Source organism: Melanostigma gelatinosum, assembly GCF_949748355.1.
Source record: "Melanostigma gelatinosum genome assembly, chromosome: 17".
Lineage (NCBI taxonomy): Eukaryota > Metazoa > Chordata > Actinopteri > Perciformes > Zoarcidae > Melanostigma > Melanostigma gelatinosum.
Window position 1 is genome coordinate 8,434,950 of NC_136650.1, and position 288,358 is coordinate 8,723,307.

The window sequence follows — 288,358 nt, forward strand, 5'->3', positions numbered from 1 at the left end:
TACAATATGTCAGGCACTGTCCTGGACGTGAGGAGAATAGCCACTGCTGAGGCATCAGCATGCTTCAAAATAAGCCGCATAGTCTGAACTCCAGAACCTCCTCCACGTACACTTCTCTGTTGGATTTGGGGGGAGAGGTACGAGAATGACTGGCTCTTTGTGTCGTTTCAACACCTTCTCACTCCGAACTCGTCACATGAAGCTTGGTCAAGACCCCTTGGCGACGCTTTGTCACGCACTGGGTAACCCTTTAGTGTGCTAACCATGCAGGGTGTGTTGAGCGAGGGAGTTGTTTGGGGCTTACCTGGCTTGCCCGAGCAGAATACCGACGAGCAGTCGGACACGATGATAATCATTGCAGAAGTAAAATATTTGGAGGTATTCGACTTAAGAGTTCTCAGAAAAATACAAGAAACGTGTCTTTCAGTCGAACACACGCTCAGCAAAGCCAGCCCCAACACTGCTACACAGGTGATAACGACACACCTGGGCCTCTGAGTGAGTTGATGAGGCCCGCCCACCTCCTCACGAGGGCCTGCAGCTGTCGACTCTTGTGACCTTCACGTCCACGTCATAGACACAGAAGTGGCTAGATATGTGGAGGTGAGACACTCTGGCTCTCTTTTGTTTTCAATCTTTGCTCAACTGCTTCAGACATCTAACAATGGAGTGCAGCACCATGGATGCCTTTGAGGAGAGACAGTTTCGAGCTCTTATGCCTGTGCATTAAATATGACGCCACGGCGACCAGCCCAAAGATATTCTGGCACATAACTCCCTTAAAATCACATCTTGTTGCTTTTACACTTTGTATGAATCAAACCAACAAGAACGTGTTCATTAGTGAGCCTTAGAGGTTCTTGTGGATTTAGCCTTTGGACAGAGCTGGGCTACCTGTTTACCCGTTTCCAGTCCTTGTGCTAAGCTAAGCTAACTGGCTGCTGGCTGTAGCCTCATATTTAGCTGACAGACATGAGAATGGTCTCGTTCTTCACATCTAACTCCCTGAAAAAAGCGAATAAGCCTCTTTCGCAAAACATGTAAAAGCATCCCTCTAAGACGACAGATGGAACGAATTGGTTTCATGCAAACAGTACATCAGTTTGTGTAACGTGATAGATTAAGAGAAACCTGCTCATCTCAGGCTCTGTCTTCCCATCAGCAGTGACACACGAAGCCTCCACAGAACCATATTTATTTATTTAACTTCATAGAGACACTCATCCAGCACTCATCCCTCGTCTAACTCCAGATGTTCTGACTACAGCAGCTGCCAGCTGCATCCGTCAGGCATACTGTACCGCCTATAGAACCTGCACTCCACTCTCGTCTCTCTTTCTATCTGTCTCCATCAATTCCTCTTGAAATGGTTCTGTAGTTTCATGGGAAAGCAGTAAGGAATGCCCTGGCACTGGACTACATTACCATTAGCTGCAGCAGAGCCCTTTTCCCTGCTCGCTGCGCCGGCTTCAGGCTGCACGTCTTCATCTTCACCACTGTGTACACTTGTTGTCCAGCTAGTGCTATGGCAACAGCGCTGCGTTCTGCTAGAACTCTGCTATGATATCTAGAGAGAGAGAGAGAGAGACAGAGACAGACAGACAGACAGAGAGAGAGAGAGACAGAGAGAGAGACAGAGACCAACAGGAGGAAAAGCAATAAAGAATGAGCATTAAAATGCCAGCTCAGCTCCCAGAGCAGAGCAGTGAAGTGCGGACGGACTCGGAGGGAAGGCGAGGTCCCTCTGCATTGCTCTGTTGGCATTCATCTGGCTGTGATGGCTTCAGCTCTCATCATTAGCCATTTACCGGCTCAACCAGGGGATCACGTCACACACACACACAAAAAAAAGGCACAGGCCTGTTTAAATGATAAAATAATGTGATTAAAAGCAAACCTAACTGGTTATGGCAACATGGACGGGCAGATGTCCAAACACACGGAATAAGACAACTACACATCATTTTATTTCTGCCACTAACTCCCCATCAGAACAGATTTTTTTGGAAGCCAGCAGATGTTTTAGGCTCAGTTCCTATGATGATGGTGTGGGCACCAACAGATGAGTGAGTGTCAACCTTCGCATCAATGCCGCTCATTCATTCTGTATCAGGGCCAGCAACACTGCATGCATGGCAGGGCCTCAAAGACATGCAGATTCTGAGGCCTCCTGCGTTCAATGAATGGAGCTAAGTCCTTTGCAAAGCTCCATTAATTGTTAAAGCGGAGGCGGGATTTGAAAACGTGTTCATTTGCAAAGCATGTAAAAAGCCAGTGCTGTGCTGTGTTCTTTCAAACTGCAAAGAGACATGAAATTAAAGAGCTCTGCTTTCACTGAATCAAAGACATTTTAAAAGTAGTTCCATCAACACTGGCTCCATTAATCGCAGTGTCCAGGAAGCTGAAGGAGGTTCAGTGACAGGTTTTAAAATTCAAGTCTCATGTTTGTGGTTCAGCTCTTCTGTGCTCTCTGGATGTGATGACTCTGCTTGACGAAGCTTATAGACACTTTAAAGGTTTACTCTGCGTTAAAGCTGTGGCCGCATCTTCAGATCCAAGCAATTAAAGACTGACGTGTAACATGTTATCATCACTAGCTCTGATTTGGCAAACCCAAAAAAAAGTTAAGATAAAAACAACAAGAAACTAAAAAGCTCCGTAGACCTGAGAAGAACCCCTCTCACATTAGAGGTCCACATAACAATCACCAACAGTCACGTGACTGTGCTCGGGAGCGTTGATTCACACGTGTGACTTGGACAAGTTTAGAGAAAAACCAGTCCAGACAGATCTCAAGCCAAGAATTTTGAGAGCACTAATCTGATGCTCCTCGGGCCTGATGCGTGGCTCACAGACGCACACACTCACACAGACGCATGCACAGGCAAATACTAAAGCAGGAATGATGTCATCCGTGCATACATCCATGCAAGGGCGACTACATTCCTAAAAACTAATTGCACAGTAAAATGCAGACACGCAGACATGGAGACAAGTTGGCACACGTACACATCCAGAGTTAAAGACCAGCACATGTGGGAGTACTTAACGGAGTTCTGGCCCCTTCCTGACTTCAGTTTCACCTATGTCGACTTTCTTTGTAGTTCAGGGGAGGGTTAGTCTGCCGCAGCCATAACATGTGTAATGTACCATGACTCTGGAGAGATTAGAAAACATTCTGCAGGAATCAGGACACAGTATGGAGTTTGGCCTGCAGCGTGCATGAGTATATGTGTGAGAGAGAGAGAGAGAGGAATAAAGCTCAAGCGGTATATCAACGTAAGCTGTGCGGGGTGTGCATGGGTCTTTGCAGGGTCTCTGCAGGGTGTTTGCAGGGTGTTTGCAGGGTCTTTGCAGGGTGTTTGCAGGGTCTCTGCAGGGTGTTTGCAGGGTGTTTGCAGGGTGTTTGCAGGGTGTTTGCAGGGTCTCTGCAGGGTGTTTGCAGGGTGTTTGCAGGGTGCGGGCCACTGACGTGGAATAATCAGCACCCATTTCTTTCCTCTGCGTGCAGTCTTTGCTGCGTCTTGAATCCAGAACTGCCGCAGTCAGTCGACGCCGACCTTTCGCACTTCTAAGGTATTTATAGTGTGGTACTTCCCCCCCGCTTGTTGCCCTTAACCGAGCCCACCTTCCTTTGTTATTCCCTCTGGAGAGGGCATGACATTTGTGGTGTACGCGCCATTCTTTCACGATACGCTCTCATAACAGGCAGCCGGACGAGGGCAAAGGGTTATCCAGTTGACAGACGGACTGAACACCCAGTGGTTTGAACAACAGGAGGAACAACGACATCCGCAGCATTACAGCATATAAGGAAACATGAAATAAAGGATACTATTAAAACAAAACCATTATTACACGTCATAGTCATTTTACACGCCAATACGTATTAGAAACTGCACTGGGAAAAGGGACAATTTAAGAAAGTTATATGTTCTAGATGAACAAAATCCTAAATCTATGGAAGCCCTGAGAGGCAAGTGTGGAAAAAAGGATTCTGGTGATTTATTTTCTCAGTCTGATCTAAACATTTTTCTCTCCTGTGAATAAGACTGAAGAACAGATGAACAAAGGGTTTCACGAGGATAATATTTCTAAATTCACTCGCTTTTTTTTTTCAGGTGGAACAAAAAAAGAATCAACTCACCCATAAGAAAACATGACAGCTTTTAGTCTAAATCAGAACATGGGGAAGTGGTGCACTTCAGCCTCGTGTGGCCGAAATGAGGATTACAACAACACAAATGTTTTTCACAGATTAACAAAAAACGAATTTGGCAGAATTATCCTGTGAAAACCATTTCAGCAAGTGATAAACACAGGAGAGAAAACATTTTAAATCTCACTTGCCTCTCCTCTAAATAAACCTTAAAGCTGCACTCCAGTGATTTATTCATTTTACTCTGACAAAGTTGGGCGACTCACAAGTGAAATTTGTGAAGTTCAATTTAAATGATTTCATTAGCATATTTCAATGATCTTATTTGCTTTCGTAGCCATGGCGAGCTGTTCCTCCCTGTTTACAGTCTTTATGCTAAGCTAAGCTAAACCCTTTTGATCCAGCGTCATATCAAGTGCACAGACATGAGAGTATGAGGTATCGATCTTCTCATTTAAATCTCAGCAAGAAAGCAAATAAGAGCATTTCCCAAAAACATCGAGTCAAAGTCCTCTTGAACAACAACGGGAGGTGATAGTGAGCCATTAGGACTTCATCCTGCAGCCCTCAAGGTCTGATGGTGCTGCACGGGGAAGAGAGGAGGTGAATGATGAATCTTCTTCTCTTCTCTTTATTTTTCTTCCTACGTCTTCCTCCTCATTCTCTCGCCATTTGTCTCTTTCTGTCTCACACTCCCCTCCACTGCTTCTTCTTCTCTCCCTACTCTCTTGTCACCTTTTTATTCTCTTTCCCTTGAAACAAAAACCTGCCTCTTCTCTCTGCGACATATTCTCTTCATCAATTACTGCCATTTTTCAGCACTGACCTCCCAAGCTTCCCCTGTGTATCTCCATCTCTGCCCTCGTCCTCTTCACTCACATGCACGCAAGCATATTAAATGCGTAGCGCACACTAGAAACACTCACATTCATTCATTACGATTCGCAATTCTCTCTCAAGGGTAAATGTCTCTTCCTTCTTCCTGTGCGAAGTCGTGTTATTCTTGGCATCTATACAGTTACAATAAATTGCTGTATATAACGCATTAGCCTCCCGTCCCTCTCTATCTATCTCACACACACACACACACACACACACACACACACACACACACACACACACACACACACACACACACACACACACACACACACACACACACACACACACACACACACACACACACACACACAAAGTTAGTCTGTTGTAATTGTTTTCTGTTACCAATTCAGCTTCAGTGGGAGAGAGTAAAGGTCAGCCTGCTGGGAAGCTCCTATCCAAACATATTCACTCACAGAGACACGGCTATTCAAACTCTTATTGTTTCCAGAATTGGATTTGGATTTCATGTCTGGGTTTGTTTTTTGTTCCACTAAGTCCTGCAGCGCTCGTGTCCTATCTGTTGGCTCAATATTCTGGTCAGATAAAGGCCTCAGTGGCAGACGGTACTGGCATGGTCCTCTTACGACCTAAAACCAGACGCAAGTCACACAGATCATGCACCACGGCATATAGCCTCTGGACAGCTAAGATTGCCCTGTTAGTGAATAAGTGAGACTGTGTTGTAGATATTGGGGATGACAAACGACACCACCAGTATCTGCAGCTCCGGGAATAAATGTTGGAATTGTACGTTTCTGTAAAAACGCAGTAAAAGTACAACATAGTACAACATCTAGTAATTTGAGCGACCGTTATTCATAGGAAATGTATTTTTTACACATATTTTTGTTCGGAAACGTTTGCAGCGATGTTCAACGCCACCATTTCCCCCTGGTAACTGGGGTGGTATTTTCCATACAAATAAATCCTTCACAATGTTCTGAAATGACCAATCAGATTTTTGTTGTGTTTTTTTGGTCGTAATAGTCAAACTGTGCGGTTACATCAGGGTTAATGACAGGAAGTGGGGCATTAATGTAAACGTTCACATCCTAAATGAACACCTATTGTCATCAGCACATTGAGACCAGAGCTGGGCCTTTCACCCACTGCTGTGCCACCAGGGGAACAATGGCTCACAATCTCCTGGGATACAATTGTTCCACTAATGTCGCTGTGAACTGCAATAGGCTTTGGCTGGGCTCCCAATTCCTGCTGCGATAGCAATTCATCATGGGAATATAAGAGAGCTGCTGACTGACTGACTTCTATTGTAGACGGAGGACAAGACATCCGTGGTTTTACATTTGTTCTCCTGTCGGCTTGAGGAGCACATCTGGCAAAGCTGTTCACAGCTCCTTGATTCTACCATTTTCCTTGAGTCTCCACATTGCACACAGTAATGTGACCAGTTGTTGATACAAAGATGATTGATCAGAGCAGCTTTAAACTAGAGCCCAAACTCATTGAAAGGATCATTCCAGTTTATTACACTTGGGTCTTCTTCTGTATAGTTTTGGCCATTATTTGGCAATTATCATGATGCCATTGCACTCATCTGACATCAGACAGGTTGTAAACAATCAAAAGGTTTAGCCAGATGATCTGAACCACTTTATTTGGGGGTAAAACCGAGCGTCACTGCACCCACAATGTCTGTAATTATCCCTCATTTCACAGGAAATGTGTGGGCACCCACAAATACCTGGAGGTCAAGGTAACCTGTGATGGATGTCTACAATTGTTTAAAATTGTACTGCTCCTCTTCATTTTCTCTCATGAGCTGGAGTCGTCCATAAACAACGTCCGATTTGTGCCAAGATTATAGACGTGTTACTCATGCAATACTTCTTCCAGAATCTAATCGACCTCCACAGTGTATAAATATGAATCATGCGTTTCCCCACTAATGAGATATCCACATTTAGCCTCTTGTAATGAGGTTTACTGGCCTAATGTTGTATTCACACACACTCCTAGATTAAGCGAGAAATGAATTCCCCCTCAAAACACACCAAATCCCTCTTGGGCATTATTTAGATTTTGGCTCAGCAGTGCATCACCCCCCCTCCCCCCCTTTGGTTAATTATGTCTCTCTTAGTGGGTTATAAGCTAATAAGGCAGCACCAGGTGTGTTTGTGGTTGCTGACGATCACAGATTCTTGATTGGATGCAGAACGGCTCGGACTGCATCTGGAAGCTCAGGGTCGGTAAAGGGTCCCAGACCCAATCAACCCAATCAACCCCCCCCCCCCCCCCCCCCCCGAGGTCTGTACGGGTCGTTTGTTGTGAGCACATAGAACAGTTGCAACTAACTTACCGGTGCTTGTTTTGTGCAACGTTCATGACATCGGGACATTTCAGAGAGTGCTGGGGTTGCAATGGCGACACCCTGATGAAGACAAATGCAAATTAACCAAAATGTGCATCAATTTGCTGCCATCATAATAGCATTGATTGTGCTTCTAAAACCACTAATCGTTTAAAGAAATTCCTCATTCACTCTCTTTTAAGTCAGCACAGAATATTGATCATTTCTATATGATCATTAAATGGAGATGGAATTCATGGGTTTCTATACAATTCTCAGTTGTCACAGGATTTGCCAGCGGTTCCCTTATCGACACCAAATGCAGCATACAGAGCCCCCTCAAAGGGCATGTTTATATATGTTCCTATATAAATGCACATCAATCAGGCAATTTGTACAGCAAGTAGGACGGATGTATCTGAATGCACGTCCAGACTTCTCCTTCCTAATCTTCGTATATATCCAGCAGATGGCAAGCGCTCGATGGCGAAGACTGGTTGTGTTGCGACAGTTGTGTTGTCGTGTTTCACCCAGTGGAGATGCCCTTGATCTGTATCCAGCGGTGGTGGTGTCTGTGTGTGTGTGTGTGTCTGTGTGTGTGTGTGTGTGTGGAGGGGTTCTCACTCCTCTGTGAAATAAACACAGCAGATAACATCTGTGTTGGTATGCTGCACCCTTGTGGTGCTCAGCTGCTACATCTCTATAAGCCCAGATAAGGAGGCTGCCTGGCTCCGATGGAGTGAGATTGAATCTGTGGCATTTCACTCGATAAAGGAACCCACTGCATTTCCCCAGATTTAACAGCCTCCAGTGAGTGGCTGGAGGAAACCGTGGTACCACGAAGAAGTCTCTCGGAGCAGCAAAATGTTTTAAATTGCTCCAAATGTACCACACCGACGCTTATCTCTGTCAAGCACTGAGGTACTTCCGTGCATTCTCAGATCAGCAGATGCAAAAAAAAAAAAGGGGAAAAAAAAGAAGAGAAGCTGTGAGTCCTGACAGCCTGATCATGCACGTTCGAGTGCACATGCACACGCACGTCTCAGTCCAATCCGACCAGTCGATTGTTCTCTATTAAGATGTCCTTGGTCTCGGAGCGCCGGCCTTGTTGCCTTGATCTCGCAGAGACGTCTCTCGCAGTGGAAACTTGGCGACTGTGAAGCCGCGGTATTGACAGTACAGGCGTCCCTAGGTGGTGACAAGGACAGCAATTGATTGGGCCTAAATGAGAGTGAAGAGGAAGATTCATTGCCATCGATCCACTTCTTTCCTCAGGCAGGCTCCTCCATCTTTGATTCAGCCCGATCAAGTGTGTGCGAGCCGCGATGGGGGAAATCCCGTTGAGAGGTGTTAGCTCCATTTGCCGAGGCTGTAATTACGAGAGGATGTGAGGGCCCGAGGTCAACGCGCAGCAGGTGCCATCAGGCTGGGTGATAATAGGGCTTCCTCTTGCCTCCCTCTTCAATTTAGTCATATAGATAATAAGCTATGGGTAAGACGGTGTGTTCTGTGTGTGTGTGAGTGTTCCTCGGAGGATGCTCGGCGCATAATAAATGTTTCTTAAATAACGGCTTGAGGACAGGAAAACGACGAAACACAGCCGTGCAGATTAAAAGATAACAGCGCTACTTGGTGCTTTTTTTCCACATTTTTTTTTTTTATTGAAAGCTTCATCAGAGAGAGAGAGAGAGAAAAAAACAACTCATAAAACCCAAGTCAAATCCTAACATCCACAGATGTACAGATAGTTTTTCTCAAAGATCACACACACTGAGCAGCGTGTGCGAGGCGTGACCATGTCCTCCTCGGCGCTGAAACAAAGAGAGTGAAAAAACCAACAAAAAGAGAAAACTAACAAAAATTAAAAACCGCTCTGCTGTCCGAATAAATAGTTCCTCTTTTTATCGGATGGATTAATCCCGTGCCTAAAACACTCTCTGTGCTGCCTATCTCTCAACAATTTGGTGGTCCATTTCCTAGTGATTGTTGGACGTTCTCCGGGAGCTGCTTGGCCTCCATGAGGGCTGCGCTGGCTGACTGTGCTCCTGGGGTTGTGTGGCCAATCGATAGCTCTCATCAAAGGTGGCAGTTTGAGCAATTCTCCCACTGCATTATGTGTGTGTGTGCCGGTCTGTGATGAGTAATTGAGCCACGGTTCTGCTTTACACTCAGCAGGAGACAGGCTGGGAGAGTGACTCTGAACTACTGCTTTTCCTAACACACGAGAATCAATGTGGAATGGCTGCAACTCCGTTCACGAGGAGCCTCGCGACAACTGAGGATGACATGTAATACATCTGATGAGTTCACGGCTGCGACAGCGTGGAAAGCCACACTCCATAAATGACTTTCACGTCAAGGATGGCGGCAGTGATTGTGAGGAACAAATGAGTCGAGGACGAGTGTTGCATTTCCCACGTGTGCTGTATTTTTCCTGTGTTAAATAGAAGTTGGAAAGCAATCGTGAGAATCTGAATACCTTTCCTACAGTATGGAAGCCCTCAGAGCCAAGTGAGGAAAAAGCTAATTCAGATTATTCAAGTCTGATCAAGCGTGTATTCTCTCCTGTGTTTATGACGTAAGAACAGGTGAACGGGATCATTTTTCTGAGTTACTTTTTCTCCCTTTTCATCTGTGATGACAGGAGGAAAACAAGAGGTTTTGGCAGGTAAATATATATTTTTTTTCTCAGGATCATTTTTCAAATTGTTGTCACAATACTCATTTTGGCCACGGGAGGTGTTTCTGCATGTGCTCTAAACACAAGGTACTGTGTGCTCGCAAGTTATGTGAAAAATACATGAATGCTTTTACTGCTATAGAGAACATGGGGTAGAGGTGCACTTCAGCTTCTTGTGGCCTCAACAAATATGACAATAACACACACAAATCACCTGCTAAACCTTGAAGAAGTAAGTACAACTATAAGGAAAGATTATCCTGGTGAAACCTTGTTTTCCAGCTGTTCTTAAGGCATAAACACAGAAAAGAAAGACTCCGGCATGTTCTTTTCCCTCTCACTTGCCTCCCAGGGCTCCTGAACTTGAGGCACCAGATGAGTGAGATTTACTGCATTGTGGCGATTTAGGTGTTACACTTAAACATTTAACATATGATTGCATAAACTTTGTTTTGTCTTTTCGGCACTGTAGAAGCAAACCATATGACTGACACAAGCAGGCAAACCGTTAGCAGGTGTTAGAGAGCACCGGGAGGGCCGGGTTTATTCAGCAGGAATGAATGACAGCCAGCAAGGACATGCCACCTCCATCCTGCTGTCCCTAGTCATAGGAAACAATCAACGCGATGGTGGTGTACTCCTTCTGGAGCCTTCTCGTCTGCTCGTCCGCGGGTCACGGGTATGGCATTTGTTTCGATTAGTGACACGTGTCAGAATTATCATGATCGCACGCCATGCCGTGTTGCCAAACACAGCTTGCGCGTTGCCAATTTGGTAGGTGAGTAGGTAAGAAGACGGTGAGAGAGCACCAAAGGACGGGAATACAACTGAGGCGAACGGACGGAGGGAAAGCGGTGGTTCGGTATTTCGAATACCAAAGTCAAAGGATGGAGGAGGTGGAAAATGATGACTGTGAAGAGAAAGGGGGGGGGACAAGGAGCGTGCGTTGCTAATTAGCGATGGGTCGAGCTTGGTCGCCTCCTGGAGGTCCTGTACGAGGGAAGACGGAGAAAACTCCAGGCTATGACCACTTCTGCCTTGCAACAGCAGCTAATGATGCTCCAATCTTTCTCCCCCCCCCCCTACACACACACACACACACACACACACACACCTTCTCTCTTGGTATAGCTGACTCCTGGTTTGTGCTGACACATGGGCAGACTGGGAGCAGAGCGTTTCTGCTACAGCCTCCTTAAAATTGCAGGCATGCCTTCTGTACTCCTCCACGAAGGTATTGGTATTCTGGAAAAGTACATTATGCCATTGTGCTATTAAGAAAAAGCCATTTCTGTTTGTTCGGTCGGGTAATCTTCCAGATCTCTGTGAAATATTGGCGCCGTACATAAAAAAGCAAACACCTGCCGAAACATCTATTTCTTTCTTGAATCTCCATGAGCAAAATAGAGCCGATATTCTTTGTTCTGCCTTTTATTTTCTTCTTCTCTCCATAATCTCTTGGCTATTTGTAATCCCATTTTCCCATAATGCCATTACTATTGAATCTCAGGACATTTGTGGCACGCTCTGCTCTCCGATGTGCAACACTCCTGCATCACGAGTCCTATTAGGCTTCAAAAATCTCTCCTGTAGTCTATAAAAGCAGCCGTTAAAGTCTGGAGAACTCTGTTATAGCTTTGTATGTGCCACCGTATTCACTAAAAGTTGAACTGTTGAGTAGGAGAACTGTACACACACACACACACACACTCGCTTAAAACTGGTAAAGTTACTTGGAACGACTCAGAAATGAAGTTCATGCAACGACGACGAACACATGGCCGATGTGTGGAGGAGCTCTAAAACCCAACACTCGAGGCGAGTACAAGCAGATGTTGAGTGGCAGATCGGACAAAGGGAAAGCGGGCAGGTGTTGATTTGATTGGACAATAAACAGCTGAACGGTCATTGAGAGACACTTTGAATGACACATTTGGCGTTTGACCTCCGTAAATAAGCAGGCATTAACACCGACTGAGGGAAGAGAAAATGTGGGAATGGCTTTAACAGTGTGGTTTAGGAGCCCGCGTGCCCGTTTCTTATGTGTGTCTTTAGGTGGACAGGTGGCCTGTTAAGCGCGAGTTGACGGCCGAGTGTTAAACAGTGGCCGGCTCTTCACAGAGATCAGCGGACGCAATGACTGCTTCCTCTTTAGCACCACAGAGTAGCTTCCGTATTGTGCAGCATTTCTTCAGCACAACGGACTCAAACAAGCTCTTCCATGTGCTTTTTTTTAAACTGTCACATGGATCATTTGGAATTATTTGGAAGCTTCGTTAAAAGCCACTCGACGTACAATTGGATTGTTGGTCCCGCCGTGGCCCCAAACTGCAGCGCTGGAGTGGAGATTTGAATGAGTCACGTGAACTGCGAGAGCTCGAGTGCAAACGTGGCCAAACAAAAAGCTCCCTCTCTGTCTAGAAGAAAGGGGTCTTTCGAGGGACACTGGAGTGGATCCTATTGCCCCGGAGGGAGACAAATTGGGCCCGTCAAGCCTCATTGCGAGAGTGACTGAAATTGGTTTGTGGTTCTGCTTCTGCACCATCCAATAAAGAGAAGAAACCTCAGAGAGAGAGAGTGAGGGAGGGGGGGGGGGCACATTAATGGTGCCAGTGAAGCAGGCAGGAGAACGGGGTCTTTTTAGCGCTGCAGCCCTACGGTGGGGCAGAGCGGGCGGGCATGGGCCAGCAGAGCAGACACACAAAGTCCCACAGGCAATGTCTTCAGGGGGCCAATCCTCAGAGGTGACGTCACTGAAAACCTCACACAGCTCTGGGACGGGAAGACCGGATAAGATGTGACGGGGCTGTTTGTGTGACAGGGGGAGCAACTGACACTCAGCGGCGGTGGCCGAGGAAGGAGCTGCCATCAACGTCTTGTTATGTGGCTGGTTGAGGAGCCTAGTTACCGAGCTCCCCTGCAAATGATCAGTGCTTTTAAACACGCTGCTTGTGGGTGTCACTGAGTGATGGTTGTCTTACAATGCAAACGGGTCTTTCTTCTGTTCGGATGCGTTTTTAAAGAAATTGTGCAGCATGTCTTCACAGTAACTTCCTGGAGTCTCTGCTGGTTGCGTGTCAAGCTCACGGTGACGACGACACGGTGCTCCTGGCCAAGAAACAGTCCGGCACGTAACGGCCTGTAAAACCACAAGGTGCCGCTTTTACGCTTTGTTTCTTGTACGGATCGAGAAAACCAAAAAGATATGTTTGAATTATTGAGCTTTAGAGGTGCTGGTAGGTGGATTTTGTCCCCTTTTGGGCAGAGCCAGGGTGGCTGTTTGCAGCCTTTGTGCTAAGCTAAGCTAACCGGCCGCTGGCAGTAGCTTCATATTTACCGTACAGACGAGAGAGTGAAAGTGTACTTCTCATCCAACTCTCTGGAAGAAAGCGGATGAGGATAATTGGGAAAAATGTCAAATCATTCAATTACTTCTTCATGAACACATTACATACGCTCTGTGAATACCATTAAGTGCCGTAACGTTTATGCAATCATTGCTAAAGACTCAAAAACAGCTTACCTGATGTCCAATATGCAGCAAACACCACTCATCTGGTATTCTGGGCAGGGAAACACTCAAACCTGGGTTTGGTGATACATGACAGAGATTAACAGGGAGATCGACACTGAAGCTCAGAATGCAGAGCAATGGTTGAGTTGTACGGTCGAATTAAAGACATAAAGAGACTGAGGGCAAAAACCACCTCGACAAACACGGAGCTTTCCACAACCTGTTTCCTAAAGTTTTTCCCTGCAGGATCTGTTAGAGAGAGAGAGAGAGAGAGAGAGAGAGAGCACGAGAGAGAGAGAGAGAGAGAGAGAGAGAGAGAGAGCAAGAGAGAGAGAGAGAGAGAGCACGAGAGAGAGAGAGAGAGAGAGAGAGAGAGAGAGAGGTGGAATGCACCGACGGTGTGAGAAAGCATTGTAAAAGTGAAGTGACGTATGAGGAAAAAGATAAGACCAGGAGATGAAGAGAAAGGTCTTTTGGTAGGACTGCCACTGGTTGCATCACACTTTAAATACTGTTTGATGTGTGTGTTTGTACAGTGAGTGAGTGTATTTTCAAATGTGTATGTTTGTGTGTGTGTGTGTGTGTGTGTGTGTGTGTGTGTGTGTGTGACAACCGTGGAAAACTAGCTTAAACCCGGTGACAAAGAAGACGTTAAGAAGGATAGTAAGGACTGGTCCGGCCATCGAGGTCAAATAAAAAACAACGACAACAGCAACATCAGCAACAACAATATCAACATTAACATCATCAACAACAACAACATCAACAACAACAAAATCAAACTGAAAAATGAAAACGAAAAGAAAGGAAAACTAAATAAAAACAAAACTCTGGTTCAGAGTGTCTCTTCATCTTTGGTATAAAAATGGCCGTCCATGGGCTGCATTTGATCCACAACTAGGAAAGACTACAGAAATTGTCAACAATTTCCTCTATTGCTTTTGCACTGATTGGTTTAAACCGTAAGCTCCTACTCAATCTACTGTTTGTATTTCACTGCCAGAATTTTTTTAATTTTTTTTTAAAAATTTTTATCATTTTTTTCTTCTTTTTTTCCACCTCATTTTTTTGCAGTGTGACAAGCAAAGCGGGCTAAAAACATCTTTAAGCTCATAAAAAAGGTCAAACGTGGCAGATAAAAAGCACTAATGTCATTGACAGCAACTTTGCCATGTAAAATAATAATAATGATAATAAAAAACAAGTTCAGCATTTGCAACAGACTGCATCCACAATGCAGCATGTTTTCTTATGTTTTAATTTTTTCCTCACTGTGAAAAATCTCTTCAAAGCTTCTTCTCCCCCCCCCGCCCCCCCCCCCCGCCCCCCTCCCCTGCCACAAGTCTTTTTCCCCAACAGACATTTTGTTTTCTTCTGACACTTAGTTACCTCTGACATAATAATTATCAAAGTTTTCTTCTAATGAAGAAAAGAAAAAAAGCTCTTCTCTATTAAATCTGTACAGCTTACGTGATAGATTCTTTTTTCCTCTTTAGAACGACTCCTCCAGTGTCTTGTACCTCCGAGCGGTCCAAGAAACGGATTTCGTTTGCTTATTTTAAATTTTTTTTCTAACCAGACGTCAGACTTAAACTCTGTAAAAAGTTTCTGCTGCCCTTCAAATTAAGGCCATGAAGATTCAAGAAAAAAAAAAAAACACTTTGTTTTTGAATATATCTAGAAAAGTAAAATGTAACACTAGAACATAAAAAAGAGTGAAAAGAAACCGTAGCTTAATATCTGAGGAAGACAATCTCTGTGTATCTCAAACTTGACTCCCGTTTTCTAATTACAAAATAAACTTCATCGCCTACCTGCGCATTCAACCTTTTTTTTCCTTTTCTTTATTTATTATCTTTTGTTTTTTCTTTCTTTTTTGTTTTTATTGGTTGAGAATTTTCTTTGAGAAACTTTTCAAGCTTCAGCCCAGCCCTTCCGGCAGGTTCCCAGACTAAACTATTTCACTTCTTTGCACTGTGCCCAGCAATTTTCCCATCCCCTTCCTCTTTGCACTCTTTGCACTTCTTCTCTCCTTTTTTTCTTTTCTTTTTTTTCGCGTAGGCCAGGTAGGAAATGAAAAAAAGTGTCTCTTTTTCAGTGCCTGGGCAATCTGGAAGCAATCTCTCTTTCTTTTCTCTTTTCCTCACATACACAGTGCAGCCACCTTCTGTCTCAAGGCAACGCTGTCACAGGAACATTCGCTCAGGCCGTCGCTATCTGATGAAAGAGGAGAAAACAGAGCGGGGGAGAGGGAGGGAGAGAGAGAGGGGGGGGCGTTGTAATCAAAGACCAATATCACAAACACAGAAAGGCAACAGAGCACGTTAAACGGATCTGATGGGGTCACAAAAGCAGAAAGTGCTGCCAAAATGACAAGCAAATGACAAACAGCAGCCAGGAATAATTTGAGTCATTTACAACGGCCCCACTGCGTCTCTTAGCGCTCTCATTTTATTTAGCTCAGTACCTCGTGGAGCTTTGCTTCACAGACAAATCTGTCAAAGAGAAATAACTTGCAATTTGACTGCTTTTGTACCCAAAATATATTTTTTATGATTACCAAATACTTCACAGACAGGAAGCCCGTCGATACCAGTTTGATCTACTTCGACGTGTTGGTGACAGAAGTTATGCATTGAAAAAGGAAGGGCAAAGTCTCTGACGAGAAATATATACTGTCTCACACTTTATGCTTAAAACAACAATAATGTGATAAATAATCATCGTAACTGAAAAACAGATGAATAATAATGAATAACTACAGTTAGCGCCTCAGGATCGTATGCCTCCGCCTCCGTCATGTCACAGTTTACATCCATGTCTGTCTAAAATCACTTCATCATTTTATCCTCTTAGACATTTGTGTGAAATTGTCATAATTAGCATCATGGATTTTTGAGTTATGGCCAAATATGTGTTTTGCTTTCAGTTCATCTTTGAGTGCAATTGGATGTTTGTGAGAATAAATAAGCCTCCGGGCGTTCCTGAGATATCGCGTTCACAAGAGTGGACCGGACAGACGGGCACAGTGCCTAAAAACCCCCCGAGAGGAGAGAAGGCCACGTTACAATGGCCGACAGCAAGCCGCACCGCTCCACTGTTTGACTCACTTGGACTGGTATGAGTAAGCAGGAACATGGTCGACAGCACTGTCCACCTGGATTTGTTGCTGCTGGCCAGCCACCTCCTGTGACGAGGGAGCCACTGTCTGGGGGGAGGCGTCCGTCACCACTCCCTGAGGACACGGCACGGAGGGGAATGTGTCAGCTCTGCACTTTAACAAGCATCGCCCTGCAAAGCTCGGCACTTCCTGTTAGAAAAGTACGTGACTGGATCGACTTCTGCTACTGCTCTGCACATGCATGTGCACTACTGCAGGCACCTCTGTCCTGGAGTTGTGAAAGGAGCTTTTTCTTACTTGAATCAAGGGTCTAAGAGTGAAGCCCTCTCCGACAAACCAATAAATAATAATATATAACATAATAAAACCAAAACAGTTTTGACATGACATAAAAGTTAGACCAAATCAAACTGTTGGGGTTATTAACTTCTCAGACTGACAGGTCCATCACTCTGAACTCAGACTGCAGATAAGCCATTTTCATGGAAATGCAAACAGAATAATTGCGGTGACATCTTCCATTTATGACTCGTAAAGGTGCAGCAGTACAAAAAGGCTTCTTAGAATTGTAACACACCACTTAAGTGTGCTCCAGCAATGAAACATATTCATATTAAATAGAAATACTGCAATGTGGTTAAATAAAATGCACGACAAAGAACAGAAGAAACATCACGTTGCTGTGATTTGACACAGGAATGAGTGTATGGGTGTTGAATATGTACGAATAGCAACAAAGATCGGTGACTTCTACATCTATGTTCGGGGTAAAACACGTGTCCAGCATTACCGATCATTGAGTCATCTCAATCACCTTTAACAAGCTCTCAAGGATACCGCGTCCGGCCATACATCAGCCCTCCAGACACTGGCTGGTGCAGCGATGTACGCCCCGCTGCTGGCGCTGGCAGAGAGAGGACGGCGGGGAGGATGGAATAGGTACGAGGCGCCACGGGCTACGCTGCCACTACAAATTTGTCTCCTCCTTCCCACTCCTTCATGAGGAACTTTCAAAAGGACAGGGGAGCTTGGGAGGAGATGGGGGGTATGAGAGAGGAAGGGGGGGGGACGACGACTAATGGGTCTGTCAGAGGAAACTGTCATTGTCAGTGGTTGGTGGGTTAACCAGAGCGCAGTGGCTGACGGATGCGTGTGTGTGTTCCAGCTACCCACCAGCCCTGACTGGCTGTGGAGGAGAGAGAGAGAGAGAGAGAGAGAGAGAGAGAGAGAGAGAGAGAGAGAGAGAGAGAGAGAGAGAGAGAGAGAGAGAAGGGGGGGAGAGAGAGAGAGAGAGAGAGAGAGAGAGAGCACACCGCCGGCACTGTGTCTCACTTCAGCTCCTGTCATCTGATACACGACTGATAGTCCATCTGAATACGGCCGCACTGTCAGCCGCCAGACAGCCGTCGCCGGCTCTCCTCGACCGGCCAGCCTGCTTTCCACGCTCATCATCCCTCAGGCTGGACCGCTCCCAAACCTGCCAGCAGCTCAGACAGCCGCCGAGGAGGTGACAAACTCTGCGCTGCACTTCAAATGTCTTTCCCAAAATACTATAAAACTTCTGTCTCGTCTTGCTTTGCTTGCAGTTTTCACCCTCGTTATTCGCTGGCGGCGCGAGGCCATTTGTTCAGCGGGCAATTTGCGGCAAATGTAATCTGTCTGTTTAATGTCTGTTTTGTTCTGGTGATGTGCTTTGCAATTTTGAAGTGAGCGCTGGTGGGTGTGAGTGAGTGGGCTGTCCGGCGTAATGATGTCCCCCTTTTGGGTAAACCTGGACACGTTTCTGACTGTGAGGAAGTACCGTGTGTGTGTGTGGGTCTTACTTCGACAGGGACGGCTGTTGGAGGCACAGGAGTGTACTGGGGAATGTAGGTCCCTTGCATAGATGCCGCGGCAGCTGCAGCAGTCATGTACTGAAACACAAACACAAGACAAACGCATGTCAAAACCCCTGCACACACACATCACAACACCAAGGTATTACATGGTGCAACACACACATTTCAGACACCAGATATCCAACACTGACATCACAGTTGCCTAAAGGTGTAATTTACTGCAATTATCCCCCTAAAAACCACTGGCAACGTGAGCTTGCTGTGCTCTCAGCATCCTTTGGAGGGCGCTAAAAGAATGTGTGTGCTCTCTCAACAGAGCAGAGCAGAGCAGAGGAGAGTATGCGAGGCAGACGGAGGAGAAGGAGGAGGAAGAGATGTCCAGCTGTTCCACCAAAGACTTCACAGGCAGATAAATGCACGAGGCCACAGCTGAGAAGAAGATAAAACAATAAAACATATCAAAATAAAGCTGAAGGGAATGAAGGGAAGGAGAGAGCGAGAGGACAGAGAAAGCAGGAGGTCTGTTGCCTGTGGCCTATATTCCTTTAGATATGCCTGCCCCGGCTTTTAACTGGCTGCTGGCTCACTCCATGATGGCCATTTTACAGACGTGACACACGTTCAGTTACATGACAGCCACGGGGCTTTCACATGCAACATGAATGAGGACACGGCACTTTGTGTGAGGCTTTTTTTCCGGGATTTGCTGTGAATGTGTGTGTGTGTGTTTGTGTGTGTGTGTGGTGAACGTGCACGCCAGTGTCAATCTGACTTGCCAGAGTGTGTGTGTGTGTGTGCTTCTTTTTAATTAGCGCATGCCTGTGCATAGAAGTTGACTTATCACTGTTTGCCCGTCCAACTGTGTATGTGTATGTACAAGTTGTGCAGCTGGGTGTGGGGAACATACATGTGTGTGTGTGTGTGTGTGTGTGTGTTGGTGTGTGTGCCCGTGTGAGACAGACAAAGACAAAGAGGCTTGGAACGATAATGCTGCAGTACAGCGCCAACCGATGTGATCCCAGATAAAAGCCACCAGGCTGCTTCTCCTCCTCTTCCTGCTGCTTTTCCGGTCCAAGAAAAAAGAAGGGAAAAGAAAAGGGAAGTACAATCCCTTATTCTTTTTTCTCTCTTATTTCTTCCTTCTCCTCTCAATCTGCCTGCCATGCAGTGGTAAAAAAGCGTGGCGGCGGTGTGCAGCGGGAGGCGGTAATGGAGGAGCTGTGCCGGGGCTGCGGAGCCTTTCTTGGCCGTGGGCCCGGCGGTGCTGGTGAAGTGTCATTACCGGCAGCGTTGCTAATGGATCGGGTACGGCTCCACCGCTCACCCCTAATGAGAGCAGCTAAAGGCCATGGACATGGGTGATTAACTCCCCCACTGACGCCGCGCATGGCCAGGAGGATACCCTGGGATGGATGTGAGTGTGCGCTCGCATGCGACTGTTTCGGGGCGACGTGCGCGTGCGAACTTAAGGTTATCGCACCTCCAGGGCTGTCACACTCAGGACGGTGTGAGGCGGCACATCCAGACTTCCTGACACATTACCGCATTACCTCTCCGTGTCATCTCTTCTTCCCTCTCACCTTTCTGTCACTCGCTCTCCCCCTCCCTCCCTCCCTCGCTCTCTCTCAACCTGCTATTGTCTAAAAGGGCCTATCAGGTTGTTGAAGTGACCTTCTCCCTGGTGAATCCAAACCATGCATACCAATTTTCCGCAGGACTTTTTCTCGTCTTCGCCTCTCCTTCCCGTTAACTTATTCAGTCGAGTCACCTGTGAGGGCTGCGCCAAAGCAAATGAAGGGAAGCGGGAGATAATTAGCATTATCAAAATCTCCCTGTCAAAGGCACGGTGTCCATCTGAAATGTTATATTTCTCTGCAGGACTGCAAAAGGAATTTAAATTAGACTCAACAAGGACATTTAACAAGATTCTTCCTTCCACCATAACCATTAGCTAACCTATCTAATGTGGCAGGTTGAGCAGGGCATGCTTCCGCAGTCTGTGGCAAGTCAGGGGGACGTCAAGCTTGGCTCCAGTGAATCGGGTTGCTATGGCGATAAAGATGATTTTTGTGCAATTTCAACTCTTTTAATACTTGCCTGTCCATAGTCAGGGGACAGGTTTGGGCAATATAAAATATCCCTAATTGGCAATAAATGCTGTTCCACTGTCACATCCACACATACCTGTGCGCACACACACACACACACACACACACACCACACACACACACACACACACACACACACCTGCGGCTGGAGCAGATGGCGTGTGCGTATGTTTGATGAACGGGAGGCCTGGATGGTTCCTTAACGAGGCTGGTGTGAGTAGACTCCTTAAGTTTCTGCTCTGCCATCACTCTCCATGATATACAACTGTTAGCACTGTATAAAGTCACACCGCAATGCAGCAGTGGCGGGACGCAAACACGTAGACGTACCAAACCAGAGACCAGATATGAAAGCCCTTCACAGCTTGGCTCTGGCACCACAGCGGTTTGGGCCCTCGGCACCGAATAAGATTGTTTTTTTTTACTTTTAGCTTCAAGAAGAAGAAGAATCTGTGAGGAAGTTCTTCTGGCAAAGGTGGAATGTAGCAAAGCACGTTAGCATGTTTAAGATGTTCAAATGAATCATCCGCCTCTCTGTTGATCCCTCCCTCACATCTATCTCCGTGCTGACATGCTGGTCTGTCGCGTCGGCTGCACGGTGGAGGATAACAGTTGGTCAAGGCAAGAGCATCCAGCTACTCAGTGCGGGTTATTAATGGCAGCGCGGCGTGGGGATGGGCTCTGATGACTATTGATCTGAGCTGCGAGGCTCCATCACAATGGAGCTGCACACCAGCGGCCGTCTGTACCACTTCACCGTGAAAGGCCCTCCATATCTTGGCCCCGAGGCTTTGTTAACATCCTCTCTCACGGAGATGTATTCTGGCAAAATCCGTCCGTCTTGTTTGTGTCATGCATGCACAGAGGGATGCATCAGGCCCGCGTGGGTGACGCGATGCACAGTCCTGCCAATGGTTTCACATTGTTCCACTGATCTACAGCTTTTGTTTGACACATTGTTTGTTAAAAAAAAAAGAAAAGAAGAAGATTGGTGCAGCTTTAAATTGAGTCAAAATACCAGAAGGATCTTTGAAGAAGGATCAAATAGTTCCCGGTCTTTTTTGAATGTTAGTTTTGCTTGAAAAGCCGATTCCTACAAAGCTGCAGTCTTAATTATTCAACTTTTGGATTTCATCAGATAATGACAAGATGATGTGTGAAATAAGTTTCACTAAAATGGTACAATTATTGTTTTGGCTCGACTAGATTGACTGAAATATTCAATAAAATCTAAAATAAATCAAATTTGACACAGGACTAAGACTAAATTATCAAACAGTCAGCAAAATGAAGAACGAAAACATTGGGATGACTTTTCAGCCAGACTAAAACTAGCCTTAAACTTTGAAGGATACAAATTGTGACTAAAACTAAGCATTTCTGTCTGAAGACTAAATCTAAACTCGATGCCAAAATGAACACTGATGATCAGCGCTGCCTAGTTTGACAGTTAGATTGGTGATTGGCAGCTGCCTCAGAGACCTCTCTGCTCTGATTGGTTCTTTGCCTTCGGGCATCGTGGAATCTTGCAAATGCCATCGGGAGCAGGAAAAGGAGGCAGAGGAACCGGGTATTTCATGTGTGTGTCTCCTGTGCTACTGTCAGGCTTTAGTGACAGTTTGATCAAATATGACAAAAAGTTATTTGTATTAAACCTACATAAACTTACCGCTGTTCTTCATGATCAAGATACAGACTTTCAGGCTACGATCCGACTGCACTGCAGAGTCGGGGGCTTGCTGCAGGCTCATGCATTTAATGCACATACAAACTGGGAACATATTCAAATTTAAAAGTTCAGCACGAACGATCAAATTCAGAACATTAAAATTAATTCCAGAGCGGCACAGCTCTCACACCATACTCCTTGGCTGCGAGCCCATTCAAAGCGCATTGTAAATTTTATAAACGCCATAAAAAAAAGTTGTCCCTCTCTTTAACAATTACCTCCAAGGTCCTACAAGGACCTAGCTGCTCAGTGGTACGGGGAATCACCCAGATGTCGACGTGCGTTGCTGTTTTGGATGTGAAGCTACAAAGGAAGGGAGCGCATGCTCGGTCGACTCTCCCCGGGTGAGTCGAGGTTAAACACAGCCATGCACGGTTATGGAGATGTGGAATAACATACTGTACTTAAGACCCCCCCATATAAAACCAAGGGAAACAGCCCAGATAATGGAGGGAAGCGCTTCACACAAATCTGTCTTCCGGGGATGCAGAAGCTGTCAATCACCACTGTCACCATGACAACAGAGACCTGGGTTCTACATGCCATGATAGGAAGAGGATGGAGAGCACAGAGGGAAGGTCACCTCTTGTCATGTCAAACACTATGTCGCTCACGCACAAACGCAGACACTGACACAAGTGTACACACACACACACACACACACGTGCGCGATAAAGCAGGTGCACACCAACGCGTGCACAGCGTCTAACAGGCATGAGCAAACACAAAGCATGACGGATAGACTCCTGCTAAGTGGTGAGAGCAAGGAGATAGTAAATAAATCAGTAACGGAGCGATATGCACCAAACATGGTCGAATAAATCAGCGAGGAGCTTGGATGGCATGTTTATGTGTGCCATCCATAAACAGTGAGCCTGAGGTTCTCTAGCATTCTGTAATAAAGTTGTTCAGGGGAGACAGACACCAAAGTGAGCTCGGTGACTGTGGAGGTTGTGGAAAACAGAATAATTTTTCTGGCGAAGCAGCCGAATTCCAAAGCAGTGACCATCAGGCGACCCAGCCTTTTTAAAAGGCCGAACCCTCTCCGTGCCTATCCTCGGAAAGCTACCGTCACCACACCAGTGTGTCGCAGCTTGGGCGGACCGGGAACATTTGGTGCTTTTCTTGAAGTGGGGAAGAAAGCCACAGCCATACACAAGCGGCCGCAGAGAGTCCTGGAACAGCCAAGAGTATTCTGAGGAGCGGCGGAAGTCCTCATGGGTTGTTGACTCTGGAGACGCTGCTCGTGGCAGGTGCGCGTCGGCGCGAAGGCTAAGCCACGTGACCGGTGGGGGGGGGGGGGCAATCAAAACAACCTCACCACCATGCGTCTGCACTTGAGGAATGTGCTTTAAGAGTATGTGGTGTCCAGTCCAGTTTACTGCACAGATAGTTACAGATGCTGGTTCCTAACCCCTCCTTTAACAGGCTTTCTCGATCAGGCATTATGAAAGGGCTTTTACATCTGGCTTGAGAGTGAGCTTCATAGAAAACATGTCTCAGTTCCCACTCATGATCAAGTGTGGCATGCCGTGTGTGCAGCCCAGCCATAGAGGAGTTATGCTACGCAGCACATCGCCTCGGGAAAGCTAAGCAGGCAGAAAGGGTAAACCAGAAATACAAAAAAAACAGAGAGAGAGAGAGTGCCGTAACCCACTTTCTCCTATAACACAACCCATCAAACATCAGAAGCCATCATCATAGATTAGCCTGTCTCTAATCCTGGCTGTTAGCACAGCTGGGGCCGATTAGGGAGGGGGCATTCCTGACAGAGCCAACAAGGCGTCACAGTCGCTGACAGCTCACCTGGAAACACATGGATAACTGTACAATACAGCACTGTTTCAATCACAATCACACACACGCGCACACACACACACACACACACACACACACACACACCCACACACACACACACACACACACACGCAGAGATCAAACGTAGTGCCGGAGCAAAGCTGCCTGCCTCCGAGGCAGCAGGGTTAGGGCAGGAAGTCAGGCTCCAGAACTGTGCAACACTTCTAAGTCGACTTGATCCTTAAACAGAGGGGAGTTCCTGTTTTAGGGGGCGGCGACTGTAAGCCAGCGTGTGTGTGTGTGTGTGTGTGTGGAATAAAGAAAACTGATGGAGTGGTAGATGTGATGTGCGATTTAGAGAGCGAGTGAGACAGAACGTGTGAGAAAGAAACAGAAATTAGAGGTCGAGAGCGAGGGAGGGGGAGAACAGAGGGTCCTGTCACACCGTTAAACTTCGCAGGAAATCTGCTTACTGTGGCTCAGGGAGGAAACGTGCTCTCTCAGTATCTGGCGGTGAACGCACGCAGTGTGAAACAAATGACACGGCAGCTCCACGGCAGAGCACATGTGGCGACAGCCGAAGAAGGTTTGGCTTTCTTGAAAAGGAAATGTAAAATCCATCTCTTACTCAATGTGTACTTTGTCTTAGACCCCAATGAATAGCGTTCCCCGAAGATTAAAAGGCCTCCGCTTGCTCATTCTGACCCAGACCTACTGTGTCATGGACACCTGCGGATTTGTCTCTCAACGTATAACTCTCTGTCTCGAAGAGCAAATGTAGACTTTTACATGTTGTTTCATTGCTGGACTGGTATGCTGAAACGAAATAGCAGCAAAACCGCGAGCCACAAATCCATTTTAAGCGTTTGAGCATTTTTACTAAGGTAATGCAATATGGTCGTGGCTTTATTGACTCCCAAAACAATGAAACTATGTACATACTATTTCCTGCAATTATTTGGCTTTATCAATCTAATAACACATTATGATGAAACATGGTTAGGGTGCTTTCCATATTAATGGTATTTTACAAAAGACTCTTATAATATTTGCTGTATTATTATTTCACTACATGAACTCAAAATGACCCTTCGCCAAATCCCACCCCTCGAACGCAGACTGGCCAATCGTAGCGGTAGATACTGCTGGATGTGCATGATTATGCTTATTCGCATTCAGTCAGCAAAGCATTAGCCGGCTTATCTTTGTCTGAATGGTTGTGTTCCAGTTGACATTTGGATTGTAGATCTGAAGGTGCTGCACCCGCCCGTTTGTAAATTGGACGTGTACCACCAAAGATTTAATGCTGACAAGTGTCGGTTTGTTGACGCCAAACACCAGATAGGCGGCAACATGAGTAGCGTTAGTCGGTGGCAAGCCGCCAAGGTTCTCCTAATCCGCGAGGGTCGACATTAACGAACTTAAATGTTGTAATATATGTCTCCTTTGCCTCTGTCGAGAGCTTCTCTTTCTGATGATGAACAATTGACCAGATGACTAGACCGGTGGCAGATAATGACAGCTATTGTAGCTACGTGAGCCATCCTTCAAAAGTGTCGCCGTGGCCCTAGAATGCTCTGCCCTGTTTGCACTGAAGCCTGTTTCTCTGCCCTCACCCTGTGTGCGTACTGTAGGTGGGCCGCTCTGCAGCGAGCTAGAACAAGAAACAAGGAACAAGAAATAAACCAAAGGTATTCTAACAAGGACAAAAGTACAGACTTATTGTCATATTAGTTACATCGTCCCTCATAACAGGAAGTATCACCAGTGAAAGATCATCACTCGTTCCCCAGAGGACGTACAAGTAGTAAAAATACACAAGAGTAAAAGCAAAAAGAGTAAAATATAAGTCAGTTATCCGAGCAGATAATAAACAATTCAGTCAGCCTCAGACAAGTACGCTATAATGGGTACCCGTGTTAGCAATAAACTGATCACAGAAAACTAAATGAAACAATCAGCAATAACACAACAGCTGCTCTAATAAAACACGAATAAAAAGAGTGTCTGCAGATAAGACATTTAATGAGTAGAATAAAGAGGCCTGTAAATATTTGCTTGGTCACAGATTGGTGGATGTAAAAATGAAACTGACTGTGGAAAATATTGTAAACATACACATTGTCAACAGTATATAAAATAAATATCAAGATTTTCCCCCGTCCCCAGAGCAGTGTGTCCTCCAAAGCTTACTGCTCTGATCGCACAGGGAGGTTCTCAACTTGGAGGTTCTCTCGTCTGGTTTCTGGCAACAACGGAGCCTTGTGTTCGTGCATTTGTGTTTTTAGTAACGTGCATGGCTCGTTGTAGCACAGCGAGGCGTACTCACGCTTCCTGTAGTGCCCAGGGACAGATGGTTCATCTGCTGGGCGAGAGGGCCCATCATGCTGGCAGGCTGCATGGACATAGTGTGGTCCATGGTTGGCGTGATCACTGCACCCTGGTGGAGACGGGAGAAAAGACGAGGAGAAGGTGAGATGAGAGGACGAGCCGGAGAAAGGAGGAAGATTGTGGATATTCTTTAATCTGATTAGTTTCCACAGAGTGGAAGGAGTCCACATAAAAAAAGAAGGTTTGTATCAGGGTGTATGCCCAAGAGGATAGGGTGTGGTATGGCTTAAAGGAAGGCCAGGCAGGAAGTTGGGGTTAGACAGGATAAGAACAGAGAGAAAGTCAGCAGGAGGACAGGAAGGATCTTCAAAAACATAAAAGCAATAAAAACAGAGGAAGGGGGAAAGGTGGGGCTGAGGCAGGGGTGACACGAGGACAAACGCAGCCAGAGAAGAAGAAGGGAAGCGGGGACAGTGTCAACAAACAGCAACAGAACACAGGGACATTTTCAGGATCAATGCACACTATTGTCTTTCGGTCCATCAAAATAGTCAATACTGCTGTTGATGTATCAACAGTATGGGTTTGTGCGGGTCATTGATTGAAGGGAAAGGATGCCCCCCCCCCCCCCCCCCCGTCTCTCACTCACTCTCTGGCCTCCCCTCCTCTCGGTGTAATGCGCTGCATGTTTTCCCCAACGGGCGGATGAGAACGCGAGAAGCTTCTGTGGATGTGGGCGTGCAGCTCCGGCAGTGTGTGCGCGTGCATGTGCGTGCATGTGCGTGCATGTGCGCACCCCACTGGTGACTCTGTGTGGGCCTATTGGAGAACAAACTGTGCAGACACAGCCTGTCAGAACCGCTCTGCTTGTCTACTCCCTGCATTCACAACACAGTCTGCCAACTCTCTCTCTCTCCCTCCCCCACCCTCCCTCATCTTCTCCCTCTACCACTCAATATGCTAGCTTGTGATCCTTCCCGGAGTTTCACCTCAGCATACAAAGAAAGAGGCTGGGTGAATGCTGAAGATCAGTCGTGGAAGGAGTGTTAAAATTGCACCAGTCTCATTATTACAAAGTGACCATTTACACATCACTAAATTAAAACAGTTTGCTCCACACAAACGAACAGGTGAAAGAGTGGGGCCCTGGGTTTTGCCTCTCGGGCTTTATACAACTGCCTTATCTCACTGAATGTCGGGGCTGCATGAAACCTGAAAGGAATAACTGCAGAACTACTTAGAGCTGAAAAAGGCACTGGCTCATTTGTGTTTGGTTCATTTTTTCCTGATTGCATTTGACTATAATAATAATAATAACAACATGAATATATATAGGAAGTTAAATACAAGAGATTAGTTATTATTACTGAATAGGCAAACTGACAAAACACATGTTAGCTTGCTAATAGATGACGTAATATGACAGATGGCTATGTGACCCAACACTTGATGAAATGTTTAATAATGACGATAACTCAGAGGATTCAACACAATCAAATCACAAAATGATGCTAATTAATGCTAAATCAAGCTAATAACAACTGCACAAATATTACTAATTCTGAAACTCCCAATCTGTTATTGTTGTTATTATTAGTTTTCATATTGTAAACACGTTACATCTCATGCCGAATGTCTTTTAGGTCGATTGAACAGCACGATAGATTTTTACTAGCAGCTCATTTTCACATTACAGAAGTCTTTACTTCAAGGTAACAAGATTAACTCATCTCTTCTCAAGTCTGATGTGGACAATCTCAATATTTCTCCAATTAATGAATAAATAAAAAATCTGTAGTTGCCTGGTAGTTCACCAGTGTGATGGACGGGAGAAGTAAAGGAGAGGGGAAACGAGGAGACAGCGTGAGGACAGGAGAAGGATGATTAAGGTGAGAGCCGATGGAGGTCACGAGGAAGACGGGAGCCAGAAGAGACGGACGGGGGAGACGGAGGACAGAGAATTGGAGAGAAAGGCTGAGGGACACACAGGGGGGGAGAGCGAGAGAGCCGCCAAAGAGAGAGAAAGTGGAAGAGAGGAGGCGAGGAGGAGAGAAGGAAAGAGAAAGAGAGGAGCGAGAGGGAAGCAGCAGGAGCTGTGGGCTACCTGTTACCGATTCAGCCTCTGACAATGCCTTAATCATGGGAAAGGGAGAGCAACGGAAAGGCTTAATTCACAGACGTGTCAGGGAGAGTTAAGCCGATTTGTGATTTCGATTTTTTGTTTGTGAGACTGAGTGTCTGTGAGAGAGGGGTTTTTAGTGTGTGTGTGTGTGTGTGTGTGTGTGAGCGGCGCGTGTCTGTCCAGAGCTAGACTAGAGAGGAGAGAAAATGAGAAGGAGACTGACACAAATAGAACAATATATGTTTTGGATTTGCCCGCTGCGTGAAAGAGAAAGACAGAGAAAGCTAATGGATGCTACAGACGCATCTCAAATGCATGACATGTTTACAGATCTCCTCGATGTATGCACTGTTTTTTGGTGTGCGAGTGAAATGTGTGCGCGTCCGAGAAAAACCCATCTCGCTAACGATGGGATTGATCGTGCTCCGGACAGGAGACGGATGATATCAGCCCCCCTGGTTGTTAAATACGTTGATCTACGCTCAGCGGCCAGAGACAATATACAGTAAATAAGAAATCTTGAAAAAAAACAAAAAAAACCAGTGTTTTTTAACGACCACTCATTACGAGTAAATAGCAGCACTCAGACTGATGGAGCCCTGATCGGTATCAGCTGATATTCATGGCTAAGCCTTTAGAGTTGCTGATCAGAAATAACAGCTGTAAAATAGGTAAGGCGATACATAAATGTCACACAGATAGTGTTTATACTGCCTGATCCATTACGGTTAAAGATTGAAGACGCAGTCAGGTATAGGCAGCATGTTTGGGGCTATCAAGCTTAAGGAACTGAGTATTTGTTTTCTTGCTGCAACAGAATTGGATCCAATTTTGTGAACGCTGACATGAGAAATTGTCTTTATTTTATTTTCCAGCTATGTGACCGAAAGAGAGTCATTTTTTCAATCTGCTCTGTCAAGAAGGCAGTGACAGATTTTGAAATAAAGAACAAAATTGCTCATTTTTGGAGAGCGTAACAGAGTGTTACAAAACGTCAAGAAGCTCCCTTCAAAGTAAATAGACTACAATCTTCACAAAACAAAACAAGCGTCGATGGAGTCACCGCAACATCGAGAGGTCCTTGAACACGCACCCACAACTGGCCGCCCCAAAAATATTACGCAGTCTGCTGCAGCAGAATGGGGGCTTAGCCGTGGACAGACACAGAGGGGCACGCTCAGTCACGGACGCACAAACCGATTGCATGACAATATCGCAGAGATAATAGAACTTTTTAAACAAAGCTACAATTACTTTACGTGATTGTGGGCCCCGATGTTTCACTGCTGGCAAGAATACATCTGTACTGTTCAGCCATCGCACGCAAAATCACTAATAGCTTGGTAAGAAGTAAGAACGGGGCATGAACGGTGAACAGTTTGCAAAGTACAAGTGCTTTCTGACAGGTAACATGTGAAAGTTGGACACAAAAAAAAAAGAAAAAGACACATTCAAAGCCTGAAGAGCGTCAAAACAATGGCCGAGGCTGTGTTCCACTCAAACAAAGCTTGTGTTGTTCCCATGAAAGAGGACCTGCATTTGACTCAACACATTCCTCGCTGTATTTGACAGTTGGCTTCTCCATGTGACGTGTCGGTGGTTTGGATACGATGCTGGTAGTCTGTTCTGTGTCGAGGTAAAATGTGACACGCAAACACCGCGGGATACTCAGGAGGTGCTGCGCTCCACGCCGCAGGGTTCGAGTAATTCTGCTAAAGCTTCAGTACTGCGTAGACATTTCTCCGTCTCCAGTGAAACGTGCAGACACAGACGCAGCTTGTTCCCTCAGTCGTTATTGGTCTGGAAAGCTTGGTGTTACAGAACATCTGCTGATGATTGACTGGTAACTATAGACAGTATATGGAATGCCAGGGACCGCTAACACTAGAAGCCTGCCCACCTGAAGGGAATATCTTGTAGGTACAGAAACTGGATCCATAGAAGCCACAAAATGACACAAGTTACTGGATAGTGTGTGTGTGCGTTGTTATTTATTATCTCTGCCCGGCATGAATGTAAGAGGAGAGTTTGCGTTTGGTCGTGTGTGTGTGCGTGCATCTGTCTGTCTGTCCATGGCTAGTCTTGCACACTACTGACCAATCAGTCTAATATTCTTTTTTGTGCTCATTTATGACTGAATGCTCGAGGACCTTATGTGGTTGCGGTGATTCACACTTTTTGAAAAACACATTATAGTGAGAAAGGGAGACGGTGGTAGTGGTAGTAAAGGTACAGGTTGCCCGTGAATAAACACTGCAAACACACTCAATATCAAAGAAGTTCCCTTGACATGCTGCTAGGAGAAAGTGGAGGGAGAGTCTGTGGGATTAGCCGACTGTGGGTTGTATTGGTTCAATCAAACATTACAGCAGTGCTCGTTGCAGACACACCCGTCTGAGATCTGCTCTCTGCTGAGTCCTTTCAAGTCTTGTTTTGTTTTGGTGCTCTAATAAGCCTAACAATAGCCCCCCATGACTTTTGTCTCACCTCCCTCGACTGTGACCACAGTGATCAGATACCCTCAGGCACCTTTCTATTCAGGAAAGCCCAAAAAAGGGGAGCCAGCATCCTGGGTCTTTCACTGCATGAATCCCTCCTCGGGGCTAACAGACTGCCAGCTGTTTACCAACACAGTCTGTCTACAAGACACAACGTGCCAGGGACTAAGGCAGGAAGGTGAAGTGCTCATTTTACCCAACTGAAGGAGCAGAGAAACAGTCGTGCACACTGATGAATAGCAATGCATGAAGCCACACAGGTTGACATTGATGCAGATTGCGGCTTATTGTTCATGTTCAAATTCTTTTTTTTACGGTTTTGAAAAGCTTAATTGCAGACCCCACAGGAACCTACAGGGAACTATGACAATGAAGCAGCCGAGGGGCCGCAACAATGCATGTTAACAGATTAGCATGTGGAACCAGGTAGCGATGAAGGATGTCTCACCTCTGGCAAAGATGTTTATCTACTGTGTTACTATTAGTCCTCCACAATGAAATGACAACAAGAGGGACGATGGATCAATCTCCAGACACGTATTGATTCATTTCGTCTGCCAATCACGTGCAATATCTCAGAGGATGCAGATTGAATTACAATTAAATGTTTTACGCCAGAAAATCTTCTTTTTCCAGTCACAGCAGTGAGGTGGTGTAGGCTACAAATACAGGTCAAAACATGAGGACATGTGTTTCTGATTGGCTGTGATTGAGATCGTTCATAGCAATGCTGTTGCCTTGTTGTGCACACATTATTTCAGTCCCTATTACTTCTGTTAATGACTATAAAATAAGGATATGACTATAAAATGACTATAAAAAAGAGGATATTTGGATGGATTTGTACTGTGTGTGTGTGTGTGTGTGTGGGCATTTGCGTGCGTAAGAGAGGATAAAGACGCTGGATGAAGCATGTAACAGTATTTGTCATGTCTTCATGGGAGGTCCATTCCTCTCCACGCTCGGATCAACCCTTCTCTGACTGCCTTTTGGAAACAAATGGATCATTTCACACTCAAGGCTCGCTCCAGAATATTTACAAAAGCAAAAAAAAAAAGAAAAGAAAAGATTAGAAATCCAATTTTTTTAAATACAGCGAGCTAGTAAAGCCTGTCCACCAAAGCAAATCAGCTTCTGTCTCAAAATGTGTTTCTGCTGCTATCGCAACATTTTTCAAGGTAATATCAAAAAGCTTATAGCGAAAATGCAGCCGCTCAATCTCTCTCTGTCAGTCACCCCGTGGCACTGCAACAATATCTCTCTTTTATGAATGCAACTTTAACCCTGGACAGACGATTTTTTTTCCGCTTGCACCGGCACAGTAGCTGCCGTTGTACTCTGAGAGGGCATTAGAGGAGAGAGAGACGGGGGAGGTTGAAGAGAGAGAGAGAGAGAGAGGCAGGAGGGATTGAATGAGACAAAAACAGGAAGAAATAAGAGGGAGATGTATAGAAAGAAGTAGAGAGGGAATGAGGATGGGAGAGAGGGATGAAAAGATAAAGAGAGGAGAGGAAGAGCAGCGAGAGCAGCTCAAGGACGACTGTAGCCCCGTCTCCAATTCTGCCTCGCCAGTCAAATCCGTGAGACCAACATGATGTTCCCTCTCTCTGAATCCGCGGAACGTTTCACGTGTCAAGCGGGGAGATGGGTATCACACAGAGCACCGACTCGCCCCCATCCGATGAGGGCAGATAGTTACGGTTCACTTCTAAGAGGCCCAGCAAGTGGCTATTCGAAGCCGGAGCAGGGAGAACTGTCCGGGGTGCAATCGAGATGAATTCAATAACTCACCTTCAGTATGTAAGGGCCAAAGCACTTGTAAATACATACTTGAAGCACATACAGTCCACAGTAAGGAAAAGGGGGGAAATAAGGATGGATAAGTCACGGGAAAAGACAGTAATGCTGCACTTGGCTGGCACTGCAGCTACTCCGGCACTCTTTGGCAGAGGGAAGTGGATTCTAGGGTCTGCGTGCGTGACTAACGATCTCTACGTAAGTGAGATTTACCATTAAGAATATGTTTCTGCACTTAAACATCATGTGTGTTTAGAGCAGCGGTGCATCTGTGGGCATGTGCGGATTTGGTTGCTCAGTTTTATCCTCTTCTGCAAGGTCCGCTGACCAAATAACAGATTGCAAAAGGCAAGCGGTCATGCTGTTTGGACATTCCACGCCTACACTGCCAAACGGAGCACAGCATTCGACGATCTGAGAGAGGGAAGACAAGTAATGACCAGAGTGGAACAAGAAAAAAAGAACGACGCCTGGACGAACATGCTGCCGTCCACTTTTAAAAAGTTCTCCAAAGTTCCACGGCCAGCGCATTCTGCCCATTGATTGGGGATAAACACTGCTCTCTCCTCACTCTCTCTGACTTCCTGCTACCGAAGTGCCGGCTCCTCTTCGGTGATGAAGTTCAGTTTTGTGCGAATGGACATGTCAAACTTAATTTCGTCGGATCGAAAATAAACACAGTCGCCGAAGCGGTACAAGCTGCAATGTTCTCTGTTTACTGTGCGGTAAGCAAACTCTTGGTCAACTTGTTCTCAACTTCAACATACATTGATTTACTGCCATTCAATACATCAGCTATTATTTCCCAGAATTTATTGTTTCAGCAGCAGCTAATCAACAAGGTATTTAACCATTAAAGTTTCTCACCCAGACAATTTACCATGATTGTCTTCATAGCAGGCGTGAAATAGAGAGAATGTTATTCAGTAAATATGATCCCATAATGGAACCTGGCCAGTTTAACCTTATGTATTAATTCAATGTTATATTGTATATGTCAAACATGTGTCTCTCCCAGTTACATAATGTAAAGTGATACTTCAGGTGGAATTAAAAGATGCCAGAATATAGTCTTGCACATTTACTATAGCGATACATAACATGATACATCATTTGGATCTTTAAGGCTGTGTCAGAAATAAACCCCAATTCATTCTATAGTGCACTACGTTTATTGTCCGCCATTCAATTTGAGTGTCTGTGTGGAAATGCATCGACTATGTTGTGCCCTGAAAACCTTCAACAAAGGAAAGAAATAAAGTTCATCGTACGTACACTATACGTTCTGCTAAAAATCGCACAGTGCAATTGCCGATGTACAACTCTACATCTGGCAGAGAAAAGGCAGAATGATCAAGTTTCAGACATTTCAATTTACTGGGCACCATTTCGTGTCTGTTATGGAGACAACATAAACATTCTAAATGGGCCCGTTTGTATTTCTTGTTGCAATATTTGTGACAGGAGTAGCTGACAGGAAGTACACTTGGACCAAAGCTGTTGCCCCAGTAACAGAATGTCAATGAAAAGATCTAAAGAAGTGAATGAGTTGGTTTCTGAGGGAGTTTGAATACTGTTTCTAGTAGCGACCACTAATGTATAGTATCTGCACTTACACTTTAAATGGCACAGTTACTGCTAACCAGCCATTAACTCTCAGGCAGCATTTTGAAGGTCTCTTGGTACCCTCCATTAATACTGGTAACGTTTTGTAGAAGTTAAGCCTAACGGCTAATTTATTGTTGGGCTGACTGATATGGGTTTTACACCACACACACACACACACACACACACACACACACACACACACACACACACACACACACACACACACACACACACACACACACACACACACACACACACACACACACACACACACACACACACACACACACACACACGTGTCTGTTCTATTCTGTTCTGATATCTGACTGGCTGACTGTGACCCCTTCCCCTTTCCATGCTCCGCTGCCTCCATATTGCCTGGACACCAGTAGCGCCACGGCACAACGCTCCATTGGTTTAACACGCAACACGTGGTGGGACCGGCCAAACTGCAGCACAATCAATTGGGTTTTAATCCTTTGAGTAGGCCCCTGAGCTCTTGAAGCTAGCACGCTTGGGCAATTTGATGTTAGTCACTGAGCTGGTGGCAGGCTGTGAGTGTATGTGTGTAAGGGGCCGTCGACTGTGTATATAGCTGGTATGAGCGTGGGTCATAAAGGGAGACAGATCGGCAGCTATGATCCAGTGACGGCGGTGACAGCTGGGGTTAGCAACTAGCAGCCGTTTGGTGACAAACTGGAACACAATGGGGACGGACACGGCCACATGGCTACTTCTGGCATGACTGCATGATGAGATGTACACCACAGTACGATGCAGCTACTGACTGGTGGCCACTGCCAATGGCTCCAAGAGGCCTCACGACATAAGGCTGGAAGATGGAGGGCCGTCAGGCAGCCGTACGGTCTGGTTGGGAACAACCAGTATGGACCACGCATATGGCACTGCATAGCAGTGCACACAAATATTAATAAGGCAAGCATGAGCAGTTACACGGACATAAACAATGAGGCTGTGCACATTCTGTCCACCACAAAACAAGAGACTAGGGTCTGCCAGAAGATGAAGGAAATGGCACACACATCTAAATACAAAAATGCATTGGTATTGTCCAAATGCACGGACAAATAGAGATTTATTTTTGTGCACGTGTCTACAGAATTACACACGTACACATTTGCACGGCACTGCCCATGCTGAGCAGTTACGCTGTTAGAAATATCTGTCATTCTTGTCATTCATTTTGTAATAATGTCCCAGCAGTGAAAACAGTCAGCTCGTTGGCGAGCGAACTTTAATCCTGTGTGAAACAAGCATCACCAGGAAAGTGCAGTCCTGACAGCAAAGGGAAGAGAAGGCAGGAGGTCGCACAGCTGAAAGGCAAACTGAGTGGCTCGGAGGGCAGCTGCAGCTGTGTGTGTGTGTGTGTGTGTGTGTGTGTCGGCCTGGCTGGTGGCCTGCTGCGACCGGATTACATGTTCACTGTCCCACAGCGGGAGTGGAAGTGAGATGGGTAGGACTGAGTGCTAAATGGCCACAGCTGGGAGCCACGTGGCTGGTCCAGCACTCCAGTGAGCGAGTGAGTGCTGGACCATCAGCTGTAGAGTCCACTGTTTCCAAATTTGCTCAATCACAGGGACTCGCTTCATCTTCTTTTTTTTTCCATTGTTAGCTTGAAGCAAACACATTTTACCTGCATGCATGTTCGTTCATTAGTACAGAATGGTGAACTTTGATGCAACAGCATGAATCATGCAGCTTTGTGATTTATTATAACCTCAGCAAGAAATAACTTGCGTTACTCTCAGGGTAAGCATTTCATTTCCAAAGATAACTTACTGCATCAGTGAAATATCACAAGCTTATTATGTACTGTACTATAATGCAGCTCATTGTCGTATACAGTAGCCCCCTTTTACAATATGCTTTACTCCTCTGTACGAAATACTCGAGCGCTCTCTGTATTGTAGTGCAGCGCACTGTGCTTGTAGCACACATTAAGTGAGACGTCCATTTCGCTAATTTGTGTCTGGAACAGTGAGACGATTGTAAAGAATCAAATACGCGGGCCCTTGTCTGGTTCAGTGCTGCGGGGGCCACGAAATGCCTCAAGCAAACGTCAGAGCCTCTGGCAGAATGATTAAAAACCTCTAAGCAACATAACGGGAACACTCGTGGAGCTGGGATCACTTAAAGCCCAACCGTAAAACTATTTACCAAACCACTACTGCTCTTTGTTGCTACAACATTAGGGAGGCAGATCTGGGATGCATTCCAAACAATACTGTTGTTACCTTACAGAAAACATGAATCCAAACAAGTGAATACAAACACTGGGCTATTAAGAGTCTTTAAAAACGTTCTCGTCTGACTTGTAACTAAAAAGTGAAACTGCAGTGAAATGAGTAAAATAAGGTTTCGCCAGCGAACACGATCCTAATTAACTCATTGGTGAGGATATTATTTTCAGATTGGCTGAGATAACAAAACTACATTATGGACTCCACTACTGCAATGTGTCTACCTCACTTCTCCGGTGGCAGGCTGTGTTGCTGCTGAACTAAATCTAATTAATAATAATTTTTCCCTGTCTGCTGTCTGGGCCGGTAACCCCGAGCAACAGTCTACAGCCCGTCTGCATTGTGCTGCGGTCTGGGAAATGATGCTGAGCGGCTTCCTGGCATATCCAACACCTATAAACTCCCAACCGAAAAAATAAAACCCAATGTGTCTGTGTACTTAGGACAGATGTGGTCATCGGGACGGGATAATATACCTTTATAGTAATTACAGGACAAAAGTGGTGCAATCATTTAGCTATAAGAAGTCTTCATGTGGCACTTCCATGGTATGTGCATGTATGCAATTTAGTATGTTTAACATTTGGCCTGCAGCAGAGGAAGAATGCGGCTTAAATCTATTTTTTTCCCCGTACAGAATCTATTTTCTGATCATTTGTATTGCTCTGAATAAAAAAAACCTCAATGTTGTAAAACCGTTTTCAGCACGAACGTGAAATATACTTCTTGTAACGAGTTCCTCCTAAAACCTTTCACCAGCTCTGGAAAAAATATGCAGAAAGGAGCAACTGAAGGCTAAGGGTGGGCCCCCAGTGGGGAGCCAAGGGCAGCTACTGCAGGTGAACGTAAAGTACTTACTGTAGGTTGCATAACATATTGTTGATGAGGCATCCATGACGTACTCTGGACCTGAGGAGGAAACACAGAAAGTGTGAAACGATGGTGACAATATAACTTTTTCTCAAGCTTAGTTAGATCCAAGTCGTATCCCACATAAATCAATAAACGCTGTTCAAATATTCACAATATGTTCAAATACTCTCGAGTCTGGAGGGTTTTAAAGTGATTGCATTGGTTTTAAAGCACCAAAGTGGCTGAATTTTACACAGATTAGGTTGTGCCAAAGAATTACAAAGAAGAATTTGAAAGTCTGGAGGCAGCAAATCTCCCTCCTGCCTTCTCATAATTGCCAACAGTATGATTTGTGCATGGAGCCCATAAATTAGGTTCCTTCTCTATTACAATAATATCATTAATGCTGTACCCAGTGCTGCCGCAAGAGGGGTCAGACATTGTGAAAAATTGGGGGACAAGACTGCTAGAGGACCCATTTAATATAATTAAATCATTAAATCATTTAAATTCATATTTAAAAGTAAACAGAAAAGTAAAAGGAACTTGAGTGTTCGACAGAGCTTTTCTTTGTTTCAGGGGTATGCCGAGCTGTTACCAGAGGAAAACAAAAACAGAGACATGCATATTCACAAATGTGGACGGTAAAGTTAAAGAGACGGTGAAACAGTGACAAAGACAATGATCAAGAGACTGGAGGGAATGGAGGGAACAAACAGAGCTGTTAGATGTGCTGGAGAGAGGAATTAGACAGCTTGTAGTGGACAAACACACAGGCTGGCCACTGATCCTGGTAAAATGATTAGATTAGACAAAGACAAACACGGAATAATCTGCTATAAGAGCAATCAATCCTCTGTGCCAATCCAAACGCGTGATTTGGATCCACACCTAAACAAAGCTCGATATTCTACAACATGAAGCCAAGTCTGTTTGTTTATACATGGCAGTATTTGTCCGCCCCAGCTGAACGGGACAGCAGACAGACACAGAGAAAGCTTATCTGTCATCACATTATCTTCATGCAAGATGAGGCATGACCATCATGTGATGTATTTAACAGACTATTCTGACTCAAGGCCCCTTTATGACTTTGGACCGTCCCAGACCGATGTTGAGAAATGTGGGGAAATCTTTGGTTGTAAATCAAAAACCCTGGTTTGGAGTATTATGAGTCCACTCACGGACAATTGAGAGCTTTGTTGGCCAAAGACGCAAATCCCACAATGTGACAACTGCTACGAACCACGTTTGCAAACCAACCGATCGGAATGCGACACGGAACGACACAGAATACACGAGAGAGCTGGTGCGATGCAAAACAAGGGGCGTGGCTTAGGTGTGCGCAGGACGACAGGGAGAGGTGACTGTTCGTTTGAAACAATAATGGCGGCTCCTGAGGACGTTAGCATAACTGCTACAAACGCATCAGTTGTGTCAGAAGGAAGAGTATTTCTTCAGAGATGAAGAAAGATGATTTTGTTCTCCTACCGACTCGCGTCGGTGAAGAGTTTGATTTGACAGATTGTTCATCCAATCACCTGCCAAGTGTTTTTTTTTAAGTGCCTGCCCTTTTCCAAACACTTTCCATTGACTGCGTCTCAGCTGGTTCCGCGTCACAAACCATCTGCCGGGTCAGGTTAACGATTTACCAGACATTCATTGCACCATCTGACTGAGATTAGTCCCATCTTGCACACTGTCGGCAGTTACAGATTAAAAAATTGTTTGCATGGGTAGAATTCAGAATAAAGAGCATTACAAAACAGCCAACCAGGATGCTACAGAATACTACTACTGATAAATGGATACACGGAATCGGAGAAGAGGACTTACAGAACTTCTCTACAGTAAAATATCGGAACTTCTGCCTCCCCGCAATGGCAGAATTGGATTGTGTGTTGTGGAGGTCAGCGTATTTGGGTTCAAAGTTCAATTTTGTTTGACTTTTGCCGCACAACTTGACAGAAAACCTGTGCTGTGTGCCATTATGGCTCATGCAGCTGCCCGAGAGAGCGCAGCCTCTCTCCCTCCGATGGAAATGATGGTCTATTAAAGAACAATATTGAATCAACCAGACGGCCACAGGCAGCGAGCTATCTGTGCAGTATTGACTGTAGGGAGGGGAAACGAATCACAAACGGATCACGAACGGATCACGAACGGATCACAAATGTCACGGTTGGGATTTTAGCAAGTTTTGGGTCACGCAACGGATCAGCAGAAAAAAAAGAACATCAATATATTTTTGAGCTCTTTTGGCTGATACAAATAGTTTTTGTTGTTGGCAACATTTTTTTCCACGACTGTCCCGAAATATAATATAAACCGCTCACAGGGACCAGGAACACTGAGGACTTGTCTGACTTGACACTTGACTTCAATTTTCCCCAAAGGACCTAAAACCGCTCTGACGGACTGGTTTTGCTTATTGCCACAGTAAGTAGGCTACAGTTAGGGAGGAGCAGATGTTCGATAGCTACAGCAGGTTCAGTAGGAGCAGATGCTATAATGTGCATGATCTGAGCAGCTCCCTACCGCTGGCTGAACTTCACAGCTTGTGTTACCATTTAAAACAGCCTGTCGGCCAATAAGACAAAAAGCAAACACAGTCAGACAGTCCGCCAGTTGGCCAACGACCCGTCCAACCGGTGAGCTAGGTAGTAAGCCAGCCAGCCACATATTTAGTCAGCCAGTGAGCCAGTCTGCAGGGCCAGTGATGTAAACCAGGCCACGGCTGGCTGGGCCAGCTGAGATCTTGGTAGAGATCTGGCCTCGGCTGGCTCCCGTCATGTGGATCATCAAAGCTGTTTTTCCAGGAGACAAAGCCAATCATCATTCGAGCCCACGGCAGGCTTGAAAGAACACCAGAGCACTGCTGTTGGCACGGTTCATTTGCAGAATTGATAAATCAATGCCACCAAACTAGCAGCTCTAAAAAAGATCCACTCAACATCAACATAAAAGAAGGAATGGCATATACTGTCATTTCTATGCAGCTTGAGATTTTCATTACAAAGGCAGCAGTTTCCATCTTAAAAGGAAGCGATTTCCTTTTGTCTGGTGTGTGCGGCTGCCCGGCTTGTCGTCTCTTTTTCCTTTTTCCTCCGTCTCTTTGTACTTGAAGAGAAGATGAAGGACTCACCTTCCTGCCGTGACTGGCTGAAGGGCAATATTACAGGAAGCGATGGCAGAGCTGCCCGATATTGAAACTGTGAGGATTAATATTCCTCAAAAGCCTGGCCATTGTTTTTGATAAATCAATTTGGGAAGCCTTCCGAGAGCGGATTAGAGACGCGCCCTGGCCCACTTTTCTCCCTCCTCCCCTTTCCCCCCCCCCACCCCTCCACCGCACCAGAGTTTTAATCAAGTGTGCCTCAAAGACGGACACAGCAACCTTCAGCAACACCCCTCCACTGCATCGCCACCATTACCACCCGTGCTATCCGTCCTCCTCCCCGTAGTTGTCTCTCTCTCCCTCTCCATCTGTCCCTTCTATTTTCCCCATCTATCCTTCATCTCCTCTCTCTCTCGCTCGCTATCCTCGTCTGTCTGTCTCTGCATACCACACGGAGCCGATGTTAAGCGATCGTGTCTGAGCGAGAGGGCACGGTGGCAGCGCCTCTTGATGTTTCGATTCGGCAGAGGGTGCTGCGTGAAATGCGCGGCGACGGAAAACGGTTAACGCTCTTGACATCTCACACAGCCAATTTTCACGTTCCTGTTCTGTTCTCTTTCATTACTCCACAGATCACAGCCGTGAGGGATGTGGAAATTCACTTTGGAAGAGGAAGCGACTGTATCCAAGTTAGTTAGAAAAACAACCAAAAAAAACCACAACAACTTTATTGCGTGAGCAGCTGAGGGAGCACAAAAGAGGTCAGGCAGCTAGGAGGGAGGAGAGTGTTGTTTTTCATAGACACTTTAATTCATGATGGGTGATTATCGTTTTTTCTACCCTGTCAGCCTTTTTTTTTTAATGCTTGTTTTCTGATGCCTGTTGTGTTTGCCGCCTACGAAACAGATGTCATCGAGCACAGCTGGAGTGGCGGAGAGAGAGAGAGAGAGAGACGATGAGAAGAAGAAGAGAGAACCTCACGCTGTTCTGCAGCCCACCCCCCCCTCTCTTCCATCCCCTTACACAAAGCAAACCCTCCTATTACACATACACATACACAGTCAGTAATCTACCCATAACGCAGTGCATTGTGGCCCACCTGATATGTGGAAACGGGGGAAGCAGCGATGAAGGGCGTGATGGAGGTCTGTGCAATCATGCGGTTGGTGGCGATGCTGTAAGGCGAGGAGTAGAACCTGAGGAGGGAGAGAGAGGGAGGGAGAGAGAGGGAGGGAGGGAGAGAGAGGGAGGGAGGAGGCAAAGAGTAAAGGAAGAGGAGAGGACAGAGCAGAATTAGTTTGTCAAATTCATAATAGGAATGTAGAACATCATGTAAGCCTGACATTTTGTGGCCTTAATGCAAAAATGGTGTATTATCTGACAGATATTTGTCTTTACTAAGGTTTCTCTGTCTACAGAAGAAAGAAAAACTTGCAAACTAGAGCGCGCACACACACACACAATCACAAGCACACTGTCAATTTATCCTGCAGCTTGTTCAGGGCAAACACATGGCCTTATATTGTATTTCGAACGGCACATAAAAGTTTCATGAAGTGTCTCATCGCGTTCTCAATTGAAAAGTCGTGTTTTATCACATCAGATTGCGCTTTGTCATCATATAAAGTAGGTGGTGCTATTTTTCTTTCCCAATGTGGACTCTAGTGTTGAGGCTACACTGTACCGTGCTGCCTGGCTGGCTTTAAGCAGCACTCTTATAGGCTGAGCTTTGGGAAAACTCATTGCATTTCAAGAAGCTGTAAGGTTTGACACGAGCTGCAGAGAAGCGAGGTGGTCGGCTTTGCTACTTTATCTCATTGCTGAAGGTTAATACAGCAACCGAATGTGATCCCCTGAGTGGAATGTCCAACAGGCACCTGAGCTGAAGATCATATTGCTCGCCGAGTATATTCGACAAGTTGGGTTTGAAGACCCATTCTATTTCAAGATGCGGCATAAGCTCTTTATTATATATATTATATTAAAATCCAAATGTTCTGTTTGGAGTCCGGGAGAACCATTGATTTATCACCTTGATGCTACATAACTCCAGATGTGTGTTACACAGAAAAGCAGTCAATGGAAACTGTTTGGAAAAGGGCAGGCACAAACATGTGGCAGGTGTTTGGATGAGCCACCTGTCAATCAACGAGAAAAGCTTCTCTCTTCTTTCAATGAATGAATACCCTCCAGTTCTGATATAACTGATGCTATAGCAGCATCTACGCAAACCTCTTTGGGAGCCGCCATTGCTATTTTGAATGAACAGTCGCCTCTCTGTGTCATCTCGCGCACAACTAAGCCCCGCCCACAGCTGCCTGCAGCTCCTCACACGATGCTGATTGGTCCGTGCTCATTTCTAGTAAATAAATCTTTTTGAATTTCTCTTATTGGAGTTTAACAATAGGTTGTTCACAAGAGGTCAAAATGGAGGTTAGACCTCTCTTGGGTCTAAGTGACTCTGACTCCAGAAAACATCACTCTGTCAGATAACATATTTGTAGATTTCTAATGACTTGTTGGCAAACAAAAGAAGACTATTATATATATATATATAGACATTTGTGTGAAATTGTCTTGATTAGCATAACTTCTTGAGTTACAAAGTTCTAAGAAATGTGTTTTGTGAGGTCTCAATAACCTTGGACCACCAAATTTGAATCAGTTCATCCTTGAGTCCATGTAGGCCACATTGTAAGAAATTCCCTTCGCGTTCACGAGAATGGACCGGATGTACGTATGTGTGAACGGACGGACAACCTGAAAACATAATACCTCCAGCCATGGCCGTCGCCGTCGCGGAGGCATAGAAATAGGGATTTTGCAGTCATACATTTTTTTACACATACAGTAGCGGGGTCTGTGAGACTCCAAACGATGAAGAAGTAATATCAAAGTCACCAAAGCACAAGGGGAAAAAACTCTGAAATGCTGTTCATGCCTTACTTATGAGATGCAGGAATATCTTACAGTGTTATGTTTCGTCTTAATATGGGAAAATTATTTTTTTCTTTTTGCTGTTCCCCTATGAAAGCATACAGTTAAACACATTCAAATATTAATGCAAATGTAAATTCAGTCCCACAACCGCAATAGTGTGTATATACTGTATATACATATATATGGGTCATTTGCATCTTAATTGTATTTTAAATTCACTAATCCGATTTGCCCTGCAGGCCTTCCACCCACAGGGATAGGCATTGGGGTCAGGTGCATTGTCAGCCAGGCAGCAGACAGAGATGTAGGGTCTTGTGGGGGTTATAGCCGACAATTCTCAATGTGCAGCCTGGAGGAATAAAGTGTCTGATTTGGTTACCCCAGATTTGCCAGCTCTGCTCTTTGCAGATGATGTGGTTCTTTTGGCTTAATCAGACTGCTACTTCCAGCACCCACTGGGGAGGTTTGTAGACGAATGTGAAGTCCGGGGTGAGAGTCGGCGCCTCTGTATCGGAGAACGTGGTTCTCTGCCTAAAAGCGGTGGATTGCTCTGGCTGGCTTTGGGAGTGTTTTCTGTCGCCAAGGGAAGAAGTTCAAGGATCTCCGGGACTTGAGGGTAAAATGGTGCGTGAAATCAGCAGGTGGGTAGATGCAGTGTCAGTAGTAATGCAGGAGTCCTTTAGAGGTTTTCCAACTGGTAGGAGACCCCGGGGTAGACCTCAGCACACACTGGAAGGACCACTGTATATATCACATCTGGCTTGGGGACACCTCAGAATACCCCTGATTGAGCTGCAAAACGTTGCAGGGGAGAGGGACATCTGGACTACCTCGCCACCACGACCTGGCCCCAGATAAGCGGCAGAAGATGGATGGATGGATAATCCAATTTGCATTTGAATTTTGATGCACCAGTAAGCACAGCCTGTCAAATATAAAGTGGCATTTCTGTTTTACATTTTCTGTTCAACTGCATTTTTAGTTTCTACTTTGCATTAATACATGAATTAAATTGACTATATACTTCGACATTCCTTGCTAGCTGATCACTTTATTTTTCTGTTTCCTACATCGCATTAGCCCTTGAATAAAACCGACTTCCTTAACATTCTTTGCTACTTTGCTACTTTTCCCTTTTTTCTTGGGACGCGTTCATTCGGCTTAACTTCAGGTCGAATGTATTACGAGTGAATCATTCCTTACCCAGCAGGTCTGTTGCTTAACACAAATATCTGCGGGATTATAATTTGGCGGAATTGCCGCAGAGGAGGCTTTTACATGGCAGGCTGTGTGTAATGAGTGATGCTATTCATCCAGTTCTTTTTTTTTTGGGGTTCAGATTGACTCCAAGTCACTGGGGGATAAGTGGTTTCGGAAGCGGGGGATGAGGACAGAGGGAGATAGAGGGGAGCCTCAACACCCCTCTTCCTGCCTCAGTACTGCGGGGAAAAATAAAACATGTTGCCGGGTCATTTATTTCCACAGCGGCATTAAGTCATGACACAAAGACACAGGAACACGCAGGCACGCACACACACACACACACACACACACACACACACACACACACACACACACACACACACACACACACACACACACACACACACACACACACACACACACACACACACACACACACACACACATAAAGAGCCAAACAAGCTCACTCAGCTACGCTTTGCCATTTCTCACCCGACACAACCAGCGGAAACCAATATTTGAAGTCCATATACATTTTCATAATCAAACAGTAACAAAGTGCAGCCACTACATTCATCTTTATGTATGGCAGTTGTATTGACCAGGGCCCTATGAGCCAAGAGGTGAGTGTATTAGATGGTGGCAAGGATGGATTGACTGTCGAGCTCTTACCCATTCTGCATTGCAGCGGGGTCATATGTTAACGCCATGCCAGTCTGAAAGAGAGAAAAACAACGACACGCAGGGTTAATCACAAATCAAGAGAGTCGGATCAGAAACATGAACAAATGACGTGAAGCTGCAACAGGAAAAAAGTAGCAATTAAAAATGCATAACATTATCTTTTTTTTTCTTTTTTTTACCATTGAAGGAAAATCTTAACATTTAGGAAAATGTGCTTATTCGCCATTTTCTGCGAGTTCTTCTCAGAGTTAAATGAGAGGATTATATGCTTTTACATTTAGATTTCTGTACAGATTAAACTGAATGAGATATGCCGTGTTAATTAGTGAGCTATCTTGTCATATAAGTTTCTGCAAGAAAGCAAATAAGCGTATTTCCCAAAATGTCAAACTACTCCAACGTTATTTTGTTGAGTCACAAGATTTCCGTGGATAGACCTTCGTCAGGAAGGATTAATATCTTGGTCTAAATAGTATTGGACAGGTGCGTGCACACTGGACCGCATTCTGTCGCCTGTGTGTGTTATTTTGTTCCGGTTATGTTCTGTATGTCTCTGGGAAATCTGTCGATATCTTCCTGCACCAATGTCACCCACATAATTCGCCGCACCTTTATTGTACTTTGGGTATAACGCGATTTGTACCCTGATTCTCTTTGTACAAAATAAATGTAATCAAATTCATCTCATTTTCAAATTGGAAAAACTGACAAGTAACAAAGCCAATGTGGGGAACAGCTCCGTCAACAGGCCGAAAGTGAATTGGTATTGAGGACGTGTCTTTTTCTATTTCAATCACGTACGATCATGTATTTATGAATGAGAGGAAATGAAGAAATGCCCTTTGGAGGGAAAAGGAGTGAGCAGAAAACTGAGTTATTTCTCTGCTGATGGTGTGTGTGTGTGTGTGTGTGTGTGTAAGTGTGTGTGGGGCCCTCTTATAGTCCAGGAGAGAGACCTGTGCGCCGCAATCCGTCATCTGCATTCCTGAAGGTTCTCTCCCGGAGGAGAGCTAATCCGATTTCTTTTAACAGGAGGCTGCTGAGGACGGCAGATTTCATCAGCATGCACACACACACACACACTCGCACGCACACATCGCGTATACACACACCTCCTCTTCTTGCCCTTTCTCTCTCTCACTTTGCTCTCCCCCTTCTCCTTTCTTCCTCCATCATCTTGTGTTCTCTTCCTTTCTCTCCTTATCTTTCCCTCTTCATCCCTCATCTCTTCATCTACCCTCCTCCCATCTTTTTTTTTTTGTTGCCCTTCTTCCTCCAGAGGGCTACCTACACTGAGCTATACTGTTAATGGAATAGCAGCTTAGATGAGCAGGGGGGGGGGGGATCAGGGAGCCTGGACCCAAACCTCCTACATTGAGCAATCACAGATAATCTACACCGAATGAATGGGGATGTGTGGATGCATAGTTAAAAAAGGCTTCCACAGACATTTCATGTAAAGCTGGAAAGGCCAGATGAAGGGACTCGCATCAGCCCGTGTTCTTTAAAAATCGACTACTTTTGTGTGTTTTCACCTTCAGTGTTCAAAGTGCCCGTCTGTGAGTGTGCAAAAGTCTTTGTGTTTATACACCGTCTTTCAACTGAATGTGAGGTCAAGCCTGCATGTTTGCGTGTGCGAGTGTTCACATGTGCGCTGATAGCGGTGGCAGACGTGACCAGCTGTCTGGTGAGGCTGATATCTCCCCCCAGTGCTGCCCTGGGTTCCACGTTCTGGTGAATATACCACAGCAGAGAAGCTCCTGCCCGGAGACCCTGCCTGGCCAATGACTGATTACTGATGCGGTCAGCTTTTGGCTTTGTCGCAGAAAGGAGATAGGAAAAGAAAGAGACAGTTTTTTAAATTTTTTTCTGAGCTTGATTTAAAGACTAAAAAAATAAAACCTTGATATCGTACAGATCCTGCGAACAAAGCTCGGCTCTGACAAAAGCTGCCAGGGACGGACCCGGCCTTTAAAGAGCTCGCTAAAGAGCATGCTAATGTATCGGTCCACATCCAGCTACACTTTCTCACCTCATGCAGCAAATAAGATGATTTAACTGACACTGTCTATGCTCATGTCTATAATGCATCATTAACATACTTATAACGTGTAATCTGCTCTTTGACTCATTCGTATTCACAATGCTTCATAACAATAATCACAAAACACTATGAAGAATGTCAAAGTATCATAATACGTCACGATTGCAGGTCACTCACTGACTTTTTTCCTTTTTGCAAGGATCTAGCGTCTTAAAATTCCCAAAGTTGTAAAACATTATAATCTTTATAATCTGAAGTGAGCATTGTTTGCCTTCAGCAACGTTTTGTGTGTTCTTGGATCGATGTATTTTTTCCCTTTATATAAAGCAAACAAGGGCCTCTTAGGGTAACTTATCACATTATAACACATTTCAAAAGAAGGACTCCTTGAAGTCAGGCATTAATTCAAGTTTTTGCAAGTTGTGAATAATGCATTTATCTGTGCTCTTGGGTGTACAAAATGCATTTTGTCTTGTCTAATGCATTTTACCATACAGGGAGAGCAGCATAAAAAAACCTGTGTGTGTGCGTGTTAGCGTCCCATGTGTTTAACACGCACACCCTAACAAGGGTGAGGCCGAATCATCGTATTTGCCCTTCATACACAGATTCGCTCTTTATTTATTCTCCCCTCCTTGTGTCAACACACACACACACACACACACACACACACACACACACACACACACACACACACACACACACACACACACACACACACACACACACACACACACACACACACACACACACACACACACACACACACACACACACTTGTCAGGCTTGCACACAGAGTGGAAAGCCGGATGTTTTTTTTCATCTTCACTCATTCCCCTGGAGTAGGTGCTTGTAGAAGTGTGACTTTGAAACTTTTTTGTGTGTGTAGGAGTGTGCGTTGGAGAAAGAGAGAGAGAAAGAACGAACACCCATGGTGCTTGTGTGTGTGTGTGCGGTGTATAAAAATGTGACTAATATGTTTGTCAGCATGAGACAGCGAGACACAGCACTTTCTAGACTCCCACTTTGGGTAGTTTACAAGAAAATCTGTCATATCTTTTCTCAATCCTCACCATCAGCCCGCCCCGCAGCACTCAACCCGTTGTAACTCTTGACTGATCGCGCAATGTGTTCCCTCTCTCTTTCATTCTCTTAGTCTCAGTGAGTCACTCGCTCTCGCTCGCTCCATATGTTGCTGTGGGATCTGGGAAGACTTCAAACGCGGCGGAAGAAGAGACAGAATGTGACAGAGAGAGAGAAACAAGAAGAGGAGGAGGAGAGTGCGAGAAAGAGGCAAAAGCAGAGTGAGATATACTGTTGAGATAGAGAGAGGAAGAAGGTAGAGAGAGAGAGAGAGAGAGAGAGAGAGAGAGAGAGAGAGAGCGAGGGGGGCATGGCTGCATCTCTCCTTCATATGCCTGCCAGGGGGAGTGAGGTGAGGAATGGCCTCAGCTCTGATAAACGGACTAACATGTGACGCCTATCTCCCATCTACCCCCTGCCCTGCCTGCACTGGTGATCAATGACCACGAGGATGCACACACACACACACACACACACACACACACACACACACACACACACACACACACACACACACACACACACACACACACACACACACACACACACACACACACACACACACACACACACACACACACACACACCATGCTATCCTCATAATGGCTCTAATAGGTGTAAATGCATGCAGAATGGCATCGGAGGAGCCAGATCATTGGAGGAGGTCTGACTTGCATTGCGATCAGATCTCTAAAAGGTGTGAATGCAAAGTGTAAAGAAGAAATCTGTTGAAAGGGCACCCGACTCTTTCTTCTTTTTGCTCTGTCCAGCGAGCCAGGCAAAAAGCTACAGATGACCCCCTCCCTCAGCAAAGGACAGCAAGTAGTCCGCTAGCTCGGCATACCGAATTAGCATATTGGCACCCACGCTTATAAGAATGCTTATTAATACCAAGTGCAAAAAGGCCTACTGTGTGACAAAATGCCAATCTGATAACATATCAGATTGCATGTTAATATCAAGTCTAAATGAGGTCCAGTCCTTTAACCTGGATGTTTACAGTCTCCGCTACGTGCTTAGCATTACTCCTTACGCTTAACCTTCTTCTTTCAACTGATAAGACAGACACATGTAAGATACAATGTTTCTCTTATACATGTTGAGATGAATTAGAGACAAGGCTCTGTACATTTAGGCCCCAACACATGTTTGTAATGACAAAGCCAAGCTTTCAGTCACCAGACCTTCAGCAGGACAAGCCCCTGAGCTCATACTGGCATCAAATAGAGCGCACCTGGGCTGTGTAATGAACGTGCACATGGGAAACGCTGTTCACAAAACACTGATGACGAATCAATACAGAAAAGCAGTGTAAGTGTGCAGCGAGTTTTCTTTTCTCCGGGTTTGATTTTGCCGCACTGGTACTGTGTCTGAAACTGTGGTGATGTTCACAAACACGAAGTTATCGACCACGTGTTTGGGTGAAGAACATGCAACGGGGTTGGGACAGTGTGGCTGATGAGGAGGAGGGATCTCTCTCTCTTACTGAGACAACAGGGAGAACTTTAAATGAAGATGAAAACACAACAAAGCCTTTGAGTTTAAAAGTGTGTTCAGACAGAAAAGCAAAGCCCAAACGGCTTTAACACATTTAACACATAGTTACTGTGTGTCTCTGCCCATTAACGCTGAGCTTGTTTCATTTATTTTTCCATGATGATGAAAGCCAAAATCACATTTATAGCCAGTGGGACTAAATGCCTTCATGCGTCTGAGACCAGCCCTGTCTGCTTAAACTTCAATTCATAACAAATGAACGGATTATTGGTTATTTTGCTCAACACAAAGAGGAAACTCTCATACTTTGAATATATTTATATTGAATGTACAGCATCTGCAAACTGCTCACTGCCACTGAACATCCCTGCAATATGTTTTACTGTTGACCTTTAAATATGATGAAGTGTGATTGAGAACTTCAGGGTTATATTGAGGCAACTCAAAGCACTTAACCTTCGAGAGAGATTGTGCTCCTGATTGAGAATCAGGAAAGTCAGCGGTGACTTATAACACGAGGCAGGATGCATCTACTTTTAAAATAGTCAATCAAAACACAAGCTTTTCCTAAACTCCTGCTATAGTTGCCTTAACCTGACAACACGTAGGACTCAGGACTCAAACCCAGGTGTCAGGTGTTATTAAAGAGAACGTGAAGAACATACTCTTTCAGTGCCTGTGCACAGGGTGTGAGGAGTGGCTACAAACCCTCAAACTGTGAAATAAGACAATCTGGTCAGTTTTTTGTGGCCTGAGAACATGTGATTCATTTGTGATTCAGATTTGCCTCTCCGTCCTATGTCACGTGCAGGCTCATTAGAATAAACTTTAGGCATGTAGACGAAGCATCAGAACGGGGCCGAAAGGTGCTGTAAGTGACTTTGAGCGTGACATGGTTTGTTGGTGCCAGACAGGCTGATTTGAGTATTTCAGAAACTGCAGGTCGATTGATATTCATGCACAACTATCTCTAGGGTTTTTTGACAGACGCCGGTGGATGTTATCACGAGAGAAATTATGTTTCCTCTCGAAGGTATTTAGAAAAGAAAATTAGCAGTAGTGGTAGATCTGTGTGACACTGTACGCAGCTGTTTTAAGTTACAAAAGGTAGAACGTGTTTAATGTAGAGGAGGTAAGGGGCGGAGAATGAATGAACAAAAGGACAAGTTGAGTGTTTCCTCCATTTTGACAATGTAGGTATTTTCCTTTGTTCTCATCATACACACACACACACACACACACACACACACACACACACACACACACACACACACACACACACACACACACACACACACACACACACACACACACTTATCCACAGTCATCTCACTTTACCTCCAGTCAACTGAGTTGACCCTGTTACTGTGTGTTGGCCGGCGAGGAGATGTAGCAATACAATTTAGGTTAAACATGCTTCGCTGAACATGTGATGGACAGACATGGCGCATGGCTAGTGTAATGCTCCACCATTCACTTCACAACACACACACACACACACACACACACACACACACGCACACACACACAGTCACTTCACAACACACACCTACACTCACACAAAGACAGAGCATGTGTTTTCTGAAGGACAAACATTGCATCTCTCCTGGTCGCATTTCCTTGTAGTTTCAGCACAACTGTCAGCCTCACTGTGTGTGTGTGTGTGTGTGTGTGTGTGTTCACTCTATTCTATATAGTCCACTCCTCCACCCGTCTCCTCTGTGTGTCCTTCCCAGTATAGCTGGTTGGTAGCCTACAGTATGAAGCGACGTTAACCTTGCCTCCACATGTTGCTGATGAATATGTTACCATAGCTCTGTATCCAATTCCTGCTTTCTGATGTATGGCGGGAATATACGTGTTCAGTGAGGCGTTCGGCTTGAGATGCAATTTGCGCGACAGCGCCTATACATCCGGGGGCAGTTTGATCGATATCTGGGGTACTTTTCTTTTCTTTTTTTTTTTTAACGGCTCCATAGCTTAGAGTAAATACAAAGGACAGGCAGTAATGGTTTACATGAAGCCAGATGTTGGCAACTTCTCAAGTGGGCTTGTGAGCAGGGTGGGGCCTGTTATTAGAAATAGCATTACCTCAGAGACAAATGCCCTGTCGGTAATCGCCTTGTCATGATGGAATGGAAAGAGTTTGGCCGACTGAGATTTTTTGGCCATACCTGGGTCTCCTGTCGATCAGTTCAAGAATAAATGTTGAGGAAATGATGTAAAATTGTGAAAAATGGGGTTGTTACACCTGTCTCAATGCTAGAGAGGAGAGGCAGGAGTTAGGGTGTGGCCGACAGCTCACTTAAATGGACTTTGTCAAAACAATAGTTTTGTTGAATTGTAAATGATGGTTTGTCCTTAATGATTATTAATATTGCTGTTGTGGCACACCAAATTTAGTTGATCATTTATCATATTCCTGTCAGGTGATCCTCATGCAGATAAAAAAAAGGTAGTCTAGTTATGTTGAGAGATGACGGCTCATGCATTGGTGTAACATCTTACATGGTAAACGGACTTTTCATATAGCGCCACACTTCGACATGCGGCCTGGAGGAGCCGGGGACGCTACCGAGGATCAGTGGACGACCCGCCCCCCCCTGAGCCACAGCTGCCCTTGCTCGTCTTACCTCGCCTTCTCTGTGCCACGGCCTCCCGTTCTGAGGGTACTTGCTCTGGCTCTGGCGTTTCTTCTGCCCTCCGTCGGCAAATTTGCACAGCAAAGGCTCCGTGGGAGCTGCAGAGAGAGAGAGAAAGAGAGCGAGAGGACAAAATTACATTAGGAGGACTGCATACTGTGACCCATCAGAGAGACAGAAGCCCTTTTGAACTGGGTCACATTTCTCTTCTACCATCGCGTCTCTGTCTCCCCCCACACCACCTCCCTCCCCTCTTCTTTCCTACGGAGCTCCAAGAAAAATTCCCAGACTGACGGTGTTGGCAGGCTACCGCGCTACCCCCGGCCCGGGCTGGCAGCCCATGAAAGAGCATTGCAGGGTATTGTTGAAATAATAATCACAGTAATCGCTCTTGTAAAATACCTCTGAGATGGTAATGGAGGACCGCTCTGTCAGCCCAAGCTTCTCTTTTTTCTCTCTAGAAGGCATTCCTGACGCGTAATCCCTCCGTGTTTCACTTTAACAGGCATTTTCTCTTTTAATTGAAATAGCAGAGGCTGTCACAGATAGTAATGTGGCTGTTCTCTGAGTAAACACTGGGGGCATCCTAAATCGTGAGAACAAAAGTAACAGAGGATTCACTCGAGTGCCCTCGCGACAGAGCTGGCAAGCGTCTATCATCAGCCGGCAGGAAAACATGACGCTGTTATTAATCTAATAAGAATCATTTTTAAAAAGCTCTCTGTACTGCAACCTCATCCAAGCCGCCTCTGTATCAACAGCCTTTTGTATGCATGATTGCAGATAAAAGGTTGATGAAAGTGTTGCGATGACCTACGCAGCCATGAATGTAACTTCTCAAAGGGCACTTTCTCACACTAGAGCTGCAGGTGAGCACCGACAGAGACAAAAATGGATTCAGGTAGAGAGAAAATGTAGCGAATGATAAAAGAAAGGCTCAATGAAAGAGAGTGAAAGGGGGGAGAAAAAGAAACCAGATAGGAAAAAAGCTTTTCTCATGAGAAACTGTCGGCTCTCTTGGCCCGGGGATCTGGGGGTCTTAACATTGTCCGTCCCCCTTTCCAGTCTGCGTCAGCGAGATCGGAATCTCTTCGGAGGCAGACTGTGGAGCGGTGAGAGAGAGGAATGGAGACAGTTGGACCAACTAAAAGAAACAGAGAGGGTGAGACACTGGGGGCATCCCAGCTAACAAGTCAGAGAAAAAAAACCCGGGAGGAGAGTGAAACAGATAAGAGAAACAGGTGAGCGACCGTGGGAGAAACAAGGCAAACGGAGTGAGAATCTACACCGGGATCAAACGCTCTGTTCAGCAACAGTACAGCGCGCACCGAGCTGCCCTGCACCTGGTGGCTTAGAAAGGACCTGACAGGCCCTCCTGTCATCGCGTTCGCATTACGGGCCTGGCAGCTCGCGACACGGCCGCTCCGTGACGACACAGGCAAACCTGTCTGCGGCAGAGGTGACCAACGGGACCTTTCATCACGCCGTGCCGGAGATGACACCCACCGGGAGGATTGTTGATGGTTTAAGCCCCGCTCCCCAGATGTTTGGAGGCGCTTGGACCTTGGTAATATTGCAGCATGCACAGGACAGGGGAGAAAGACGTGGTGTCGGGATCGACAAGGTAGTGAGTGACGGCAGTAAAACAAGCCGGAGTGAACTTGTGACGAGCGAGTGTTCCAGTTGAAAGAAATAATTAGGGCGTTGATGAGCATGATAATTTGTCGATTAATTTACATTTTCTGCCACATTTGAGGGAATTCTTTTGTAATTACACTGTGTGGGAGGGACGTGGCACGAACAAAACGCAAATAAACAGAAACTTAAAATGTGTGCTCGAGGGCCTACAATGGGACCAAACTTTTCAGAGTCAGCCCAGGAGAATGTTGCCGGGGTGGGAGAGTGAGAGAGACGCTGCAGAAGAAAAACAACAAAAGCTCTTCCAAACCTCTCTGAGAGATAATTAGCAATCGGAGAGATTTGCAGAATCTGACACGGAACGCGCTGACGTTACCCCCCCGTGACTGCATCCCCAGTTCCCACAGCGTGCGAGCTGGCCAATTTATTTAAGAGCGCGGCCCAAGATCAACAGCCTCATACTGCCCCGCCCGCCCTGTGATCACACTCACCCCTCCGTAGCCCCGACACACACACACACACACACACGCACACACACACGCACACACACACACACACACACACACACACACACACACACACACACCCTTAAAACCGCTCTGCTACGACCCAGGAAAACACGCAGAAATACCCACAGACACATCATGCTAACTGCTGCCAGCCTAAAACCCTTTCTTAGACCTCTCGCCATACAGCGTCATCACTGGCACAGCCCAGAATAAACTAGGCCACCGGCTGTTCTTACTAGCATGCTGATGCTGCGTCTTTGGGAAACGGGCTCCAAGTACAACACATTTCACACTGGCTGCAGTATGTGTCGTAGGAGGCCGCTTAAAAAAACCCCCAAAAAGTTGCCTTATGAACCAATTTGCTGCCCTTTAATGGTCCAAAATCGTGGGAAAAACACATAAAGAGCTTTTGGTCAGAGGTCAACAACTGCGCTAACAAGGTGCTCTTCGGGAACACCTAATTGTATTTTATGCGCGTTGCTGTAGAAACTGGTAAACACGTTAACGAGGGGCGACCGCAGACATGCAGTACGCACATGCATGTGTGCCAGATAATAACTCACGGACACGCACACAAAGTGCTCGACGGTTCAGCGAGAGGAAGATGCCTCGCGTGATCACGGCCTCGGCTCAACCGCACTCCAGACTGCGCGTTTGGCTCTGAAGAGACAGTCAGTGGCTTTCTGCCCATCAATAGACCCCATAAGCACCCATTAAAATGAACCAATGAGTGCATGCAGATGTACTTCTGTCAGACACAGAGCAATTACAATAGCCTTTTAAATTGAGGCTTGTTTCACTTTTGAGTGCAGCGTTGCATAAGTAATCGTTGCTGTTACGGCATGTGGGGGGAAATCAGCCCTTTGATCAGCAGAATGACAGCCAGCGCGGCGAGTCCACCAGATCTCACCGTTCCTTTTCTTCATGGTATCTGCAGGTGTGTGCTCCGGCTGGCCCCGCCAGGCCAGCTGAATAATATATCTTCATCCGTGAATGCAAATCAGCACGGGCATTAAAACGCATCAGCGTCTGCATGTTGTGCAATCATTCCGCTGCTCGGAATCGGATTGCACATCTGTTTGGCCTGAATGGTGAAATCAATGCAGCAATGCCCCCCCCCCCCCCCCGAGCTGCAGAAGGAGCAGGGTAAAAGGGTTTTCAGTGAAACAGCCAGCTTTTTCAACCATCGAGACGATTACAAAAGAGGCTTCTCACAAGGGCTCCAAGGGCAAACTGTGCTGGCCTCGCTTTGCTCTCGGTCTGTGCAAAGCCCTGAAGAGGGTCGAACAGAGGCAGCTGTTCGGCCACTTGTACCAAAATGTGTCAGCCTGAAAGGGCTTAAGAGAAAGCAAGCTTTCCACTTCTCAATGACAACTTTGGTTCAAGGTTCCAACAGGTTTCCTGGCTTGAAGTTTCCTGAGCTCAGTGTCTCCAAAAAGTCATTCGGGTGGCTCGCTGTGTTTCACTGCAAGGACGTGTTCTGAGGGAATCGAGAAAAGGAAGAAAGAGGACAGTATTTTATTGGAACTCTGCAGCACTCTGACGCTGCTCGGGGGGGATCTCTAATTGGATCAACAACTGTCTGATTCCCATCAGCCAGCTTGACCTGTCTGCCCAGACTGAGGAGGCTGTGTCTTATGGGAAAGGGAGAGAAAAGAAAAAAAAGAGTGGGAGAGAGAGAGAGACAGAGGCAGATACATGAGGAGGAAGGCGGCACAAGGGACAGTGTTCTAGAAATAGATAAAGATGAAGTAGCCATGATATGAAAAACATAATACAGGTGCACAGGACACACGAGAAGGCACATGGACCAAAACTACAGCGGCATTTATATATGTCGCCATTTTTAGAGTCAAATGGGCAATCTCAGAATGGCCGCCAACTGGGAAGACAGGCGGCAGCAGCTACCGCCCTACGGGGAGGGCTTTTGACGGATCCCAGTCGATAGCTCTCACAACTGCCACGCTGGCCTCGCATCCTTCAGCGCGGAAATAAAGACGGTCCGCCAGCCGTTTTGCTGACAGGGACGGCACACACGGCTCAATGACATGGCCCGGATAAATGGAGAGGGCGCTGAGAGGAGAGCGAGACAAAGAGGGAGATAGATGGAAAGGCGGATACGGTGTCATAGAGAGGCAAAACAAAAAAAAGACATGGTGAGACAGTGACGGAAAGAGACGGAGGAGAGAGGGACTCGGCGATGGCAAAAGTGAGAGGCGCCATCCAGTTTTCCCCCTCACGATCTATATACTATATAGAAGAGTGAGTGAGATAAGTATAGGGAGAAAGGATGTCAACAACGCCTTCGCTTCTCACTCTGCATCTGCTACACATGCGCTACGGCTATTGATCAGCCTTCGCTCAACCTTTCCCATAGAGGGCTCCTGCAGCACGCCAGCCGGTACAAGCCTGAGATGATATTATGGATTACGGGAAAGGATGTGGATGTGGAAGAGCCCTGGATAGGCGGTAGAAGCCTGATCGATGAGCTATTGCGCACTTAACAAGAGTAATGTTATGTAGGGAGTCTCTGACATGCTAATCCATCTCTCACTCTCTCCGTCCGTCTCCCGCGATCGCTCTCTGTCGTGGTTATGTGCTGTTGGCCCATCTCTCTCCCCATTTCTTTCTATCTATCTATCTATCTATCTATCTATCTATCTATCTATCTATCTATCTATCTATCTATCTATCTATCTATCTATCTATCTGTCTATCTATCAATCAATCAATCCATCTATCTCTTCCTGCGCCACTGAGCAGACTCTGATCCAAGACCAGATTCAAACAAATAAAGCTGATGGATGAGATGAGCTCCATGTGTGTCTCGCAAACAGTCCGTCTAAAATGCGGTAGACTAACGACATTCGACTGAGCCCATTTCATGGCGGTGGGAAAGCAAAACACGCTAACATAGCTTTTAGCTAGTCCTGGAATTGGCAGACATCTTCGTGAAACGATCGGACAGAGAAGGTGAAGACCATTCCGCATGAGTGCAGCTGAAATTATTTTAGCAGATGAAAATATGGGTTGCGCCTCAGAGTACAGAATGAATCTGCCCTGACAGTAAATGTGTGAGCAGCAAGTGCAGCGCCAAACAGGCGGTGGGTTTCCAGCTGCCAGCCAACTCCTGTGAGATGAGCTCTGAGCTACGAGAAATTACTTTTCGAGCTTAATCAGCTAATTCCGCTTGTAGTTGCCATGGTGAGAAAACAAACGGCTAAAAAAACGACTGAGCTGTGTGAGTACAAGCTAGCGCATGTGTGTTGGCCAGCTGTAACAAACCCCCATCCATTTATTGAAATAACATTCATACAAACGGACAGTCCTCGCCGCATTGATTCCAAATTGCATAGTTTAGTGTTGCTGGTTCCTGCAGTCAGCTGCAATTTTAAAGTGGCCAGTGGCAGATGTTTCTAATGTTGAACCCACACATGCTGCTCCACAGTGCCAACATCTTCGCTGCGGCAGTAGGTCTCAGTATCAGTGGCGGCTTTACACAGCTGGCCAGGGTGGCAATTACGAGATGCCGCACTGTGGTCGCTTCAGATTTGTAAGAGTATAGTATGAGATTGAAAACACTATTTGCGGAGTGGATTTGAAATAAGATCCCAGCTAAGAAAACAAGTACGATGTGCAACCGCCGACGTGACGTCAATACGTCACAGGCCAGTAGTGAGACTGGCTGTCTGCTTCGGAGACTCATTCTAAAGGTCTTCATCACTGGTCTGCACATTGTATTTGTGGTACGCCTAACTATGGGCAGAGACCCCCTTTCTATGACATAGTGAGTAAAAAAGAATGAGACATTATGCCTCCGTCAACCAGTCAGGTTGCAGTTAACATCCACGTCTGTCCAAGATCACTTCATCATTTTATCCTATTCGACATTTGTCATGAAATTCATCTTCAAGGCCAAATGGATGTTTGTGCCGACGACATTCCCTCAAGGTGTTCTTGAGTTATCTCGTTCACGAGGATGGGGCGGACATGAGGTCACTGTGACCGTGACACTTGACCTCCAGATTCAAATTAGTTCATCCTTGGACATTGTTCCATAATTGAAGACATTCCCTCCAGGCGTTCCTGAGATATCACGAGGATGGATTGTATGCCGGTCGGTGCGGGCGACCCGACAACGCAATGCCTCCGGCCGCGGCTGTCACCAACACGGAAGCAGAAACAAATCTCATCCAAATTCATACTGATGACTTATGCTGCCATTACATTATCAATACAAAAGTAACTGAAGTGTACAAACATGAAATCCAATGAAATGACCAAAAGAAAAGGAAAGAAACTTCTAAAAGTAAAGAGACTTCTAAAGGTAAAGAGACTTCTAAAAGTAAAGAGACTTCTAAAGGTAAAGAGACTTCTAAAGGTAACGAGACTTCTAAAGGTAAAGAGACTTCTAAAGGTAAAGAGACTTCTAAAGGTAAAGAGACTTTTAAAAGTAAAGAGACTTTTAAAAGTAAAGAGACTTTTAAAAGTAAAGAGACTTCTAAAAGTAAAGAGACTTTTAAAAGTAAAGAGACTTCTAAAGGTAAAGAGACTTATAAAAGTAAAGAGACTTCCCCCAGACAGTAACAAGAAATAAGTGGTTCTCTTTGGCCTTGGCCTAAAACTGTCCGTGGTCGGGCCGTGGAGCTCTCTGTCCATGACAAACCGTTTTTGGCTGTGGCAGACGGACTAAAGAGCAGCTGCTGGTGTGCTTTGCCTGTGGGGGTTGACGCATGCTTCCACTGTCTGTGTCGCTGCCTGTGTGGGCAGACAGCGCAGCCATCTCCGTCCCTGTTAGCAGAGTATTATAACACTGCCAACGCCTCCAGTGACCCGTGAAACCTCCCATCTACAGAGATGAATCATACAGATGGGGGCTTTGTAATTCAACAGAACTGCTCGTCCACCAGACCTACGGCAAATATCTCTCGCTATATACAGTATGACACTTAAATCGGTTTTGCGCTCTCCGAGTATACCTCAGAAAACGCGATGAAGTCTATGTTCTATAAGCGTGGGTTTCGTATTATTATCGCAGAGGTTTCATTATTTACGTCAATCACTCTTACTCAGCTTCACACAGCTTCGACATTATGCTGCAGCGAAAATAATTTAGGTTTATTTGTCAAGAACAGATTTGGCTGATGGTGTTCTCCAGCACTGCACTGCTTTACATTCATAGAGTTACACAAACTCACACTCAGAGTGCATTACAAGCAGCCCTCTGTTGTTATCCAGTTTGTCTTCGGCGTCTCATGCTGGCGTTGCTAAACGATACCTTGCCTCTCATACAATTTCCCAGATGGTCCCGGGATTCTAAAGTACGATTTCTTTCTGGTTTAAGTAGGGTTATGTAACCTTTGGGCTACCGTCGACGGCAAATTGATAACGACGTTTGAACAGAGGCGGAAAATATGCTTCGAGCCGCAAGCACAAGAAAGCCTCATCAGTTAGCATGATGAGGCCCAAAAAGAAAAGGCTGTGTGTTTGTTAACTAGGTTTCCACCGGAGGGGCTTCCAGTAACAACGGTATGGACAGGAAAGAAAATGAAATTACAGCACAATAAATTAATTATCAATATAGAGCCCTCGATACTGTATCTGAGGGGGATCAATACGTCACAGCTGCGATGTGGGCCGACGGTGGAGGGCAGGCCTATAGCCGAGGGACCAGCCGGATCAATAATGTCACTGGGGGTGATTGACGATCAATGCTGCCAGTGACGTTGATTTATGATCAATGAAAGCAGGGCACCGGACTAATAAGGGGAGAAGGGGCAGGGGGGCGATGCGAGGAGAGGGGGGCGGGGGGGGGGGGTTCCACAGCCTCCCTTTCCTGTAACTGATTGGGGATCGATGAAGAGTGGCACCGTGGCTGATTAGGGATCAGGTGAATCTGTGGCGGAGGAAGGCAGCTTTGCGTGAGAGGATTTGGTTGGCTGCGTGGAGACCAGCCTGTCTGACCCGAGCGGAGCTGCAGAGACTGTAATTAAAGCCGCGCTGAAAGGAGCTTTCCACTGGTTGATAGAAGCTGCAGGTGCAGCTCTCTTTGCTCTTTCGCTGTCAAAAGAGTGCACGCGCACACACACACACACACACACACACACACACACACACACACACACACTCGCAACCAAAGACAGCACAAGAAGGGCTGCACCATGTTTCTGCCATTCTCCCCCATAAAAGTCAAATCTGTTACTCGACGTCCTCCGTCTCTTTGGCCTTGTTTTCTCAGAGTCTTTAGCTATTTTAAGACACTAGCGTTGCTTTATGGGGGTTCTTGCTGCTATAACCCAACGTGTCATTGTTGGAAAATGATGTGTTACAAGTGTAACTGTCAACAGAGTTTAGTAATGTCATTAGTGTTACTGAACTAACAGATGCTATGTTGTCACTTGTGTTGTCACAGTGTGGAAACTTACTTATTTTAACCCAAAACATGATCTTCTATTAGCCACGTATTGTTGCTGAAACCAAATCATAATTCAGAATGCGTTTCAAAATCGAAATCGCGGTGAGCGGTTAAAACACTATAACGTTATACATGTGTAGAAATTAGGGGTGTCACGGATCACAAACCTCACGGTTCGGTTCGGATCACGGTTCAGGAGTCACGGTTCGGATCATTTTTCGGATCAACAAAGAAACGGGGAGGAAACAAATATAACTTTGCTTTCCATTTATTCATTAAAGAACTTCAAGAACACTTAAAGCAAAGAACTTTGGGCGATAGTCTTACATGAAAACAAAAATATTGAAGATGTCCAATTTGAAACAAAATGAAATAAATAAATAAAAATAAAACATTCAAGAATTCTGTTAAGTTTAAGTGCAACATGAGTTATGTTGATATCCTCGTCCTTTGATCAATACTGAAAGAAAGAAACAGCCAGTGAGCTAGCTTCCACCGTTTACACTGAACTGAACTGCTCGGCAACAACTTGGGTCTATGTTTACTTCCTGTCCGGTTATGCCATTCAAATACACAATAATGTTTACCATTACTGTGACATTATTTTCAAAAAGATGAGAATATCTCCATTGTCTGGGGAGAGGGTCGACCTTTCTGTGGTGACTGGAATATTATTGGGCCCATCTAGCTTCACTCTGATACTTCTGTCAGCACCTGAACCAGGTGTGTGTCTGTGTGACTCTCGCAGAGGGGGCGTGTCTACAGCACCTGCCCAGGTGTGTGTCTGTGTGACTCTCGCAGAGGGGGCGTGTCTACAGCACCTGCCCAGGTGTGTGTCTGTGTGACTCTCACAGAGGGGGCGTGTCTACAGCACCGGACTAAGAATCACTCCGCCGTGGTGAAAGCGGTGTCTGCAGTCTTTTCCTTCTCATAGAGGTCTGGAACAGCTTCACACTGAAGTGGGTGCGTGAGTGGATTTCGTAGCGTGGCTCAAGCATTTTAACCAGATTTAGAAATCCTTTGTTTTCTACACCGGAGTGTCCCCGTCGCTGACAGACGGGATAGTGTCTCTTCATATGTGTGGACATGCCGATGTTTTGCCGTTGTCGTGTGTCTGTCTCTTTAAATAGCGCCTACATACCGTAACGCTTTGTCCACCACCCTCATCCGTCATTATACGTTACAGGGAAGACAAAATGTTCCCAAACTTGCGATTTAAATGACGCCGCGGCTTCTGACGTTCCTCCGCTCGCCATGACTTCACCGTTAAATGCTTCTAAGCTGCTCCGTTCACGTGAACACACTACTGCTTTATATCTGTTCACTGACACTCTGCATTGATATTCGGGGACTTGTTACTTGAAAAGGAACAGCAGCAGTAGAACTTTATTACACACGATTACACTGTAGAAAAAAAAGAGGGAAAAAAATACTCCGTGATCCGTGACACCACGAGTAGAAATACTGACATGAAGCGTACAAACAGGTGTAAACGCATAACAGTACTGTACGTGTATTAGCCAAGTTTTAGTGAGACGTCATTTGTCTTTTCTGAATGACATGTGACCAAAATGCCTGTAGAATATTAAACATAATGTCTATAGTCCTCCTACAACAGGAGCAGGCACAGATGTGTTATGAACTGGGTAATTTCAGATGAGCCGTGTAGCCGTCTTCATAAAGGACTCAAAGGCCTTAGTTAGGTTCAAAGTGAGATGGCTAATCCACTCATCTGCTCCTTCGTCTGACAGACCCCTGTACTTATGAACTTCAAACAGTGCTTCAGACATTCCCAGGGCTCATAACTCATTCATTTCTTCGGTATTCTCTTTCTTCTCGAGCAGCGTTGACAGTAATCTTTCGCCCCCAAAAAGTTGCTGACAACAGAAGTGGCATCTTTTTTATGGGCACACTGAATATATCAACAGCTTTCAAAGGAAATTGTTATATTTCCTGGCTGATCTCCTGAAATGTATAAATTGCTTTAGATTCTAAAGCTCAGGTAATTAAGTGAATTCAAAAAATACAAAGCTGACAATATTATACACGTGTCTGCCGTGTATAATGTCTAGTGATTCTGTCGTGAGTCATCGCTATTAGAGCGTTTTCTCTACCTCCGACAAATTTTGTTAAGAACCGGTCAATGGGGTGTAAACTGTTGACGCACCAAAATAATCAGTTCAAACATAATTCGAGCTTTAAATCCTTGAAACAAAACAATCTCTGACCAAAACCTGACCGCACTTCCTTCCTGTGTCAGTTACAGTTTTCTTCTCATTCTTTGAAAGAAAAAAAACAGCTCCTCATCAACGCTGCATAAAGGGCAGCAGTACAGCCTGAGTGGGTCGGCCTGGACCGTATTTTAGTACAAACACTGTTATACTGATGATATTCATCAGCACTTATTGATTCCACTACAAAAGAAACCACACACACACACACACACCAATGCTTTCACTGTAACAATGCACTGCTGCAGAGGCGAGCGCACCGCCACGCGGGCCCTCATCTGTCACCGACTGCAAGCAGCCCGCCAGCCGCCACGATGTGCAGCTTAATTGGGGGAGCTGATGAGGTCTGATGAGGCCGGTACTTATTGAATTCCCCGGCCTGTTATTGAGATCATGCCGGGGAGGGAGCGGCCTCCGTCATCTCTCCCATTCCCATCCATTCACTGTCCCAGCAGGGGGGCTGCCGGCTGATCCACTCTTGTTTGTAACGGCTGTGTGAACTGAGGGGATTTTGGTACACTCTCTCCCCTCGCTAGCACACATCTAACAATCCCCGCTGTTGATTTGACCCCATAATGGGCCCGTTTGACGAGTTAACCAGATCCCGACACCCGTCTCAACCCTCTTTTGCCCGTCTTTCTTTCTCGTATTTTGAGAGCGGCACTGTTGAATAATTACACTCTGCAGCAATATTTTCCTTTTCTCTGCTTTTCCAAAAGCAATTACCAAACTTCAGATACGTGGCTGTACAGTGTTTACTGGTTTACAATGCGTGCGCGAGGAAAAAAAAAAGGAGAGGGGAAAGGTGTGAATGGAGTGTGATGGAGAGAAAGGAAACCAGCGGAGACAAGAGGAAGTTGCGGAACAGATGGCTAAATGGCAGGACAACAAACTTTTAATTCCTGATCTATAAGGCCACAACAACTGACGCGTATCAATATGGCCTTTTGCTTTTCTATATGTCACCAGTAATTCAAGGGGAAGTCATCCCAGTGAGCACTAACCCGGATTTCAACGTTGATTTCTGGTTGAAAAAGCGTTTATATGGGGTCTGAACGTCTAAGACGTATTTTAACTAGATCAGGACGGCGATACTGACGAGGGGGGCCATTAAGGCAGCAACATTTAAAAGCTTACATGGAGAAGGTAAAACGGCGAGTTCACCAGCGGTACAACGAATCAATATCAGCCCGACTTACAAATCTGCTGTATAATCCTTGATCTCCAAGGCCATTCGCTTTGCAGCCTGAAATTGGATACACCCCGACTGCATCCCCCCCCCCACGCTCACCCCTCGCTGTGCCGATGCCCGCTGCTCGCTCGCTCGCCGCAAATGAGACATGCTGAAAAATTGATCTGGATGCATCTGTGGCGAGATTACGTCTCGGGGCTAAAAGGGAGATATGACTAGCTCAAGGTAATTCATAAATCTGTGTGTCTATGTGTAAGAGGATCCAGACAGGCGCTGGTGAATGGGGAAACTTAGTGGCGGTATTATCATAACTACATCACTGCTATCTGGCAGAGTGCTGCACAAAAAGGCCATTAAGGCACCACTTCTATAAATGCTGGTGAAGGCCACACATTAAAAAAAAAAAAAAAAAAAAAAAAGCACGAGTATATGCTTCTATATGGCACGTACTGCAGGTATGATTAACAAGGGCGTCAGAGAAATAAATCATCTTTGTGTATTTCGCCTGGGAGCTACGAGGCCTTTTGCAGTATAATACCATTTCTTTGATGAATGATTTGAGTGGAATATAATATAATAATAGAGCAGAACTACATTGTTCAACCACATGTGGAAAATAGTCTTTTGCGTGTTTTGGGCTGTTCACCACAAATCCTTTATGTGTAATTGACTGCTGAAGGTTCTGTACCTTCAAAAATCGACTGAATTTATGTTTTGCATTTTTTTGTAAATCACATAATCGGCGTATTGCAGTTGCAAACACTAATGATCTATTCATGAATGTGTTTATTCAGTTGATATTCATGCATGAGAGCGGTTCACCCTTTAAAACATTTAGTTCACATTAAAGGTTGAATTGGTGAAAACGCCAGCGTTCGACGACAATAACCAACCAGTCAAGTTGCAGTTTACATTCCTGTCCGTTGAAAATGACGACACTTTATCCAATTAGACATGTGTGAAATTGTCGTGATTAACATAAGAATTATTGGCCAAAAACGTATTTGATGAGGTTGCAGTGTTTGATATTCTTCACCTTGTAGGAAACCGAGTTTCTTTGTGAAGGGATTCTTGTCCAACGACTTCTCTATATTCAACAGCATATTTGAGAGTCGGCTTTTACTCACATTTTGACAGTATTTTCAAATGTTTTCGGAGTCCTAAAATGTTTTGTTCCTCGACCATCCTTCTGCCTTCTGGCAGGTGAAACAAAACAAACAACAACATTCTACCTCGACTTCTACCCCGTGTAGCAAGCAAGGCGTGAAAAGTGAGCCTTCTAGACGGGGTATATCTTTAGGCGCCTCTCAGCTGCAAGTGTGGGCTGCCTGTTTTTGTTTTGTTTTTGATTTCATTCCCACGGCGGTATGTATTGTTCGAGTGGCAGTTGTTGGACTCTCTGAGGCCTTTAAGCACTCTGTTTCCCCCCTATTACTCGTGCCCTGTGGGGGGACAGACAGTTGTAGCGAGATGCGGCGCAGCGCACCGGGGGTGGTCCCCAGATACCACCGATTCATACTTTCCACCTGACGCGCAGGCAGGATGGAGCGAACAGAGAGCTGGCAATTACCAGACTTCTCGCTATATATACTGCAATCCTGGCCAGCTCTGCTCTGCTGTACTCCACTCTGAAGGCTGTCTCAGGGCCAAGCTGGAGGTAATGAAAGCAACACACTCCTAATGGACTATTGATGTGTGTGTGTGTGTGCACGTGTGTATGGCGGGAAGGAGTGAGAGAGGCTCAAAGAACAAAAGGTAGGACTAAGACTAAACAGAGACGAAGAAATCATTCTGTTGGCGTGTCGGAGTGCTTTCCTTTTTCTGCGTCGTCTGTGTTTTCGTGCGACTGCAGAAAGTGTGCATCCGTGTCTGCGAGCTACTGTAAATCATCTACATAAGCTGAGCAAAAGCAGCAGAAGAAAACAAAAAAAAAACTCACAGGCGTGATCCAATAACCACGGTGAGCTGTGCTGCCAGCCGAGGGAACGGAGACAGACGGAGAGACAGTGTGTCTGAGACATGAGGTCACCCCGAAAACGAGGTGTGTTTCCATCGTCCTTCAGCTCAAACACCAGCAGGCAGCTCTCATACAAACACGCTCATATATACAAAAACATAAATAGCTCTAGGTGACAAAAAAAAGGAAAAAATTGGCAACCATGACACCGTCGCGGTGAGATTCATCAACTGGAACGTGTCCCCCACCGACTGATCGTCCATTGGCAGAGCACGTAGGCGTGTGCACATTTTCTGTTGTTGTGCGTCTCTGTGTGTGTCCCCTACCCCGCTGGCAGGCGGTCGGATGAATGAATGGGCGTCGACTCCTGGAGGTCCGGTGGGCGCTCCAGAAATAACTCTGCTGACCACGGTGACCTCTGCTTGTTCCCACACAGCCCGCGTCCTGTTCTAATGGAGGCCCGTGCTGTGTTTCGGGGGGGGGGGGGGGGGGGGTGGCAGCTAGATTTATCTCACTGCCCTCTGTGTCCCGGGGACGCTGACAGTGACGTGGTCGGGTGTAACTGATGCCTGCTTCCCTGACGCAAGCACGCAGAGGATACAATTAGTCTTGAGGTCAATTCCGGTCCGTCAGATGACCCGGCAGAACCTCACTATTTCTCCTCACTTTCAAAATGTATACCTTAAAACGTGCTACAGTGGAAAATACAAAGCGGTGAATGATCTTTCGTCTCTCTTTTTTTTGTTGCAATACTGAAACTGATGAAAGGTGCAGGAGATAGAGAGGAGTGAGCCGCAGAGAGCAAGCCTTCTGGATTGCTTGCATACCACAGAGACCCTGGAGCATGATTATCCTCCTCAGCAAACTTAATCTTCATTCTGCAGGACTGGCCGGCCGGCCAAAAGGCTATGAGCTCAGTGACCTACTCTATCTGCTGAGAGGCTGAATATTGCAGAAATGCATCGCCTCAGGTCCTGCATTAGATTAAGATGACTGATGGTTAAAAACCCGGAATCTAGGGAGTGAAGATAATGTGTGCATCTCAGGACTTCATTCCTTGGAGTGGCGGAGAGCCCGGTTAGCTCTGGGGAGAAGTATAAAAAGAAAAACAAGAGGTTTTTTTTTGCTTATGGCGAGCTAACTGAGCTCGTCAGAATATAATTCACTGGAAAGAAAGGTATGAGAAACGCTCCCAAAGTCCGAAACAACTGCTGTGCAAGACATTCAACCAACAATTGGTCCACAGCTGTGTTTCAGACGTTAGCAGAAATAAAACAATCTGTGACTTTGCTCAATAAAACAGCAGTGTTGTGGTGCTCCACATTGGTCTTGGTCCAGCCCACTTTTTTTGAAGAAGTCTGGGATTTTCATTTGATCTTGTCACGGTCTGAGGACTGTGGATTTTATTTCAAGACCACAATTGACATCCCTACATTGCCTGTGCATTGTCTGATTTATGTCTGAACACATCACACAGTGTGCGACTCGCACTGGTCTGGTCTTGATCTCGTCTCGACACACTCGGGTCTTGATCGTGACTCGGTCTCTGTTTTAGGGGGTCTTGACTGCAGCACCGGAATACGGCAGATGAATGTGTGATTAGCCGTCAAACTCATCGATCAACATGCTAACATTTGCTAATCAGCACCAGGTGACCTGATGGAAATGTTTGGATCATAAATGTTTGTAAAAAAAAGAATCGTGACCTTCCATTCAATGGCCAAACCGATAGAAAAAGTCAATGGGTGGGGATAGTGAATATTTGTATAAACTGTAACTGTGATCCAACAAATAGTTGCTGACAAATTGTAGCCAAAAAGCCATGTAGCTAACACTGCTAAAACCAGCACTGAGGCAACACTTGAGAGTGCATTTTTAATTACTGGGTGTATTACAAATGTCTGCACACATTACATTCATGAGCATTTTTGGAACAAGGCCCAATAGGATTTCTAAGCCAACCGTGCTCCACTTCCACGGGAAAATAAAAACACTCTGTTGTAACTGTCTGCTGTCTGCTGTCACGCTGCGAGTGAATCCACAGCACAGAAGAAATAAGAACACATCAATGACACGGCTGAACGCGTATCAAACAAAAGAGAGGAGAGGAAGAATGTTCTCCATGAATAAAAGCGGCCTCAGGTGCTCATTTTGCTGCCACTAATATTGTGTGCACTCAGCTGAATCCAGTTACATAGATGAGCATCAGGGAGGGGCAGAACAGGAATATGCGCGATGCCGACACGCAGGATGGCGAGCGGAGAGGAAGGGAGGGGAGAGTGAGCGATGAAAGACAGCGGCGGCAGGGAAAGATAAGCGAGGGAGGGACGGCTGAGAGAGAGAGAGAGAGAGAGCGTTAAAGCAAGGACAACAAAAAGTGCCAGGAGAGATGGGAGCAGGGTGAGGAGGCAGAAAGATAGAAAGAGGGATCAACGCGGTGGACAGCTGGACCGGGGGTCACGGGGGTCAAGCTCAGGAAGCGGTCGCACGCGGCCCAATGTCATCCTTTCATCTCTGCAGATGCAGCAGCCGAAACTTTACTCAAATTTAACCTTCCAAAAGCACTGGCTGTTCCAACTTTCACTCCTCTGCTTCCCTGCGCCACCCATCAGTTTCTTCCCCCCCCCTCTGCCCTTTTCCATCTGTTCTCTTTTATCTCCCCCTCTTATTCCTGTCACATTTCCTCAGCTCCTAATCTGTTTCTTCCCATCGCCCTCCCGCTATATGTCTCTCTATTACCCTCCCTCGTTATGCGTCTTCTCCTCGTGGTGTCTCGCCTACATTCGGTCTCGCTCCACATTAGATGTGGTTGAGTGGAGAGCAAAGTCAATTGTTCCTGCCGAAACCCCTCCAGGAGCCGGGGCTCCTCTCCTCTGCCTAAACAAACGTTGAAGCCAATCAAAGGGCTGATATTATTTTCTGTGGAAGGTGAGCGCTTTATATTTCGGTGGCGGATCCACTCACACCGTGGCTCCTCTCCCCGTCTCCTCCTCGCTGCGCTAACCGCCGGCTCCGCTCATGATTGATACAGTTCAGCGGCAACACAAACAAAGCGTGACAAATTCAGATTATTGTCTGTGGGCGAGATAAGGTTATAATGAGAAAGTGCATCGGGGGAAATTGATCCTTTTTCAGGAAGCTGTCTGATTTACTGGGGATGGCAATAATAACTTCCTGTGTGTGCGGCCTGTAATGGGAGGTGGGTGAAGTCAGGGGTAGAGTGTGTGTGTGTGTGTGTGTGTGTGTGGGGGGGGGGGGGGGGGGGGGTAGGTTCACGCCAAGACGACAGATTTCATTACGATGCAATATCCTGAGGAGCGCATTTCAGAGGGAGGACGGGTGGCTAATTATTATCCGTAGCACTGCATATCGAAAAGCTGTCCGATTGTCATTGTGTATCACAGACAGAGACAGAAATATGAATGGTTCACACCGGGTGACAGCGGCGGTAAGTGAATCATCAATACATAACGGATCTGACCTTTTGTTTCTGTCAAAAAAAAAAGAGGACGGCAAACAGTACATGTAAACAATTCACAGATCAGCACCCACGCATGGCACACGGATGCATCATGGGAACAATGTGCCTTGGCATGCTGGCGGAGGCAGCCATGTCAGACGAGCTGACAGCCAAGCCACCAACCTACTTGGCTAAATCTACACGCCATAGGGGAGAGAAATGGGCCTGCTGACAGGCCAGTTATTAGCTAGGGGAATGTGGGAGGGATTGCAGAAATTAACATGGATTACTCGAGTATGACTGACAGTTTCAGAAGGGCTTTTTGTGACTTACCAAGTGAATTGGGACTCGCCTTAATTCAGCGAGGGACGTTTTAATACCGTGGGCTGTCTGCTGTCTCGGCGCCGTTGCCTTAGTGAGGACGCCAACAGGGGTGGGAATCGTTTTCTGCAACAGCACCCCCGCCCTCGGTGGCACGGGCCCTTGTGTTCGGTAAATAATGACGGGATGTGTCGGCGGGCCAGCACTATCTTCTGGTCTGTGCTGTTTTGTTTAAAAGGGGAGGGCTGGGGGTGGGGGGTGCTTGCTAAAAAGTAACCCATGTGAACTGTGCTTGGCATAAGCCTGACAGTTCTACAAAGCCCGGGCGTCCTCCGGATCGCTCACAGATAGGGGAAGTACATTTAGAAATCACATTCATAAGGACTTCATGAAGCATATGGCTTTGACTGTGGGCCTTAAAAAAACGTTCTATGTGAACATTAGAATAGAGTCCACGCTGAAAGACAGCGTGTGAGTGAGAAGAGACAGACACTGTGGTTTGAAAATAAATTGTGAAAACAGATAAAGTTCGAGGGAGAAATGCCAGAGTATTGTAAAAAAAAAACAGAGAAGCAGGAAGGCTTGTAGATATTGCATGTTTCCGTTTGGTTCCATGTCCCAGGGCCACTGTGGCTGCTTCCTGATGTGGTTTCCATTATTTATCCAGCATCTATTGGACCATATTGGAGGCCACTCACAGGTCTGCTGCCAATATGGCAGCACAACGGAAGGGAAAAGGAAGAAGCTGCAGTGTTACTGCACATTCAGTCTGGACCCAATCTCCATTTGCACAGTCAGACATTCATGCTGGAGTGATTCAAGTCTGGTGCTGTCATTTGGCAACGCTCACCGCTACCTGTGTCCAGCCCTTCTGAAGACACACCTTCTCGTTTATTCAGCTGTTGTTTGGTCGCTGACAACGACATGAAGTCGAACAGCGCGAAGAGCGGCAATCGGCCCGAGCAGCTCAGAACATGCATCAGGTGTTATCAATTTCCTCTCTGCCACGGCTCACTCACAATACGGGACGCACATGAGATTACTCACCTGCCAAAAGCAAACAATGGCTAATGTATCTCTGGTTCAAATTACATTTGCCATAGGGTGTCATCTCTAAGCTGTTTAATGCATTGTGGGACGAAGGGCTTTAATCAGCGAGGCTCAGTGGAGCCAGCGGATGAAATCACTTTTTATCTGCGCTTCCTTTGACTTTCCCAGTGCTCAGGGTTGCAGTGTAAATCATAATGCGTCCCTGTTGGGCTCACTTCAGTATGGTTTATTGCTGTAGTCACATTTCATAAATTCTATTTATTCTGTATTGAGTAAATCCACATGCACTGAAAAACAAGGATAACTCTTACATTCTCACCTCCAACGGCAAAGTGGATCCTTTCTCAGAAAAGAGTTTATTGTGTCTGCAGTATGTGTGTACTTATGTACTTTTAGACACGTGTACTGTGGTTATGAGCGTGTTAATTGATGCATGCAGTATATGCAGTCTATGTCCACAGGTGAAAATACACCCGCCTGTGTGCACTTTCTCCACAGGGAGTACGTGGATGACTTTGTGTCTGCGTGCGGGCGTATGCGGGCTCACGGCCGGCCACAGCGCCGAGGAGAGAGCGGCTGCCGCATTGCACAGAATAGCTAAACAGCTGTAGTGCTCCATCAGGGCTATCGATCATGTCCCTCTCTCCAAATCACAACCAGACGTGGGCAGAGCAGAGAGGCTGGGGCAGGCCTCTGTGACTACGCACCTCTCATATCAACCAGGCATTCGTCGAAAAACCTGGCCTGGGTAGCTGATTAGATGCACTTGTTTCTGTAGAACTCGCTGGAATACAAGTATTCAATTAAAGTGCCTGGCAAGCACTGCCTTCTTTCTTTCTTTCTTTTTAAAAATGGTGTGTGTTATTGCTTGTTAAGAATATGACTGTCCATAATGTTGAATGCACTAATTCCTTATTGTGTTGATACAGCACTTCTGAGTGTAACACAAATCAAAAGTGCATTGAAACATATATTGTGTCCAAACAACACATGTAACCGCCATGAAATTAGACATGGTTTCATTCAAACTTAACAGTAATAATAGGTTAAGCTGTTAAAGTATCATCAGCCACCATCTGCTATCATCCCCCCACACTGTAAATCAACTCAACGCCTCATGTAATCACAAGGAAGTTGGATGCTGTTACATTCAAATTTAAACAAGAAGTGTATGGGCGCTGTCCGTGGCGCCATTAGCTGCCATCTGCTAGCATCTCTGCAATCCTGCGTTCTGTACGTATCTCCTTCCTGTGCCGTGTCTCACTACTACAGTTCATCTGCGACTCAATGTTGACTTCCTGCCAGTGTGGTGACTCTGTTTCCATTCCAAGAGGGCAGCTATAACAAGACCAACCCCCATCTCTCTCTCTCTCTCACACACACACACACACACACACGTCTTGACACAGTGTGATTGAGTAGCTAAGCTGGAAATGCAGAGGCTTGGCAGATACGGGCTTGAGAGGATTGGTGAGCAAGCACGGTGCATCAAGAAGGGTGTGTGCATGTGTGCATGCATGCATGGTAAGAATGTTGCAGTGTGTGTTTGTGTGTGTGTGTATTTGTGCTACCACAGTAACTTTGTGGACGATGTTTCAAAAGCTAAACGGAGGGAAAAAAGGGGATCTCATTAGCATTATATGGATGTTGACATTCCATTCAGGTCAAAGTTAGTGGTGCATGACAATTTCTGGGCTTATGTGGTTTGTGTGTGTGTGTGTGTGTGCATGTGTCAATGCTCACAGAGTGTAGTAGTCATGGCTGTCACACAAGTATACACATGCACGCTCCTGCTGCTGTGTGTGGCGAGGGTCCCCCGAGGGGCGGGGCGGGGCGGGGCGGGGGGGGGGGGGGGGTGCCGCTGAACTGTCAAAGCAGGATGGATAAAGAAGCTGCCCTGCAAAGCAAGGGGCTCTGGGGAAATACCACCAACATGACACGCGCACACACACACACAGCGCGTGTGTGTTCCAGCTTTAAAATGCATAAATTGAAATGTGCACGCATGAATCAGAAAACAGACAAAAATGTAGTCGTGAGACCACATGACGTGCACACTTGTATTCACTCACACAAATACATATTTATAAAGGACTACTCGATGCCTGTGTGAGAAACAGAACCAGTCGCGGGCTCCTCCGCAGAGGAACATCTGAGTTTGATCACGGAGGAATGTCCAGAGATCTCCATTTCGCCGACATCAACGCAACATGGACAGTGTCAGAAGGAGACACTTCCCACCCTCTTCTATGTTAAAAACTTTGGGGAAAGTATCAGAGGAATGACAGAATGGTCCTTTCTCCTTCAGTATTCATGAAGAGAATATCTGAATCTGAAGCGTACCGATACATGTGACTTAGGGTTCGGTTCCAGAATCGAAAAGATGCAAGGATGACGCATTGTTGAAGTATTCCACAAGCAAAAAAACTCAATGGGTCCAAACATTGTGCACAAAAGTCATGTGGTTGAAATGTGGTTCCACTATTGGTCATACAGTTGGCTCCTCATACGTCTTCATGCACAACTCAACCGTCGCCTTGAATAAACTACTACTTCCCCGGTCGCCAAAACAGGAAAAGCAAGACTGGTGTGCATGTGCCCTGAAGCAATAACTATTATTCATATAATTTGGGTGATATTTTATCGGTTTTGGACATCATTTCTATCAGTAACACCAACATTGGAGTCACACAGTACACACTGTGTACACACAGTCAGGTATCCATGGAGGAATAGCAGAGATTTCATGGACCCTTTAGGAGGGACCAGAGCAGCACCAGACCAGAGCAGACCTTGTGAACTTAACTATTCTTAATTCCACAGACGGATTTCCTCGATCGGGACGGTAAATCTTCATGCTTGGCACAAGCCTGAACAATCCATTAACAATAATAAAGCCTGAGCGGCCGGGAGATAGACTCTTAAAGGGGAAGGTCAGCCTGATATTACAGCTTTAAAGGTTTCCTATTACGGCTCAACTTCAACATAACCACTCACCTTGCCTTTAATGGCTGCTGGCTGTGCAGTTGCTGAGCATATCTGGAGATCCTAAATCCAGTCTCTTTCTGAGATATCACTGAATAGTGGAGGAGTGATTTATGGGTCTGTTTTCAGTCCCGCTGGTTGGAGGTGTGAGTATTGTTCATAAAATTTCCGCGGGGGTGAAGGAGATCTCATCGTCTTTGCCCTGTCCGGCCCCCACGTCCTGCCGGGATGCGTGGGAGGCGGCGCAGCACCTGGGCCCAAAAGTGCTTGGGCGGCATGTTTTTTTTCTTCATCCTGGCCTTTCTTTCTTTCATATCTCTCCTTCCACCTTGCTTTGCCTTTTGCTGACACCTCTTGTCACCCCTAGTCCCTCAGAGACTTGCTCTGTTTCCAGCGTTTCCCATGTCTCCTTTTGTTGGAAACTTTTTGGGACAGTGACGGCACTTTGGACCCCGACTAAAAGACACATCTCCGTGCTAACACAGAGTGTGGCGCACCCGTGTCTAGATTTTGTGATGTTCTTTCTTTCGCCCTCTTTTCCCTGCCTGTTTTCTCCTTGGCCAGCTTGTTCCACTGTCGAGGGTGACTGCAGAGAAGAACGATAAGAAGGAGAGAGGACACGGCAACGGAGAGAGCAGGAGCGGGAGAGGAACGAGGGGAGAGTGCAAGCTCTTAAGTAGATTGCGAAGAACAGCACAGAGGCGTGAGTGTGAATATTAAGAGGGTTTTCTCCTGCCCGAGAAGTTTCAGCCTGCAGCAGCGGCACCAGGGAGGGAAAGAGATGGTGACAGGGAGAGAGGGAGAGAGAGAGGATACCTACAGAACCGTCAGCTATTCAGCCACATAGCCACGACAGCTAGCTTCAGGTGTCAGAAACAACGGTGTACACAATCTATCAAGCTGTCCGGCAGATCCAAAGTGAGAAATTACCATAATTGAATTAGAAAGGCGGTTTCTTACAGCGAAAAAGGGTGATGATTTTCCAAGAAAAAAGGGAAATGGGTGATGCAAGACCAATGTAAAGTGAAAGAGGACGGGAGACTCACCTGGAATGCCTGGCGGGGTTTTCAGGTATTTGCCGTTGAAATGCTGTATCACTACTTCACATTTCTCTGTGGACTCCATCCTGCAACACAAAAAAGTGATACATGGGGTTTCATTTAAAAACACTGGCTATCCATCTGCAGCAAAGGCTGACTGTCCTTCCTTAGAAATAAAAGTGCTTAACCCTGACACGAAACTAAAATGACACAAAGGGAGTGCATGTGGTGAATATAATTCATTTAGTTTGGGTGCAAATGGAGGTTTCTTTGTGGCACCACACACTCTTTAACGGTCACAAACGGATAAGAACACCTTACCTCTCATCGACACCACGATACCGTTTGTAAAAAACGAAATATATCAAGGCGAGTCTCAGTCCACTGAGAGCAGTGCTGCAGTCGTAATCAACTCAACTTTGCTGGATTCCATTTTTGCACCGGAAGCACGAAGTTAAATACTGTTTAACTTATTTAACCACCGATGACACATTTACAACAACAAGGAGTCCCCCGCTAGACTGTGTCCTGCTGGCTGGGTAGCGTCACTCTGTTTATTCTAAAACAAATTAGCGACACTACCCAGAGTCAGTGCTGGGGAACGTCATGAGTCAGAAGTTCATAATGAATGTAGAGAAAGGGACAGGCGACAGGAAACGCAGGGAGGTAGAAAAAGGTATGAAGAAGGGAAATAAGGGAAGAGAGAGAGAGAGCAGGAAGCTGAGCAGGAAGCTGAACCTCATATTGGCGCTGGAGGAAGAGTCAGGGGAGCTCATCCTCTGTGGAACACGAACGTCTGTGTCACGTTTTATTACAGCAGCATTAAAAACACAGCCTTGTGCACGAATTTGCAGCCAGTGTACATATGTTACCGTGCAGATTACTCACAAAGGACTCGTATTAAAATGGGCTTTTAAATGCAGGCTTGAGTGATTGCCATGCCTCTGCTTATGGTAATAGGCTCTTGGAATGTGCAGAATTCATTACTTTCCACATTTTCATTCTTTATTCGCTCTCACCTCCAATAATTCTCATATCTCCCTGTCAGCCTCTCACTTCTCTGTCCTCTGTCTCTCTCATGCTTCTTCGATCTCCACCTTCATCCTTCTTTTTTACCATTGCTTCTCTATCTCTCTCTCCGTCACATCCATCTTACTCCCGACCCGCCTGCACCCCTTCTTTTTGACGTCTCTCTCATTCCTCCTCGTCTTTCACCCTTGGTGTTTTCCTCCATCTTTCACCGTTACCCCCTCCCTCCCTCCCTCCCTCTCTCTCTTTCCCGCTCCATCTCTCTCACTTTGGGTGCCCTCCTTTTCTTCCCGTCCGTTTGCTTCTCTGTGATCCACATCAAGATCTTTCTCTCTTTTCCTCTCCCCACTTCTCTTTTTAGAATATGTCATCTTTCACACTTCCTGGCATCATCCATCTCTCTCTGACCCCCCATCCCCCTCTCCCTATCTGTCTTTTCTTTTCCCTCTGCCCCCCCTTGTGTTTGGGAAGACTGAAAATACAGTAAGCAACCAGTGTGACTCAGCTAATCACAACTGGCCTTCAACACATCACGAGCACTCAGCATCTAGAGATGAGATCAGTGAAAACACTGCCATTCATCTGATTGAAAAGAGTACGTATATAAAGGCTGGGTATGATCTGATTCATTAAGTCGATTTTCATTTCATAAAATAAATTAGACCTCTCAAATGACATGTTTAAAAATCAAGCAGCCGTGAATGGACTGTGCCTTAATACAACTTGTAATTGGATAATTTAACTCAATAATACTTTGATCAAAGGAAAGAAAGTAAAAAGTGTACAAACACGAGGCCACCTTCCTCTGCAGCCGTCAGTGGCTGACAGTACACTTCGTGGTAAGGACACATTTATGCCAGCGCCAAAGGATTCATATTCAGCTCTACTTTATATAAAAAAATATTCTGCTCACACAAAGGAGGTGGAGACCATTTCCTCACAGACGGCCCAAAATATTGTTAATAAAAGAAAAAAAGAGATGAAGCTCGGAAAACCTTCTATGACACCGTATATAATGCATTAGATACATATCTATAATGCATTATAATCCGTTAGAATAAAGTATTGAGTGAGTAAGCCACTCTAATGTTTTTCCCTTTACATTAAGCGAACAATGACCCCTTAGAGTAACTTACAATTACATTATAATGAATTGTAAAAAGATTATAATGTATTATAACTATGGGAATTATCATACGTGATAATCCTTGCAAAAAATGTCAGTGAGTGAGCAGCACCTATGAAGTATTATGATACTTGACCTCAAGTCAAATGCTTTTTGTGTTCTTTATCAGTGTTTGATTGTTATATTCCATGTATTGTACAGTACATCACAACTTGCTGTGTGTGTGTATATTGTATTCTGTTTATGCCATTGACATATTGTTTGATGACAGAATCATGCCAATAAAGCTCCTAATCCGCGTTGACGCGCACACAACACAGTTACACAAACATGCCAATAAGCCTTCCATAAAGCTTTCACTTCAGGAGGCAGCCCAGTGACACAGAGAGGAGCGGCATGGAGCAAAGCCAACCTCTTTATCACTTTTGTTCTCTCTCACTGAAGCCTAACAGCCCCATACACAGCCGCACACTCCACTTGTAATAATGACCGATGTGGCGGTGTACTGCATAATCGAAAAAAAAGAGATTTGCTGTGGTGTTTTTTTTTTTGCTGTCCATCTTTAGAAAGTGTCTGACAATCAGGTTGAACCCATCACCCGTCCTCCGGAGTTTCAAGTGATTCTCTTGACTGGACGCGTTGATGCTTAGCCCTCCCTCGCTATTCTCCGGCGCTCTTCATCGTCCTCCTCACGCGCCCTCTGGCTATTCAGTGCTTGCCTCCTCCTCAACGCCGTCTCTCCTTCACTCTTTCAAGTAGGTATAGGTAGACAGAAAACAGGTGGGTGGACGAGGCGTAAATAAGGCAGACGGGCTGTTAAGGCAGTCGCCGGGAAACAAACGGGTCAGCCCGACTGTCCACCAACCTCCGGGGTAGTCGTTCAGTCAGGTAGGCGGTGGGGCAGGCCGGCTTCTCTCTGTGTGCTGCCGGTTTAATGGCATCAGGTGCTGCTGTCTGCAATGATTAGCGCCGGGGCTGGAGTAATGGGCTCTGATAACAGTAATGGATCGGCCCACAAACACTTAGCTCAGTTTACTCTCTCTAATGCCCCTCATGGCCCAACCCTCAGCAGCTGTCTGTCTGTCTCGCTGTCTGTCTGTTGACACAGCTAACGGCAGCTCCACAATTCATGAAAGTACATTGATTTCTTTTGTGTGAGAATCTCTTTCTGGCTTCTTTTCTTGATCTGTACTTACACAATAAAATCTTCTGTACCTCTCTCTCCTTTATTTGATTTTTTTAAACTCCATATCTAACCAAATGCCACTCGAACACTTCTCACATTTTCCTCCAGACGCCCACACTCGCTCGGTTCACTTTCTATTCCTCAATCTTTCACCGTCTCATACCGCCTTCTCCTTCTCATCACCTTATCTTTCTCTTTATAATAACCTCTATGATTAGTTCTTCTTTACCTGGCCATTGTTTCACACTCCTGTCCCTCTCTCTCGCCTCCCTTTTCCATCATGTCTCGGTTCCCCCACTGAGGGCTGCTTGAACAGGTGGCCTGTGGCAGGTTGCTGCTGTGCTCTGCTTGTTGGTCTGCAGGAGGCTGCCTGCCTGCCTGTGTGTGTGCGTACGTGCGAGAGTCTGCGCGTGTTGGTGTAACATGCACACGTGCACGCACACGCGTTGAGGCCAGTCCGTGCATATGCTCATATTTGTGCATAAATGCCTGTTTGTGTGCGTCTGTGCTCGTCTGCCCTGCTGTAAACATCGGTACTAGAGCAGGGAATAGGAGAGGAGTTCAGCCAGAGCAAGTGATTTAGAGAAATCCCTGCAAGATGGCGGCTCTGTGGCCTCCTCTGGGTAAACAAGGCAGGAATGTGTGGAGAGGAATGAGAGCCTGGTGGCTGCCGCCGAGCACAAGGACAGAGCGATTGATGACTTTGGGGGATTAACAAGCTGAAGTGGAAACTTTTCTAAGTAGAAAAAGTAATAAACCGTACAGTGTTTGGATTGGTGCTGGAAATATAGCAGCCCTGGCTACTCTGGACAAGGGGTTAATTGCAGGTATGTGAGAATGTACAGGCCCAAGCACCCATTGGTACACTAATGGATGTTTGGGCCTGAACATAAGGGTTCCAAATTGGTTCTTCCTAAAGGCTGAGGTTCTACGCAGAACTATTTGCTTCTGAAAACCCCTTCTTGGAAGAAATTGTTCGTCAAGGTTTGTTGAAAGCATGGACGTGAAAAGATCCTCCCCTGGTGGGTTCTAGATGAAACGCTTGCAACGTTAAATGGATCTCTGCAGAACCCCTGGAAGGGTTCTAGATGAAACTATTGGGGTATAAAGTGGTAATTGGAAGAACCGCCTGGATATGCACATAGTAAGTACAGGTGTGTGCCTTCATGCCAGTGCATGTTTACGTATTTGGGTCCATTTGTGTGCACTTCAGTCTGTGCATTTGTGAGTGTTTGCACATGGATCTAATCCATTTGCAACTTATTCATCGTTACTGCTGCAGCCTCCATCGCGTACCAGAAGGGCGGGAAAACAAAACCGCAACAAACATGTCCGGTAAGTATGGAATACGTCCTTTACTTAAAAATCAAATATTGCTTCCAGAGCATCACTTGTGTACCTGGCGAAGCCGACTCCTCTGCTGACCCCGTTGGCATCCCTCAGTATCCTCGTGGAGATGACGTGACCCAGGGGCTTCAGCATGTTCTCCAGCTCCTGCTCATCCATGGACACCGGCAGGTTGGAGATGTACAGGTTGGTGGGGTCCTGCTCCTGTTGCTGGAGGGCCAGGAGTGAGAATAGTAGGGGAGGACGGATAGAGGAGAATAGGGGGTGGGGGGAAGGAGAGGAAAAGATGAGAAATAATGTATCACCAACAAGTGTAGGAATCATGAAATATGCATGAGCTCTGTGTCGTGGGCCATCACGTAACACGTCTCAATCCCGCCAACAGTGCAGCCAAACTCTGTCTGAACTTTGGCATTGTTGACGCTCACACATTGAACTGCTCACATGCCATATGAATACACCCATGGTTCACTGTGCCTCTGGCTGTATGTGTGAGATGGATAGTGTGTCGGCTACATTATGGATTTGTGTGAGTGGAAAGTATTATGACAGTCTATAGCAAGATCTTGCTGTACATATTTACATGTAGTTGTAGTTGAAGTTTGAATGGCGTCTTCTCAAGTCAGTAAATAAGTAGGATTTGCAAACACAACAGTCGAAGTTGCTCCTCCTCCGCGGCTCAATGACACGATAGAGAGTTTAGCGATCTTCAGTTTAGCTAATGGGAGAATTTATCCTCTAGCTTTCGACTCAGACGACACCGATTACTGTGGCAGCCAGGACAGGACAGGACCCCCGGGGGAGAAGAGGCCGATGAGTGACAGCTGGAAGCAGAGGCAGAGCGAAAGGCAAAGAAACACCCAGAAACGCCCTGAACACAGCAACATGAAAAATGACAGGCAGAGGGCAGGGTCCCCTCAGATAAAGACACCGCCGCGCACTTTTGTTGTTTTTTTCTTGGTCACCGGCCCTTACGCAAAAAATGATGACCCTCAAGGTACCCCTCCAGCAGCTGTGTTGGATGTGTCAGTGGACAGCGTGACAGTTTCCCAAAAAAACTTGGTTTAAGCAACAAAACCACTTGATTAGGTTTAGGAAAAGATCGCTGTTTGTGTTAAAATAACTGCGTTTGTTGCGTGAGTCATGTATGTGGCGTCAATGTTGACTTGGTTTCACACGGGACACAAGCAGCGGCCTTCTGGGAGAAAGCCTGTGTCTGTCTGACCCATCCATCGACCCTAACCTCCTTTCTACGCGGACGTCTCGCTCTTTATACTACGTCAGTTGCTCTGACCGTCTAATGCCGACTCATTGGAGTTATCATACAGCCGTTAAAGGGTGCCTCGGTGAGTCACCAGCCGCTCTGACCAAGCATTGGTATTTGACTTTAGGAGTGAGAACGTGTTGGGAAATTCAACTCTTTGTACATTTATGTCGAACGAGGACTAGGGAGTGAAAAGCTGTGTAGTGTGGATTGTGCAGCAAAAGCGTTTTCCTTGTTGTGCCCAGGGGCTGCTGCTAGCTAGGTGAAGCCGCACAGCTGGCGGTGGATTGAGCCCGTGGTATCAGAGGAGCCTGTGAGCTAGCTACAGTAGGAACAGCTGGAAACAGCAGCCCCAGTCAATCAGTCACTGTGCCAGCGAACCATCTATCCATCCATCTATGCTGCAAGTCAGCCAAATTAAACATGAAACTACATGATGCCATCCTTATCTCTGATGGTGTATCTTTACGATGTCTGATAGTGATCCGTCACCAGCTCTCGTTCATCACATCTCCAAACCTTTCATCCGACAGCAGCCAGGACCAGCTGGTTACAGCTAACAATGGCAAAAAGCAACACTACAAAAAGGCCCCCACGCTGTGGTTGGTGGCTGGCGTAATGTGACGAGTGAATACTGCAACATTTGAAATGGATTTACATCCGCTTCCTTTCACAGGTGTTTGCAGAGGATTCATCTTGAACAATCTGTTCATAAATTAAGAGGTAGTCAAAAGAAAGTATTCAACTTAAAGATAATTAATAGATGTATTTAATGCAATGAATGCAAAGTAGAATGTGCATCAATAATGTGAGCAGCGGGGCGGGGGGGGGGGGCTTTAAAAGGAAGTTCGCCATTTAGAAGGGCAAAATCTGTGTTATTTGGGCTCTGTTATGTAATAATAAGGAAGGCTACTAGATGTATCCTGAATAAATAACAATAATTTAGCAAGAAATACATATATTAGAATTATGGAATTATAATCCATAGTATAAAATGGATCTGGCAATAGTCTAATAAACTTCAAAGGAGTTCTTCACCCACATTTGTATATCAATCATCAGCCCGTGGTGTTTTGAAAAAGACAAATGCCCACATGCAGTATAATCCAAGTCTCATTTAACCAGCTTTATGCTCACTACTTACCAAACACATGCATCTTCGCTATCCAACTATATAAAACACTTAAACAGCCTCATGCTTGCGTAGGCACACGATTCATCAACGCGCTTTACAGGGTAAGTACGGTCAGGCTGAAGAACTAACTGACTTTTGCCCAAAGAAAATGAACAATATGCAAATAACACTGTTTTTAAGCCGGATGGAATTGTTTAGCACTACTTTGATATCAGTTGATTCAGCGTCAGATAAATGCCTCAAAAAGATCAGAAACATGAATTTTCAGTGATGTTTCCTCACACGCATATGCAGTACTGTAAACAGCAGCTTCAGCACTGAAGTCTGTCTTCTTCTCAGTCGGGGGTTGTGGAGACACTTCACTTGCCGCTTGCATATAAACACCGTCTTTGAGAATCTTTACAGACTCTCAGTGCTTCGCCAGAGGCGACACCGCCTCGCTCCGCCTTGTTTTGCTCTCCGCTGACGACGGAGGAAGAGGTTAAGGAAGAGGAGAGGAAGTGCCTCCACCAGCGCCCTGCCTCCATCTCTCCATCTGTCAGAGGAGAAGACTGGTCCCTCCCCTGATTAATTAGCCGTCTTACCTGACAGGACATGTTTGATCTGATTAAAGCCTTTGGGAGAAAGCCGATGCCTGATGTGGAAAAACCGCATCTCTTTCTCCTTTAACCAGGAACTCAATTACCCAACTTTGGGGCTAACTGCACTCCTCCCTCCTCTGCAGGTTTGGCACATTTACGTGCTGCAGAAAGAGCTCACAAGAGTTTGTATAACACAGGATTTGGCAGTGAATGAGGCTTAATTAAATCTGCCCGTAAACAAAAATTAAAAACGACTGTACACGTGTCGTTCTCTAAGTCCCTTTGGTGTTTGAAGCCGTGCAGCTGTGCCTTCCTTTGAGTTTCATCGGTTATGTGAGGCGATGTATTTCAGGATTATGTCAAACACGCTTCGTATCCCAATGCAGACAGGAGTGTGTGGATCAAAGAGCCAACTGACTGACTCTAGTCACTGGGTTAAGCCAATGATACGAGAGTTTATGTGTGTGTGTGTGTGTGTGTGTGTGTGTGTGCGCGAGCGCGTGCTTTTGTGACGGTACACGTGGCGAAGGCGGTGCGACAGGACGCGGCGAGGTGATTCGAGCGCGTGGGCTAATAGCGGAGGGCCCCGTTTGCTGGGGGATTGTCGCGGGGCCGCCTCGCTAAGTTTCCTCTTTGATGACGTTCCGCGCCACAAAGCCCTAAATACCCAGATGACAAGGTTACGCTGGGGGAATGGGAGCATTCTGACGGGAGGTGAGATGGGCCGCCCCATTCCACGAGGACATTTCATTTCCTTTAATGTCAGCCTTCGCACACGCTCTGCTGTCAGGCTATGAACGAAACGGTAATTAAGGTGTGCGTGTGCGTGTCGACATATTCTATCTCTGGGTAATTATGCGTGTGCGTTTCTTCCATCGAATCTATACAATGTAATGCTGTGCCCGTTTCCTTTTTTCGCTTTGTGCGTGTGAGGGCGTTTGCGTCCGTCCCCTCGCCATTGACTGGCGGCGCAGAGGGCTAATGGAAAGGCTCCAGGCTGCGCAGCGCCTTTCATCAGCATAATCCCTTCACCTTGCCACCAGGAGAACAGGAGGAACCCAACTGTGTGTGTGACAGAGGAGGGGGGGGGGACGTGTCATTTCGCGCTGACGGATGGCCCACGCGCTAGAGCTGACAGCCCTGTAGCTGTTATTTCGACACCCTGCTCTGTTTACCTCACTGTAATTTCTGAGAACATTACTGTGCTACAGGGGAGGGGGGAGTATTAGCAGAGAGGGGAAAAAAAGAATCAGAAAAAGATGGCGGTGATCTGGGTTCAGCAAAAAAAAAAAAAGTATGTAAAAGGAAGAAGAGAAAATAGGAGTTGTAGATCACAGTGCAAAAGGTGAAAGAGGGAAAAGGTAGGAAAGCTGCCGAGGAAGACAGCTGACATGACAGGCAGATATAACACATTAAAGGGAGCCCTAGTTGCCGTTGACACCGCTTGAGGGAAAAGAGACGTCAGCCGATAGAAGTCTCACGTTCCGCCTATGGGGCTCTCAGGGCTGTATCCGTTAAACTGATGTTAAAAGTTAGACGGAGAGATGCGTTGTCTTGACCGGGGGCACTGCATCGGAGCTGACCTCACTCTCCTTTCTCATGCCACATTCCCTTTACCCCATTCTGTCTCTCTTTTCTCCCCTTTTCATACCGCTGACCTCTCCATAGCCTCTCTTTCTCAAACTTTTTGTCAACACTTTATTTCTTGAGCGACCTCCCGCCGTCTCCCTCTTCTGTTCCTCCCACTACCTTATACCCGCTTGCCCTACCTACCCCATCATTACCCTCTCCTCCAGCCTTCTTTCTCCTCCTCCTCCTCCTCCTCCTCCTCCTCCTCCTCCTCCTCCTCCTCCTCCTCCTCCATCCGTTTAGCTGGCTCAAGTCATTAGAGCTGTATTGTATTGTATCTTCTCGGCTGCTCCTCAACGCTACCCGCCAAGGGCGTGTGCGCACGAGCGTATAGACAATGCCAACCCAAAAAACTGCGAGGATGCAGTAGTTGCTGTGTTGCTGCTGCTGCTGTGAGGACCTGTGCCTCTTGTATGGAGGTTGAGGATCTGCACTCAGATCTTGCTGTGGGAGCCTGAGTCTGGGGGAAAAGCATTCAGCGGAAGGAGGAAGTGGAGGGAAGGAGGAAGAGGGGTAGTTGGGGGAGTTGGATGAAAGGAGAAAGCGTACGAGCGCATCAGCTCACGTCAAAAGTTTAATATGCGAGGAGCCGGCGAATTCAGTGTCAAAACGGTAGCAACTACAAAGGAGGCGTCATTCCAACAGCCGGCTCGTCAGCCGGTCAGCTTACTGCCCTTTGACGAGCGCTTCCACATTCACTGCTGCCACTGAGCAGCGGGCGGCAGGATCACGCTATACTTTGTAGAAGCCGTTGTCAAAGCGCTCCCTCGACACTCTGCCGCTCTGTCGGTTTGCGAGCCCCTCCCGTGACACGCGGCTTCAAACCCCGTCGACGCCCGAGACTTCACATTACAGCGTGTCCTCATCACAGCCCGCCTCTGTCCACCGACGCAGCCGCTCGCAGGAGATACAGAGCCGAGCTGCAGCAGGCTCCACGACACAAGAGCACACGAGGCTTCACGGTGGGAGTTTGATGGAGGAATTACATTTTGTTAAGGTGCTGCACACAAAGAGCAGCTTTTTGTTGTTGTTGTATCCATCCTGTATTAGTCGGGGGGGGGGGGGGGGGGGGGGGCACAACTAGTCAAATGTGATAGGTCATGTTTTTTTGCTCCTTGGCCCCCCCCCCCCCCCTGTGTAGGCGCTATTGAAAAATAGTAAAACAACACATTTACTGGCAGAGATACGCGCGATCAACGCTACAAACACTCCAGAGTTATACTCAAGCGCGATACAATCCAACATATGCACAAACGTCTCCGACCTGCTCAGTCACAGAGCAGCACGACACGGAGTAAAGGAAAGGTGGCGAGAGCGCAAGCTGGTAACATGTGAGGAGGGAGGGGGGGGTGCTGACGAAATCCACATTCCTGATTCAAACCTTCTGTTGGAAAGCGAGTGCTGTGAGGCGGAGGATCGGAGCTATCACCCAGGGCGGCCATTTTCAATCCAATTAGCATATTACGTCTGAACAAACAGCCCAAATCAACGTCATTTAAACATTGCTGTAATAGTGCTGCAATACACGGGTATTGGCGGGGGTTAGAGATTCACAATGAAGACATGCTGTGCGGGCAGACAGTTGTCAGTGCTTAAGGGAGTGATTTAAGCCTTATTCTCTGGCATTGCTGTAATCACCTTGGCACATACACCTGTAGTGATTTGAGAGGAAGTTGTGTTTCTGTCATCACAAGTACGAGTATCAAAACCTGTACGAGAAAATATATTCAAGAGGATGTGAGAAGATGAGATCAGTTATACACGGACAGCATTGCAGCTCCCAGAAAAGATATTTGGGGTTTTTAAATGAATGCGTTTCCCTCTTGATCTTCTGATTGATGTTAAATCAACCCCTACTGTCTTTCGGGGGGGATTTAGGAAGCCCTGAAAGGAATGTGAGAAAAATGATGTCTTAAACGAACGTAGAAAGATTATGCTGGCAAAACCATTTTTCACCGATTCTTAAGTCATAAACACAGGAGAGGAAATGATTTAGACCAGACGAAGAAGAGTCTGTCCTGATCTGTCATCATCCTCAGTGTAAGCTACCGACCCGATTAGTCATTTCATGTGTTCACATTAGGAGGCTCAACAAGATCCTGCACGCACCACATGTCTATTAATTAACCTCTCAGCACCATTTTCTAAAAAGTAATTCAAATTCACAGGGCACACAATTCATCAATATTCTTATCAGCATTTAGTTTTTTTTGAAACATGTTTTTTCACAAGATACAAAAGATTTTTTTTTTTAAATAGCGGAACATCAAGCGCAGCAGCGAGATTAGCGGCTGGAATACAATGTTAGCCGATTACATAAAAGTCGTACAAATGACCATACGTTGCTGCAGAGCACAGCTTAATACACCACATTATTCCGCCACGGAATGCTTCCCATGAGTGCGATCCATAAGTGTGTCCTCGCGGCCCAGAGGCACTGAGGTGTTTAGGTAGGTTTTAAGAAATACACTCATTCGCTCGCATGATTATGCACATTGGTCCCGCACAGCACAGCATCTCCGACATGCACAAACTCGCAGCCATGCACACACACATATATATGTGATCTGCACACACACACACACGCAGTCAATCTTTGTCTTATTACTGCTTATGGAAAACGGCTTCCTCGCTCCTCTGTGTTATGCAGAGATGATAGATGCTGTGTAAGGAACAAAAGTGGGTGATACGTTATTGAGCCCCGGAGTTTGCTGACACAGCGGTGGGGCTTTGTTTTACTAACTCTCTCAGCTGGGCCTGCTCTCTGCTGGCGTCGCTGGTGAAATATTCATCCGGCGTAAGGCACAAAAACCGGTGCCGGGTCGGATGCATGGGCTGCATGGAGCACATTCCAAGGTCAAACCCTTCATGTGAATTTTGAAATCTCAAGTGATATTTTCTGTGGCTCACCACCATAAAATACAGATTGAGTACCCACTTCAGCTTCGAACACTGAATATGTTAAAGTGTGCTGATGTTGTTCTGCATCTTTGCCAGCCCCGCAGCGACGCTGCTCTGTTTTCAACTCTGTGTGCGAGTCTTCGTGGCAAATCTGGAGACACCTGCTGTCGCGGGAACCACCACAGGAGACGTTTACGTGTCTGTCAGTGGACAGATTGTGTCACGATCGTTCCAAGATGCATTCACAAGACTGTACAGTGGTGTAGTTGAGATAAAAATAGGTTGAGATCGAAGATGGGTGCAGTCAGAGCAAGGCCAACTTGCCATTGGCCCCCAGCTCTACAACCCGGGCCCGTTTTTGCAATGGGTCTAGTTTGATGTCATCACTTTCTTATTCTCAACACTTCCCCAAGTCTTTCATCTTTAAAAAGGGTGAAAAACAACTTTTTGCTGGGATTTTGTTCAGCAAATGTTACTCGAGAGCAAATCGTGCATTTATTTCAGCAGCTGACTGACACACATTTGGTGCTCTGGTGAGTTTTTACAGTGTGGAGGCCAGGTTGACCCACAGTCAACTTAATTCCGGCGCTCATCGTAATGAGATAAAAGGTCACCGAGTGGGGCTCATTGATGTGTTTTTAATAATATTCCGACAGCAATGGCGGTGTTTAGCAGAGGAATACGCTACATTAGTCTTTGTTAATATGAGGAATTCATTATGCTTTTAGGTATTTTCAAAGGATTTCTTCATAAAAGAAAGAAAAAACAGCCACCCTTTAATATTCCTGAGCATCATCTACCACACCGAACGTCATTTTCCCTCTTTTACATAATGTGTGATGAAGGGATCATATCTTTTGCTTTTGCAAAACAGACTTAACACCACTAAATTATGTCTGCCATCAGTGTCACGGCTCATACATTTTGATGCCAGGTTAATGTAAATTTAAATGGGTCGATATGCGCTTCGCCCGCTTAATCACGACCCCCCCTGATTTGATTTTGTCTCTCCCTCGGTGAGCTAATATTCCAGAGATTAAAATTTCATGTGGAGCTCATATCAAAAATTCATTATTAACATGGAAGACGGGCACGACCGCCTTACCCCTGTGCTCCAGCGAAAGGAGACAAAACCCATGCATCAATAGTATAAGTGGAACGTTCACGAATGTCTTCCCAGTTTCATAATACATTTTCATCAGCGTAACCTTCATATTTTTCCATTAAGGCGTTTGCAACAACAGCTCATTGTGTTGTCGCCGGGGTAAATGCATTTTTGCGTCTTATGCATCTTTCATGATATCATTCCTGAGATTGAATTCCTCCCGGCTGACATCGTGTGGAGGCGGAAGGGTGCAGGTGATGCTTTCGGATGGGAGGACGGGGGCGTTCTAAGGAAATGGCGGCGAGCTGTTTAATTTCCACTGTTGACCATCATGAGGATCTCTGTGGGCTGATGCACTGTACCTTTAAGTGACCGATCACTTCTCGCTCTGTAGAAGAGCCCCCCCCCCCCCACCCTCTTTTCTCTACTGCCTCTTTTGTCTGTTAACAGAGGAAACCGTTCAAACTTCTCTTTTTCAAATCACCACAACACTCACTGTCCTCTTTCCATGTCGTCCACATCGCCGAGGACACGCACTCGTTTACACGGGGCATTTAGGTGGAAAATAAACACACAAGTAGGATCACACATTAATGTGAGGCTGATCCTTCGCATGTTTAAACTAATTGAATCAAATCTACTGAAAAAGAAAGGAAAGACTAAACACCACCAGCTGCAGGATCACTACATCTAGTGTGGATCGACATGTCAGGAATCAACCACAGCGAAATAGATTCCTTGAAGTTGTCTCATCTCTGGAGTGGGCCTTCCTGGTACAGCAACCACAAAAGGTTGGGAAGTCATCCTGTCGGTTCACATAAATGCTGCTCAGTGACCCGTGCACTGATACAAACTCCTAAAATGTGTCTCCAACGTGCTCTCCTCTCCACTTCAGGGCGGCCGTCTCATTCAACGCACGCCGCTGCCAGAGCGTCGCCACGGACGACCCTCTGAGCTGCCCTCGACGGGGGTCACCGCATCATAAAAGCGTCACGCGTGTAAACTCGGCGGTGCGAGGGTCAAATGAGCCGTTGCTTGTGGGTTAAGTGACTCCGAAAGGCCGTGTCTGTACGCCCCCCCTCCCCCCCCGTCTCCCCGCACACATGTCTGCTTGACCCAGAACCAGCTGGGTCAGAGGATGGAAGTTTACAGACAGGGAGGGGAAGTCACGTGCACTTTCACACACGCTCAAAACGCTCTCTAACACACGAGCGCGCACAATGGCGCGGGCTCGCAGCGCCGATCTAGTTTACAAAGCGCACACATACGGTGCGTTTGACGAGTCAGATTCAGCGTTAAGATGACAGGCAGGATGTGTGGGTCCTCCTCTAAAGTGGTGCGGCATCATCACAAGCCAGGAGAGTGACAATCTCTTTGTTTCCCTCCACACTCCATCACCTGCTCTCCAAATGGAGGCACAATGCAATTTGCACTCATGGATCTACTGCACGGCAAATGGCATACGCTGTTTGCCTGCGCCGCAAACACACCCTGAGTAAGCACCCTGGGTCATGGGCTCATTTGTTATTCCTTAATGTGCCAGTGCTCACCGGGGAACACTAAGGCTGCCACGTGAAACTACTCCAGCGCTGTGAGCGTCATATGTCTAACCGTGGCAGAAATACCTCGCCGTAGCGCTGTCACATCCGCGCAGAGCAATGACAACGCCGCGGAGGCGAGAGCCGGGGAAATATTGAAATATATATTGAAGAATTATTTCTCAATGGAAAACAGCAACAACAAAAGTAATAAAAAATTTTTTTTTTTAAAAGCAATAATGGAAGTGTTGAGCGGGGAAAGCCACTGAGAACAAATCAACATTTATGTGACATCAGTCAGGTTCCGTGGTGGAACTGACGCAATGATTTTCAATTACAAAACTCTGATGTGGAGAATTAGCTCCCTGTCTGTCACAAAAACACAGGTTATTGATGCCGCTGGTTTTTAAATAAATCGTGGAAAAGAAACGACATCCAGACTTAATAGAAGTCGATCAATTCCTGAATATTTATTTCCAAAATAAATGGTTTTAATGTGTTCTCTCAGACACATTCAAACACAAGCGGCTTTAATTGTTTTGAGCTGAGCAGATTAAATGCTCATTAATTTCACTTTCTTCCCGAATGTTTAATAACATGTTGAATATATTTCTGTCGGAAACAATGCAATATGTTGTCTTGAGGTGACAGAGGGGTCATCAATACTGGTTTAATGAGGTGTTAACATGACAATACTAACTATATAATAACACTACACTATTTACAGCATCTCAGTCCATAACGTACCCACAATTAAATCTCAATAAAATGAGCTTCTACCATATGTGTGTGTTTATGATTCTGGCAAAAATGGTAACAAAAGAAAATGAAAAAATGCACACGTCATTGAAAACATGACAGAAAACCAGACAGTGTTGGCAGACCACCACATCGCTACACATCATCCATGTGTTGTACACGGGAGCCCTTTTGCTTCCCGTCTGTCGACAGCTGCCTCTGGGGCCCTCGTTAATATGCATGCATTCACATTCTGGACTTCGACGTAAATACTTCCGTTATTATGCAGTGGTGGCCTTGACACAATATGGCCATGACTGAAGTATTTTCAATGTGACACGTCATAGGTAGCAAAAATAAATGAATTCATAAATTGTCGAGATCTGTTTGACCTTCGTGTATTAGGTAGAGGTAGACTGCTCTTAATGTTGTGTCTCTGTCTCAGTTATAGCAATAAAGTGGATGTCTTGCATACTTATTTCTGGTATTATTGCTTATATTTTGCATCATAATTACATTTTTTTCATCCGTTGAGCGATACACAATTGTCTTACCAAGGCATGGAAATCAAGCGAGGAACAATTCTTAATGCGTAGTGGAAACAAGAGTCCAAACTAAAGTGAGGATTCAATAGTAATAAAGAGAACAACACAATATTAGGCTGGTGGGTCCGGCTGTTTGGGAGATTATAGACGAGAATAGCCGGACGGACACAGGGGCGCACATTCACGCTCACGCACACACACAACTGAATCCATAATCTCCTGGCGAAGTCAATATAAAGTACATGTACTCACTTTGAAGTCACATTATCAACAATTCCTTGTGGGGCGTGTGTTGTTACATGTTTAAGAATCAGTGAAGGGAAATGCCTCTTAGCCATACAGCTGCTACTACCAAAAGCCCAAAGGGTGATAAAAGCTTAATCATTCCTACAACCATTACACAACAGAACAAGTGGTGTTTTCCCACTGCTAAGTGATTCTGTTGACCCATCAACAACAGAAAAGAACAGTTTCCAAACCCAAACCCAATCCCCTCGGTGTGTATTTCAGCGAGAGCGTCATTAGCAGTAGATGACCTATATAGAGGGGGCGGCTGCTTGTTACACTCTGATTCTCACCCTAAATGGCCTGGAAGAGGGCTGGTTCAGCGGGAGATAATGTGTTTGTTATGGACACTAATGACACAGCGGAAGCAAAGTAACGACCCACCCTGGGTGTCCCACCGAGTTCATCACTCCCATTCCATGAAAACTTGGAGAGCACTCCTCACGGGCTTCCTCTTTCCGGAGACGGAGGGAGGGACACAATGGGGGGAGGAAGAGAGAGAAACAGAACAAAAGAGAAAGAAAGGAGGAGTCGGCTCTTTTGCCCAGAAGTTGGGAAGGCCATGAAGGGAGGAGTGCAGAGAGAGTGAGAGGGGAGAAGGAAGCTCGGACGGTAACAATAAATCTGTAGTTAAAAAAGTAACAACTGACAAATGAGCTGCAATCACAGAACCATTGGCCACATTCTTACACATCTTGAAACCCTTTGTATTTGTTTTTGCACCAGAAGGGTCTGTGTTGTTCAGTTTAGTTTGCGGGAACTACTCATTGAATCAAAAGGAAAAGCATGAGAGATGTTTGCTGGGTAATCAGGAAGGGAAGTCCCTGAGCCAACAGCATAAGACGAGTCTTGACAGATGTCATGGGTCTTGGCAGCAGAGACAGTGTCCACATGACAGCGTGACAGAGTGAGTGAACTCTGGACTCTGGAGAAACGGACAGAGGGAAGGACGAGACACCCTGCGAGATGGAGGAGGGTCACCTCATCCAGGGGTCCTCGCGGGTCGAGAGGGCGAGGAAAATCACTTGCAAGGCGACGTAAAAGGAATCAGACCCTCGGATGTCCACACCTGCTCTATGTCTCCAGATAATGAACTGTCACATGTGTCCCTGTAGCTTTTCAGCATTTCCATAATGAGTCCATCATTGCTCATTGCCATCCAAGAGGACTTCATCGTGCTCAAAGCCCAGATCATTACAGTGGTGTAGATCTTCCTGCTTGAGTCAGCGTGTGAACATGTGTTGTCTGTGGCTTCAGTTAAATGACACTAAAAAATAACACGGCGCCCTAGGCGGCGGCGTTAAGGCCCATTGCACAAGACTGCGCAATAAACACACCAACGTAAAGTAGGAGACACTAGCCTGCTCTCGATAAATCCTTCAACGAACCGCCTTGGCTCATCAGCGTGTTATCCGGACGGCATCTAATCAGCTCTTAATTTGAGAGCGTCTGCATCACTAACGGGGCCCGCCGTTTGATGCCACAGCTGTCAAATGAGACTTTCATCCTGACATGACGGAAGGAAATGTGCATGTGTGTGTGTACTTGTACACGCATGTGTTACGGGAACCTATTCGCATCGTGTTCGTGTGGAACAAAACGTGATGTGAGAAATGCGTGTGCTCGAGGAGATTAAAGAAAAGAGAACGCAATGAATGATTCCATGCTGTATGGTGTGGAGGCACTGAGGGAGTCAGAGACTCAGAGAGAGAAATGTGTTTACCCTCCCAAACAAGTCAGGGCAGCTCGGCAGCCTGGCACCAGTCGGCTGTGAAAACAAATGGAGATGACCCGCAGCACTGGCAGCTCGCTCGCGTGTGAACGGTGTCGTTCTGTGTATTGATATCGGAGATTGCTACGGAGGCCTGCAGGTGTCAAACATGACTTCAGACAGGGAGCAGGGATTTGTCACATGTCCTTTTACCAGTTTAACAACACCCATGTCCTTCCATTAGCCGAACCTTGTTGAGTGTGCGTCAACATGTGTTTCCACCATTACCGACCGGTGTTTGACCTAAAATCTTTGTAGCTGTTGCCGTGAAGCCCCTTTTTTGTTGTTGTTGGTTACTGTTGTTGTTGTATTTACCTCCAGGCTGCCCGGCTACACTTGCATTCCCGCTCTCTTAAAGTGTGACGGCTCGCCATGTTCTACTCCACTTCTCCGCCTCTCCCTCGCCCTCCTCTCGCACAACATCCCCGGCTGCTATAATTAGAGTAATTGGAATCAGATGACGCCGGCTTAATTAGAAAGGAATGCAGTCGGGGCTACGGGACTTTTGTGCACGGGAAAATCAGCTGGAAGAGAGTCCACTCGAGAGTAGGGAGGCACGGTTGAGGACGAGGTCCGCAGTCACGCATTCGGTGGCTTCGGCTTTAATGAAATTGGCGTGGTAAACACACAGGCGAATAACGATGGCCTGATGGAGTCTGAACGCCGTCGCATGCTGGCAAGACTCAACGGTATGATGTCAGTTGGGGCAATACACGAGAGCAGAGTTTGGCGAAACGCTCAAATGACTAGAGCACGATTTATACACTGTAATGAGTCAAAGTTAAGATTCAACCTCCTCGTCTGACAGTAGCTTGGGCTTTGGACAGAGCAGACTGTTCATAGTGGGGGTTGGAGCCACAGGGTGGTAGCGATACGCATCGCATGATGAAAGTTGGATACGCACTTGCCAACAAAGGGCCAGAATATTAAAGGTTAGACTCCATCGGTGAGAGGGCAAGTTTCATTTAAACCGTGCCAGAAGCAAGTTCTCCTTCCAAGTTGAAAAGAGAGAGAGAGAGAGAGAAAGAGAGAGAGAGCGAGAGAGAGAGAGAGAGAGAGAGAAAGAGAGAGAGAAAGAGAGAGAGTTGGCGAGCAGGACGCTAGGCTGGTTTCATTCTGCTGAAAGTCACAGTTGAAAGTCAGCCTGATTGTTTGCTGTTTGTGCGCTGTGGCGTGGGAAGAGTATTAGATTCCCTGCAGGCACCGGCAGCTTAATGAAGGAAAGAGCTGGGACTCCTCGTCAAACGCTGCAGTTGGACTCCTTCTCAAAAGGGGGCAGTGTTGCCTCTAATGTCTGTTTTTCTTCTCTTTTGTCTGAGCGAGCGTGTGTGTGTGTGTGTGTGTGTGTGTGTGTGGTATTTGTTTAACTAGTTAAAGAGCTGGAACTGCATGAAGTCAACAGAGGTGGATTTAATTATCCTCACAATCCCGCCGTCTCTGCACAACTTAGTTTCTACCAGCGGAGTCTGCACCACGTGCCCGGCGAGCCTAATAGAGAGGGTCGTTTGTCAGGTTCAAGCTCTCCATCTCCGGCTACATCTCATTACCCTTAAAAAAAAAGTGTGAGCATGCCTGCGTCTCTCTGTCTCTCACATTAGTTCTATCTGTCCGTGTGGGCTTGAAATGTGTGAATGCAGCTCTTTTGTTTTTAGTCTTGCCGCTCGCTGCCGGACTGCTCAGAGCCTTTGTCTTCCTGCGATGCTCCCCAGATCTCAGTTCGTTACAGAGCATAATTAGCGTGGCGCGAGCGGGCTCCCCAGCCGACGCACAAAACTCATTAAATTCCACGAGCCTGCTTTCTCTTTTTTCGCTGGCACGCTCTCCTCGCTCCATATTAATCTTCCTTCCAACCCAAACTTCAATTCTCTGAGAAAATGTCTACGGGAGGAATAACGGCTGCCGCCCCTCACATGCAATGACGGTGTTTCTTTTCCTCTTGAATCCAATGGCGTGTTGTAATGTTGCGATCCAAGGTCAGGTCTAATGAGTGTCTGGCTAATCAGATGCGAGGGGCCGCGGTGCCTCCCCGATGAGTGCAGCAGGTCGAAGATGAGACCGCTGCTCTCTCTCTCTCTCTCTCTCTCTCTCTCTGCGTCTCCAGACAATGACCAGCCTCATCTCCAGACTCCCTCCCGCAGTCTCTCTCGCTTCTAACAGGGCCACACAAACAAGGTCATTCAGACTGCTGTAAGAGGAAGATGTATCATTTACTGGGAGATGGATGACATGATGTCTCCGCAAAAAGCTTTTATTTTGACCAGAAGTATTACTGCAGCCCTCCAGCCCCCCCCCCCCCTCTAATTGAACAAGGAGGCAAAAGACAACAGCCACTTGAGCTGCAAAGGAAATTGCCTCTTCAGTACGGCGGGAGATACACAAACCGTTGTTGAAAAACGGGTGTATCGGTTCAACGAGCTGGCCTTAGAGGGCCGAAGACAGATTGGAGATGGGCATCGTTGATGACTCATCTGGCCAACGGTGCAAAGGGCAGTGTCGATTTGGCACTATCATACTTTGGACTTATTTTAAAATACACCGATAGAGATCAGTTTCCATCAGCATTAAATGTCTTGCCGACAGTGCCTGCTTTTCAGCACATCTGACAGCAGACTACAGTGTAGCAGTGCGGTTCAATGGAGTATTGTCTTTTATTGTTAACCAGCGTTTTTTTCCTCAATTTTAGCCATGCGAGCGGTTTGGCTTCATGGATTGCAGTGTCTGTCATTCAGTCCAACGCTTTGGTCCGGACTGAAATATCGCAACAGCTACAGAATGGATTGCTGTGTAATTTAGAACTGAAGAATGAATTCGCCTGAATGTAGTTATTCCCTGAATTGTCCTCTAGTGCCACTATGACCGTTTGCCATTTGTGATTTTGAGTGAAATGTGTGGGGGGAAAACTATTTGTAAGATTGTCATGCAATTTGGCACAAACCCCCATGTCCTCCTCCTCAGGATGAATTGTAGGAACCTCGGTGCTCCTTTCACCTTCCATCGAGCGCCGTTATCATTGAAATTTGTCCAAAAACCGATTCACTTCTCTCAATGCTCTCCCAGCACGAAGCACTTCACGACGAACTAAGTAAACATTACGGAGCTGCAGAATTCAAAGATACATCGTGGCAGGTGATCGCAGAAGCGCTCGACATCGGGATGATCGCAAAACAAAGGATGTGCAAAAGATTAGAAAGCAGTAATTGTTCTCCAGACAGCCAAATTATTTTGGCTGGAGAGACAGCTACCACTGGGACTTCCACCTCGCCACCGAGCATTAATTTAACCTGCTTGATGGGTGACCGGCTGCATTAACTTGACATTTGCAGGTGCACATCCCGTCAGCTGGTAGAGGATACCAGCATTATTCATTAACCCTGGCGCTGTCTATTGCACCGATGCAATTCATTTAGTGTCCAATATTACAAATTTACGCAACGAACAGTCAAATGCATCAGACTCAGTGTGGAAGGTTTCTGTGCACAACGGATTTATGAAACGCAGACGTTAAATATGGTATTGGTGAAAAAGGCCTTTAGCCTCGTGAAGGTGTAGGTATGGAAAATAAATATCGAATAATTTGGTGTTTGAATAAGAATGCTAGTTATATAGGTTTCTTCTAAATGATGTTCATCAGGTATATACAGCGTCGTAATATCGGTGCGCAAAGATATTTTGTCAGTAACAATTATGGCAAGTAAAAGAAAGTTTCACTTCCAAGGACGACCTCAGATACGTGCGTTTAAAACCCTGTTGTGATCTCAGTAGAAGTAAGAAGTAGATCCCGAGCGCTAGTGTAGCACAGCACAGTCCAGTACAGCACTACAGCGTTGTGTGTGGTTTGACTTTAAGGTCTACATCGGTGCTGTTGAGGTAGAAAGAGCAGCGGTGTAGCCGGGCAGACTGACAGCTCCTGTGGCGCTGTCGGGCCAGACGAGTGCAGCCAGCGCTCCCGTGGGTCCTACACCTGCCAGATGCAGCGGGAGGCGAGCGGGTGACAGCGGGGTATCAGAGCCCTCGGACCCCCCTCAGCCTTCCCCCGAAAGAAAAACCTCACCGGGGCCGGCGGAGAGACAGCTACCACTGGGACTTCCACCTCGCCGCCGAGCATTCATTTAACCTGCTTGATGGGTGACCGGCTGCATTAACTTGACATTTGCAGGTGCACATCCCGTCAGCTGGCAGAGGATACCAGCAAATTAGCAGAACCGTCATAGCGTCATAGCATCGCTTTTTTATCGTCTATATATGATTTTTTTTTAAATCATATTATCTTTTCATCACAGAGATGATGAGTTTTTAATTACCCATAGAATTATCTGCATCAAGAGCGGTGACCTTGACAGGGCAGAGGCTGATAAATGATGAAAAATGAAGCAGAGTTGAGTAGAACAGAGTAGAGGAGCAGAAAGTAAACACTGCTGAACAATGTAGTCAGAGCGCGGCCGATTATCTGAATCTACATCAACTGAGACATCAAAGCAAATCTCTGAGAAAAAAAAAAAAAGGGAGTCCAGACTTCAGGATATGAACTTCCACAGCTCCCACGACTCTCGTCCATTCAGTCCCATTAGCAAACTGCAGGTTCTGCTGATGTGTAAAGCTATCCAGGCAGGTAGGAGTTGGCCGATGGTTTCGCCCAACTCTTTGAAGCCACACTGGCCGTAATGGCGTCTGAAGAGAGCGATTGCTGGGTGCAACCCTCCAGGGGCTCATTAGTGAGGAGCGGAGCTATTTGAAGAAGGCCGTGTACGGGAGAGGGCAGGGAGAAACTGTGTGTGTTTTTCTTTTCTTTCAGGGACATGTTCCTTTCTTACAACTGTTTTCCCGACCTCCAAAAAAAACAAATACACACACACAAGAGTTTGGAGCTGTAAGAGAGCAGGCTGGGACTGTGCTTGTCGTGGGCAGCAGTAGTTGGCAGGGATGGCAGAGAGCTGAAGTAGCAACATGAGCCACAGGGGGGAAGCCTGGATGGGAAGAATGTGATGTGTTGGCAGGGTGCAAAGGAGACAGAGAGAGAGAGTCTCTTAGCTCACTGTGGGATTCTCAGCAGGGCGCCATCACGGATGTGCTCGGTCTGCACAGGGCTGACAAGTACATTACACTTTAATTACTGCTACGTCAATCTGACCAGAGATGCCATCGTAACCACGAAGGGGGCTGCATGCCTGCCTGTCTGGAGAGGAAGAGGACATCATGAAGTCTCTTGGTCACTGGTGAGGTTTCTCCTAACATTCGACACTGAGTACTGCATACACTAGTGGCAGGAACATGGTCAATTCATCAGAGGACATACCCCAACCAGAGCCTCAGCCTCAGCCCAACCAGAGCCTCAGCCTCAGCCCAACCAGAGCCTCAGCCCCCTACAATCCCTTCTTGAACATACTAAACTTCTACATCAACCATGGTGGACACCCTTGTGTACTAAAAATGTCCCACGCAAAATAATATAATTCCAAATAATAGTTTAACATACGGTAGAGATGTAAGCGCTCTACTTCAAACGGCCCTGAGTTTGAATAGAGTTCAGCATCGTCACAAAATCTCTCGATTACATTCTTGACATTGTTTTTTTGCCTTAGTATGTGTCAGAGTATTTCATCAACTTCAATTGACCCAAATCCATACAAATGCATAAAAAGACATTCATTTTGTCACATACGAAGAAGAAGAAGAAGAAGAAGAAGAAGAAGAAGAAGAAGAAGAAGAAGAAGAAGAAGAAGAAGAAGAAGAAGAAGAAGAAGAAGAAGAAGAAGAAGAAGAAGAAGAAGAAGAAGAAGAAGAAGAAGAAGGGGGAATAAAAAGAAGTCGGCGGTGCAGAAAGTGCCAGAGCGTGAGGTGTTCGTTAACTGGAAGATCTTTTCCTTTAAAAAGACCCCCAGCATTTACATTCCCCTAAACCCTTGCCTTTCAAGCCAAGCCTGCTTTCAATATCAAAGCTCCTTTTCAGAGCCTCTGGTGGAACGATAACAGAGAGAAGGGGACTTGAGTGAAAATGTAAGATCTTGAAAAGAGGGAGAGAGAGGGAGAGAGAGAGAGGGAGAGAGAGAGAGAGAGAGAGAGAGGGAGAGAGAGAGAGGAAGAGAGAGAGAGAGAGAGAGGGGGATGGTGGGAGTCGGGAAGACAGCATATCAATCGCCCCTTTAACTGACACAAATATTCTGAAGTGAGGTTTTTTTTAAATCCTTTTTTCAACATGCGGGGAAATGTGAACATGATGCCCAGAGCGTGATAAAACATCATTAGGCGTCCATGAAAGAGCCTCAGAGTTTTCAGTGACAATAGGACCCTTCTGTCAGATATGGTGAGGATTACACACAGAGGCAGGAGGCAGGGTGAAATGACTTGTTAGGGAAGAGGGAGGCCTCTCTCCTGGATGACACGTGTGTGTGTGTGTGTGTGTGTGTGTGTGTGTGTGTGTGTGTGTGTTTGAACATGAGTACACCGGTGTATGTTCTGCATCTTGCAGGAATGTGTGCCAGCTGAGTGCACCTGAAAGCTGTTTTGAGATAAACTGAAGCTGTTGGGGATTACTTGGGACAGTGCAGCATGCATGCCAATCTGTGCATGTGTGTGTGTGTGTGTGTGTGTGTGTGTGTGTGTGAGGTCTCCAAACCGTCATTTATATGTGCATATGTTAAGGTATTAAAGTCAAGAATATAAAACAAGGCACATAACCCTTCCCAGAAAACAAAGTTAATTGCAGGCTGTAAATAAGGCAAAACACTGGCAACTTGCCAGTGAATTAGTTTAGATGGGGCCAGAGTTATAAAAGAAAAAGAAAGATTCCATGTGTACCACCTCGGCTGATGAAAGAGACGTCTTTCATCAGAGGAAATATGACTTCATTCGTCAGGCTCTCTGTGCACTGTTTGTCTCAAATGCAGAACAGGCCACTCACACAAAAGCAACTGAGCAACCATGTGGCTCTGTTTTGTTTTTTTCGGTTCTGTTTTGTTCTAATCCACTTTGTTCTACTCGGGTCCTGTCCAATCGGATCATGTTTTGATTCAATCCAAGCCACATCCAGGTCGAATCAGTTTTATATTTAGAGCCCGAAATCTCTGAGGACTCGAAGATCCGTTCAGCACACGACATCCTTTATCCTGAGACCCAACTTATCGCGAGCACGCCGACATGCTGCACTGTAGGTGTAACCGTGGCAGGATTAGAATCACAATGTGGAGATACAGGATTACAATATTAATGCTGTGTGACCTCTGTGCTGCATTTTTGGCACGGGGGCGGAAATGCCCCCCCCCCCCCCCCCCCCCTCCTCTGTTCTTGTAATCATCACTCACGCCCACGCTGTAAACATCACCCTCCAGGTTGCGACACCGACGAGGGGAGCCCCCTTTCAACCCGAGGAAGCCTCATCGCAACAGGGGACTGTACGTGGGACGGTGTTTGTGAGAGGAAGAGAGAGAGAGGAAGAGTGTAGTCATATTTCGGTACGTACAAACATCTCCACATTTCCACAGAGATAAATGTAGAAGAAAGCAAAACACCTCCTCCTGGCCTTGCATGCATCTTTTTTTCCAATTCACTGTTTTTGCGTTGAAAACAATAAGACAAAGCCTCTCAATACAACACGAGTTTATCAAATAGGAAATATAAATGTCCCGCGTCAGCAGTTTGCTTTCTATTCCGAGTGATACGTTGTTCTTTTCCAACCATCCACTACCCCCCCGTCCCCGGCTACTTCTAGACATGACCTCCACACAGATAATGACTTCTCCTGCCTCTCTGCTTCTCTGTTCTAACACATCCTGTGCCGGCAGAGGTGGTTTGACCCCATCACGGTCCCTGGCTTCCTGGATACTTCCTGGAAAGCTTAGATAACCGCACAGGTCTGGAGGGCTTCAACATCAGGAGGGGGGGGGGGGGGGGGGGGCACAGCCCACCATGGAGCACTGCTCTTTCTCCCAGGCCTTTTGAGACGCCAACCTGTGAAACTTTCTCCTGCACTTGAGGAGGATGTATCCTCTCTTTCTCGTACTTAACTACTTTCTTGCAATTTAGTTTCTTCCTGTTTTGCTGTCGCCTTCCTCTGTTGTTTGAGCCATGTGGATGTTCACTCTAATGCTCAGGGACTTAACATCTGACTTTAAGCTCACACTAGCTTCTGCTTTTTTCCTTAACCTTACATCCACGGCTCCCCGCTGCACACATACAGTTGGCAGACAAAGGGTGAAAACCACGAGAACTCTGTCAATTTTCTGCAAAGAAACAACAAACACAGCACCTCCTGAAGCAAAGAAATGGCAATTTTCTTCTTTTGTGTTTCTGACAGGCTGTATACCCAGGAGGGGGGGGGGGGGGGTCCCTTTGGGAGGGAGTTAACGACATGGTGAAGGCTTTTCAAATGGAGGGGAGGCTTGGCATGTGCCACTGTAAACAAGCCGAAATGCTGCTGGGAAGTTCAGAGAGCGAGCGGCGCCCCGAGTAAAGCCGCTCCAATGTGACACACTGCTTTTGATGTGCCGGCCAAGTTTGTACTCTCAACCACTACGACACTCAGCCAGTGAGTCGTACACACAAGCCCGCTCGCCCACGCAAGGAAACGCAGGCACGGTATGAACAGATGCATGCCGTGCAGTCGCACTTGCACAACTGGTGTGGGTCCACCCACACAAGCGTAGACGTAAACACAGACAACTCGGACCTGCGTAATCACTGTATGGTCGCTGTTTAAAAGGTGGGTCCATCTGGGTTCTTTTCCCAAAAAATAAATGTCAACGCCCACTCAGCCATTAGCAAGAAGCAGTGACTCAGGGTCACCAAAGTAAGCTAATCAGTAAGGTTATGAATAATGTGAATGCTAGCACTGGCTCAGTCAAAAGGTAGCTGAGTCATGTCTGGATGATTTGGAAAAACTGAAAAGGGTTGATTCATATTTGTTGGTGGAGTTGTACTTTACTCCTGTGTACTGCGAGGTAAAAAGAAGTCTGGTGATTTGATGAAGACAGGTCTACCGCTCCCTCGATTGGTTAGTTGGTTTGTCTAAGTGACTTTAGTGCACTCACTCTGGATAAAGATATATGTGTATATGTGACTTCAGGTCACGTGGGAAAACATTTTTTGAAGGAATTGTGAAAATAGCATTTTGAGGCAAAAACACCATGACCAACATTTTCATGGATTTGATAATGAACACAACTGAGAAGCTAGAGATTAATGTAAAACCCAAATAATGGACCTGCCCTTTGGGAATGGATGGTGGAGTTTTATAGTGCACTTTCCATGCGGTGTTTGGCGGCGAATTCTTAAAAAGTTAGAGATAAAAAAACCTCAGAAAGTAATCGGAAACCTAACAAATAAAGACGTTGGGTGATTCTCCTTACGGAGGAATTCAGCATATAGATCACCATGGCAGCTGGCAACCACTCTGGGATTTGTCCAAACTAAACAAGGGGGCTAAGAAAACTGCTGGGGGTTGCATTTAATGCGTTTTCTCCACCACCATCAACACCATCTTCTTCCATCCACATCCAATCCGCCTCCCCTCTGACAGTGGGTATATAGAAAACTTGCTCCGACCAAAACATGACGAGCCTACAAATCTCCTGCGGCTGACGGAGGGTGATGTCTGGCGTCCCCGTGTAGGAGGAGACCAAGATGTGATTACACTCTGTCACAGAGCGCCTGGATGAACAACACAGACCTCCGTCAGAGCCAAAATGGCGTCTGGGCTGAGAGAACAGGCCTCACACTGTGACTTGGCGCAAACACCAAACCATAGTGATGGAGAACTCAAAGGAACAAGGGCCTTTCAAAGTGAAATCAAACTTAAATACTTTAGCAAAGGTTGGGGGGGGGGGGGTTGTAGCTATGCATGTGACATGATGTAAGCATGAGGAACCGTATTAAGGGCCCTCTGCCGCGTCGTATGGAAAACCATTTCAACATCACAAGCTCTGATGGCGGTGAAGGTTTATCGATCGCATTAAAGCGTATCACCCACATACAAGAGCAAGAGTGGTTATAACAGCAGCTTTGACTGCCGCCCTCCATCACATAAAACATGATGTCATAGTTGTACAAGAAAAACATTTTTCATCTGCGTCAGCCTTGATGTTGACCAATGACACTTTGGTAGCCACCAACTTCCTGTGACTGTTTTATCAACTTTGGAAAATTGAACAGCCATACAACGTGGCAAAGGCAAAACATTCCCCTGATATGGAGCTCATAGCATCTCAGACGGACGGAGAGATGCAGCACGTAAATCATTTCTGTCTGCTCGCACGGATCTCCTTCTGGCTGCCACCGGCAGATCCGAGAGCAGTGGCCATCTGGTTCCCCTGTGTTTACTTCTCAGTTTAAGATTTCACTGGGAGACACCACAGACAGGCCCGCTTTACGTCTTAACATCCGAGCCCGTCGTGGACACGTGTGTGTGTGTGTGTCTGTGTTAGTGCCCATGTGTGTGTATTTAGATCACAGGATCCAGCGAAAGAGCACATTTTGCTTTAAGGACGTCCTCCGTCCTTGCCGGTTCTGCTCTGCTGCTCGGTCCAACATCCTTTGAATGAGAATTCCCCCACATTTCTGTTCAGATATAAAAACTTTGACTCGGAGAAAATACACACAATTCTGCATTTGCAGACACACACAAATACGCACAAAAACACACACACACACACACACACACACACACACACACACACACACACACACACACACACACACACACACACACACACACACACACAATAATTACAACTGCTCTCCACCGTTGGATTGAGTTAGTGGGATTAAAATACATCGTTCTGGTAATTAAAATAGCACATTTCCACAGACAGCCACGGTAGCTGGATTAGCCGGGCTGCAGAGCGGATCCCGAGAAGTACAGGGCAAGGTCAGACACCCAGCCCGCCATGTGATGTGATGATGCCTCTGCCCGACAGCGGATGATACACTCTCTCACACACACACACACACACACACACACACCAAGCTGCCAGGGAGTGGCAGGCAGTAGGGAGGTGGAGAGGGACGGAGGGAGGGAAAGGAAGGAAAGGGTGAGCAGGGGAAATGCAGGTATGGAGCGTAGGGACAGAGGCGAAGAAAGAAACTGCTGATAAAAGAGAAGAAAGAAAATGGAGGGAGGGAGTGTATTCAGGAAATCTAAAATATATAATCAAAAAGAAAAAAAAGAAATCCTCAGTTGGAGGCCAAGGTCACAATACAGCATCACCGCTGCGGGGGGGTGCAGTGATACAGTGTAGATCAGTGTCGGTTGGATCTTTGACATGGAAAGTAAGAGTGTGGAGAAAATCTGTTGCATGAACGCATCACAGTGCATCTCAGCTACGTCTACAACCCTCACAGAGAGCACGACACGTAGCATCTCAGGAAACGTTCAGGCTTATTCACCGGTCTAGATGAGAATGAAAAAAAGCCGTCAATGCAATTCTCCTCTTCTCAAAACAAAATGTGCTTCTCTTTAGTGCTCGCGTTGCGTGCGCTGCCTGAAGTGCGTCTTGTGAAAAGCCGTTATATCTCTTGTATCTGATGCGATAGTTTCCCTTTCAACAAGATTATTTCACGGACAAGAATGACCTGTACCTCCCTGCCATGTCGTCCATGTTTGCTTCAGTCATTAATCGTGACCGTCTGGCAGAGAAAAGCGTCGCCCACTCAGGACTTTTCTGAGAAGCTGAACCCTTTTTTCCAGCTTTTGGAGAGCACTCGAAAGAAAGCTTTTGCAACGAAAGGCAGCTGCGACACAAAGTGTAGACGGACGGAAAGGCTGGGCAACAGAAAAACAATTTCCGAGCGACCAGAGTCAGCACCGGAGGGCCTGGTAAGATGGCATTGGCCACGGAGGCCAAATAATTGGTTGGGCATGACGGAAAGTCGAGACCCTGCCAGCCTGCTGATGATGAGGTCACGGGACGCGGGAGCTGGTGGGCAGCCAGTTAGTCATGATCTTGGCTCATCCATCAAAGTTGCTCAGAGAATAAATCTTAAACTGACAGCCGTCACACGGCCGCGTGGCCGGGCCATAAACGTCCAGGCAATAAGGTGCGTGAGGTTGAGTGTGTTTAAAGATCTCTGAGCTGAGGGAGAGAGCGAGTGCTGCCGGGAACGGCGGTGTTTTACAAGGAGAAGTAGCTCCGGTTAACGGCAACCATTAAGATTCAGTTTATTTACTGAGAAAAATTAAGATAAGATTAACAGGCTGCAGCTCTTTTTATAGGTCGTCACCATCTGTGTCCTCCTATATCAGTGTCTGTGTCACGGCCATTTTACCCCCAATCGTCCTTTCCCTCATTGCTATTTGTTCTCTGGACGAGCATTAGGGCTGCTGCTGCTCTCACTATCATTCGGATGACTAATGTGGCTCCCCAGTCTTCCAAATCAAAACAGAAAAACTTTGAGACATACAGGCTGTGAAACTCAAATGTGCGAGTTCATCAGCTTCGGAGCATTGAAGTGCTGAATGTATCATTTATAGATGGTGCTTAGGAGGCGCTCGAGTCTCCCAAAGGCCGTTAAAGCCTAAACAAAGAAGATGAGGTGTCGGCGTCCCAAGGGACGCACGGCGCCGGGCCCTTCCACGCCAGCATGTCATCCATGTGTGTTGTCTGAAATGGTTGAGAGCTCTATCAGCACCGACCGGGGCCCAGAGAATTGAACTCCCAACCCCTCTGGTAATTTTGTGAAGTATGCGGCGCGACGACCGCGGCGCGACGACCGCGGCGCGTCGCTGACCAAAAATGTCACCCTGCCCTTTCCTCTTGTCAGAAGGAGCCTGTCACAGTCCTGGGGGCACTAACTAATTACTGTTCCCAGAGCTGGATAGGGGCCGTGGAGGGGGTGTGATGTCTCTTCAGTGTTTTGTGTAAGAGAGTGTGTGTGTGTGTGTGTGTGTGTGTGTGTGTGCACTTCTAAATGACAAAGCACTTCAGTAAGGTCACGGCTAGTGAGATGACAAGCAGATGTGCAACAAACAAGTCAAGCAACAAGCCTCACTGGCTGTGACAGGAGGCGGAAAAGGAAGAAAACATGGTGTTTTTCACAGGATGACAAAGACTGGAACTCACACCTACAGAAACATTGACAATTATTTGCCACCTTGGGGCTGAATGCGCTTGAACGTCTCTGAAGTGAAATAACATCCCTCATTCAAAACTGGGGCTTGCCCTGAATGACAATGCTCTTGGCGAAGTTTGTGTCTGAAATCTCATGCAGTCGAGGTGGTGAGTTAAATATCACCATAATTAAAAAGTGAACTAAATACAAATGACGCAGTTCCACTTACATGAAGTTAACTCAATTGACATCGCTGTTTCTAACAATGAAGACAAGCTGTCTTAAACTGAATAGGTACAAAGAAAAAAGCGGACAAAACACTGCTCACTGATTAGGTACCGTAAAATAACAACTACACCGCTTTTGAGGGGAATGATACGGAACGCCTTAATGTATGCAGGCTGTTATTCCTCCATGCCTATATTGAAATATAAACACACACACACACACACCTCAGCTAATAACACACAGCCACCACGGGCTACACCTGCTTCAGTATTCAAACTGCGCTTCAGACCTCTCTGGCAGAAGTCAGCAGCACGTTATCAGCCGATGTGGACGGAGAGCTTCATTAGCACCAACACTGCTCGCCAGCTAACGCAGCAGAATTGTACACCCCCGCTCAACCGCGTGTGTGTGTGTGTGTGTCATGGTGTCATCTTTAAGGGTGTCTCTTAAGGTGTGTGGGTATGTATCCAGGGATGAAGTGATCTCGCCCACCTTTAAATATGTGGGGGAAAAAAAGAGGTACATATTGTTTTAGCCTGGAAATAAATCTGGAAATAAATATTAATTCAAACTATGAGATACCAAAGAGCTGCAGGTTATTTAGGATAGGATATTTTACGTCATACCTTTATGATAAACAGTGTTTATTTTTGTTTGTATTGGTGCCTCATTACTGTATTCGTCTTCTAATTTATGCTGAGTGACATGTTTGAGGAGGACTCATTTGGTGCTGGTAAGTGTGTGCAGGGCTACTGTACGTGGTGCCGGAGCTGGCAGGCCAGGATGATTTAGGAGTGTTTGTGTTGGTGTGTGTGTGTGTGCATGTGTTGCAGGAGGAGAGGAATGCTAGTCAGCAGAACGAGGCTGTGGCTCAGTGTTTGTGTCCCTGCATTGTGTTTAATGGGCCCTCCGCACGTAGCACTTTCCCAGTGAGAATGATGCTAATTACTGTAAAGCACCTTGCCACACTCTCCTGCTACTCCACACACACACACACACACACACACACGCACACACCTGTACACAGATATACATGTGCATATACACGCACATTAACAAACAAAGTGGCGCGCACAAACAGCAAAGCCTGCAAAGATTCACGGGAGTGAGCAGGCCGAACGCAAACGCGACCACAAGCAAATGAGCTCGCACTCATCCGGTCGTGCACGTGTTTTCACAAAACAACCGGATCACACACACACACGTGCGCACACACTCCAGCAACAAAAAAAAAACCAAGGACACAACACTCAGCACATTTCTGCCCCCGGCCCACTCTGTTCACCGCTCTCTCGCGTCACTTCGCCGTGTGTTTTCTTTTCACTCCTTTCTTCACAAACACAACCTCCATTTTTCTTTCCCTCACTCTCTCTCCATCTTAATTCTTCTCTGTTCTTTACACACACACACACACACACACACACACACACACACACACACATACACACACACACACACACACACACACACACACACACACACACACACACACACACACACACACACACACACACACACACACACACACTATCCTCTCATCGTTCCCACCCGGTCTCAGACATTTGAGCTGCTCCATCTTTCTCCTCCTGGAGTGAACTCTGTGACCCATCACTCCGACTTCACCTCATCACCCTGACCCCTGACACGCGTTTCAGGATTATCCCAGTTCGCGGGGTCACGGCCGCGCATTGATCGAGAGGAAGCGACTCAACGTCTTCGCTCGTGTGAGCTTGGCTTCTCCACGATGACTTGGCCTTGAAGTTGAACCAAGCAACCATTAAAAAGCTTCTTATTCAAATGGAGGCAGTGCGGCAGACGATGTGTGTTTGTGTGTATGCGTGTGTGTGTTTAAACCACAACTGTATGAGCAACTGTGCGTGCTCTGCCCGTCTGCCAAGTGTTTGGAAGAGTGTGGGTCAGACAGACACACACACACACACACACACACACACACACACACACACACACACACACACACACACACACACACACACACACACACACACACACACACACACACACTAATAAGATGCTGAAAGCGGTGCAGGCCTTTAAGAGAGGGTATGCGTGAGGGTGTGCTGTCCAGGACTGCAATCAATTACAAAGCGTTGGGGCTGCATGTTCTAATCAGAGGCATAAATGTCAGCTCCTTTCCCCTGCACACGCCTCCATTTGCATTCATTAATGCAGCGGGGGAAAGGAAGAGCGTGAGAGCAAGCAGCCGAAGGGAGAGCGAGAGAAGCTGCCTTGTGTTTCATATGCAGGAGGACAGAGCTGGCAGGGTGGTGAAAAACAGGGAGGAGGCAGAACCAGTGATTACCTTTCAACTGGGTAAAAGGGAGGTTGATTATATGACCGGGAGTCCGTCAATAATACCCGTGACACAGAGCACGGCTATCTTCCCAAATTAACTTTTAGGATTTTTTTGAAGGCTGAATCCAATCGGCAGAAGTAAAAAGATAACAACAGGCAGTGAACGAAATACACCACGGTCACAGAGACGAGACGAGGGAACCGGCATTTCCGGGTTCTAATGTTGCAAATCACAACTTGCATGTTACAAATTGGGTAAAATGGGCCCCGGGCCTTATCGCCCCAACATCAGTGGCCCACCTCAATGTCGATCTCCAGGCTGAACGGGAACAAATCTCACGAGGCAGAGAGTAACTTGGTTGAAACCGACCCTTTAAATTCTAGTAAGGTTCCCGTGGCGATGACTTTTTTGTGCCTCATCATAGTAAAATACAAGGTAGGATGGAAACGGAGCGTGAATGATCAGAGAAGGAAAGGCAAGAAAAAAAATACAGAAAAGGATAATAAAGAAGGGTAAAGCCTGAGGGCAGAGGAGGCCCATTACTATGTCCTCTCTCCTGAGAAGAGGGATGGAGTACCCGGTGCAAAAACCCAGACAGGCAGACGATGGAGCAGCAGCTGTGATAGCAATTAGACCCTTATGTATTAAACATACCTTTGTAGAGAGCAAAGAGAGGAGAGAGGAAAGGAAAGGGAGAGGGGAAAACGGAGAGGAGTAGGGGGTGAACGGTAGCCAGCGGAGCGTCTGAATCATATCTCTTCCTTCCTCTCCCCCGCCTCCCTAATACGGTGAAAACTATTCCCCGCGCTGCTCTACGGCATCTCAAAAGGTTCCAAAAGCGATTAAAAGGCTGACAGAAGACACTTGTATACATCCGCACGGCATGTAAACAGCAAACTCTCCCTTGTGGTGGCCACTGCCCCCCCCCCCCCGAGCTTCCTGTCTCTTCCCAATGCCTCTAGCCAGGAGGAGGAGGCAGCGGGTTCACATGCAGTCCCCCTCCATCCTTTTGAAGACTAATCGACCCTTCACTTGAGCCTAATTGATGTTGCATCGGTGAGCACTGGCTCTGGGATTATTCAGTCAAACATGTTTAACTGGTTCCCAGGCTACAGGCTGGAGAAAGCATCTCCACTGTAACGTACATTGCCGATATGCAGCTGACGAGAGGCAGGAATACGTTGTCAGTATCATAACACATGGCTTCAGCCACTTCATTGCTTGCTCGTCTTTAAGGTTGATTTGTTTTTTTATTTCTTGTTTAATTGGCACTTAAATAACACATAATATCTTTGAATCACAAATGACTGTTAAATACTTAACTCCTTTGGCAAAATATAGACGTTGATATTCAAGGCGAGGCACAAAAAGCGTTGCAGCGATTAGCTCCTTCTTGATTGACACCCTAATTCACACGTGCGGCCTTGTTTGCGGCACGCTTGATGGAAGGGCCATATGTTTTATGAGATGAGGTTATTCATAGGTTGTTGTGCTAACCAGCAACGCCGTTGAATCTGTCACTTCCCCTCGAGCTGACGAGCTTTATTCGGGGGAAGGGGAGGACGCTCCTGTTGATTCCTCCTCGCTCTACGGCGCACGTCAAACTTCGATCCACCGCGCGGAAGCTTTTGTTCAACCGGTGCTTTGTTGGTACAATGGCTTTAGTCAGTCAGTTGTGATGGCATCAGATTTGAGAGTAAGTGTGTGGGCGAACAACAGAGACGCATGGCACAATATTGTGGAGGCAGATTGCCAGCACTCTCAGCAAAACAAAAAAAAAAAGGGAAAATCAAAAAAGGGGTGATTGCTCACTTATGGATACTTGCTGTGGTATCACAACAATAAGCCGTTTTTTATGGACGCCTGACTGTCACCCACAAATAAGCATATGGCTGAAACTGGGGAAAAACATGTCGGCAGTCGCACATAGAAACACACACACACACACACACACACACACACACAGAAAGAGACACACTTGTGTTTGGCTGGTGTTTTTGACAGTTTACGACCTAACCCCCCCCCCCCCCCTCCCTCGCACCCCATTGTTGAATTAACCGCGGTGAGGCTGGAGCCACAGTGCCAGGGCTACGCTGGCCCAGAAGAAGAAGAAAAAAACAAAAGCCACAACACAAACTAAATCTTGGCAGGGGATGGAGAGGCAGTATTTTTCCAAAAACTGATTACCTCCCCCCCCCCCACCCGGTGCTCCCTCTCTCACTTTCCCCCTCTCTCTCTCTCTCTCTCTCTCTCTCTCTGAGACAAGCTGTTCCCTTGGCAGCTGTTTCGACAATTCAGATCCCCTAACGCTGGGGGTGATTTGAGTGTATATGAGTGTCTATATGTATGGGTGAGGGGGTTTGAGGGTGGGGGTGTCACTAACTCAGGAATCAGCACAGGAACATGCCAGGGTTTTTTTTTTTTCTTCTTTTCTTTTTGTTCTCTGAGGACCCGGGATGCTGAAACTGAGCACGATTAGCACTCAACACCAGTGTCAGATGCCGGAAACCCAGAGCTTTCTGAGGGCCCGGCCTTTTGTCGGAGCGCCTTCCGTTCGATGGCCGGCCACATAGTCAAGTTTTTCCAGGTGTAAGCTCTCCGGGCGAGCTGATTTCACCCCCCCCCCCCCTCCCCCCCTCAGCGATATCACCAGCGAAGGGTTCGGGACTATCTTGCAGCTGCCTGCATGCAGATGTGGCTAAAAAATAACGTGCAATATTATTATGTACATACCATGTGTGTTGAAAATTTCCATTAGGGGGTAAAAAAATAACAATGTGACTTTAACTGGGCTATCCTGGCAGGACTCATTAGAGGATAGATGATACTTCTCTGCCTAAAACATGAGTCAGATGTGGCCAGGGAGCCCACGGGCAGGAAACAAACACATCATAATCCTCCTCTATAATTTGGCAAATGAGAGATGTTGCCATTAGACAATGGCGCTGAAACAGATGGCGACAGAGAGGCATTGTAAAGCTCCCAATACCCCGAGCCCGGCCGTCCCTCCTTTACAGTGTTGCTCCAAAAGGTAGAGGCAGGCTTCACTTCAACAACCTCTAAAGCTCGTCAGTCTTACACACCCACACACGCTTCCACCAAAAGCAAATCTCTCTCGTCTCCCGTCAAAGCACCGTTTCCCTCCGAGACCCCCCGCTGAGCGTGCTCGCTAAGAGCCCTCCTTTGAGCCCCTAATGCACGGGCAATGTGATTAGGGCCGTCGATGTAAGCCTTGAATTACTCACGTTATGACTTGATTGGCCAATAATTTGATTGGAGTCACATCTCTACTTCCTCTGGTTCTTGTAGCATCTCCCCACCCCTCTCCGTCCCCCTCTGACTTGAGGCACAACAACAACAACAACAACAACAACACTGGCTGTCATCTTTCCACCGTTTCCATGGGGATTGCAAAACTGACTTAGGGTGAAAGAAGTCCTCCTTCTGGAAGTCAGATGCAACGACTTAAACCATGAAACAAAGACATGCATGTCTTACGATGTGATAAGTACTCAGCGGGCCTCATGCAGGAAGCGATATGAGAACAAATTTCCTCTTATGTTTTGTGTGTATCCACAACTTGCCCTTATTTTTCTCCATTGGTTTCTGGCATCCGCCAATGTTTTCCTACTTTTGCTCTTTTGTTTGGTCAGAGAACATTTTTTACGAGTGGTTGAAAGCACTCTTACCCAGATAAGAAAGAAACTGTTTTTACAGTACACAAAGAAACACACATTTTAAATTTGAAGTTTATTCACCAGTACCTCAATTTCCCTCCTGCTGAAGCTCTTTCTCTTCTTACAGACTTTTTTTTTAAGGTGGCATCTCTCCAATTGCATATACCAAGGTTTTTGCACAACAACGGCCCTTATATGGTGTGTGGGGGGGGGGGGGGGGGGGTACACCCCTCCCATTTATGATCAGGTGGGATTCATCATTCAGCACTCCTGGGTAAGAGCAGGTTTGGATGGTTAAAGAACGATTGGTGAATGTGACTTCTCTTTTTTGTTCTCTTTTTTGCTCCATGAAGCCCAAAGTGAGTTATACAACTGCAAACTGGATGGATATTGACAAATAGCCAAAACACGGCTACAAGAGTTATGACATAAAGTTCAATCATACTTTCTAGTGGCTATTGTACGGCTTATGGGATTTTACTGGCCTCCCTGGAAAGAAGTACAATAGCTGTCTAACAAGAACGAGAAAAGACAGTAGCTCTGTGCCTCATGGATCCAACAATGATGTCTGAATGTGCTCTATGCAAACACTAAAACTGCACTTCCTCTTGAGTTTGGGCCGCTTCCAAACACAGCTGGTACAAATCGAGGCGCGGTCGGTCCAGATAGGGAGCGACGAGCGGCTGATCATTATTCAAGATGCCTGTGACTCCCCACCTGCTAGCTCTCCCTGTTTTCCCCCTGACAGTTACGAGGTGTACGTACCCTGTTAAAAAAAGTGCAGCGGCCCGGAGGTTGCTCTAGTGAGGACCATATCAGCGCAATGGAAATCCCTGGTTCGTTCTCATGAGGACCAGCAGAGACTGAGGAGGCCGAAGGCTGTTTAGATATCTGGCAAAAGAAGTGTTTAAAACACCAGAGGAAGATGTTAACTTCACTGTCAAAAAGATACAGTGCACGAGGAGCAAAAGGGAAGGAAAGGAGGCATTAGCACATCGACTGAGGTTCAATCAGCCGGAGTACATATTTAAAGGGGGTCTCCAGTCTTATTTCACGAGACGCAGGCAAACGAGCTGAATCTGTTTGACTGCTACTTCAAAATGAATCTGTGAAGAGTGCGCACGTACTGCTCCGCAAATTAGTCCGGGAGACATTTTGCATCTATGTCACACACCGAGCAGAGAGACGGATGCGGGTGGATGCTCCCTCTACGGAGAGAACGGTTTGATGGTAATCACATCCATGGTTTGTTCGCCTCCCTCTTCTATCTCGTCTACCATTCTCAGTTTTGACTTCCTTCGGCTGTCGCGCTCCTCCAGGAGGAAGGCAGCCATCTGCTATGAATCATACCGTGCGCCGAATCAAATGTAGCAACACAGACTTGAAGCAGTGTAAACACAGGCGTACACAAATGATGGCGGCAGAGGGATCGCAGCTAAGCACGTTCGACTCCTGTGAAAAGTACACGCCAACGCTATGAAGCATGCACGCGGGATAACAAAGCATGCAAGTTAAACAAACTTCAACTCAAACATTTTGACACGCAGCATCCACACAAATAAAAAGGTGGAATAAAAGAATCACAAAGAAATCACCATAAATACCTGCGACAGTCACAAAAAGCTAAAAAAAAAAAAAGGAGCCGGCGACACATCCCTGGGAGCGTCTTAAGATGGTGTCAGAGAGAAAGGTCGCCACCTTGATCGTGGCACGTGATAACGCGAGGACAACAGCGCCGAGATAACCCGCGAGATAACGCAAGGATAAAACCAGAGACGGCAGCGAGATAACCCTCACGCCAACGCAGCCCCTCAAGACGGCATGGGGGATACGGAGATAACACCGAAAACAATTGCCGAGGTATCACAAGCAAAGCGCAACAAAACCAGCACCGGGGCCAAACATCAAACACACAGTAGGCCGAAGTGACGGGAGACGGAACAACAGCTTGGGAGTGGAGGAATGAGAAACGGCGACAGATATCACAAAGACGAACGGAGATAAGAGCGAGACGACGCAACGAAACCAGCATGCAGACGCAGAACAGACGGCGCACCGGCTGCAGACAAAACACTGACAGTGTGGAGTCACGAGAAGGGCAGCGGAGAATCTGGTGACTTCCAGATGAGAGTCGATGTGAACCAATGTGCAGAGAAAGAACATGTGGAGACATTGCAAAGTTGTTGTCATCCGGAAACACACTAAAATACCAAGGAGTTGGGTTTTAGAAATGTTTTTGATGTGAAAGACTTTGGAGGAGAGGCTGCAATGACGTGAAATCACCTCAGAGGGGGCCGAGACGCCCGTGTGCCGTACATCCACCCGTCTCCTCTCAGTTTCTCCCTCTGAACTGCTGACCATCTCTTACTCCATCCAGACCCTGGAGGAAGAACTGCGCAGGTAAAACATCCTCCGCGCCAGCCCTCTTTCAGCTCAGCTCTTTGTGTCTCCTCTCCTCTGCATCCTCCCCTCCACAGTGTGTGTGTGTGCACATACACTATATGTGTGTCCTGAGGTCTAGGCCCCCTTTCTGAGCCGAGATAAACTGCACTGACCGCGGTCCTTTAGGCCTCTGAGACCCGGCAGAGATCCCTCCTGTGTGTCTCAGCAGAGCGACAAAGCATTTTCTTCTTCTCGTTATCTCTTTGACATGCAATAAAAGATATAAGTCGGATTACAGCCTAAAAAAAACATTTCGCACCATCAAGGGTGTTTGATATTTTGTCATCTTTCCATCTCTAGCCGTCTTTATCTATCTCTTGCACGGCCGTGTCCCCACACACACTCTCTCTCACACACACACTCTCACACACACACACACAGGGACTCGCGGGAGCAGTGTCAGTGAGATGAAAGGGATGAAAAGGGAACAGATACTCTGACTTTGCTCTTCCTCATTAGGCAGAGAGAGGCACTGTGTTGGTGTCAGAGAGCTGGTCCATCAACCCTCAGCAGGACAGAGCCCTGATCTGATCTGCTCTGCCTGGACTCGCTGCAGACCACTCGCATATGATTGAAGCCACTGCAAATGGAAACGGTCGGTGTGATTGAACATGGCAAGCCCGTAGAAGTCTCTGAAGAGGACGATGGGGTGCATTAGAGAAAGGAGGGTGAGGATGGAGGGAAAGAGAGGGGAGTGGTAATAAGGAAAATGGTAGTTAATGATGTGAGGACAGCTGGCTAAAAGAGAAGGAACTGATATGTATTTCATCTGAAAAAGGCTAATAAGTGAATAAAAGAGAAACTATCTCGAATATTAGCTGGGATCCGATTCTTTCACCTTGTGTTTATTGCTAGGAAACACTTTAGTTGTAGATATACTCAGAAATAAAAGTACTTACATTGTACTTTCTTTTACAAATACATGTAATACAAAAAAAGTACATTGTGCTATCTGTTTATCTGTAATATCTATAGATACATATATATATATATATATATAGATATATCGATATATCTATATATCTATAGATATATCTATAGATATATAGACATATAGATATATAGATATATCTTGATATATAGATATATCGATAGATATATCTATATATCAAGATATATCTATATATCGATAGATATATAGATATATCGATAGATATATCTATATATCAAGATATATCTATATATCTCTCGATATATAGATATATCTATAGATCTATAGATCTATAGATCTATAGATATATCTATCGATATATAGATATATATATCGATATATCTATATATCTATCGATATATAGATATATCGATCGATATATAGATAGCTGCTATATCTCTGACTGGCCTCTTCTCACTGGCAACGGTGGCCGAGGCTCATGGGTATTTTTTCGTTTAAACTTGTCGGCCATCCAAATATTACGGAAAAACACAGGAAAAAGTTGAAATAATTCAAACTGGTGATCCTGACATGAACCTATGAGATCGCCACATCATCCGACCGAGAGTCCCGTGTTTCTATGTTGAGTAACACCGAGGATACCGTCTCAAAAAACGACTGAAACGGGAACATAGAATTGGGAAAACAGCACCTCCCACTTTGCCACTCTGCCGAAGTGCAGCTATGTCTGGCAGAGCTCTGAGTGTGAGCACTGATACAGCATGTTGCAGCAGCCAGCACAACCATTAAACATGATCTATGTGGAGTGACTCTCAGTGCGAATGTGGACTCACACAAGCATGCGACTGGATGTGAGCAGTGGTTTAAAGTTAGCGTACAGACTTGTGCCGCTGCGGTAGAAAGGCTGCATTCATCAAATGAAATCTTCTGGTGAATTAAAGATGCGTGGCCCTGTGATTTAGTCACTTTGAGTCTCTCTGCATGTAGAAATAGTTCACACTGTCAAAAATTACTGCGGCTGCAAATATGTAGTTTGTTCCTTAAATGTGTAGTTTTCAAAGTGGCATTAAGACACGACACTTGATTTACAAGCATATAATAAGGACAGGACCTGTATGCTTCAGTTTCATCACATCGTGCTCAAAATGAAACATCCGATAATTTGTGAAATACCAGAAAGTATCCGATCTCGTCCCACTGAATTCTGTTCTTTGTAAGCATTTCTCAATGTCTGCCATCTTTGTTCACGTTAGTGCCATCTTTTTTTAAATTATATTTCGCAACATTTTGGATTTTTTCATCCCTCGTGTCAGAGATCATTCACAGAACACACACATCTTTGATATACGAGAATAAAAAAAGATCCAACACAGCCAGTGCACCAAGTGTTCCTGCAGTGTGTGCAACCTGCTACTAAAGCTCTACCTGTTCAGGACCTCAAATCTGCCAATCTGGCAGTTTTACATCACTAAAATGAATACATGAATGAATCAGGAAAAAAATAAGCATCTTGGCCTTGGTGTCGCAAAGTGGATCGTAAAAATAATACAAAACTACGCAAAAGCATGTTGATTGTCATTTCTGCATGAAAGCTTGCAGAGAGAGAGGAGTCAAAATATGCATCACTGCTGCATTCATGCATGCATTCGCATACATGGCACATGCTTTGTGATACCACATCTTTGCATGTAATCTAATGATTTACAGTTTATTTTATACCATCTATATGTGTGTGTGTGTGTGTGTGTGTGAGAGGAGGTGTGCCGTTGTCTCGTCCTCTCTGCCACCAGCTATACACCTGCTGCTTTCCAGTCACCGATGGGTGCACCATCTTGTTTAGTGTTAAGGTGGATGAGGCAGGTGTTTTTTTTATGTTTTTCCGAGGCCAGATATACGAACGCAGCACAAAGGAGCTGACAAAACAAATAGGGTTCATGAGCAGCACTCAAGGTAAAAAGTACAGTTCCTCTGGGGATAGAAGGTAAGTAGCCTTGAAGTAGTATTTCTGACACATAAAATGCATTGAAAGAAAGGTGCTCAGTGCGCTCGCTTTATGTACATCGACAGCCTGCTCTCGTAGCCCCGAATGCTGAGAGGCCCGGTGCGGCTGTTGAGTTTGTAACATCAGTACTGTGCGCGGTGACAGCACTGTATAGCGGAGGTAAGTGCGCATGGATGGAGGGATGGATGGAGGGAGGGAGGGCCGGGGGTGCCTGGCTGTGAGGAATCTAATCCCAGAGTTAATTGGCGTGACTGATGAAGACAAATTGATATGGGTCAGCTGAATCAGGGAAAAGAGGAAGGGCGATTGTGTACGGCGCACACGTACAGAGCACACGTCCAGTAGATAGTGAGTGAGATGGGTGTGGGAGTAACTGAATGCAAAGCGTTTCACCTGCGTGTCAGTGCGGCCTTTTGAACGCCGTCCCCCGCGGGGCCCCCGCTAATTGAGCCAGATCAATTCACAGAGACGGCGAGCAGGTCGGCACAGTTGCCACATCAAAGGCATTCTAATAACTGCACACTGTGGCCATTACAGAGCCACATTTATATGCTTGCTTCAAAGCAAGCACGGCAGCGGTGGATTTACAGAGAGTCCAGGCCTTCGCTGTTCTCTTTCAACACTACCATTTCGACACAAGGCTATTTTGGAGCAACATTTTGGGAACAGAACAGAGAGTATTCACACATACATAAATACAACTGCTCTAAATTGTACTTTAATTAGATCCCTTTTTTGCTGCTACAGTGGAAACCAATAACACCACATGCAGGAAAAAGGGCCAAATGACAGACTGTAAGTGTTCGGCAGACACTGCAATAATACCCACATGATTCCTCGATCTGTGTAAGTTCCACACAGCAGCAGCATTCGCTATGCGGATGCTGTCGGTTGCCAGTTATCCTTGTCCTTTGTCTTTCTCGTCAGTGATAAGTTTGTAACTTTGTTCATTCGTGCTGCCCGGCCTCCTGCTGTACAGGCCGTCTGAGGCTGGCAGCCCTCTCCGTTTCTGCAGTGTCTTTCACTCTTTGTCTCCCTCTCAACTTCATTTTTCTCACACTCTTCCCCAACCTTTTTGGCTTCCATCTTTTTTCTTTTTTTTTCCACTCCAGCTCTCACTGATTTCTACTTCGCCTCCGTTTCTCACTCCCTCTCATGCTCGCAGCTCGGCGGCACGTCTCCGCACTGCTCGGCGAAATAATTTACCGCACGCAGAGCCCATGCGGATGATTGAAGCGTAATTAGACGGCGGAGACAGCGGAAGCCAACGGAGGTGCTCGGGAGCCGGCGCTCATCAGATGGTCCGTCTCACTCTCACCGGCTTTGCCCTTCAAAACTATCACTTCTGCGGGAGGAGCAAGGTGGGGGGGGCTGTGTGCTCAGCCGGGGCGCAGCTACCAAATGACACATTGGCAAGTGATTGTATCTTTTCTTTTTTTTCCCTTCCATGAGTGAGATCGTCTGCACTGCACTGCAGATATTTCAACCATTCCCTTCAATCGTGTCCATGTGCCTACCTTTATGCTGGGCGGGACAAAATAATAGCGTCTCAGGCCTGTTGAAACAACACTGAAAAAACTGCGTGAACTCAATCCTTAAACTGGAAAATTGTTTAAACTGACAAACTTATCTGCTGATTTATTGAAAACAAAACATAAGAAAGCCAAGCCAAGGGAATAGGGGATCAACAGGATGCCTATACGTAGGTAAAGTATGATTAGCTTCATGCTACACAGTCTCTCGAAACTATGCTGTCGCCATTGCAAAGCGCATGAAGCTACGAGTGCGAGCGGAGCGACGCAAACACACTACGTGCTGACGAGCATCTGTGCTGTATTCCAGTGCGGAGGGAAATGAGCTGCGTGAGAGCGACTATAATCACGAGGACGCCCTTGTCGATGGCGGCTTCGGGGGGGGGGGGGGAGAGTGCTGATCGCCGCACTGCGCTCTGACACCATATGCTTCGAGAACGAACACCACGGTGGATGTCAGAGGGGAAATGGCACGGCGTTCAAGGTGGCGAACATCGAACGGAGAGGTGAGTCATGCTGCTGAGTGAGCACCTGTATCCCCGAAAGTCTGTCCAATTATCCCGCTCTACTCACGATACAATGCATCTCCCCCTATGTGCTCCCCAGATTAAACCAATGCTGGCGGGGGGGGGGGGCTTAACTGTAACGGCACCGTCAGCCATCCCCTTTTGATCATCGCCCAGAGGTCACCCTGTGTTGAGCCGCACCGTGGGGTCCCGGGTGTGAGCGGAGCTGAGGCGTCAGAGGAGTCACCTTTAAAGCATAATAAGGAGACTGCTGACTGCAGACCACCCAGAGGGGGATCCGTGCTTCTCGCATGAATATAAATGTAATATTGACAGGAAATCTTCCCCGGCAGAGAGGAAGGAGAAGGCAGGCCGGGGAGACGGAGCAAGTGAAAGATAGCGAGACTAAATGAGAGGACCGAACACTCCGGTTCGCTCCACACCGTTAAACCGTCTGAAGCATCCGCTGGTGACTACTGGTTGATGGGCCGGTGCGAGCGCTGTGTTATCGTAAACATTTGGGATTCACTTCATGGAGGCACTTTAATGACGCTTTTAGCATAATCTCCCCGCTGTAATGGGAAGTGAAGGGCAAGCAGCGCCTTCCTGTCTGCCTGTAGCTTCTGTGAACCGTATAAATATTGGCCATTGGAACCAGGAGGCACACCGCACTGAGCCACCGCTGCTTCAAATCAAGGCATCGGGGAAAAAAACTCTCCAAAATCAATATCATAGTCAAATGACAAAAAGCACCGTCTTTGTGTGACATTTGGAAGCCGTGAAATTTGCTAATTTTATGATTTTCTTTTTTTCTTCCAGAAGAAAATAATAAAATAAATACAGTGGAAGGAAACAAAAGGGGATTTTAGCTTTGAAGGTAAATCACATGCATCTTCACGAGCATCACAGAGTTTCTGGTCCGATCCAAAGACAGCAAATGTCAGCTTCATGCTTATATTATAACGTGTGTAACATCAAAGCACATTGTCAGAATCCATATGATGTTACAGAGTTGTTTTGCAAATTCTTGGCTCTCCACACAGAGAACGAGAGAGAGAGTAAAAAAAAAGAAAGAAAAGTAGAAAAGGACAGCTTTGTTTTCATCCGGGCTGTTATCAGCAGAAAGCCGACTGCAGCGAGAAAAGGGAGGGATGATTTCCATAAAGACTGGCTGTTGTCTGAAAGCAAGCAGCTGTCAGGCGGAATTACCTCTCCGACACAGACACCACAATCGAGGGCGCCCTTCCCATAATTCAGTCTGATTGGCTCAAGGGGAAAATGGCAGCCTGCGGAGAGTGAGGGCGGTGGTTGACAGGTTTGCATCGGCGAAGCGGCGTTTACCTGTTATCATTCTGTCTGCTCCACGTGTCAGTTACCACAGTTCGGGAAAGCTACCTGAACAAAGTGTCATGGAGAAGGGAGACCACAGTGTGAGGAGGCAAATGTGTGCCTATACTCAATCTCTCTCTCTCTCTCTCTCTCTCTCTCTCTCTCTCTCTCTCTCTCTCTCTCTCTCTCTCTCTCTCTCTCTCTCTCTCTCTCTCTCTCTCTCTCTCTCTCTCTCTCTCTCTCTCTCTCTCTCACAAACGTTTTTGTGTTATGGTTTTTAGATACACTGATGTCTTGACCTATTATAAAGACCAGAAAGAGGTATAAACTGGTAGCCTGGTTCTCCAAATACACCAAACAAGCATCTAATAAACACTTACAAACTCTTGTTCGTTGAATATTCTAGCATCCAGTCTTAATGCTAAGCTAGGCTAATCACCTCCTGGCTCTATATGCAAGAGAGTGGCATCAATGAACAAATCACCCAAAATGACAAACTAAACTATTAATGTTCTATTAATGTTTTAATTTTATTTACAACATTAACCTTTTAACTACGACCGTAACCTGGGAGAGAATATTTAACAAATGATATAATTCCCTCCAAACATAATCGAGAGTGCAGTTTAGTTTGAAGGGAATGTCACTTTGTAGGAGAGGTAACATGACCTAACACGCACACACACACACACACACACACACGCACACACACACACACACACACGCACACACACACACACGCACAAACTTGCACTCACACACACACACAGCTATGCTAAGTGCTCTTATCTGTGACTTGTGTAGAGGTGAGTGACAGGAAGGGAGGTGCAGGGGGGAAGTGTCCTTTAGGTATCTTAATTATGGCTCCTCTCCTCCCTCTCGCTGTCACCGTCCCCGGGGGAGGGCAAGACAAAAGGAAGGCAATGTTTCATCTCTGCTGCCTTGGTATTTCAAATTCCAAGGGGAGTAAGAGGAGAGAGACAGCAGGGTGTTACATCGGAGGAAGAAGAGGAAATCAAGTGACGCTTCCCTCTTCGCCTCGGTTTCTCTCTTCATGCCTCCTATGCAGCTGTGCTTAAAATAAGGCACCTTAATAAAAGCGTTTTAATGGCGTCAAGGCTGGGAAAAAAAAGGTGCAACTTGATTACCGTGACGGTTTTATTTAATGAGCGCAAAGCCTCTGGCGCCGACTTGCTATTCGTTTATTACTTTGTTGTGGAGAGATATATGTGACAAAATGGAGCTGTGGGAGTGAGCGAACGAGGCTGAATGCTCTTATTGTGGAAGTCGTCTGTGGTGTTGGCAATCGTCTTTGCGATTTACACCTTCCCCGAAGCGCACCTGGGCTTTTCATCCGGCCCCCGCCAGGGGAACGCGGCTCCGCCATGACGGAGAGGAGGGTGTCGGAGACACCTTGGCAGGTAGGCAGACACAAAGACGGCCATGCTGTTAATTATTGATGGGAATAAATTGCACTCGCTGCATATCTGGCAGGGGAACACACGGTAGATGGGAATACAAATGTGTTTTTACGAATGTGAAGAGGAAACGGCGATGAGGGGTTGGAGAGAACGGAGATGGGGCAAGGTAGAGGACCCGATAGGGTGATGGGAGTGATACCTGGTAAAGAGACATCACAGAGACGGAGAGGGAGTCCATAAAAGCAAACTACTCCTTAATGTCTCTCACAAGTGTGACAAAAGCACAGAGCTCCGGCACAGAATGCTGGCCTTTCTATTTGTGTGAACAGAACAATGGATCATCACAAAAAAAACGAACTATTATACAGAAATGCTAATAGGAAATGATTTCGTGAATGTGCCCACACATGCACACCTATGCAAACAAACATCCTTAAAAAGGTCAGCTCTTTAGAGTTGGGACGCCAGACCTCTCTCATGAACATATTGACTGAGAAAAAGGGGAGCGATGCAAAGTAGGGGTGTGAAAATAAAGCGGGCAAAGAGCACGGGCGTCTTATCTGTATTCTGAGAGGCTGGCCTCTTATAAATATTGGAAGAAGGACACTGTTGGAGAGAGGAAACGGCCAAATGGTGCATTTGAGAAATGGCACACCTGAGCACCGCTCGGCATATCATCTCCTCCTGTCAGATCTCATCCCATTTCATCAAAATAATTGCCACCTTCATCGTTATCATCAATTCTGTCATCTGCGCTGGCGCCATCGCCGCGCTCCATCTCGTCGGGGCTTCTTTGGCTTCAAGGAGGGGGGCGGGTCGTGGGGGGGGGGGGTTGTTCTGGATCAGATCAAATGCTGATAAAATCACTCATAGTCATCAGCATATTCATTGCTTTTATGCTACTGACATTTTGCTCACCTATTCAAATATTCTGACAGCAGCAAATCCCGGGCTGGTACAGAAATAGCCCGGTTTAGCCATGTGGGCTCGTCTATCATAGATGTCCGGAGAGAGAGCCCCGCTGCGCTTAAAGTCTGTGATGAGTCTCTCTACAGCAGCAGGGGAATGAACGATTTAGAAAAGACAGATGCGGAAAGGACGGCCGCTAGCCTGGGCCGAGGGTCGACATACATTTATAATATAACTGATCTTCTTTTGGGGACAGCCAAATACGCAACACTCAACAATAAATCCCAATCTTAATATCCGCAAGATCCTGAGCTTCAAGGGTGAATAAGCACACAACCCCGGCCCGTGTGTTCTTACTCAAAGCCACACCTCTCCATATGCGTCTATGTCTGTCAACCCGGCTCCGTGCAACTCACTGGGGCCCTCTCTGTCCAACTGAAACAGCTCGTCTCATCTGCTTCCACTTTAGCGGGCTAATAACACTGCGCAACACGGGACGAGCGGCTGGTCAATCTTCAGCTACAGCCGGGCCAGCTCACATGCTGGCACCCGAGTCCGTTTGCCGTGGAAGGATGCCACGGACGCACATGCTCCCGCAGATGACCAAGTCCACAGGGCCGCTTGAAACGAGGGACCCGCATGTGCAGGACAAAGTCTCCATGCTGGATTGTGGGAGACTGCAGCTTTGCCCCGTCACAGAGTGCCGGTAAGATAAAACAGACCCCACAGGCACCACAGTCGCCTCCCAGCTTGTCATATCGCCATACAAACGCACTTATAAGCCCACATTTAAGAGCCTTCTTGTATTAGAGTGAGCCAGTTAGTCATTAAACAGCAAAGCTATGGGGAAAATGACTTTCTATAAAAGTGTGTTTATGGACAAAACCAGTTTTGGGGAGCTTTCCGATCCATCAAAGTCTATGAAGCGTGGTAAGTGCACAGTATTAAATCCCCGGAGGGAGCGAGACGCGCAAAAAAAGTGCTAATGATAATGCAAGGGGAAGTGGCGGCGCTAAGTTGTTTTTAAACACTCCTTACCTTGGCCATTTGGGCCTGCACCCCAGTGGCTTTGAGAGACGACACGGCCTTCTGTGCTGCAGCTGGGCTGTCAAAATCCACAAAGCCATAGCCTGGAGAGAGAAAAGAAGGGAGGGAGGGAGAGAGAGAGAGAAAGTCAGGCATTAGTAGAGACGAAATGAAGGCGGATGACTAACAAGGAGACTGACAGGCACTTGGTAATTGTAGCAGTAATAGGTTGGTAACATGACTACAGAGGCTGCCAGTTCTCATATCTGGTGAGCACTACATTGTTTGATAATTCGTGACACTGACGTTCATAGGGGGATGCTATGCATCTTAATTAGTAGCATGGATGAGCGAGTTAGTAATAACAAACCCCGGCACCCTGCCCACCTCCACCTCCACACACACACACACACACACACACATACGCAAACAAAAACACACGCACGCCGAGTAGCGTGAGAATCAAGAACACAGGCCATCGCTGTTCTTACTTGTAGTTGAATGACAACTCGTACGCATGTTCGGAGAAGTCCGTGATTAAAGGGACAATGCACGCATGTGCTCATCTTCATACTCGTTCAGCCTTTTGATCTTCTGAGGCTGTGACGTTGGCCGGCCCACATCGTGTTCCTCAACACCGGCGTATTTAGCACAGCCTCATTTCACATCCTGCGTAATCCTCTCCTCGGTAGCAAATCTATTAAAGGTCGACAGCGTGCACCAGAGATGCTGCCGTCTCTCTTACGTACACATAAACACTCATCTTTCTCAAACGGAGCCTTTCTGTCCAGCTACCGTCTTTGTCCCTCTCCGGTCTCTAAAACACTCTCTCTCAACGCCCCCCCCCCCCGACATTACCAGCCACCGGCCCCCATCTGGAAATCCATCACCCATCACCGGAGGAAAGCGGAAGGGAATGAAATCTGCGGCTGTGATTTATGAGTTATTGTGATCCCGACGTTCTCCGGGATGTATCGGAGACAGGGGGGGGGGGGGGGGGGGTCACGTCTGTGTTAATTAAAATTTGGTGGCGGATTAAAAGCAGTCAATGGGTGCCCTATGATCCACTGTTTCAGAGGGAAAGTGTAATTAGAAAAGGATAATGGGTGTGAGGCAGGGGGCGGGGGGAGGCTGGCTGCTGTGGTTACCCCATCATGTCACAGACGATTGCGCGATGAGCACACGCGTGCACGTTAACAACTCACTTTCTCACCCTGCGTGTTTTTTTTCTCACAAAAAAAGAACATCTCACTTTTTCAGACATTGTCGGTGTGTGTGTGTGTGTGTGTGTGTGTGTGTCTGTGGGGTCATTTTCCTGTCGGTTGGCGGCGAAGGAGTGTGGAGCAATGTGAAAATGATAACCTGTGGTGGAAGAGAAATCAAGTGCAAGGACTGATTAACGGCCAGCTGTTAGAGTGGGGCTGGGAGGGGCGGCTCTTTAATTGTGGAAATATGAAGAGCGAGAGCGAAACCATTCAAATGGAGGCGGCTGTCACACACAAATGTATTACTTCTTACAGGAGACACCAGGTCGACAGTATGTTCAACTATTATATCCCATGAATAAACATAGAAAGCAGCTCATTTAATATCATATTAAATTCAATACATTTATTTAATACAGTATTTCAAGAAAGCAAAACTTAACTCACATCAGAGATTATTAAAAAAAGGCATTTTAATTCGGAGGGTCGCCGTCAATCAAATAAGAGACCGGTCTATTCTTGCCTCATCTAACCATGCAGATCAGTTCGTGGGTTTCCTTTGGCCAGGTTTTTTGAGATTTTTGAGATTTCCTCCAAAATACAACTGAGGTGAATTGAATTTTGGCTTTGGTGAAACTGAAAGCGTGGATAATCCATCCACCACGCTTTGTACAAACTATCATCATCACATCAAGTGTCTTTGTTCGATTTTGGGCTACCGCAAAATGTGCCTCGGCACAGACTGAACTCTACTGGAGGAACCAAAATATACAGGCCAAAATAAATTCCCCTTTTTGGTGTTTTGGATGATGATGGCGGTGGTGAGGAGCGCCATGTCAAGGGCAATCCATGTGGCTCGTGTTTTCTTGAAGAGTTTTTGTCACTCGTTTCTCTAAACCTACTGTCTGCAGCATTTGAGTAAGACCGACTGTTTCGCACAGCACTTTGTTCCACATTAGGCATACGCTGAACACAATCTATCAATCCATACATGGAAACAACACCGTTGTCTTTCCGTAAACTCATCACGGAGCCGACTTGAAATCAATTTTCGTCCAGTACATTTCTGTCAGTCAGCAGAGGAATGTTTTCCGGCCACCGTCCTCCCAGACTGCTGAGGTTTGTCAGTGAGAGTGAGATCTGGTGACCGTGAAGGCTTTAGCATTTTACTCACATCATTGTTGTTCACGGACCCCTCTCGTATGGAACCCATTTTATGTTCAGGGTTGTCCCTTTCATTTGTCACATGTCCGTGTTTCTCTGTTTACAGCGAGGCGGCACAGACATGTTGCTGTTGAATCTTTTAAATGCAATTCAACGCTGTGAGCACCGCAAAAAACAAAAAAACGCCTTTCACCTCAGTTCCACCGAGATGGAGGCAGAAAACCCAGAGATGGATCTTTCATGGGTAAAAAAATAAACTACCTGCATGGCTCCACATGTTTGTAATTTGGGTGAACTAACCCTTTAAACAAAACAGACAAATGATTCTCTGCAGATCTAAGAACATATTAAAATCACATCAAGAGAACCTCCCCGATCGTTGCCGCAGACCTCTGGGTGACGGCTGGTTCTCTCTAATAATCTGAATATACCTGGGACCCCCCCCCCCCCCAATTACAAATTTAATATTCACCCCACTACCACCTGGAGTGCACTTATCAAACGTTGAGCAGGATGAGGATTTTAGAGAAGGCTGACCTACATTCAGACAGCTCTGAATGGATGAAGAGGTGAGGGGGAGGCAGGGAGAAAGAGAGCGCGAGAGAGAACGGACGGGTTCAAAAGAAAGGCAGCGTGAGGGAAGCGATCTGGAGTCAGCTGAACGCAGCGAGGAGGGCTGGCTCGACACTCGGCTGTAGAGCTGCCTCCAGTAACAGTTCCAGTTTGCTCTTCCCCTGTGCAGTTACTGTAGCAGAAGTATATACGCATAATGATTGTATAATGTGGCATGTTTGATCCGCAGCCACGGGGCAAACGTGTTAAAGGCTTGTTTTGTTGAAATAAAACATAATCATTGAGAGACGTGGAGACAGCGTGAGTCTCTTTGTGCTTTTATCAGACAGAATGGCTGTGGAGGTTATGGGACATTCTGAATCTTTCTGTGTGTGTGTGTGTGTGAGCTCCTCTGCTTCGATACTTGTGACAGACCATAGACGTTAAGTGGCTCATCCTCACAGTTTAAACAGCAAAGTGCAGGTTTACACGCTTCAGATATGTTCAGATTCAGGATTGGGTTTGATTTTTTTACCTTTGTTTTTGGTTATGTACCGTTAGCAACTTAAGACACAAGTCCCATTAATAGTCACTGTCTGGGAGGAGCCACTGTGCTGTTAAGTGTGCATTCCACTGGGATATTGGACACCAGCTAGCTTAGCTGGCTTGTGTCACCTCTGTCACTGCAGAATAAATATGACTTCAATGCTTTTTGGTCATTACCAGTTGGACCAAGTGTATTCTGCATAGACCGGTCTCAACAAACAACAACAAACATTTATTAACTTCAGTACAACTTTGAAGCACAGTTATAACTGTAGTATCACTGTGATTACCCAGTCATTTGGAAAATGTGAGTTATTTTGACTATATAAAGGAGTTAAAAAGCTCAGAGAGCTGGTACTCTCATATTTACCTTCTCTTCTAGTGCCAGCTCAAACTACTTTAGCAGCGTTGCCTGCAGTCAGGAAAGAAACTCACTGAAACCTCATATCGCTGAATACAGAAGCAAAAACATGAATCATCCAGCAGCAGCTCTTTCTGTTGGATTTTGCCAGGATTGAAAAGCTGTGAATCCCCCGAAGAAGAGGTGATTTGGATGTTTTGCTTTCAAGGACGGAACCCTATTGGATCCACCGTCACCTCACAGATTGAATATTGATTATGACTTCAAGGGTTTTCTGTAATGTACCTCTACGTATTGGATATCTCGATAAAGTTGTTTATGACATCAGCTAGAGCGCATGTATCATTTTTGCGATACATCTATTTGAAATATACTTCATACTTCTGTATATCATTAACATATACAAGCAAAAGCCTGTATGTAAAATTTAAATATCCATATATGGTTTGAGACATAGTGGCTCTTGTAATTGAATGTGAAGTCTTTTGATTGGCTGCAGCTCCAGTCGCTGTTGGTTTAAAGTTTTGGATTAGCTGAAGGTGTCTTGATTTATCCAGTGTGTACAGAATTACCAGGTACTGTGTCTACGTGTGTGTGTGTGTGTGTGTGTGTGTGTGTGTGTGTGTTTGCAGGTGCCGCTACTGTATTTATGTTGTTTGGTTTGTCATTGAGCAGAAGAAACAGCCTATTGAGTTGTGAAGAAGAAGCGGGGGGTGGAGAAACGCTACACTCCATTGAAGACATCACATCTCACACGTTTTTTGAACAACACCCGCACTCACACACACACACACACACACACACACACACACAGAGGAGTGTTTTTCCTGGAAGCAAGTACATGCTGTCCTCCTACTGTATTCACAATGCGGCTTCCCATCTTAAGTGGGATGCAGAGGGCAAGGTGTTGCTTTGAAGCCTCTGCAACAACACAAACATCCAATCGATAGCTGTCACTTAAAAGCGGCTCGAAGTGACTGACTGCATACGTGGCCGCTGATAATGGTGTGCAGCTGCACACTAATGTGCGCACGCACACGGTGACTTGAGCCTACATATACACACACACACACACACACACACGGTGTATGTACAGACACACAGACTGTCTCTCTGAGAGGAATAAAGAGAACATGAGCTGCCATATCATATTTCCTGGTCTGGCTTCAACAGGGAGCCTGTCAAGATAAAAGGACCATCTTCAATCAGTTACTATGGATGGTGCTATGCTACCACTGCTGCTACTCTACTGCGGGCCCACTGACTGTGCTCGCACGTGTGTGTGTGTGTGTGTGAGGCAGGGCGCTCGCTAACGGAGGTGTAGGACTACAGTATAGATGATGTCACCTCGGGCTACGCTCAGCACAAAAGTATTGCGTGGAGAGCGGAGATAAGGGACTCATTACAGTGCGTGTATCGACGTATCAATCATCCACGCATCATTCATGCGCCGTCAAATTATGCTAATCCTAATTACTTCTGGGGAAATTACCATTTTTTATCTGCTAATAGTCGGGATTGTTTGGGGTTTCCTAGCCACTACATCCACCACCAATTTCCCCCAATATTTTTCCATTTTTCACATTCTAATATTCAGCGCTAATGATCCCATTTTGCACAGCATACAATGGAATAATAATGCCCTAAGTATGAATAATGAATCAACGGCAAGTCACGGAGCATTACAATGGCGAACGGGGCAAACAGTGTAATTGTTTACGTCCTTGTGAGTCATCAAGAGGACTGAAGCTGCTGCCGCACATGGGAGATTAATCACCGCGGTTACACCAATCTTAATTCGTGGTTTGCATGTATAAAAGTAATTATGGTTAATGGAGGAGATAGATGCGCCGCACCATGGACAAATATGCATAACAATGCCTGTAATATGATTCTTATGATTCATGGCGCCGCATCACGTTCCATCCTACAGTACATTCATTGTTAAAACCTCGCCAACATGTGACTTTGGATTCCTGCGAGTCAATTCTGTGTGTGCAGGAGCATGTGGCGCTGAAATGATCAGTCAACTCATACATTTGTTGATGAAATGTAAATTGATTGATCATTATTTTTCAGAATGGAGTCATTAATCAAGGAAAAAAAAGCCAGATATTCAGCGGCTCCCACTTCTCAAGTGAGACGTTTAGGGCTGCAGCTAACCGTTCATTTGTTGATCGTTTTAATAATTCAGTTCATAAACCGTCAGAAATGAGTGAAAAAAGAGCCCACGGTGATTGAAATGGACTTTATAATAAATGTATATAATATAATAAACATTCCAAAACCCAAATATATTCAGTTTACAATGATCTACAACAGAGTAAAGCACACAATTCTCACATTTGTGACACTCGAAAAGCAAATATTAGATTTTTTCCGTGATGAATGACTTGAATGATGAATAATTACTTGATCAATGAAATGGTTGATGATCAATTAATTGATGACAATTAAGAGAGTGAAATGTTCTGTATTTTTCTGGACTAATTTAGACGAATTGATTAATCATCTCATAAAAGGTGAACAAATAATACAAATATTTGTTATGTGAAATAAAATAATTGGTCTCTGTGGTCATTAAGGGAAAGAAAGTTTTGACCTCACAGAAACAATTCAAAAAGAAACCTCCGTACATGAAAGAAGAGAAGCTGTAAAAATATGTTACCGCTTGCACATTTATAGATGTCTCTGGTCAGTTTGGGGGTTTGCCTCCCCACCCTGCAGGAGGGGCGGGTGGTGCTTGTGTGAGGCCGCGGTGAGCTGTGCAAACACCGACGGGGGGGGGGGGGGGGGAATAAATAGCGAGATGGCATCCATGACTAAATGCGGCCAAGTCCAGACCGCCGTGGTCACACTCCAAACCCAGAGGACAGCATCCTCGCTGGCACTGCATTCCTCTGTCCATTCATCCTGCACCACCAGTGGTGACTGATGCTACATTTTGTGGCTACCCTCCACTAAACTCTGGTGTGTGTGTGTGTGTGTGTGTGTGTGTGTTTGTGCCTGTGTGTATGTGAGGGTAAGTGAGTAAACAGGGCAAGACCATACATCTATCTTTCAGTTGAAGGTTCTCCCAATGAGAAACATCTGCAAAACACACACACACACACACAGACACACACACACACACACGCACACACACACGTTTATTTTATTACCTTTTTTACTCATTCATTCATTCTTTCATGTGCAATATCAATATCAATGCAATGTACGTATGTGCAATATAAACCCTTCATATTTTCTACCTCATACTGTATGTGTATTCATATCCAACCACTCTCTGATTATATTGTATTTATAGATTTTGTTGTTTTGTTGTGATTGACTTATTTATGAATGAATGAATGAATTTTATTTATATAGTGCTTTTCACAGACAATAGTATCACAAAGTGCTTAACAGAGCAGACATTTAAAAGCATAACAAACACAATGTGACCCTAGGGTCAATAAATTATCTACACAGAGAAAAGTAAAAAAATAAAATAAAAAATAAAATAAAAATGTAAAACATATTTTAAGAGCAGGTCTAGGACATGGGTTTACTTTTACACAAACGCCAGCCTAAACAGGTGGGTTTTGAGCTGGTTTTTAAAAGTATCTGCGAGGCGCAGAGTTGCAGGCAGAGCATTCCAGAGCCTCGGGGCCACTGCCTCAAAGGCTCGGTCACCACGGCTCTTAAATCGTGTGCGTGGGACTGACAGAAGACCTAGAGCGTTTGACCTGAGAGTGCGGGCGGGTGAATAGGGGCGAAGTAGATCAGCTACATAAGCCGGAGCCTGACCGTGAAGTGCTCTGTAAGTGATGGTGAGAATGTTAAAGTGTATCCGAGATGCTACAGGAAGCCAGTGGAGAGATCGGAGTACGGGGGTGATGTGAGACCGTCGATTTGTCCTGGTGAGTAATCTGGCGGCAGCATTTTGGATGACCTGCAGACGGTTGAGAGCAGATACACTGAGTGATGTGAAAAGTGAGTTGCAGTCGTCAATGCGTGAAGCGATAAATGTGTGTATGATCATCTCTAATTCAGGTGTTGATACTACAGATCTCAGTTTCCTGATATTTCTTAGATGGAAGAAACATGACCTGGACAGCTGCTTAACATGAGGGTCAAACGACATGGAGCGATCAAAGAAAATCCCAAGATTGCGCAGGTTGCAATGGGCAGCAGAGGAGAGTGGACCAATAATCTGCCTGATCATGGGGACAAACTCCTCTGGAGCAATAACGATCATACCTTTACTGTTTGACTGTTTATTGTACTTGTTTTGTTTTCTGCTGATGTCTCTTGTTGCACTGCCCACTTTGCTGCTGAAATCCTGCAACTTTCCCCGCTGTGGGACTAATAAAGGATTATCTTATCTTTAACAAAGAACCTCCAGCGATTTGATAATTGCACTAGGCATTGTTACGATTAATTGTGCAGCCCTAAACAATACCAATAACACCACAACCTCATCTATATGTGACATCCTACAAAATCTGCAACCGCTCCACTCCACACAGCGTTTGTGCACACGTGAACCTAAAGACACATCAGGGAGATCAGCAACAACATGCAAGCACAAACGCATGAAACCACTCTCGTGCACCCGCGGACTGCAGCTCGAGCACCGACTCAATATTAAGATCCCTCCTTTACTGGGCCAGTGTCGCCATCCGGGCTGCCTCGCGCTTGGAGACAACACTGTCTGTCGTGAAATGACTCTCACAGAGGGCTCTTCCATATTAGACACAGGCGAGGAGATAGCGGTACAGGCAATTAACTTATCAACCCTGCAGCATGGATTTATAGCTAAAGCATTCGTCTTGGGCTGAAGCAGCTGACCCATTGGGTGTATTGTATTTCTTGTCATCTTCTCTGCAGGTGTAGGAGTGTCCTTGTCAGAGAGCTGCAGTCGGGATCTGCAGAGGGCAGAGAGCCAGGGCTCACGGCCAAAGGGGCCACTGGCAGCTCATTGTGCCGAAGACAAACTGGACAGGAGGTCGAAAAAAACCAACTAATTCCTCATCCAATATCTGTGCAGATGTTGGGTGCAGCAGCGATGCCCCTGCAGCTGTGGGAGAGATTGGATGCACGTAAGGGATGAAACTGTTCATGTGACCCTGACGCCCGGGCCACAATTTTTCATTTGATTTCATAATAAATGTCATGTGTGTTTATTTTAGACATAAAACGGTTTAGAAGCGTGTGCTCATCTGTAAAAAAAATAACAATCCACAATTAAAAGCCGGTACTGTATTAATTAATAGAGCTGTGCAAATCACCGCATTTTTCACAATACTGTACGGCAAACCTTTCAAAATAAAAGCCTTGTGGCAGCAAATGAAGGGATTTTTGTCGACAGAAAGACGCTAGAAGGCTTTTATTTAGAACATGGAAGCAGGAAGTGTTGAGTTTAAAATACATTTTGACTTTGTTTCATGTCTGTGACATGCTTTTTAGTAAATAGTGTTGCTGTTCTTTATATTGACTGGCAAATCAGCCTGCAGTAAGTGTCACCATGAAGTAATTCTGGTAACACATGAAATGTGAAATAATATGTTAGATTAACATTTTCAAAAGGTTGAATATTAAAGTATTTTAACACCTGGGTTCACAATAATGATCTCTTTTCCGTCTCAGCCTTCCTTTCTTCTTCATTTACCTCGTCATCATTTTTCTTCCTTTTTTTACCCTCCTTCCTTTGTTCCTTAATTAATTCCTATCCGTTCACACTCGGCTATAGCACAGCACCATATGGCTTCAGCTACATTCTCAGCTATAAATCCAGCATGACAGTCGAGGCGCCATTTAAAATATGTGTGTTATAAGAGGTCTATAATTATGTTAAAATCCACGCTGTGGTGCTAAAACATGGCATCAAGACAAATGGTGTCAGAAGACCGAGCCTCTAGGAATACACGGTTATCTTCACCGACCTGAAGAGGCATTCAAAATATACAGCAGTCACACGTTGGGAGAATGTCTCCTCATTGCTGACATTCACTGATTTAGAGTAGCAGAAAAAAAAAGACGTCTCCTAAACTGTGCAGATATGGTCTTCATTCAAGATCTGTTGATAACATCGCTGCTCGGCTCCATCAGCACGCTAGCTTAATGGCAAACGCCGACGTGTTTGGTGCAACACGTGAAGAGCACTCATGAGAGGTTTGAGACCAGAACGGTGTGAATTACTTGTCAAGAGGTTGTTAAAACGAGACCGGGGGCAAGAAAAACACTGAGTGGCTATACAGAACCACCAAAGAACACACACACACACACACCTACACACACTCAGGTTAGAATGTCAAACAACCCTGGATAGCTGCTCATTATGGTACCCGTTGATGTGAAAATGCCACAAGCAGTATAAGCACGTTTTGACACAAAGAGCAGGTGCGGTCCTTTTTTCTCCCACACTTCTGTCTCACTCCACCTACAGAGCGTCTTAAAATAACCGCACTCCCATCATTCCGACTATTCCGCTGGGTTTGCACCGTTAGTATTCGTGCTGGGTGCCGTCTCGTGCGCCACCACATTAACCCCCCTTTTGAGCGGCAGGTTGTAATAAGCAACGTTATCACGTCGGGTACCTGAACGCGCCACCAGCGAGACGAGAGGAACGGGTAAATATTTGAACAATCCGGCCAAAAGCCGGATTGATGAAAATCCGGCGCCCTCGTTGCATGAGGATAATCTCCAGGTAGAAATCTAGACATAGAGTCTCCCGTTCCCTCTCTGCGGCGCTTTCCTTTGCATCTGTTAGTCGTTCATGAGGAACGGCCTGGCCGCCCCGAGCTGGCCTTCCTCTTCATTGCAGTTATGATTAATGCCTTCCTTAACCAATCAAGGGTGGGATCATTAGTCAGGGGATGTGCACGGGGGCCGGGGCCTTGGCAGGTCAGTGGACGGCCGAATCCCTCACTGCAGTTCCCCCCCCCCCCGCCATCCACGTGGTTAGGTCCAGGATGAGAGATGACTTGAGGTACGCCCCCCTTACCTTCCACCAGTGCCCTCTGAGGCAGTTTGTCAACAAACAAGCCAAAGAATTCTCCAATGACGAGAGAAGAAGAGGCCTCGGTGGTAACAAACATCTGCACCAGATAATCCCCAAGGGTCTGCTTGTACTTTGTCGAAGTTCGTGACGGAATTTTCGGTCTCTGTTTGGAGCCACAAGACGGAGAGTCAACAACAACGCTTCAGAAACAAAACAAATTCCTCCAATCTGCAACGAATCTGTGTGCAAAAAATGTTCCCGGGAAACCGTGGTCTATTTAGATCTGTGACTCTGCGGCCGCTGGGTTTCACCTCACCGCGACCTCCACCGCACACACGCAGTCCCTCGGAATACGCACACATGTACGGCCGACGACCGCGCTGCATCCAAGAACAGCACAGGAAGTGGAGGGGTGTGTGTGTGTGGGGGGCAAAAGGTCAGAGCTCAAGGAATGCAGCGCCTATGGCCCGGGCCGCTTCTATTTACGACAAACTTGGCCAATCGGATGCCTACTTGGTGGACAGCCAACTTGGAACTTACTGGAATGGAAACGGCGGGGGGGGGGAGAGAAAAGTGATTTTTTTTTTTGTGTGTGTTTGTTTGTGCATGTGATGCTAACAAAGGCTGCGGGTGTTATCCAGTGAGGCGCCGCATGCTGAATCTGTCCAAATCGATGTGATTATCCCTCAGCTATTGCTAATTAGAGTCATTAATACGCAATGCAAAGCAGGAAAACGGCACGCGCTCCCTCGCTCCGCCGGCCGCTCTCGCCTCTTTCTGGAACGGGCTTTCAGGGATCTGAGGCATTTGGAAAAGGTCCGCTGTTGGCCACATATCAGTCGAGATTCTCATCTGCACATAATTCACTTTCAAAGGGCAGAGGGGGCGGCAAAGACAATCCTTAATTGCGCCGGCACCGTGTACAACATAGACAAATGTTTATATCTCAGCCCTCTAATGAGAAACCAATAACGGATGCAAAAAGCACTCTCTGCCTCCCCCACTCCACTCCCTCCCCCTCTTTCCCACCCCAACCCAAACACACAGACACACATGGACGTGACAATGAAAAACAGGTCTTTTTGGAGAGCGTCACCTCGTTCATCAACGGCCGTTATGCTCGGAGTCATGCAATACTCCACTCAGGCACTGATGCAGCAATAAATCTGTTTTTATAGAATGTAACATTGCCGATATTTCTCCATTAGGCTGATGCTCTGGTAAGGGCGTTGGATGCTTCGCATTGTAATGGTCAAGCTTCTGACAGGCTGCTAAATTGCAGCCAGCCCAGCTCGGCAAACAGTGATTCAGTATTCAAAAGAGTTTTCAGGAACAGCATGCAAAGACGCTCTGCTGTAAATTCATTACAACTACATTTTTATTAAACCAAACACTTTATCACTTTAATGTATGCAACCAATTGTTTAGACACTTCAAACGTGATTGGACTTCGCTGGTACCAAATAGGAAGTTGGCCTGTTTCACATCAAGTCACCCACATAATGGAGTAAAGGCGACAGTGATTCTTTCAAGATGCGAGATTATGTAATGCCCTTGTGAGTTTTTTAAACATCCTCGTACAAAAATGGATGGCGTGTTACAGGGCGAAGAAAGGAAAGACAACAGCAAACTGCCGAAACACACGGCCTCGAGGGACTCTATCTGCCACCGGTCAGTGCGGCAGAGCGCCAGTCAGGCCGGTGAATCTCGATGCAGCCTTATCTCCCGGCGGCGGAGGGGGGGGAACGGAGGTCCTTCAGAGGGCTGAGGTCATTTCCTCTGCCTCCGGGCTCTGGCAGGAAAAAACAAAAACGTCTCCATTCGGTCGGCCCCGCTTTATTTCAAACGCAGCCGCTGACGTTTAAGAGGCAGCGGCCCCAGTGGGGGGGGGGAGTTGCATAGATCTCACAGTGTATGAGATCGAGGGAGAAAAGTAGAGACAAAACAGGGGAAGGAGGAGCGGTGTGAGAGTGCAGAGGAGCAATGACAGCAAAACAGAGAGCGATGAAGAGCTGAATGCCTCCTCTTACCCACAGCGCTCGACAGCCCTAAGGCCCTTTCTCAACTTCCTGTTAGCATTTCTCTCTGAGCTGGGCTACATCCAAAGCATGTGTGCGCGTGCATTTATGGGCATGCACGGTGTGTATGGCACTGTTGTGTACCCTTGCAAAAGTACAAATGTGTGTGCCTGGAAGCCTGTGTGTGTGTGTGTGTGTGTGTGTGAGAGACATAGAGTAAGGCAGGGAGCGAGGGAGTGAGTCAGCGCTGGGAAGATAGCGAGGCTTATTGAAAGGCCTGCGTGGTGCGGTGGTGGAGGAGAGCAGCCAGAGAAGGCAGACAGGGAGGCACACATGCTGTGATGTTAGGAAGAGGATTGATGGATCTGTTGCGTGGCCACTGCTGCTGCTGCAGTAGCCCAACACACCTCGGGCAGACGGATTGGGGGTGGGGGGGATACGATCAGTCTTTGTGCGCCCTTTGTGTTCGAGTGCGTGGGAGAGGTGTATTACATGGTCTTGGTGTGTCGTTATTTTTTATTTTTTGTGACGTGGTACTTCAAACACACTCGTCGTACAGATGGATGTATAGTGGGGAGAAAGCGTGTGTGTGTGTTCATGTTCGCGCCATACGTGTGTTGGCTCATGTTTAGGCGCACACTGAGATACGCATTTCCCTAACATCTGACCTGTAAGTACAGAGAGCGTCATCACTGTTTTTCTGCTTTTCAACACTCCCACACTCACTATTCCATCTCACATATCATCAGCGGTCCGCCTTCCCATCATCTCTCTCACATTCGATTTCATCTTTTTATAGACGTTTTGTATCGACCCGACCAGCAGAACGGCTGCTGTGGAAAGGCAGCCGTCTGCATTTAACATTCACGAACTTTAAGTAAAGTGAAATAATATCATACAAAGCACGAGGACCTGTTCGGACTTGACAGCATAAACATTGGAAACATTTGTATTTCCCGTTGTGTTGTTTGTTGATGCAGAAGCTGCCAGGAAGTTAACTTGGACCAAAGCTGTTGCCCTAGCAACAGAATGGTTAAAGGCCTGTGGGTGCAGAGTGTGTGTGTGAGGGCACACGAGTGTACACATACGAATCCCTGCAGTCGCTATGTAACGATTTTAGTTGTAGGCTCAAGTAAACAGGCTGTGGTGGCATCTAACTGGTAAACCTGTTCACTAGCTCTATAGTTTATGTCAATAATCAAACCACTTTTGTAAAGCTTTTCCCAAGAAATATGACAAGGAGATCCCGTAAAATCTGCCTCAAGCTGCACCTGCTCAATGTTGAAATATAGTCATCTAGCAGCACTTCCTCCATATGGGATCTAGATGTTTAAAAACCTCGACAATCAAGCAGAGAAACAGCGAGTAGAAGATATGATCCCCTCTTCTTTTTTTCCGGCGGGCTGATTGCCGATCTTTCTCTGTGGCGGAGATGACTGGTCCTGACCTCTTCTCTATCCCATTCCTCTCACGTTGTTTACGGCGGCGCGCTCACTGAACTGAACCAAAACGCAAATAACACAAGGGGGAGGCGAGGAGGTGGAGCGGGAGGAGAGGGATGCTCGCCCGTGTGACGGCGGCGTGGCGGCGAGAAGCCGCCGCCCTGACATTTAAACAAGTATCAGGGTCGCCGGGGGTCAAATGACTGGAAACAATGCGTGACTACATCAGGGCGATGTGTCGATCTTCGCTTCATTACCGGGAGCGCGGACGCACGCCAGCCCACCGGGCTTCAATGCAGCTGCGTGCATCGTTAATGCTCTGATACCGGCTCACCTCTCACGAGATAGTGAGATACGTGTGGGGGAGAGATGCAGCGATGTGGCGCGGGAATGTTGTTTTCGCGCCGTTTCGCTTCTCCTTCAACCATCCCGTCAAACGACTGTATTGTAAAGGACTGTATTGTTCTCTTCAAGGTTACTCAGTCCTTCTCCTCACACTCTTTGTAGACACCTCCTCCTCTCGCTGAATGCAGAGCAGGACCATCCTTTCCCGTCATAAAATACGTCTGCTTCTGTTTGCTTTTTGGCCTCTCTGCAGCGCTGCATTCCAGGAGGATGACTTATGGGAAACATTGTGTCCCACACCACACAGTGCTAAGCCGAGCTGATTTTTAACTCAAGTCAAAGGCATAACCTGGGAGCGAGCACAGTGCATTTCTTTCATCGCAGAAATTGGAAGCGGTTAACCTCACCGTAGTCACGCGATACCAGACCGACTGAGATCTCCACCGAGCAAACGCCTGGGGATGCAAACCTACCTGTAAGATGCCCCTTACATGTCCGAAAATCTACACATTCAACCGTTCATCTGTACATGTGCACACTTTCAGTCAACGCCGTCTCAGACGTGGCTCCAAGGCAGAGAGCCGGAGATTCTGGAGGACCCAGCGACCGCTACGAGATTATTAAACTCTGAGCAGCAGCAGCACCGCCTGCGTGTGTCTGTTAGCACGTTAGCAGAGCAGCTGTAGCAAGAACAGTTCTGTGGATGTGTTTCTGCTACGACAGGCTTAACAAGCACACGACTCAAACACAGTTTTAGCGACTAAACCAGAGAGATTGTGTTCGGTGTCACAGAAGCGTTTAGAGACCGACTAGAGAAGTCGAACCTTCCTCTACATAGTTTTCTTTTGTGCTGTGTCCTTCGACCTGCAGATACATCCTTCATACTAACATGCATCCAGTCTCGTCTTTCATAGCCCGTAGGACTCGCAAAGAAAAAGACCAGTCAAGAGAATCAACCTTTTCTCTCTCTCTCTATCCTCTAACAGGCTAGAGGTTATTTTCCTCAGCATTTTGACCCTGAGCATGCCTGGCAGGATAAACTCAGGTGTGGAGCAGGGTTAAGAAGGCAGCTTCACCTTGAAAGGCCACACTTCAGAGCCGGGAAACCACAAAAAGCAATTAAAAGTATTGATGGAACTTCAATAGCTCTTAAACAGTGCTGCCGGACACCTCGGGGCAAGTAGCACACTAATCTTTTTTTTTTTTTTCTCATCTCGCTATCGCTTCGTTCTCTCTCTCCCTCTTTCTTCACTGAAGACTGGTCTTGATCATTCCCGACTGATTGGTCATAAAAAGAAAAAAGCTGGTGAAATGTATTTTTATTTTTATTTTTAAATTTTTGTTATTGAAAGACAGGAGACAAGAGGAGACTAACAACAAGAGGATGACAAGAACAGTGGGATAAAAGCCAGCAAATATCATATAGTCAGTGTGTGTGTATGTGTGCGTGTGTGCGTGTGAGAATGTCCTTGAGCCTTTCTAGATGGAGGAAAACAAAAATATATATATATATATAATAATAATAATTAAAAAAACCAAACCAAAAAAAAAAAAAATGAAAAACAGGTAAGTATGTGTGCATATGGATGTTCATGTATGCATGTACGTGGGTTTCAATTGGTTGTCCGGCAAGAAAAACAAAACAGAAAAGAAAACAATACACAAAAAAATACACAAAAAAAAAATATATATATACACCGGTATATATACTATACATATTTCAATATTAATAGAATGGGTGGTGTCACGTTTGCAGAAACATCGTAAGGGATGACCAGGTGGAATGGTGTTCTGTTGTATTGTATATGATGGATGAGGTTAGATTTTCCATTGAAATATGTTCTATCATTAAGTTGGTGAAATGTATTTACAGCCAATGCGAGGCCGGTGGCTGAAGTGAAGCTGGAGCCGAGACCCCGAGCAGGTGCGTGTGACAACGACAGTAAACGGTTAATAAAATCCCAGCTACCTCGTTAGCCCTCTAATTGGTTGAGTATGCGCGGACGTTCAAGCGTGTGCACAAGAAACAGGTTCAGAACGAGAACGCTAATGTCATCGCTGCATGTGCGCACCATTCACTGTGAATGTACCTTTGACCAAAAAACACACAAAATGATGGGTCTTCCACAGGAAATAGAAGAGGAGACAGGGAGGGGACGTCTAAGAGCGTGTTGTTTACCCGAAGCCTTCCTGCAGCGTTGAGCCAGCATACTCGCTAAATCACTGATTTACGGCGCAAGGCTTCCTCGGCTGATGTCTAAATTTAGGGCTCGAAGTGCTGTTCGCCGTGACAAGACATGCTCTTAAGAGTGATGGCTGGCGCACTAAAAGAAGCGCGGACAAGACGGACAAAGTAATGACTTACCTTTGCACTGGTTGGTGTTTTTATCCAGGATGGCCTTGGTTGACACTATTTTTCCATACCTGTAAAGACAGAGAAATGAAGTTGAGTGGTTTTGACCTGCACACCTTTGCCTGTGGGGGTGTGTGGGGGGGGGGGGGGGGGGGGCAGTCCACTAAGAGTGCCGTCCCGCGGTTTAAGTAGATGTCTTATTTTACATACGCCGTGCCATTTAGTTGCAACTGGCAATTTGCAAAGGCGCACAAATGTCAACAGCCATAGGACGGAGAAATCACTCGAGGTTAATAACATTATGTTCATGGCTGACTTCAAATGAATGCGCAGCCCTCTGACATTTGAACGAGTCACTGAACATTTTCAAAAGGTCTAAAAGCACACAAGCACAGCGAACGCTCTTAAAAGTGAAGTCGTTAGTGTACAGTGCAACATATTCAGTTCAGATTTATTCCTTTTACAACTGAAGACTACACTGTGAGCAGAACGTGCAGTCAGCAGTGAGGCTACAATAACACTCTTGTGGGTGTTAGTGAGCACTTAAAGACGGAACACGTTATTCACGGTCACTTGTATTTTGTTTCTATAAATAAACCAAATGGCAAGCTTCGGATTTACTATGAATCAGAAAATTTGATCAAGCCAGGTTCAAAATTCTTGTTTCATTCTGTTGACATATTTGAGTCAAAGGTTCTTGCAGATGGAAGTTAAGATACCTCCTTGTATCACACCGTAAATCAAAAAAACTGCCATAAAAATCCCATTTTCACCATGTTTTTAGGAATAAAATGTTGTATGAATCAGGCTATGAATGATATATGAACAAACCCCTCTGTGAAAACCGTCAGAATATACCGGTAGATAGGAATGGAATTGGAAAGTGTGGTGTATGTAAGCGCTACTGAAGTGGAGATTTCTGTCTCAGAGTCTGAGAAAAACGGCCTTTACAAGTAACGTGTTGTAAAGGTCCTTACATTTTGTAGACACTGCAGGTGGATGGGGTAGACAAATGAGCTAATAGATATCGCCATGAACCTTCCCCCATTGATTACTTGAGTTTTGTATTTTGATATCTTCTTTGCAGCTGGAAGAGCTCAATGACCATCATGTGTATGAATGGTGGGAGGAGCTACTGGTGCCCTCTGATGGGTTGATCCATTTGTTACCCGGGCTACGTGTTAATGCACGTGGTATTGATGCCCGTATCATTTTTGGGTTTTCAATTAGGTGAGCGTGCAATATTTTTGAATTATTTCCCATATATAAGAGACATAAGATGTGTAAGTTGTAGTATTTGCCTGAAGCGGAACACAAAGGATGGTTCACACAAGCGCACTATCATCATTACATCACTGCTGTAGTTCCCTGCTAAACGGAAAGGCCTTACATTCCTTTACCTCACAGTTCTGCATGCACAGTGGGTTGCTATGATTTTTTATTTTTTTGGAATTGAAAGAATGACCTCACTGACTGACTGACAGTGAGTTATTCTTTCTGCTTGTCTCAGCTAAAACTGTAACATTCTGCATTGTGTGCAGGGCGAGATGCATTGTAGCACTGTCAGTACAGCATGTGTGTGTGTGCCGATCTGCATGTCTGCATATACTGCATGAGTGTGTGAATGCGCGAATTCACTTGTACAGTGAAACTTGCGTATGCGATGCATACATGTTTGTGTATAAATACATAAGTGAGAACAATTCCCTGTGTGGCACATCACAATGAGTGAGCAGAGGGGAAGGATGTTTGCTGTGTTCACACACACACACACACACACACACACACACACACACACACACACACACACACACACACACACACACACACACACACACACACACACACACACACACACACACACACACACACACACACACACACACACACACACACACACACACACACACACACACTCTGTAGGGAAGAAGCAGTGGTGCATCCCGGCCCATATTTCACCAGCAGGGGATAATTGTGCCATTCCTCAACGAGTGGCGGAGACTCTATTTACTGCATGCTGTGGTGGGGTGGGTGGTGGATATGAACTGATGAGCTACTAGAGGAAAACTACCAGCTCACACACACACAAATACATGTGCCGCGTGAGTACGCTCACACACACACACACTCTCACACACACACACACACACACACACACACACACACACACACACACACACACACGTACACACACAGAGAGGGAGCACTCACCAATCAGTGAATTGTCTCTCTTCAGCAGATAAACAGGCCATTTTAGCTTTAGGGATCCATAATCTACGGCAACAGAACAGGACTAACGCGGGACGTTTGATCACATTGAGAAGCTCTCAAGCTGAAGTACACAAGACCAACATGGAACCGTGAGTGCTGTGTGATTAGAGAGCATGCAGAGCTGGGTTAGCAACTGCAGTATTTCACAGTTTGTTGAGGAACAAACGAGAGAAGAACGACGAGTAAGAATTTGCGATTGACTATCATGTTTAACAATGGTTTATATAATTTTATAGCACAATAAAGCCAGACAACATTTTGTTTACGTCAAAGAACTATTCATACAGTTTAATACTCAGGGATACTACTGATGTAAAAAAGATGTGACGTTTTAAAAAATGTGTCCTGATCATTTTTAACTGAGCCAAAACACTGAAATAGGATCATACAAGTTACTCACAATTATGAAGCAACAATGATGTCACAATACCAGAAGTGGATCGATACACGTTCCAGAAGTTCCAGAATTATCGATGCCCAATTTAAGAACAAGGTAAGAAAAACAATAAATCCCATGTGCTTCAACATACAGTCCTTTATTACCTTTTTTGTGAATTTATTGTTAATCCCAGAGGACTCGCCTCAAGTTTCTAGGCAAAACATACATTTTACAAGATTAGATTTGAACACATCATGATCACCTTCGCCCCAGTACTCTTTTTTTTTTACTGAATAGAACTTGAACGCAGTGATCTAACTCAATGCGACCTCCGTATGTTAGCCGTTAGCTCCGTTATTGAGTCAAACTGGAGCCGTATCCACAGTACCTATCGTACCTGCGGAACGGTAGAGAGACGAGTAACGTCACGTTTTCAGAATTCTGGCATCGCCTTGGTGCCGAAGTTTCGCTTCTTGTCACATCCAAAGTCTTAAACTCCTGGAGGAGACACGTTTTAATGTGTTCATGTGATAACTAAACCACAGAACTTACATCACACTGTTGATATTGATCATATTGATTTATTCCCAGCTCTACATGCTAGCCACTGAGCTAGCTAGTATGCTTGTCCCTGTATGCATATCTGTCTAATTGCACACAGGTGTGCCCCTGCTTCAGCACCTAAGTGAAAACAATGTTGTATGCTTTCAGTCTGGGAAGCAGTTAAAAAGCTCAGTGCTTTTGGCACAAAATTGGGGGAAAGTTCTCATTAAAACTTTGTTTGGACTCTGGGGAAGCAGAGAGACAGTAGCTTTCCAATGCCAACTCATCACTGCTAGCCTCATTAAATGTTAAAGATGGCTCATCAATGCATCCTTTCTCTGGTCCAAATGCACACCGCAAAGACACTGCGGCGAGATGAAAAGGCGAGGTGGAAGGAGCCAGCTCCCTGCCCGTATAATGGAGGCATACTGGAGACGGGATCAGCCTGTTCATGTATGTGGCGGATGTGTGTTTGTGGCGTGTGTGTGTGTGTGTGTGTGTGTGTGTATGTGGCTGCGGACGACGCTGCCGGTGGCTCCTTCGCCTCTCTGCCAGGCAGGCTTGGGGAGGCTTTGATGTGACAGAGGCAGTCCTTGTGAAGCACAGGTTTAACACTGTGATGCTGTGGCCGGGGATGCAGAGCCTGTCTCCACTAATCCTATTTCAATCACTCTCGCAGCCTCTTATCTCTGACTCCGCTGGCCCTCGGTCCTCCCTCCCTCCTCCTCCTCACAAATCGCATCCTCTCTCTCTTTCTCTCTCTCTCCCTCTCTGCAGGCCTCTTTACCATCCTCTCCATTTATCCTTCCTGCTCTGTATCCTTCATTTCTCTCCTTTTGTCACTCTCTTCCTCCTCCCTCCTAATAGGAATCCCATGGCAATCATTCTGATGCAACATCGGATCAACCCCGAGAAAAGAAGACGCCAGAAATGAAACCGCCTGTAAAAAAATTAATAAATACAGAGGCTTTATGAGCTATTTTAGGCCGATGAAAATGTACAAATTGCGGTGGATGTAAAACATTCGTTTGACAGCTGTCTGGGCAGCGAGATGCGCTAAAACTGAAGCTGAGCCGAAAGCTGAGCCGCGTTTTTTAAGAGGGCAGCTGCATGCACGCGAGTGACATCCCGGCGCTTTCCTCTCACTCTCTCTCGCTGGATGAAACGATCCAGGCGTGTTTCATTTCCGTCATCAGAGCTGGGAAAGTGAAGTGGCTCTTTGCTGTATGTGGGCAGAGAGAGAGAGAGAGAGAGAGAGAGAGAGAGAGAGAGAGAGAGAGAGAGAACCGCAGCACGTCACTGTGGTGTACACAGGAAGGCATAGAAAGGAAAGGATAGATGGACCACCCAAGTGTTGTGTTGACACCTTGCTCCCATCCTTTGGACACACTCTCCGATAGGTTTGTGTGTCATTAAACTACACAGCAAAGCCTCGAACGGTCGGTAGATGAAACCCGAACAAGGATCTAAGACCATCTGTGCTGTATATACGTTTGTGCAAATGTGCCGTATCTGCATGTGACGGTCCATCTGTGCCCGCAGATGGAGACTGGAATATGGTATATATATTTAAATATATATACCATTTGAGTTACCACTCTTTGAGGGTTAGGCTTTACTGTGTTCAGCTGAATCGTATAAAAAGGCAGAAAACTCTGCTTCGGGCCTCTTCGGCACCTCTGGAGCACCTGTGCTGGGGGAGTGAGGCAGGTGCAACAAAAAGGCACACTGTGGAGAACAATAGCTTCAAATCCTCACCTCTTGTAGGTCTTTTACGCTCAATAATTAGCAGGGTGTAGATGGTGTAGCTGAAACGAAGAAGCGGCTGCTGCACTGAGAGGTCTACTTATGCAGGAGCAGGTGCAGCAGACACCCACCATCCAGATTTACTGTTTGCTCCGTGCTGCAAATCTCATCCAGAGAGGTGTCATAGGTGTGAGAAGAACATTGTCTCATTGAACGAGTAATGGTAACACGAGTGTTCCTTTGTAGCACACAGCAGCATTCAAATATGCGTTTTCTACCAATTATTTCAGGCGGTGACGACCATTACCCCAAATCCAGCTGACGAAACGGTGATGGTAAGTTTGTCGGATGAGCTCCAGTAAAGTCTTGTCGTTTAAGCCGTCAACTGTATGAGAAAATGCTTGAGTCCAACTTAACAGATTATAAATTGGAATAGGAGGAGCCGAGTCATCACTGATTTCTCGTCAGGAGTAGGTAGAACAAGCGTTTTGTTGACTCCAATCATAAGTAAAAGTATTTGCACATATAGAGAGAATTCCACCTCTTTGAACACTCGAGACAACCTTCGATTTCATGGAATGTGTTTTTATCATTCTGTCAAGTCTTTGATGCTCATGCAAGAGACAGGTGTCTCTGTGGCAGACGCACAGAGAGGACGGAGCAGAGGAGAGAAAGATGGAACGGAAACATGACTTCTTTATACTTTTATATCAAAGATTAAAAATGAACAAATACGGAGAAACAGGATGTAAGAAGGAGCGAAACAAAGAGGACGACAGACAAAAATGGGAAATCTAAGACAGACAGCACGAACAACCAGTCGGCCGTTCACCCGATCTGAGTGAGCAAGAAGAAGAAAGAGAGAGAACGAGTATGTGGAGTGAATTTTAATGTTTGCGTTCGTACTAAACATATTCGCGTGCGTGCCTCGTCGCTGAGAATCAGGAGGAATCATCTCGCTTTACAACAGGCAGCGAGTGGCAGCTGCCCTTGAAAGTCGTCCCCGGTCTTAACCCGGATACTGTGTCCCACAGCTCTGTGGCTCAAATTGAGGTCCGCCCCCCCCCCCCCCCCCCGTCCACCGGGCTCCTTTATGGATCGACATATTAAACAGATGTTTTTGTGCAATGTTGTTGCAGTTGCTGTGCGACTATTGGGAATCCGTATTGCTGCAGCTAACCTTAAGCCTCAAATATATGTTTCTATAACGTGGTTTTTTTGGGGATTTTATTTTATTAAGGAGGCCCATTAGTCGGTGCCATAGCAACCAGCTAGTCTTCCCGGGGCCTGTTTTGCACCGTTGGAGCCTGCGACACGCTGAACTGAGGGCAGAGACATACAACAACAACAAAAAATGGATTTTCTAAACTCTAAATGATATTACTGCATGTTTACTTACAACTTTCTAAATGTTGAAAGTGAAGCCCTCTGTGGGAAGGTCATACTGCAGAAAGAGCAGCACAACATACCGAGCATTCGTGAATGAGAAACACGTCTCTGCTGGCTCACATGAGAAAGTAGAGAGACAAAAGAGACAGAGAGATAAATAAGACGACAGAGACACACAGTGGGTGGACTAAACAGAGGAGGGCAACACTGCCCTGATGGACACCTGGCAGGAGCAGCTGCTCAGTCCACCGGCTCTGAGTTGATATCAGTGAATTGTTCTCATGACCTCTGAGCTGACAGGTTGGTGGCGGTGGCCTTTATCTTCATCCCAGCATGGAACTGCATGGAGACTATGACACGCCTCAGCAAAGTGAGTCCGAAGTCGACCCCGCACTTAAGCGCGATTAAAGTGTTCCATATTTGTGTTAAAGCATGAACTGTGTCTCAATGAAAGACGCTTTAGTTCTACAGAATTCAGACCGCTTTATCCGAGTGACCGCCTTAAGGACTCTCAGCCCAATGCGCTCCTGCTTTTTGGGAATTCTGTATGAATGCTTGATGCTGTTAAAGATGCAGTGTGTAGGAGTTAGTGGCACCTAATGATGAGGTTGCAGGCTGCAACTAACTGAATACCCTTCCGCTCACTCCTCCCTTTCACAAGAGTGTCAGAGAACTACCATGTGGTGGCTTTAAGGCAAAGTAAAAACGCAAAAGGCTCCCGCTGGAGCAAGTGTTTGGTTTGTCCATTCTGGGCTACTGTAGAAACATGGCGGACCCAGTGAAGAGGACCATTTCAAGGGAACGAAAACGCAAGGAACACCGATGTCTGCATGGCTATTAAACGTGTTGACTACCAATGGGCCGATCAAAGATCCCATTCTACACACTCACTAACAGCACACAGATGTGGAAGGTCCATTTGTTTTCGGTTGCATGTGCGATCTTCACTGATTAATGCCCTTGCATAGCTTGACAAGCGATTGTAATCTGCATGCGCGAACTAACGATTCATTGCTTAAAAACTCTAAAAGGGTCTATAAAAGTATAAAAGTATCAATATCAGAACATTGAATCAAAAAAGCTTCAACAAATTGGATAATTCCTTTTCTGGATTTAGCACAATCTTTTTCTTGGCAGAATTTCACCATGTTTTTTTTTTTAGGTGCCGGGGTTCCCCCGTGGTTTGTGGTAAACTGCCAAAATGTTTACTTTCAAACCTTTAGCGTCTCTAAATGTGGGAAGCATCTTCCGACCTGAGGTGGTTTGCTTTCTCTTCTTATTTCCTCTGCTTAGACAAATGCTACCTTCATGGGGTTAAATAAACACACACATTGGTCACACTGCAGAACATCGAGTATATTTGGGCATCATGCACACAATCTGCTGGACTAAAACAACACCATCATGCAGCTTGAAGTGCATGTATTTCAAACTGATTTGAGTGGCTGCAGCACTTTGGCCGGCGTGTCATGGCGCCCGTCTGTTGAAGTTGGCTGTGGCCTCCCTCTGTGGTCATTAGTTCAACTATTCAGATTTCAATTTTTCCTTATTTCCCCGCTGATGTGATTTCTTTTCATGAACATTCATTTCACCTGGTGAAACGGATGACAAGTTGATTAGAACCATTCAAACTTTCCCACCTCCCCACATAATAGGAACAGATTATAGCTGCGAGCAGCATCACGGCCACCGGGCTCCAGACAGGCCATTTATAAAAGCCAAGGAAGGTGATTTAAAAGTTTTAGCATGTGTTCAGAATTCACTGTTGGAGAGTTAAACTTAAAACTATTTATCTTCGCATTAAGGGATTTTCAATGAAAGAATTCAGATAGCCTCCATCAGGTGAAGTGTTCCCACAATTTAGTCTCTGTCACTTTAAAAGAAACTGGATCAATCTGCTAAATTTGGTCCATTTATATTCCTTTGAATGTATTGCGTTTATATTGCTGTGTAACTTCCTCATGAATAACCAATAACCCGTTCTTTTTCTATTATCAAATCAATACAAAACTCTACATGTTGCCAGCATTATACATTCCAAGATTAATTGAACTCATTTACCGCACTTCCCCACATACAGAATGTATTGGACACAAAAGTACCCCCAAAAAAATGTTTTTGTTCAGGAGAGTTATAGTGAAGAGAAAGAAAAAGAAAGAAACATTTATAACTATAACCAGTCTTCACAGTAGTGAGTCATCAACAGAAGTGTGAACACAGTTCAAAACAACATGCCAGAGCTGAAACTCTGGTAGAAAGCCAGCAGTGCCACAAACAAAAGAGAACTCTGATTTTCCTCAAAGGGTCGAACTTCTTTTCCAACACAGCGCTGTGATGAAACGCCAGCACATCCACTGGAACTCACTATTTGTCTGCAAGCATGAAAGACCACCGTTGGAGATCAAACAACTTTAAACTGGTTTAGATTAGATGTGGATATGGATCAGCATGAAGTGCTGACAAAAAACATTTCATTTAATTTGGAATATAAAAAAAGCAAAGTGAGATGATGCAGTTTCATGGGGAGGTTGAGAGCAGAGACTTCCTGGGGTTTACACCGGTTGCCTGGTAACCTCTCAGTGACGGCAAGACTGGGGTTGCAGAATTTAGGGAAATATTCAAGGCGGAAACTTCCCATGGGAATTTATGGGAATCAACCGAAAATGTAAAATGTAAGTACAGGGACTATTTGTTCATGCTGTATGTACAAACCTTTTACCACATCATAGGCAGACTATAATCCCTTAATCTGTCAAATACATACAATGTGAAATGTGTTTTTCTTCATTCATTTATTCTATTTATTTGTCTCTGTGTTTTTGTTTAAAATCGTACACTTGAAATATTGTAAAGATGAGTGATGGTGTTTTCTTTTATAAGCTCAGGCAGGAGAGATGTTCACCACAGAGACACGACGCCGTCAGACTGGGCCTGCAGAGGGAACTGCAGATGGGTAGTGTGTGCGTGTGTGTGTGTGTGTGTGTGTGTGTGTGTGTGTGTGTGTGCGTGTGTGTGTGTGTGTGTGTTAACCAAGAGCATGCATCGAGAAAAGACAAGACAAACAGTAAGTGATGGCGGGAAGCATTAGCCTGTTGTTCTGAGTGTAGCTATAGTTACAATCTCTCTCACACACACACACACACACACACACACACTAGTCGTCTTCGGAGCCAGCCTTGCAGAATAGCCCCGGTTTGTTTGGAAGTGTCCAACTTGTCAAACCCTCATGCCATGCACGGCTGTCTGACACGCACAAATGAACACATCTCATCTGTGCTGGTGCTGCTTCTGCTTTCAAGCTACTGCCTCAAATGAAAGGGACGGTTAGTAGTGGGGAGTGAGGGGAGAGGGGGGAGAGGGGGGGGGGGGGTAGAGAGTCACAGTCAGAGTCCAGAGATCTCAGGTTTTTGTCCCCTTCGTCAATCAGTCTTGTTGTGTTGGGGACTCTGCAGTCTGCAGTCGCCTCTGTTGGAACTTAAAAACTGTCCTCTGATGGGGGGAGTGGAGCTACAGAACACCGACTTGTTAAGACAACTGGAATGTTTTTTGGTGATAGTTTCTGGAGGCAAACTGAGGTGAAATGAGCCGAGTGTCCGGGAGGCTTGACTGTGTGTGTGTGTGTGTGTGTGAGTGTGAATCTAAGCCCTCAAGTCATACTAAAAACGCTAAATAAGAAAACTAATTCTGCTCAAGGGAATGATTGTGAGAGCATAAGCTGTTAACAGAGTCAGCTTCAATGCAGAAGTGGAAGAGAAGGTTCTTTCCAGCATCTAAATAGGCAAACTGTCTACATGTCATGCATACAGTAATGGGGGGGATAAATAATGTAAAAAAAACTAGCCTCAGGCCAAATCAGCTTCTTCGCTCGCCCTTGCTCTGAAATCGATGTTTGGGTAGGAATAGGGCGGTGCATTTAAGTCAGCTGTAGCAAAGAAGTGGAGAGATTAACATCATGAAGAGATGTGGGGGAGCAGATGAGAGAAGAGGGAGGAGGGAACATGGAGGGAGAGCGTAACAGAGGAGAACACCGAGAAAAGCAGAGGGAGGAAGAGAGTGAAACAGAAAGGGGGGGGGGGCAGTGAGAGAGGCGTTCACACATAGAAAGAGCGGGTATGGAGAGTTCCAGGAACAGCAGATGCTTCCACTCAGCATGGAGCTGGAGGAGTGGTTTAGTTTGGGCATTCCTGTGGCCGTCGCGCTACTATTCAGAGGTTGAGCGCCGCTATCTCTTTATGCAACGGGTGACGCACAACTCGACAGCATGGTTGACCAGAGGAGGGTGTGTTAGGGGTGAGAGGGAGCAGAAGGTGGGGAGACATATTAAGAGAAAGCCAAATACACGATCCACTGAGGGAAAAGGAGAAACACGCTGTTCGGATTAGAACTCCACCAAGACTGGATTTTTGAGACGGAGATCTGACCAAGATCGGATCATGCTGATATTCCTATTTCGAAACATTTTTCTCTAAACTTTGGTTAAAGAGCAGCTTCACACCATGCTGACAGGCAGCGGTTTATTCTGGCACTACTCTGGCTGAAAGTGTCTGTGGTCTGAGGTGTGCTCTGTTGAGCCTGATGACCACACACAACAGTGATGTCACAGTGTACCGACACACCCTAGGAGTACACTTCTACCTCACTGCAGCAAGGTGACGAGTTAAACCAGTGGAGGTCAACAAAACATGATTTTCATGGGGGGCTCTTTGAGGAGCTGTGACCGAAATATGAACTTAAACACAACACTAAGAGCAATCAACTACCAGTAACCATAAAACAGTAGAGGGCGGTTCGTCTAGGGATCATTACATGTTTTATTTATCTTGGCATTTCTTTGTTATGCTAATTCCTTTTACTATTCAGCCTTCATATATATGGAAATCCAAAAACTGTGATATGCTACCACGGGCATGATACTTGCCAATGTAGTTGCACTGGTGGAAGGGTTGACGGCTTTGATAATGGACCGGAGAGTTTCCCCTCATAATTCTGCTTCCCCGTGTCAGGTTTTTGAAACAGAGCCGGGCTCTCTGATGGCTAGGCAGCTAATGTCAACGCTGGACCTCAGAGAGTCATTAGGGATAATGTGGCGCTGCTGAGTGCCCGGGCCTCTGCTCCATAAAAACAGGTGGTCCCAGGGTCACCCCTCCCTTCTTTTCCCCTCACCACCTCTACTTAGCATACCTTATGGCTTCCTCCCCTCCACCGTTCCCCCAGCACACACGGGAAAGGTTATTTGGACAATTGGCGGTGATTAGCTCTTGATTTGGCTCACTCTGTTCGTTTGATCAGGCCGTGGCATGGAAGCGAGAAAGCCAGTGCGACTGAGGGGCGCAGCTGCGGTCTGGCCGTGACTGATATTGGGTGAGGAGAACCAGAAGGAGAAGGAGGGGAAGGGAGGAAGCAGATGAGGAGGAGGTAGGGCTGAAGAGGGAGAAGAGGAGGAGGAGCGAGGAGTTGAGTTGGGGGGGTTTAGGGACCTCAAAGGTCCTTTGCTTTCTTGGCAGTTGTGAGTTATGGATTCGGGCTGCTGGCAGAGAAAAAGTGAACTGCTTTGTCCCTGTTATTCCAGGTGTGAGCCCTCATAAAGAAAGAGAAAAAAGAAAAGAAATCCCTCTTGTTCTTCCTTTCAACCTTTCATCCAACAACCTGCTTCCATCCTCTCCGTGCTTCTCCTGGGTGGTGGATGGCACACAGGCAAAATGTGGGTGCTGCTTGATAGCTGGGTTGTAAAGTCTGCTTTGCCCTGAAGTGTTTTTTTGGGGGGGGCTGTGTTGGCTGCACTGATCTTCGGGTTGGAATGGGGTTGTGTCGGGCTTAGGGTTGGCCCGGCGCCTCAACCTGGCTGGTCCAGCCAAGGAATTTTTCTCACAGTAACGGCTGCTCGATCCATCCATCCATCCACTCATCCAGCCAGCCAGGCAAGTGGGAAGGCCTTTCACTATATGGGTGTTTAGCCAACAAATCCCCACTCCACTCCTTTGGCCTCTCCTCCACACCCATATATCAGGCTGACGGCTGCCGAGAACCCCACATCCAGCCAGCTGAATAAAACTGAGATTAAGCCCCAGCCCAAATCCATTTCATTACTCGTTCAACGGCTCTTGGCCGTGCAACCCCCGACCACTGTGAGAACTTTGGTGTTCTTCGGCCTTTACTTTTTGAAGGAGGTGGCTGGTCTCAAAGAAATCTTTGGCCTCGGTAACTCAAATGATCGCATTTTCAGTTGTTCTGAACGGAATGTTTTTTGTGTCTGCTATTAAAGCCTTGGTTACCAAGGGGTGCGTAAGGCTGGGGATGCAGGCCAGCTGGACCAGTCTGTATTAACAATGACAGGATATCACATCTGCAGACACATCTGCAGGTCAGCATCAACGCTTTTTTGTTTTGTTTCAGCAATGTTACAAAACTTCAATGGTCTTCAATGGTAGATATCTTTCAATTCAGTGATGAGTAAATGACACATTGGTGAAATAATATTCAATCAACATTGACCAAAATGAGTAAATGGTTAACAGACAAGATGTGATTTTTTTTTTTGAGTAGAGATTAAAAATTCCGCGTTTCAGTATTCTAAGTGAGAGCTGTGAACTTTGGGAGGCCTCAATTAGGGTAACTGAGAATGCGACAGGATTTTGGCAACGAAATATTGGAGTTCACAAGGACGGGGTTACAACCGCAGTAGACGGCATTCATTTTTTTTGGCACCTCTCAGGCGGTGTGCAACAGCCTCCAATCAGCAGCTACGATATGGCCCGCTGTCAAGAATTCACCAGCTTGGCGGCAGCATGTTTACTTTTGAGATAGCGCAGAACCAGGGCAGCAAGAGCTGCTTTTCAATGAGTTTACACAACAAAACCAGGCCCCACAACCCACTTTTTTTGGGGGGGGGGCTGTTGGGGCCGAGGGCCAGGAGGGGAGGCGCTGGGTGCTGGAGGGGGACTGGGCATCTGGAGCAAAACCTGAGGGGGAACCCAGGGTGCTGCAGACTGCAGAACAGTCGCATGACCTTTTCTGGAATGCTGCCACCCGCCTGCCACTGAAACACAGTCGGGCTAATTAAAGTTTCAGTGGCATTGGATTTTCACTGGCACAGCACCTCGGGCAACCTTGGGGCCTCTTAGGCAGGCGATACACACAGAGAGGGAAAGACGGGAGATATAAGGAGAGAGAGAGAGAGAGAGACAGTTGAACAAGAGGACAGCCACTAAAGGGCAGCACGGCAGATCCAAGTGGAAAACAGACAACGTCAGTGGCTTTCCACAACACACAGGAGGATAGCTACATATTAGAATGCAAATCTATGGTCGCAAACATGCACACTACCGGGGTACTTTACACAAGCTCCGCCAAGGTCTGCCCTCCCAAATAGTAACGCTCAAAATATTCAAGATCATATGGAATTAGAAAGGAAATTGAAGCTGTCCAAACTCCGAACAACTGGGTGAACGCGGGAGCTAAGCGCGAGATATGCAATGTCAAAACGCTGAGTGCTTTTCCGAATCTTATCGGGCCGCCCCTCAGGCTAATGGAATTTTGATGGGTCAGTATCAAGAATGAATGCATGACTTATGACACGGCTACCGGGAGCATCACCAAATACGCCGGACAGCATGTTCCCGTCTCCGAAGGATCATTGAATAATTGGCCGCGTTCGACCAGGACATTTCTGGAAATATGGCCAAGAAAAGGTTATGCAAGCAGACAGACTCGCTCACGGCCTGCATTTCACAATCTACTGGCCTTGTCTCCATTAATGATCTTGACCCCCCCTTTCACCATTTGAGAAGCGAAAGGGCCTAATGGAGCCGAACAAAGCTGCTTGTGTGCGTCTGTGTGTGTGTGTGTGTGTGTGAGACAAAGACACAGGGAGAAAGTAAGCCCCTGTGACTGTGTGTCACAGCCTGATGAGGTCTTGGTCTGTGATTCCTGGGGGAGGCGGTCCAATCTAAGCTTTATTAGGCCTTATTGAGCTGTGTGCAGGAAGGTGTGTGTGTGTGTTGTCTCTATCAAGAACATTTGGCAGAGCTTTATGAGTGCCTTCGTGTGTGTCCCTTAAACACACTCAATCTGTATCAGTTTAATGGGATGTGCAAGGTATTGTACACGGCGCTCTTTTCATGCCTGTAATCTTCTTCTCAGAGGTGAACTCTTTGGTTTGATCAGTTTTGGGCATTTAAGAGCTTTGATACATCATTGGTGTCCACATAGCAATGCTCATACCCACATGAAAACTGCAGGTTTTAAGTAGGAGGCAGGCTGTGGTTTAACTTAAATATTTCACAATACTTTGTTCGAAGTACCCACAGATGCACGATCGTGCCTACGAGGTTGTCTTTAGTATCATCCGAGCACAGAACGACACAGTTCTGGGCGGGCGAGCCGACTAAGACTGGTGGCCAGGTGCGCCGGCTTTTGATTGACATTCGACTTGGCTGTTCGCCTCGTGCCACCGTAAAACGTTTTCCAGCGCAAATTGGTTTTCCAACCGTGTCCAAGTAAAACATCATCGACACAAAAATGTCTCCAGTCTGTTTTATTCAGTTAGTTACTGAAAATGATTTGGACTGCAGGACAAGCGCGTAAACGCTTTCCGTCTCCGTGAAGCGAAGTTCAGATCCTGCTTCTATTAAATGCTTTTAAAGAGGGCAATTTAAATGAGTACCTCTATAATATATATATATATATATATATATATATATATATATATATATATATATATATATATATATATATACAGAATGATTTAAGTAACCACAATGATTATATACAATATTAACTTTTCAACAGAAAAAATAATTTGTTCCTAAAATAAAGTATGGAAAGATTAATATGGAAACAAAGTTTCCAAATTAAATAAACTAAGTGGATGACATTTACGTAAGCTGTATTATGGGGTGGAAGAAACTGTGTGACTATATATATATATATATATATATATATATATATATATATATATATATATATATATATATATATATATATATATATATATATAGGCATACTGTACACCATGTATTGCTAAATGCATACAGGCATGAGAAGCACATCACGGCCAATTACACCCCGCAGTGGCATGGACAAGTGCGACAGGGGGACTCTGTATTTAACGGTACTCACGGTTGGCAGAGTTTGATGAGGTCCTGGTCGGTGGTCCCAGGTGGCAGGCCTCGGATGTACAGGTTGGTCTTACTCAGCTGCTCCGCCCCTCCCTGGCTGCAGCTGTTGGTGCTTGGGCTGGGAGGAGCCATGGGATGAGGGGGTGGAGCATAGGACTGCTGGGGGGGGGGGGGGGGGGAAACAGAGAGAGAGACACAAGATTTAACACCAACAGCTAAAAAAAAAAAAAGGATTTCATTTTTAAGACACGCGAGGTGAGGTGAGAAAAATAAATGAAATATCTGAGAGAGCAGAAGAAAGTGTGAGAAGGAGTGGGAAAAATAAATCTTTTTTGAAGTAATAGCAGGCACCTTCACTTCAATGTCATTGCAGTATCTGTGGGATCAGGGTCGCTTCAGGGTCGCCAAGACATGAAAACAGTCAACCCAACGGCAGAAACTAATGAGTCAAAGAAAACACACATCTACCCTCGGCCTTGAATATGAAGAACACTCGCACTCAATGACAAAACAGTCGAATAAAAGCTCCCCAGAGGAGAGGACACATTCGGCACTGAATACTTCCTGCTTACTAGTCACACCCTCAAGACCAGCTGTAAAACAATCTGCACCTCCGAGGGCGTGCGATCCGTCGCCTTTCTTTCCAGAATAATCTCCATCTTCCAGAATGTGTTCAAACTGTTTCAGCTGTGTGATTCCCTCCCTTTATTTCCCCCTCCCTCTCTTTCCCTCCTCCCCTGCTCTCCTCGTGTGCCTGTTGTGCTGTTAGTGTAGATTTATGGTGTAGGAGTCAGGGCCCCCTGCTCACAGCCCATTTATATCTCTATTGCAGGGACACTGCACATAGTGACAGGAAGAGAGAAGCAGGGCCCTGTGGGCATGAGCGGAAAAGGAGAGAGAGAGAGAGAGACAGAGAGACGATGCACACTGCAATAAAGTGAGTGAGTGATGGATGAAACGGAGAAAATAAAAAATATGGTGAGGGAGAGAAGGGGACATGACTAAATGCCACCACCGGCTCCAGTTAACCATCTTAACCCCTTATCCTCCCCAGAGAGAACCTAAGGACCCCATACCATGCGGCAGAAACACACACACACACACATTAGCCCTCCAATCCGCCCCACGCGTTAGCAGCGGCTGCCGAAGCATGGCTGATTTGATGCGCTATTTTAAGCGTGTGCACCGTGCCAGCGTGTTGCCTCCCGCTCCTCAAACAAAGAGCCGGGGTCCCTGGAGTGTGAAGAGGGAGCCAAGTCCATCAATGGACGGCCAATTACCACGCTGAGCTAAGTGGAACTGATGGGCAGCCACTCGCTGTGCACACACACACACACACACACGTGATAACACAGACACACCTATGAAGAGGCCGTGTCCAGGACACCTTCGCCAGTAGAGCTGCAACGATTAATCGATGAATCAATTAGCTGTCTACTGTTAAAATGATCACCAAATATTTTGTGTAATTTCTTGGAAAAAAAAATATTTCTCGGATTCTAACTGCTTAAATGTGAATATTTTCTGGTTTCGTTAAACCTCTGTGACAGTAAATGGAATATCTGTAAGTTGTGGACAAAAAGACATTTGAGGACGTACATATTGGGCTTTGGGAAAAAACTGATTGACTAACATTTTATTGACCAAACAACGAATCAACTTTTTTTTCAATAATTGTGAAACGGTTTTCTACATATCTGAGACCATTTAACTCCTTCCTATGGCTATAGGTCTAATAATTGAATATGCATTATGTGTGGCTATATAAGGCCTTTCATTGTTCAATTACTTGGTTTATTATTTTTCTGGATTTCTACCAGGCCAAAACTTTGCGAGCTGAGGGCCGCCCCGGGGCTTCAGGGCTACGACGTCTACCATGAACCACAACGTCCTCGGTTCAAATTCTGCAAAATCCCTCGTTTCCTGTCCTATCTCCACCCCCCACCCCCTGCTTTCTAATACAGAAGAGTTCAACATGGCAGTTCAAGGTGTTTTCAAGCCTTAACTCACTGTAACTTCAATCCCACAGCTGTAAAGTTCACGTCTAAAGTTGCCGTGTTTGTGACGAAATGTAACTTTAATTGTCCAAACACAGGATCCCCCCCCCCCCCCCCCTACGATCACAGCTGGTCTCCGCTCCGGTCGCTCACGTTATCCTGCAGGGCAGTAGAATAGCAGAATCTTAATCTCTCCAGTGCTCCATGGGAGTTATTTTCTCCCACTCAAAGTCACTGGAATGTGCGCAGCTGAAGTTCCAGCCTCGAATTTGAGGCTTTCACCTTACGCCCCCCACCCCCACCCGCCTCTTCGTTTTATTTTCCCTTAGTCCACTGTAGCTAACATTAAACGCACAGAGTACTTTACATAACGGGAGGAGCTACACAGAGTTGCTGTCAGCGCTGAAGGTTAATTGAAAGCCTCTTTCTTTCTTCCTTTGTTTTAGCCCTTCAGTAATACACACAGCCCTCCTCCTCCTCTTCCTCCTCCTCCTCCTCCTCCTCCCTGGGCTCCAGCCTTGGCTTGCATCCTGGGCTTTGGAATTCATGTGTCCCCGCCCTATCGATTTGCTTTCATTTTTTAAGGTCAGAAGCTGAAATCTTACACAATGAGGCATGGAGGGTCAAAACCGGCCCATTACTTACAGCATATCGTTTTTATCTGGCAAAAATGTATCGAGGGACTTTCTCTTGCACGTTAGAGAAATGAACAAGTTGGAGAAGCGAAATGGCAACAAAACAAACCTGCCTAAAGAGCCAGGCTCTTCATACGCTTGTGTGTGTGTCTACATGTGTAATGTACGTGTAATGTACGTTTGGCGTCGGGTGGGAGCTTTTAGAAGCGTGGGAGTGAAATGAGCAAGCGCACTTTGGCACGCACGCATTCAAACCCAAACTGTTCCCCTGTTGTTGTTGTTGTTGTTTCTAATCAAATTCTCCCTCGGCTTCCTCCTGTCGCCCCCACTGGGGGTTAATGACCGAGCTGGTTTTCTGTTTCCGGACGGTTCCGTGACTGCTGTTTACCCTCAGCCTGTCAGCCTGTCAGCCTGCAGGATCCGGCTTTTTCAAATCCATAATACATACAGGGCCTCGTGAGTCAGAATGATGAGGGTTGAATGCAACACTTGACAAAGGGGGTATTGCAGCGAGAGAAGGGAGGGACGGAGTGACAAAGAGAGGAAAACGCAGGAGTTAAAGAGAGGAATGGAAGAGAGTGCGGGAGAATAGCTGGTTATGACACTTCAAAAGCCACCAGGTGGTAAATGAGAAAAAAAGCCCTCCTTTCTCCCTCCTCCCCACCCAGCTGTGACATGCTGCTACAGAGGCTTACTGGGGATTTCAATTTGCCGCACTGTATTTTAGACGGGCAGAATGGTTTACACAGGCCCAATTTACTGAGCCAGCCGAGCAGGGGGGTGTTGGGGACACGCCAGCCAATGTTTTGTTTACGAGTATATTAGGTGAAGATGATAAATCGGACATACGTTACATAGGCACATTCACACACCCACACTATGTTTTTCTACACAGATCATAGCAGGCCGCTGTCACTGAGAGGAATACGTAGACTTGTACCTTCTTGTTATTTACATGTTGTGTTTGTACAGCATCTGCACACTGTATGAAGCCCTTATGCACGGATATACGTGTGATTAATGCTTTAAGTCAACTTTAGAAGTGGGAGAGGTTTCTAAACCCACGAAGGAACACTTCAGTTCATCAAAAAAAAAAGAAAACGACTCACAAAAACTGAAATAACTCCAATGTTATTACAATTGCATTAAACATTTCAACACCATGTGTCACAGGGCACCCTGTGCTCAGATGGCACGGGGGAAGTTGACCATATCTTTGGATACGGTGTTTTCCGTACTTGTATAAAAACATGCCATGTGAGCGCACAGTGTTTTCCAAAGAGAGCAGAGGGCGGCCGTGGCACTAATTGGACTGAGAGCAGGGCTGTGGCTTCCCTGCCTCCCTGCACTCTGCAGGGCAGGGCTGCGACTGCAGGAGAGGCGGCTGTGTGCACCACCGTGGTAATTGGCCCTGATTTATAGGAGGCCACAGCAGCCAGCCAGAGCTAGCTCAACACTGGCAATAGGCCAGACAAGGCCAGCGCTGTCAATATTAGTAACCCCCCCCCCCCACACACACGCCACCACTGGGGATCCGCTGTCACTGTGCAGGAGGGTGCACGTTTATCTCTTTCTGTTTGTTCCCTTGTTTGCATGTTCAAAGAGAGAGAGAGAGAAAAAAAAAACTGCCACAAAAAATGACAAGCAGTCTCTTTAAATTGCAGAAAAAAAGCCTCTCCGCTCATCCTCCATTAATTCATCCTGGCAAAGTCTCTGCAAAGACTCTTAAAGACAAGCACAGTCCCAGAGGCATCCCTTCTAAACTGCCAGAACGAACAGCGAGCTCTGCGGTCGGCCGCGTTCGCATCAGCCTCCAAGCGCTGGAGGAACACAAATCCCCCCCCCCCCCGTCCATCCTGGATAGATGCTTGCAAACCTTTAGCCCTTAATACATGTATGCCCGAGAGCGGATGGAGGGGCGCTGAGAGACGGAGGGAAGACAGCCCGTCCTCCTTTGGCCTCCTGCTTTTTAATGCCTCGCGCTCTCTCTCATTGTTCTGTGCCTGTCGAGGTAAAATAGCCAGAGGAGTGACTAGCAAAAAACATGGCCAGCCCACATGGGAATGCAAAGCTGAGGATTCTGCAGCCAAATGTCTCCCGACAGGAAGCTTCTCTGCTGTCTGCACGGGCATGGAGAGAGTGCAGGAGGAAGGGAAGAGAGGTGCAGTTACAGGTATGAGGAGGCCTGAGAGAATAAAAGGAGAATGAACAAAAAAAAAGAAGAAGAAGAAGAAGAAGGAAATATAGGGAAAAGGAGCAAACGAGAAAAAGACGGATTACAGGAGCACAGGAGGCGCTGTGACTGTCTGAGTCTCTCTGGGCTAGCAGCACCAGCCTGGGGGCCGTCTTCCTCGGTAAAAACAAAAAGAAGCCCTGGGATCTGGGACAGTGGTAAGCCAACACTGCCGTGGACAATGACGCGGGGGGGGGGGGGGGGGTAATTTTAAACATGCTGATTGGTCCATCTCCAGTACGTCTCAAAGCAGTGGATGGAGCTCTTCCCCACTTGCCTTTCTCACTGCTCACCGCCTTGTTCTCCAACTTCCTTTTTTCTCATGTCTTCTTCATCCCCCCCCGGGCTCTCTCTCTCTCCCTCTCACTTTCTCTTTGGGGCAGATAAGAGAGGGATCTTGTCTTCCGTGTCAGGATACAGAGCCCCAGAGTTAAAATAGAGGCCATATCTTTCCCAGCGGGTGGTGGGTGGTGGGTGGGGGGGGGATGCATACATATTATCTGACACGGAGGACAAGAGCTATGGAGGTGAACAAGACGTGCTTTATGTAGCATCACTGGTTAAAAACACAGAGTCATCTGTTCTAGCTGCAAGGGGGTGACATGATGGGAAAGCGGCCCCGGGTCTGAAATGCATCACTTTACTATGAGAAGTCAATTGGAGATGGTGCGTTGATGTTGGAAGTCTCATTTATTTACACTTCTTCGTAAGAATTAAATTGGTACAGTGGAATCCAAAATTAGTCACGAATCACCACAGTTTAGAAGACTAATAATACAGATGTGCAAGTAAAGGTGGGGAGGTAAAGAGTGGAAGTTATCATATCACCATGCCCTTATGTTTCATGATATCTAACGATGAAACAAAGAGTCTCTGTCTCTCTATCCTTAACTTATCTCAGAACGGTTCAACTGACCTGCGTCACACCTGGCGGGCGCATTGCTGGAGGCCCGAGGACGTGCGGTGTCGAACTTGGAGCATTTTTAGAAACGTGGTATAAGTTGAATATTGATAAAGTTGAACGAAAAAGCAACGCAGCACTTCTGGGGGCCGAGCTAATCGTTCTGAATGGGCTGCCCGAATAAGCACTGCACTAGTTATCATTCCATTTAGCCACGAGGAGATCAATCCGTACATGCCGCTTCTTCATTAATGTTAACATAACAGCCAATGTTTCCACCGTCGGTTACATTCAGTCAAGGCAATCACAGCAATCCCTCGTCTCCTGTTACCTTCCATGAAAATAATAGTCTTTCAAGTAGAGACACATTTTTTATTGGAAAAAGAGCAACAAAATAAAGCACTTAGTATTGGATCGGTAGTCTGTATCAGCAGATAGCCTGAGCTGATTTACAGGAGCCTTGGTTGGTGTGGGACCATATAACAGAACCATATTCAACTATGCAGTGCCTGTCAGGACGTCTGTGCTATATTCAGTCTCTCTCTATGCTTCACTGCATTGTTGTAGTGTAGCAACAACATGCTAGCATACGTGTGATTCTGTGTTTTTATGGTTACATTAGGGGTGTAACGATACGCGTATTCGTATTGAACGGTTCGGTACGCATGACGAACCGAATACGTTTGAAAAAAACCTTTATTTAACCAGGTAGTCCCATTGAGATTAAAAATCTCTTTTGCAAGATGTAAGTAACAATACTACATAACATTAAGGAGCAGGTTTTGTTTTTTATGCTTATGTGTTGCTCAGACGACACCCCAGAAGATGGGTCACTCAGGTATAGTTCCATCATTGTTCAAAGTCAAAGAATAACTTCATGATGTTAGTTGTAATGAATAAATATATTTTAAAATCAAGCACGTTTCTCTGGCATTTATAGTTTTATACTGTACCGAAACGTACCGAACCGTGGCTCCACTGTATCGTACCGAACCGTGAGTTTTGTGAACCGTTACAGCCGTAGGTTACATGTATGTATTCATGGTGGGGTTAGATTGCTGAGACCGGCCCATTAATTCAGGTGTGTGTGGAAGAGTAAACAGTATTGTGACTGCAATGAAAATGTGGTTTTTCAAACGCTTAGCGCCACCAAATATGGATTGAAACTGAATATTTTGTTGAATTTAGGATATGTTATTATTTTGATACGTTTTGATTTTTGGATGATTACACGATGCTTTCTGTGTGTTTGTTTGAGACAGTGGAAGAGAAGCTGGAAGCGGGTGGAGTATTCTACACAATCTTTCCTTAAATTATTAAGAATAATTTGAATATCAACGTTATGAATGAAGCTTTGACCTATTCATGAACAGCCCTAGTAATTACCCATGTACAGCATCAATGTGAATAATATGCTATCAACTAATACCAACTAATAGTAGAACTCTGCATGATGACGTGAAACATAGGAGGGAGATGGGAGGAGCTTTATTTCTCTTTGATTAAAATGTAATCACAGCCCCATGCATTTAACACTTTAAGGTCTTTGATTTTAAATTACCAATGTACATTTAACAGGGATTGTCATAATCATGAACTCTTCTGTTCAAACATTTTTACAATCCATTTCCAGCACGTTGCTTGGAGCTAGTGCCTCTCTCAGAGAGGCCCTCCACCACCTCAGACTCTTGCTTAGTGTCTGCAGAGTGCGTAGGACCTGGGACCAAAGACACACCGTGAGCGTCTATGTTTATACCACTCCTGGGCCGACCACGAACTGAGTTCTCCGCGGACATTAAAGGTCAACCGGTGTTTAGGTGACATAACCGGGACTGGAGTGTGTTTGTGGAGAGCGATTAGGACGCGTCGGCTGCAGCTGAGGTGGCCGCCGCAGAGGGATCGGTAAAAAAGTAAAAGAGCAGAGAGCCAGCCGTGGGCAGAGTCAAAGTGAAAACTCGATGGACATAAATATTTGGGCTGATTTGTCATCATTATGGCCAGCTGGGTCTGTTTGCTAGCTGGGAGTGGAGACTGCAGGATGGATGGAGCAGGAAAGTGGGAGGCCAGAGGACGATACAGAGTGTGGAGAAAGAGAGAGGAAGAGAGTGTTCAAAGGTTTGGTCTCAAAGCCGAACCACTGATATATTGTGGCTATGATGCAAACACACTTAGTGTTTCCAGATTGGTGCCCAGGTCACTAGTTTAACCAAATGAACAAAAAAAAAGTGACACAAAACGGAATAAAATAAGCAAATCCTCACAATTCACATTCTTTAAATCAACTAATCCATGTATCATTTAAGCACAAAAAAGGTCTGAACTTGCTTAACATAGCATATCTGAATGTTTTCTCCAGCTATGTGTTTCACAGGAAGCCTGAGCACAGACAGAGGGCTGTGGTAGAAGCGGCGAGAGCGGGGACGAGCTCTTTCTCAGCGTGACCCGTCTCTCACCGAGACAAATGTCTACCAGCCCAGTCACGCACATGGGCTGGCGTCCTGCCCAGAACTCTTCTCCCAGGCTGCCTTAACGGAGAGGGGGACACTGGGAGACGAAACATGCTACTTCCATGTTCGCTCAAAGGTCCACTGGCTTATATCTGTCCGTCTAAGAAGACCAACTCGTTTCTAAATGACTGACTACCAGACAGCTTGACCGGCTGACCGGTTGATGAGTTATTGCCGAAGTGTGGATGGCCAAGGGGACAGACACGGAGAGAAAGAGAGAGAGAGAGAGAGAGAGAGAGAGAGAGAGAGAGAGAGAGAGAGAGAGAGAGAGAGACGCAAGGGACAGATTGATAGAAAGGAAGCTTGAGCCGTCCCAGAATGCCATTTGTTACGCCGTTCTCCAGACAAACTAATTTACGTCCCCTCTTCCAGAAGGTCAACTGTGCTCAAATTCATAAATAAGGCTGTAAGTGGTGCTGGAGCGGCAAACAGACTCGAAGGTCTCTCCCCCCCCCCCCCCCCCCCGAACAGTCCGGTGCATGAGTTACTGCCCGAGCGTTTGACTGCGTGCCCACAGCCATACGTTCAAAGCAATACGCCATGTTTGCATAACTGAGCCATGCTGTCACTGCCTTTACAAGCAGCAGGCTCACACAGAGTGCTTTTACGCATTAAAGACGACCGCCAGCAGGTTTTCCTCAGCAAATTCTAGAACATCTAAATATGCTCCGCTTTGTGTCCGGAGAGAAAAGGCCGAGTAGGTCATTGGCCTTCGTCAGGCATCGAGGTCCCAATACGTGACAACGCCTTTACGCTAAAGCCACGGGGCAGCTACAAGAAGATGAAAGTGGAGCCAGATCGCAAACAGCTATGAAAGATTAGAAAAGAACCAACTGTTATAAAGGAGAGAGGTTCAAACAGGGGAAGGCAGATCAGTCCCAGTCTCATATCTGATCTGGGAACATCTTCACAACCTTTAAGGAAAAACAACTTGTACAGAAGACAAGGACCGCAGAATCAATTACTGTTAAGGGCATATGAAGAAAATAGTCAAATATTTGACTATTTGCCTTTATTTATTTACTCAATGATTTTTTTTCCCCTATCGATCTTGTCGTTTGCCTCATTTTAAGCTTGTTTTTCTCATTATTGAGCTGCTCACTGTCCCAGGTGTTTGGCTCCTCTTGCGATCGGTCGAATCTTTAAGTGCGGCATTGACGCACAACAAGTAGAGGCGTAGCACCCGATGTGAACTAAATCGGCACAGATGCTGATATGTATAGAAATATGCACGGCAGAGGACATCCTCTTGTCTTTTGAATATTCATTTTCCCTTCACATGCAAAGTGGCTGCACCGGGTCTGGAATGTCCCGCCACCAGGGAATCCACTCACCGAAGCGTCTCCGACGATTGCCAGACTAAACACTGGCACTAAACACCAGCGGCTGATGTGGCAGGAAGGCTTGAGACACAGGTAGAACGAACAGGCCGGGGGCGAGGAAAACGGTCGGCTCGCGGTAGTTTATGGGGTTGTTTTATGACGTACATCTGAAAAACACATCCAGTATTTCACACAGGGATCCTAACCAACCCGGGACTCTGTGTTCTTTCCTTTGCAAAAAGCCAGAAATAATCAGGTGTGCACAAGCAGCAGCAGTGAGGTGGTGCCACTGGTGCTTAAGCACTTAAAGATGGACGGAGCACATCTGTAATACGGTTTATTTGGCTCTTATTCTTTTTGATTATTGCTCAGCTGTTTCCACTCTACAGACATAATAGTGAGGCACAAAGTAACTCAGGTAAAAAAAAACTAAAAAACATTATTGTGTGAAAAACAAAATGCCTTTTGAAATGGCACATGATCCAGCAATTGTGTAATTGCGAGGCGAGCTGTAAATGAGATTTTGATGGATGTGAACTTCTGGATGTGTTTGAGAAAAGGTCGTGCAGCAGCAGGCAATCAAACCGACAAGATTTATTATTTATATATTTATTTTTCAAATGAGGGGCGTGGGGGGGGGAGCAAGATGAAAACATCGTCTCGGATCTTCTGCTTGTTTGAAATCGAATTGTATCCAAATATTTGCACAACAAATGTTACAGTTTGCAATCAACACGTGAAAGCTACATCAACACCCGAGGGCATACCGTCCATCATCACAACCCATACTGTAAACTGTGCTGCTTCACCGCAGCTATATTTACACTTTTTGACGACATGTGTTGGCGAGGACCGCCGGACTGCATCGCAGCTCTGGTCTCCGTGAGGCGAGAGTGTCTGAAGCTCCCGCCTTCCAGGCCTCTGACTTGGCACACCGGCTCACTAAAGGCCTTCGCGGCTGCAGGCGTTTTCGGGGTTGAGTCACCTGGCTGTGGCCCCGGATGGGATCTGATTTGTCACGTTATTTGCTGCAAGTTTATACTCTGAAGTGGGCAGATGGCGCACTTCGGGCAATGACTCGTCATCCTTACTGAACAAGTGCACTTTGTCGAAGCAGTGAATCAGCGTCTAACTAACATATTTCCAATTCGGTTCGGCGTCACAACGCAAGCCTCGTGTTTTGACATGGGATAAGAGATTCTTCACAGCCTTAGCGGCTCGTGTTCTACGTACATTCAACTGTCTCCGGCGCTTATCTCCAGTCCTGTGGCCCGTCTTGACCCCCCCCCCCCTTATGCTCCTGTGTTCCTCTCCCTAACCCTCCATAAGTGAATCTATCCCCCCTGCTCGTGCTCCATCCATCCTCTCTTCACCCTGTCCAATCCGCTCTAGTCAGCTCTCATCTAGCCCTAAATCCATCCCAATCCTCATCTGGCTGCTAGTCCTCCATTTCTCCTTCCTGCCCCCCCCCCCCCCATCTTCCGAGAGTCTCTCCCCTCCTTCTCTCCACCCCGTCTAACAGCCGTTGGGGGAGTTTTAACATCGTGTTGAGCAGAGTTTAGTAGGCCAAAGACGACGCCGTGCCAGATTCTGCACAGTGTGTTGAGCAACTATCCCCCTTGAAGGAATATCAGCGTTACTCAACACAAAAATAAAGAAAAAATAAAAGCCTGCATCCGCCCGCCTCCTCTGGGCCTAAGCTCACATACTGCGGACACTGAGGATTGTTGTACTTCGGGTCAATGTGAGAACAATGGCGCAGTGTAACATCTTTGCTGTTCTGCCTCTGTTCACCCGGAGATGTCATAACCTAACGATGTGTCAGGAAAAGTAAGGTTTTCACATCAAAGACAAGGATCAAACAGAACCCCCCCCCCCCCACACACACACACACACACACACACATACCTTGTATTCTTTTTTTATTCCCTACCCATCAGTCCATTTCATTTTTAATTTTCAACATAGGCGCTGTCAGTATTTCTGTTGGTTTGGCATATTGGCTCGGCCCGCTGAGTTAGGGACGACTGAGAAGCGTCGCTCGGCGTGATTTAAAAGCGAGAGTCAGCCTCTTCTGGGCACACCGTCCCGAGCTGTCAGTCCCGTGACTTACTGGAAAACCAAAAGGGGGAATGATCTGTGCTTCCCAGCTCACATGGGCAGAGTTCAATCAGTTTTGGGTGCGGAGCTTTATCCAACAGTGTCACAGCGGCGCCGTAAATAAAGCGGAGCGCTGTCGGCCGGGCCAGCTATAGAGCGAGAGGTGTGAGACACGAGGTGAGGAGGGAGTGAGCAGAGAAAGAAAGACGGATGGCGATGCGGCCGTTTGCCAAAAAGGAGAAGAGGTGCAGTGTGGGAGTTGCGCGGACCTCGGCAGTGTGATTTACTCGTGAGATAACGGCTGCGGAACAGGTGAGCGTAATGGTGTAATGTTTCCCCCTTTTGCCCGACTGCTTGCCTCAGTGACTCTGGACGAGTTTAATGCATGCAGCACTCGGACGCGGTATAAGGGATCGCAGCCGGCGAAGATAAACACAGGCCATCTGGGTTCAAGCAGGTCAGCACACACGCAACAGTGACGCTGTCGGGCCTTTTTAGATCTTCTAAAGGAAACTGAAGTTATTCATTCTTTCCACTTAACTGTGGGCTGAAGAAGAAGTCAAGGATTGTGCACTCCATTCATGCATTTCTCTTCTTTCATCGCTCATACATTCCCATTGAAGCCAGAGAGACGGAGTGCTTCGCCACTCCGTCTCTCCTTATGCACTGGATCTATTCGCGAAGCTTCTCAGAGGTCTAATTTTGACAGAATGGCCATGAATTTCAAGGAAAGATGTCCAATTGCCCCAAATCAGCAGTCCTGCTGCAAGCCACTTCATGAATCAAAGCCGGGGATTATGGTTCTTCTTCCCTCTGACAATTGCTTTTATGCTCTCACTCAAAACAACTTTCTGAAAACGCAGGGTAACAATAGCAATAGAGGGCTTTGTTGTTGTTTTGTGTAAATTCAAGAAGCTATTTTGACTTATTTTCATGATGTCACCCTTGTGTCTGATGCACGCACGTTTGTTAAGAGATTGAAAAGTAGTCACTGGAACATCGAGCTCGTACTGCGGAATCCCCTCTCAGCTAATGAATCTGACAATTGGCTTTTATTTCATTTCAAATTGAAATCTTGCGTGACGAAAATGACCCCAGTTCATGATTTATTTTTTTAATTCACCCCCCCCCTTACAGCGCTGTCTCAAAGTCAAATACAATTGAGTTACAAGTTAGTACATTCTGTTCGGCACTACGCTTTTCCAGCCCGACGTTATATTTTCACAAGGAAGGGCAAATTGTGAGGAGACGTCAAAGATGAAAACCAGCGGCGGTCTGGCCTATTGTGCTCGCTAAACTACTTATTTACCCTCCAACGGAGACTTTTCATGAGATGATAGCAGCGGACTGTCATTTTCGGTGGTGTGCGGCCCTCCATTCTCCGGCTGAATGCGCGGAGGCCGGGCTCTGAGAGAACAGCGCTCGCTCCATTGTTGCCGCCGCGCAGATTACCACATGAACAGGAAGCTCCTCGGCCCGGTCGTCTGCCAGCAGCAGACCACCTCTTCAAATACCCGAGACAGCGGAGTCATTGTGGCGCTGAATATGAAGGGGGTCCGGACGGACCATTACCATCACAATGATCCTCACGCTGTTTTAAAAATAAATAACTTCAGAGACCCGGCGGATGACAAGGAGGCAAGAGACTTGCCAGGGTGGCATTCCTACGTTTTGTCCTTAAGAAAGAACGCGCTGGAAATGCAGAATTAATTAGTTACAGGCTGCTTCACAAGAGGCCCGACTGAACTCGCTACAATCCCATCAGCCCCGGCATATCTTTAAGACTCATCTCGAGGCCCATCGATCTGTTTCACCAAAGCAGGACTACAGGTAAACTGAAGGATACCGAGGGATACGCAGTTTGACTTTGGTTCACCGGAGGCACACATTGAGGTAATTAAAGCAGACATTGAGGAAAGCAGACGTAACAAAAGGCCGTCAGCAGACAGTTCAACGTTAAGTGTGTAGTGAAGGCTACAGCTGGTTGGCAGGTGTAAAGAGGACCGAAGATAATGAGGCTGAGTCACGATTTGGAAAAGTAAACAACTCATGAGCGACTGACGAGCCCTTCCTTTCCTGTCTGGGCCCAGACTTTTTCTTTAGAGAAAACTAAATCCTGAAGACCTCTGATCGTGGTTTGGGGACTGACAGAAAGACTACAGGAATAATGCAGTCAAAGAGACAGAAGGCAGCTCATAGAAAGTCTGCGACAGCTGTCTCTGACACTGAGGGGGTCTAAATCTTTAGCCGCCACCACTTCTAAGTGAGTCTATTTTTGCTTCCCACGACTAAATTTAGAGAACACATTTAGCCAAAACTTTGATTTCTGACAACAACTTTACTGGCTGACAGACCGTCTTTTCTTTTAAACGTCCTATCCTTTTTGGGAACTGCAGTTGGTTTGATATGATTTCGAGTTTCGTTTTCTGGCCAATAGGCGACACTCGTTAAATAATGATTTACTGTTTCGTAAAGCTTAGTGTGTAGCACGCCCGGCTGCAACGATAACTGATGCACAAACAGGTTGAATCCATCATTAATCCCCAGCTGTATGTGCAAAACGGGCAACTATCCCAAGTTCATCCATCACACAGTATCCGAAGAGATGGCTGGCTGAGCTCAAAGAGAGCTGCGTCACGCACCTGCTGAACAACGGGACTACACTCCAGAAGTTTGGTTTCACATCAGAACCAGAGAGTGGGTTTTCCAGTAACTTACATCCTGTTACAACCACCACCACCACCACCAATGTATTCATTCCTGGCACATGAGCTCCTCCTCATCGCCAAACTCTTCTATAATTGTTTTGCTTTGGGCAAAACTTAGATGGATCTATTGAATCACGCCTCTCAAATAAATGAAAGACGGCCTGACAAAGGATTTGAAAACCACTAAAGCGTCCAATTTTGTTTTTTAAACGACACGCAATGCGCCACAGTACTGTGCACAGCTGCAGGAGTATGAATCAGGCATTGGAAGCCACGATGTTGCATGCATTCAAAGGTGGACCTGCTATTCTCATTTAAGTCTCAAGCTGCTCCTCACAATTTTGCTCAGCTTTTTTACGAACTCATGGCAGTAATCGGTCGAAACTCTTAGTCAGCTAATTTAAACAGTTAATTACTAACATCACTATGTCCCCTGCATTGAATCCACATCTCATTGAATACAATACCCCCCTCTATCCATTCTTATTCATATTGCTCTTCACATATAAACTCAGTACAAAAGACTATAAAATGAACATAAAATACAATAATAACATAATAGGATTAAATACCACGCTTATTGATATATAGCACTTTAAGAAGGTATATCTCTATTTCCATGACCTATATTTGTTGCGAGTGGATAAATAGCTCTTCAATTATCACTTGTCAACATCATACTGGTGAATCAACCCCGTACATCTGTTTCTATGGGATTGTGACTGTTGCCTTATTGTCATCCTGCTGCCATGAGAAGGCAGCGTCCAGAAGGAGCCTCTCACTCGCAGTGTGTCGCATATTCTTCAAATTGCTGCTTTGTCAAGCCCAGAGGGAGAAATTCAATGGTCAAGGGAGCAAAGAGACGAGACAACACAGAGAGGGAGAGAGAGCGAGAGAGAGAAAAACCTGAAGGACATCATTTCTGTCTAATTTTCATGGACTCGAGCCTGAGCTGGGTATGACGCGTCGTTGTATGTGTGTTTCCCAGACAGGGAGCTGCTCTGATAAATGAACAAAGCGGAGCTCTTATGCGAGCATCGCACTATTTTGGCCCTGCCAGAAACAAGGGCGCGACAGAGAGGAAAACACCGGATCTAATGCCAGCTAAAGGGCACTTAAGCTATTCCGGTGACAAACGGGACCATGGCTAATGTATATTACCAAACGGAGATTGAACCGGCCATTTCAGCGCAAGCGAGCAGGCAAGTAGGCGGTCAGGATCTCCATTTAAAGACATCTGAGAGACCGGCCTTCTTCTCTCGCCTCGTTCCCTGCAGCAAAACAATAAATAGCTAAATCACAACACACTTAAAAGCCTCCCATCTTTGCCACAATATCCTTCTCTCCACAGTCCCACTCCTCTCTTAACTGCTCCGAATTATTTCAATTCTGCAAGAGAGTGAAAAAAAGAAAAAGTCATGCACGTAAAGTAATCCGTCTTGGCTCACTCTTTCTCCCTGTGACAGCCACATTTGACAACTCTGCTACATTAAACAGCCCACTGGTGAGAAGAGAGGGGAAAAAATAAATAACAGGAACGCATCCAATTATTCATGCATAATGATAGCTCTGTTATCCAGTAAGGCGGGGGGGGGGGGGGGGGCTCCCGCACAAAAGCAGTTCCCCTTCTCCGTCTAATACATCTTAAGCGCCGACAATCGCCAGGAGTCGCATTTGACGGGCAGCTAATTTCGCAGCGTTCCCGCCGTTCACCGCGTCTCAAAGGCTGACAGTATTTATGATGAGGTGAACCGTTAACTTGGTGTCCCCCCCCCCCCCCCCCCCCTCTACCAGACCTTGGCCGTCGCAATCACAGGGTTAGGTTTTAGCGGCTGGAGCTGGATGGAGCCCTGAATGGAGAGTTAACAAGCCCCCCCAACCCACCACCCCCACCCTGTAATATGACTGTGAAGACCCTGTATATAGACATGCGCTCAAGGTTCACAGCACCTCGTTGCCTTAGCTCCTAGCAGGCAATAAATTGGACAGCAGGAATGAATTAGTTGACCTTGAGGGTAGCCGGTGTTGCAATCTAATACCGTACATTATCCTATCTGTCGCTCTGCTTCTTTTCCTTTTTTCTGATACATACAATAAATGCTGCATTTATCCAATTTGTAGATGGAGAATAATCAAAAAAAACAAAAATCAGCGGCAAAACCAAACGCTGGAGCTCAATGCTGTGTGGAGGTTATTTCTTCTTAAACGGCAGCGGCGATGGTGCAGTGCTGTAACAAATGCAGCTAGTGGTGCTCAGGTGGCTTGGCCCTCTCTCTTGCCCTCCGTCACTGCTCCTAGTCGATGGGCCGCGCTTAATAATTCATGGGCTGCGAGGATCGGCATGCCCTAATTGGTGGGCAGGCTTAATACTCTCAGCACTGCTGGGACCAACAAAAAAAACAAAAGCAGAAAGCGCTTTATTTTCTTTCTTTTTTCTGGCAGGCACACTGAGGGGCGGGGGGGGGGGAATAAATTGACTTGCCTCGCTTTGGTTTCAAGTTTAAAGTCCTGAAATCCAAGAAGCACCTTGAAGCTCACCAGCTCAGGCGTGCGGGAGCAAACGGCGCGAGCAGTCGAATCAGGCGACCCCTTTCCACATGCTTTGAGTGTGCCAGGATGCATTCACCCTTCAAACCCGGAGCCGCTCTCCTTCTGCTCCTCCTGAGAGCAGGATGAGGTGTCGCCCGGGCGCCGGGGTAAAAAGGACACCGTAAAAGCGCATTCGCGGCGACGGTGATGCCGCTGCATAATGCATCGGCGTCTGCTCGGCAGTCAGCAATCACTGGGTGAGGCGTCGGGGAATACGGCTTTTTGCATTGTATGTATTATGTAAATGTGTTATACATATATTTATTAGTACAAGATGGTTGCGGTTTGCATTTTCCTACCAAACGGGCAAAAAAAGAAAAAAAAGAAGTAAGACAGGTACCCGAAGTACCACTGAAAGTTTAGAAGCGACACCTGCTGACAAGACAGAGCTCACTGACGTCAGAGACTAGAAGACTAGAAGACTAGAAGAAAAACAAAAGGTGACACCAAGAGAACCTTAAGGGGACCGTGTGCCTGTGTGAATCAGGCGTATGCAATATGACACAGAGGAAAATGTTCATCTGCCAGCTGACAGTATGTATACCGAAGTAGCGGCTCTTTTTAAAAATATCTGCTTGTATACTGCAGAATCAATTAGCAAGGCGTCTGTTTTTCTCTTTGCATCATGTACGAAGTCATTTTCCAGGGATTTAATTCAATGGATTAGCCCACAACAGGAATTCCATCTGATTATGTTATTATCCACAACCGGCTGCTCAATGGGATGGCTGAGAAATTCACAACATGATGACGTATATTAATATCATAAAACATCCATACCAGCCATCTCTGTTATATAACATACTGTGACGTCTTCACACAGTGGATCAATAAACACACATGTCTGCATCAGCAACATCACCGTTTTATTTTCCACAGTGGCTTCTCTATTTGAGTCTCATTATTTAGGATTGTCAAGTCGCCAGCCATTGTGGAGCGAGCAACAGAGTTAACTATTCGCTCTCAGGAAAATCACACTGAAGACTCTCAGCAGGCTGCTGATGTCCGATTGTAATCTTCAATGTCTGCGACTGGCTTTTAATTTCATCGTATAGCCGCGCTGGAAAACGCTCCCTCTGCTGCGCTTTGCATCCTTCCTCTTTCCACCGTTCAGTCGAACATTTCCCTCTTTCCAACCACTCCATCAGCTACGACTGTGCGAGTAACGCTTGAATCTTTTCCTGAGCAGAGACTAGAGCATGTGCTGAAGGGAGAACGTAAAGTAAAGAAAAAAACAGACCTTCAGCGAATGCTTTCGCCCTTGAGAGGCTGCTGACGATCCACTCTGAAGTCGCTCCGCGAGGCCGCTCACCCCGCATCCCATCCCTCTTCCTGCTCCTCCCCGCGTTCACTTTTATCCAATTACAGGGGCGCAGTCGCATCCCGCGCCGTGTTTTAAAACGGCACTAATGCACCTCAGTTTGAGGTGGCGTAGCTTTTATTTGTCAGAGTTCCGGGCGATTGCCCACCGACGGTGGACGGCGAAAGGGCCCCGAATGGAGAGCGGAAACGAATCGGTGTGGAGAAGCGCTCCTTGGGATGACTCATTAAACAGCCCGGCGCTCAGACCCCTTTAAAATGCCTCAGCGATGTCACTTGTCTATCGATCCCCCCCCCCCCCAGGCTTGTAATTGGAAGAAGAGCGAGCGTAATCTGAAAATGAGGGCGGACATTTTTTTGGTGGATAAAATCATCCCTCTTCAACGGCGCTGAATCTACAATTGATGATCATTTAAACATAATGTAGTCCTATTGATTTAATCGTAATTCAGTGATTCAGTGTAGCAAATATTTCTATTGATCCGCTGCGGCTTCATGTTCTTCACCTCATGAACCCCTGGAAACGCTCTCACAAAAGTGAGGGGGGATTGGTATTTGATATTACCAACAGTTATCTTTATATATATTCTTTTTATATTGCTCTCTCTCTTTACTGAAGACAGAACAAAGCGGTCCAATGGTCCAGTCTCTACACAGTGTAAGAGCACGGAGGGGCTAAAGTGATTAAACAAATCTGCCACTGCCTCCTGTGGGAAGAAAAAAAAAATCCTCCTAATCCAGGTCATCACAGGTGAAAACAAACCAGGTTTTATTCGAGGAATGATAGACATTTTGGAAGAGGCAGGGGTGAGGGGGGGGGGGGGGGCAAAGTTTTCAAAGCCGACTGCTAAAACACGCTCCCTATCCCAGCCAGGAGATTGGATTCCAACTACAGGCTCAGGGCATCACCGCCGGGGTCACTACACAATCTGCACGGGTCAGCGCGACAAGCTGGTTTGACGTTCTGCATTAACTCACCCTCTCTAACCCGCAACACAAACCTGCGCTGCTGCACAGAGAGCAGGGGAACAGAGGGCCGCAAAGGGAACCACGCACCATCCTGCAGAACATCTTTGTGAGAATTGTGAGGGAAAGATTACATTGAAATATAGGGTTGTGAAGAAATCTTCAAAGGGCCTGACAAAAAGCTACAATTTGGATCATGGACTTGGTGAATGGCATGCTGCTTGTATAGCGTCTTGCTGGTCTTCCGACCACTCGAAGCCCTCCAGCGCTACGTGTCATTCACCCTTTCACTCCCATCAGTAGACTAATGGCAGGGAGCTATTAACATACTGTAGAGTAAAGTACATATATAAATGTACTGCACTCTGCCTCTTCCTATATGTCTGTCAACAACGAAACCAAAGATGTGAGGTCTTAAAGAGACAGGCACCAAAATGGAGCGTTTCAGGCGGAGGGTGAACTCAGGTATATTCAGACGGACCGTACTGGAAAAAATAATGTGTTTTTTGAACATTAAAGCATGTTAACATGACCAAGTAGCAACCCCAAACACAAGCATGAACCTGAAAATGAGCAGTAGATGTCCCCTTTAAACGATGATTACCTGCATAGAACAACATGTTTGAGGTTAGGATCATTCTATACTGTTTAAACAGGACCCGCTGGACCCGATGGGATGCATTCAGGCTACGTCGTGTTTGGAAACATGATCGCGTGGGCATGTTTGGCTCCGGCTGGCGTATACAAAAGCATATAGAGTCAGCTAGCCACCACAAGCCACAGCTTTATTTAAAAACCCAACCTCAAATGACTTGCGGAAGTCAGTGAAGGAAGGTTATTCAGGGTAGCGGAGCGCTCAAACACATCTGAAACAGGCATTACAGCCTACAGGATACAAGCAGGCAGGAAATAAAGGCCGACACGTGCGAGCCGATCCGGTATCGACTCGCTCTGCTTCGTGACAAGCGGGAAACAGAGAAGGGAATGTTAAACACTGGTGGCACTGTAAATGTCTCCGCACAGCGATATTGGCAGCTGCAATGTCATTACAGTGCTTTAGTTCAGGTCTAAGAATGACAGCGCTTGTATTCTGCCGTTAGTACAGGTGTAGCTGTCTCGCGAGCCCAGACTTCCCTCTACGCTTCATTTCACCCCCACTTTACCTCGGGGGCCTGTGTCGGAGGGGAAGTGGTTGCACTATAAAGACTTACAATAAGAGATACTTTGTGCCAACAACTGCACACAATGAAACAAATGTCATCTGAGCATTTTGCCCGAAAGTTATTCTTTTTTTAACGCCATCTTATTATACAATTACTCACATTACAGTCCGATCTCCACGACGGGGACCTCACACAAACAGCATATTTGCGAGCGCTGCGATGTCGATTTGCGAGGCCTGCAACAATGATCACCTCTGTCGGAGGCTTCATGGGGGCTGTTGATGACCGCCAACAAAAACAACAAACCTCGCCAGCGCAATTATGCGTGTCCATTTGAACATAATATGGGAAGAACACGAGATGCGTGGGAGCGAGGGGGTGACTGCTTTGTCCTGTGGGGGTGGGAGGTTTTGCGTGTGTGCGTGTTGGAGAAAGAATGCATGCTAGTGTGTGTGTGTGTATGTAGGCTTGAATGCGGGTGTCTGTGTTGCATGCTTGTGTGACAAGAGAACAGGAGCCGGGATCTAAAGAACACATGTTTAGGGTCCTTTTGAGAGCAGTGCTTTGAGTTGACAGTGTTATTTGGGTTTGGGGGGGGTATTTCAAAGGGCTGCTCGGGATAAAGGGCGCGTCTCTAGAGCGTACGGTTGCTACAGAATTTCCGTTTTAATATTCCAACGTTTCAGAGTCATCCACTTTGGAGAGATTGCAGAGTGCATTGTTTTTCAGGCTAACTATGCGGCAGATACTTTATGCCATTTGCAGACTCTCGGGGACAAGTGGTTCATATTGTCGTGGTAGAGTTCAAAATAACTTTCAGGTTCTTGTTTGATTTGTTTGTGATTTATTACACTTGTTTTATTTTACTGGAATAACCTCCAATATCCTTCCCTGGCAATGGTGAATAGCAAAAAAGCTGTTACATGACAACCTCATAACATGATGATGTAAGTGTTTGATTCTTGCCGGAAATTAAATAATTCCAAGTTCCCTCTTTCTTTCCTTTTTTTGGTCTTACTTTCTATATATTATGACAGAGGTCAGGCGGTCAGATGATTGCACAACAACAACAAGCAGAGCAGATCAAAGTTGAAATCGGTAGAATTTGATGGATGTTAACGACTGACTAATCATTTTTGCCATTGGCTTTCTCTTCCAAATAAACTTGTTTGAAACCTGCATGAGTGTCTGACGGCATGAGTGTCTGACGGCTCATTTCCTGCCACGTCTGACAACATTTTCGGGAAGCTGCCATGTTCCCACCTCTCAATAGTGTCTTGGTGAGTGCAGCTCCTGATGGCCAACGCTGCTGGAAACATGACCAGAGCTGTAATAACCGTAAACGTCATAAAAGTATACTTTAAAAGTAGCATTCATCATTTAAAAAAAAGGCTTTATGATCCTTAAGGGTCCTGTATTTCCTGGGATGCATGTAGCCTCAATAAGAAGGAACTGCAGTGAGATACAAGCTTTTACTCTGATGGCAGTGGAAGGATGGAGGCTGGCAGGCTGGCTGAGTCAGTCAGGGTGACCTCATGTGTTTGGCACAGGGAACGCCTATCAGGTTTCCCTCTGCGCAGATTCCAGCTCGCTCACTCCACACCAGCCCCGGGACCGAACCCTCCCACGCAAACCCCAAGGCATGTGTGTATAAGTGTGTGTGTGTGTTTGTGTGAAAGGGGAGATAATTGCATGTCTGTGTGTGTGAGAGAGAGAGAGAGAGCGAGAGAGAGGTAGAGAGATAAATTATATGAGATAAATTATTCAGAGGGAAAGAGAGACTGCAGGAGGGTGAGCTGTGTGTCAGACCCCTCCATTGAACTCCGTGAACTCACCAGGGCTCCCACCTTCCTCAACCCCCCCCCCCCCCCCACCACCACCACCACCTTCCTCAACGATACGTGTCCAGCACTCTCATGTTTCCTCTCAGCCTCAGTATGCACACGGTAATGTGGGCCATTGTTGTATGTTGGCATTTTGAAAGTGTGTGAAACATCTCTCGCATTCCATGTTCGGAAGAAGAAATCCTAACTTGTTGAATTCGAAGTAAAGACGATTTAAATATGAATAATTCTTCGTCACGTTAAGCTGTTATATTAAAAGTCATTAAGAGTGAGGGTTCAATAGCTTTTTGCTAAATCTTAATTTAGTTTGTATTAATAAAAATAAATTGCAGAAAGAGTAACAGTAACCTCGTGTGACCCGCTGTGAAACAATGGGCTAGGTAAGCAAACACTACTGGCAACAATCGCTATGGTAACAACACGGAAACACACACCCGGCGATCCTCTTAATAAAGCCTCGACGGGCTCAAAGGTTTCCCATCTCACAAATCACACCGGCAGAGAGACGCACAACGTTAAACAGATGCGACACGCCGCTTGATGCTGCCACACATCAGCCAATGAGAGCGTCCTCCGTAACCCTTGAGTGGGGAGTGATGGAGGGGGGGGGGGGGGGGGGGGGGCGCCTGCTGGGGCTCCGGCTGGCTGTTAAACTGCAATCTACAACTAAACAGATCGTCCTGCGCTCTACAGGAAGTCTACATAACTGGGGCATGGAGTTCCTAAACAGAACGATCACATCGGGTCTGTGGGTGGGGGTGGGGGGGGGGGGGGGCGTTGGCTCGCCACTGCCTGAGTGTTTATGCAAACGTTCTCAGGAAGGCTGGGTAACGTCAGCTTAGTGATTAATTGCCGGCCCAAAGTGCTGAGGACACAGAATCTGCTGTGAATGGCGCCGACTGCAGATCCAACAAGGGTTTATTGCTTTATCGGCTGAATCCTAATGTGACCCTATTCCCTCCCGACGGTTCCAGCGGTGCCGGAGCATCCCCGGAATTATTCGGAAAGGTGCCTCCGTGGTTAATCGCAGGATGTAGTGAAAGTTCTCACTGTTTGGTAGTTTTCAGTGTATTTTCCATTGATCGCCTGGAATAATAAGCGTTGTGCGTGGGGCTTTGCTACAGATCTCCATGGGTTGCATCCCGATACAGCGTTCTTCCTCCCAATATGTTGGGAGAAGCACAGCATATGGCGGTTACACAAGCGTGCAGCTGTTGTTTTTTGGGGCTAGAGATAAATAATGGATACAAGTCTTCCACAGGGTACTCAAAGACAGCTAATGAGAGAAAGAACGCAGACGGGGAATAAGTAACTAACTGCTTTTCAAAGCCACTGCTTTCTAACATTTTCACAGGAGCCCAAGGACAAAAAAATAAATACATACAGGAGGGTAATATTTATTATGTGCATATTTAAATTCGGACACAGAATAGGACCTGTCTCACTAAAATGCATGTGAAAGCATAGATTCCTGCCTGCATTTCCTTTCTCACACACACACACACACACACACACACACACACACACACACACACACACACACACACACACACACACACGCACACACACACACACTCTGTCCTACTCTTGCAAATGTGAGTGACCTTAATAATTTAGGGGCAAAAGGGAAGAGAGAGGAGAAGCATTTGCTTCAGTGCAGATTGTACAGGGGGAAACTGGTATTCTACATCAAACCCTCATGTAGGTTTCCGTCATTTTTAAGCACTAATCCGCCACCAACTGGTCCCTCACCCTCTCTGTGTGCGCACACAGGGAGCTCTGTGAGGCAACATGAGTAACTATTGAAAAGGGAGAGGACCGGCATCTCGTACGGAGGCCACATATCATAATGACACTTTTTAATTCGGCTGCCAATGGCTGTTTATGTGCTACTAATTACTGGCGAAGAATAATAATCTGCTCCTCCAATTGGACTCTTATCACGCTGTGGGTTTTCTGCTCTCCTCTCCATTCATCCAGGTCTGGGACTCCGTTAGCTCGGCTTGCTCCCTCCATCAGTCTCCTTGCAATCTAATTCATGCCGCCTACCTGTCCCACTCAGTGTTTTTCCATACTCTGACTAATGCACCAACACACACACACACACACACACACATGCACACACATTGGTCTGCCAGATGAACCATTCAGGCGAAATCTACGAGGGTGGCTTGAGTCATTTAACTCAAATAAAGCCGGGAGAAAAGGCCTGTTTGCTCTTGGTAATCCCCAACTTGCTCGACAAGGCTTCGCAAGGTTCATCTGCTGCGCTAAATTGGTGCACGTATCCTTATTTGAATAGGAGATCATTGTGGCTGGTGTGAGAGGAGGAATGTGACAGGACTGGCTGCTATTCAAGCCCTCATGCCTATTTGCTTATCCTCATTCATGGCAGAATTGGCTTTTTTCTGAGCTATTTCTCAAGCTATGCATGACATGGTATTTTCATTGAGCCTGCCACTACTAATGCAGCTGTGTAGAGTAAATATCGCAGGCATCCGGTGTATGTGTTTGGGCGAGGGGCGACCGGGGGCCTCCTACACTAATCACAGTGGTAAGGCTACACTACCATTTGCATGTCTGTGGCCGGTGTCTCCTCCGGTTTCCACGTCTGGATATCTAGGTGAAAGACACCAGGTCATCGGTTTGTGCAGCCACAATGGAAATGTGATGCAAATTCACTCAAAGTGAGCTCTACACCGGCAAAGGATCTTCTTTGTCGGACCACTTTGAAAAATGAGACTGCTGATCGTTCTGCGATGGGTTCACGGCCTCTTATTCCGACTCTTGATTCTCTGGTGCCAATAAAAAAAAAAGAAAGATCAAACTTCAAAATATATGTAGTAATGCACTGCGAATAGAAAAATGATACTCCATTTACAGGACTTTCCAGGAAAACACTTTAATGGAACACACACTATCACCTAAATGGTAGACTGTTTTGATTATGAGCTCATCGCTATTAGGTGCTCTTGGTTCGGCATAATGCGTCTCGTTATGGGGCTAGACCGCAGGCTAGGACTACAACCCCTTAATAAGATGAAATGAGAAGACAATGACAAAGCTGTCTGTGGAGAGTGCCGTCTGGATCAGCATGGGAAAATTGTCTTTCAAGAAGTTGGCACGTACAAGGGCTTCATTTGGTTCAACATATTGAATTCACCGCTGCTAATGACGATAAAAGAGACATTTGGGTCTCATTAGGTCCACTCTTAATAATGATGGTCGCAAAAGTGTTCTTCCCCAAGGGCTGAGGTTCTACCCAGAACCATTTGCTTCTGAAGAACTCCTTTTTATTTTTAAAGGAAGGGGTTGTTTTGGGTTCTTTGTAAGACTAAGGGTTCCATTAAGAAGAGTTCTTCAAGGATTGTTGGAAGCATGAGTGTTAAAAGATCCTCCTAGTCCACACCCCTTGGGTGGCTTCTAGATGAAACCCTTGAAATATAAAAGGGTTCTGGTAGAACCCCCTGAGTGGGTTCTAGATAAACCCTTGGAATACAAAAGGGTTTTCGGTACAACCCCCTTGGGTTTTTGTTAGCACCCTCAGAAGGTGAAAAGCTAATAGATAGATAGAACCTCAGGAGATGGTTCTGGGTGGAACCATTGCACCATAGAAGGGTTCTCTGTAGAGCCTCTTATAAAGGGTTCTGGGTGGAACTTTCACAGATCGTTCAAGATTCAAGAAGATGGTATAGGACCCGATGAAAGGATTCCAGGTGGAACCTTGATAAAAAGGTTCTAAAAGGGTTATCCTATGGGGACACGCTGAAGAACCCTATATGGTTCTAGTTAGCACCTTTATATCTGAGAATGTAGGAACATATGAAGCAGGCCTCAGCCTCCCTCAGTCGGGGAGGTGAAAAGTCAGCAGGAGCCATGCCGAGCTCCTCAAAGTGTACGCAGCAGCCATTCGTTAAAAATGCAGGAGCAATTACCCCGGCTGGGTCTGAGTCAGTGAACGCTTCCAAGCCGAGCTGCCGCCTCCTTCACCTCCTCCTACCCTTCCGCTGCCACATGTCGCTACGCCAGCAAACTGAGCATTCTTCCCGTGAACCGCCACGCCAAAAAGGTAGGCCAGCAGACGCACAGCAGACACCGAAGGCTTCGGTTACACGAGAACAAAAGCCCCTCTCTGGCTGTCTTTCTCTCACGAGGTGCAGTTACTTCCCCCTCCCTCACCCGTCTCTGGGCACGTGACCTGCAGCCTGACATCCTTCACCACCAGCTCAGTCTCTCGGCCTAAACCCAACTCTTCCTCAGCCCTTCATGCCTTTCGCTATCTTCCCCATAAATCTGGCCAAAGAAAACCCCACTATCTGCCTTCCTTCTGAATTTCAGCTATGTGGTTCACATAAACAGGGGTGCTTGAGTGTATCCATCACTGTAGGGGTTGCCATTTTACACTTTCGTAAAACAAACTGTGAAATTACGTCAATGGAAAAAAACCCCATGTATTTTCAAAAATATCTCGATCGTTCACATAATACAGGTGGTGTTTTCCCCATTACAGAACAGTGCTATTCTCAGACCAAGGTATTGAACCATCACACACTGAAATGATTCAGTATTATAGCCCCTTTTGCACACATAATTCAGGATCTATTGAGCTGCAACAGGAGCCAACAGAAGTTCCAACAAAGTTTGTAATCCCTTTATCTCATTTTCAACAAACTTGATAATCCCTGACCAAATATATTCACTCCAGTATTCCCTTCAGTTGGAAAATATTGACCATAATGTTGCCAAAGCCATGTTGCAGGCAGAGTTAAGATACACATCTAACGATCAGACTTTTATACTCATCATGAATACAATTAGAGCCACTTGAAATGGTAAAAGGCTTTAAGTGTGTTTGACTTTCACTGGTGTCCCATATGTTCCTCTGTATGATAATATGGGCTGTATGTATGAAAGGGGTCCACACAGGAGGTGTCTCTGCAGCCACTCGTGTCATCCTGCACAGATGGCAGGACACCATGCCCAGCAGACAGCAGGGACTCCCGGAAATCGGGGAAGAGGCACGCAAAAAAAGCGATGGAGGATGGGAACGAGTAATTACAAAGAGGGACAACATGAAAGAGAATCTAAAGATGAAGGGAGGCTTGGCAAACAAATAGGAGTGATGAAGAGTGGTCTGAGCCAAAGTGTGGGGCTGTACATGAACAGCTGAAGATGAAAGAAAGAAAAAAAAAAGACAAAATTGTGAGACTGTACCCCACCGCCCTCGGTGGCAAAGGGGGGGGGGGGGGGGGGTGACAGAAAATAGAGCGTGAAAAACGCCAGGCGAGGCCTCTGCCAGGGCGACAGAAGAGCGAAACAGTGGGCCAGAGTAGACAGCTCCAGGCACATATGTTACAAAAAGAAAATGCAAGTGAAAACAAGAAAGAGGGGAAAAGCAGGTGTGTTTGTAGAGTCCCGCCGCGTTGGTCGGTTTTGAAGGGCACATCATGCGTCTCGTTTCATCTCAAGCAACATCTTCCCCCGTCTCTCTCCGTCTCGCTGCACGTCGACTCCGCATGCCTTCTTTCCCTTTCTCCGAAAATACAGAAAACACACAGAAAATGTGTTTCATTTCAGTTCCTCGCGAGGAAGAGCACGGCATCCTGGGAGTCTAATGCACTTACAAGTGTTTGTAAACTCCAGCCATGACACGCACAAAAATACTGAAGACCACCTGTGGTTAAAAGTTCACATCCGCAATTTAATTGATGCACGAACGTGAGGTTTGTTTGGCGCGCTCGGCTCTCTTCACAGCAGTCCCATCAGGGAGCTGCTGGGGATTCGGCGTCTTAACCCAGGGTTTTTTTTTACGGTTGAAGGAAACGCGACCTGCTCGTTCCACCACCTTCCTCCCCATATGCCCCATTCCACCAAACAGGTAGGAGTCCCTGTCTCTTGCAGCACAGGCTGGAGTCGCCATGTTATCTCCAGATGGTCCCGGGAAGGAGAGCTCAGAGACGAGATCCCCCCGGGGGGGGGCGGCAGCTCCACCACCGAGCGACCTCCAAGTGAGTGAGCAGGTACTTTGTTCTGTGTCTTGCTCAAGGACACTCCAACACGACTACGGACTGTTGTGGGGAAGAGAAATGTGACGAGCTGGCTTTTGAGACCTTCACTCCAAGCGCAGGACCGCTTACCGAGCACACGGTCTCGCAGTTCTCCGCGACTTCACCAAGTGCAAACCTATTGGTGGACTTCTTTAGCACACGTTCGCACGCAGGTGCTCACGCGCCATCTGTGCTCGTAAACCAACGCCGTGCAATGTCAGCACACACACGTAACGTCGCCTCTGCATTTATAACCCCCCGTGTGCTCCAAACTTAATACGGAGCAGCTCCTCCTCCCATCTGCCTGTAGAAAAAATAAAATAAAAAAATGCTTGTGATTTCATTTCCCTTCTCCTATGCGCTTCTGACAAAATGGATATCCGTGTTGAGAGAGCACTAGCTGTAATGAGATGTGGACGGCAGCATGCAGAGCGCAGGGTCTCGGCACCCCCACGCTTTGCCGGCTTATGAGAGGCAATAACGTGTACACAACCTCAATGTATGGGTGTGTAAGATGGGGATGAGCTGTCAGCTGAGAGATGGGGAGAGTTAAGAGTAACTGCTGGAGTACGCGTGCACGTTTGTGCATGTGCACACAGGGCCAAAAGCTAAATAAATGGAGCTGTCTGCCCCGTTGACTGACACATGGAGGGATAAAGCTGTAGGCACTGGCAGATATAAAAAACAGGGGTATTAGTTGATTAATGGTCAAAAGGCCATTCATGGTTCCACCATGTGAGGAGAAGGATTGGAAAAAATAGAGCTCTTGCTAAAAAGCCTGCCAGTAAGGGAGAACGCATGACGGGTTGAGATTTACGGCGAGGCTGGCACAGTATTTTGTTTCGGGCAGTCAGTCGTGAGGCATGTATCAGGAACTACAAGAGAGGGAAATGTCTTATACTACCTCCTGTGTTAGTACTAATCAGAACACATCGTCCCGGGCTTTGGTCAATGTAATATAAGAGGTGCATTTTGCCGGCCCTAAAACCTAAAAGCCCGTTGATAAACTCTTCAAAGCAGATCCACATCAGCGGAGACAGAGGGGACTAAGCTGCCATGGCTGAGTTTTACGTCACCGATAACTGATTTAATCTCAGAGTCTATGTATGTCCGTCTCTTGTTGTCTCTACGCGTCTCTTTCTCCTCTATCGAGGCTTTAAAGGAGGATTTAGATGGCTCTGTTGTTATTTCTGGAGCACAATGGATCACCCCGTGTAATGTAACCAAACCCTTTTCCGTGCTTTTAACTGGCCCCTCCCTGTAACATCCACCCCTCCGCTCTCTTTCTCTCTCTCTCTCTCACACGCAAGCCTTCCCTCCATCTCTCCCTTCCGATTCTAAAGAATTACGCAGGGTGTAAATGGTGCCGATGGCAGGGGCAGACACAGGCACAGATCCTCTCAAAGGGCTCCATTGACTGGTGTTTACTTTAGGCCGGGGGCCGCTAAGTCTACCTCAATCCGCCCCTCTCGGCTTCTCGGGTTCTGCATGTACTAGTCTGACACAGATGCCTGCTCCCTCCCAGATCACAGCGCATGTGTGTGTGTGTGTGTGTGTGTGTGAGATCACTGACATTCGGCATGTAATGATCCGGCCTATCAGTGGTGTGACGGCGCAGGGGTGCAGCGGTGTCGGGTACCTTGAGTGCATGCGGTAACGGCATCGAATGCATTTCACAACAGAGGCGGAACTTACTGCAGGTAAGGTGTGCGTAATAACGAAACAAACAACAAGAGAAGATGGGACGCACCGCACGCCAAGACCAACAGGCATTAGTGCACACGTTCAGCTGAAATTCATATTCTTTCCTAAACGCTCTGATGAAGTAACAATAACTGAGCCGTGTGGTGTAACTGTCCTCGTGGGCGGGGGGGGGGGGGGTCAGCTGGGGAATAGGCAGAAATTGGGGCCTTGAGAGGATCCTCTCATCAAACCGGCATCCTGCCAGCTCCCCACCAGCCGTAACCTCATATAAAAGTCACACGCGCCGACGTGCACACACAGACACACAAATCCTCTTTCCGGAATCAATAATTCAGCTAAAGAGAAGCACATGCTACGCCCCGCTGCACTAATCAATAGAAAGCCAAATGTTATCTTTTCATCTCATTCTCTGACTTTCACATTCTAATCTGGGTTTAGTAGCTCACGCTGGACAGCATCAGAGAAAGCCATTCATTTGGAAATATAATACAGACATGCAGAGGGTATAAAAGGGATCCCGAATTGGGCAGGCACCTCGGGTTATGCTGACAACGTTTGCTCCCTCCTTAGCTGTAACAGAGTACAGATGCTCCACCAATTTCCAATGCATAGAATCTCAAATATGTCATAAAATGGAGGCGAGAGAAGCAGAATGGCAACACTTTAGTATGAGTTACGCCCCGCTCCCCCTCCCTATCGCTGTAAGATATTTATGCCCCCCCCCACACACACACACACACCTCTTGGGAGAATGAGGCCATACCTTGAGAATGCAGCAATGAAGATGAATAGAGAGACCTGTGTGATTTGAGACTGGTGACTAAATCGGAGCGGGGTGTGTAAGAAAAGAAAAGGCGGGACTTGCAGAGAGTGTGTGTGTATACGTGTGCGCACGCGGGATTTGTGGGCCGCGTGGACTGAACCTGCGCCAGCCTTGGCCCTCCTCCCCTCTCTGTAATGGACGTTAATGAGAGCGTTGGACAGCTCTCCACAGCCCCCTCGGCCACATCGCCGACACTCTGACCTCTCTCCTCCCCCCCCACGCCTCCCCTTCCTCCTGCTGACCCCGTCTGCGGCCACATCGCGTCAACCTACGGTGGCCTCCGGCTACGCTAACTAACCTTGAATATGATTATGGATGTGGGCTGCTGATTTTGCAAACGGAAATGCACGCAGCCCCCCCCCCCCCCCCCCCCGACAAACTGTGGGCCTCGTTTGCATGACACAGGACCCGAGCGGCTCGCTCAAGGATACATCAATCGCTGACGGTGGCAAGATCGGATCTGCGCTGACCTTGGGAGTGAACTGCAGCATGGGCGAAGGAGGCGGGTGGGATGGGGGGGGGGGGGGGGGGGTCGCTGTTGCAACAGAGCAGGCAGCCAGAAAAACAGGACGAGGGAGGAAAAGAAAAGTGGAAGGGAGGGAGGGGAGAGCGGAGGGGCATGCCCTGATTGAGAGGCCGCCGAGATGAGCAACTCTGAGATATGAAAAGAGGGGAGGGAGGGAGGGAGAGAAGGGGGGATGATGGAAGGAGTAGCGGAGGGGGGGTGGGAGGGAGAGGGAAGCCATATGGCAGCGGCACAAATGTATTAAACTATAAATCAGGGTGAGAGAGCTAGTGGACTGCCAGGCTTCAAGCACATCGTCCCTGCTGGAAGCACACCGCTTCATAATCCAGCTGCGCGAGAAAATGGATGAAAACTGTCAGTTTGCTTTATTGTGCTTTATCAATCTATAATTCTCTATCTGCCTGATTCCCTCGTTATAGATGAGGGGTACTTTTAACGTTAATTTCTCTGGCTGAGTGCTCGGAAATGTTCGACACTCTGCTGCCAATAAAACAGCTGAGATTTGGAACTGATATCAACACGATGCTTTTGTTTTATTTGCTCAATAAATGTTTTGGGGTTTTTGTTTTTTTTGCTCGACGCTTCAGTGTTAAATAACGAGTTGGGAAAATTCCCAAATCGAGATGAGGAAATATCTGATTACAGAAACAAGTAAACAAGCCTAAAAATCTGTCCAATCGTTCAAGGCCAACTTCCAATTGACCTTTTTTGCTGAGGTTTGATACCCTGCCCTGCAGTATCTATTATATGCATGCAATGAGCGATATCTTACATTAAAATGTGACCTATTTAAAAAAAACATATCCCATACAGTAGCACCTTACCAACCAAATGAGACTTAACTATTGCACAAAGTTCACCTGCACACCTTCAGCATCGTCACAATAATGGACGGAATTTAGTGTTACACGTGGTAGAAAAAAAACAACAAATAGAGTAATCCCCCAAAAAGCTTCCATTTTAATCCCTTGATGATGTCTGGGTAGTGTGCCCGGTCAGTGTGCTGGCAGCCGTCAGGGCCCACGCCTGGGCTTCCATCCCAGAGGCACTGATGCATACTACAGCTAGAGCAAACACGGGCAGCCTCCCTCATGCCTGCCGTCACCGTGGAAAAAGAAGAAGCAGGGTTCATAAGCGGTCTGTCCTGGCTTTGTAAAGCACCACCGGAACACATCTGTGCCGGTGAGGGAATTAGCAACTTGGTAATTAAACGTTTCAATCACAAAAAGTGGCGTTGAAGCATTCAAATGGTGGCCTACATTCAGCTTCATTAGGAAATTAAATTTGGTTCACAAATTCTCTCATTTGTTTAAATAAAAGCCGTCTGGCAGTTATTCTGAACATATAAATCAACTCTTCCGCCACTGAGCTGCATCACATCAAGATCTCATCAGTTTGCAGGTGAGTGATGGATGGAGGTTACTGGACGGCTCCCAGTAACGGTCTGGTAGGCTGGACTAACTCAAGCCTTGATCCCTGATCCCTCAGAGACACACACACACACACACACACACACACACACACACACACACACAGACGAAACGCCAACATAGACATCCAAACTCCAACGAGGTACCTGCCATCTGAAACCGTCACAGCCAAGGCCGGCTATCCATCAAACCCCATCGCAGCTCAGGGGGTTGAGAGGGGGGGGGGGGGGGGGGGGTGAAGAAAGGGGGGAGGGAGGGAGGGGTGGTGAGGTGAGGGAGGGAGGGAGGCAGGACACGAGTGTAGGAGTGGATGAGTAGGCTTGAGGAATGCGAGCGGCGTACCTTGGTCTGGAGATAGTGGGGGTAGTAGTAGGTGTACTGAGGGTACATTGGCTGCTGCTCCAATCGCTTGCCCATGTAGCTGGAATCCTTAGCACTGAGGCAGGGAATGGTGACACCGGGGGCGCGAGCTTCCAAGTAGCTAGCAGTGGGATAGAGGCAGCGGGGGAGGCTGTGCGATTCCTGTCCTTGCCGTCCTCGCCGCTGTGTCGCTGGCCCGTCCTCCAGGGAGAAGACAGGGGGGGTTTCACGTGCCGGACAGCAGATGGGGAGAACGTCTGCCGCTGATGGGGAAGCGCTCTCACCGGTCCAGAGCCTCGGCGTCGGGGCGGATGCTCACTCAGTCTCTCTCTTTCTATCTCTCTCTTTCTCTCTCACTGCCGGGATCAATGGAAATATTTCCACAAGTGCTGGAACCACGAGCGCCCGTGCCCGCCGGTGGCTGGTGTCGGACGGTAACGTGCGATACGGCTGAGGTGGAGGAAGAGGAGGACAAAAAGAGGAGACGTGAAGAGGCGCAGGTGGCAGCAGCGACTGGTAGTCCTCTGAATGTTGGAAAATGGGAGAAGGAAGAAGAGGAGGAGAGGAGGAGGAAAGGGATGGCGAGGAAAATGGGAGAGGACGTGTAGGTTCACTTCTCTGTCAGAGCTGTTTCACTCCAGTCCTTCTCCTGGGCTTTAATCTGCCTCTGTCTCAGACACGCTGTGGATCGGACTCTCTCTCACTGCCCCTCTCTCTCTCTCTGTCTGTCCCTCTCTTGCATGCACTCTCTCTCTCTCTCTCTCTCTCGCCTCTGTAGTCTGATCCGACGGTGGCGTCCTGTTTGACAGAAGGGGAGATATCCTCAGCACCGGATTGCCGACAGAAGCACTTTGTGCGCGGAGCAGAATCACAACACAGAGAGCCGAGCGCACACGCAAGAAAGCAATCTCAGTCTGTGCAGCGCTCGACCCAGCATGGGGGGGGGGGGGGGGGGGGGGGGCAGATAACGCAGAGGAATGATCCCAGTTTTGTATTAAAATACAAAAAAAAAAATCCACCGGTTGGTTAGCCAATCCACTGGGGTCCAGGTAGAAGACGAGCGAGAAGAGAAGCACAGTGACTGTGTGTCCCAGGTGCCCAGTAGAGAAGGAGTCCCTCGTCTGCGATCCTCCCTCTTCCTACACTTGTAAAATGTGTTCCTTATTTTGTCCTTGGCTCTCTCACTCCTCGAAGCAGCCTGCCTCGTTCTCTTACCCTCTGTCACACAGTTGCTCTCTCTCTCTGTTACTCTCTCTCTCTCTCTCTCTCTCTCTCTCGCTCTCTCTCTCTCCTCCACACTGTCAAGGGGGCTCGTCCGAGGCTGCCTCCTCCTCCCTTTCCAGCCCAAGCCTGTAGGAGGGTCTTTAGCAGCTCTGTGCGAGAGAGGGATCCAGACACGGACCAGCGGGCTGCAGCGTTTCCACAACCTGGGAGAACGCAGGGAAGAGGAGTGGAAACGAGAGGGGGGGGGGGGGGGGGGGGGGAGCAGTCGATTCCCCCTACTGGCTGCACACGGAGCTACCCGGGATTTAATGTCAAAACCAGTAAAGTTGGATTAACCGGCTTCAGTGTTCAACTTTTTAGAACCTGTGAGTTTGTATATGTTAAGGACAATGCCCACTTTATTTATTTGATCATGCTCTTACGTCTGAATATACTTTTACTGACATGGACTAGATATCTAAAAGATTTGGGGTAAAACTAGTAAATATGTGTTCCACTACAGGGTCAACAAAGAGGGTGTGCAGCAAGTCCTCACTTTTAAGAGCCAAGAGCACAAACACGACATGAAAAGGCAGCGAACCGCAATCTCCAAGCACTCACAAAGGAGGTAAGGGGGGGGAAACCGCTTCCTGTATAACATGAAAAGATGACGACGGATGAATCCTCGTTTTATTGGCCGTGACCAAGACCTAAAGCGTCGCAGGAATGTGCCGTCGGTGAGAGTCCGCCTGATCGCGAGTGACCTCAGCTCAACTTCTGCAAAGATCAAAAACATGCATGCAAAAGCATGACGCTCAGAAAGTCCCACTTTTACTTTTCTTTTCCATCTCCCACAGATGCAAACACTGTCTCAGGTGCACACACACACACGCACACGCGCGCACGCGCACGGGAACTAACCTTAAGTCCTCGTGGCTATCTCAGGGAATCTGAGGCCACAAGTTCACCAGCCTAATTTTACACTCAATTAGCAAATCAACTTGTTTTTTCATTTAAATCAGAGTCCTGCAGGGAAGAGAAACTAAAACGCAGCCAAAAGCGACATCATGAAATGACTGAACTGAAAACTATTTCCACATCTGAAAATAGTCCTCATTTTGTGGTTTATCTGTTACACTCGAGAGCATTACGCAAAAACCTTCTCAAGCAACAATAACCCAATTACGGATGTCTAACACGACACTTAGATAAGTGAGTTGAGCTGTGGACGACACGCTGTCGTCACCTCCTCGTGTACCGATTATTACTCGTGTTGCATCAACACGTATGACGTAAGTGCTGTTGCACTGCAGCGATTATCGGATGAATGCATTGATCAATTGAAAGATTTACAATACAGATTATGCAAGTTTGCTTCCTTAGTCCATGGGCTCAAACCCCCCAAAAGTTAACAATGGTTTTGTAAGAGTTTGCAAAGATAGCAAATGTTTTTCATTGAGGTTGATGTAAAAATAAATAAACATTAAAAAGGTTAATGTACTTCTGGGTTAGTTCCTCACAATGGAGCGCATACACACCCATGGAAGAGATTCATAGGTTTCCTTTTGAGAGTGGCCTCGAAAATAAAACAAGGCAAATGAGACAAGAATTAGCGAACGAGCACTACTAGCACAACCCTCAGCCTCACTCACCGTCGCTACTTTGCCGGGAGGAGAGCAGACGGCAGCTCCAGCGGAGACGGACCTTCAGTCTGCAACTCAAAAAAAACAAAACAGGAAATTCCTCAAATTCATATCCCCATATCAGCTGTCATGGGGACCCTAAATGAAAAAGTTTTGAAACAGAAGACAAAAAGCTTCTTTTTTTGTAACCCATCTATGTCCCCTTAGAGGCTCCAGAGCTTTCGCAATGTAGAGACACAGAATCGTGCGATTGCCACATCTTTTTATGAGAGCTATGTGTCTACAAGGGGGCCCAGTGCATGTGGACCGACCCAATCAATACCAGAAGACGAATCCCAGGGACCAAAACAAAGCTCTGAGGGTGAGGGCACGCTCTTTTTTTACAGACATGGAGAGGAAAATATAATTATCAGATAGGCCACTTTTATCCGTCGGAAAGAGACGAGGCTGATATCGATTGCGGATTACCAGATTAACAGCCTGTGGATCAACTAGACACATAAACTATCAGCATCTGGGGAAAGGCAGAAAGTAGAGAACAAAGACAGTGAGCCGGACAAAGGCCAGTGGAGAGAGTAATAGAAAGAGAGATACCGAGAGCAAATAAGATAAGACACATCGGGAGACAGAACCTGAGGGAGGCACAGAGGATTCATGTGTCTTTATAACACTGCGTGTCCACTGAGCGGCCAGGTAAAGACATGTCTGTATTTCACAGATAAAGCTCATCATTTTCTGTTTCCACTTAAAAAATACCGAGATCGAAGGAGTAGAACGGAGTAATCGGTCAAATTTGAGCGTTTTTCACACCGATTGTTTTCCCCCACATGTGGCTAAAGGACGTGAGTCCTGCTGCAAATTACGCCTCTTCCGAAAAAAATGAATAATTTGGAGGAATGAATGCAAACGACTCCATCAAAGTAACACAATAACCAGTGTTTCGCATTGGGCTGTGATTATCACCCCCATTCTTCCAAAGTGTGAGATTTAACGCTATTCCTCGTCTTATATGACAACCAAATATCTTAGTGTTTGGGTTTGTTGTTAAAAAAAAAGACATTTTTTACACAAGCAATTCATTAAATAAGAGCGAAAATAATCTGCAGATTTCCATACAATGAAAATAATTGTTACAGCCCAAATTTAAAAAAAAAACACTTTTGAAACTAGACTTACTAAATGCTCGATTGTTGACTGCACTCTGACTAACTTTTCCGGAAGTTTATTCAAATTACGTGGAACACAAGAGAGTGCCATTATACAGACGGTGGTCAGCGAAACCATTAATATTCATTGATCCAATCATTAAGAATTAAGAGCTGGGAATTGAGACTTGGCTCTTGAAACCAAAGAACTTGACCTGTGGCCCGACAGACAACACCAGAAACTACCTCGAGAGCCGGCCCACGTGAACTTTCAGCCTCTTGCACACGGTGTCGGCAGAGGTTGCTTTAAAGAGGCCATTTTAAAGAGAAAGCCTCGTTCTGCGGGAGCGGACCGTGCCGGCTGGATGTGTGCGCTTTGCTCGGGTGCTGATGGAAGCGCTCCGGTCTGAATCAGACGACACAGAGCACGATATTTCATGGCAAGAGAGGACGAGTGAGTATCTCTCTGTCCTTGTTTTATTAATGGGGATGCGTCATCTCCACGCGGTGGTTGAGGCCTGCTGTGGGATGGAGAACAGTGCATCACAGAAGCAGATTTGTATTCGTTGCAACCCACTCTGCACACTGTTGTACACTGGGGCTCGGTACCCAGAACAGCACACAGAGAGACGGAGTATTTCAAGCTGATTCGTCAAGACCAAGCTCAGACTGTGCCTCTCTGCCGATTTAAATAGAAAAAAAAAACACACACTAGATTTCTGAAAAATATTTTGCAGCCGGGTCTGTCAAAAACAAAGCCAACGCCATCTGCTGCTCCTCTGTTCTGAGGTCTTTCTTTGATGCCCGTTGAGTCACTTTCTACATTGAGAGCGTGAGTGTCTCTATTTCACTGTCAGACAGCTGAAGGTGCGTATCATGCCCATGAAGGTGTTGAGTAGTTACACCCCCCCCCCCCCGCTCTAAAAGAATCAGACAAGTCTGGTAAAAGAAGAAACACACACAGCGTGATGGCCTCTGAGCAGGGTTTTTTTTTTGCAGATCAGTTGAATTTTTTTACTTGCCAAATTTGCACATCAGTAAAAGCAAGATATTTTTTGGGTTATTTCAATGATATTAACATGGATGTATTGGTGTTTTGAGGAGCTGGTGTTTTGTTCATCGGCTGCTCTGACAACCACAGTTATTCTGCTAATGTCCTGAATCTCTATTCAAAGATGGAGATCGAATGAGAGAAGAGGGATGGGAGACGAACATAAAAAGAGCTGAAGGGAGAAGCTGTCTGCAAAGAAACAACTACATAATGCTCCCATGTTCCTAGAAAGTCCACGGCGCCTCTGCTCTACGAGCTCGACTCCCCCCCCCCCAGATCCCGAAACATGACTTCTTGACTCCTTCAGCGAACCACAGGAAACAAAGCCTCTTGGTCTCGGCTGCAGCTCGGACAGCCCCGTCATGGGTGCTTCCCAGAAATGGCCGGATGCGTGGAATTTGAGGGAAGGCATGGCCCAGCGCCAGGGGACGGGGGGTGGTGGGAGAGGGGGGGAGGTATAGGGCTCGAAGAATGGAAGCAAGGGGGGAGAGGAAGAGGAGGGGTGGGGGGGGGGGGGGGGGGGAGTGGAATTGGGGACCAGCAAGCACCCTGGTATTCCTGGAAAAGGCCTTTAGCCTTTGGCAGTGGTTCTACTTGGAGCACCAGATGATCATCTTACATGTTTTATGCAAAGCTACTGATGCAGCATGACGAACCAGCCCCATGATGAAGTGAAAGATGAAGTATCTTAACAGTCCAACTGCGACAAAGCATCGCTGACTGTGCTTGTGTTATGGATTACAGCAGAGATCCTCTGATTATAGTTCACAATAATCTGAGGAAACATGACAGAATGTTGATGATCGCTCCAATTAGGAACAGACTGCTCAACAGATGTTGCTTCAACAACAGTGTTCTTCATACCAGCGGAAGATCACTAAGTACAGATGACGTTTGTGTATTGCTATAAAAAGAAATTATATTTAATTTAGGGAAATTCGAAGGCATGCTACCACATATTAATGCCAGATTTGAGATCAAGAGCAAAGAAAGAAAGATAATTTAATAACTTAAAATATCTAAGAATGAGGTCGACAAGGAAACCACAGATTTGGAAAGTTTTTGCTCCAATAGAAAAGAAGCACGCACCACAGGAAGACGAAGAGGGAGCCGAACCTCTGAAGCGGTTGGAGAGGGCAGAGTGGCGCTCAATTTGTCTTCATGCTGTTTTCTTGCAGTTCGTTCCCATGGAGCCATAACTTATCTGATGAGCAACATCTGAAATCAGCAACCCAAATAGACGAGAACATTTCATATAGTCACAACGACATGCAAGGAAAAAGAGACGTCTCTTGAATTTAGATCATAGTGTCAGCCTCCAATAAGAACCATCAGCAGAACATCATGGTTTATTTTTGTGTTTTTATACAGTAGAGCTCTACACCCTCAACACCATCTTTAAAAAGTGGCACAAATCAGCTCCTGGCTGCCGAAACTGAAACTACGGTTGCCATTTTTAGTCACCTCGTGACTTGTATACATGTCGTGGGCGTGTTGTACATGCTTTGCATCATAACCGTCTGGGATACTTGTGACACATCACTGATGCAACGAATATTAAAAGAGTATTTCTCTTTTGGGTGTTCAAAAGCGGCTGCCAAAGGCCAAGAATTGATTGCCAATTCATTTAAAAGTGGTTGACGCCGGCAAACCGCCTTACTGTCGAGCCCTGCGCACTGAAAGATGTTCCTCTCCTAAACTCTGAGGAGTTTAGATGTGTGTAAGTTCACCACATCTCTGACACATGCAGTTCCTTAATACATTCTTATCAGTGCACTTACGGATGACAGCCTGGGGTAATTCAACACATCCCCCCTCTGAGAGTATAACGTTCCACAGCGCAGGAGCGGAGCGATATAGTCCAGATATGAAAGCAGAGAGCTTCTCTGCTATTTCATTTTTTCTTTATATATACGATGGTCCCCGTCACCAGGGTTGTGGCTGTTTAACTCATACTACGACCATTACGATGTGAAAAAGGGGGCCGGACTGATTCTGGACCACCGAGACATTTTATAAACACCAGGCAGACTTCCAGTGAGTCATTAGCTTCTATCACAATACAGAGGAGAGCAATACAAAGCGCAGTGGGGAGGAAATATGAGACCAGGCGTGCATGAGCAAAAATGAGTCACAGCGACTCTTACTACACCCCAACGAGGCACGGGGCAATAGACCTAGAAGAGGAAAATTGCGTTGGCTTAATAGATCTCCATTCCAAACGTGTAATGAATGTACGAGTCGCGCCGGGGCGACTCGTTTCCTGATGAACGAGATTCTGAGAAAAGAGTTGATTTTGTACTGGGAGAGGAGGCCCACGGCCAGGGTGGATTATTTCACATGTGTTTGTATGTGGGTGTGCAAGTGGATTTATCCCTGCTCTTTAGTGATTGTGAAACTACATTCAAAGTCAGGTGGTCTACAGCTGTGGCAGTTCTCTGTGTGTGTGTGTGTGTGTGTGTGTGTGTGTGTGTGTGTGTGTGTGTGTGTGTGTTTAGGCATGAGCAGCGCCGAGTGTCTTGTTTTTCTCAGTGTGAAAAAAAAAGAAAGAAAAAAAAAAGGAAAACCGTCTGTGAGGAAACTCACGAGGGTCAAGGTTACTCTGACACCAAAGGTGAACGCACTTGAGCGGAGCGCTGGAGTTCAGGCTTCCTGTGTGGCTTCGACGCCAACCCATAATGCAATGCATAAAAGCTGCGACTGAGAGCCGGCCATGTCCTTCTGTGAACCAGCTAAAGACTCCCACTGCCAGGGACAGCGCGGCGGCTGCAGCTACATCCCCGCAGATGAGGAGACGACGGCGCCAAGAAAATCTCTGCATAATAAGGAATTAAGTGCTGCAGAGGCAGGGAGAGTTATAGTTTAAACAATGGATATTTTCAAAGCCAAAATATTCAAAATCCATTTTGTAAAGAATGTGAAGAAGGCAGCAGACCCCACGGAGTTAAAAAAAAGAGGCAAAAATGACTCACATTGCAGAGACACATGGAAAAGGTGCCTATCAAAGCGTCATTACAGCACTCTGTGTCATGTGCATTTTGTTTTATTCATTGTGTTAATGCCCTAAATAGATCGAAGTGCTAAGTCATTCATTCTTGTCAGTGCTACTGTGTGCTACGTTTTTCTGTCTTTTGGAGAATGCTTATGCGTGGGATCTGCAAGTTTTATCCCCAAACATGAAGAAGAGGATGCTTGTGTACTTGTGTGCGTCAGGTAAGCACGGCACACAGGTAGAAGAGTAAAATCGCGAAGGTGCCGAGGCTTCTGCCCACAGCAGATAGCGGGTGGAGATTGGGGGGGAAAGACGTATAGCTGCCAGGAACAGATCCCTATTGGCCTGTGGAGCTCGCTGCAATCGTGCAGGATGGGACGGGAGGACAGCAGCAATGCTTTAAAGCACTGCCGAGCCATCCTGGAATGAAGTGAGATGACCGCATGTCACGCAGAGACGAGAAGTGAGAGGGAGGGGACAGGCAGAGTAAGAAACAGTGCAGAGAGCGAGAGGGGGGTTGAGAGAGAGAGAAAACAGAGTGTGTCGTTCTAAGAGGAATATTTCAGGGTGGTAAATGGAGCAGAACTCCATTCCAGCTCCTCTCTTAACCTCCCCCCGGTGTCTCATCCTCTGCATGCAAAGCATGAAGCCCAGGAGACAAAGAAAACAGAGAGCTGGAGAGACGAGCTCTGGGACAAAATAACACAGAATTAATAGACGAGACATTTTGCTCATGCATTTGTTTTAACATAACGGAAACACACAGAGGCGGGGACGAGCAAGTGGTGAGGATTTGCTCTGTTTTGTAATCGCCATTCTAAAGGGATGAAAGGGTAAAGGGCCGCTGACCCCGTCACCCACTGGGATATGTAGTTTCTGCTGATCTATAGTTAAGGAATAATACGTAACCTTTAATGCAGCAACAATCAATATTTTCACACAACAGATCACGTGACAAATTGTATGGGAAAGGGTTTGCTCGAGGTGATGAACTCATAACCAGGAGGATCATGAATTATGTCATTGTTTGGTTTTCCAGCTCTCAAACAGCAGACACACACGGTTAGCTACTAGCTGGTGAACTTAGCGGAGCATTTAGCAGCTAAAGAGCCAGATGTTTCCCTCAGGAGCTGGTGGAGAACAAAAACAGAGCTAAGAGCAGCGTTAATTATGACCATACGTTGATTAGTTAGCCACAGAAATGACTACAAATTAATTCAGATGTCACTCCACATCTGTTTGGCGTATAAATAGACAACAGATTGCGAACAGATTCTCAATTCCACCTTAAAAAGGTGATAAATAAGTCGGTGTTACATTTACAGCTTGTTTCCGCTGCCCCCTAGTGGCCGAACACAATGTCAGTATAGCTGTGTCATATCAGCAATTGGTTTCTGAAGTCATTTTCTTGGAATGTGGTTTACCATCCTGGGAGTGGCCAAATATGGACAAAGGGCTGGTTAAGGAGATTAACACCAGGCTAGCATAGCAACCGTCACAGCTGACTCTGCTACACCTCTCAGCCATCAACACACTAAAACAAATGCCTCAATAGTTCATTGATGAAAGAATAATTAGCCAAATTGTAAGAATTGAAATTCGGTCATGGGAGTCAAAAGAAAAAGTACTTCACTTAAACTGGTGGAACACATGCATGATTACAGACTGTTGCACATCTAGTGGGCACATGTTTGCTGTACATGTCTTCATGTGCTTTACACACTGTGCATAATGGTGCAACTCTAAATGGATCGCCCATCTGACATGCAGTCCATTCTTTGGAGCGTTATCCTGGGATCCGTCCGGTGTAATAGTGCCAGTTTGCCGCAGAGGTACGAGAAAGCATGTCGAAGATGTTGAAGAGCATTCACATTACGGTGCAACTCCAGCGGGTCGGTCACATTTAGATATGGGTGGGGGAGACTTTGAGGGTGATGCGCTCGTACAGCAACTAAAAGGGAGCGAAGCGGCTCCAGCAAACCTTCCACCTCTCCGTAAACCAGAGCTGACTCCTGGGAGTGGACCAATGGACAGAGAGTGTTATGTGTAATAGTTTACAGCTTGAGGAAGAGCGACACTAACAATGTGAGAATATCGAAAACACTGGCGAAGGAGCCGCTGACACATTGCTTATCAATACTGAGGCCCACATTCTCTGTGGTCCCCGTCCTATCACACTGCACTTTGTTTTCTTCTTCTACAGCAGTAACAAAGCCTGCAGTAACGAATGCCTTTGCTTTATGCGTCTCTGTATGTGGCTTGACAGAGATCTTTCCTCCGACAAGACTTGTTCAAGCGCTGCGTTTCTGCTGCCAAAACAACACACAGTGGAACTTTCAAAAACAACACTGCTGTTGAATAAATCAAAAAAGTACCCCTGCAGCTTAGCTCAGCGGCAAAACCTGACACAGTAACACAACCATGGATTCAGCCATTCTCCCTCTTCTAATTCAATTTCCTGCCCGCTTTGGATCGAGAAAAACAGCGACTGAAGGTTTACAGCATCACAAACAGAAACTAGTTCGGTGCAATGCGTATTTTTGCTTAATTCTTTCCACTAATGGGGCATACATGTCATGTCTGGCTTGTGAAAAGGCCGACGTTATTCCCTAAATAAACAGTTTTTGTTCTGAGGATGGTGCTACAGGGAAAGTTGATTATGGGAGATTTTGGGGTATTGTGTGTAAAGTTGGGCGCATCAGGGCATCGAGAACGTTTAATCAGCAAAACAGCAGATGTAATCAATATGACTATTGATTGCTGCATTGGCCTGGTACTGTGCGTACCTGCTTAAAGACATGCCTCATTGAGAAGCTCGGCTAGAATGGAGCCTTTGTGAATTTGTTACAACTGTGCTTTTCCTGTTGAACTCAATGGAGACTGACTGGTATTCACAGATGAGGGATGAGTAAGGGATCGGCTACAGGTGTGCCGGAGAGGGACACCTGGTGGACAGGTGAGGGATGGTGCGGGGGTGGTATTAAGGAATAATAGTGTTCACCCAACACCTCTCTGACCCAGTCTCAACAAAAGCTGAACATGACGAGCTGGATGAAGGTAGGACTTGTTACAAAGCCGTTGTATTGCATTGTCTTCCTATTGCCTATTTCAAGCGTCCAACAACTCCAATAAGAGTGCGTGTCAGCCTGTGGAAGACTTCCATGAAGGCTGCTCTGGAGTATCCTCGCTCATGGCTCCTCAGAGCAGAGAGAAGAGCTCTGAGTCGGCCTTCGAGACGGTTGACGAGAACAACTTCAGGTTCGAGCATGGATCAAGGATCTCCCTTTCTACAGCTGGCAACCACCCTGCATCCTCCTTTATTTCTCCTTGTCACGGTCCCTGAGCAAGTTTTACACGATAAAAAAATATATAGAATATAATTAAATAAGGTTGTGTTACTGCCGTCAGGAAATACCCTGCCTCCTTCCAAAGAACATACGCATAAGGGGGCTTTTTTATTTCATACAAAGGAAATTTCATGGTTAAAATCACTTACACTCCAGCGGACCAAAGGCTAGATTTATGGATTAAGGAATTCATGTAAGGTTCCCACTAGTATATAAATGATACAATCAGATTTTGATAAATGACTGTGTTGCGGTGTGTTCCTCTGTGTGTGAGTGTGTGTGTGTGTGTGTGTGGCCATGGGCCTCAGGCCTTCATCAGAATAGTAGAGGCCGCATCGTCTCTTTCTTTCCCATACGGTTCATGTTCAGCCATCGCTCACGTCCGCGTTGCATGATTGCACTGAAGGACCGGCATAATCAGCCGTAATGCTTTACAGATGTTACGAGTATTTTTTAAAGCCAATACTGCAGCCCCAGGCAGCCGTATATGAAAACCTATCTGTGCGCGCATGTCGGTGCGTGCGAGTCCGTGCGCGTCTAGCCGAAAAAACCGGGGCATGATCTGAGGGAAGCATTATGAATTGAAGTCACACCTACAGGCTCAGGATGTGTGATTTATGTCCCTCTGCCTTGCCCTGTCATTGACTAATCACCTGAACAGAAAGTAACAGGTGCAAAGTGATTTTTATTTCTGAAGAGCGATTTCACGGATAAGACGCTCCGAATTTGCCGTTAAACGCGATCCAAGAAACGGCGCAAAGCCAGCAATGCCGTGCACGATCTACCCGCACCCGTCCTAATCCACCCCATTGTGTCCAACATCTGATATCAACCACGAACTGCTGCTAAATCAAGGCTGGTGGCATATACCGCAGCCAGGAATTTGCATGGACCGCCCGCTCTTATGAAATAAGAAATGAAACATTGCGGGGGCTTGGAAGCTCTGACGAATTGTGGATATTCCTGTGGTCTGGCTCTCGGGATCTTGTGGCCCAGGCTTTTAACTCCTAATGGTGGAGAACGCCGAGCTCTGGTCACGACAGGAAATGCCTGCTCGGTGAAACATCCACCCGAATAGCATTCAGTCAGAGCTGTCAAACTGACGAGGTTTCCCTATGAATCACGATTGGTGAGCTGGTAAACAAAGTGCTTTGTCATCGTGACCACGTTCATTTGGTTGGAGTCCAGTCAGCTGCAATAGTATTTAGCAGTATTTTCTTTCTTTTTTTTTTACAATCTGGAACTGGTTTTGTGGAAACTCGTCGTTTATTTGAATTAAACACTGCAACAGCTGGAACATGCACCTGTTAGATCAGTTAGATCTTCTGCTGTTGATTTCAATGTGTGAAAATAGAAACACGGTGTGAAACATGTAATTTACAATGTTTATTTCAGCAGTTTTCAAAAAAACAACAACTAGTTTTTGATCTACGTTTATACAGTACGGATGTGATCGTAACTAATGTGAAGGTTCTGTGTGATGTTAACAGTATACAAACTGACAAGCATTGGGAATACATGCTTCAATTTACTGTAGCAATGCCTTACAATGCAAAGATAATTACTGTTCACTTTATGCTCCTTACAATTTACAGAAAATGACTCAGAAAATACATTAGTGTTGGCAGGGCTTTTAATGGTTTGATGCATTTGCCTGAATAAACAGGGAGGTGGATCTATTACAGCGGCTTGATGGTGTTGGTACTGTCAATCTGTGTGTGTGTGTGTGTGTTGCTGTGGACGGTCACAGGAGAGAGGGGGTGCGAGCTCAGGAGTGTCATAAGAAGCGAATGCACATTCGTCCCACAGAGACACACTCACGTCACTCTGCCTCAGAGTGCACCGTTGAAGCACATTAAGGAAGCCTTGGCAGCCTTTTAATGGTCTGTCACAGTCTAACAGGTTTAGAGCGCTTACAATGGACCCAGGCACTAAGCCCGACAGCTCGCGCTTAATTGTTCAGAACCTGTTTGTGTGTGTGTGTGTGTGTGTGCGTGCGTACTGTTAGAGCTATTATGTGCCTGTAACTAAAGTCATTGATTCTCATTGTGAGGACAGATAAGATAGACGCTCCCTGTCCGTCAGTCTGTCCGGTCCGACTGGTTCAATAAAAGGAGGACTCCAGCTGATACGTTATGATTAATGCGTGCACAGCTTCGGTCCCATTCGGCAGAGGGTAGGAAGGGAATTGCGTGGCAATTTCCACAAAAAAAGCAATGACATGTCGTGGCGATTTTCAAAGAAACCACCCTTAGACAGAGGCAAAGTCATCCAGAGCACAAGGCCAGAAGTAGATTGAGTTATAGACTGAAGCAGCCGACGATAAAGACAGCATCAAGTGTCTCAATGTTCAAGTGGAGCCTGAAGAAATCAACAAAGCAAATAAAACCATTTGTTTTTCACTCTGCAAGCCACTCTGTCAGCAAGCGAAATGGCCCACAAAGGACGAGGTGGCGGTGCCTGAAAAAAAAAAGAAAGATCCCTCCTAAATGGTTTGGAGATTCTGAGCTGTGTGACCTAGAATATGTTTGACAATTTTCTTTTAATTAGGCCTTGAAGACACGACTCATTCCAACTGCTGTCCCAAGAGCTAAATTAATTACTGAGACAAAGCCCATTCTGGCTCATGGCAAAGATGAATCATTGCAGTATTTGGGGAATGAGCAATGCTCTTCATTCAAGGGCTGATGAAAGAGACTCAGACTCTAAAATGTAAGCTGAGCCCCCCCCCCACAGCCGCACCACACATGTACAGTGCACAGCGGCATCTGCTGCCTCTCCCTGTCTGGAATGCACCTTTCATTTAATCTTCTCTTGGCTGGAATAGCTATTTGAAGAATGCATGAAAAACAAGATGTGTATGTCACCTGTCCATAACTCCTCTCTCCCCCTCTCCCCCTCTTCCCCACACCTTACTTGCGTCGTCACCCTATACTGTTCTGACCATTTCGCTTTCCCGGGGTGATCCACAGATAACAAGCCTCAACTCCATCGGCTAGCGGACGCGCCCTCACCCGCTGCCAGCAGGCAGGCCATTCACTCAGCTAAATGACGGTGTCATCTGTCAGCCTGTAGAAATGGAGGTTTGTGAGTTATGGTTAATTAAGCTAATCACAACACCAAGAGGTTGTGCCAGAGCGCGGGCCTCACAAACACAGACGGATGAAAAGGGGAGTCGGTTCGCACCTAGACCTAGTCGGCCGGCGTGCGCACGGCAAGTCCAATGAGCGATCTGCGTTTGCTCGGGCGACACCTCCAGATTAAATTGAAAGGTTCACAGGGACGTCCATGTCCTCAGATACAAGCCTGATAACCCACTCAAACGTTTTCATTCGGCGAAAAATGTGTCTGGTTATCTCTGCCTGATAAGATGAGAATTCCCCAAACGGAGGGAAAACATATGGAAACGGTCGGCCAGAGAACAACCCGTGGAGTATTTGTTACCACGAAGGAGAGGAAAGCTGTTTTTTCCTCTGCAGCATGTGTGCAGGTATGAGTTTCTATCTGTATGTTCTGAAGCGAGATGAACTCTGCAGCACATAGACGCAATGCGGGCTGGCCTTTGAGTGCAGAGTTTTTTTTCCTCACATATCTCGTGTCACAACAAGAGCAAAGTGATGCGGCTCTTTCGCTCTCCGACTCACATCTGCACGAGCTCTGAGTTGAGCGCGGCGTCCGCAGCGGGCCTTTACAGGCCGCGGCTCATTGACCGCAGTTCACTTTTGCCGCTGGATATATCAACATTACATAAAAAGTCTTCTTCACTGCCCTTGAGTTGGGGACCGATGGGTGGTTCTCAACAACACTGCAAGCAGCACTTCCAGAGGCCGAGCAATCGGCCCCGCTAAGAACGACCGCCTGCTCCACTAAACGGACATGCTCCCCCCGACAACAGCAATACAGGGTCCCAACAGCTCGCTGCACTACTAAAGTTAAATAGTCCGATACGCCCATTAAGCCGGGACAAATGCAAGGCCATGATTCTGAAGCACGCCTAACGTGAATTGGCTCATAAACAGGCGCTATATCTGGACCGGATGGACCAAGATGATTGAAGCGATGTTGGAAACATCTGGATCTCAGGCACTTTGGAGCTAATCTGCAGAATGAGGACGCATACCATCAGAAATGAAACCGGTCAGACGGAAAAATGTGTTTATACAAGAAAGTTGAGTGAGAACGTATGGTCTTTCTCAGCGACGTCCCGCTGAGTCCTTGCAGTCACGCGCATTGAAGAGACGCAGAAAAGGTAAGAGGCTTGCATATCATATATCTCAAGAGCAACGCTCCGGGAGCGGAGTGTAAACTCAATTTACAACGGCTACACTTTACCTGACACTGTGTGTTCACTCCATTACTGCCATCGCCCATAAATGGGCTCTGTCACAGCAATTAGCAGAAAGTACCTACACGGAATGTTTCCTTTTCTTTGCCATTGTGCTTGTGATCAATTCTCCTCAGACCAGGAAATCCATAATGCGCGTCTTCGTCACAGTCAAGGCAATAGCAGTGTTTGCAGCCCATGTGGCTTTAAGTAAATAATCCAATAACACCAAGTGCAATCATTAGTTTGTCAGGTTTTATTACACTAAAGAACCTGAGGGCTGGTCCACTCACCACAGCTGTTACTGTAGCTAACCTGCTTACAGCTGTTTGGTTAACAGTAGAAGTGATGGCGAGGTGAGACACTTGGCATCCTTTAGTGGCCAAAGTAAATCTGTCTTCTATTCTGCAGTCTGTCTTCCCCTCCTTTGCATCCCTCTACCGTTTCCTCTGTTTGTCCGTCTCTTCTGTTTTTGCTTTCTATCTCCGTCTCTCTCTCTTTCGGCAAAAAGTCAAATAAGCAATGTTCACCATGTTCACAATATAAATGATGTGTGTTGTTGACATGGTGACATTGGCAGAGCAGCACTAAACGCGAAGATGCTTCGCACCACCCAACCATCCACCCCGACTCCCTCCCTCTGACTTCTGTGCAGTGTAAGGATGTCACACTGCCTGGACTGAAGAAAACACAAAAAGAAGGTTTCCAGTGAACATAATTCAGGCAGTAATTGTGTTTCTGCAATAGGCATTTGGCAACGGAGATCCGCAGTATATGAAAGTATTTTTCTCGGAGTTAGCATTGCATATTCACGGGAAAAAACACAATCTCTCCCTTTGACTCTCTTTCTAGTCACAGCTCCTGACTTCTACATGACTTTCTCCGCCGCTGTTTTGTCATACCCCCCCCGCCCCGAGGGATCCTCATCCCACCATATTAAGAGTGGAAATGTATCCGCTTCCATTGTAATTACAAACCCGCTGGAGGCAAAGCTTCTTGATCTCTGCTGGATCCTTGCTTGCTTTTCTTTCTTCCTTTATTTACTCACCTCCCTCAGCCGAGAGGACAGACGCACGCTGAGCTATCAGTTCTGTTTTTCTTCCCTTTCTGCTGGGCATTCTTTGCATCTAATATACGTGAAATTACAATAGCTTTAAGGCAGGCAGGCAATAAAAACAATGACATAGATGGGACGGGTGTTTCAGACAAGGAGAGACGCGAGTCTGCATCAGTTTGTTTGTGAATTGTGGGGATTGCTGTTCCATATACAGTATGTTTTGCATATGAGAAGCAATCAAAATGCATGAGGCAGACTCCGAGGCTGGAACCATGCCTGTGTCTACTGTTAAGTGTCTAGATTAGCCATCTCCCGGCATTGCGAACCCTCCTTGAGTGTGGACTCAGCCCAGGACGAGGGCTTGATAGTGGGGGAGAAATTGCTTTCTGTGGCGACGAAATGAAAACCGCTGAAAGGAAAACAAGCGTCCCCGCTGTCCCATGAAAACAGGCCAGTTCAAGCCAGCGGAGTCCGCTACGGTGTGAGGCTGGAGGGTCAAGATGAGGGCGAGCGTTCGATGGCCCCGTAGTGATCTGAAACCAAGACCGGCTAAGCAGGTACTGCCTGAGAAAAGTGGCCAACCGGCAGCCCAGAGGACAACAAAGTGGAAATATAGAAGGAAAAAAAGGCAAGACAGAGGTGTGCCTGCTGTGAATTTGTGTGTCTGTTTCAAATCCATCTGGGGAATGTTTTCTTGTCAGCTGGCTTTGTGATACACCCAATGTGTATGTAAAGTCCACAGCTACAGTGCATCGAACAGCACAAAGCAGTAAAGAGAGTGTGCCATGTGACGCTTCAGTCCGAAGACCAGACCAGGACCACGATGTTCCCAAAAAAACATGTGCCGGGGCACTCCGCCTACAACTACAACCGCAGCCACGGCGTTTATGTCTGTCTTGTGGAATGTTCTCTGTTGTTTGCGCACAACACGGTTCAAACCGGCCCTCTGCTCCGCTGGGCTGTAGCGGAGCTAGGAGAAGCGATGACAGTGGGACAATGGTATTGGTGGGGTTTGCTGGTGACACAAAGCAGCACTCGAAAGATAATGTCCTCGGCCTGAATGACTGTGTACCTTGATATCACAGGAATAGCATAAGAGGAATGCTGCGTGCACCAACGTACAGTGATGATTATCATATCTAAATCCAATTTCTTCATTCTTTGCATGCAAGTGTTGCGGGGGGAGCCTTGACATGTTGGCAAGGAGGCAGCTGGGAATTTCAGTGGCGCGTATGTAAGATGAGAGAATATCAGAGTGTCGTAATGGAAATGAAAGAGAACGATTTGGTGTGAAGCCTTGTAAATGTATTTATACGTGGAAGAAATACAGAGGTAGGAAAAGGAGCCAAATCTTTGTTTCCAGCTCTGCGACTGTGACAGCAACACGGCGATAATAAAATTCCTCAATTTGGCTCGAGCCCTGGGTTCCAGTCACACCCCGAACGACACATTAGAGAACCAGATCGCACCAATAAAGTCAAATCAAACGGATTCCGAACAGCAATTCATTTCAAGGATAATGACAAGGGAAGCCGTCCAAAAGTGCCTCTACCTCAATTAGTCTCTCATTGCGCTGTCGTTGCAGACGATGGATGAAAGAAAAACAAATTAAGTTGCAGAGAAGAGAGAGGGAGAGAGAGTAAGAGAGAGAGGGTTAAAAGGAAGAGATAGAGCAGAGGAAGGAGGGAGGACGAGATAGTGAGGGGAAGTGATACACACAACGAGGGAGAAAGTGTGGGAAAGAGAAAGATTAAAGGGACGGCACGGAGACAGGAGGGGAGGGAGGCGGAGGAAGAGAATTTGCTGTGTGCAAAAGAGCTTTCCTGATAGTAACGGCCTCTAATGGACACTAGAGAGAGAGAGAGTGGGTAGAAAGGAGAACGAGACAGAGAGAGCACAGAAGTATTCTAAGAGGCATCGAGCGGTGCGGAGAAAGAAGACATCTTCTGTACTCGCGGCTGTATTCGCCGGGCAGTTGGCGAAGCTCTGGGGGTGGGGGAGCTGTTGGTGGTGGGACAGGTAGTGCTGCAGACTTATGCGGGTGCAGGAGGCGCCGCTCCAGGCCCCCTGACCCCCACTGCTACAGGCGGCTGCTGCCTTGCTGCTGTGATAACCTTTCAGCGCTGCACCGGGCTGGCGGGGAAGGAAGGATGGGAACAAAATGGGGGGGACAAGGGGGGAAAAGGAGCGTGGTTGAGAGAAAGAGGGTTCTGCGAGGGACAAATCTTGCCGTCGAGAACATCAATGGCGTAACTTTCGAGCAGCCTCCGGCGAGCACTGACAACCGGCTGCCCGCTCACTGACCTGCATCCAAAGAGAAAGCGGAACGCGGTGTTGATCTAAAATCTCCATACCAGAGCATCAAGATTGTTCTCACACTTTCTTCTCACTCATTTTCACTCTCCCTCCCTCTCTCTCTGCAAGCGCCAGATGTTGTGAAACACCCCTCCCTCTCCTCCTTCCCCCTCTGTCACGCTCGAGATGTGTTCTCGCTGGAAAAGTGCTGATTGGTTTGATAAGATGCCTTGGATTACAGGCTGGCAACGGGCTTCCCGGTGTGGCATTATGTATTGGGTATCAACAGGGTCCAGGAAACACAAGGCTGAATCTGCTGACAGGCCGGCTTATGCCGCTCTGAGAAGGGTTACCTGAGCTGTCACGGCTATTAGAGAGAGAGAGAGAGAGAGAGAGAGAGAAAACATTACGGGACAACCAAATGCTGATCCGGGCCATTTTAACAAGACACGGGGCAAACACTATAGTATTCAACTCTGGTCAGCAGTGCCAGTTAGACTTGGCTATAACATGTGTTTGAACTGCAGGTATTATAGGGTCACAGTGTTCGCTAGCTTGTCAATCACAGAGAAGTACGCTCGCTGTAGGAAAGCTCCAAAATGAATTCAGCAGAAAAACCACGAGGATTACGTTTGGTTGTATGTGTTGGTTCTCGTTAGGGCTGGGCGATAAATCGATTTAATCGATTAATTCGAATGTGTGCTTTAAGGCGATGTGTTTTATTGAAAATCGAGAAAATCGCCCCCACCCCTCCCCCACGTGGGGTTCCCGTACTAGAGTGCGCGCGCATTGTTTACAAACGAGAACAATGGCGGCCAGCAGTGAACCTCTCGTTTTTAAGAGAGGGAAGAATGTGTCTTCGGTGGTCTGGAAATGGTTCGGGTTCGTGTCATCTGACACAGAACAAACAGAACCACGATGTAAGGTCTGTCTAAAAGCTGTTGCCACAAAATCAAGCAGCACAACAAATTTAATGCAGCACCTCAAACAGAGGCATGCCGCCGAGTGGGAGAAATGTTGCACCCTGAGGAGGCAGCAGGACGGGAGCACAAGCGCCGCCGCCGCCGCCGCGACCACCTCACAACAACCACCCAGCATTTTGGAGACATTCACCAGCTGTACTCCGCATGAGAAGAAGAGTGCCCGGTGGAAAGCCATCACGGATGCAGTCGCGATGTATATCGCAAAAGATATGGTGCCCATATACACCGTGGAAAAGCCGGGGTTTATTCACCTTCTCAAAGCTTTGGACCCCAGGTACGTGCTACCAAGCCGTAAACACTTTTCTGACGTTGCCTTGCCTCGGCTGTACAATAGTACACGCGAAAGGATCTCTGCGGAGCTGGAGGGGATGTCGTTCTACTCTGCAACAACTGACCTGTGGTCCAGCAGAGTGATGCAGCCTTATCTAAGTTTAACGGTGCATTACATCAATGACAACTGGACTCTGCGAAGCGTCTGCCTGCAAACGGTTTACTTTCCTGATGAGCATAAAGGCGAAATAATTGCCCAGGGATTAAAAGACTCTCTAAGCTCGTGGAATCTGGCTGAGGACAGACTCACCTGCATGACGACAGACAGCGGCACGAACATGCTCAAAGCTCTGAGAGAAAATGGGTGGCCCAGCCTTCAGTGCTTTGGGCACAGATTGAACTGCGCTATAGGTAAGAATCAAGTGATATTAGCAGCTGCATGATGTAATTGATGCATTATACCAGTATTTACACAAATGTGCATGATTAATCATAATTATGGTACATGGTCCTGTCAGTGTGTGTGTCAGTGTCTGTCTCTGTGTGTGTGTGTCTGTAATAAAACACAACATAAAAACTAAATAAAAATGAAAACTAACAGAAAAAATACAAAACTATAATTACTTGTGTGCATGCTCTTGTGTACATTAATAGGGTTAGGGTAGCATGCGGATATGTAAAAACATAAAAAAGACAAGTTTGTGATTGTAGGTCATGTTACACAAAAATGTTTTGCTTGTGTATTTATTTTTTTATTTTTTTTACAGAGAATGGTGTGAAGGACCCACGGGTCGATCGAGCCGTTGGTGTTTGCAAAAGGGCTGTATCTGCCTTTTCTTACAGCTGGCTGAAGAGAAAAGGAATGGCTGAAATACAGACTGAACTGGGGTTACCCTCTCATCAGCTTGTTACAGAGTCCCCGACGAGATGGGGCTCCCGCCAGAAGATGATCGAGAGGTTTCTGGAACAGGAGAGAGCCATCGTCCGTGTCTTGGGTGCGGACAAGAAAAGTCGCCATCTTGTGCCCACTTGGCAAGATCTTCAAGTCTTAGAATCCATTAATCAAGCCGTCAAACCCCTCCAAGATTTTACAGACGCACTCTCAGGGGAGTCATACGTGAGCGTTTCATGTATTAAACCGGTGCTCCATTTGTTCAAAACCAGTCTCCTACAGCCAGTGGAAAAAGACACAGAGCTCACAGCAACAATAAAAACAAAAATAATGCACTACCTCGACGACAAATACAGCAACGCTGTACAGGAGGAACTTTTGGACATCTCCTCCTTGATGGACCCAAGGTTCCGTACAGCCTATATCGACCCAGACAAGGTGGAACAAGTCAAAAAAAGGGCTGTCGATGAGCTCATGTCTCTACCTGCTCCTGCTGACAAGAATACACCACAGCAGCCTGGTCCAGCTAAGCAGGTGTGCGAAGGAGAGCAGCGTCCACCAAAGAAAAAAATGACTTTGGCTGCCTACTTCAAACTGAATGCGCCTGTGCCATCTCCTAACCAGTCAGAGGCAGATAAAATACAGACTGAACTGACAACTTACCTCCTGACCCCTGAGGTTGACCCAGACACCGATCCACTTGACTGGTGGAAGCGTCACCAACTGAACTTTCCACGGCTAAGTACTTTAGCAAAGAAATACCTCTCTGTGCCAGCTACAAGTGCCCCCTCTGAGAGGCTTTTCAGTGTGGGGGGGGGCATTGTTACATGCCACCGTGCATGCCTGAAGCCAGAGGTAGTAGACAGGCTTGTCTTCCTGGCAAAGAATATTTAGGAAAAACATGCACTACTGTTTAATGTTTACTGTTTAATACTGTTGGTTATGTTGTGAATGCACTTGATTTTGTTTACATGCACTTATTTACTGTGCAAAATATGTTATGTTGATGTTAGATCAGATGTTGCACTTTTGAAAATGTGAACGTTAAAGGGTCACATACATTTTATTTCATGTTGTGTTTGTATCAGTGTATTCAGTTAAAGCTTACTGTAAAAAGTTACATTTGCACAGACAGTTGTTTACAATGGAAGGCTACTATTTAATGCCATTTAATGTTATGTTTAATTTAATTTTATATTTAAATGATTCAGGGAAACAAAAGAGTGACCAAATACTTTTTCTATACTACAGGCACCTTTCTACAATGTTCAGGTTTTGTTTGCACTTTATTTTTATCAACCTACGAGGAAAAATCATCACAAAATAAAATAAAAAATTGTTTTCAACAGCTTCTGTCATCTGCAAAATTTTTTGGGGGAAAAAATCGATTTAAAATCGTGAATCGGATTTTTTGTAAAAAAATCGGAGATTTTTTTTTTAGGCCATATCGCCCAGCCCTAGTTCTCGTACATGATGAGCACTGTCACACAGCTGGAAACAGGGCAGTTGTTTTAAGCTTTGTTCATTTGTTCAATGTTCATGCAATAAGGACACGGACAGCGGCATACTTTCACCATGCTACAACTGGGGGGGGGGGGGCAGCATTCCACTCTAGAAAACAAGACTATGACCTCATGACAGAGAGAATAAGAGCTCCTCTGTTCTTGTAGTTGTTGTGCAACAACTTAACGAGAGTAGGACCAACGATGTGGAATAAAGTTCACAAGTTTTTCGAGCAGCTAACATTTCCCCCAACTTCCCAAATACCTAATTATGAATTGAAAACATTGGGGTTTTGGACTTTTGGTTTGGCAACAAAAACACAAACACAAGGTCTCAAAACCTTTCTGTGGACATTTCCCACTGCTCTCTGACATACCGCAGACAAAACAATCACAAATGATTCAACAGTGAGAATCATCTTTAGTTGGCGCCCAGAGACTTGAATACAATAACTGTATTAAACTGAGACTTTAAATGAAAGACATACGGTAGTTCACTTGAACTAACAATGAGGTTTTTTTATTAGATTACGTATGCTGCTCTGATACAGATCACACTTCTGCTGAGAAAAACACATGAAATGATTTCATTTGCATTTGCGAACAGTGTGCAGAGCAAAGACAGCCCACCTTGAATGAAGCACAGCTGTCCAGTGAGCATTAACAGCCCCCTTTAGCCCCTGTTGGATTTTCACTGAGGTCAGAGGCCATCCCACACAGGGGATACTGGCAGCGGTACAGACTCACAGCTGTGCTTAGAAAGCTTGCCAGTCTCGTATTCTTCGTCACGAAAGAACCGGAGGGGGGTGGGGGGGGGGGGGGGGGGGGTTATGAGCCAAAGTTCAGTCTAATGCACACGGTGTTTATAATGACGGGCTTAAGGCTCATGTTAATATGAAACAGGAGAAGGCTGTTTCCCCCCCAAAAGCAGGATAAATGCATTTATACAGTGCAGCAGAGAGTGCATAGAGGAGCACGGAAGAGGCCCACTGGTGAGATAAAAAAGTCCTGGGACAAAAACAATCGAAAAAGTTGAAAGCACTGATTTTGAATCACCAGGTTTTGAAAAGCGTAAAAAAAATGGAAATGTCAGTTGCAAGAAAGAAGTATTGCAAGAAGAGTATTTTTACCTGCACATCAAGCGCACCGAGTTCTTATTTTCTCTCAGGCCATGAATGACAAATTTAGTCATCGGGTCAAAATTTGAGAACTGTGCGTGGGCCGCGTATATATTTTACTAACAAGACATCAGCATTTCGAGCTGTGCCTCACTGATGCAAGTTATTGAGTGCTTTAGAGACATTTCTCGCACTATTATACAGCCACTGTGAAAAGCCAGAAGGGAAGGAACAGCCCAGAGTACGGTACATTAAGCTGCGCCGCCACAGCCGCCGCTTGAACGCAAGTATTCACCAGTTCACAGAGTTTAAGTGCTGCCTCAAGCCAGGTAACGACCTCCACTGGCCTTATAAACGAGGACTATTCAGCCAAAGAGGAGGCGTTTAGAACTAATGCATCCATGCCCAGGTGTTTGGTTAAAGACGATCTCAAGAGGGGAGAGATTCAGTCATACATCAAAGTCCGATATAATAACGGAGTCGTCCTGAGGCTGGGGGTTGCTGAGCTGCGTGAGTGACAAGACACATCCGCCCTTGGTATCACAGGGGCGGGGCTGTGTTTTAACACGAGGCTGGGATCCAGGGGTCTTGACATTCCTCGACTGGAATGTGCGATTGGTCCCCGGACTCAGATTCATTTCACAGAATTTCAGCAGCTCGTCAGAGAGCTACACTCTGCCCATATTTCTCCATTTTATATAAGGGCCAATCGGATCTGGTTACACAAGGCTTTCCCTCCTCCGAGGGGGAATGTTTTACATGCAGGCAAACAGATGTGTGTGTGTGTGTGTGTGTGTGTGTGTGTGTGTGTGTGTGTGTGTGTGTGTGTGTGTGTGTGTGTGTGTGTGTGTGTGTGTGTGTGCTGCCAGTGATTTGCTCAAAATTTGATGAGGAAGAAAAACATTGTTTTCACTGTTTGGTTATTCTTTTTAACAAGGGCAAATCACATCCTTTGTGTTTCTGTGCTCTTGTGAGGAGCGGCATGTGTTCTGCGCTCACTGAGCATTCATACTGTCCAAAAAACATCGATAGTGCAACCTGAAAGAAGCCAAGTACATTGGCTTTGGTAACCTGTATTCCTATCCTTTGTCTTACTTTGATTTGGGGATAATCTAAATAACTCCTCTCATGCAAAAAGAAGTCCGAATGTATGGAAGTCAATGAGAAAATGACGCTACTTCTTACTTGAGTTGATTTATTACCAAAGTAAACATTGTAAACATGACTTTGTGGTCTCAATCTCAAGTTTCAAGTCTTCTTCAATACAGCATGATGTTCATTGAGTAAATGATGGTCCATTTAGAGTCAAATAGACCATAAAGCAGAGGATGCTTTAGGGCGGGGCTTACTGTGATTGACAGGTCGCTGCCGCTACCAGAGCCGTATCTGGCGTCTCTACGTCACTCTTCCGCATTCACTTCCGTTCAGCGGTTGCAAAAATTCAAGATGGCGACATCCATAATCCAAGATGGCGGCTGCATAGAGGAGGCTTCATGACGGTTTATGGTTTATGACCCCCCCCCCCCCCCCCTCATAGTGTTGGGGCTTAAACATGATGTAAAATGTTGCCATGGAATCAGCCTGAGCCCCGATACTTGGTAACATTTTGGCAAATTGGCAATTGGCTGTTTGTAATGTACCAGTGGACGTCAGGAAAACCATCTCTGGATTACTGATACTGAATAAAACTTAAAAACGTGATGATTCTCAGGCAAGTTCTGGAGATACACGGACATACTATCTCTATGCAATGTCTAAAGTCTAAAGATATGTGCATCCTGTGTTACATTTGACTCAAGAGAAGGAGCACACATTTTATAGAACTCGGTCTCTTTCACCTCAAGCAGCATCTCACAGTCCGATAACCTTTGATCTGAAGCAAGTCAGAGAGCTGCAGTATAGGGCTGGGTACCAGATTTAATGTTTGACATATTTGACTTCTTTGTACATAGCTTGAAGCCAAAAAAAAAAAAAAAAATGTCCAGGCTAAAAGAGCGATCAGTCATTCTCTTTAAAAGTATCGTGAAACCTTTAAAAGAACAGCTGCTCCACAGCCGGTTCACATACCAATATCTGTTCCAGCACGTCAACCTTCGATCATAACACCAAACAGAGGGAGGTGCATTATTGTCTTGATGCAGGAAATTCATTTGGCTCAACGGAGAAGAGCAATGCAACTATACTTCAGCGAGCCAGGACGTTATCAGCGCCATTTATTACTCAACATGCACGTCGAGGAGGAATAATGCTTCACCTTCAGCGATGAAAAAGTAAGTGGAGGTTGTGGCTCCATTAATCCGCTGAGATGGAGCAGAGCATAGCACCTCTCCCGCGTCCATTTGTCAGCGGGTAAGTGATTTCCTTCCCTCTCCCCGACGACACTCCGTGGTTGCGGGTGTCAGAGGATGGACCTCAGCGAATTACACGACTCTTTTTGCATCCAACTCCTCTCATGGAAATGGTTTCTTTCTAAAAAGGAGCAGCTTGGGAACTAACTCACGTTTGCCATTGAATAAAATGAATAACTTGCCAGAGGAACTGCAAATGTATTGCTCCTTCAGAATACAGTGAATTCAAATCCAGCCCGGTCTCGGTGTCGATTGGCAGTGTCACGTCCTTGGAGACGGAAGTAAACTAAGTTCAAGTGAAGTGCAAAAGAAAAGAAAGAGAAAGAGACGCTGCTCCCCTCATTCACAGGAAGTAATTTCTCTGTGAACACTGTGTGACCCCATAACTGTGATGAAACCTCCCCGTGAGGTTTCCATCTATGGAATCATACGGTCGTACTGAACAATTCCTTGCTTTCCAGGAAATATTACCGCCATGAAATCTATAACACACTGGAACAAGAACACACTGCGGTGTCGATGAAGCAAACTGCGGCCTATTGCTGAGACATGGGATTGCTTTAGTGTTACAGAAAGTTTAACGGGGATACGTCTTTAAGGGTCTCTGTGAAATTCTCCAGTGTTATGGTTTCAGCTTGCTGTATTGACTTTCGTGCACGATGGATCAAACGCCCTGAGGCAGCATATTGTCTTTTGTTCTACGTTTGTTATTCTGTTGTACGTTTGGTATTTGTTTCCTGACAATTCATCTAATTTGACAAAGAGTAACCTTTAAGGTGTAATACCATTGATGACTCCTTCCTCAATGCCTTTAATAACGCCGTGATTATCTGATCCTCCTGAAGGCATCGTGGGTCCGTGGGTACAGCGTGGCAGGAATGAGGATTTCCCACAGCACAGATCCAAATCACAATGTCCTGGTTTCCTCTTGGCCGAACTGTACTTTATCTTGGCTTGTCCCCCCGGCCCCCCCCAAAGACACTGGAGTGCTGCCAAAAAGCTCTTTTGTCTCCCTTCAGCTCCATATACCCATTTCACATGAAGCACATGCGGAATAACGGACAATCTCCAGTGCATGGGCGTAAAAGTGTCCCAAAAAACCCCATCAAACGAACAAAAATGAGGTCCGACGAACGACTAAACAACCGAGCCCCAAAGCATATTTGAAATGAAGGTTGAAATGAATGGTTTAAGGGTGAGAGGCTTCAGCACGAGGACCAGGAAAGTCATCCCAGATGGCATTAGTTAGGGGATATTGTCTTCTGGAGGGCCCTCCACGCCTGGTTGCTCCGTTTGGCCGCCTATGAAAGAGATGCAGCTTTGCTTTGGCATCTCTGATGACTGACTTCCTGGAAGCTGTGTTGCGTGAAATGGTCTCCTCTGTACCAGCCGCTCTCCTTTGCCAATCCTCATCCTCTCTCACACACACACACACACACACACACACACACACAGACAGACGTCGGCTTCCCGCCACCAAACACGCAGGCTCCGACTGTCGCTACTGGCGATAACCGCAGCAGACGGAGGTGCGACGGGCTCTCCGGGTCACCGGCAGTTCCACCTGGAATCCCAAACGGGGCACCTCTGCTCACCCACACTCGTCTTTCCTCCAACGCTCGCAGGACCAAGTTCAAGCGTAACCAAGGCAACGCAGTGGCGGGGGCATGTGTGGGTTTTGGCGCACGGGAAGTCTTGACAGGTTTCAGGCTGCTCTCAGTGGAGAAAGGGGGGGGGGGGGGGAGAGCATTTGATCAGCTACCCCCGGTGTCTCCACCCTCACTAGCGACGGGGCACGGCAAGGCCAACACACCACACACACACACACACACACACACACACACACACACACACTCTGTCTATGCCTCTCAGTCCCTCTAAACATCGGTCTGAGGAAACACTTCTGCGATCTAAGATGAGAGTCTGGAGGGACCCGGAGTAGGTGGTAACCAAGGCAACTGGGTCAGAGGGTGACACTATAGCCAGAGATGGCCGACAGCCACTCAAACAAACATGTACAGTACTTCACTTTGGGTCAGCTAAGATGAGAGTGCTGTGTGTACACGGTTAAGATTCCTGCGCTGAGCGGTTGCGACCCTCCGCTGTAGAGATGAGCAGCACGCACAACGTACCATCCTCAAGTCACAAGCCTTTGTTCCGAGGTATTCGGTGGCTTTCCAGCTTTTTTTTTTTTTTTAATGTTTTAATGCAATGAATGTTCTTAATTGTTTTAAAATCTCCTCTTATTTTGCCTTATGTTTTGATGCTGTTAATGGTTTCATGTGAAGCACTTTGAATTACCTTGTTGTTGAAATGTGCTATACAAATAAACTTGCCTTGCCTCAAGGAGACAGTGTTTTATGACTTTAAGACTGAGAGTCTTTCGAGGTGTGGAAAGAAGGGAGTGGGATGTGAAGGGGGCACACAGTGGGAGAAGAAAAAGAGGAGAGAGAGAAAGATATTCACTCCTTGACCTCTGAGGATCGTTGGCTAACAGCACTGTGACCCGTCCACACTTCACTCGACGTAAACCCCGTAAACTTTCTGCGTCTGTGATCCTTCTCCCCCAAATATTTTCCTTGGCCTGACACATGTTTATGCTCTGATGAACCGTGAGCCTGAGGGCGGCCGCTGTGAGGCGGATGTAGAGCCTCACATTTGCATCTCGAACATCCTATAGGAGGCAAAATGCTCCCTTTCCCACCGCCTCCCCTCCATCTCCCGCTGTGCTCGGACTAACAAGGAGAAGCAGCATCCAGCTCCTCAGTGGAGCGGGGACATAACATTTACACAGGGGGGCTTTAAGGGGAGATGAAGGGGATGGAATATCATCGTGAAGTGACCAAAAATTATGAATTTTGGAAAGTTATAATCATAATATTTATTGTTTAAGTCAATTGTCAAGCAGGCCGTCAAAGTGGAGAATATTATTAAATGATGTGGTATTTTTATGGACATGTTTGTCCTCTAAGGACATCAGAGCAACTTTTTAAAATGAGGTATAAAGGTCACGTTTCAGTCAGTTATCACTTATTGCAAAAAGAAAAGAATGAAAACTGGATAAATAAATGTGCACTGACTTGGAAACACTAAGAAAACCAAATATGTGTTTTGAAACAGAAGAGTCCAGGATGTAATGTGCAGCGCTTCCACCTGTCCACAGCAGTATAGAGGCTGTTAATGTCTGCTGCTGAACTATGATTGCAGCTGTTTACCCACTGGGCCAGGCGAGCCGCGTCTGAGTGGATCACACCTCCAGACAAATGCTTCCACACTGACATTTCAGTCCTCTTCTTATGTAGGCCGATGCGTTTTATACACCCACCTCTCCGGCTCTGTCACTTTGTCTGTTCACCTCGCTCCATCGCCGTCTCCCTTTGTGTCTCTCTGTCCAGCCCCCCCCCCCCTCCTCCCCTCCCTCTATAAACTGCGGGGATGATGGATGCCTCTGATTTCCTGAGGCCTCTCCGAGTCCAGCACACTAAATCGAAAGTTACGAACGTAACTACGGTTCTATGAATCCTGGATGACCGCCAGAGGCAGTGCTTAACACTGGATGTATTCCGTCGCGCGCATGCGCAGGTCGAATATTTATATCAACAAAGTCACGTGTGACCTCGGATGACCACCGTCATCTATAAGTTCCGGTGTCATCCTGAGCTCAGTCCTATGGAATCTTCTCGCGAGTTCACGGGATTCCGAGTGACCAAGAACTCTGGCGGTCATCCAGGATTCATAGAACCGTAGTTACGTTCGTAACTTTCGTTCTATTTCATCCTTACTGACCGCCAGAGGCAGTGCTTAACACTGGATGACTTATACCAAAAGAGTCACGAGGAAGCACAGTAACGACCCCTTATAGCTCCGGCAGAGAAAATTGGCCAAGAACCCTCCCCAGTGGGTGAGGGTCGGCAACGTTAACTCTGTAGTGTTTGGTGAATGTGCTCGGTGATGCCCATGAGGCCACCGCACATGTATCCCCCACAGGCACACCACTCAGGCTTGCCCTCGGTGTGGAGACACTCTTGGTAGTGACCCTTCACCCCGGATGGCCGAGCGCAGCCGCTCGCCTTGTATGTATCGGCAATGGCCTCCACTATCCAGTGGGACAGGTGCTGTTTTTCCTTTTTTTCTTAAAAAAGGAGCACAGCCCTTCTTAGGCTCACCATAACTGACTATGCAGGCGGTGGCTTCCATATAAGCTCTGAGGGCCCACACTGGGCACAGCAGCCTTGACCTCTCCTCTCCCGATGGGGGAGGGGGGGTCAACTTTGCCAGCTGGATAGGCCGGTTTATATGTGAACGTATCCACCCCCTTGGGAGAAACACTGCCTTAGGCCAGAAAGTGACACCCAAGCCATCTGAGTTCCACCTCAGACATGATTCTTCCACTGATAGGGCATGCAGCTCGCCCCCACATTGAGCTGAATTGACAGCAAGGAGAAAACCGTCTTGCTGATAGCCATCTAGGCTCCGCCTGTGCCAGGGGTTCAAAAGGACAAGCATAAGCTGTCCAGTACCAAGGGTAGGTCCCATGCAGGGGAGACCGGCCCTTATCCAGGAGAGACTGTAGAAACTCAGTACAGCAGGCACGGGGCGCTGTACTGGGACCTTGTTCCGAGCCGCACACTAGTCGGAGAACAGCTTCCACCTGTTTCTTGTACTGCAGGCAGGTAGACCGCGCACTGGCATTCAGAATAGTCCGTCAGACTGGTTCTATGCAGCCACTCAGCATCCGGTCGGGCCCCCCCGTGACCCCTAATTGAAGGCGGCAGGGATTGGAATGCCAAATCCGACCCTCTAGTTGCGACAGGAGATCCCTCCTGTCGGGGAAGAACTCTGACAAGCTTATAGCAAAAGCAGAGGGACTGGTGGAAAGGCATAAAGAAGATCCTCTGGCCACGTGTGAGCCAGGGCATCTTGACCCAGAGGGCTGGTCCTCTCCGTCAGGGAGACCCAGTGGGGGCAGTGGGTCGACACGTCTGGATGCAGCCGCCACTCTCCTGGTGGAGGCTTGTAACAGAACAGGAAAACCACAACCTTGTTCCATTCCCCTGGTGGGTACATTGCCCACAGGCTGGTCAGGCGAGGGGCCTCCCAAGTCAGAAGGCCACGGTGATCCCCGTAGCAACTTCTGCAGATCTGGTGCCCCATCGATAGTTCATGGGAAATCACAGCAGAGGTGCTGTCCACCGGACAAGCACATGCTTTCCCTTCAACATGGAAGGAAGTGCTCGAGCGCTAGCTCTAGAACCTGGACCTGCGGTCTTTCAGCAGACAACTGCCCCCAGGCTGTCCCGTTCTGTCACCCTGCACCCGCCTTGAGAGGCAGGTACCTGTTGTGACAATCTCCTGGTGGAATGGAACCGAGCCCCTGGGGCTCGGTTCCTGGGACACTGTTCGCCAGATATGCACTCCCTCCATGGGGATAGTGAATAGATGAATAGACACTGTTTCGATAATATTATTGCCCTGTATCTGTGCCACTTGGCATCCAAGTGAAGGCTGTTCAGCCATCCGCACTGGGGCGACAGACAGGCCCTCATAGGGCCACCCTAATGAAGGTTATGCTCTGAGAAGGGCTCAGGTAGCTCCTCTCCATGTTCACCTTGAGGCCTACCGGGCCACGTGAGAGAAGGCGAGCAGTGTCCTGTGGCGCCTGAAGCCGGGACGGCACCTAGGTCAGCCAGTCGTCTAAGTACGGCAGTATGTTCACGCCCTGCGATTGCAGGGGGAAAGGACAGCAGTAACACACTGTGGACACCCATGGGGAGATGGGAGAGTCCGAATGGAAGCACCCAGGACTGAAAGTTGTGGTGACGCACCATGGGAACAGGCGTCGATAGACGTGAAGCACTCTCCCTTGGAAATCCGCTGATGGGAGAAAGAACCCTGACAGCCGGCCTGGAGACATCTCCTGGCACCCCTGCCGGGGGGGACGGGGACGTAAGTAGGGTTGTATAGGTAGCGGTCCGGCCTCTCAGCAGGACGCCGAGGCCTGTTGCGCTACTAGGGTAAGCTGGAGGCTGAGAAACGGCCTTGTGGGCCAAAAATGGGACCCCTAGGTCTGGGGGTGCAGGCATGTCCCTGCAAAGACCAGAGAACTGCTGCCAGGTCTGGCTAGCTCTAACAGTCCGCTGAAGCGCCTGTACAGCAGCTGACTCGAACAGCTCACCAGGCTCCACTGGGACAGTATGGAGGGTCCTCCTACATGTCTCAGATAGGGGTGACTGCGCCAGCCAAACCTGGTGGCGAGTCTGAACCAGGGTGGACATCATACATCCACGTTCCCTCGATATGAGCGCAAACGCCTGCAATGAAGCATCACTGAGCAGAAGCGTCGAAGTAGCCCGCTGCAGAGAATCTGCGAGGGAAAGCATGAGGTGGGAGAGGGAGTTGTCGATACGGTGCACAGCGCTGCTGTGTCCTAAGCCCTGGATAGCAGGTCATCTTTGACCCGACATTGGGTCGAGGGCACCTGGCATCGGGCCTCAGAGTCTCCTCAGGGGAAACTGATGGACGCCATAGTCGTCTAACTGGCTGGCATACGTGCAAGGCCAGATTTGCCACCTCCTGCATGGTCTGATGTAAGGCGGGAGAGAGCCCTGGTGTCTCCACCATGCACGCAACTCCCTCAGATATTCCTCGGAGGGAGGAAGAAAAGGTGGTGAGGGCGGGAAGGTGCCTGAAGAAGGCACTCACAGGTGGATGTTCCAGCTGCTGTGTATGCCCGGCGTGCAAGCGCCATACAAATGACCAGGGTAGGTTGGTCTGGATTCAGCTGCCCTGACAGGGGGAGGTAGCCCTCCCGCATCAGGTGTTCCACTTCGGCCAGCCTAGCAGACCTTACTGCTCAAGGCGTGATGCCGCAGGTCCTGCCTGGGTTCTCCCTGCCAGGGCAAGAGGTCAGGGCCGTCCTCCGGCTGAAGAGGAGCTATACAGGTCCTACAGCCGGGAGAGTTTAACATGGCCGCGATTCTGGTGGAACCCTTGTCCCACTAGTTTATGCGGAATTCCAAATCAGTCCGAGCGGGAGCGCTCTGCTGAATGTTAAGAGAACAGGCAGGGGGCAGTCAGTGGCGAGTGATCCTCCGGACACTCTTCCCTTAGCCAGCCGCTGCGGATATTGGTGACCCACCAGTTAGCCTGAGCGAGAGCACTCTGCCACTGTGGAAACAGGTCAGGCAAAGTCCTTATAGTGAGAGGGGCGAGGGCACTCTCTAAGCCCACTCTCTTCACTAAGATAGTTGCTGCAGATATTAGTGTCCCCCCAGTTAGCTTGAGCGAGAGCACTCTGTTACCGTAAAAAACGGACAAAACAGAACACAGTCCGTACAGTGAGAGGGGAGCGAGGCCACTCTTCACTAAGATAGTTGCTGCCGATATTGGTGTCCCACCAGTTAGCTTGAGCGAGAGCACTCTGCCACTGTGGAAACAGGTCAGGCAAAGTCCTTATAGTGAGAGGGGCGAGGACACTCTTCACTAAACTAATTGCTGCAGATATTGGTGTCCCACCAGTTAGCTTGAGCGAGAGCACTCTGCCACTGTGGAAACAGGCCAGGCAAGTCCTTATAGTGAGAGGGGAGCGAGGACACTCTTCACTAAGCTAGTTGCTGCAGATATTGGTGTCCCACCAGTTAGCTTGAGCGAGAGCACTCTGCTACTGTGAAAAACTGACAAAAAGAACACAGTCCTTACAGTGAGAGGGGAGCGAGGACACTCTTCACTAAGACAGCTGCTGCAGATATTGGTGTCCCACCAGTTAGCTTGAGCGAGAGCACTCTGCCACTGTGGAACAGGTCAGGAAAACAGTCCTCATAGTGAGAGGGGAGCGAGGACACTCTTCACTCGGATAGTTGCTGCAGATATTGGTGCCCCACCAGTTAGCTTGAGCGAGAGCACTCTGCTACTGTGAAAACGGACAAAAAAAACCACAGTCCTTACAGTGCGAGGACACTCTCCACTTGGACAGGTGCTGTAACTCTTGGTGTGCTACCAGTTAGCCTGAGCGAGGGCACTCTGCTAACTGATATCCGCTACCGATATGTCCATAATGTTTACAACAATCAATGGACCCACCGAGTATTAGCTTAGTCTAGTTAGCCGGAGCGAACTCGACAGCCGTAATGCGTAAAAACCATCAATGGGCACAACCTCGATGTTGATTTAGTCTAACTAGCATTCACCGAGTTAGCCTGAGCGAGCACATTCCGCTAACTGTGATCGTTGTAATGCTACAAAGTTGATGGCCAATACAAAGTTGATGGACGCAGTCCCAGCATCAGCTTTTGTTTAGCTAGTTTCCCACTGAGTTAACCTGAGCGAGGACGCTCTGTTAACTGTGACAGCTGTAAGGATACAAAGTTGATGGCTACAGCCCCAGTATCAGCTTTGTTTAGCTAGTTTTCCACTGAGGTAACCTGAGCGGGGACGCTCTGTTAACTGTGACAGCTGTAAGGATACAAAGTTGATGGCTACAGCCCCAGTATCAGCTCTGTTTAGCTAGTTTCCCACTGAGTTAACCTGAGCGAGGACGCTCTGTTAACTGTGACAGCTCTGTTAACTGTGACAGCCGTAAGGATACAAAGTTGATGGACGCAGTCCCAGTATCAGCTTTTGTTTAGCTAGTTTCCCACTGAGTTAACCTGAGCGAGGACGCTCTGTTAACTGTGACAGCTGTAAGGCTACAAAGTTGATGGCTACAGCCCCAGTATCAGCTTTGTTTAGCTAGTTTCCACTGAGTTCACCTGAGCGAGGACGCTCTGTTAACTGTGACAGCCGTAAGGATACAAAGTTGATGGACGCAGTCCCAGTATCAGCTTTGTTTAGCTAGTTTCCCACTGAGTTAACCTGAGCGAGGACGCTCTGTTAAGTGTGACAGCTCTGTTAACTGTGACAGCCGTAAGGATACAAAGTTGATGGACGCAGTCCCAGTATCAGCTTTTGTTTAGCTAGTTTCCCACTGAGTTAACCTGAGCGAGGACGCTCTGTTAACTGTGACAGCTGTAAGGATACAAAGTTGATGGCTACAGCCCCAGTATCAGCTTTGTTTAGCTAGTTTTCCACTGAGTTAACCTGAGCGAGGACGCTCTGTTAACTGTGACAGCCGTAAGGTTTACAAAGTTGATGGACGCAGTCCCAGCTAGCATCCAAGTTAGCCTGAGTGAAGACACTGCTAACTGCGAATTACGTCAGATGTAAAGATTAAATCTCCATGTACACAACGCCAATGCGGACTAGTGTCTCACAAAGTTTGCCTGAGCAGGAACACTCTGCTAACTGTGATAGCCGTAACACTGTGAAGGGCGGGCCGACAGCGTAATTCTACGCTCTCGTTAGCGCGCCACTCGATTACTAGAGCGGAAGCGCTCTGCCAACCGTGGAACAAACAACTGTTATAGAAAACAATGTTAATCGATCTTACCGATTGCTGTCATCACGACTTAGCTGCCCTTATCAGACTGGTGACGACCGATGATAGAGGCGTCCACCAGTCCGGGGCTTGATGTCCGCACGGCGAACACACCGTTCCCTCCGAAGAGGGACAGCTCGTCGCAGCCTTTGGAGGGCGAGAGAACCGCAACTCCGACCGGTAGTCACAAGGCTACAGCGACGAGCTCTAATATGTCTTGATCGTAGACACATCCTTGTTTAAGCTACCATGGTAGCTAACCTGCGACGCGAGAAGAAAAAAAGGACTGAGCTCAGGATGACACCGGAACTTATAGATGACGGTGGTCATCCGAGGTCACACGTGACTTTGTTGATATAAATATTCGACCTGCGCATGCGCGCGACGGAATACATCCAGTGTTAAGCACTGCCTCTGGCGGTCAGTAAGGATGAAATAGAACCAGAGTGCTGTTTGGAGCTCCGTGCCATTAAAACAAACACCTACACAGCGCAGAAATAGACATGTGTGATCACTAAGTGAGAGCTGGTCCGTGTGGTCAGAGGGAGCTGTGGTAAATGAGAGCAGGACACGTGTTCGCTGCTCTTAATTAACACTAAATCAATAACAATCACGCACGTTTGTTTTGCCTGTTAATTATCGCGAGCTGAATTTTAACAGCCGATTTGCAGCGAGTCGTTATTTTTTAAAGTGCAAATTACTCGAAGCTCCAAGTAGTTTTCGGACAACAAACACGATTCTCATCGTTAAATTGACTTCTACTGCAATTTACAATAAATGCCTATTAATGCTGACATCTTACCAACCGGTCAGCCAACAGCCCCGTTCCTTTAACTGCTCACACTGCAGTTCTACAGGACAAACGTATCTGAGGTGAGCCAACATGTGGAAGGAAATGCTTGTACAAACAAGACCAACTGCGTGTTAGGACACGAGGTATTTCAGTCTGGACCAAAGTGGAAGAACGTCCGAGTGACATTGCCATCCCTGAAGCCATGCCGCTGAAAAAGTAGTCGCGGTTATCATTAAAAGATATTTTATCTTGATATAGATTTTACATGATGTCACCCAGCCCTCGCTGCAATCATTGTTCCACAATCCCACGTAGAAGCCGTGTAAAAAGACAATGAAATGAGTTGTGGCACCGCGGAGACCACATGTATCTACACGGTGGAGCTGGCGGGCGGGACGAGGCGGCACTTAAGTTTGTCTGTGTCTCTGTCCCCGCGGCCCAAAGTGAGAGGCCGGAAAGAGGAGAAGGGGAGTAAGATGAGAGGAGACGAGCATTGCTTTGAGGTGACGTACAGTCTTCCATGGCAGAAAGACTTTGCATTGTGTCTTCCCCTCTCTCTCTCTCTCTTCTTCTTCTTCTGCAGTGTCCTTGGCTTTCTGTTCCCTCCAGTTGGGCCCCGGTTGCTGCAGCACCTCTCAGGCTGACGTGGACTCCAGCTGCCTACCGCCGCTGCTATTTCTAGGCCTGTACCCACTTTCCACCTCGGAGGAAACCCGATACCACCTTCAAACGTGCACATCTGTCAGGCATCACTAGTGCAGGTACAAAGAAAAAAAGTTGTGGACTTCTATGGGAGGTAAAAGAAAAGGGGCAAAATAATGAAACGTTTTGCGTATAGATTGTATAATGGGCATCTGTCGTACTCCTTTTTAACAGAAGACAGACTGCTGAGCACGAAGCACAAACTGGAGACGAAAGTCACATTACTCATACGAATGACAACCCCCCCCCCCCCCCCCAAAGGGTCAGGGTCAAAGATGGACAGAAGACGCCATTCTCGACACAGTTCCTCTTTTTCGTTCGGTCGTCTCCCTGTGGAGGCTGGAAATGAAGAATTAAAGACGAGAGCGCTGGAAAACAAACCAAGTCGCAGCCAAGTCGGCGAACACCGCAGTCCTCCAATAACAACACTTCTTGATAAGTCTATTTTCTCTGCACACTGTCTCCACATGATGTTATCATTTTTCTTTAAATTCAATAAAGCCTTCTCTCGCCGCCCGCAAGGAAACTGTATTGTTTTGAGACAAGCACACGGGGGTTTTGTGCAAGTTTCCCATACGAGGCCGCCTCGTGCAGTATGTCTTGCTGAAACGCTGAGGACGTGCTGCTGGGAGGAAGCAGTTATGAGCGCCGATCGTTATTAAACCTTGGGCTTTGTTTTGATGTCCACTAAAGAAGAACAGACAATTATCCGCTGAGTAAAGGACACACTGGATCAGACCTGGATCAAGCTCATATAATAGGTTCGTCCTCAGCAATCGCAGAGTAAAACTATTTTGTGGAGGACACATGTAAAACACGTCTTTGTCACTTCGGCCTCGCTCCGCTGCCTTGGGTGAGAACCGGGTGAGTGACCGTGAGGCCCAGGCGGAGAAAACACTCCAGTCACACTGAACTCAGACGTTTGGGAAGGACACCAACCGGCCGGCTTTCAAATCTTGAATTTTGAGGTTTTTTTCTTTTTTCATACATGTATATATTTGTATAGAAAATACACTTACATAATAACTTACATGGCTGTTGTGTGAATTATCATTTCCCCTGTTTTTAAAGAGCAAGCCACTTTGGTGGAGTGTTTACGCTCCTTTTATTGAACTTCATTGCAAATTATCGGGTCTCTCTGTATGTCATGGCAATGAGCACCTTTGTGGAGCGGAAAATTGTTTCACAACCCGTCATATCTCTTGCAGAGTAGAGTCCATAATGTGAATGCCTGGATATTAAATGTTCATCTGCAATTTCCTGTAGCGGTCCACTAATACTCATTCTTAACGTACACTGCAGTAACATAAACTACTTTTGAGACAAATAATTGAGCACTAGGGCTGTCCTGAACACCATTTTTGGAGCTTGGGGTGGGATTTAACATTGGAGTCATGCTATTTTCAACAAGTTGTTTCAACAAGTGTTGTTGTGTTACTTCGGTCGCATGCCAACGCACAGTGGACAGGTAATGGCTTGTTGGTTAAACAGAACAGACACGCAGGTTGCTTCCTATGACAATTATGAACATGCCAGCAGTTGGGAAGCAAGACACTGGAACTTTACTTGGGTCTTGTTGGGCTGCAGCATTTAAAAACACAAAGTGAAACCTACACTGTACATTCACTACTAGAGCTGAGCTCGACGAAAGAAATTTTGAGTCGACCAACACTCGTATGATTTTGTTGACGAATGGTGTAGTTGATTTAAATCAACAGATCAGTAAAATCATGCAAAAGCACCGCTTTAAACCTTGTGTTTACCAGAGATGTGCTCATTGGAAATAATCCATTCAGCATGAAAACATCATAAAGAACGACGAATCGACTTGAGACATCTGGGTCAACTGAGACCAAAACGGCCGACTAGCCACTTCACAACTTTACTTTACTATTGGAGAAGTTCAAAAGATGATCGATCAAGTAGAGGCAAAGATGTCACCAGTGGAAACACTGTCGCGCCTATCCAACGTGAAAGAGCAACAGCCGATGTGGGAACTCCAATGATGTAGCTTCATCGTTCTCTAACTCGCACACTTTCATAGAGCTGGCCCCTGCTTTGCTGCGGTTCTGCCCAAAAACAAACAAACAAAAGAAGACTGATCCTACCACTCTGCACCCCAGTGGAGCATGGCAGTGTACGCATGTAGAGTCATGAGCACATTCCAGCCCTCCTCTAGACTGCTGACACAGGGACATGTCAGAACAGTGGCTCTTGGCCCCCTGAGAGAGCTAGACAGCTATACTGTCACTGTTTTGATAGGACCTGTCAGATAATGCCGCTTTTCCTTTCCCCCCCCCCCCCCCGAGTGCTCTTTTGGTCTGCGAGAGGGAAATTCTGCTGTCAACCTCGGCAGCCGATTAGAAGTGCTGCTGCTAGAGATTGGCGGTTGTTCGTCCCTTTTATCACCCTTAGCTTTAAAGGCACCATCCAACTAAACAGTTGTGGAAGAAGAAGCAGTGGAAAAGCACCAATGTGAGGAAGTATCTGTGGCACTTGACCTTGTCTTCATTCAGTAATTAATTAAGTTAATGAAGAGCAAGCACTCATGTGCTCCTCATGGAATATCTGCTCCTCATGGTGTCAGTGATGGTCCTCTCTGCACCAAGAGCTTCCTGCCTCACTGGCACCAGAACACGTTCCTCTGGAACAGCAAATGATAGGATGCTGAGCTGACAAGTCACAGGGCAACGGGAGGAAAGACGTCAAGAGACACACAAAGATCATGTCTAGACTGCATTTCCACACAACATACATACATCGCAGTGGGGGGCGTGGCCAAAGGCCAGGACAAGCTTCATCGAGACACATTCGGAAGGTTTGCAACTGCCGAATTCTTGTTTAAACGGTGCTAATACGAAATTGGCAACATTTCGCAGCATACTAGCAGCTAACGCTGCTAACAGTGCAAACGATGGCAACAGTGCTGACAGAGCCAACAGTGCTTACTAGAGTGGGTGGGTTCTACGCTTCCGCAACGACGCCATCGGTCGATACGGCGTTATCAGCTCAGTGTAGAGCGGCGGCCGTGAGCTCACGTGCACTAAAAGCACGTGTGGCCCGGCTATGTCAACAAAGTAAAGAGAAGCGTGACAACACACACAGAGGGAGAGCGACTTCATTCTCTGCATTATCTTATAACATAGACAATAGTTGTTTCGTGCTATATTAATGCTCTGAAAATCATAGCATTTTTAAGCAGGCAAGCCCGTACACGGATTTTCTTGGCAAACCTTGATGCCCATTGCCACCCATTACTGGACGAAGAGTATTTGGATATGATTTCGTCATATGCTATTTTCTGCTCAGTACAAAGTGCTCTGTAGTGTAATCCAGTTGGCCGATCATGTAAAGTGAACATCATATCATGCACAGTGCGGAAAAGAATAATGTGTCAGCTAATGAACATCACTTTTTGCTCCTGTCGTCATTTCTCAGGGGCGAAATGATTTGGTGCACACCCAAGTGTTCGCCAACATCCAGCAAATGGCCAAACCAACGATAAATCAGAAAACCCAGGAACACCGAGTCAGTGACAGAAACTTCCTGATGTATGCTCGTCTTAGCCATCAATCTCAGCAACTCCCTCAGAAAAGCAGTAATGGCTTCCGAATCCACATTGTGAGTCTTCCTTAAGTTCATAGGGTCTAATGAAACTATCATTTGAGGTTTTGGTTTATGTTTGGTGGTCAACGTTTTCAGTGTGCGAGATGCATTTCACTGCACTGCACAACACAAATCCTCCTACTGCAGCGTGCGTCCTCTGGGGCGGAGACAGGCCATGTAGGCTGCTGGAGATGGAGGATCACACTTTCCACATGCTCCACGCCCTGTTTTAAATAGCCTCTAAAGCTGTGAGAAAGCAGGGTAGTCTGCTGCCAGACTGGCTTTAATTACCCATGGTACACATACATAGCCGGGATGCGTTTGTGTGCGTGTGTGGGCCCTGTGTCCAGCAAGAAACAACAGATATTGCAATAAGACTCCAAACCCTTCTGGGTTTCCTTCTTGTTGTTTTTCCATTTCTCCTTATCATCCAAATCAGGACACAATGCACACTCAGACCTCGCTCAGCACATCCGATCTCTCCGGCAGATAAATGAGAGTGATTTCTTTTGACAGCTCGGGTATGGAAACGGGGCTACGGGGCGAAGAGAGGTGACATGATACAGACAACAAAGTCAAGCGAAGACTCTGCGAGAAAGAAGGAGCCCCTGAAGTGAGTTTTGTTGTCGATGTGTTGATCTGTCAAAATGCCAAAAGAATTTGACGCGAGACAACGAGGTATCAATAAACACAGAGAAACAAACAGACGAGGAGAGGTTCTTTGGATACGCATAATCTGTGCTTCCATTGCACGGGTGCCATTGACGTTAGTTTTAAAAATAGTTTGTGCAGGATGTCCCATGTGCTTGATTACGAATCCTGCTATGGCGAGGGCATAGAGCCACCCTACTCTGCCTCTGATTGGCTACTACACGGTAGTTTTCCTTTGTTGGTTGGATTGGTTTAGGCATGACGAGTGAGATTGGTTAAGGTGAGAATATCAGGGGAAGCCAATGAAAGACAGCAGGATTCGTAATATCACGTCTCATTTCACCCTAATGATGAATCTCTCTGACCAATCAATGATCTGCACTGCTTTAACTACACCTTCTAGTATCGGCTCCAACCGCTTCGACCGAGGTGGTGCTGAGAATGGAGTAGTTATTTTGTTGCCATCCACAACTTTTGCTAATGGCAACGTGAAACTAAACGTTCTAATGTCTACAAAAATGAAGTGAACTGCTTGTAGGAAACGTTGCCATACAGCATGCAATCAGACAGGACAACAATGAACTTTTGCTTGTGTTACGTACTATCACACAGTGTGGCATTTCGCTGAGCTTCCACCCACAGTGATAGTATGTGTGAAAGACTGCTTGACAGCTCAGCAGCTATTTGACAAGGGAGTTCAGACGCACGTCAGAAACGCCATCCAGAAATGCAGCGTGTGCGTTCCGCTCTGGAATTTGACCTTGCGTGGCCGAATTACTTAAAAACACAGCGGAGCCAGAGAGAGTGCATTGACTCGCACCGTAGAAGCACTGCGATGGTAAGCATGTCTCCCAGAGGCACGGAACCTCACGGGTTGGCAACGTGAGCCGGCCCTCACAGTCTGCAGCGCCCCCTGGAGGGCAAAGGTCTGAGAGAGCAGGGTTGGTGTTCGGCACTCGGTCACAATCTAAGGAAACCCAAGACATCCAATCCTTCCTGCGTAAATGAAAGAATCCGTGACCTCTACGACAGCGCGCAAGGAAGCGCTTGAGCAAAGAAGAGAGCAGCACAGACATCGTGAATCATTTAAGCGGTGGTGATGGTGAAAGGGCAGCAGTTTATTTCTATCACATTTTTCAGAGAAATCAATAATCACTCGCGAATTCAAAAGACAGAGATAATGAGGGATGTCCAGCACCCTCTGTGTTCCATAAGGTTCCTTGAGCAGAACATAGTCAGGAGCAGAAGTAGAGCTGAGGAGTATAGGAGAGCTGTGTTGCAGCCACGAACGTTAACCTCCCATCATACAGCCCTGAAACCTCCCACTGGTTGAGCGGCATGACTAAGGATGACAGGGATGCCTAATGTGACGTTCATTAATGACATGCTACAGGCCGGAGGCTGAGGCAGGCCGAGCCCAAATTGAAAAGTGCTGAAGCATAACTGTGTCGGATGCCCAGTTTCCTAGCCCCTCAGTGCCACTGATTGAATTCCTGCCTCACCCAGTGAAAGAATTCCTAAGCTTCCCGTATTCCCGCATCAAGCGGGTGGGTTTGGCTGGTTGACTTTCTAACTAACCTGCAGTGAATCACTATGATCAGTGGCAGCTGGTAAGAAATGTAATTTGGTTTCACTTGAAAGACATGCGCTGACAGTAAAACAGCTCTGAGGACGACTAAATACATAAATGAAGTAATCTTGCAATTAACTAAATAATAACTATCAAAATGAGTTAATGCAACTTTTGATACTCATAACAGTGAAACACAGTATTTTATTGCATCCAACATCACGTGATTACCATCATCAACCAGCTTTGTTCGGCTGAATATGCATATCATGAATTTTCCTCCTCAATTATAACTGCTGTTTAATTTCACACGCTGGTCAAACTACCTGCTGTGTTCTGTAGCTGTTCACACATCAGCGAAGTGAAAGGTCAGGAAGTCGAGGTATGGAGATGTAGCGCGATGCCCGCCGAGAGAGCGGCGAGAAAAACTGTTTGCGTACACGCAACGACGGCACGACTCGAGGTGCGAGGCTGTCGGGGGACGACTTGCAGCTGCTAATTAGAGGCGGATTCTAATACGAGAGCCTCGTCTCCAGCATCGAGGGCCTCGTTAGCTGACAGTGGAACCCGAGTGCTCCGGCTGAGGGGTTGGCTGGCTGTCTGCGGAGCAGTCTTCCTCCGCCGACATCGATAGGGGGCTCCGCGGGAGGGTGAGGAAACAATGGTGTTGACAAGCAGTATCAGGCCCAGCAGCATGAAGGCAGGGCATAACGATTCCATTTCCCAGCCAATTCCATTATCAGGACACACAGACTTTACCAATGCCTGAAAACAAACAATACACAAGCATCCTTCTAATTAAGCCCTTGAGTAGCGCTGCTTAGTGCACCGGCATATCTGTGTTGGACGCCTGCGAACGGGCTGATTGGATTCATCAGCACTTCTAATGCGCTCCTGTTTCCTCCCATAGGCCTCCAGAAGACTGCTAGATTCAATGGGCCATCCAATACATTTCATGTTTAGAGCCCTGAGAGGCAGATTGGGGTATTGAGGCTGTCGGTTATTTCTTCAGGAGTACACGCAATCGGACGACAGCGCGCGCTGATTACGGTGCAGAACAAGCATGTCAAAAACCATAATCTCTATGTATTGTGATGCTAAATAGACTTATTACCATATACCGAACCTCAACATATATTTTGCTTCGTAGTTCTAGTTGGGTTTCTTTTTTTTTACTGTTTTTTTTTTCTTTGCACAAATGAACCGAGGGGTCATAATGAAGATGTGGATTCAATTAAGTCCCAGTTTTATTGCATTCTCAAGGAGGTTGAAAATGAGAGCAACAAGTTACCATTCCAGAGAGGCTCCCTGTGTCTTCACAAAGATAAAGATGTTAATGACCGAAGACCGAGAGAGAGCGCGCGGCCGTAGAAAGACAAAAAAGAACAGCGAAATAGCACAAAATGGTCATTTAACAAAAACGCTTGAAAGAGGGGTGGACTCACAATACCCCGAGGTGATCGAAATTAATTAAATGTTGGATGACAACGCACATTCACACCATCCGCTCTCTTTGAGAATGAAGCAAATTAATGAGGTGATAACCTCAGAGCTCTCTGAGCTTTTATTTTGAGGATGACTGCTCTCTTGAATGCTTCCTTTGATGAGACGGGGAGTGATACACACAGCAGCAGCACTCATATCTGGTCAGCTTGTCTTTTTTTTCCGTTTTCGCTTCATGAGCAGCTCCGAGGCTCCAGTCTGCCTGTGTGACAGAAACAAGGTTTTGCTCTTCTTGAAAGACATCATTGTATCTGTAAGGATAAACTCGACAATACACAATTCATCAAAACTTCTTTTAAAACAAGAGCGCTGTAAGGCTCCCAATAGACTTGTCTGGTCAACGCAGCTTCAGAAGCCTTCAAGCATCTTGTGCTCAATATGAAAAGGCCGTCATCCATCTCAAGCCATTATACTGTAAGTGCTATTGACCCCCCCATGGACAAATTCAACTCGTGTTATTTTTGCTGAAGCACGATGAAGCGGCTTCCACTTTCGCGCATGTATTTGCTCAAGGTTCGCCCTCAAGTTCAACGGCCCTCTCCAGCACATTCTTTTCAAACCAAAAGTTTGGATTGAATTGATCAACAAATTCAACACGATAACACAAGTACACGAGTGGGTGAACAAGGCCCCCTGGGTCAAAGGGAAACAGAAGAATAAGTCTTTATATCAAAGTATGTTAGCAATGAGAGAATCGTGTCCCCTCTCATCCCCATCACTCACATACAGTACGAAGGCCTTTCACCCGGGAATGTGGAGCTCCAGTCAGAGCCTGAAGCCATCAAGCCTTGTGGTTGTATTAGAGTTCAGAGTTTTAAAAAAGGGGGCATCTGAGCTGCCCCCCCCCCCCTCCCCGCCCGAATACGCTGGAATGGACTGAGAGAAAGCGGCCAATTTCCTCTCTCCAGAAAAAGCAACCTTTTCAGTAATGGAGTCGCCTGCTGCACACTGAATGAAATGCAAGTGTGACGTACAATGTTCAATCCAGCTGCGCTAATAACTTATTACATCTATCGACTCCCCCACGGTGCCTGTGGACTGTAGGCGGAGAACGCTGGGGACTCGCCGGTGCTGTGTCAGGTACTGCGTAGGTTAGAGTGGTTACGTTAAAGGTCAGGGTCTTTCTGCAGCTCGATATCAATACTGATCTCATATACAAGTCCGCACCGGCCATACCAAACAGCTGTGTCTTCCTCCTGCGAACAACAGGGGGGGGGGGGCAGAGAAAGTAAAGAGGGAGAACAGCCAGAAAAAAAAGATTTCTCAAGGTTTACAGTCTTATAATGACAGCAGGGTATGCTTCGTGCTGTCAGTCGGCGTTAAAGGTCTCCTCCTCCACATGCACATCTCTCCGTCGGAGCGGATCAGGCCGGTCCTCCCTCCCCTCCTCGCTTGCACTATGGGAGAGATGGTGTAGATAAAAGGGGGCGTTTAAGCTCCGCCACTTGTGGAGAGGTCTCATCCTCCAGCCTCGGGTGGCGCTCAGGCGCACAGCTGAGATTGAAGGCGAATCACAGACACCGCTCCGGGGCCAAGCTGCTTTCTAGAGGCAGTACCTACTTCTGTGCGTGCAGGCGCACAGGGAGAGGGCTGGAGAGGCGACATGGGGAGGGGAGGACAGTAGATGGAGAGAAGAGGAGGGAGGGAAAGGAGAGGAGGACAATATAAAAAAGACAGAAATTGCCCAGGCTTCGTGCCATGCCTCCTAAAGGTGTTGAGATGTGTCACGCCGCCTGAGCAGAGCGTCAAAAAAAAGAGAAAAGAAACGAGGCCGATGCAAAAACACACGCAGGCAAAAAAAAGGCCAACTCCCTCACATGCATCAAGAGGCTCAGATTTGATTTCAAGCCAAACACAAGTCTCTGTTCCTTCCTTCCTCGCTCGCTACTTCCTTCCAGGCAGACAGACGCACAGACAGATACAGTCTCTCTCTTCATTCCCCGACTCGCATCCTGCCGGCCTCTGCGCTCTCTCCGTCTCCGACAGATTAACAAAAAAAATAAAGTGCCAGCAGTAATTCCAACGCTCATTATTCTTCATTACAGAAGAGAAAAGCACCCGGGGCTAGATCATATTTGCTGTTAACTAAAGTTCCAGAGACAATTAGCCCAGGTTGTTAAAATGAATCATTGTTACGGCCATAATCTCTGAGGCCAGCAGAAGCCCCGGCATTTATGGTTTGTTTATTTGAGCTCCTGCTGTGGATATCGACCCGGCCCCGTTGTAAACAGTGGGATAAGGCCTTTCCACGATCGTTGGCTGGATTTACTTTCTGCGCGGGGGATGAGGCATCCAATTGTGACCTAGATTTGACGCACAGAGAGGGAAAACACAGGCTCTCTCCGTTTAATGATCACGGCCGCTTTATCTGTACAAACTTCTCATTGTTTCCGTATTGAATCGTTCGGCGATTGCGACAGTTCCCCTCTTCGTTATGAGGATAATATACGATATGACGTGGAATTTCAGTCCCTTCCTTGTCTTAAAAAAGCCCTTACAGCAGCACATTCCGTCGATGCTCGACTGTAAACATCGGAGCCTCATAGGATCTGATGGGAAGCTCCATCAATCTAAGCAGTCTCTTTTTCACAGTCTTGCTGAAACAAGCTGAATGAAACATGCTTCAGTCTCTCCAATATGGAGGCATACCTTCAACGCATTTCTTTTTTTTCCCATAGTGCTTTGAGCGCAACTGTATCCAATGTCGGGATTAAATTATTTGGCATCCTTTCTTAACAGGACTTGTGGTCTGCCTCTTAGGAGCGACCAGAAACTAATAGCCCCGGTCACGCCGCATGGAACCCATATAAACGTCCTGTTTCACAGGAATATACACTTGCATCCCATCGCTTAGTTTCCTACTTTCTACTCCAGTCATGGGATGGCCACTCTCTCTTCAAAGACGCGGTACAGCAGTCCCGATACATATTTATGCCGTTACGCTCGGCTGTTCGTGGTCTGTCATTTGCATTAAACCTTTGCCTGTTTTTTTCGTCGGGAGACGGGACACCTGAGAGACATATGGCGGAGAGCTCTGCAGGTATATAGGCATGAATATCCCAAACCCGGGAAGGCGTACGACGCGTGAACGCGCACACGGTTTCTGGAGAGAGGTTAGGACTCGGAGGACTTTGCTCACACCCGGTATAATACCCCACATCCCTCACCGAGAGCATCTGCAGCCGCCTGACTAATCTAGAATGGATGTGCTTCAGGCAGCTATAAGGAATTATATTATTCCCCGAAAAGAAAAAAAAGAAACAAGTATCTATATGGAAATTCTTCTCCACCTAATATATGGGTCTGCTGGATGGTTACATGATAATCCCGGTGTAATTAATGGTTCCTCCGGCAAGGGGCTGATTAATGCAGAGGCAGGCATTGGGCACATATGGATTTTAGTGCTAACTATTGGAATATTTAATGGACATGGTAAACACGTCTGTTCTCCCACGGGCATTAAAGAGACCACACACACACACACACACACACACGGGATTTCAGTTTTGCCCTTTTTTGTTTGTCCGGAAGCCTCAAATGCACAATGAGAAAAAATCTGTTTGAAATAACAATTTGAAATGTCATTTTGAATATTAAAGAAGTACACACACTCAGATACTGGCCAAAATGACCACGAACCAACGCAATCGCAGCACAGAAACACAAGAGAGAGGAAACAGGAAAGACATTGCTGTTTCCTACAAGTAGACTGTTTAAGTGTGTATGTTCAGGCTGTATTGTGCGTCTTTAATACCTTGTCCTCATGCCTTTTATGTCTTGTGTAAAGCACTTTGATTTACCCTGTTGTTGGAAAGGTGCCGCACAAATAAGCGTACCTTGCTTTTAAGGCAGTTAAAGTAAATTGGGTCCTCTTGTGGCGAGGACGGCTCAGAATAAGCCTCCATTAAAACAAAGCGAGGAGAAAGAGACGGCGAAATAACACATTAACGTATCGACATGCAAAGAAAAAAAGCCAGATGTTCCTTTTGTTTATCGTTCAGAGCAAGATTATTGTCATTATGAACAATTTAAATTATGAATTTAAATATTTGAATATGGCATAACATGGCTGAAGGAGTAGAGCAATGTGGCTGCAGTGCGTGACGGCATATTTAGGAACAAAACAACATGTGCATCTTTACCCCCCACCACCACCACCTCTCCATCACTCCTCCGTGTCCGTCTGTTATTCGCGCTTCTTTAATAATGAGCCCAACAGGCGTCCCCTTCATTAGGCAGGCGGGGGGAGGAGAGGCCAGCGAGCCGGCCTGACCCAGCTACACTGGTCCTCATCGGGGATCTGGCAGCGGAATTTTAATAGGAGAGCGACGCGGGCAGCCAGGTCGCTCCAGAAGACACACACTGTGCATGCCAATCTGAGACGACCAACCGGTGTGAACGCAGCGCAGACCCGACGGTCTGTATCGAGCCTGGAGGAAGGTGAAGGAAGACGCCGAGTGGGAGAGCGGCGGTGAAAAGGATGAAGAGGGACAGCGCCGAGGTGCTGAGCAGCCTCCCTGAGAGGAGGAGGATGGACAGCCGGGGTGACAAGGGGCCTACTGGAAAAACAATCCCTGTCGTGCTCCTCATACTAATAAAGCAGCTAGGGTTCTTGCTAATTACTTTTTTTTATTTTTTATTCATGCTTAACCCAACAATTGCTATGGGAGGAAAATATGAAAATGGAGGTGCAACACGGGGCCTGTTATGAAGCTTGTTATTCGCAATCTGAGAGTAAAAACACTACCGTGGATGTCTCCCTCAGGAGACACAATGAGCTGTATTTCATGTCCCTTATATCAGCCACATGAGCGTATACGCCACATAAAAGGGGTGAGCTTGCAGTGGGCTTTTAGAGCTACTCTGCAGGGCTGGGTAATAAACCCCTCGCTCTCTTCCTCCATGCTTAGACAGTCTGCCTTTGAGCTCCACTTTATATCGCCCATTTCTGAATTTCCAGCACAGGTGATTTGTTGTGGATTCGCCACCGGGCCAGCGGACTTTTCTTTCTTAGCTTCTCCCCCGCCGTGGTAATTGCCACGTCGACCTTGATGCAGATAGGATAAATGAAACATATCCTCTGTCAAGACTCTGCCATTAGTGGCTCCACAGAATCACCTCATTCCCTCTGTGATCTGGGTAAACATTTCTGATGCAGGGCATGCCCGCTCCGTTCTGCTATACTTCCCGTGGCTATCTGAGAGAGCGCTCACGCCGGCGCCTCATTTAAAAAAAATAAAAATACTGTATGTATTGCTATTATGGCCCTATAGCTCAATCCATTTGCACTATAAATTGAGCAGACCCGGCTTTCAGCCGAGAGCAAAACGGCTCCTCTGGGGGAAAAGCTGAGGCTGTTTGATAAACCAGAACACTTTTTGTTTTTTTGCAGATTTTGCGATCAGAAAAAAAGGCATCGGAGAAGTACATCAATTGTTTGCAACCCAGAGTAAAGTGTTATATAAATTCACAGGGACTGGTGGGTTAAGACTGAAGAGTACATCCTAAGCAGAGACAAAATGTCACTGTAGATACGTTGCGTGAATAAAGCACCTTCAATGATTAAGAGGGAAAAAGCGTCAATAGAAAATGAATTGGAAGATACAGGATTATAGGAAGAATACACTCTTCATGCTCCGCTTCACCAAGTGTTGGTTTTTTCAGATCCAAATAAGGATTTTAGCCTATTTTTCCTTATGGCTGTCAGACTGTAGATACAATTATCTGTTTGCTAAGCCCCGCCTCCCTTAGTTACTGTCACTAAGCCTGCGAAGCTTCCCATTCTGCCGTAAAAAAACAACAAACCATTCATCATGATAATGGTGGCAGATGGACCATTACTTGACTTCTTCATATTTTCCTTATAGGCCTTTACTTTAGACAGAGGCAGACGTAAGCAGGCTTCCCTTTTATAGCAGATAAACATCAATTTTTCAACAAAATGTCTTAAATGTTTCCAGCTGAGAGTCTTAAAACGAGTGCCTTGTAAAAGAGGTCTTGAAAATGCACCTGACGGCTACATACCTGATATAAAGCTCATGTGCCAAGCAAAAAAATCCCCCGTCCTCACCAGCAGACCATCGCTGTAGAAACAAATAAGACACCGCATCGTGCTGGTGGCGTAGAAGCTAGTTCGACCTTGTATTTAAGAATGATAAGGGAGAATGTAAGATCACAGATTCTGTTGCAACGTAACCCCGTGTGTAGTTTCAATCGGTATGTTATCACTTTCAATATTACGAGAGAAAATGACAAACAGAGGAGATAAACAGTTGTTTTGCTATCTTTGGTATAAACATATAAACTAAATCCAAAAAAGAGCGGGAAACAGAGCCGGTAACATCACTATAAACTATAACCGGACATGAACAACTCCCAGAGCGGACAGCGCTGTGGTAGCGACCTGTCAATCACAGTAAGCCCGCCCTAAAGCACGCTCCACTTTATGGTCTATTTGACTCTGAACTGGACCATAATATACAAAATGAACATCATGCTGTATTGAAGAAGACTTGAAACTAGATATTGAGACCATAAACTCATGCTTACAATGTTTACTGAGGTAATAAATCAAGTGAGAAGTAGGGTCATTTTCTCATAGACTTCTATCTCACTTTCTTTTTGCAGCCAGAGGAGTCCCTGGCCCCCTGCTGGCCATGAGAAAGAATGCAAGGCTCTTATGCATTGGCTTCATATTCAGAACCTGGGGTTGCCAGCTGGTCACCACTGTATGTAGTGAGCTCATTAGTCGGGCATGCCAACGATTGCAGCTTACATTAAACACACGGGTTAGTCCTTTCTTTACACTATTGCTCTTTTGTTTGGGCTTTTATAAAGCCTTTCCTTTTCTTTTGATGTTCTTTTTTTTACAAACAGGATGCATTAACAGTCCTCAAAGAAACCACATAACAACACATTCCAAACACAAACGGTCACATCTGCCTCAGCACCACTGAGGCACACATTTTCTTTTCACAAATATTCAGATGAAGTCAATAAATCTGCAGGGGGGGACAATAACAACACACAAAAGCAGAAAAGGCAGATACAAATAAATCACTCCTTCCGTAAACAAATTCTCTTTGTCTCCGTTCTATTAGCGAGCATCGACTGCGAGTATGGACCCGAGTCCTGTTCTGGTAATGCAGTTCTATGCGGTGCATTTTTAGCACTGACAGCAGCTATATTTCAGATTGGATCACACCGAAAAACCCATAAATACATCACTTGTAATTGTCCACAACCCGTCAGTGCCACAATAACAATCTGCTTCGTCACGTGTGGAGGACAAAGACTTTAATGCAGAGCGCGGTACTGGGCCGAAGTATTGTTCTCATTTCTTGCCCTGTCGGGTTTGCAAATTAAGAATGATGTTCCTATTTGTCTTGCAGTTTACTTGTTGCAAAATGGTTGATTTAGCTCAAACCAACACATGGCGCATGGCTCCTCCCATTAGTCCCACGGCAGTAAACACTGTCGTGAGAGACGGTTTTTGAAAGCCAGAAAAGGGAAGTGGTCGGACAGAAATTAAAACATTTTTCATGAGATAGCTGACTTTCGATCACAAGTGACACTTACTCTATCAGAGCGACTGAACAAATACCCGAACGTCTGAAGGAGGACAAACATTCAAACAGATGCTACCGTCCTTGCAATTTCAGTCCATGAGGTGGGACATTATCCTGCACCATTGTACAGAGCCTGGCACAGGTGGTGCTGAAACCTCCCCAACTTATGAGTCACCCAAACATGTTGATTTGTGCAATCATCAACGTGATCTCGTCGACAGACCGTGCAGTGGTGGGTCATCGGAGGCTTTGAAAGCCGTGGCCAGATGACACAACCGCAAACTATCCGTTACCAAATGATGGTGACCTCATGGCATCACCGGCAGCAGCAGCAGCACAATGAGCGCATTTTGCCTTTGAATCCTGGCAGCAGTCTGTAAGGAAGGGACAGATGGAGACGTGGGAAGCCAAAACATTGTAGGGTCTACTACACCAATCACCCTCTCATCCAACCCATGCAAAGCACACAACTTCGGTCTGTCGCCGAATTAAATGTCAACATCATTTTCCTTTTGCGTTATTTACCATAGTCGGTCATGATGTGGGGCATGTTGACTTCTACGACGAGGGCTGTAGGGCTGTAACGAAATATAGATACACTGCATTTGCAAGTATGTTGTGTGATCCTGTGTCGCGTCTTGAAAACACTTTTTTAATTAATGTTTACATTATGGCTGCGATATACATTGTGGTATGAAAAATACAGAAATATTCCCCCCAAATATTGTAGGTAAGTTCACATTTGAAAGTTAAACGCACCAATCTGGTGGACAAAATGAGGACAATGTTGTGCTCTCGTAAACAATTTGATCATAAACATTGGTTGTGAGGATATGAATGATGACGCGACAAAGAATTAACACCCACAAAGCTGGGTTCTTGAGACATTGCAATATCGATGCTGAAACAACATATCGTGCAGCTCTATTTTGCATGCAGTCACAGCAGGCAGCGGCTCGGATTGCACAAAAAGTAGTTTGGACTACGTTGGACGTTGCAGGGACTGCGATGAATGCAAATGCAGCCTGAATCTGGTTAACTTTACCCCACAAATATGAACATCCTGAGTGATTTATGCACAGTTCACAGGCTTTACGTTTTTTGATCCAAAGTGGCAGAAGAAGTGACATTTGTCTAAACATGTGCGGGCGCATGCATATAAGGCGGGTGTGTGCTCGTGTACATATTGTCCAACGTGTCACGTACAAGTCTCCAATGGGTTCCGATGCATCAGATTACCCCATCACGGCCCGCCCGTCCTGTGAGGCCATCGGTCCGACACTAATCCTCCTTTGATGAGTCCGGCTTCACAGGAGAAGCGCTGACATTTCGCACTAAGGCCCTTTCCTGCCGCCACACACGGAGGGACCTCGGCTCCGTCGAGATGCTCTTTCATCCCGACCTCGGCGAGATGAGGGGTCTGGATTCAGATGACTGGCGAATTAGATGGCGGCTCACAGGAGACCGAGAGGCCGATGTCTGGGAGAAAAGACTCCGGAGGCACGGCCTCGAGAGAGCAAAGGGAGGTTCGGGGACCAGCCTGAGTCAGTCAACTCGGAAAAGCTTTTGGCAGGAGGCAAATTCACGGGAAACAGCAGAGTTGTTTAGTCTGAGACGTTTGGTTCTACTCTCACAGATGTGCTGCCGAGGTGCTACTTGCTCAACGCAGATGGTGAAAATGGCATGAAAACTTACCGACATTACATAAACTGACAAAAAACCTCGATGAAAATGGTTTGCGTGGAATACAAGGACAACAAGACACGATTAACTAACAGTTCTTATGGAAAAGCAGAAGGTAAGTGCTCAAATAAACAGAATAAATAAAAAAACAAGCCCATCATATTTATCTAGAGAGTTAGTTTTGCTATTTAAAACACATTAGGGAGAGGCACTTAACTTCTACATGCACGGCGCATTAAATTACCATCAAATGGAGTTCCATCAGCGTTAACCAATGATCACTGCCGTGTCATTACATCGAGAGAGGGAGCAATTGTTAAAGTCAGTCATTAATGTTCAACCCGACGCTGGCTTCTTGCGGATAACAAATGTATCAGAACCTTCACTTAGGAAGAAATCAACAGTCTACGTGAAAAGAAATGATTAAATGTCAAAGATGAGTTCTGTATTTATTTATTTCTTTCATGTTGCAGCTCAGAACTCATTTTAATGTGTCAATGTATGCCACAGTAGCAGCTATAACATCCACCCTTGAACAGACTTCTGGTTGAAGCTTTCAGGTGATTCATCCTCTGCAACAATCCAAATGTTTGCACCTGTGGGTTGTAAAAGAGAAGTAAAACCTGCGATTACTTTCCTCTTCTACTGTAGTATTGTCCCACCATTAGTTTCCTGTTGAATAACGGAGCAAAGGCAAAAATGCTGAGGCAGGATTTTGAACTCGAGAGCAGGAGGGAGAGAGATCATATATCCAAACACTGCTGCACCAGCTCCCGGTGGATTTTAGAGTCCTTTTCAAAGCCCTGCTGATTACTTATAAAGCACCGAATGTCCAATTTCCTGTTTACATTACTGGGCTTCTACGGTGTGTCCCCACTCGACGCTGTGAAATCAAAAGGTCTTGCGAGAAAGTCTATAGAACTCGACTGCAGATGGAATGCAATCAATCGTTTGCCTTTTAAGAGGCAACATGCGTCTGATTTTTCTCACGACTGCTTTTTTTGAATTCTTCAATTTGTCTGACTCTATTGTCGGTTGTGAACATTGCAGAACTTAACGTTAACTGTTGCCTTGGGAAACCAGAGGCGATCTTGTAGCTTTGAAATAAATGGACTCATTGGACTCTAATAGCTTCCTTCAGAATGTTTCAGAATTAGCTTTTCAAAAGAGAAAGAAAAATACTCACTTTCTCTCCTCGGTTGGTATTTTGTCATAATTGCTTTGTCATCTATCGTCGTTTATTTAATTCTAACGTCAAATCAGCCTTTTCAGTGCTTAGTCAAAATATGTGATACTTGTGTTGTATATGTATCATATAAAACGGTGCGCTGACTCTGTAATTACACCCCTGGTAAATAACACGTGGCTGTGATGTTTTTCATCATCTACGTCTCGTTGTTTATCACCTCCTGACTGTCAATTACAGAGACAAACAGAAAATCTATTTCCAATTGTAAAGAAAAACATGTCCACAATAAATGTCACATTTTCTGAGGGGGTGCAACAAACCCAGCCTCAGACTGAGACGTGTAAACGCAGACATCTCCTGCTGTATTCCCAGCAAGTATAACCAGGTAGTCACACTGTGCTAACCGCATTACACAATCGCCCCGCCGCTGTGGAAGCTGTAATACAAGATGAAAACCCTCTCGCTTTCACAGCACGGATCAATATCTTCATATACACCTTTCAGAGGCATGTTAGCTTTATGAACTAAAAGCTCCGCCGTTGCTTCTGCCTCCACTCTGGGAACTTTGCACTGCAGACCTGACTGATTTAAGAAATAATACAAACCTTAAAAATGGCTATTGATTTCCCTCAGCCGAGGCAGATCAAGAGGTACATTGATGATCAGACTGGGTGCGAGATATTATACCGGAGCACCAACCTGCTATTGATTGGGCGGAACAGTGTGAACTAGTTTAAAAAAGTTAACCACTGTGTACACAATTTGACAGCGTTGGTGGCGAGAGGAGAGGAGAGAAGAAGAGTGACACTACGGACGTGCTGGAGAAATTCAACCAAAACTCAGAGCTGATTAATGATCATTCCGCTCATTAATGTGAACGAGAGCTCATCCATCAGTTTGATTTATTTCCTCACACTTCCGTCACCGCGAGTTCAATTATTCAGCGTAGTATTTTTCTGTCACTGCTGATAATTATTGGCATGAAAAAAAAAGTGCATAAAATGTGCAGAGCAAATTGGAGCTTTGAAGCATGTTGGTATTTAACAAAGTGGATTCAACTTAAACGTACACAAGTGTGTCTGAGTGATGCCGTGCATGTCGACTCCCCCGCGGGTAACCATGGGGACGTCCTGCTGGAAGACTGCGGCGGTGCGTCCGCATGCAGCCGTAGACATGCCGACCAGGACGCCACAGACGGAGACGCGATGGGAGACGAGGGGAAAGAGGTACAACTGCAAATGGAGAGAATAGTGAATACATCACAAGATATGTGTTTTTTACATTTCCCCATCACATCCGTCTCCTCTCACGACACTTAACAGTAGGTAGCGCTGACAGACCTCCCTCCATATGTTCAGAAAAATACAAATAACCCGTGGTTATGGAAGAGTTGTTTGCTAAATTAACAAACTTTTTTTTTAAAAACATGTTTTTTTGCTGGGCTTTAGTGGTGTGTTGTTTATTGATGAGTTCTAGCTCACTGAATATCATCTTTTCTCTGCATGCATGAGAACTGATATTATTACCGGTGCTATTAGCTGATCAGATTAGCTCTCAGGCCAGCTTTACTAATTCCAAATCAATTTGGCGGTCGTGGTCGGCTAAAGTAATGTCTCTTTATGTACCGGTACTCACATTTACATTTGTAGTTTCAAACATATCGTTGAAGGCAAGGCAAGGCAAGTTTATTTGTATAGCACATTTCAACAACAAGGTAATTCAAAGTGCTTCACATAAAACCATTAAAAGCATCAAAACATAAGGCAAAAGAAAAGGAGATTTAAAAACAATTAAAGAAACAGTGTAAGAAATAAAATTCTGTAGTAAAAAGTAAAGGAGATTTAAAACATACATTGAAACAATAATTGATGTCTCCCTGAGACATTACGCTGCACGCAATCAACCATACACTGCCGCAATTCTGCAATTACTCGCACACAAACCACATCTGGAAAAGATCTCTGCCGATCTGCGTTTTATAGTGTACGCCTTGCACGAACTCGGTCCCGGAGGAAATGGCGATATATTGTGCAGTCCTTTTAAAACCATTAAAAGCATCAAAACATAAGGCAAAAGAAAAGGAGATTTAACAGCAATTAAGAACAGTGTAAGAAATAAAATACAGTAGTAAAATGCAGAAATGCAGGAAATTGATTAATATATTAATTGAATGTGGTTCAATTAAAGGCAGCAGCAAACAGAAAAGTCTTCAATCTTGATTTAAATGAGCTGAGGGTCTCAGCAGACCTGCAGCTTTCTGGGACTTTGTTCCAGATATGTGGAGCAGAAAAACTGAACGCTGCTTCTCCATGTTTAGTTCTGACTCTGGGAACAGAAAGTAGACCGGTCCCAGACGACCTGAGGGGTCGGGATGGTTCATAAGGTAGCAGCAGATCAGAGATGTATTTTGGCCCGAAACCATTCAGTGCTTTGTAAACCAACAGCAGGATTTTAAAGTCAATTCTTTGTTGGACAGGAAGCCAGTGCAAAGACCTCAGAACTGGAGTGATATGATCCACCCTCCTGGTCTTAGTGAGGACTCGAGCTGCAGCGTTGTGAATCAGCTGCAGCTTTCTGACGGACTTTTTACAGAGACCTGTAAACACACCGTTACAGTAGTCCAGTCTGCTGAAGATAAATGCGTGGACAAGTTTTTCCAAATCCTGTTGAGACATAAGTCCTCTAATCCTTGATATATTCTTCAGGTGATAGTAGGCTGATTTTGTAATTGTCTTGATATGGCTGTTCAGGTTGAGGTCTGAATCCATAACTACACCTAGATTTCTGGCTTGGTTTGTGGGTTTTAACATCAGTGACTGAAGCTGAGCGGTGATTTTCAATTGTTCATCCTTGGTACCAAAAACAATTACTTCTGTTTTATCTTTGTTTAATTGAAAAAAATTCTGGCACATCCAGATATTGATTTGTTCAATGCAGTTACCCAGCCCTTGTATGGGATTATAGTCCCCTGGTGACATAGTTATGTAGATTTATGTGTTGTCTGCATAATTATGATAACACACTTTGTTGTTTTCCATAATCTGAGCTAGTGGAAGCATGTAGATGTTGAACAGAAGAGGCCCCAGTATTGAACCTTGGGGAACACCACATGTCATTTTAGTCAACTCTGATGTGTAATCAGCCACAGACAAAGTATTCTCGGTCCTTCAAGTAGGATTCAAACCAGTTAAGTGCTGTGCCAGAGTCCCACCCAGATGTTTAGTCTTTCTAGGAGTATGGCATGGTCGACCGTGTCGAATGCAGCACTGAGATCCAGTAACACTAAGACTGAACTTCTGCCATTGTCTGTGTTTAAGTGGAAAACCTTAACAAGAGCAGTTTCAGTACTGTGGTGCTGTCAAAAGCCTGACTGGAAAACATCAAAGCAGTTATTTACGGCCAAGAAGTTGGTCAGCTGTTGGAAAACCGATTTTTCAATTATTTTACTTAAAAATGGGAGGTTTGATATTGGCCTATAATTTTTCATCGTTGCGGAGTCTAAACTAGCCTTCTTTAGGAGCGGTTTAATAACTGCAGTTTTTAGGGCTTGTGGGAAGACACCTGAGAGAAGGGATGCGTTTACAATATGTAAGAGATCAGTGGTCATGCAGTTTGAAATATTTTTGAAAAAGTGTGTTGGTAGAATATCCAAGCAGCAGGAGGATGACTTCAGATGTTGTATAATGTCTCGCCGTTGAAGATGCTCATTGCTTCAAAAATACAATATTTATAAATACCAAATATTTTCTTCTATGTCCATATATCATTACTTTTAGTTCCTGGGGAAACATGGATTTTCAGTAATTATCAGCTGCTGTACCAAGCTTAACAATTAATAAAAACATGCATGGATTTATCATTTATATTATTATAGATTTTTATATATATTCTTGTCATCAAATACTATATCCTATTCCTATAAGAATTTGAAGAGGTTTCCATATGTTATGTTTCATTCCAAACAGGAAACAAGTCAAATAATGGATGCTGGACGCCCTCACAATGCAATTCCATTATAACTTCGATATTTCATGAAGACCCGGCTGCAGCAGCCAATAAAGATGCAGGACTTCTGCAATGACTACAAGCCAAATTATTATTATTTATTTATTTTTGAGCAACTGAAGCTCCAACATGGTAAACACAAAGTGATTGTTTGCATAAAACAACATTGACTTGTCTGGTTCATTAACCTACTGAACAGGTGAATGAGTGATTAATTGAATACGCCGATGACAGCGTTGTGGAGAGAGCTCCTCCTGCCCCTCCAGCTCCTCCTGCCACAGCGAGGTGCGTCACTGCCTCTCTCTGGTACGGCGAGGAAGCACACACCTCGCCGACAACAATCATCCCCTTTATGAGTCTAAATGGCAGCTGAACTGGTCTCTGTTGTCACTTCTCTTGAAGCAGAGCGCGATAAAGAATTCCCTCCTTTTGCATAAACAGCTGCAGTAATTCAGCAGCAGAGGTCAGAGCCTGAAACAGAGTCCCCTGCAGCAAGTAAACTTTAATGAGTGCTGAGGTCATCTACTGCGGCTCGACCTCCGACTCAGGTAACACGAGTCATCCGCTTGCCGTCTCTGAGGCATCCGATTAGCGATAACGTGGTGAAAGGGCCCCAAAACACGCTTTACGGGGGGCCGAGGCGTGATGACGTGAATCAGATACCAGATGCACGAGAAGGGCAAAAAGGGGTGACGTGATATAGGGTTCCCAAGAAACCCCAAAACAAATCACATTTTCTGCAATGTGGCATTGGCGCCATAGATATGACGTCACTCAGTAGAATTGATCGGATAGAAAAGACGAGTCACTGTATCAGGTTGAAGAAGATTCACAAGGTTTGAACAAAGCCGTTGCTCACCAGCCAAAACGACGCCGGTGGTCACACTGCTCTCCGCCTTCTGTCTGTGTTTGTCTGATAAGAAGGCCCCGAGCATCCCGACTAAATCCACCTCCGTCTGTGTCACGGGAGCTGAGAGGGTGGAGTGGGGGCGGTGGGGCGGATTAGGGAGAATCCACTCCATCATCCCCACTACACCCTCGTCCCCTCCTCTCCTTCAGCATCCACCCTCGTTGGTCCCCTTGTTCTCTCTCTCTCTCTCCCCCCGTCTCCGCAGACTCTATAATGGCATTTGGTCACCGTAAAGAGCCATGATGGTGCCGTTAACTGCGCGGGGGGAGGTGGTTGTCACGGTTACCTGATGCAGCATGGTGCTGGACCATCTGCCGTGTAAAAGACAGCTCCCTGCTTACTGCGGTAATTACAGAAAACCCCGAGCAGCCAGCGAGCCCTGGCACACATGAGGACGAGAGGTGTGTGTGTGTGTGACGGAAAAAGAGAGAGAAATAACTGGGAGGTAGGTGTGTGTGTGTGTGTGTGTGTGTGTGTGTGTGTGTGTGTGTGTGTGTGTGTCAGCCAAAAACAGAGCCAATAGCCAACGCATAAGCTCAAACAAAATGGTGACATTTATGCTCAACAACAGGATGTCCCAATCCGATCAGGGCAGATCAATGTCTTTTTTTAGACAGACCCGTTCCAGCCTGTTTTCCGTTGCCGTTCCTTTGTTTTGTTGTAGCCCATTGTGCTCCACACACACACCAGCTGTCAGAAAGTCCCCATCGTGCTCCATTAAAACACTGGAACTGCTTCCTTACATGCGGTGCAGTGAGCGAGGCAACCGCGAAGCGCACAAACAAATAAACAGGGGCCAGAAGTTTCAATTAACGCCAGCCACACCGACAGCGAGCGTTAGCGGGCAAAGTGTCTTTAATGGTCCATTTGCTTCACTTCGCTCATCATCTGCACCACACCTGAGAAGTGCAGCTGAATTCGTACTTGTTGCTCTTCATGCTGGGAATGACACAGACTGTGCGAGACGTTATAGAAAAGCTGTGATGGCGGTTATATTATTTAACGCATGCAATACTTACGGACAAGTGTGGACTGTGGATTCAAACTCGGATTCACTCTCAAAACCGCTGGTGTGTGCTCGTGGTCGAGAGTTTCTCTTCCAAATACATTGTTACCTGAAAAACTTTCCCTGAAACCTGAGGTGAATTTCTGTTTCTGTGATTTTCATTTTCGTCGTGTTCCATGATATGTTCTCTGCAAAATGAACATTCACAACCTCACGGATACATGTTTTTAGGAGAGCAAATCCCTTTTGATTAGATGTTGCTGTGCAATACAAGCTGTGTTTGAAATGAAGCGATACTGTTTAGTTGCAGTGCTTTCATGATTCATCCGTTCGTCGTATAGTGAGCTTATTGGACTTGGTTTCAGCACCACGTCCTCGCTACAGGATTCTCCACTTAACATTCTACTGCATGTAGCACAGAATACGGCACAGCACTGGTTTGCATGGCTTCCTCCACTTTATTATTAGGATGTTGGTCATTTTGTGGTCATTTTCAGAGGGATTTAGATCGGTTTACTCATATGTAGAGCACTGATCAATGCAAAACATTTTTGAGGAGGAAAAATCCAATAATATTGGCTTGAGAGACATATTTGGCCGACAATGTGCTATTTATTAAGTCCTACCTAAGGTGACTGTGATAAGAAAATTAAAAATGATTTTTGCAGAGAGTCAGTGGAAGAATCATAACAAAAAACACAAATAGCGCGATAAGAATACTGACATTATATTCCTCCATAGGCCTGGTCCATATAGCTGGCGATGACTCTCACATCATGATTGTAGACGTTGTGTACAGCTCAGGAGGGGTAGTGTCTCAGTTCTCATCCATAAAGGAATGATCCTTCACATCAACTGCAGACATAGGAACATTCAATGTATAATGAAATGATAAGCCTGCTGTTTCATACCGTCATGTGCTGCCTGCTGACTCCTCACTCACTCACAGTTTGGTGTGTTTGGCTAACAGCTAACAGAACCATCAGTCCGCTGTACCTCGCCGCAACTCAGGCACCGCTAAGCTCTTTTGACTGCATTACGCGGCGATTTTGAGCAGTCGTTGCAAACACCTGGCGGACATCTGCACTCCACTGAGTTTACCTTTCTAGTTAATATTGTGATAAACACATTTACGACATTTAAGATGTACACAGATATGATCATGAACAATATTCAGCGACAAAGCAACTGGTGTGGATTTGACTTGCTGAGCACAGTCAACATTCCTGTGCAGAGAGCCTGGGATGAAACAAACAGCAGGAGAATGAGCCTCGGCTGTGGCACCAGCAGCACACGGTGAGGGCGAGAGCACCGGACACCGGGGAGCGCCGACCACAAACCGCTCCTGTGGGGGTGGTTACCAGGGGCACCGGCACAGGTCAGACGCCGGTGTCACCGCACTGCGTCGGCCAGCCGAAGGATTTGGTGAACAGCAAACTATTGCTGCTGTACTTTTTTTTTTTTATATATAATAAAGTGCAGAAAAAGCAATTAAGAGCCAAATGTGGTTTAAATTGCTTGGTGATCCAATTAAAACTGAAGGCCTGCAGATAGCAGTCTGCTTCTAATGAGGTAGAATTAACACCATTAACATTGCCTCCTCCTCACTGTCTCCCATATAAGAACTTCCTCCTCTCTGCCTTTTTCATATTTTTCTTCCTGTGGGCATGTTCTGTTCGGAACGTCTGCAGGAAAATAAATATGTGTATTTGGAGTTATTAACGCGCTTTAATTTACCGTAATGAAAGTACTAGCCTGCGCTGGCGGATGAGCCATTTTAATTTAAGCATCGGATGCGGGCCTGCATATTAATGACCTTATTTGCATAAATCATGTCACTCCACTCGGGATTCCAATTAAACCCTTGATTAATTGCTCGGCTGACCCGTTAAATAGAATCCTTTAAGTGGTTCAACAGGCCACCAAAGCCTGTTGACACACACACACACACACACACAACTGTACACTCGCATGTGATTTACTCTGAATAAAATTAATCAGAAGAAAGGGATCTGCTGATTTTGAAACGGCAACATCCTCTGGGAAGTGTGAACCCTGCAGGATGAAATGCAGAGTGAAAAGCCCAACGCACAGAGTCAAAACTCAGGTTAGGAGAGAGACGCTTCGACCAACAAGATGATATCAACCCCACCCCAGTCAGGAAGGTGTTTGTGGGGGTGTGAGACACATTTTTTCCTAATTTCCTCTTTGTGCTTGAGCTATCATCTTTTGGAAAAGTATATATTTTATAGAACAGAATGCATAAAACAGCTGGTTTACATAGATTACACTGTGACTAAAACTTCTATTGTCATCAACAAATTAAGGATGAGGTAAAAGACTAAATTAAAGTAAAAGAATGACAGCACAAACACACACATTTACTTTCTCACTCGTCTCCTTTTGGACGACTGAAAGCACCTCTGTGTTCTTGTAGAGGCTGCCCTGCTCTCTACTACCGTTTGTACGCTCCAGTGAGAGGTCACATGTGCCGGTATTTCTATGTGCCCTTTATCTTTCCTTAAAGTGCTGCTGTGATACAACTGCACCGTGTTTAAGACACGGCAGCATAACCACGGCCTGAAAACAGCCAACACATGAAGGGTAAGAGGCTGCTGTTGAAGCACATGCCCCGAGTTGTTAAGAAATGTGCAAAGATCAACACCATGTCAAAAAGCACTGCGTTCATGAGTGATGTCATCAACAGAGAGGAGACGAAACTCTCGGTCAGTTTAGAATGAAATGAGAAACAACATGACGGTGGCACACAGATCGGCCAATCAAACACGCCAGCTAAGTGACAACAAACAGCAGCTTCCATATTAATAAATTGCATCTTGATGACATGGTATTCTTTGACGGTCCCGTGATGTTCGGCGTTGTCACCATGGCAACAACAAGTACATGGGAGTGTTGGGAACCAGCCGTCTGTTGGCTGATCTCAGTTCTGTGAGCGTGTCAGAAACATGTTCACAATGTAACTGTGCTCCTTCATATGGCATGTAAAGGATAATACACACGTCATAAAGCAGACCAATAAGGAAGATCTGTCACTGCTCTCAGTGACACGAACATGAACGGATTACGTAATAAATGGGACAGACTACCCACAGTATCTACAGCAAGTTTCAGGTTTTCTGCACGTTTTCAAGCAGTGTGCTGATCTGTATGGGGCGAGGTAGTGAATGACACATTCTGGTTGGAGCAGAGCTCCACTTCCACCTCAGCACCGTCAGCTCTGCATGCCTGCTGTCCGTCACTGGCTCTCAGGTCACAGAGCTGCCCTCTGGCATCCTGACTGACAGGGAGCGGGGTGTGTGTGTGTGTGTGTGTGTGTCTGGCCAATACATCGGTCAGCCACAAATCAACAGATATTGTCTTAACACAGCTATGTCAGTATCAGTGTATGCTTTGGCAGATATTTAAAAATAAATGTCAGTACAGACAATGTTTCATAGTCTGCATTGTGACGTACAACTGAGCTGTGTATTTTCCCAACAACATGATTTTCCCACTTCATATGATTTTAAATTACTTGCTTTTATTTATGGTTATTTTTAGTGCTGAAAATATTGGTCAAAAAATGTATTTGAAAAATGATATCCTTAATTGTAATCATTTTAATTGTAACAAAAAATTTCATTGAATTGAATGAACTAATTGTTAAGGGCTTTGTCAAAAATAGAGGGAGGTGTAAGTGTTGTATGTTGTATGCCTGACTCCTTGCTGGATTATGTGCTCTGTCCTTACATCATCGTCCTCTGCTGCTGACTGTACGGCGAAGCTGAGGCCACACGCATGTCAAACTACACACGCTGGTGTCCACACTGAGGCAGCGTACCGGATTCCAGTGTCTTTGAAAAAGGTGCATTTGTGCACACTACTCTTGCTAATACAAGCTTATTTGTAACTCAAAACGTCGGTCTAATGTTCTGATCCATGCATTATTTCATCAGCAAAGATATTCTCCATGAATTACTCACATTTTCAAGACATTGAGCTCCTTTTCGGTGCACCTGCATGACTAGTTGTTCCTAATCTGCTAGCCATACTGGATGTCAGCCGTCGGGTGCTGAAGTGAGCATCTTGGAGGGAGAGGCTTGTGATTGTGGAAGCCTGAAATGCACACTTGACTTTTGCACTGGTGGAAGTTTGTGCTTTTGTATCCGTGTCTGCATATTGCGTTCACACTCCAATTAGCACTTCTTGGCCTTGTTTCGAGTCGCAAGCCTTTCATATTTTGCTACATGTTTGCTGAATAGAAGGAATATTTTCAGAGAAGATGCGGAAGATTTCCCCAAAGAAATCCGGAGGAAGAAAGTGTGATAATTGTATTATTTTGGAATTGTCCCTGAATTTGCTTTGCTTGGCCTCGATATTTCTTCAATATCAGAAACTCGACACAAAGCCGGTGCACTCTGAAGTATTAGAGGACCTCGGAGTTATCAGCCTACATGCAGGAGCCCTATACAGTAGCTTGCCAGTTTTTACTCCGGGAATTGTATCATGACAATAGTGGAGCCGCCTCGGGGCCCTTTTAAGCTTCCCTCATTTCATTTCCATCTCTATTGCTCTACGGGTTCAGTTACATCTGGCTGTGCATCACCATGGCAGCGGACACTGGCCCCGGCGTCTGACTCAGACATCATCCAGAGCATTTCAGCCCTGAGTGAGTCATAATGAGTCCCACTCTCCAGCGCCACGGCACTGAAAATAGGCTGACTTTCCTCCTTAAGATTCCTCCGGGGAGAACGCCTGTGATCATCTCTCAAAACGCTCCTTTCATTCTGCAACAAACATGAGCCAAAGTAAGAAAGAGCTGGGAATGTTGGGACCCGGCCAAGTGGAGGGAGACAGTTTCTCCTGTGAACAGATGTGCACACAAGGACAGAGAAAAACAACAGAAACACAGAAACCGAGCCAGGCCTCTCTTATCTCTTATCATAGAACTTAAAAAGCCCTCAAGCTTGTCATTTAATTCACATTTCCTAAAATACAGGCCCACAGTTCTGCTAAATGAGAAGCTCCCTTTTTATTGTGATGGGAGGAAAGAGGAGACGCGGTGAGGGGAGGGATATTTCCCCGGCAGAAATGTGTAAATGAGATTTGCTCACCCTGGGCACGGCATTCAATCTGGGTCCCACGTCTGAGGGGAAATAGACATTTCTGTGCCTCCTTTCTCTCCATCTCTGATATCTATACACTCTGAGATAGCGTGGTGCCGTCTCTGTGCTGGCCTGCCACTCATCCAGACCTGTGGGTCGTTAACCCTTTACATTCTGCTCAACATCGCCTCCAAATAGTCATATCACATCGATAAAGTTAAAATGCCAATTAAGATATTACCAGACTTTTTTTCATCGGCGCAGCTTACAGGCAGCCAACCCAACACAATCAAACATACAGAGAGAAATGAGAGAGGCTGACTCCAGTCCTTGAGCGTTTTCCTTTTTTTAAGATTTATAATGTTTTATTTTTACTGCTGAAGGTGAAAGACAACGTCATTAACCATGAGCAGGAGAACATAAATTAAATCCCAGGAGGAAGTTGGTGAGAAAACAGTGTGAGTGCGGGTGTTAACACAGGATGTGAGATTTCTTTCTATTTTTTAAAGTGAAATTAGTTTTAATTTAAAAATGATGGGCTGATTTAAGTGACATGGCTATTTTGAATTGCTAATCTAGACTGCTAGTCTTAGTTCTAGTCTAATTAAGCAAACCTGCAGCTTGTGCATTTGGTAATGTAATGTTAACTGGGCTGGTTAAGGAGAATGAGCATCTGCTGTTGCTATTTAAGCAACAATTGAACAGAAGCTCATTTTCAGGATGAAATGGTATCTCATGTGGTTGTGTTGTGTGACAGACAAAGACAGACAGAGATGGAGCGGCAAAGGACTTCATGACTAAATATATAACATCTTATCATCACACTATTTCATGTTTCTCTGTTTTGTGAATAACTTCTCTCCTACTCAGTCAAACTGGCTCATTTTCTATGAACATGTGAAAGTCAGTTCAGATTTATACTGTAGGGTGAATGTGGCGCTTCATGCATGTAATCAGTGTAACCCGGGATGTTACATGGAATGTTCACTAGAGCCCATCTTGCAATGGGCTGCCAGCAGCCACGACGCAAAATCAGGCAATAGCTCCTTCCCCACTTCCTACCCCCTCACCTCCTCACAGCGCCCGTGCTATTTTATTTTGATCTCAATTAAAAATCTGAAGTTTCACGACTGCATCTTGTACGGTTGTGACGCAATCATTGATACAAAATCCGTCCACAGACTGACAGAAAAGTGCTCTGTGGTTCCTGCTACAGTAGACGTCATGAAGACCACATTTTGCCTTGATGACTCACACACGGACTCAAGCGCTGCACCGATACCTGAGCTTTGGGTATCGTCCGATACCGAGTACTGATCAGATACCAGTCTTTAATTACATGGAAGTGACTGGGATCACTATGTTGTGTGCAAGGAAACATCTGGATTGACCTAAACATCACTTTGCCAACATTGTAAAACAACTTGTTCAGTTTATTTTTGTTTTTAAATGCTGCATACTTTTGTTCAAATCATTTCTGCTCAAATATGTTGAAAGGACTCACTGGAATCCTGTCATCACCTTAATACGTTATATCTTATTTATGTTGTATCTGCAGTCTATAATTATAACTAGACATCACATTATTATCCTCTAAACCCTAACCAGATGCATGACCCACCCCCTGATATGATCCTTGAGCACACAGTACACAGGCTAAAAGAGGTTCCATACATGTGAGTAGCCACAGAGCACACGCATGCAACAAAGACGTATCGTTCTGTCCGTCCAATAAAACCGTCCCGTGTGCTAAAATTAGGTCCATTCACAACAGCAACAAGACGATCTGCCCCCGCTCTCCTGTGCACAACGGTCCGTGCTCTGAATCCTTCGCACCGCCCTTCCGATGGGATTTGCCAAACCTGTGAAAATGTGCCAGTGACCCAGTCTCCATAGCTTTCACTTCAAGGCCTGTCAAGGTCTCCCAAAACGGTGATTAACAGCATTACAAGTGTTACTCAAGTCTGCCGGTGCAGGGACATCGGAGAGAGAGGTAATGAGGTAGTGAGTAGAGCCATGAAAGACACATCGAAAAGGTTTGTTTTCTATCGTTATCAGTCCACTGCCTACAGTAAGGTCACCAAACATGCTACTAATAAGAATATAACCGTGCAACAAAAGCAACAGGAGACTGGTGATAATCAACCACACGTAATCAGGTTAAATACCGTCAGTGAAAACACCTGTGTGGGTTAGTAAGGCCTTTCACAATGACTCTTTACACTGCTAGCTTCACTAGTTAGTGATCAGTGCTTACTTGGCAATCAAAGGAATAAATGGACGTTAAAGGAGACCGGCTGCTTTAAGACTGCAGAAGACTAAAGGACTCGATGGCAGGAAGAGGAGAGTGTGATCGGGATTAGAAGGCAATCTGGATTAGTCAGAGAGCTGGGGCTCACACGGCTGCTGCTGGCATCGGATGACACGTGCACAAAAACGCCGAGTCAGTCTGAGAGCCCGAGACAAGAAATGTTTGTGTGCATATTCATGTGCGTACATGTTGACGTTTTTTTTTTTTTACAGCTCCCTTTCACTGGCTGAAATGGGCCATTATGACGTGTAGATTTTATAAAGACAGAAAACGATGTACTGTGTTATAGCTCTTTGCTTTAATATAAATTAACAAAGCAGTGGCGTGAAGTCAAATATGTATTCTATCCTTTTAAACACAATTGGCTCATATAACAAGCAAACTAATAATACGAGAGAAATAACTTAATTAGCACTCACTCTAATTACAGCCTTTACAAAAGAGCATCAGTAATGCACTTTTAAGTGTAATGAGAGTTTATCTAATTAGGCCCATCACACACACACACACACACACACACACACACACACACACACACACACACACACACACTGGTGAGAGAACTGTCATTCAGTAATTAGTAGTGGTGATGAAACCCTCTATTAGCGTTTCATTTACACACCATCACAGGGCACAGCCGGCTGACCTGTGCGCTTGCAGACAGCTCAGCCTTCCTAACAGCGTTTAAAACAGTAATATCTTCATGACACACACTGTGGCACACGGCACAGTGTGAAGCATTGGCCGGGTCGCCATTTTATTTCCAGTTAAAAGCCGGTACAGTATTTTACCGTTATCTACTCCTGCCTTATATCTCCATCCGTGGCGTTAATGAGTGGGAAGACGTAGTCCAAGTGCTGAGACTAATAGGGATTGTCACACAGTCTAACCAGGTGTGAACATATATATTACACGCCCCAGGGAACATAATAGAGGTGTTTGCTCTTATTATCAGAGCTAATGATGCCCCTGTGAGCTAAGCAGCCAGCCAGCCATCACAGAGTTGTTCAGCTCTTTGTTTTAAACCTCAACAGATGTACCTCACTTGGCCCGGACCCCAGTTGTGTGTTTGAACTTGTGTGATATGAGAAACAAGACTCCCCGCTGTGCTAGCAGGGTTTATGAGATATGGAAACCCTTTATTTTACTTTTTTTTTTTTTTTTTTTAAAGTTCCACATCTGGTGCGGAGGGACCCCAGAGGCTGAAATGAGGTAATTTAAATATATCCTCAAGAGTTTTGCCAAGGTGGGTTTGTTTGCTTTCTCATTTTCACCCGGATAAATGCACTGCTGTTTGCCAAATCTCCAAACACAAACTCCCTCATTAAATCATTTTCAGATGTGGCCAAAAATATCATAGGACATCGTTAAACATGTCGCTCATTTTCGGCACTGTATTTATGAGGTAGTCATGGGGTTGGTATGTCTTTAACATCCACAATAGATGCCAATGCTCATTGTGTGGTGGGCCCCGAGGATTCGGTCCCCTGTAATGGGGCGTTCCCCTGCTTGGCTGAAGATAGTAAGTCAGTGTTGATGGGTGGGAGGCCAGTGAGGGATCACGTTCATCGCACGAGTGACAACTGTGGAGATAGCTTGGATCTGGCGCATTGTTTATTGCAATTGAATATGAATAAAACCTCTGTGTGCAGCTTGCTTTCTGTCGGCGTGAATCAAATCTTCTGAGGTTTTTCGGATCAAGATTCAAAAGTCTCTTTTTGTTCTATGGTTATAAACGTGTAATTCATGGTGCCGTTAGATGGCTGCTGGACCACCTCGTTAATACAGACCGTGCCTTCCTTTGTGTGTGTGGCACGCAATCAAGCAACCTGAACCTCCAAAGGCTTCACGCCAACAAATATGAATTGAAGCAGAATATTTGTAGCAGAACATTTCCCCTGACGTTTAAACTTACTTTTGGACTTAAGTTCCTGGAGTTATTGGAGATGTTTTGAAACAATCCATTGGAATCGTATTCTACATTGGTACAATACTAACTGGAGCCCAATCTTTATTTGCAACTTGCAGTACTTTGAACCGAATGAATAGACGCGCAAAATAAATAAATGATACCATCAATGGATTTACACTGTTTTCATTCTTACACACTTTGGGTTGATTAAAACTATAAAACCACAAGCACACATCTTAGCCATGTGCATTCACCGTAACCACACACAACTGTGGTTTCAAATTCAATAGAAGATCATTTGTACATTATTGTTATTTTGTTGACTATTTTCATATGCCCCCTTGATTGGATCATTGGGAATAAACCACAGGAAGACTTGAGAGAAACTACTGTCACTGCTGTTGCTTTTATATTCACAGTGTGCACATTCAGTTGGGCTCTGGTCTGCGTCACATTAAGTAAAACCACTTCTCTCAACAGCTCTCAGTTAAGTTGCAGTCATGTGTCTCCTGTCATTATGCACTGTTAAAGGTTGTGTAGAAGAGTTTCAGCACACAATAATATTATAGAAATACAGATTTCATAAATTACAAGTTGAATATTTTGCGGTTTCCATTTTATATTTCCATATGTTTAGGTTCATATAAAGCAGTATTTATTCATTTATTTTTAATAAAATTGTAAAGCAGCTAAAAAGGTTAAAAAAACAAAACATATTGCTTTTTTGCTTCCTCAAGATGTTAAGAGGACCGCAAGCCAAGTCTCGTCTAAACACTGGAAAATATTGATGCTACGAGCGTGATTATAATTATAACAAACGACATTTCCAAGTAGAAACAGATTGTCCGAATGGAAATATTTGAGCGCGCGTGTCACGACTAAACTGAGTAGCATCTTTCAGAGCCGACAGAACAGAGCTGAGGTCATCCTCGCATGTGAACGCTCTTGTCTCAGAGATGGACCGAAAAACACAGTTATAGCATGTCAGGACATTTCATTCTTAATAAGTCATCGTTTAACGAAGAAAATACATTCAGGTCGGAGGTTGTTTTTTCTTCACATCATGCAAAGTTGTACGAATACAGACAGTAGTTTTAAGGGAAAGCAGTATGTGTGTGACTTGTGAGTGTATATAACGCATGTAGAGGAGTAAACAAGTCGTATGCAGGAAAAATAAAATGGCATCAGCGGGTGTCTCCAGTTCTTAATCAGATCTACCCTCAACTTCCACACTTACTGGGGTAGAGGAAAACAATGTTTTTGTAGGCAAATCAAAAGAACAAGCCGTTTGTTGGCACGACTAGAATATCAGCCGGGCAGGCTCCATTTATTTCTCTCCATTTGTGCAATTGGTTGCAAAACAATACAAATATATTTAGTTGTTCTTTAGAAATATGGCAGGAAGGCTTTCTTATGAGGTTTTATGTGTTTTTGTACTTGGTCAGACACAAAACCGACATGGGCTGTAATGATCTCATTCATTCGTAAAGGCCTAAAAATAACATGAAGACACACGTTTTTGTCTCGTTGAGGTAAATGTGCGACCTTAAGACATAAAGAACAGAATAGAGCTCAGTTTTTCCTGCTTTTACACTGATTCTGTACTGAAAGTAGCTCACCGGAAAGAATAGAATGCTTCCTCTCATTCATTGCGTTTAAAGAGGAACGCCACTTTAATCAAATATATTAATTCCATCAATCAATATGAGTGAACGTGAGCGGCTCTCTTTAAACCCTCTGGTTTTTAACTTTGTGTACCTGATCAGCAGATCAGAGTCTTCCATTATGATGAGTGCAAAAGTGTTTTGTCAGCAGATATTAGGAGGATCAGTTCAGTTGCTGTGCATTGAGTTTGCAAGGTCACTACAAGGAGACACAATTTACTCTTGGAAATAGGAGACAGGAGGACGCGTTTGGAGGTAATATTACAGGGTACTTGTACAACCGATGACTGGAGGACCCTTTATGTGCACAAACTACCTTTTGTGATGCAGAATGGCCCCAAAAAACAGCCACAAACTATGTAATCCACAAACATTCCATTGAAGAAAGTGATTGTAAAGCTGCATATTAATGTTTCTGTAACTCCACCACAAACAATGGCCTATTGAACATGTTGTGCAGAACAGTGCACATCATGTGACTTGAGGAGCCACATGATGTGCAGCCTATTGCCAGAAATCAGAACATTAAACATATTGTCTGGCAACACATAAAAATTCCACCCTGAGGAGACCAGGACTGACGACTGCTAAACTAGCACATTTGGCATTCCCGCACAAGTCTTCCTTGACCTTTCCTTTGCTGCCAAGTCATCACAAACAGAGAGTGAACAGTTCCCAGCCTTGACACTGAGTCAGACACACAAACCCGTACCAACACACACATGCCTCCACACGGCAAACATCCGCGGGGTGCACAGTTCATTAAAAAGTGAAAATGCAAGGGATTGAGATTCTTTTAATCACGGCGAAGGACTTTCCAGATGGCCTCCTAAACAGGGTGTGCTCGTGCTTTCCTTACCGTGCCAAATTTCTGGCCTGCAAATCAAGCTGCACGTCCAGCAAATATTTCTTTAGGAACCAACTGAATGCATGACAACAGTAGTGTTTCTTTCATTTCTTCTTTGTGGAGTTTATGGTTTTAAAAAAAAATCACAGGAAACAAAAGGTCTGCTTTGATGCATCCTCAGATATCTTGCACTCTATTTAGAAAAGTACAACGATGTCAACACTGTACAGTCATCACACATACTGTGCACAGTCACAAACAAGCACACGTAAAAGGAACCACCACCATGCCTCTCTTGAGCAGCTGTAAACAAAAGGAGACGAACCCTGTTCACAAGTGAGTGTGAGGGCTGAAGATCAACTGGGTAGGATGTTGAGGTCAAGGCAGAACTGGTGAGTCCAATGAGCCCCTTAGGTAATGTGTGTCATGGGGGGGGGGGGGAGATTAGGAGTGGTCGGTGATCCCATCAAAGCAATGTGTCTTACCACTGAGCCAAACACACTCGGGTGAGCACTGATCCCCCTGAACTGACTCTCAGCGGGGTAAGGCGAGCTGACAGCGGGGCTATTTTCGGGCAGAAACCGGCCCCGGTTGGACAGGGCCACAGATAAAGATGGCCGGGGCCCGTGCCATCACTCTCCATTACGGAGAATGAAAAACGCAGTGAGGAGCCCACTTTCCCCACTTTGCAGCAGAGAGCAACCTTTTGCTCACGACAGCTCCCACAAACAGATGAGGGATGAATGTGGTGTGACAGCAGTTAATAAGGTCCATGTCATCGTCTGGTTGTGTGTGTGTGTGTGTGTGTGTGTGTGTGTGTGTGTGTGTGTGTGTGTGTGTGTGTGTGTGCGTGCGCGCGCGTGCGTGCGTGCGTACCAAGAGGAGCCTTTGCTCAGAAGAGTAAAATGCACTGATGAGAGATAAATAGAGCCGCTAAAGGAGGTTGCGTCTTGATACATGACTACACGATACGCATTTGACATGCTTGATCATCCCCTCTTCTTCTGTATGACAGATTAAAAGGAGCCAGTGGACTAAAATAGTAAGCAGGAACACAAATAAAGTCTCTACAAATAGCCAGAGCTAGTCGTGAAACGCATGAAATAGCAGAGCGGTCGCTCTGATTAGCATTTCTTGCCGGCTGCCGTTTCTAAAGGATCTACTGGACAGTTTTCTGAGAGAAAGAGCGATCTGAACAAAATGTTCCACCATGACCATGTGAGCAGGGGTTCCATGTGCATTTAAATGCACATCACCATCCTTACAATTCCCCATGCGGCTGGCAAGCTTATGTTTACCTTAGGCATCCATGCAGTGATTACACATAAAAGGATTTCTTTTAAATCAATTTTGAATGCTCTTTCACCTTCTCACAAATGAGCATCCGTCCCTAATACACGAGATCATGGACTAAGGCCTGACCTCACCAAACCAGGAGGAGATAACCCAATTACCTCCTGCTCTGGACCCTCAGGAGACCCTGTATCCTCACCTCACCTGATTGGATGTAGTGCATTCTTTTCTGTGTGAGAGAGGCACAAGCTCTCGAAGTAAAAAAATAAATGCATTTACTGTCAAACACAGCAGTCGTTTCCACGTCGGGTGCTGATGTAAATGCTGCATCACCTCAACTCGAGACAGGATATTTTTGGAAGTGATCCTGCAGCGCGTCATTACAGTTTTGCACTCTGCAGAGGTTTCATCAAGCTGTCTGATTAATTCCTGGCAACACTTAGGACTTAATGTTTGGAGGAGCTTTGAACATGTCCTCGCTGTTCTCTTCGTCTATGAAATGCAGTACCAGTATGTGTCTGGTACTGGTGGGGAACATGTCCTAGCCCAAAGGACAGTTTGAATATAAGCCTATATATATATACACAGCAAACTATTTGACTCATCATGGTATTAAGACCACACAGTATAATCAAGACAGAATTGTTTTGAAATGTAGTTGTATTAACTAAAAAAAGGGCTGCCAATAAAGCTGAGGATAGCGTTACAGTAAAGTGATTATCACATAGACTTGTACTGTATCTGCAGCTCTCTGGCATCACACTTAAAGTTACACGTCACCTCCCTGCAGGGAAACCGTTTCCAAAAGGCATTTTCCTTGAAATAGGCTGCTGCCTTACAGTGAATGTTTGTGCTGTCAAAGGATTAAGACGTCCCAGCATATCTAAAACTATTACTGCTATTTATTTGACTCTCCTGACACAGCTGAGCAGAGAAGCCACTCATTTCCTCAACTAAACTGAGCGGTAAGGACTTTTCTTTTTACTTTTCTACCCCTGTGAATCTTCTGAACTGCCGTGCTGGATGCTCGACGAAAGGAACTCCTCTGGTTTCATCCGGCTCAATTTGTTGCAGTAAAAAACAGGCTGACATTTGCGTCTGGAAATGTAAGTATTTGACGAGGTGCCAGTTCTCAATTCGTCCGCTCGCAAAGAGCACATCTCACTTTAAGGTGCATATTACAGTAATTTGTGCATTGTGCAGAATGTCTGTCCATATTTACCTCAACTCACTGCACTCTGCTCACTCCAGCAAGGCTGATGGAGAAGACAAAAACTTTCCCTGGCACACATTTGTTGATTTGATTCTAGAACTTGCAATTTTTACCCGACATCTTTATTTAAATCAACCTGCAACCTACGGCAGAAACAAAAACTAGAGTTCACCGGCAACATCGCTTTTTAAGCTTTATAAAAGGACACACAAAAAACCCAACTAGCAATCAAAGTGAATCACATCCCAACGTGTCACTCTGCCGCTGAGGCCAAATTGCCAAGCAAGGTGAGAAGCCATCTGCTTTTCCAGTGAACTTAAAAGTCATGATGAATGAGAAGCAATTAGGCAAATGCTTCAAGAGCATCTGGACAACAAGTCATCGCAAAGTCAAGAAAAGTTCCACTTATCTGACTTGCGCTCACACAAGTTGATTTCATTGAATTGATTCCGATCCTGACTAAATGACATCTGCACGGCTTTTAATTTTCTGATCGCTCATTGGGAAGTGCACACAAAGTCTTCAGTCAGAGCAATTTAATATAATTATCTTCCTCTAATCCTGAATGTCTCTCATTTGTGTAATCAAATAACAGCAATAATCACTGGTACGACTATTCCTCTCCACGCCTAAAAGCTCAATCCCCAATGACTCACTTCTAATGGAAAGAAAACACAAATTACCACAGCGAGCGATGGATCGCTCTGTTTAACACCCACAGACATAAACACACACTCACACACACTGTTAAAAACTGCAGGATCAGCGGGCTAACTAGGTGCGGTCGTGAGGCGTTGTGCTCGCCGACGTATTTCTCCAGAGCAGTTAACGGGTTAAAGGTCAGCAGGCTGTTTTGACACCAATTAGTTCAATATTTCAGATCAGCAGAGTAGGTCTTCATCAGTGGTGGTCCGCTGATGCTCCGGCGATTCCAACAAAGCTAATTGCAGAATAATGAGCATGAACTGACGCCATCACGGTGAGGGAGGCTGCGAGAAGTAATCCATTGGGGCTCTTTAGAGGTTGTGTACTGCCCCTCCCATAAACACACGGGTCAGGGTCCAGAGCAAGGGGAAGGGGCTACTGTGGAGGTCAAAGTGCATGGTCAGCTTCACCTCCTTCTGTTCAACCCTTAAAAAGGATGACTGATCCTGATCTTTTTTGAGTAATCTTCTATGAAATGCGCGGTTGCTGAGGGGTTTCGAACCAAAGATGTTTTTTCCAAATTCCCTGCGTTACTCGGAGAGTCTGTATGTGCTGTGATCCAAATTACAATTGTGCCGACTGAAGCAAGCTATAAATTAACTAGCCTGTAGCTTTTATTCTCCAAGCGGAATATAAAAGTAGGAGAACAACGCCTAATGTTGCACCAGAGTCAAAAAAAATGAAACATGTTCACTTAGGTTATAGCTTCGATTGACACACAAAAAAAGTGAGAGTACAAATTTCGGTTCCAGTGTTTTCACACGTAATTTTCTGTCACGGATCAACAAATATGATGCGAGATAAGAATGCAGTCAGGGAGTCATGTGGTGGGGCAGGGATTCCCAAAGTGTGCTGCCTCTAGGGGGTGCGCGAGAGGAAAAATGTAATGGTGGTCTAATGGTGTAATAATTAATATTAAATATAATTTTCACAAAATAAAAACATGAATGTAACAGACTGTCTCGTGTTTGTCGTTCTGGTGTTGACGACGATATGTCCCTTGAGGGTTGCCGTAGCGAAGGCGCAACCCCCGCCTCTGGCCAAAGGAGAAATCAATAATAAAGAGAGTAGCCGTGGGCTGATACAAGATGTCTAATCTCCCGACTCCAGTTACTACTGTATGATAAGTGCCCTTATACACGAACCCAAGACGCTCGGTTACATGAATTATAAAAATCCCCTTGTAAGATTTCAATTTAAAAACGTACAATTTAATAAATAAATGCACGTCAGCTCCTGCCGCCAGACTGTCTTTTACGTAGCTAGCCTAGCTTGTGCAGCTAACGTCAGCTAACTTAATTCATTCAGCAACATTCATGCAAATATGATAAACTGGCTGAGAATCGGGGAAACTGTCAGGTGGGAAATCTGAAGCTATCAGTTATAAAAGAGGAGAGAGAGAGAGAGAGAGAGAGGAACGGAGAGGTGCGTTGGGGAGCGACCGGGAGAAGAAATCGAACGGGAGTCAGAGGAAGATGAGACGGAGGAAGGAGGAAGGGATTGCACAGACAAATCGGGAGCACATCGGCCCATCGCTGAATCAAGGTAAAAAAGAGGAAACGAGAGAGAGAGCATCAGACTGGGAAAGAAGAGAGGAAATATGATGAAAAGTATCTGTGTCTGGGCTTCACTTGGATTGGCAACGCAGATTGCCCAAAGCCACAGTGCGTGGTGTGCAGTGAGGTTCTGGCAAACAGTCTGAAGCTCTTATTTACGTCGCCACCTGAACACCAAGCATGCCAGTGCAAGTCAAAAGCCCCTTACATTTTTTTTTATATCGAAATTGGACAAAGTTACAAAACAGCCAAAAACAACTGCAGTCTCATTCTATGTGTGGTTAATTGTAAATTAAATGTGATAATCTGCCTCTGAGCCTGTGCGTGTGTCTTCGCCATCCGTATTGCTCTTTAAAAGTGACGCCTTGTGTCACTGAAAGTTATTGAAACTTTGTTGCAGTGTTTCAGGGCGTTTTCACACCTTCAGTTTGTTTGCTTTGTTCTGATTCAGGGATTAATATGATACAATGTTGCAGTTGCCCCTTTGTTCGGTTTGTGTTCACACTGCAACATTTAACAGCGGACTAAATCTTGTAAATAAACGCCACGCGCGAGCAAACTGTTCTCTCATTGGTCCGATTTCTATGCGGCTATAAATAGGCTCTGTTGCTTCTTTTTTTTAAGGTGTGGGGGATTGGGGGTGCGTGAACCCGGTCGGGATGTAGAAGGGGGTGCGCGGCCTAAAAAGTTTGGGAACCGCTGTGGTGGGGTATATTGAATTCTGGGGCTTATTCAGCACATACAAAATGTCTATTTGTCATATAAAGACAATATAACCTTGAGAGGCAACTTCAAAACAGCATTGCACCTCCGACCAATGCATAATCTAATTATGAGAGTATTTTTATTGAGTTTGACTGCACATTGATGCAGCATTTCATGAATGAAGTATATTAATCTTGTTTATTTCTCTTTTTCAAGAGCTTTTGATGTCATCCAAATGCTTCAAAAGCCCTTTTTCTTTCCCAATATGAAGACCCTGAAGTGTTGTGTCGAGCCTGCTCAAAAGGACTCTGGATGAGTAAGCCATGGCAAGCGTCCCATTCAGAGCTGCCAGTAGCAGTCAGTCCAGTTATCTGGTGAACGTTTTTGTATATCTGTTGTGCCTACAGAAGCCTCTCCGGCAGATTGACGGAGAGCGGTTCTGGCTCCTGCCAGAGCAGCATGATTGACGTCCTTGAGCTGGAGGAGAGCCAGCGAGGACCGTTCAGTCACTCTTTGCTCCAAGATGGCAGAGGGTTGATATGTTTGAGAGTTGGCGCTCACGCGTGGAGACGTGCACAAGCCACTTAGGTTTGATGTAATACGAAGCAATTCTAAATGCACGTGGCACAGCCGTGGTTTGCAGTACTGGTGTATGTACTCTGAACTCATAGCAACGTGACAACACACTACCTCCTTCCTTTGAAACCACCAAAGCCAAAAGTACCGACAGTTTCACTTTTTCTTGCGACGACGCCGACTGAGCAAACAGCTCCTTCCAGCACGAGTTAACCCTCAACTTTCTGCACTCATCAAAGCTCCTTACTGCATGAAAAACTACACTGCAACTTGGCTTTGCAGCACTACAAGACATAACTGTGTGACTGAGAGGGACTTTCTGTGAAAGTATGGGACATATCATCCAGAATAGCTCAGCAGGCAGGCATGGTCTCATCACTCTTCACACACATGTACAGACACACACACGGCAGCAGCTGCAGATGTGCAGCAGCAGGAGTCTGCGACTTACTTTTTTGTCGTCTCTCTGGTTTGCTGGCTGCGCATACTGACTGTGGCTGTCAGCGGAGGACCGGCCGCTGGCATCCGTCTGTCTGTCGTCCAACTCATTCTGCTGATTGGCCCCTGACCGAGGAGAGCCCGGAGGGCGGGGCTCCGGCTGCTGAATGCCACTCTGGACGTCCATCTTCCTCTGCAGTGCCTTGAAAAAGGAAGAGCAAGATGGAGGAGGATAAGGCGGGAAAAGGAGGGTGAATTAGACAGCTGGACCGCACGCAAAGGATTCGTAGACTTGTTCTCACAACCGTCTCACACACACACACACACCGATCAGTATTTACTTCCCTGACTGCTGGTTTCTACGGCGGGTGAGCGCAGGAAGAGATGATAAGAAACGTTTGCGAGACTAAAGCACAGTAGTTAGCAGCAACATATCTACTTCATAAAAAGGAAAAACAAGGATTTACAAAAGTATGTAAATGTGGGTAACTTCAATACGCTGAAGATAATAGAAATCAACCTTATGTATGTATTTAGCGCAGTATTTACATAAGTATACCTCATATTTGTTTTGTTTATATGTATTTTAGAGACTTTGCCTAAAGCTTCCGCCCACTGTCATCATTACTGCAGCTTCGTGGAAAAGGTTAGTCAAATAAATGAAATGTTAATGTATTCTGGCCCCCGGATTTCTTTGTCCTCAAACATTACACACTGTATATTTCAGCACTATATGCATTTCAATGCATGACAACACATAGACCTAATGAAGAAATATGTGTTGGTGCAACATCATTCTTATCAAACCCAAATCCTGATTATAAAATGAACTACGACAGATAAAAATCAGCTGTTTAAGAACTCCGGATACAGAAAAGTAAAGTATACACCTTATTCACACGGACATGTTTGACATGTCAAAGCAGGGAAAGCGCCGGTGTAATTAATAATAACAACATTGAGTGATTGTTGTATTCCGGTTACGCAGTTCCAGGGAGCTGGTTTTGTGCATGCTGGCTGATTGTCACGGCTTACTGGAACTGAGCTACAGTTAATTAACAAAATGTTTCACCTTTGCTTTTCCTGCAATGAGAGTCAAAACGTCTGTTGAGGAAAAGGGACTAGTTTAACCAATATGGCTGCCACTTACTGTACATACATCTGCATGAATTCATTCAGTTACAAACCCCTACGAGCCCAAAAATACCCGTTGACTGCACAAAATGAATCCCTATATGAATATGAATAAAAGTCATTTTCAGAGCGCTGTACTGCCGCTGATCCCGACCTTTGACCTCATATCTGGCTCGGACAGTGAAAGATCAAAACCTGACTTTTTTTCTGAGTAATAACTATCATCTATGCATTGAAGGACGCATAAGAAACACTATTCCAATTTCTAAGCCTGTTTGTTTTGAGCAACATGAGGGCTGCGCAAAAGAAATGCATTAGAAGTTTAACAAGGTTTCATTGCAAGAGCGCTGTGTCTTTAAGTCCCTAAACAATAAAGCAGAGACAAACAAAGCAAAGAGAAGTCGCCTCGTCCGAAGGACAGATCAGAAACTATCCATCTGAGATCAGCGGCCTGGCTGATGTTTAGCATTGAGTTGCTTCATTGTGCATCCCGCCATCCATCAGTTATGAGGTCACGTGGTCGTCCCCTCGACTATGAGCCGCCTCATAAATACACGTCCCGAAGGACGTTAAGGTTATGGCGGTAATGCACCTTTCCCTGGATGCCATCCGCCATCAAAATAAAAAGAAGAAGAAGAAGAAGAAGACGCTAAGCTCAACATTTGAACGCAGCACATCGAGCAGCGAGACAGGCTGCGGAACTCGGCGCCCTGATGTCACAGGTGAACGCACCTGTCGGCCCATGCTAATTAACCCGTGTGTAACGCACGTGTTCGCGCGAGCTATTTGCATATTGAAAAACGGATATAAAAAACGCTAATTGAAACTAACATGACATTCGTTTATTGTTGTACGATACAAACATCGTTGATGTACTAGGAATAGTTGCCCAGCAGGTGAGGCGCAGGGTCGGTACTAAATTGTAGGACTGCTGCAAAAACCCTCTAAGTTTGCTCCTTCATGAGTTGCTAATGTGCATCCGCCTGCGTTGCCTTCAATTCGCGACAAATTAAGCTGCAGTTACCAATGGGCATTTAACTTTATCTTATTAACTTAACTTATATTGTCGCAGCTTCTAAACACCATACCGAGGGCTTGTCGCCGCCGACAGGGCAACCTTGCTCCGCTGTCTGTGTTATAACGGTATAGCTTCAACGGCGCATGGCGGAGGCACAACAACGTAAACAAGTCGCAAAGGAATGCCGAAATACCTCTGTCACTTCTTGGCTCCTCGTTATGTCAGAAGCATATCAAGAGGAGGATGCGGTAGTGCAACTTGCTTGTGTCAAAGCCGCACGACCCCCTGCTACTGCTTCTGTCACAGCGGGGCGTGTCCCCGGCGCGCGCTGTCACCAAACAGTTCTCCCACCTCCCAATCACACGGAGCCCGCGTGTCAGAAACGGTGCCTTCAGGTGCTCCTCGAAAGATCCTGTATCCTACAGAAAGAAGTTGTTGTTTTTTTGCAAACGCAAAGACGTACCTCAACCTGTCCCAAAACATAATTTAAGATGCAAGTCGAAGCACTTTTGATATGAATCTTCATCAGAAACTAGAAGGGAAAATTAGATACCCGACTAAAGGTTTCAGCCTTTATGTGCAAACCACTGAGTTGTTTAACATGAGGGCTTTACAAAAGGTCCTACTAAAGCAAAACAAAAGATAAACACAAATAAGATTGACACCTTGTTGGAAACTTCATATTTACCCTTTTTGTTTGTCGGTCTAGTTCAGTAGTAAATAAATTAGGTGGCAGAATGGGGGAAAAAAGCAAATACTTTGGAGCCCCAGGACAAAATCTCTTTTTTTCCCTTTCCATGTCCCTTCTACTATCCATAAACTACAAACAAAGCATGGAATTGTTGTGTTGTTGTGTAATATTTTATCTATTTTTGACATAAATATCTTACTGTTACTTTATACATACATATGTATAAATTGACAGTAAAGCTGCAAAAGCAAACCAGACATACTCTCCAGAACTAAGAGCTGACACTAAAAAAATGTGATTTGCACAAACACCATTGAGCTCAAAAACAGCGTATCATTAGTATGGCCTACAGTACTTGAAGGCAGCAGAGGCTCTACTACCGTATGAGGAGCACCCTGCTGGAGGTGAGCTGAAGTCAGGCCAGTGAAAGCTGAACAGGCGGTGCAATTGCTGTGAGTGAAAATATATGTATTATGTAACATGCACGGTGTAAAGAATGCATTGCGCTTCAATAATAAGTGTAGTAGTAGTAGTAAAGTGATCGACTAACATCTCTTTGAAAATGTAATTTGCGCTGTCAGAATTCGCCATGAAGATGAATTTACAACTATATAAGATTCTCTTTCAAGTAATGCTTTGTAGTTTAACTTAAGCTAATTTAATTTGACCTCATTGATACTTCTACTACTATACCCCATGTGCATCTAACATTATTTTTGATATGTAACATCATATTATTCTTTTCCTCTTTTCTTGCTTTTATCGGCTGCTTTCCATCGTGTTTGGCTTAAAACAAAGTGACGACCTGTTTTATGAGCAGCTCAACTAAAAGGTAAACGTTTCCTCTTCAGATTGTTTCATTTGTAGGACAAGAATGATCTCTTACATTATCTTGTGACCCCTTCTGATTTATCTTGAGAGCTCTTGGGGGATTCCAGCCCAGCATCGAGAACCAATTGTTTGGGAATTATAGCAGCGGAGAGATTATCAGTAAACCTCAATGATGGCCACAAGGTGGCAACATAAACTCAATAAACACTGAGTGGGATGAGGCACGTTTGAACCAACTCAGTTTGAATCGAAAAGATATCGTGATACCCACCAAACCACACTCTTTCAAATGATAGAAAGAAATTCAGGGGCATGTAACTGCTCTGTGGTCCACTATGTTAGGAAGCAGGAGTGTTGGGGGGGGGGGGTGTCAGGAGGAAATGATTAACCTCCATAGGTGACATGCAGTATATGTTTATTCTACAGCGTACAGTCTTTCTGCCGAGCTCTGTGTGCAGTGTTTAGCCTAAATGGGGCCTTCCAATCTGCTGAGCTCAGCCATAACATTGAGGGATGCAGCATCATATGCGGCCGATTGTGCCATCTCCATCACCTCCCTGTCTGCCTTCAACTTAGAGGCCACATACTGGTGCGCGCTCTCATCCAAGCAGAAGGGTATCACCCAAACGAACAACTGCTCCGACAGGCGGGCCCTCATCTGTTCCGACCGAGCTGCCGCCGTTTGCCAGAGAAGGCAGACACGCAGTCGGAGAGGCAGGTGGATCGGCACGGCGCCTCGAGAAGCAGGAGTACTCTCGGGGGGGCCCCTCTGCGTATCCAGGCGGGCATGTGTCCTCCATCGAAATGCCAGCAGGGACACACAGTCAGGCATGTCAGTGGCCCCAGCCGGCACAAGCAGATGTTTTCTGGGTATTGTTGTTCCGCTTCTCTGGTAATTGTTTTCCTTCAGGGCCAGCCAGTGGGACAAGATGCCAGGCCTCGTCGTGGCAAGGAGTTACGGAGGGATGGAAAGACAGAGCGTATTGTCAATCAGCAACGGCTTTTGGAGGCTGCTACACACAGACTGTCCATCTTTTTCCTCGCGCTCCGCGTGGCATGAATTACAGCGAGGCAAAGGGAGAAGCGCCGTTTTATCACAATCAGGAGGACGAAGAATGTGTTAATGGTGATGGCGAGCTGTGGAGGTATTACAGTACGGCAGGGGTGTCAAACTCATGTCCACTCTGGGCCACATCAGCATCACGGTCGCCCTCAAAGGGCCGGTTGTAACTGTAAAACGATTCTCCTAACATATTGTTAAATAACTCTCTCTGCATTTGATTATTGTTTATTCAAGTGTACATATATTACATGCAGTACATGCAGTTATATAAATGTAAAATGATCTTTAAAGACATTTCTGTTATTATAACATAAATCATTTTAATTGAGGGTTAAGAAACCCACATGACTCTATCAAAGATCAAACTATTAAAGCAAATAACAAAGACAAATATCAAACACAAGTTATTACATTAACTTTGTTCAAAGCTGTTTGTGTCACCTCTCTGCATCACTAATGTTCCTCCCTGTCGTCCTGTGCATGGCAGCTACATCCAAGAGCTCCTCACTGAGAGTCAGGTCTGATGAACATGGATAGATGCTCTGTATCCGTGTTGTCTGTGCTTTCATCAACAGTTCATTAAAAACACAAGTACCTGCTCGTCTCTTAGCTAGCTGTGTTGTTAGATTGCTGCTAGTTCATGAACTCGGTCTGCGATGGTGTTTCTTCACAAACTGACATTTGTAAAAGTCTGTATCTGGTCGGAGCTCTGCTCACATACCTTCAGCATGCACTGGGCTGTAGCTGTGTAAATATATTCTGCTGTGATTGCAGTCTGCCTTTTAATTCTTGGACAGTTTGATGTTTTTCTTGGAGGCTAAATTTAGCTCCGTGTTTGGTGTCAAAATGCCGACGTGAATTGTATCCGTCATCACCGACACGCCTCATAACACAGAAGACAGACCCGTTTCTCTCCTTGAAGCACAAACTTGTATTCACTTTCCCATCTTTCATTACATTTTCTTCCCTCTGCATCAATGTTTCTCTTCGTGGACATTTTGGGATTATTTGTCGATCTTTCTCAATTGTTGGTAAACCGCTTTACGGGCTGTTGCCTCTCCTGTCCACCTGTTGTGATAGTTTTAATGTCGGTACACAGACAACATGCTATCTCATGATTTCAACTTTCTATCTCATAATTTCGACCATGGGGATACTTTTATTTTCAAGTCTAACTTTTAATTATTTTTCCAAAAAAAAAAGAAAAATAATAATTATTTTCTTTTTTTGCTGGTGGATTTGCGGGCCACATAAAATGACGTGGCGGGCCGGATTCGGCCCGCGGGCCTTGAGTTTGACACGTGCAGTACGGTATAGTGAGGGGAGAAAATGCAAGTCAGATTAAAGTACATGAACTGCATGGATCCATGATTTATGGATGGGTTTCTTTGCAGCAAACACACACACGCGTACAACATGCTTGACGATTTTGCAGCATCTTGGTGCCGTGAAGTCAGTTTAACCTCACTGACATTTAGCAGCGTACACAAAACAGCTAATTCACTCCAACCGCGTTAGGCACCGGGTGTCATCCTGCGATCGTGTCGAAAAAAGGCCCCTCTTAATTAGCACAGTGAACGACTGAGACCTTATTATCGGATCAAATGTGCTGCAGACCTGGTTTAGAGCAGAGACGGAAAAGACCCACTAGGGGGCACTTTGAGACTTTGGATCAAAAGCATGAGCAACAGAGACGCTTTTGTGTAAAGTAAACTGATACTACACTTTGGGCTTTTGTGAGTTGTACATTTTTGTGTACTTCAAATAAAAAGTAATTTTTTTTTTTTTTGCCCAGATTTACATGCTACCATTCCTTCTTCCCCCCTTGGCAGTCAGTCATCTGTGGTGCATCGTGGGAACTGTTGATTGCGTTCAGAGGTTTTTATTCTTTGGGCTTCATGGATGAGTTTATGAGACTTTTCAGCGACTACAGGGCCCAATTCATCATTTGTGCTAGCTGTGTTTTGTCAGTGGCGTACCCAAAAGCTGTACAACGTCCATTTCAATAGAAGGAGCACCAACTCCAGAGAGGGGGGGGTCTGGAGGTGTGGTGGAGCCATGCTCTCGGCCGTTGTCGTGGCATGCCACACTCCTGGGAAAGCTGCAGCCTTCACTAAAAGCCAGTGTCGAGATGTTAAGCTTTTTACAGGCTGACGCAAGATGTAAGTAATTTGGTCCAATCATGTTTTCATTTTTATATATATATTTATATATATATATATATATATATATATAAATATATATTAAATAAATAATTGTAGGTGTTAAGAGCGCTGTTAAGAGCATGTGGGGAAGGCAGACAGAAAAAGCTTCAGCCGTGGAATCTGCTGTTCACACGCAGAGCATTGGATGAAGACTGTATTTCATAATCGGCCTTCACTGCCAACAGGCGCAAGTGAAAATAGAACCGATGTCACATCTGCCTCTTTCACTATTTCTGAGGCCGTGCAGCGTCCCATTTCGCCCCAAGCCCCGTCGCGAGCATCGTCCACGCCAGACACAGAGTGTTTTAGTCCATGTTCCTGTTTGTTTGGTGTTTGCTGAGGCCTCCCCTCCCCTACGGGGTCACGCAGTGAAGTTGTGGCGGGTCACCAGCCCGTCTTGCCGTGTACACCGGCAGAACGAGGCACAACAGTCCAGCGTGATTACAGAGTAGCACCTTTGGCCTGCCATGTTTCTCACACTTAGGATGAAGGAGTGGCAGCATCTGTGGGATCAGCCTGTGTGGGATGAGATGGATTTATAGAGAGAGAGAGAGAGAGAGAGAGAGAGAGAGAGAGAGTGAGAGAGGCTCGCATACCTGAACAGAAAGCAAGAAGGATGCAGCAAGGGAAAGTTAGGCCCCTTTCAATTTGTACTTTGGAAACCCAAATTGACATGTTGCATCTTTTTCTTTTAAAGAATAGCCCTGCTGTGCTGTAGCGGACAGATATTGTCGTCACGGATTCATTGGATCTGTATTGTAATCACAGTGTTGGTTTGTGCACACGCATGCCTGCTCCTCGCCACTGAATCATACCTGTCGAAGTCACATCACCGATGACTCAGACCCCGCCCACCGTCGGCATGATCGGCAGCTCAGGCAAAGTTCAAACACCACGCTCCGGATCATCACCAAAATACAGCTGCTGCCGCATGAGAGAGCGAGCACCTCTGAGTCACACAACAGGACCTTGAAAAAAAACACAGTCACACATAGATTTGTGTCATCGCTGCTTACTGGTCAACGGAAAGCTCGGAAGGAAGAATAGAGGTCTCTCAGAATACCACTCCCTGTATTCTCATGGTAAAATAAAAAAATAGAAATGGTATCTTATAAGGTGAATAAAAAAAAGGAAATTAGTCATGATAATGAGTACAATTTTGCATGTTCCTCTCATTTCTGCTCTGTTTTTGGCATTTGCGTCGTCCATATTCAGGACAAAAGCTCAACGTGTTCCAAGAGTAGTGGTGTTGCTAAAACTAGCAAGAGGACAAAAGAACTGCGCCTGCTGATATACCATGTGTCAACCTCCCTGTGTGTGTGTGTGTGCATTGGATGCGTGTATGCTCAAGTGTGTACGTGTGTGTGTGTGGGTGCCTATGAGCAAGCACATGCATACATTTGTGTCAACCACAGTGTGCAAAGAGGTGGCGATTTTCTTTTCTTTTTTTCCTTTCACGGGTGAGAACTGTAAAAGAATTACAGGCCAATTCGTTTTATTATGGTTTTAAAAAGCTCTCAAAGATCCAAACACGAAATGGGTTTAATTCTTTGATTCAGTTGGTCTGAAACATAAAGGAGAATTTAGTTATTAAAAGCTAAAAAAAAATCTTTAGTTGACTCTTAAATTTTACCCAACACCAATGGACTTCCATATTTTAGTCCGGCTGACTTTAATTTTAGTCTTCTTTCGTAGCTCGTCCAGTCGACCACCGCCGCTGCACGCGTGTGCAGGCTCAATGCTTTCATGTAAAACTGCGCGCCCAAGTGTTACTTGGTGTGTGTTGATGTTTCCAAGCCGGGTTGAATCATTAGGAAGTGATTCTCTCTAACAAGGGCTAAGGAGCTGTCAGGAGACATTCACAGGCAGGTTCCGCCATGGAGAGTGTGAGGAGTCTTATCAGGGTCTTAGCTGTTTTGCTGCGCCTGTTTATAAAGAGCCTGCTTTATTTGGAGTGAATGCATTCTAGCAAGGTCTCTGCTGTTTCCGTGCGTTGATTAAAAGTGTTTTCACGATTACCCGTAGTGAGTCTATTCCAGCCTAACAGGGTTACGAGCAGTTTTAATGAAGGGGAATAGTCGTTACATGTGAAAGGGCTTTTTGTCGGGGGCCTCGTGTTGCCTCTCTCTGTCTGCTTGTTGTGGGTGTGACAGGGAACTTTGCCTCCGCGAGGGTTTGATTTTACTTTGCACTTCTCTGCCGGTTTATTTGGTTTGCTGACGTTTTTTTATTTGCTGCAAAAAAGAAAAAGAAAAAAAAAGGACAGAGATGTCAGACTATTCCACTCTACCGTTATGTCATTTATTTTATTTTTTTCAACATTCATAATAACACTTCTCTCCTCTGCAAAACGTCCCCTCTGTTAAAACTGTACAGAACGTTGTAAACTGCGATGAGAGTCGTATATCTTTGTTTCTGTCTCTCTGCGAGCGTTGGGTGTTCTGCATCTCCCTTCCTCTTCCTCAGTCGCTCGCTAATGTGGCTTTCTTGCTCTGCTCCTGTCGTTGGCTGTGGTCAGCGTTCGCATTCGCTGGTGTGAGTGAATTTCTCACAGCTTCTCGTGAATGTGTTTTTCGAAAGTCCTATTCAACATTTGGTGCAACTATAATCGGCACTAAGCCACTACGCTCATGCAGACGTGTCTGTGCATTCACACATTCGGGCCTTCAAGAAGTGTCTTGCCATCTCTCTTTTTTAATTTCTTTCGGTCCAAGTAGCGACTGAAGTAAAAAATGCTGTAAGTCGATTAAAGGAATTCTGAGTGGAGGCAGAGAGTGAACACTCAACATTTCATTTGAGCATCCTGCTTCCTGCACGTTTTGGTTTTGCTCGGAATGTAAAAGATACAAACAATAATTCAACGCTGTTTTTTAAGGAGCAATACCACAGATAGCAGACATTGCTTTGGTTTTCCTAAAATATTACAGAAATAACTACCAACCTAAAATAGTCAACACAGTACACATTTAATTGTCCATTTGACCCCGTTGTAAATTTCTTTAAAAGCTTCTACTTTTATTTGCATGCACATTTGGTAATAATTGTAGAAGTGTGCTTTGGCACCACTGAGGTTCCTCTTATCAACAACCTACCGATCGTACTCTCACTTCTCTTTTCTTTTCTTTATAAAGAACATGGCTGTCGTCTTAAATTTAAACGTTCGTTCGGGCCCGAGCTTCAACTATTTGTGTATGCTGGAGAAGGCGTGGCACTCTGCCCCCGGGCACGCTATGTACTTCTGTTATCAAATCAAACAATTAGATCTCTAGCCCCGGAGCAGAAAATTACATTTCTGACACAACGGTGCACCTTTGATTAATATATTGCAACATCTGCCTCCGTGCTCCTGTGATGGGGCCCAATAGATAATAAACGGATGACTTGTGAAGCTATAATGAAGTGACTGTCTTGTTATCGACAGGGGAGCCTCCGATGCTTTAGTGCAAAGTACAGCTTCCAACGGAGGCCCTCCGGTGCACACATTATTACACTGGCTGTTAAAATGAGCTAATGTTCTGCTGCCAGTGCACTTCTCCAAAGGGACAGATGCTGAATTCCCCCCTCACAGCTGCAAAACAGGGGTGTAAATTAAAGCCAAACAAAGTAAAAAAAAAAATTAAAAAAAAGAAAAGGAAAAACTCAAATCCGAGGGCCAGACTACAGTATTTCTGTGATTAAAATGTGGGATTTCCTCTGTTTCTGGTGGAAACTGATGTAGGTGTTGGGCTTTTCTCATTGTGTTATGTGTGACAGATGATGCTGGTGCGGCTTTTGCTGTGAACTGTGTATTTGTGCCGCGGACATGTGAAGTCTTTTCTAAAAACACAACATTTCCACTTCAAAAAAAGTCACAGATTTAAATTTGTTTGCTTGTATTTTTTTATTTTTTTATCTGTTTTGGCTGTTTTGCGATTTTATTCGAAAATGAGTCTTGTATCACGGAAAGCATGATCCAACGTGTGTGTGTGTGTGCATGTGATGAACTGTGGGTGGGTGGCATTTGTACAGGTGAGCAGCGGCAATGAGCAAAAGTATACAGGGTTTGTTGCTGTTGTTTATTTCTCCGATGGTGCGGTGCCACCTCTCCCCAGGTACTTATTAGCAATGACAGGGGATGTCTGATTTGACAGGAGTGTGGCAGGTGTAAATTTCACACACACACACACACACAATCCAACTCCACACATTAATCCAATTAATTTTGAACGTGTTCTTCTCTCTCGCTCTCCGCCAGCAGAACTGAATCAAGGACGGTTTGCTGCTTTAGCGTTTCACAGAGCACAATTTCATCTCTTCAGCCAAACATTTTCATTTTGTTTAATTTCATTTGTGACAAGTTCCAAAATATCTGTGTCATCCCAAAATCCATTTTTTAAATAAAATTCACGAACATTGTGAAAATAGAAATTGCAAAACCAGAAAAAAGTTAAACAACCAAAGGAATGGAGACAATGTGATCATTAAAGGGTAAAAAAAACATCAAGGCATCTTCGGGGGTGGGGAGTTGGGAGTTAGGGGGATAACAGTGAAAAAAATATTCCACTTTGAGAATGTGCAAGATCTCATGCAGTTGCCTCTCTCTCACTCTCTCATCCCTCCTCTCTGTTGGCGCTAAATCACACGTTAGTACAGCCAGTGGATGTGTTGACAGTTTTACAAACAGAAATGTAAAACGCCATACTCAAGGGGGTCTAAGAGATAAGTGTGGGGGGCGGGGGGGCGGGGGGGGGAGCTGAACGGGGCAGGAAACAGAACAAACATGGCCCGCAGAAGCATAAAACGCCACGTTGAAACACCTCGGCTGGGTTTTTTAATTACATAGGGTTTGCCACTCTGTCAGCTATAGCCACGAGTGGTGTCGGCGCACGGAGAGGAAGCTGCTCCGCACTGCTGGGATTTCCTATAGCTCGTTTCCTGCGGAGCAGATGTAAAGTGTGAGAAAAGTGCAGAGGCGTGGTTTGCACGTTAACGGATGATCCCTCTTTCCTATATGACAGTTCTCCATTAAAGCGTATACGTGAACTGCCCAATCAAACCCTGTCAAACTGGCAGCTGACTTCCAAAATGAAACTTTTGCCACAGTGAATCCCTGCGGTCTTGAGCTCGCTTTGAATAAATATGGACTGCAGAAGTGAGAGACATTCCCAATGGATTGTCACAGCACAGAGCAAGGAGGTTTGGGGGGGGGGGGGGGGGTGTGCCCTGAGTGACCCTACATGGCACGGATTACAGATCTGTACATATATATTGAGTCAGAGCTGTCTAGCAATCCAGGACCTGATATATACAAACTTGAACAAGCACGTCTGATATAAGCTTTCTTTGTCCGGGTCACTGTGTATTTCTGTCAGGATGCGACATGTACAAACTGAATTATTTTCTCTCGGCCAATCCGTGCGGCAAAAAAATGGTGTTACACTCTCGCCGGGCCTTCGGTGACATGATTTAACAGGTAATCTATGTGGGTAATGGAGATCTAATTGTAAAAAACAAAGCGCTTGGGATCGCTTCAGTAACAATGTTGTACAGCTCAATACACTGTGATTTTCTAATAGGGGACAGGCAGGTAAAGATTCACCAAAGACAAGCAAATGGGGTACTTGGGACCCCACATTTTGAGCGTCGCGTTGTATGTGTGTGGGTGTGTGTTTATATCATGCGTGTATCTACATGTGAGGGAGTTTGCTTGTGGCTAAATGCGAGGCTTTTCATCAGATGGAGTGGTGTTGGCGTGAAGACAACGATTGGCCCCAACTGGTCCCGGTGCTGGTAGGACACAGGCCTCGCCTCTCTGAAAAGGCATCATTAGAAAGTGACAAAACTGCCGGGGGCAAAACTGGCCCCGGCACAATGATCAATTCGGCAGACAGGATTGAATTATAGGGGGGAGGGCGAGCCTTTAAAGAAGGGGAATTGGAGGGAGTTGGTATAGTACAAGGCCCCCTACTGCTTTAATTACTGATGTGTGCGTCTCCCAATTAACAGCGCACCTATGGTCCGCCGGCCACTCCGGGCCTGCACAAAGCTGGGGAGGAGAAAGAACATTCTGCGGGAGAAGCAGAGAGAGAGACAGAGAGACAGAGAGAGAGAGAGAAACGCAGAGACTCACAAACTGGGGTGCTCATTAGCGAATGGTAATCAGCGGTCGAGAGGTTGGGCACTCACCTCACAAAACGCCACATGTCAATTTTTCCCCATCCATTCATGAGCCCACTCTCATTCTACCCGGCTCCCTTGTCGAGGAGAATTGGAAGGAGCGCCGTGGGGGGAAACACTCGAAGGGAATCGTAAACACGGGCCTTGAGTAGGGGCCGCTTCGTCAACAGGGGGGGGGGGGGGCTTCTTCTCATCCGTCTCCGTCTCATCTGTAAGACATCAGCCTCACTTCCGTCGCCATTTATTTTCATCTTCACATCCCATGCGTTCTACGTTCACACTGTGACGTGTGGGCTTCGAGTACCTCCCTGCTACTATTTCTAGCGTTTGAGATGTGCCAGGATACAGTGTAATGTATGTAATTGAAACACTTTCACAGCCTCCGGCATTAGCGGTTGTGCCCTTAAGCTGTATCTGAGTCACAGTGTGACACTGCTCTGCTCCTTTTTCATAGTCACTGTGTTGTCTTGTAATAGTGATTGTACAGCGCATCCTCACCCTGCTGGGATAGCCTGCCACCGTCTCCCTTACCACTGAACAACAATGTTCACACACACACACACACACACACATTAAATCAGCTGTTTGCTGTTTGTCAGATGAGAAGATGGATTCATGTTCATATTTAGACAAATGTGAGAAGTGTCAGTCTTGTGACTTGTCAGTGTCAACAAAAAAAGTGAATGTGTGGCACTTTCCATGTCGCCCATGTCTACAATGGATTATAAAGACACTTACAATGTGTGATAATGTGCTTTAAGCATGCTTCATAACAATAATCACAAGACAAAGTATTTTTTTAAGGCAGAGTACGTCATAATTCTGATTACTCACTGACATTTTTTTCTTTTTGCAAGCCCCTGTCTGAAATGCATTATAAACATAAGTATTATGCAATGTATGATTATACTGCATGTAGTATGTGATTTAATGCATTGTATGGCACTATAAGAAGATTGTAACATATTATGATTATGCAAACTATCATACATTATGATCCTTAGTGCGTGAGTGGCCAGCAATTAAGAAGTAGATTATAAAAAGCTTTACTGTGTGTGTGTGTGTGTGTGTGTATATATATGATTTTTTATATATCATTATGAATACTCATAAGTGCTTATAACTATGATTATAGAAGTGCTATAAGCGTAACGCATTATAGGCATGTCTTTTAATGCATTACAGACATGGGCGTCATGGAACGTGTTACCATTGAAGGTGTCAAACTATTCCTTTAAGCTGCTATCACACAAGAAATGTCTCTCGCACGAAAACACCAAAGTGTTGTGGTGTAAACGTCACAGCGGATAGATTTGGATATGTAAGGCACACATAATAATATTGTGTGTCCCCTGGCTGATCGACAGCAGATGGGGTTGTAACATTACGGGAGCTGACCGAGGTAAACAGCGACCCTGTACGTCTTCAGGCCTCGCACTGACGAAGCACCGCACCCAGCAGCACGGTCCGCTGGGCAACGGGAGGATATCTCATGCGCCGAGGCCAATTTCATCTGAACTGAAACCGGGGAGGGCCAGCTCACGCTCTCGCATTCGAAATTTAAATCAGATCTCCCCTCAGTCGAGTGGAAACAATGCGACCCTCCATCTTACTTTGAAATGAGACCCGGTCGTCCTCATGGATTATAGGTGGCTCATCACCGGCAGATATCTCTAGAGATCCATCTCCATCCCATCCTTCATGCTCTCCATGTATCCAGCGTTCTACCACTCAATCTCTCTGTCCCCCTCCTCTCTGTCGTCTGTATGTGGATGAGATCTAGTCGGGTAGAATGAAGTAAGATAATCCATATTTTAATCAGAAGGATCATTTCGAATGAGACCTCAAAGCGTGTGAGCACATCCTCAACAAGGTCTTCATTTTGCACTCATCCCTTGCTGTATTGCAACATCCGGTTTTCAGAACAGACAAGGTGGATAAATATCTTAAAAATTCAATTCCTCTGGATAAACACCCATAAAAAAGAAGCGACATAAATGAAAGCGGAGCATGGCTTTGATGTGTTTAGCTGTTCCACATCCTTTGCACCTCCATTTTTCTCATCAGGGCAGCTTCAACAAGGTTTAATTGGTATGGAAATAGAAGTGGTGAAACATGACAGGAAGTTCTCAAGCACGGCTATTTAGACCCATTATTACTGTATACTGTCCTTCAACCAATTATCGCCAATCTACTGCTCTGCAACCCCCCACCAACCTCCTCCCTCATGATTTAAGCGGGCTCCATGCAGCTGCAGAGAGCCAGCTACGGGGTCGATAAATATAACTCGTAATCCAGTGTGGTGCAAATTGAGTTTATATTGGAGAATAATAGTTAGAAGAGCTTATGTGAGATTTCAGGGGCCCCCCGCCGCCCACACTGCTCCAGCTACTACACGCTATGAAGAATGCTCAAAGCAGTGCTCCCCGTTCATCATCGTTTACCGTCACCCACTCACCAACGGACTCACTTCTTCCCTATTCTGTCCATGCAACTCTGTGCTTCATAGGGAATTATGTCATCTCTTGCACAGAGAGCCACCTCAGTCTTTGTCTGTGACAGCGTTTCTCTGTGAGCTTTATTTGCACATAGCCAGGAAATGTCACCTTGCAAAGCATATTCACAGCTCAAGCTGTGTGTGTTTGCCACATAACGGAAAATGACTGGACCTCCATAGAAGCAGATAAAAAAGATGAGACATCTGCATAAGCGGGCTGCTCTTTCGCCTCAAAGCAAATCCACTTCCAGACATTTGCAGACATGCGCTCGTGTAAAGTTAAGACGTTACCGCGCGGTACCTTTTTTTTCCCCCAGAGGGGAAAATAGCGTAACGTCAAAGCTAAATCTCGAACGCGCAACTGCATTAGTGCAGCGCTGTTACGCTTCCTGCAAGATTTGGTCCCTGGCACACTCATTTGGCACGTCCTTCCCGCGGACCAGCTTGTTGTCTGGGCCATTGTTAGCCCAGGAGGCTGGCCTGAGCCCCGAGGGCTTGGTCAGCGTTTAGGGTGTTTCACAGGGTGGGATAGAGGGAGGGAAGGGGGTGAGGCTGGGGGGAGGCTATAGAGATGGGTGCAGGCCAAGGCTGGGCAGGGCTCAATGCCAGGGTCTCAGTGGGACGCCCTCCTTTCTGGGAGCCTGCTCAGCCCCCTCCTGGGGCCCCAGCAGGGTGCAGGGATACATGGTCAGTGCAAGACAGGTCCATCTGCCCCGCTACCTCTGTCCCGCTCATGCCAGCGCCCTCCTATCACCTGCTCCATCGGCACCTTATGGAAATGACCTACTGCTGCCTGACCTAGCTGACACGCATGGCTCACCTTCAGCATATGCCACCGTGGCTTCTGTGTCTTCTGTGCTAGGGTTTATGAATGGCTGAGGCAACTTCAAGCATCGAATACAATATAGATAGTACTCACAGCTGACATTAGAAATGGATTCTCACATCGGCAATGTTTCATCCTTTTGTAGCCGTTGAAATAACATCAGCAGAGTGAAGTGTGTCTCTGATGTGGTGACGTGTCAGAGTTTGTGTTCTTGTGTGTATCTTTAATTGCTCCTCTTCTGAAAGCGTTGTTTGCAGATGCAGGGTGGATTGTTGGCCATCACAGAGCCGTACAGAGGAGCGGGGTTCTTCATGTGACGGCTGCGCTATCTCACCGTGATCCCACTGAAATGTACAGCACAGTCTCACAAGCAAGAGAGAACGTGGAGTTGAATTCTAAAAATAAGACGTCCTGTGTTTGCAAAGCAAACACCTTCTTCAGAAACGCTCTGGTGTGAAAATAAGGAGAGCGCGGTACTTTCGGCGGCTAAAAAAAAGTTCTGAGCTGCAAGATCATTTCTGAGGACACATCAGGCTGAAACCGATGTTCCAAACAGAGACATGCAATTGTAAAGTTTGATCGTTGTTATGCTTCCATTGAGGTTATAATAAGAGGAAGAAATGTTGGGGTACCGTCTGTTAAAACCACTTACATTTGGAGCGTGCTGTATCTTTATCAAGCTCACATCTATTTCCCTTTTTGGGCAGTGTGGTGAACAGACATGGGTTTTGTGACTTTGTGTAATAATAATTTCTGTCTTTTCTCGTTGGAGGTGTTAAACGAAGCAGGGCTGAAAAGGAGAACTTCGCTGTCATTCAGAGGTACTTCACCCTCCCGGGGTGAAAGGTTGATTTGCACCGTCTACCCCACTTCGCATTACTCTACCCTCTATTCCTGTGCAAGTTTCCCTGAAGCATTGAACTGACAAACTTTTCTTTTGGCCTTTTGTTTTTTTCTGGTACCGCAAATGTCCATCCTTGTCTGTCCTCAAAACCAGCAGCTGTCAGTGCTTTCTCTGAGCAGAGCGTTCTTTATTTGTATCTTTACCTCCGCATTGTCTCGCGGGTTAGTTGCTGCTCGGTGCACACAAGAGGACTCAAATGATTCTGTTCCAGTGAAATAAGAAATCTCTGGATGTATAGGCAAAAAGCTGCCAGGCAGCATGAACGTCAGTGCAAATTCTGCATGGGGATGTAAAGATAACATTCAACCTCTCACTGGTGGACGCTGTGGCCCATTTTTTCCACATCATCTATTTCTAGTTTGTTTTAGACGATTAAAAATGATGAAAAATGCTGTTTTATGTGTCTATGGCCAGTTATGTTTAACAGCTCCTCTACCCTTTAACGTAGACGGGGGCGAGGTGCTCTCGTACTTAAAATATCTTTCACTCTGCCCGTGTCGGCTGTCGCCAAAGGCTGCAGATAATAAGATAGCCATGCTGCTCCGTAGACATATTTCTAGTCATAAACTGAGATTTCTTACCCTCTACCAGCGGGAATGAAGATATTTGATCGTCATAATAGGAGCTCATTTAGATCACAAACAAAATGAGCTCCCTTGCCTCTGCAAGCGGGTCAGCCGCCGCGGCCCACCATGCTGAATGCGGTGAATGGGGAGCAGTCGTGCCCTCTGTGCGGCCCCAGCTGTCTTCGACTGATAGGCTGGAGGAGGGGCAACAGAGAGGTGTAAGGAAGTTCAGGAGGCCCCCGCAGATTTAGAACTGAGCTGAACAGACTGTCGTGGTAGTCATCTTAACTAACCGACCGAGCAGCCGAGCAGCGGGCTGCGTGCGCGAACACGCAGCGCGGCGGCTCAGAGCGAAGCTAATTAATGCGGCCAAATGAGATCAGCGGTAGAGGCCCAGGCCAGGGCCATATTGCTAAATAGCTTCCTTCGGTACAGGTCTGTGTGGTGTAATTACCACCGGGCCACCTCACAATGTCCCACTGAAAGTGATTTCATGTCCCTCGTTCCCCCATTAGCGGCGTGTCTTTCAAATGTCATGAGAGAAGTCTGTCAATGGTTGTCGTGTGTGTTTGCGTGAGAGAGTGCCAGTTTGCTTTGAATATAATGGACAGCTTGGTGGATGTATTGAAGCGGGCACATGTTCACTCCACGCGGTGAATGTGAGGCCACCAG

At 46.1% G+C, this 288,358-nt stretch overlaps 2 protein-coding genes across 3 annotated transcripts; one reads left to right on the plus strand and one right to left on the minus strand.

Moving 5' to 3' along the window:
• Positions 1 to 14,902: 14,902 nt before the first annotated feature.
• On the minus strand, positions 14,903 to 191,610 carry LOC306791530 (RNA-binding motif, single-stranded-interacting protein 3). Of its 2 annotated transcripts, none has more exons than XM_079288305.1 (14): positions 190,686 to 191,610; positions 157,530 to 157,687; positions 142,097 to 142,155; positions 125,126 to 125,217; positions 80,358 to 80,515; positions 75,624 to 75,703; positions 52,811 to 52,917; positions 45,542 to 45,585; positions 41,826 to 41,922; positions 37,615 to 37,665; positions 26,469 to 26,579; positions 18,491 to 18,580; positions 16,657 to 16,781; positions 14,903 to 15,759 (listed from the first exon to the last, which is right to left on the minus strand). In XM_079288305.1, the coding sequence occupies exons 1-14, from the start codon at positions 190,758 to 190,760 to the stop codon at positions 15,690 to 15,692; spliced, it is 1,317 nt and encodes a 438-aa protein (XP_079144431.1). In that variant the 5' UTR covers positions 190,761 to 191,610; the 3' UTR covers positions 14,903 to 15,689. The 2 variants fall into 2 exon arrangements, with proteins under 2 accessions (XP_079144431.1, XP_079144430.1); XM_079288304.1 differs by having other exon boundaries at positions 14,903 to 15,763.
• A 19,568-nt stretch (positions 191,611 to 211,178) lies between these two features.
• On the plus strand, positions 211,179 to 213,272 carry LOC306791532 (E3 SUMO-protein ligase ZBED1-like). The gene is made up of 2 exons (XM_079288307.1): positions 211,179 to 211,424; positions 211,781 to 213,272. Exons 1-2 carry the CDS (start codon positions 211,328 to 211,330, stop codon positions 212,797 to 212,799), a joined length of 1,116 nt encoding a protein of 371 aa, XP_079144433.1. The 5' UTR covers positions 211,179 to 211,327; the 3' UTR covers positions 212,800 to 213,272.
• The last annotated feature ends 75,086 nt before the right edge of the window (positions 213,273 to 288,358 follow it).

Excerpts from the sequence above, each read along its gene's own strand:
- LOC306791532 (XM_079288307.1), top strand. The coding sequence starts at position 211,328 with ATGACGACAGACAGCGGCACGAACATGCTCAAAGCTCTGAGAGAAAAT. Across the intron at positions 211,425-211,780 it reads CAGATTGAACTGCGCTATAG|AGAATGGTGTGAAGGACCCA; the intron begins GTAAGAATCAAG and ends TTTTTTTTACAG.
- LOC306791530 (XM_079288305.1), bottom strand. The coding sequence starts at position 190,760 with ATGGGCAAGCGATTGGAGCAGCAGCCAATGTACCCTCAGTACACCTAC. Across the intron at positions 18,581-26,468 it reads CCCTGGGCACTACAGGAAGC|TACATGACTGCTGCAGCTGC; the intron begins GTGAGTACGCCT and ends TTTGTGTTTCAG. Across the intron at positions 15,760-16,656 it reads GCTTACTCATACCAGTCCAA|CGACGGCCTGAGCGAATGTT; the intron begins GTGAGTCAAACA and ends TTCATCAGATAG.